The following is a 288,358-nucleotide window of genomic DNA, read 5'->3' as shown; positions in this document are numbered from 1 at the left end:
AGATTGTGCCACTCTCCTTCCCTTATCCAAGAGCTTCCTATCCATTGGTATGCTGGTCAATATTTAACAGCCAGCTTGAAATCACTGAACACAAGCTTGGGAAGAGGAGCTAATAGTCAGGTCTCATTAATGGTGTAAACCAGTTCCAGGACATCACTGTTTTCATTACACTTAGAAAAAAATCCAGCATCCTTACTATTAATTCTTGCCCTGCATGGTTTCCACTTATGGCCCCTCAGACCTCACTACTCTTCTTGTTCATTTCCCTCAAGCAGTGAATTAAAGGGAAGGCTAGAGAACCAAGATTAGGGAAGAACAAGAATGAGAGTAGGTTTGGGCATCTTGAGGCAAGAACAGAGCAGTAATAATAGTACCAGTATATGCAGTTGCAGTTATAATGCATACTCTACTTAATATATACCAGGTACATTCTAAGCCCTTTAGATATTCACTAAACATCTATTAAATAGTATTAACTTACTTAATGCTTACAACAGCCCTGCAAATTCAGTACTATTAATGATTTCACTTTAGCGATAAAAAGAACACTGAGGCATAAAGAAGGTAAGTAATTTGCCCTAGCTATGGTCACTTAAACCATAAGTAACTTGCTTTAACTGTGATATAACCAGGAGTTAAACCCAGGCTGTCTGGCTCTAAGTCGCTGCTCTTAGACACTCAAGTGTACTACATAGCTCTTCTGATGGATAATCAATTCAGGGCCCCACTGGCTTCAATCATTTTCCAATTTTTGTGTTATTTCACCAGGATTCAAATTTCCAGGAGAGGCACCACAATTGGAACAGCTTGGGTCCCATGCCCAGCCCTTGGCCAAGGGAGACCATGTCACTTTCTGACAGTAGTCCCAATACTGCACAGAAAAGAGCAAAAGGAACGACCTTAAAGTAAATCATGGTGGCATCACCCAAAGCAAAGGGAATGGATCTTGTCCAACTAAATACCAAGTCTCTACCACACCATTTAACTTTATAATTAAGCTTTCTAAGGTTTTCAAGAGCCCTCTCATTCCACGATGTGTCTGTGATTTTCATAAACTCTCTAAGGGTCAGGCAAGAACCAGCACAGAACACTAATATACTTTACAGGGGAAAAAAAAAGAATGGGAAAAACAATTAATAACAATTTCCTGACCTTTTAACGTTTATCAGAACACTGTGCTAACAGCTTTACATATGATTTCATTTCATTCTCTCAACGCTGTGAAATATTTCACATCTGAGGACTTTGAAGGTTACAAAGATCTAATAATTTGCTCAAGGTCACACAGTCAGTAGAGCTGAGACTTAAACTCCAATTTTTCAGGTTAGAATTTTAATTTTCTTAATTTCTAAGATATTAAGATATGCTTGACTGTATAAAATTTGAAACAGTTATTTTGGTAATGAAAAAACAATTCTAAGCATATACAATATGCATAATATGCAAATTATTTTTAATAAAAACCTGACAAGATTAAATTAAATCAAGATATGAAATCGCTAAAGTTAAAAGTACTAATCAGATGGAATATATTATGCTATAATTGGTGCAAGGATATTAAAATGACACATTGATTATAAAATGTATTGACCCAGTAAAGTAGCAAAAAGGAATTGCTTCTTATAATAAAAGCATCATAACCTCAAACTTTCTTTATAATCTTACGTTTTAGGTGTTGACATCTCTGATCTCCAGCCCAGGGAAGCCGAATGGGGTAAACAATTAAGAAGGAAAAAAGGTTGAATGTTGATGCCTTCCAGTCTCCAGCAAATCAAGTGGGTTCTTAGTTCAATGTAACCCTCCATTTTTCTTGCAAGGAAAAAGATTAGTTCACTTACAGAGAAGTCTTTGTCGGCAATAACAATTTCCTGTTAATTCAAACCATTTTTTAATGAAGGGAAGGTTAATACAAGGAAATTTATTTCCTTCCCAAAATACAGGGAGGGAACGCCATAGAGAAAGATGCAAATAAATAAGTCTATAATTAGTCTTACCGATCAATACACATTTGTTCATCTGTTTGTGAATATTGGCTGGAAAGGGGGTGCTGTGTCTGCATACACATTATCTATACAACATACAGAATAGATATACACAGGCTAGGACTTTTAGCCACAGATAGAAACCGCAGATATGCCAGGTTAAGTCATTAACTAATTACATGACTCTGGGCAAGTCGCTTGACTTCCCTTTGCCCTTTGGTCCACCCACTAGTTGGGCACTACACAGAAACTCCCTGAATACCAGATGTTACATCAAAGTCACTATTTCCTGGAGGCCAGCCTTGCTGACTTCTTTGAAAAGCACTAAATTTAGAAGTAGCGTGCAAATAACATTGTTCAAATTAAACTCTCTTATTAGTGGCCCAGATGATAATCAAAGGCAAACAGATGGTCCCTTAATGAATGTTATTGGAAGGAAGGCATCTTTAAATGTAGGATTTGTATGAAAAGTTTGCTTTTTCTTGCAAGTCATTTTGACGATTATATTAGAATGTTGGCATCTCTTTTCAGAATATAACCTTGTGGAGCCTCGCATAGGCATATTGAGCAAGATCAAAGCTTTGGAGAGCCAACGAAAGGTTTCTCCAACTCTAATAAGCAAAATTATGCAGTTAAAATGGAGATCAAAAACCTTAACTGAAAGCATATAGTTATCCAGAGATCCGGACTGTATATCTTAAGGAATCAAGAGATATCACGTATACCTTGCTTTTTAGAAACCTGATTTGTGAAACCAAATCTACACCAGTGCCAAAATAGGAAATGGTTGTTTCCTTTACAACAGATTTATAATAGGATACCTTATGACCCATAGTACCCTAACATATTTAAAACAATGTTTGATTTATTTTTTTTTCAAGAAACATACGTCATCCCTGCTCAGCAAAAATGTGATTAGTAGCTACATCTCATTCCCTTCTACACAAAAGACAAAATTATAAATTATGTTCTAAAACATGCAAGATTGCTTTCTATATATCTCCTGGAGACTCAACCAGCATCAACTCATGTTACTGATGTTAACTAATGTTAGTAACACAATCAAATATCTCTAATATTCTAGGTGTCAGGCAATCTTTACAAAAGTTATTTGTCAGCCCAGAGTGGTGGCTCATGCCTGTAATCCCAGCACTTTGAGAGCCCGAGGTGGGTGAATTGCTTGAGCTCAGGAGTTTGAGACCAGTCTGGGCAACATGGAGAAACCCCATCTCTACAAAAAATACGAAAAAAAAAAAATAGCTGGGCATGGTGGTGTGCACCTATAGTCCCAACTACCTGGGAGGCTGAGGTGGGAAGATTACTTGAGCCTGGGAGATCAAGGCTACAGTGAGCTGTGTTCGTGCCACTGCACTCTAGTCTGGAAGACAAAGGGATATCCTGTCTCAAAAAAAAAAAATTATCTGTCAAGAAAATTACACACATATGCCAGTTTTCCTGGAGTACAACCAGGGTTGATGGTTAACAACTCTACAAGGTTCTTATATCATTCAAGGTCGCTCCAGAATACACAACCACAATAGTTACGTGAAATGAATATAAATGTATTAACTGTGTTAACTGAGTAATTGGTTGGATAAAAATAAAACTCTTAAGTAGTGATAGGCCCCCAAGTGATTACAACTTGCCCTTTAGTTGGGGAAATCTTATTTGTACCATTTGCCAATTTCTATGATGTAAATCCTTCCACCATGGTTGAGGAAAAAGACTCAGGACCCCAATACAATGTCGTGTCTGGGGACATTAGAACCAGCGTACAATGCAGGCTCAGAACACCAGCCAGAGCTCCAAATAGGGGTCTGCTGCCAATGGTTTAGCTACTTGCAAAATTCCTGAAAATTCTTCAGGCAACACCTAACACCCCCAGGGCTGACAGGAAGAGGCCGGAATTATTAAAACATAGAAGCTTGGAAGAGTGGCCCTGTGCAGAAGTGAGAGTTCTCAGGAGGGGGAGCAGCTCAACTGGTACTGTTGAGAAGAGTTGAGAAAAGGTCCCATAGGCCTGAGACACAGACCTCTGAAAAATGAGGCGTGGGCAGTGCCAGTGACTCTGAAGTGGAGCACAATATTTGAAAGTGTCAGAGAAACTGCAAACTGGATTCAATTCTTAAAAGTACTGCCAGTGCCAGGAGGGAAAAGCACTGCTAGAGTGCAGCTCACATGAACAGGAAGCTGATCAGAAGCCAACAAGAACCAGACAGGAAGGGGTGCGCACCCTCTTCCTCCTCCACGCGTAGTCTCCCTCTAGTGCCCCCTAATGGAAGAGCAACGAGGAACCGCTGACAAAGCAGAAATACGTTTTGCAAAGTCTCAGCCCCAACACTGCAGAGACAAATCTAGAAAAGAGGATTTGGAGCTGAAAAACAATACTTTAATAACTGGCACAGTTATTATCAGAAGAATGATCCTTTATACTATATAACACTTTAAATTTTAAAAGTTCATTTGCAATAATAACCACCACTTACCACTATTTACAGTGTGCCAGGAACCATGCTAAATGTTGAACGTAACCACGCTAAATGTTATATGTAATATGTCTCATGCAGTTCAATCCCATGGCTGCACAAGTTGAAAGGGAGCCTGGGAAATGTTTTGGGTTTTTTGTTTGTTTGTTTGTTTTTAAGCTGGTCCTATTGCCAACCAATAAGAGTTCAATTTTAAAAAAAGAAAAAAGAAGAAGAAAGTATGGATATTGGTTTGGTAATTAACACATGTCAATCACAAGAGACAGGACAGGCAGGATCAATAGCCTATCACCCCTTCACTTTCTGTTGAGTCTGTGACCCAGATTTCCCAAGGTAGTCTCAGTTAAAAGTATTCTACCCTTTGTCCCCAAACACCCTCATACTTGTTAGTTCATGTGTGCTGAATTTGGTTTGGAAAATATGTGTTAATATAAACTGCTTACTGTGTTAATATAAACTGCCTACTTGTTTTGTGGTGTATTCTTTAAAAACTCCAATTCCTCTTAACTCTTGATTCAGGTACAACTGACTCTAAACCTAAGGCTCCAGGAGGACCCCTTGCAGTTTTTCTTTTTCACCATTTTGCCAAACTTTTATCCTTTTCAGTAATTCAATTTAACATTTTGGGGGATTTGCAACCACTCTTGGGCTCTACTGAATAGGATATGTCAAGAGGGCATATTAAACCTCATCTGTAATAATCTTCTCCTTCAATAGACTATCTACTCTCCTTTTCATTCAAAGCAATTGTGAATTTGAAAAGTGAGGGTTAGGAGATCCTAAGAGTTTTGTCTGTGAGCTGTTTACTCTTTCCCTCACCATTACCTTATACTATCTTAACCGTAAGAAATACAGTCTTAACCAATGAGTCAATTTGAAGAAGACGGGAAAGTGTTCCACATAAACATAGTACCCAGCATCTCCTCTCCTCTCCCTCTCTCTCTTCCTGTCCTTTTCCCTCCAAGAAATAATGGCCATGAGAAAGAGTGATCAAGCTCCAGTAGACAAAGACTTACCAAAAAGATATCTGAGGTAAGAAGCAGGTAACATCTCGTAATTACCATGCAATATCTTACCCTTCATTTTAGCAGATTGTCATAAGGTGTTGATTGTGTCTGTGTGTGTGTGTGTGTGCACCTAATTCTACACACTTATACAACCATAGCAAGCTCTTATGCTTTTTTCTTTTCTTCTCAGTTTTTAAAAATAAGATTTTTTAATTTTATAAATAAACATACAACATAATTTTATTCGGCCTTGAAAAGAGAGAAAATTCTGATATATGTTACAACATAGAAGAACTTTGCAAACATTATGCTAAGTAAAATATGCCAGTCACAGAAAAGACAAATATTGTATGACTCCACTAATACAAGGTAACTGGAGTAGTCCAATTCATAGAAACATATAGAAGAATGATGGTTACTAGGAGCTGAAAGAAGGGAAGCTTGGGGAGTTATTATTAATATTTAATGGGTATAGAGTTTCACTTTTTCTTTTATATTTATATAGTTTCAATTTTTATTTTAAATTCAGAGGATACAGATACAGGCTTGTTACCTGTATACATTGTGTGATGATGAGGTTTGGGATATGGGTCCTATTACCCAGTTACTGAGCATAGTACCCGATAGTTTTTTAAGCTTTGCCCTGCTCCCTACCTTTCCCTTCTAGGATACCCCAGTGTCTATTGTTGCCATCTTTATGTCCATTGTTTAGCTCCCATTTATAAGTGAGAACATGTGGTATTTTGTTTCTTTTCCTGTGTTAATTCACTTAGGATAATGGCCTCCAGCTGCAACCATGTTGCTGCAAAGGACATGATTTCATTCTCTTTATGGCTGTGTAGTATTCCGGGGTGCAGATGTACCATATTTTGTCTATATCATCCACCATCAATAGGCATTTAAGTTGATTCCATGTCTTTGCTATTCTGAATAGTGCTGCAATGAACATACAAGTACATCTATTTTTGGTAGAACATTTTGTTTTCTTGTGGGTATACACCCAACAATGGGATTGCTTCATCAAATGGTAGCTCTGTTTTCACTGCATTGAGAAATCTCCCAACTGTTTTCCACAGTGGCCATACTGATTTACACTCCCACCAACAGTGTGTAAGTGTTGCATTTTCTCTGCAGCCTTGCTAGCATCTGTTGTGTTTTGACTTTTTAATAATAGGCATGCTGATAGGTGTGAGATGATATCTCATTGTAGTTTCGGTTTACGTTTCTCTGGTGATTAGTGATGTTGAGCATTTTTTCCTATGTTTGTTGGCTGCTTGTATGTCTTCTGAGAAGTGTCTGTTCATGTCTTTTGCCCATCTTATAATGGGGTTATTTGTGTTTTGCTTGTTAAATTGTTTAAGTTCCTTATAGATTCCAGATATTAGACCTTTGTCAGATGCATAGTTTGCAAATGTTTTCTCTCATTCTATAGATTGTCTGTTTACTCTTGATCATTTCTTTTGCTGTGCAGAAGCTCTTTAGTTTAATTAGGTTTGCTTGTCAATTAAAATAGATTTTTTAAAATCTCACCACAGTTAAAATGGCTTTTATCCAAAAGACAGGCAATAACAAATGCTGGTGAGAATGTGGAGAAAAGGAAACCCTAATACACTGTTGGTAGGAATGTAATTTAGTACAACCACCATGGAGATCAGTTTGGAGATTCCTCAAAAAACTAAAAATAGGGCTACCATATGATCTAGCAATCCCACTGCTAGGAAATTAGGATATCAAAGAGATATCTGCACTCCCATGTTTATTGCAGCACTATTCACAATAGCCAAAATTTGGAAACATCAACAAACGGATTTTTTTAAAATGTGGTTCATATACACAATGGAGTACTATTTGGCCATAAAAAAAGAATGAGATCCTGTCATTTGCAATAACATGGATGGAACTGGAGGTTATTATGTTAAGTGAAATATGCTAGGCACAGAAAAAACAAACTTCACATGTTTTCATGTATTTGTGGGAGCTAAAAATTAAAACAATTGAACTCATGGAGATAGGGGGTAGAAGGATGGTTGCCAGAGGCTGGGAAGTGTAGTGAGGGACATGGGGAGAAAGTAGGGATGGTTAATGGGTACAAAAAATAGTTTAAAAGAATTAATAAGATCTAGTATTTATAGCACAAATACTATAGTCAATAATAATTTAATTGTATTTTTTGAAATACTAAAAGAATATAATTGGATTGTTTGCAACACAAAGGATAAATATTTGAGGTAATGAATACCCCATTTACCCTAATGTGATTATTACACATTATATGCCCTGCATCAAAATATCTTGTGTAACCCATAAATATATACACTTACTATGTACCCATTAAAATTAAAAATAAAATTTTAAAAAATAGGTTTTTTAGAACAGTTTCAGATTTATAGAGAAATTGAGCTAATAGTACAGTGTTCCCAAAATGCCTCCCTGACACACAGTTTTTCCTATTATTAACATCTTACATTAGTATGGCACAATTAATGAACCAATATTGATACATTATTATTATCTAATGTCCATAGATTATTGAGATTTCCTTAGTTTTCACCCAATGTCCTTTTTTTTGTTCCAGGATTCCATCCAGGATACTACATCACATTTAGTCATGAAGTATCTTTAGGCCCTTCTTGGTTGTGACAGTTTCTCAGACTTTCCTTATTTTTGATGACTTTGACAATTTTGAGGAGTATTGGTCAGGCATATTGTAGGATGATCCTGTATTGGAATTTGTCTGATGTTTTTCTTATTATTAGGCTGGAGTTATGCATTTTTGGAGGAAGACCACAGAGGCAAAAGATCATTTTTTACTACATCATATCCAAGACACATACTATCAACATGACTTATCACTATTGATGTCAACCTTGATCACCTAGCTGAAGCAGTGCTTGTCGGGTTTATCCACTGTAAAGTTACTCTTTTCTTCCTCTTTCCATACTGTCTCTACATTATGGGACATATTATGTCTGGTCCACACTTAAGGAATGAAGGATTATGCTCCTCCCCTTTAGGATGGAGAATCTACACGATTGATTTGAAATTCTTCTGCATGAGAGATTTGTCTCTTCTCTACCATTTTTTAAATTTATTCCATAATGTATATATATCAGTGTGGACTCGTGGATATTTATTTTGTACATTGAGCTATAATCCAGTACTATTTTATTTATCTTGTTGCTCAAATTTTTCCCGCTTTGGCCACTGGCAGCTCTCTCAATTGGCTCCTGTGCCCCTTTGACACGCACATCAATGTGGGTTTTTTTGTTTTGTATTGTTTTGTTTTTCAGAATTTCCTTACTTCCTGACACTATAAAACGTCACAGGCTCATTATGTATTATTCCTTGCCCTAATCCTAGTATCAGCCATTTCTCCAATTGTACTGTATTTTCATCTTTACTATCAATTTTAGTTCATTCAACAATTGTCTGTTCAATAAATAGTCATGAGGCTCCTCTTTCCTTTCACTTCCAACAAAGAAGAGATGAGAGGCAGACACAACGAAATAGGCTCGAAAGCTGTAGATTCCTATGGGAGAAAGAAGAGGTCTTGCATCTCCTTTTCTGTGCTTGTTCCCCACAAGTAAGACACACTGTCAGGCTGTCAAAGGGGAAATCCATCTGCAAGAGGACGTCACTACATGGACTGCCTCAGAGCATCCCTAGAGAGTCCTTTGCCTCCAAAAGAACCTCTGCTTTCTCTTTTCTGCAGGAAAGCATTCTTGCATCTCATCTTGCAAAGAGAGAACAAGCATCCAGCACATCTATGTGCTCCAGAGATGCTCCAAACTCTGGTGCCAACAAAAAGAAGGATAAAAGGAGCCCAGGGAAAGTCTTTAATGAAGATAGAAATATCCACAAGCCCTTCAACTCAGATGCCCTTATGAGAGTTGCCGCAGTGTATTAAGTGGCCTGTGGATCTTTCCATGAAGCAGTCTCAAGTAGGAGGCACTGAGTGCCATTTCTTAGGGGCACTGGAAGTATGTTGGTAGGATCACAACATACTGGGAAGGAGACCCAGCAAATCGTGTGGTCCTGAAGGTGCCAATGAATGCATGGAGGGAAAGAGCTCGAACAGCTGACTGGAGTTTCCCTCTGATGGTACTCAGGCTGCTTCCTTCAGAAAACCTTCTCTGGTCCATGGGCTGCCCTGAGCTGAGCATCTGTGAGCACCTAATGCTGCAAACTCTCACTCGCTTATTATCCAATGTTTATTCTGCCCCTATTATAAGCCAAGCACTAAGCTAGGTGCTAGGGATAGAAAGATGAATTTAACCTCTGAGGTCTTAAACTCACAAAACAGGAATCACAAACGTATCAACATGAAATTATAATACTTGTGCTGTGATAGGTGACAAGAAGCAAGAGAGAATAAAAGTACCTAGGGAAAGGAAGATTGTGTAGATGAGGAAGCATCTAAGCAGAGTCTTAAAGGATGACAATTAACCCTTCAATTCCTTTGATGTTTCCACTCTTCCGCCTTTCCACATATTTTCTATTACGATACTATATTCTTCCCTCCCTTTACTCAGCTACTTTCTTTTTGTCTCCTTTTATAGTCACTTTTTTTATTTGCTCTCTGTATCAATCAGGGTTCCACCAGAGAAATAGAGCTAGTAGGATTTGTGTGTGTATGTATATGTATATGTATACACGTGTGTGTGTGTGTGTGTGTGTGTGTGTGTGTGTGTTGTATGGAGAAAGAAAGTCAGAGACAGAGAGAGATTTATTTCAAGGAAATGGCTAACACAATTTCACACAATGATCTGGCTAGGCAAGTCCGAAATCTGTAGGGCAGGATGTCAGGAAGCACAGGCTGGAAACTCTCCTGCGGAAGCTGATGCTGCAGTCCACGGGTGGAGTTTCTTCTTTGTCAGGGAAACCTGGGTTCTGTTTTTAAGGCCTTTTAATTTATTGGATCAAGTTCACCCCAATTATTTGGAACAGTTTCCCCTTAGAGTCAACTGATGGTAGACGTTAATCCCATCTATAAAATATGTTCACAGCAACATCCAAATGAATGTTGGGTTGAGTAATTAGAGACTATAGTGGAAATACAATAAAAGAAGGTGAAGCAGAGAAAAGAATAAGTACTCTAGCCTGGGGATCAGGAAGGTTTCACAGTGGAATCTCACATGAGCTGGACTTCAGAACATCAGAGGTACTTTCCTGAGAACGAAAGCAGAGTTAGGCATGGCAAGCCTAAGGAATAGCATATATGAAGAGGCACAAGCATAATGTCCCTAGAGTCCAGGGTGAAAGGAGCATAGGAGTATGTGGCAGGGAAGAGAGGTAGAGGGAGGTAAGGGAGGTGGAGAAGCGGGAGGGTGGTAAGATGTAAAGCCATCTTCTGAAGGCCGATATTGCATGCTTCCAAGTTTGGCCTTTATCCTGAAGGCAGTGAGAGGCAGACTTCCAACTTTGCTTTTGGCCATAGAGCAATTGTACTGTAAATTGATAAAGCAGCATTTGTATTTACTGTTTACAAGCCAGACATAGCAAACGCACACATCCCTGTGGAAATGTTGCTCTCCAGGACCATCAATAATCATGGCAGAGTAGGAACAGGGAGATTACACATACCAAAAACAAGTCAACCATAGCGCCCAACCCAGCCCATCACCTTACATCACCACATGGCTGAACTTACAGAGACTTTGGGAGGAAAGAAAACCTTCTTAGCTAAAACAAAAGAATATATCTCCCAAATACTTCTCTCCTCTCTCTGTCACACATGCCAGTTCTGCACCATTTCACACAACTGACGATTCCCTCATCCTTCCAGTACTTGTTTCTCTTGGCTTCTGGGACATCCCATTCTTCTGGTTGTCTTCCTGCTTTGAAGAGTGAGCCTTCTCAGCCTCCTTTGCTGGTTCTTCTTAATGTTGGAGCCCCAGGTCTCAATCTTTGAACCTCTTCCCCATCTTCACTCATTCTTTTCTTTAAGTGATTTCATCCAAACTTATTACATTAAACACTATCTATGTGCTTTCCCAAATTTATATCTCCAGCCCAGACCTCTCCTCTCAATTACAGACTCTATATCCTATTGCCTGCTTGGTATTTCTCCTCAAGATGTCAGGCATCTCAAATGTAAGATGAATTGTAAACAAACAGTTGCTCTTTTGAGACAAGCCTGTTCAGTAAACACAAATCACACAAATCATTTTAAAGCATAAATCACAACACCTCACTCCTCTGCTCAAAACTGTCTAATAGCTTCTCATGTCATTCACAGTAAAACCCAAAGCCCTTACAATGTCCTACAAAGCTCTGTCTTATTTCCTTCCCTTTACCTGCCTGAAGTTGATCTGACACTATCCATCTTGATCATTCCGTTCCACCCACAATAGCTTCCTTGCTGGTCCTCAAATACATCAGGCACCCATGAGCCTCAGGGCCTTTGCACCTGCTGCGCTCTCTGCTAAGGATGCTCATTCCCCAGGTTATCTCATCTCAGGTGTCACTTTCTCATTGATGTCATCTTTAACCACCTTATTTAAAATATTACACCAATACTACCAATGCCCTTTCCAAAACACCCTGTCTTCTTCCTGCTTTATTTTCTCCATAGCACTCATCATTATCTAACATGTTCTATTTTTTTCCTTATTAGTTTGTTGTTTTTCTGTCTCTCTTGCCACCTCCTCTAGAATGTAACAAGCCATGAGTATTTTTTCTGTTTTGTTCACTGCTGTATTCCTAGTGCATAAAACAGAATCTGGCACATAGTGCTCATTAAATATTTTTTTAACTAATGAATCAATCTAGGAAGAAAGCCCAGAACTTAAGAGTTTGAGAACCCTAGGTTTGAACCCAGGCTTCATGAGTTATGTTCTTTGTAACATTGGACATATAATTAACCTTCTTCAGCCTGAGCTGCCTCATCTAAAAAGTGAGGATAATAATATCTGTTTCATACATATGTAGTAAAGATTAATTAGTTTTATGTATAAAAATACAATAGAGTAGGCACTCAACAAATTATTACACACTCATTTACCTTATTTAAGTTTTCTGGCAAATCAAAAAGCCAACTTTGTAACAGGATGACAGCTTCAATCATTGTTAGCAGTTATTAGATAAAGTATGCATTGTAAAAATGGAGCTTAGAAATCTACATTTTAAAGCACTGTTTTTCCATACTCATTACCATATTAACTCTCCAAACTTCAATAGGAAGTTACAGCCTGGATATATTTTTTAATTAAAATGATAGACTAAAATAACAGGTTGCCTATTTTATGTCAGGTATTCATTCATAAAATTATTTATTTCACAAACATTTATTAAGTGTCTACTATGGGCCAGGCATTGCTCTGAAAATAGAGTAGAAAATAAACAAAGTTGCTGTTTCTGTGGCATTTATATGTACCAAGAGGGAAAAAGTAAACATATTGAGATAATAATGTGTTGTGAAGAAAAAACGATGTAAGGGGACACAGAGTGATAGTGAAGACAGAGATGCTATTTTTTATAGGATAGTCTGATAAGGTAACATTAGATTAGAAACCTGAATGAAATAAGGGACTAAGCCACAAGAATACCTGAGGAAATGATGAATCACGCATAGGAAACAGTAAGGGAAAGGCCCTGAGGTAGAAGCAAGTTCAATGTATCCAAGGAACAAGAAATGAAGCCAGTGTGTCTGTAACTGAGAGAGCAAGGGCGACAAAGTCCAAAATGAAGCCACCAATTGCCTAGGGACTAGAGCCTGTAAGGAGTTACAGGCCTTGGCTTAACTGCTAACTAATCTTGGCCACTAACTAATCTTCAAGGGATAGGATACATATTTTAACATGATACTCCTGATGTTTGATTAATATTGTGGCATATTCCATCCAGTTCTTCTTCCTAGGAATTTAATCATGCTTTCTTTTGTTCATTATTGTGATTATTTTATAAATACACTCTTAAGTCTTGCTTTTTATACTTCTTACATCATCCAAATTTTGCATGGTTTTAAGCATTTTTTGAACATATCTATTTAACAGTTGTACAATGTATCATTATGTAGGTGTGCTTCAATTTAGTTAATTATTCCTCATTTTAGAAGTTCCTTACATTTTACTATTCTACACAGGGCAAAGACTTGAATTAAGATGGTGAACAAGGCCAACTTCCCCTTCCTATCCACCCCAATCTATAGAAATCATAGAAGAAATATATAGGAAGAAGAGAGAAAGAGGAAGAGAAGGTGGAGGATGAAAAAAAGAAGAAGACAACAAAAGGGAGAAAGAATGGAAAAGGATAAAGAAATTATTTTGATGTCAATGGCCGGAAGAAAGCATATCATCAGTGGACCAGAAATTTGGAGGAATCACTGAAATATAAAAAGCAAAGGGATCAGCCAGGTGTGGTGGCTCACGCCTGTAATCCCAGCACTTTGGGAGGCTGAGGGGGGCAGATTACGAGGTCAGGAGATCAAGACCATCCTGGCTAACACGGTGAAACCCCATCTCTACTAAAAGTACAAAAAATTAGCCAGGGGTGGTGGCAGGCACCTGTAGTCCCAGCTATTTGAGAGGCTGAGGCAGGAGAATGGTGTGAACCCAGGAGGCGGAGCTTGCAGTGAGCTGAGACTGCGCCACTGCACTCCAGCCTGGGTGACAGAGCAAGACTCCATCTCAAAAAAAAAAAAAAAGAAAAGAAAAGGGATCAGATTAACAGAGGGAACCGCTACACAAAATATGCTCTGAGGAGGGGTGCTGTGGAAATCCTAGTAGTGTTCTGGGTCAGTTACAACTAGTACAAGGAGCCAAAGCCCTCCTGCACCCATCAGGGTGGCTAATGGGAGAACAGCAGAGCAGCTATGCAAGTCATCCCTTCCTCCATACTTCCTTGTGTTGAATAATAAACAGTAGGTTCACCACTTTGGCCTATGAAAATTCTTGTGAGAGAGAGTTAGGGTAGTGACTGGGGTTGCTAGTTCCACCCAGGCCCCCATATCCATAAGTTCAGTGTAACCTACTTATGTACACATCTTGCCTTTCACCCATAATCACAAAATTTCATAACCAAATCATCACTCATACTGAAGCAAAAAGTATTTCTTCCAACACAAAGATGAATAGACAAGAGTCGCTAAACACTTACAATAAACAACAGCAAAAACAAAAACAGAAGAGTAGAAGAAAACTTTCTGGAATAGCAGAATAAGGACTTTTGAAGGTAAGCTCCTACACAAAAGCAATGAGAACACTGGCAAAAATTATCAAAATCAACATTTCAGAACTCTGGAAATTAGTGAAAGGCTTAAGACAAGCCAAGGAGTTTTTATTAAGAAAAAATGATCAAAGCTCAGTAAGAATGTGAACCTTGTGATATTTTCACTTGCCCTATTCCCATCTCCTTATCCCTAGTTCCATAGCGGCTTTGAAAACCAACAGTCTTGCAACTATAATAACTGTGAAAAACAGCCTACAGCCAGTGGATGAGGCAGAACATGCTTAGAGTGCCCAGCAAATCTTCATTAGAAAAGCATTATTATTATTATGGCAGCTCCCTAGAAACCTCCACTCATAGAATTTGTCTTTGTTTGACCTCACTTGGAGCTGTTAGCTGTTGCCTTTTCCCCAGAGCATTTGTTGAAACAAAAACAAGTGACAATTATTTAATATCACAGCTGTCCAAGTTAGAATTAACAGCAGGGGCAAATAAACAAGAAGCTGAATAAATAACTTTTCTAAAAAATTTTTAAATGCTGAGTCATGAGTGTCCACAGGAGGCTTTGAGAAGGCACCAATATATTCCTGTGAATCTAGAAGGTAAAGTACATGCACAGGTCTGTGCAAATGCCCAGGAAAGAACTGATGTCTGGTGGAACTTGAGGCTCTGTGCAAGCAGGAAGTGAAGGCAAAAACAAAATGGAACTACCTGAATATTGGAAGTGTGCCAAAACATGCGCATAACCCTTTGGCAAAGGCTGGTAGAACCACTAGGTTTGAAGGGTTCAAGGAAATTCCTGTCTTAGCTGACCACTAAGCTAACTGAGCAGAGAATTAATAGGCCACACATGGCAAAAAATACTGACCTTACAGAATTTGCTCAAGAAAATCACTCAATAAATACAGAGCAAGAGCAACAAAAACAAACATAAACAACAACATACCATGGGGAAGAAAGGAGGGAGGATCTGATTTTCAGAATTACCATATTATATTGTTTAAAATATCCAGTTTTCAACCAAAACTTATGACACATGAAAAGAAACTGGAAAGTGTGGTCCATACATGGGGGAAATGGTCAATGAATAGAAATTGTCCCTGAGGAAACCCAAACTTTGTTCCTAAGTAAAGATGTTGAATCCACTTTACCTAGAAAGTAAAGTGGATTGAGGGTCCCCAAGACTACCCTCAGGTTCAGTGATTCACTAGAAGGACTCACAGAACCCAGGAAAGCTGTCTTTCTCATGATTATAGTTTATTAAAAAGAGAGGATAGAAATTAAAATCAGGAAAGGGAAAAAGTACATACAGCAGAGTCCAAGAGCTACAAGGCCCAAGTTTCCAGTTGTCCACTCCAAGTGGAGTCATACAGTCAGAGCTTAGTTCTCCCAGCAATGACCTATGACAATGTGTATCTTAAGTACTGCCAATCAGAGAAGCAAACCCCTGCCTTGGAGTTCCAGGTTTTTACTGGGAGTTAATCATGTAGACATGAGGCACACATGTGACTGATCTTACCTACTTATTCTCCAGCACCTCCTCACAGTGGTCAAACTGATACAGCATAGCCTACAGCCCCAGGGAAACAAAAGCAGGCATTCACCATGAAGCATATTGCTAGCATTATCTATCTGGACCGGATCAAGGCCCCAGGTATACAAAGACAATCTTATCAGGCAGGATATTCTGAGAGATTAGAGGTTATCTCCCAGGGCCAATTTTTTCTTTGTAATATGCAGGGTTTAAACATCCCAAGCCCACTGAGTTAACTCTGTAATGCACACAGCTATCATTAATATGTTCAAAGAAGTAAGGGAAATCATGTTACAAAATTTAAAGGAAAGCATGAGAACAATGTCTCACCAAATGGAGAATATAAATAGATTAAAATTACAACAAAAGGCACCACACAGAAACTCTGAGGTTGCAAAGTACAATAACTGAAATGAAGATTCTCTATAGAGGCTCACCAGCAGATTTTAGATGATAGAAGAAAAGAATCAGGGAACTTGAAAATAGGTCGAGTGAAATTATTCAGTGTGAGGAATAGGAAGAAACCCTGATGAAAATCATCAAGTGGGACACCATTAAGTACCAATATACACATAAGGAAAGTTGCAGAAGGAGAAGAAAGAGATAAGGAGGGAAAATAATTACCAACAACTTCCTGAAATTAATAAAAAACATTAACCTACTTATTTAAAAATTTCAATAAACTCTAGGTAGGATGAATGTAAAGAGACCTACACCTAAACACACAATAAATAAATTGTTGAAAGGCAATGTCAAAAGCGGAATCTTGAAAGCAACAAGAAAGGCAATTCATCACACACAAGGGAGTCTAAATTAGATGAACAGCTGATTTTTCATCAGAAACCATGGAGGCCAGAAGGCAATGAAATAATGTATTCGAAATGCTGAAAGAAAAAGATCAGCCAAGAATTCCATATCCATTAAGACTATCCTTCCAAAACAAAGGAGAAATAAAGACATTCCTAGATAAACAAAAACCAGGAGAATTTATCATAAGCAGAACTGCTCTAAACAAAATACTAAAAGAAGTTATGTAAGCTGAAATAAAAGGATACTAAAGAGTACCTTAAATCCACATGAGAATAAAAGATCACTGGTAATACATGTAACTGACAGTTTTGAAGATGGAAATCAATAATTCACAAAAATGATTGCATAACTCAATACTACACTTTAAAAAATTGAAAAACTAGGCATAAGATCAAGAATAAAATACAGGACTTGACTTAAACAATACTATAAACCAACTAGACCAAACAGACATCTAAATACCACTCCATCAAAAACATCAGAAAACATATTCTCAAGTGTACATAGAATATTCTCCAAAATAGATCATGTTAGGCCATAAAGCAGGTATCAATAAATTAAAAATAATTAAAATCATACAGAGTATATTCTCCGACCACATGGAATGAAATTAGAAATCAAAACAAGAAGAAGAAAATTTGAAAATTTTACAAATATATGGAAATTAACATACTATAAATATCTACTGGTCAAAAAAGAACTCACAATGTAATTAGAAAATACTTTGGGGTTAATGAAAATAAAAATGCAACATAGCAGCTAAAATACTTAGAGAGACATTTATAGCTATAAATGGCTATGTTAAAAAAAAGAAAGACCAGGCACAGTGGCTTACACCTATAATCCCAGTATTTTGAGAGACCAAGGCAGGAGGATTGCTGGAGGCAAGGACTTCAAGATCAGCCCTGGCAACATAGCAAGACCCTGGCTCTACTAAGAAAAATTAAAATTAGAATTTACTGGGCATGGTGGTTCATGCTTGTAGTCCCAACTACTTGGGAGTTTGAGGTGGCATGATCACCAGAGCCCAGGCATTTGGGATACACCACTGCACTCCAGCCTGGGTGACAGAGTGAGAACCTGTATCTTTTAAAAAAAAAATGTTATGTTGGAGGCCAGGAGTACAATTATGACCAAGCAGATTTTATCATAGGAATGCATGTTTGTTTTAATGCAGAAAAATTAATCAATATAAAATACCATATTAATAGAAAAAAGGATGAAAACCACTTGGTCATCTCAATAAGTATAGAAAAAACATTGGATAAGATTTGGTATCCAGTCATTGTAAAAAACACTTAACAAATTAGGAGTAGAGAGAAACTTCCTTAATCTGATAAATATACTCTAAAAAAAAAAAAATCCAGAGTTAACATTATACTTAATAGTGAAAGACTGGGTGTTTTCCCCCTAAAATTAGAAATAAGATAAAGATGCACACATCCACCATTTATTTATGATTTTGAAGGCTTAGTGTTTTTAACATATGGATCTACAGATTCTATGTAATTCCTATCAAAATCCCAGCTGTGGGCTGGGCGCTGTGGCTCACACCTGTAATCCCAGCACTTTGGGAAGCTAAGGCCTCTTGAGTTCAGAAGCTTGAGGTCAGCCTGGTCAACATAGTGAAACCCTGTCTCTACTAAAAATACAAAAATTAGCTGGGTGTGGTGGCATATACCTGTAATCCCACCTACTCAGGAGGCTGAAGCAGGAGAATTGCTTGAACCCAGGAGGTGAAGATTGCAAGGAGCCGAGATCACACCACTGCACTCCAGCCTGGATGACAGACTGAGTGAGACTTCATCTCAAAAAAAAAGTCCCAGCTGCCTTTTTTTTTTTGCAGAAATTGATAAGCTGATTCTAAAATTTATATGAACATGTAAGGAACCTAGAAAAGTCAAATCAATCTTAAAAAAGAAGAACTAAGTTGGAAATGTTCTTGATATCACAACTTCAAACAAAACGACAGTAACCAAGACAGTGTAGTACTGATGAAAAGAAAGACATACAGATCAACGAAATAGAATTAAGAGTCCAGAAATAAACCCTTACATTTATGATCAACTGATTTTTGACAAGGGTGCCAAGACTATTGAATGGGAAAAGAATAGTCATTTCAACAAATGGTGCTGGGACAACTAGATATCCACACACAAAAGAATGAAGGTGTACCCTTCATGCCATATATAAAACTTAATTCAAAATTAATATGTATATAATTTTTTAAATGATGGACTGAATAATGTAATAAATAGGGCTGAAAATAAATATGTTAGTTGGAAATGTAAGTCAACTTATGCTCCCAGAACACGGTATAAAAGGACAAAGAGGAATGTATTTTCAAAACTTCAGGAAATACGTCAACTGGATTCAGAAGTTTAGAACATATTTAATAGAATTTTTCAGAAATAATAACAGAGAATGGAGAAGAAACAACCAAAGCAATAAAAGAAGAAAATTTCCCCAAACTGACAAAAGATATGAACATTCCAGAGTCTAATGTAAATATTATAAGTATAAATACATACTATAAATTTTCAGAATTTCAAGCAAAAGAAAATATCCTAAAAGCTTCCAAAGTAGGGAGGGGAGGGGCATTAATACCACAAAAGACTGAGATTTATAGTGGCATCAGAATTTGTATTAATTTTAAGTGCCAAAGGTAAGGGAGCAATATCTTCAAAGTTCCAAAGGGAAATGTAAGCCTAACAAAACAAGCATTTATATTATTATAAAGTGTTTATATTTGAAAACTAACTGAATATTTACAGACTATCACAAACTTCTCAAGAGTATAAAACAAAATAGGACTATACAATGAGGTTCATTTGAAAATTAAGGAACACTATTTCCATTTATTCAATATATATACATAGATATTGAACTCCTGCTACATGAGAGAAAATATTACAATCAGTAGTGACAGCAGTGACACAAAGGTGAACAAGATACAGTCAATCTCATTTTATTCGTGATTCCATATTTTCAAATTAGCCTACTCCCTAAAATTAATTTGGAATCCCCAAGCACTTTCATAGTCATTTGTGGGAATGCACAGATCAGTGAAAATTTGAGTCACACATTTCCAGCTGAAGTTGAACAAGGTGAATCTCTGTCTTCTTTTTCAGCTGTCATACTATAAATGTGTCTTTTTAGTGGTCTATTTAGTGCCAATTTTTGTGCTTTTTTTTTGTAATCTCATTGTTTAAAATGGTCCCCAAGCATAGTACTGAAGTGTTGTCTAGTGTTTCTCAGTGCAAGGAGGTTGTAATGTGCCTCACAGAGAAGACATGTATGTTAGCGAAGCTTCATTCAGACATGAGTTATAGTACTGTCAGCCACTGAGTTCAATGTTAATGAACTAGCAATGTATATTAAATGGGGTGTTTTTAAACAGAAATGAACATACAACAAGGTTATGTATTGATCAACTGATGAAAATGTGACCAGAGGCTTTCAGGAACCTAATCCTGTATTTCCCGGGAGTAATAGTTTTGTATTTGCTAACTCAATGTTTACAGAACTTTACCACGAATAACAAGAATTGACTATTTTGTTTGTCCTCAAGTAGAGTACAAAGTTTTAAATAATATATAATTTTTCATAAATAAAAACCAAGTAAGCCATCTAAAAGCTTGAAAAATGTAGTTCCAACTATATTCTTTAAACTTTACCAGCTGCTTTCTCTATTCTTTCAATATCTAAAATGTTCTAAATATAGTTTGTCAGTTCTAGCATCCTTAAATTCTTAAAAAGAGGGGAATCTGTATTTATGTTATTGTATCAGCCATTTTTCTGGGTATTAAATCTCACTTTGTGTATTTTTTAAATTTAAAAATAATGAATTATTTTCCTGGGTGCTTTTGGAATCTTCTGTAGAAATCTCAGTGTGATGATTAATTTCAGGTATTAACTTGACTGAATTAAAAAATCGCTAGATAACTGGTATTATTTTAAAGATTGTGTCTGTGAGGTTGCTTCTGGAGGAGACTGGCGTGTGAGTGTGAGTGGACTACGTGGAGAAGACCCACCCTCAATATAGGCAGACACGATCCAAATAACTGGGAGTCCAGACAGAATGAAAACAGAGGAAAGGCAAATTGATCCCTCTCTCTTCTTGAGCCAGGATACACTCTTCTTCTCCAGCCCTCGTACATCAGAAACCTAGGCTCTTCAGCCTTTGGACTTTAGGATCAGTGGCCCCTGCAGGTTCTTAGACCTTCAAACTTGGACTGAGCCGTGCTTCCAGCATCCAACTTGCAGAGGGCTGTCTTGGAACTTCTCAGCCTCCATAATGACATGAGCCAATTCCCCTGATAAATTTTCCCTAACATATTTATCTATAGATAGATATAAAGAGAGATGAGAGATAGAGACAGACAAATATATTAATAGATATATCCTATTGGTTTTGTCTGCTTAGAGAATGCTGACTAATATGCTCAGTATATCCTTCATTTCATGAGGGAGAAAAATCTCTGTTTTTTAATCTATAGAATAGTCAGCTTTTCATCTTTTAAAATAAATGTTCTTCTTTTATAAATTTTTACCTTTTAAGGTCATTTTAATTTTTTTATAAATTTGCCAATTATTAACCAGTAAGAAATAGCAACACAGAAAAAAATTAAATAAATGGAACAAAAAGTGCAGTACCAAGCAATGGTGAGCTTCATGAAAAGCAACTGGGGAAAGATGTTAAATACTTTGAAAATATATATTCATATTAATTCTTATAAAAATATCTTTTTAAATTGAATTTCCTTTTTATTTCCCTTAAGAAATAGAATACATTGATTTTTATGTAAAATAAACTTTTATTGTAATTGTTTCTCTCATTTGCATATTTGGCAAGACTTGCTTCTGTTAACCACTTATCTATAATGCTGAGACATTTGAAAGAGCTAAAACACAAGGGTTAATGGAAGTATCACTCTAACACATACTGAAAGGCATTCTTATTCTTGCTGTCTTTGAACAAGAAAGCAACTAAATTTGCATACCATTTTGCTAATACAGGTAGTCAAAGCTCAACTGTGAGAGTGGAAGAGGAATTTTAAAAATTCTTTAACCATTCTAAAATGTACCTTACTGAACCCAACTCCTGTTTTTTAGGGGCAGACTGACCAATATATACCAGATATAAATTAAAAATTAAAAATATACAATTTTAATAGCATTTTCTTTCAGTCAAAAGTGTCCTAGTGATGAGGTATTTGTGTGGAGGGGGATGGAAAGAAGATCCCGAGGGGGCTGACATGATTCTCTTTGCTGTTTCACACATCTCTTGGGCAGTTATCATCTCCCTGGTCTGCCATTGTTTTCTTCTGGCCCAAGATAATATAGATTTTTTTTAAACCTTAATTCAAAAGCTGTTTCTTTTTATTGAGGAGTTAACTGGAAAGATTTTATCATTTCGTACAACAGTAGCAGAACTAGTTTTTAGTTCATGAAAAAATGTAAGATGTTTTTGTTTGTTTTCTGGATCACCTAACCTTAAATATTATAATATTTTGTAAGATTTTCAGAGCAGTTGCAAAAATAAAGGAACTTTTGTATCCTGTCTCAAAAACAGCTTCGTCAAAAGGAAAATCTGGTCTTCTGTGTCAATATGAGAATCCCAAGCTTTGGGGTGCAAACTACAAGTAATACTTTGAACTACAAAGAAACCACAGGCTTCCAAAATAGTAACCAGCAGGAAGTTTTGGTTTTGGTTTCGGTTTGTTTTGTTTTTGAGACAAGATCTCGCTCTGTCACCCAGGCTGGAGTGCAGCGGCATGATCTCAGCTCACTGTAACCTCCACCTCCCGGGTTCAAGCAATTCTCATGCCTCAACCTCCAGAGTCGCTGGGTTTACAGGTGTGGGCCACCATGCCTAGCTAAATTTTTTTGTATTTTTAGTAGAGACAGGGTTTTTCCATGTTGCCCAGGCATGTTCTCGAACTCTTGGCCTCAAATGATCCACCTGTCTCAGCCTCCCAAAGTGCTGGGATTACAGACATGAGCCACTGCACCTAGCTGGAAGTTTTGTTTGAAAAAAAAAAAACTTTCTCTGCAATGTTATTTTCAATTGATTGACTTGCATTTTATTTAAAACAGTTGACGATTTTCCTTCCAGAGGAGGAGGCAGCAAGGATTCTTTCTCCATGTTAAAAAATAATAACAGTAAAAGACACTCCATATAATAGTTAAAGAAAATGCTTAATGACAAAAAAAAACCTGTGAATTAATTACACTCTTAAATGAGATTGCACTATACATGTCATAATAGCATCTTAAATGCATGGAGGAATAATTGTGAATACATGGGTGAGAATGAATTTCTTTAGTCTCTTGATTTCTCATATAAACTCATATGGATTTACTATTCTATTGCAATTAATTCATAGCCTTTTTAAGACTCAGAAGCCCAAAATGTGGGAAACTACAGTATGCAAGAAAAAAGATTACAGGTATTGAAACCAGTAAACTCTGGTTTTATTTCTGACTGTGCTTCATTTGCTGAATTTGGCCCAATGACCTTGAGCCTCAGTTTCGTCATCTGTCAAAAACAAGCGCTAGTACATTCCTTACCAGATGTAATTATTAAGAGGAACAAATTAGAAAATAGATGCAAAATCTGGGTGAAATTTTGAAAGTACTATACAAATTATTCACATTGTTTATTATTAGAAATACCATTAATTGTTTAATGCCTAATTTTAACAAATAAATCAAAACTTGCTATTAAATAGAAATATATTCAAAGTGAAGATGTGTGTAATTTTTATGTGCTTCATAACAAAACATTTTTTCTTAATAAATCAAATTCACGGTGACACAGTCTTTAAACTGAGAAGTCCTCTTAATTTCAAAAAGAATGAAATTATTAATCGAAAAATTGGGTTAAATAGAACTTCATAACTCTTTTGATATTTATTTTTTACCTTATCATGGAAAAAAGTGAATGCCTTATCTCACATTCAAATCATAAGCTCTTTGAAGACAGTGTTCCTGTTTGTTTCATCTTTGTAACCTTCACAGAGCCTGCACACATAGTTGAAAGCACAGTTATTATAAGCCACAGGCATCCAACAGAAAGAGAAGCAGCTTAGCTTCGGATCCAAGTCTATCTAACATCACAGTCTTACCCTTTCCTGGTGTTATCCCAGCACCATAAACTAGTCACTCATTTTGCAAAACAGTGTATAAGGTTCTATTGGTAGCAGGTCCTCCACTTATATAAGATTTCAGTTAACCTATACACTTGGCTTCTCCAACTTGTGTTCCTGGTTCATGCTCTTCTCACTGCTCCTACCTCTCAAACCTTTGCCTGGTTGGTCTTTTCCACAAAGAAAAGATACCTGGAGCCCTTTAACCCTAAAGCACAAAGTAGTCTCCTGATAGTATCTCCTCTACCCCAGACAGAAAAGAAGATGTGGTTCCCACAGAATCCCTCAGATTCAAATTCAGGTTGGATAATTGATGTTTTGAAAACTTCTAAATATCAGTGTTGTCCATCAGCATCCCTGTTGATATCAAACCACTGAAAATCTTCACTACTTCCAAGTACTGTGTTTTCCATCTTGCCCCTGTGTTCCCAGTGCTACCTCACCATGGCTGGGTGCATCCTAGAGACATTGGTGTGTAAAGTTGTCAGTTGGGTCTACTTCATTGCTTGCTCATCCTGGCCTTGTTCTCTAACATCTGGACTTCAGAGGCAAAACAAAAAATTACTGTTTTCCCTACAGAAAGGTAATATCCAAGGAATCAATTAATTGGTGTGGTCCTACCTTTACCGAAAGCACGTTGCTCAGAAAGCTAGCCCCTGGAGATGCTCCACCAAAAAAAGAAAAAGAAAAGAAAGAAAGAATGAGGGAAGGAGGAAAGGAGGAAGGAAAGAAGGAGGGAAGGAAGGAAGGAAAAAAGAAAGGAAGGAAAAATGGTTGAGGGAGAGAAAAAAAGAGAAATATTCTTGTGATCAAAAAAAGTGTGGTAATTAGTTCACAATGTATATGTAAATCAAAACATCATGTCACACACTTGAAATTTATGCAATTTTATTTGTTAATTTTGTCTCAGTGAATCTGGAAATAAGTAATACTGATGACATTTTGCTAAAAAACAAAACGCAAGCAAACAAAAGTATGAGAAATTCTGCATACCTTACCATTTGCTTGCAGATTGACAAGAGATTTTCACACACCCTTACTTCCCTAAAAGTAGGAAAGATGCTTCTACTATGTCCAAAAGGCTACTAGTGACTTATGGAAGGTACTTAACCAATATTTGTAAACCAAAAAATTAAATTCATATTCAATTCTAAACACTGAGAACTACAATTTAAAATCTTTTTTTTTTTTTCAGTTTTGCTTCACTCAGATTTACCCAAATATATCTGAACCAAGAACACTAATTTCAAGGAACATCTCTAAATATGCCAGAGAAACAGTGTTTTCTAGATCAAATTCTAGGAAATGTTGATGGGCATCGTCAGTCAAGCCAAAGGAAACCCACTTTGCTCTACAGATTAGAGAATATTTTGTTTGAATTCTCTGGAATCTTGAGTATTCCTGGAAGCAATCAGACCCTTATCCAGTTATTAGACTCTTACCTAATTCCCATTAGAAGGGGTTGTTAGGAAAGTAGAGACCTTAAAACCTCTTACAGTTGCTCAGTTTCCTGACATTATGGGTATATTAACAAGCTCAATTGTAGGAGATAGTCTAGCTTCGTGTTCTCTAATAGTCTATTTTCCTCAGACTGTGTAAACACCAATTTACCACCTTTATCAGATTTTTGAGAGATATATACAACTCTGTATCCCAATGTCAACATAATTTCTTAAAGCTTAAGAATAAAAAATATCTTGAATATTACTCAGTGACCTAGTTCTGCAAGCACAGAAAGAACTAAGGATTCTTAAAAGAATTCTTAAAAGCACACAAAAATGCTTTTAAGTCATATTTTGATGAAAAAAATGGGATGTGGAAATATGAAGAAGACAAGGCAGCCAGCGGGAGGAAGGGATGATAGCAGAAATTTGAAGGATCTAAACAAACTTCATGCCAAGACCAGCAAACAAGTTTCCCTGCCTGCTGTATAGGGTTTGAGATAATTTGGAATAAAGACACTCAGCATTTAATGGGGAGCTACTATGTGTGAGTTGAACACTCTTCTGGGCTGTACCCAATATTTCTCTTTCGGTCCTCCCAGGAACCCAGTAAAGCAGCTACGATTATAATCTTCACTTCCAGGTGAAGAAATGGAAGTTCAGAGTGGTTGAGTATCTTGCCCATAGACCAATACTTAAAAAGTGGCACAGCCAACAGTGAAACTCAGGTAGTCTAACATTAGGGCCAGAACAAGTTATCATGCCACAATGGAAGGCAGGGAGAGGAAAAAAGCAAGGGAAATGATGACTTCTGAATGTTTTATCTCTTTATAGGTTTAAAATTTTAATTTATTAAAGATGTCACAAATATATATTTTGCATGTATGTAAATATTGTATATGTACATCTAAACAAATCATTGCATACATGATTTTTATCAGTTTTTTGATAAATTTTAAGAAAACTGTTGAAAGTATTGTATAAAAATTTTTTAAGTCAAAACAACTAAATTGTAAGAAAAAGATTTCTGTTTTACAACAGTTTGAAAAACTTTCTGATGCTAAGAATTGTTCAAGTCCAGATATTCAAAAAGCAATCAGAGCCTATTTTTAAAACTCAGCCATATCTGGCTGCATTTATAAATGGCAAAGTTCCAGCAGCATGAAACTCTAAAGTAGTACAAGGTACAAATGACCCAACAGCAAAGGGAATGAGATATTATATCTAGAGGTGTTATATCAAAAGGCTTAACATAACTTAAATAGGCTGCTTTAAGGTGCCTATTAAAATATGGCCACCTTGCCAAGCTTATTAACTGTATTAGTCCATTTTCACACTGCTGTAAAGAACTGCCTGAGAGGGGGTAATTTATAAAGGAAAGAGGTTTAATTGACCCACAGTTCAGCATGGCTGGAGAAGCCTCAGGAAACTTACAATCATGGCAAAAGGCAAGGGGGAAGCAAGGCACCTTCTTCACAAAACAGCAGGAAGGAGAATGAACGCAGGAGTATCTACCAAACACTTAGACAAGCATCAGATCTCGTGAGAACTCACTATCACGAGAACAGCATGAGGGAAACCGCCCCCATCATTCAATTACCTCCATCTGGTCTCTCCCTTGACACATGCGGATTATGGGCATCGTGTGGTTTCCAATTCAAGGTGAGACTTTGAGTGGAGACACAGTCAAACCATATCATTAACTATAATGGGGTGTCCTACAAACACATTTTCATTCCAGATCTGCAACTTACTGGCCATGTGAACACAGGCACATTACTTCATTTCACTAAGTAATACTAACATTATTTATTGCACATACAATAATACATAAAGTGCTTATCACAGGGCCTGCCAACTAGTCAGCATATTACATAGGTTATATTTTACTTCAGTATTTATAATGTTTTAAATGCTTCAACTGACAAATTGAAAAAAATGTACTTAGTTCTCATTCTCCTTGAACATCTCACAACACATTTGACCCTTTAGCTTCTATTTGAACATCTCTCCTTCCTTAACGTCTATGTCATTGAACTATATCATCCTTCCACCCACTTTTGTGAATGCTGTTATTCATTCCTTTCTTCTTTTCTCCCACTGTGGGATAACCCAAAGAGTTGTCCTTGGCGTTCTTCTGTCTCATTATACTCTGTCTCCCCATCAAGCTCATTCACTGTCATAACTGCCTGAATCACATCTAGGTAGATAACAACCAAATCTGCATTCACTCCTGCATCCTTTCATGCCCTCCTTGTGCTTATCCAGCTGACTTTGGACATTTCAGTGTGACTGTCATGCTATTTGCCATCACTCACCATGACTAAAATGCCAGTCACTGTTAACCTCACTGTATCCTCTGTACATCATCATCCAACTTTCCAAACAAACAAAAAACAAACTCTCAGCTGAAGGAGAAAATGAATTGATTGGAAGGCTATGTGTGTAGCTCCCAGGATCAATGGGAGGGCTGGAGAATGAAACTCAGAAAACAGGCAGAAACCGATGGGAGCCAAGACACAGGCACACCCCACCACAGACCCAGGCTGCTGAAGATGCTGCCCTCATGCCACCATCACCCAACACTTACTATCATAAGTAAGTGTTGGTTGGACTCTCAACTCTGCCACAAAAAAAAATAATCTCTGACCATCCACCGCCCCTTTTCATTACTTCCTCAAGCATCAGAGTTCCAGATGGGAGTATCAAGTGGGCCTAGCTTAGGTCACATAGCTACTAACTACTAGGTCACGTACCTAGCTACTGTATGCAAAATCTTGGAAAGAGATTATCTGCTCCTGAACACGCACTTCTGGCTCCCATGGTGGAGGTAGGAATATTTGTCAGTTTTCTCCAAAAAAGCAAAATATAAAATATATATAATATATATATTCTATGGAGATGGATATATATATAATATATATATTCTATGGAGATGGATATATATATAAAATATATAATTATATATTATATAATATATTATATATAATTATATCCTATATATTATATATAATTTGTATTATATATAATATATCATGATATGATATATTATATATAATTTATATTATATATAATATATCATGATATCATGATATATTATATATAATTATGTATTATATATTATATATAATTATGTATTATATATTATATATAATTATGTATTATATATTATATATAATTATGTATTATATATAATATATAATTATGTATTATAAATTATATATAATTATATAATTATATATATATATATATATATAGAAATCAGGAAATTAGGAAGTCCTGTAATCTGCAGTCTACAAGCTGGAGACCCAGGAAAGCTGGTGGTGTAGTTCCAATCCGAGTCCAAGGGCCTGAGAAGCAGGAGCACTGATGGTGCAAGTCCTACCCTGAGGGCAGGAAAAGACTGATGTCTCTGCTCAACCAGTCAGGCACAGAGACAGAGAGAGCGAACCCTCCCTTTCTCTACCTTTTTGTTCTAGTCAGGCCCTCAACAAATTGGACGATGCCCAAATACATTGGGCGGGGTGGGGGGTGCAATCTGCTTTACTCAGTCCCTCAGTTGAAATGTTAATCTCATCCAAAAACACTCTCGATGACACATCCAGAAATAATGTCCAGTCAATTACTTGCGTACCCTGTGACCCAGTCTAGCTGACACATAAAATTAATAAACACAATAGGAATTGAGTATTTGGGTCGTGGGCAACCAAAACCAGCAAATGTTTCTGCACCTTCCTATAAAACTAGCTTTCCCCCCTAACCACGTTGCTTTTGTCATTATCCTCAAATCACTCATGTGGATACTGTCATCATTATCAATTGGTTTTGGGGTATTATCAAAACTTTCCTCATGGTATTTTCTTCACTCTAGTCCAATTTCTCATCACCCCATATGGCACTTTTGAAATCATCTTTTCACTGGCTCCATCTTTAGCTTCTCTCTTAAACATTTGTTGTGGACATTGTCTCATTTAGTAATAGTACCCCCATTTTTCTAGATAATTACCTCTCCTTCATTGCATCTGAGACTATTAATCAAGGTGAACTCCAACCTCCAAAAGCAGATCCATGACTAAAATAAACTATCACACATTTCCTCTTGAAATACAAATATTGAGCAGACATAATGCAAAAACTGCAAATGGTTGTATCTAATTTATTTAAGGTGATATATCATGGCAGTTCTGTAATCTCTCTACCTAGATCCCTGGAGTGGACTTGGTCTTGTGAGAATCTAAAACTGATTCTCTAGGCTTCCCTGTTGTGAGTTCCCTCATATTCTTCCCCTCAAAATTACTTTTTCTTTAGACATGGTCTCGCTCTGTCACCGAAGCTGGACTGCAGTAGTGTGATTACAGCTCACTGCAGCCTTAACCACCCATGCTTAAGCAACCCATCCACCTCAGCCTCCTAAGTAGCTGGGACCAGATGCACATCACCTTGCCCAGCTAATTTTTTATTATTATTATTTGTAGAAACAGGGTCTCACTATGTTGCCCAGGCTGGTCTTGAACCCCTGGGTTCAAGCAATCCTCCCACTTTGGCCTCGCAAAGTGCTGGGACTACAGGCATGAGCTATTGCGCCCAAGCTCAAAATTACTTTTGAGCTTAAGTTAGCTTTCAACTATAACTCTCTGATAAAGCACTGCTATCAAATTAATTCTCCTGAAATATCTCTTTAATCATATTACTCTTCTGTTCATAAACTTTCCAAATCTTCCCATAAAACAAATAAAAGTCTTTCAAATGTCCTTTAATGCCCTCCACATTGTGGTCTCAAACCATCTGTTATGGGCTGAATTGTTTCCTCCCTCTCCCCCGACCAAAAATTCATATGTTGATGTCCTAACCCCCAGTACCTCAGATTGTGACATTATTTGGAACTAGGTTTGTTGTAGATATAATTATTTAAGATGGCCAAGCGCAGTGGTTCATGCCTGTAATCCCAGCACTTTGGGAGGCCAAGGCAGTGGATCACTTGAGGTCAGGAGTTCAAGACCAGCCTGCCCAACGTGACGAAAGCCCATCTCCACCAAAAGTACAAAAATGAGATGGGTCTGGTGGTGCACACCTGTAGTCCCAACTACTTGGGTGGCTGAAGCAGGAGAATCGCTTGCTCCTGGGAGGCAGAGGTTGCAGTGAGCCAAGATCGCAACACTGCACTTCAGTGTGGGCGACAGAGTGAGATTTTGTCTCAAAAAATAATAATAACGATCATAATTACTTAAGATGAGTTCACACTGGAATAGGGTGGGCCCCTAATCCAATATGACTCCTATCCTTATAAAAGGAACACCATTTGAAAAGAGACATATACAGAGGGCAAATCATGGGAAGACACAGGGAAATGACATCTACAGGAAATGCCAAAGATTACCAGCAAACCACCAGTACCTAGGAGAGAGGCATGAAGCAGATCTCCCTCGCAGCCTACAGAAGGAATCAATCCTGCCAACACCTTGATCTCAGACATCCAGCCTCCAGGATTGTGAGAAAGGAAATTTCTATTGTGTAAGCCACCCAGTTTGTGGTACTTTCTTATGGCAGCCCTAGCCAGTAAACACACTATCTTTTGACATCTAGCCCCCGACCACTGTCTTACAAAAATAATTTTCTCCAGTGCAATAATGACTCACTAGAGCATAAAAGACCATTTACTTTCTCACCTCTATACCTGTTACCATAACATGCCTCTCCATCTTGGCATCTTCACCCCATTATTTTCTTCAATCTAAATCCTATCCAATCTTCAAGACTCAGCTATTGTCCTATATCTTGTATCTTTGTTCTATATTTCTTTTCCACTTCAGACAAGCTTCCTAAAGAAATAATTAATGCTCATGTGTCTACATTCACAAATTCCATTTGCCCATCAACCTCCAGCAATAAGTCTTCTATGCCATCATTCTACAGAAACTACCTTCTCTGATGTCCCAAATATCATCTTTGTTGACAAATCAAATGGACAACTATTTGGTCTTCATTTTTCTGGACCTTTTTATTCTATTTGACAAAATCCGCTATTTTTTCTGTCATGAACTAAATTGCGTCCACTCCAGACCCCAAGAAATGTATATGTTAAATTCTAAACCCCAACGTGACTATATATGAGGACACAGAGAGAAGGCAGCCATTTGCAAGCCAGGAAGAGAGCCCTCATCAGAACCCAACCATGCGTGCACCCTAATCTTGGACTTTCAGCCTCTAGACTGTGAGAAATAAATGTCTATTTTGCTTAAGTCACCCAGTCTGTGGTGTTTTCCTTTGGTAGCCAGAGCAGACAAATACCCCTTCCTTTTTAAAAGCTTCTCATTCTTTAACTTCCATACTACTACTCTCTTTTGATTTTCCTCCTACTAGTCTGGCCACAGTAACTCAGCTCTCCTTCCTTCACTCATTGCCCAAATGCTGTTGTTCTCCTGGGGTCTGAGTTAGGCTGTCTTCAAAATCTACTCTACACCTCTTCCTGGAATTAAGTCATCCATTCCTATGGTGTTAACTAATAGTTGTATGATAATGACTTCCAAAACTGAGATTCCTGAACCTCAGATATGATATGCTAGTGTCTATCCCCAGTACTCACCGGGAGAAAAGGCTTCCCTGTAGTAATTCTGAACTGACCAATGGTGGATGCATGTGATTTCTATTTAGTTCCTATCATCATGAATGGAAGACATGTTCCAGTTGAAACGGGCAGAGAATGGACAGCTTAGGCCAGAAGCCCGGGAGTCATCCTTGATTCACATAATTCAACACGTTCTAGGGTTTCCAAGTCCTCAGTATCCTTCAAATGCATCTTTTTCTCTGAAGCTACACTGCCCTAGCCTTACTGAGCCCTTTACATTTTTCTCATTCAGAGCACTGCAACATCCTAACAAGTCTCCTGACTTCCAGGCTGTTCTCTTTAATCCTCTGTCACTGACACAGCCACCAAAATACTCCCTCCAAGATATAAATCTGATCACTTCACTACACCCTAAACAGTTTTAGTCTCTCTCCTTTGCCTCTAGAGAGAGTGTACACACTCCTTAATATGGCATACATGGCCCTACGTTATGGGGCCCATGTGCTCCTCTTTGACCTTATTTCTCCTCAATCTCCTCTTCTAGAACCATTTCTAAATGTGAAAACTAGGCTTTAGGCTCATTGAATTTCCTTATTTCTCTATATGATCACATTCTCATGATTATTCTGTGCTTTGCACATGCACATCCCACTATGTGGCATCAGCCCAAACACAAACTTTCTTGCACATTTGTGTCATCTTCTCTGCATCCTTTCCTTTTGGAAACTGCTTTCCCCTCACTTTGTGTGATTTTGGTTAGGAACACTGAAAGTGATACAACCAGTCATTACATTCATCATGAGCTTGAATTAAAGCAAGACTTTAAATCTGAAATTTTGGAGATAGAGAAATAAGGTAAAGGATACCCCAAGAAGCAATTAGACATATATTCAAAATGTAAGACATTCTATAGAACAAGTGACTAGGTTTTTGCAAGAAGCCAATGACATTTTTAAAAGGTGAAGGAACTGTCTAGAGTAAAGCAGACCTAAGAAACATAACAACCAAATATAGTGTAAACATCTTACTTGTATTAGATGTTATCAGATCATCTGTAAAAAAAAAAAAAGAAGGGGGGATATTAGGATAATTTGAATATAAACTATATTAGATTTTATAAAGGAATTATTGTTACTCTTGTTAGGCATAATATGGTCTGTTGGATATACAAGAAAATACCCCCTCTTTTAAAAGGACGCTTCCTGAAATATAGAGGAGAGAAATATCAGGACATCTGGAATTTGCTTTAAAATATTTCAGCAAAGAAAAAAATAAGAGAAGCAGTAATGGAAATGTTAATACCTGTTAAATTTAGTTGATTGATATATTGATATATTCAATATACTATTCTTTTTATTTTTATGTACATTAGAAATTTTTTATAGCAAAAAGATTTCCTCAGTCTCAATGGATTTTTTCCTAGAAATTTAGCAAGCTGATTCTAAAATTCATATGGCTAAATAAAGGGCCACGACTAGCAAACCACCTGGAAAAAGAAAAATAAAGTGCAGGAAATTGCTCTATCAAGTTTCAAAACCTATTATGAAATTATTTTAATTAAGATAGTGACTTATGAGCATAGATATAAACAAATTGCTCAATTGAGGAAAATAGACTGCCAAAAAACTAACCCATACATGTATGGAATATTGATATGTGGCAGAGGCAACCCTACAGATAATTGGAAGAACAGACTTTTCAATTAATGATGCTGAGACAACTGGCCAAACAGCCATTTGCTATCCACATGGAAAAAATAAAAGTAAAATTAAATCCCTACCTTACACCATACATAAAAATCAAATTCTAATGTGTTTGAAATGTATATGTGATGATAAAACTTTAAAACTTATAGAAGAAAAATTTTGGAAAATATAGTATGACCTTAGGATAATGAATTTCTTAAATGAGATAAAAGTCATTAAGGAAAAAATGTATAAATTCCACTATATTAAGATTAAGAATTTATTTTCATCAAAAGACACTGTATTAGTCTGTTCAGACTGCCATTACAACATACCATCGACTGGGTGGCTTAAACAACAGACATTTTATCACAGCTCTGGAGGCTGGAAATGCAAGATCAGGATGCCAACATGGTTGGGATCTGATGAGGAGGACTCTCTTCCTGGCTTGCAGGTAGCTGTCTTCTTGCTGTGTTCTCACATGTCAGAGAGAGAGAGAGAGAAAGCTCTCTGGCATGTCTTCTTATAAGGTCATGAATCTCATCATGAGGGCCCCACCATCATTATATTATCCAAACCTAATTATTTATGAAAGGCTCCATCTCCAAATTCCATCACACTGGGAGTTAGAGCTTCAACATTTAAATTTGGGGGTGGTGGACACAAATGTTCTATCTATTACAGACACTGTAAATAAAATGAACATACAAACCAGAAACTATTGAGGAGAACAGCAACACAAATAACTGACAAAGGATTAGTATCCAGAATATATCAAGAACATCTCTAAATCAATAAGAAAAAGCCAAATAACTCAGTAGAAAAATGTGTGAAAGATGGCCAGGAGCGGTGGCTCACACCTGCAATCCCAGCACTTTGGGAGGCCAAGGCAGGCAGATCACTTGAGGTTAGGAGTTCGAGACCAGCCTGGCCAACATGGCGAAACCCCATCTCTACTAAAAATAAAAAAAATTAGCTGGGTATGGTGGTGTGTGCCTGTAGTCCCAGCTACTCAGGAGGCTGAGGCAGGAGAATCACTTGAACCTAGAAGGCAGAGGTTGCAGTGAGCCAAGAGTGTGTCACTGCACTCCAGCCTGGGCAACAGAACGAGACTGTCTCAAAAAAAAAAGAGAAAATTATGTGGAAGATATGGACAATCATTGCATTGGAAAGAGATTAGTTCAGTATATGAAAATGTCCTCAACTCCATTAATAACAGAGACAAGTAAACTACAATAAGGCACATCATATACCCAGTAGATTATCAGAGGGGGAAAAATAGAACAATAATAAACATTCACATGAATGCTGTTGGTGGGATTACAATTTGGTGTAATTACTTTAGAAAAAAATTTGATGTTATTTTGTAAAGTTGAACACAACCCAGCAACTTAACTCTTATTTATATATTCTAGAAAAACCAGGAAACATAGACCAGAATATTCATAAAGGCATAGTTTATAACAGCAAAAATAATGGATATAACGAAAATGTACAATCACAGAAGATTAGATGTAATATGTTGACACATTGGATTTTAAAAGGAATGAACCAAAGCCATAGGCAACAATAGGAATAAAATGTTAAAAACATAACCTTGAGTGGGAAAAATGCAGGCCACAGATGGCTGCATAGAGTATGATATTTTATAAAGCTCATAGACAAGGAAAATTAAACAATATGTTGTCTAAGGATACATACAAAAATGGTACTTATTGTTAGTGCAAACACAAGCAAGGGAAGGATAAACATAAACTTCAGAACAGTTTACCTGGTTGGGATAGAGAAGGGGAGGTCCAGAATACGAAGAAAAGCATCCTTGAGGAACACAGATCATTTCTACGGCACCAGTAATACTAATATTCTATTCAAGTTTCGTGGTGGGCTCAAGGGTGTTCATTTTATGACTATGCATCAAATCTTATATATTGCGTGTATTTTTTTGTATTTGATGTTACATAATAAAAAATTGAGGAAAATGTTTCCACATTCTAAGATCAAATAGGTTGGTCTTACACCTTCATTCCTTGCATTTAAAGCATCAATACTTACGGGGTTTATTTTCATGTATTATAGAGAGGTGATTCTCTATGTTTTTTAAATTAATATATTAGGTTTTTATTGCAGCATAACAAATTGCAACAAACTTCACAGCCTAAAACAACATTCGTTTATAAGCCCATAACTTTGTAGGTCAGAAACCCAACCACAGTGTGACTGAGTTCTCCGCTAAGGATCTCACAGAGCTCAAATCAACGTGTTAGCTGAGCTGCCTTTCTTTCTGGAGGCTCTGGTGAAGAATCCATTTCCAAGTTCATTGAGGTTTTTGGCAGAATTCAGGCCCATGTGGTTGTAGAACCGAGCTTCACATTTACTGACAGGTTGTCAGGTGGGGGCTACTTTTGCCTCCTGGAGGCTTCAAAGGAGAATCTCCCTCTTCTGGAATCCTGTTCACACTTAAAGTCTCCTTCCAGAAAGAGCTTAGTCCCTTTTAAGGCTTATCTGATTAGGTCAGGTCCACCTCAGTAATCTCCCTATTTTTAAGGCCAACTGATTTGGGACTTAATTACATCTGCAAAATCCCCTCACAGCAGCACCTAGATTCATCTTTGACTGAATTATTCGAAGAATGTTTGTCCACACCAGGAGCCACAAATCTTGGGAGTCATCGTAAATTCCGCCTACTGTATTTTCCTAATGATCAAGCTTAATTTATTTAATAATTTCTCCCATTGCCTCTTTTTTTATGCCACTGCCATCATACTGTATATGTTTATATATACTAAGATCCTGTTTCTAGGCCATTAGTACTTTTCTATTGATCAGCTTATCTAATTTTTACAGCATTTCCATGTAATAATTTTTAACTATAATATTTATGATGTATTTTATTATTTGATATGGCAAGTTTTCCCCCATTCCTTACCCTTTTCCATATTTGGGGCTGCTATGATATTTTGTGTTCCCCTCAGGTTAAAAATAATAATAATAAATAATCTTTTGGAATGTTTATTGAAATTATGTATTTTATAGATTTCTGACAAGAAATTTGACAAAACTGAAAATCTGATTGGAACTAAATTTGGGAACAATCGACATTTGTATTAATCTGAATTCTTTCCATTGCTGGTAAAAGAAATCCAGGGAAAACTAACTTAATCTTTGTAAATCATATTAAACATTATCTGGCATATAGTCAAAATATCTGTTTAATTAGTAAGTAAGCTATTGTTCTGGTCTCATCTTAAATATTTTCTCATCAGAGAGTCTTTCCTAACATCTTAAGTTGTAGTTCTCCCATCAATTTTCATTCTATTTTCCCTTTTCATTTTCACCACAGCCCTTATCTCTACCTAATATTTTCAAGTTTTTGATTTATTTGTTTATAGCCTATGACCACCTGTTAGAATTTAAGCTCTATGAATAAAAGGAGGCTTGTCCTATATGTGTCAGACATTTAATAAATGCGGGAAAAATAAAAACAAAGATGTGAGAATTCACTGGAAGGATGCTGAAGTAGTTCACAGAAGGAAAATAAATAAATTAACAAAGTAAGGAGTACAGTAGCTCTGGAGTGCTCAATGACTGGCCCCAGGAATTTGACTCCTCCAAACTTTGCTGACTTTCTTATCACTGCTTATCTCTCTGGGCTTCATTCTCTGCTACCACAGATTGACTTTTTCCAAAACAGTAGAAAACATAGCTGCCAGGACTCCAAGATTCACATTATTTCAGTTCCAAGACCTGAAAACTAGTGGAATGTCTCTCCTAGCTTCAATTTTTTTTAATCCTGAGAAAGTTTCTGAATGTTTCAGTTTGGTCTGAGCACTCACCTTTTGGTCCAGTTACTCCTACAGGAGAAATAAAGTATTGCATTTGGTCCAAGATTGGTTACGCACTCACCTCTGCATCCCTAACAAATGTGTATCTACTGGAGCCATTCCATTCATGAACATGATACATCTCTATTTTTTTGAGTTTTCTGTTTATTATGTCTCAACAAAGTTTTTAGTTTTCTATATATTACATTTTCTTGTTAACATTACTCTTAGGTCTATTTGTATTATTATTGTATATTTCATTTTTCTTTTTCTCAGTAATTATTGCAAATAATAAGGAACATGTACTGAATAATTTCTATACTTTTTCTTGGTTACCTTTCTAAACTCTCTTCTTTGGAATGCCATAATAAAATCTCTCCTACTTTCAAAATTACAAAATAACAAATCTGTACCTTTTGCAGTGATTTTGTAAGACTTGTAATAATTAATTTATTCTACCTACTTAGAGTCTTCTATGAATTGTTTGCACATTAACTCTGTCAAAATTTTACAAATTGCAAAGAAGAGGTGACTATAAATGAAAGTAACTTTTTAAAGCAAACATTTAAAAACTTATACTTTAAATATGTGCCTATTTCCCCCAAAGTTGTCACCTTGCAATCGTAGTAAACACTTATGGGATATATGTCCAGTTCCTGCTCCCTTTACTAAGGACTTCTCCCAAACCCATACTACTTCACTCCAAGTATTGACCTTTGTATTAGGTCAACTCTGTTCCCCAACCACAGTCAATTAGACCAGAGTTGACACCGAGACAAAATGTACTACTGAACTCTCTCTACTTGGAATTTGTCACTGAGAACCTGAGACAACTAACACACACCAGTTATTGGTAGGTGCTGAGTTTCTGTATGGGGGTCTGGGACTCCATTTTTTGGTCAGCCATCTCCCCCTATCACACCCCCATGACATATGTATCAAAAAGTAGAAAAATTAAACAGGGAGGGGAAACATGCCTATACCAATCCATTCTGGGCTGTATATCAAGTTCCTTGAGATACATCAGAGCACCTAGTATAAACAGATACTCAATAAATACTGGTTGAATGAGTGAATAAATATCATCTTTTCTTCCTACTCTACTCCATCCCCACCAAAAAATTCCATTTTTATGAACTTGACCTTGCTAACACTCTTACCGCCCACATCTTGCCATCATCATCTACTTCCAGTCTCTGAGCCACTGTTAGTTTGGGCTATTTGTACACTACGTAAAGACGCTATGCCCAGGGAACACAGAAAGTGGAAATCCAGCTGGTTTTCTGCTCTCTTGCTGTGAGCCCTGGCATGTGTCCACCCAAAGGGAGCATATTTCCTAATTTACGCAGACTCCATACAGGTGAACAGAGGCCCTTTCTGGACTGGACTTGTTTCTGCTCTTGAGTTTATCCCTTACACTTTGTTATGGGTTGAATCTTGTATGCTCCCCCCATGCTGGAGTAGGGTGGGCCTCATACTGGAGTAAGGCCCCTGCTCTAATATGACTGGTGTCTTTATAAGAAGAATACCATGTGAAGGCAGACACAAAGGAGGAATGTCTAGTGATAAGGAAAGCAGATATTGGAGTTACGCAACTGCAAGCCAAGGATCTGCAGAGATTTTCAGCAAACCACCAGAAGCTAGGAAGAGGCAAGGAAGGATTATCTTACAGGTTTCAGAAGGAGAATGGTCTTATCAGTGCCTTGATTTCTGACTTCTAGGCAGTAGAACTGTAGAATAATATGCCATTTCAAACTACTCAGTTTGTGGTTCTTTGTTATGACAGCCCTAGAAACTAATACACATGCCTGATACCGTCTTACTTTATCAGGTGAGGCAGAAAAAACAGAGAGAAAAAAAACGAAATACCCTGCCCACCACCAACTTAGGAATTACCATTTCCCTTGCTTCATCCTTTTTCTTCCTCTAGTTGAATAAAAGACTGCTACTCCAAGGAAGAAACTACAGTGAATTTAAGGTTGTTCTCTCTACATAACCAGTGGTAGTTGATTGGCACCTGAGCTTGCACATAAAGCATATTGTGGAATCATTTTTTAAGCTCAAAAATTTGACTATGCAAATTCCTTTGCTGCCTACTACATAGAACTACTCTTTCAAAATAAATTCAGAGATTAGCTACTAATGGCTGTCACAAATATGCTTTGGCAACTTATTTCTGGTTCTAAACTCTCAAAAATAGAATCTTCCTGATACAGGAATAAACCTGAAACATTCCATGACAACAGAAACTTTCTTCACCTGTCTGTAAGATCTTTCCATGTCTGTTTCATAGACAGGTGGGAGAAAAAATAACTAGTTAAAACACAATGTTTTTTTCTTTTTAGGCAAGGTCTCACTCTGTCACCCCAGCTGGAGTGCAGTGGTGCAATCATGGCTTACTGCGGCCTCAACCTCCCAGGCCCAGGCAATCCTCCAACCTCAGCCCTGCAAGAAGCTGTGACCACAGGCACGGACTACCATACCTGGATAATTTTGTTTATAAAATACAAAAATATTAATGGCCAAAGAACCAATGAGATATATTCAGGCCAAGATGTGAATACAGACCTCTTTGGTCTTCTCCAACAATAGTCTCACACTGACAGAGGAAAGTAGTTCAACAAAGTAAACAAAATGGTACAACCAAACCATGCCCTTTAGAATGGACATGCCATCACTACAGTTTAAACTTGCATCCATTAACATCACTGAGATTGCTGAATTACAAAATTCATCACTTAATAATAAGAGCATTTTCAGAAAGAACTCAGATCAGGGTTGTTGCAGCCATTGCTCTGTTGGCCTCATTTCATGAATAGAATTCATTGTGTTTGCCCGAATTGCTTTTTTATTTTTTCTCTTTGCCAAGGAGCTTAATCAAATAAGTTATTTATTTATTTATTTATGTATTTCAGAGACAGGATCTCACTCTGTTGCCCAGGCTGGAGTGCAGTGGCACAATGATAGATCACTGTAGCCTTAAACTCTTGGGCTCAAGAGATCCTCCCTACTCAGCCTCCCAGCAGCTGGGTGGCATAAGCCACTGTGCCTGACTCTAAATAAGTTATTTTTAATATAATTTACTCTCCAAAGGGACCAAGAAAATAATCCAGAGAACACTATGGTAGTTTACCACAGCCATTGGTAACTGTGTGAGATTATATGATTTGCTCATAATTCTTCCTTCCATCCCCACAGTGTTTGCCAAGTTTCATCATGGACAGAATAAAAATCCCTCTTCACGGACTTTGGCCTCAGTCATGTGACTTGATTTGACCAATGGAATGTTAGCCAATGTGATATAAGGAGAGGCTTTAATGTTTCATGTTGCCTTCTTGCCCTTATACGATTCTGACATCTTTGTGATGAGAGCATGTCCTAAGTTGTCATGGATCCCAGAGTGAAACAGGTGGAGCATACGTAAGCCTGACCTGCAACTTGTAGCCACGTCTACCTGAATCTAGAAAAACTACACAGATCCATCAAGTTGAGAGAGACAGAGTGGGGGCAGAGAGAGAGGAAAGAGGGAGAGAGAGAGAGAGAGAGAGAGAGAGAGAGAGAGGTTTGCTGTTATTGTAAACCACAGAGTTTTGAGAGTTAGGTATTCTACAACAGAATTGCAGCAACAGCTGACTAATAGTGCCTGACAGCAAAGACCTCCACATTCTGGCCCACCAGCTCACCTTAAAGCATAGATTGCTAGTTTAGAAGCTCAGTCTGTGAACACAGTGTTTCTAACAGGTTTCTACATTATCTCATTGTTAAATATAAAAGGATAACTTAGGGTCACCAATCATTTAAGGAAACTGTAAACATGAACATAGGGGATAAGGTAAACAAAAAGAAGGATATTGGGATACCAGAAGAAACAATTCAGGAAGGAGAAGTTAACTTAAAATGAATTTGAATTACTATCCTGAATTATGCGTTTAAAAAAAAGTAACATAAAGCAAGAATAAGATGCTATGAAAAACGACAGTCATTGTATTACAACATACATATGAATAAATACTTGTTTAAGTCAAAAAAAAGTAGAATAGTTTGAAACGTAAACAAATCTTCCACAATGTACAGAAAAGAATAGAAATGAGAAATATGAGAGAAAAGTAAGAAACAGGGAATGAATTCTGATTGACAGGAGTACAAGAAAGGGAGAAATGGGAAATGGAAGGGAAAAAATTTTCAAAAATAAAAAATAAAAAAAGATAATTTCCCAGAGCAGAAATATTGAGTCATCAAAATGAAAGATCCTTTTATATATCCCACATAATGAATGGAGAATGACTTAACTTTCTACGTATCATTATAAAATTTCAGCACATCAAGGATAAAGAAATATTAAGGGCTTCCAGATATGTTTTTAAATCATTCTTGCTATGGTTCAAATGTGTCTCCCAAAGGTCACGTGTTGGAAACTTAATTCCCAATACAACAATATTGAGGGGTGGAGCCTTAAAAGGTGATCAGGTCATGAGGGCCCTGCTCTCAGAAATGGATCAACATCCTTATCTCAAAGTGGGTTTGTTATAAAAGCCAGTTTGTGCTACCACCCACCCCTCACTTACCACACACATTCTCTTTCCTACATGAGGTCTTTCATCATGGGATGATGCAGCAAGAAGGCCCTGGCAAGATACAAGCCCCTTGACCTTGGACTTCTCAGCCTCCAGAACTGTAAGAAATAGATCTCTGTTCTTAATAAAACCCAGTTTGTAGCATTCTGTTACAGCAACACAAAATGGACTAAGAAAATCCTATAAAGGAATAAAAATCAAAATACTATGAAACTTTTCATTAGTAATTCAGGGTGCTAGCTGACCTTGGAGCAATGCTTTTCAAAGTTCTGGATAAAAAATATTAATCAGGCATGAAGGCAGAATTTTAAAATTTTAAATATAAAACCTAAGAAAATGCACTCAGACACCCTTTACCAGGAAATTCCTGGAGGATATAATCCCACTACACGAAGGAGTAAACCAAGAAAGAGAAGGCATTCACCTGTGGCTCCTGTCAAGCACAGCAAGGACAGAAAGTGCTTGTGCCTACCTGCCTAAAAAGTAGCCAGTCCATACTGGAATAGGAGAAAAGAGGACGGCCAGAGGAGGTACCTGGGGGGAAGGCGAAATTCAGGAGGTTTGCAAGTATCCTTGAAAATGCCCTCAAGGTTCTGTTAGGATTCATAGTGCAAAAGGACAACAAGGTAATTGGAAACCTAAGGAAAACAAAAAACAAACTACTTGGCAACTCAGTGAACATAGTCATTACATGTAGATGACTTTTATTGACTATTGATTTTTAGGACCAACCTATAAATAAAGCATAGAAGATTCAAATATGGTTACAGAATATATTGTAAATGTTATCAAACTTGATGTGAAAGTACAGAAAATGAAAAGTAGAAATTGAGAGGGTAAGAAAGAGCAAACAGAAATGAGTGCTAAAAATCCTCATCTTGAGAAATGGAGAATCAAATATATTGTCTGTGGTTGATGAAACAGGCAATAAAGGTATATTACACACTTCTAAAATTTTAATCACAGCATGAGTTTACTAAGGCTGTCATAACAAAGAACTACAAACTGGGTGGCGTAAACAACAGAAATTTATTTTCTCACCGTCCTGGAGACTAGAAGTTCAAGATTGGAAGAGTTCATTTCATCCTGTGGCCTGTCTTCTTGGCTTTCAGATGTCCCTTCTCTCCATGTGTCTTCATTTGTTCTTCCCCCCATGCGTGTCTGTGTCCTAATCTCCTCTTGTAAGGACACCAGTCATATTGGATTACAGCCCATCCTAATGGCCTCATTTAAACTTAAGCACCTCTTTAAAGGGCCTATCTCCAAATACAGTGACAATCTGAGGTACTAGGGGTTAGAACTTCAACATGAATTTTGGGGAGGATGCATTTCAGCCTATAGCAATCACAAATGTATTTTTTTTAATGTATTAAGATATGGATCTATTGAAAGAGAGGAGGAGGGGAAAATGGATAGCTTGATAATGTCTAAAATTGAAGTGAAGAAATGGTGGTAAGCAAATATAATTTAGAGACATGGCACTAATTGAGGGGTGCCACACAGAGTTGTACAGATTGGTAAGGGTACAACTGAATATGGCAGTCCTGACTGACCACAAAAATAGCTTTTTTTTTTTTTTTTTTTTTTTTTTTTTAATGAGACGGAGTTTTGTTCTGTTGCCCAGGCTGGAGTGCAATAGCACTATCTCAGCTCACTGCAACCTCCACCTCCCGAGTTCAAGTGATTCTTTTGCCTCAGCCTCCCAAGTAGTTGGGATTACAGGCATGCGCCACCACACCCAGCTAATTTTTGTGTTTTTAGTAGAGATGGGGTTCCACCATGTTGCTCAGGCTGGTCTCGAACTCCTCCTAACCTCAGGTGATCCACCTGCCTCGGCCTCCCCGAAGTGCTGGGACTACAGGCATGAGCCACCGCACCCAGCCAAGAATAGCTATAGACATGAACAGTTTAAAAAGTTAAAAGTCGTTTGTTCTGGGGAATAGGACTGAGCTTGAGAAAAGCAAAAACAAACTATTGTTTTTTCATTATAAACCACTCTGTATGAGTTTACTCTTAAATCATGTGTACATATTACTTTGATTAAAAATATTTTAGGCTCCAATTTAATAAAATAAAGAGATAAATGTTTCATTTCTCCTTTGCCTTCTCCTTGCCCCTGCCCCATTATAGTCATTGGAATAGACAGTAGTAAAGACTTCTAAGTGTTTTCTTGTCTATAGACTCCTCTGACCCGTTCTACAACACCTCTAGAGTACTTTGTTTCAAACAGAAATATGGCCATGTCACTCTCCTGCTTAAAATATGTCAGTGATCCTACCATCCCCTGCGTGATGTTCCTTACTCTGGGAAACAAGATTTTCCAAGATCTGTCCTTTGCCTACCTCTCCACTCTCTTCACTGATCATTCCAGTATTACTGCTTTATGTCCCCCAGAATGAACTGCTTGAGGTTTTCCCCACTCATCATGCTGTATCTGCCTTTAGTCTTGTATTTATCTGGCTGAAATTCTATTTCTTCTTCTCCTAAACTCCAACATCTCTTCTCCTCAACCTAATTGCCTTCATTCAGCTTACTTTCTTCTTCTCCTCCTTTATTCCAAGTTTATTGGCTTTAAACAAGCTCATTACAGACTTGGTTATCCTCTGTTGTTTGGTAAGCTTTTTTTTTTTAGTGTTGGTTTTTGTTCTCAAACTACATGTAGTGGCAAGACAGTTGTTGGTATGGTTTGACTGTGTCCCCACCCACGTCTCATCTTGAATTGTAGCTCCCATAATTCCCACATGTTATGGGAGGGACCTGGTGAAAGATAATTGAATCCTGAGGGCAATTTCCCCCATACTGTTCTCATAGTAGCGAATAAGTCTCACCAGATCTGATGGTTTTACAAGGGGAAACCCCTTTTGCTTGGTTCTCATTCTCTCTTGTCTGCTGCCATATAAGACATGCCTGCTGCCTTCCACCATGATTGTGAGGCCTCCCTAGCCATGTGGAACTGTGAATCCATTAAACCTCTTTTTCCTTTTTAAATTACACAGTCTCAAATATGTCTTTATCAGCAGCATGAAAATGGATTAATACAGTTGTAGCACAGTTAAAGGAAAAGAGGAAGGGTCTCTTCCCAAATCTCACTGTGTCTCATTGACTCTGACTAGGTAGTGTACCTGTGCTTGAGCCAATCTCTATGGCCAGGGTGATTCGATGTTCTGATTGGCCAGTCCTGAGCCACCTACTGTAGTTTGCAGTCGGGGCGGGGTAAATTCCATAGGAAGCAGATAAATTAGGAACAGGAGAGGGGAAAGTCTTCAGGAAAAAATAAAACTAATGTTTCCAAAAAGAAGGTTTACAAATCCTCTGCAACAAATACTACAGACAAACACCATGAACACAAGAGTAGGTTCTGTTTATCTCCAAAGACTCAGCACCTGGTATAGCACTTGACTAACATTAGGTGTGAAAATGTTTGTTGAATTTTTATTTGTAAGGTGTTGCTTTCTGACAAAAAGATATACTTTATGATAAAGTATATATCTTAAATATTGACATTTTAAAATTAAATCACCCAGTTCAAATGAGTTCAAATTGTTTAAGATATGTCTGAAAAATGAACTGAATTTTTATAGTTGGATATAAATTCTAATCATACTAAATTTGCAAAGTAAAATTCTGTCACAGTTTTATATATACTGTAGTTTTGTTTGAACTGAGAAAGTCATGAAAAATCTATCCCAAAGTAGTTGACATTTTGGAGGGCTTTTTATTTTATTTTATTTTTTAATCTTTCTTAACCTAAGGAGTGCTTGGAAACCTATGCTTTAATTGAAAATGCTGCTTTGGCAATAAGTTTTACATAATTCTCCAAGTGCCAAAATAAACTCTTGGATCAAAGGATTCATAACAGAAAAAAAATCTTTCTTTTTAAATGTAAGAAAAAGTACATCTGAAGATTTATTCTCAAAAGTGAGTGTGTGCAAACCAGACTTCTTTGAGGAATAAAGGTGTGCTAACAAGTATTCTATCTTAGCATTTGAGAGTCCCCCAACAGCATGACGCAACTATTTCATTAGCTGCATGTGGGTAACTTGGTTCTTCTCACTCCCTCTATTCTTTGTAGAACCTATCTGGGCAGCCATTTAATGCTAACAAGCCAAATTCTTTTTCACTTCTTCCTGCCAAGTAGTATCATAATTGTCATCAAGACAGGATCATCTGTTTCATATTGCTTTTACTTATGCTGAATGAAAGCACCAGTGTGATTTGCCATTTTATTTCAGCTCTTATTCTTGAAAAGTAGAAAATTGAAAAGTAGAAAAGTGGCAAAAGAACACTTCTTTTTATTCCCTTTTCCAAATTATAAGACGGTGAATAAATTAACATTGTCCTATTTGATACATTCTACTACTTTATTGGAAGCATAAAAATTACTAGAAGGGAAAGGGAAGGTTTTTAAGAGGAGAAATTGGTTGAAGGAGGGAGAAAAAGAAACCTCTACTTAGTAGTATATGAGATCTTTCACAGTCCAGAACTGCTTTGCCAAATATAGCCTCTAGCCACTGAGATTACAAAATATGGTTAATCTGAATTGAAGTGTACTGTTTTGTACAATACATACAAAATTTCAAAGACAATACAGAAAAAAATGTAAAATATCACAGTAATAACTTTCATATTGTTTATGTTTTTAAATGATGTTTTAGATATGTTGTATTAAATGAAATATATTCTTAAAATTAATTTCACTTTTACTTTTTAAAGGCGGCTACTAGAAAACTTTAAATTCCACATGTGGCTTGCATTTGTGTCTTACATTATGTTTCTGTTGAGTAGGGCTAGTACACAATTTACATGCCAAGAAGCTAGAATGTTCAGAGATGAGACATAATGAGGTTGAAGTCATATTTAACAGTATGCTCAGTGCTATTTTCTGTTTTGAAAGGCTTCTTTGGAGAAATATTTGTCTCTCTAGTAGAGGTCAGGATAAAGTAGGTGCAGTTTTTCAATAAAGTTGCCAATTGTTTTTGCCTGCTGGGTAGATACATTCTCTTTTTCTGTTAACAGTGCACTGGTCTTCTCTGAGGAACTCTCTCCCTCCTTGATTTTGAGACCCTGTGGTTTGGCTGAGGCTGACCCATGATTCTAGAGCTAAATGCGTGACTCAGGCCTAACCAATCAGAATATTCCACTCCCATGGCCACAATAATTGACTCAGGAAATTGATAAAAGTTGGTCAATTGAATCAATTCTGTGATTTTGAGTAACTACAGAAAAAGAGATGTTGCTCATCTTGGGGACTAAGTCTGCAACTACTCACACACACCTTTTCTAGCACATGACCTGAAAATGGAAACCAACAAGAGGAGACAAGAAGAAACAGGTTCTGTTTGAATGCCTAGATCCATTCTGTGACTAAAGCTGCCACATGAAATTTTTCAGTTTGTTTGTTTGTTTGTTTGTCTGTTTTGGGGGGTGGGGACAGGGTCTTGCTCTGTGACCCAGGCTGGAGTGCAGGGGTGGGATCTCAGCTCACTGCGACCTCCACCTCCCGGGTTCAAGCGATTCTCATGCCTCAGTCTCCTGAGTATCTGGGATTACAGATACTTTTTGTGTTTTTATTAAAGACAGGATTTCACCATGTTGCCCAGGCTGGTCTCGAACTGCTGGGCTCAAGCAATCCACCAACCTTGGCCTCCCAAAATGCTGGGATTAGATTACAGGTGTGAGCCACAGCACCCAGCCAGAATTTTTCAGTTTAATAGTTTCCCTTCTTTGATCACACAAATTTAAATTTGATTTCTGTCTTTCACTAAGAAGTCTGATTAATATAAATAACAAATAATTGAATAAACAATTGCATTCATACAAGTCAACAAATATTCTTAGCATTTGTCTATGTTCAAGTAACTGTGTTGGGTGCTGGTGGAGGAAGTCGCAAAGTTTATTATTATTATTCACTCATTCATTCATTTATACATTCAGGAAACACTCATTGAGATTCTTTTGTGCCAGGCACTATCTTAGGCACTGGAGAGGAAAAGACAAGAATTAAAGTCACAGATATTGAGGATCTTTTATTTTTCTGAATTACATTAACAATGTGCCTATTGCTAATTATTCTTGCTCTCCCCAATATATTTTCAATGTTCAGTTTTCCACAAGTCAAATCTGTTATACAATCTCTGTTCCATTTTGTACCAGGAAATTCTATTTTGGATCCCTCCATCACCTTACTTGCTTTCGGACTTGTTAATTTCTGGATCTGCTGTTGTCTCTGATCTGTAACTGCCCTCCCTCCCCTTAGGAACTCCTTGACTTTTTTCTTGTGTTAGATTCCTGCTTCCTAGATCACTATACCTCTTTGTTATAAGGAAGCACATCCTCTGGTAGTATCTTGAAAAGGGATACAGTATTTGTGAGGTCAATGTTTTGAGAACTTGCAAGCCTGAAAATCCATTCTATTCCCACAACTGACTGATAGTTTGATGGATTTTAGAACTCTAGGATAGGTATCATTTTCAGTTATAATTTTGAAGATATTGCTCCATTGTTTTCTGTTGAGAAGCCCAATGCTATTCTGATTTTTAATCCTTTGCACAGGGTCTATATTTTCTCCCTGGAAGTTTTAAGAATTTTCTCATTATTTCTAGAGTCCTGAGCTTCCATGATTATATATCTTGGAGTGAAATTACTTAATTTGGAGGATCATTTCCCTCAATTCTGGGAACTTTTCTTTATTATTTCTTCGATAATACTCTTTCCTAAGTTTGCTTTTGTCTCTCTTTCTGAAACCCATGTCAGTGAAACACTGGGCTTCCTAGGTTGATTGTGAAATTTTCTTATCTCCTATTATCTGCCTTCATATTTTTTAATACTACTTCCATGAAATTTTCTCATCTTTATCTCTCAGCACTTCTTTAAAATTTTGTTTTAATTTCATCTGACATATTTTTAATTTCCAAGAGCTCTTTCTTGTTTTCTCATTGTTCTCTCTTTCTATAGCATCTTGTTTCAAAGCAATTGTTTCTTTAATGATGCAATATCTTTTCTAATCTTTTTGAAAATGTTAATTATAATTAATTGGAAGTTTTGTTCTATTTCTTGAAATGTTTCTGTTTTTCTCTGAGTTTCTTTTATCTGTTTGTTTTGGTCTCTCTCTCTCTTTAAAGTTGGATATTTTCCTCAAATGTCAATATATATTTATGAGTGAGGTCCTTAAATGTTTATCGAAAGGTCTGCGGGGTGGGTGAGCTTTCTGAGACTTTGAGTTTGTCTTGAGAGGGATTGCCAATTTTTTGCTGAAGGAAATAAATCTGGTTATAGGTGTACCAAGAACAAGGTGGAGGAATTCAGCAAACTTTGACCATTTAATCTGTGTTCACTCTACAACATTTGCCCTACCCTTCTACCATGCTTGGTGTCCTCGAATCCATAATCTTTTCAGTCCAATTTTTCCACAGAGTAAATTTCTTGCAGGGGTTGGGATAAAAATGCCTGACTACATTATGGTGGAGACAAAGTCTGGAGGAGCAGGTGGTTCTCACAGTTCCTTATATAACATTTCAACGAATCCCCAGGCCATCAGCTCTGACTCTTACCCTTACTTTCTGCTTTACAATTGTTCTATTTCCTGCGAACAACGAAAAAAAAAAGAGATTGGGGGAGATCACTGACATTCAAAATAGTTACAGAGTTTTGATGTGGTTTGGCTTTGTGTCCCCACCCAAATCTCATCTTGAGTTGTAATCCCCATGTGTTGAGGGAAGGACTTGTAATCCTCATGTGTCAAGGCAGGTAAGAGATTGGATCATGAGGGTGATTTTTTGTTTGTTTGTTTTAAATAAAGGAAAGAGGTTTAATGGACTTACAGTTCCACATGGCTGTGGAGGCCTCAGGAAACTTACAATCATGGCGGAAGGCAGAGGGGAAGCAAGAACCTTTTTCACATGGCAGCAGGAGAGAGAAGAGCAAAGGAGGAAGTTTCAAACACTTATAAAACCATCAGATATCATGAGAACTCACTCATTATCAATGATAACAGCATGGGGGAAACTGCCGCCATGATTCAATCACCTCCTTCCCTAGACACGTTGAGATTACAGGTCCCTCCCTCAACACAATTTGAGATAAGATTTGGGTGGGGGACACAGAGCCAAACCATATTGTTTTATAGTTACATTTATTTTTCTTTCAACTTTCAGGTTTAGAGCTTAATGACTTTAGCATATAAAATCAGGTGGTTTTGCCTATTGAATTTGAAAGCCTATAATAGGATAATATTAGGTTGTTCTTACTTTCCATTGTTGCATAGGGTGATTATTAATTGTAATTTAATCTTATTATAACTTAAATCTTCAAATATTATACAATTTTGGCTAAGTTAAAAGGTATTAAAGTTTTACCAACTCCACATTTTCATTCACAACTCTTTTTTATAAGGGAAAATCACAACATAATTTAATTGCCTTATTCTTTTCTCTTTATGCACATGTATTCTCCAGGTAGATAGTAATATGGGCCATTATCAGATTTCACAGTTTAAACAAGCCTTCCTTATAGTGATATGTTAAAATAAACTTCTTTAATCCAATGGATTTTACTTCAGAAGTTTATTGCTTGGTCTCTTTACCATGAAATATTGGTATTTTGTACTATTTTCATACAAAAAATTTTCTGTATTTTGAAACGGACAGCCAAATCCTATTGTCAACAGCCTGAGAAACAATTGTCAAGTTCATAAATTGTTCATATTTCTGTCTGCTTAAGGCATGCTAGTAAGTAAAATGATATGCTTTGTTCATATAAATGTTATGACTTAGTTTGTATCAGGCGTTTCAACATGCAGAAAGGCCAAATGATGTTAATTTCTTGGTTTAAAATATAACCTCTGTAAAATGCAATTGTGTGACCACCTTTTGTCACTGTCTTGACATCAGGTGAGAAATAAGTTTGGGTTTACCAGTAGAACTTGAGAATAAGGGTAGGGCACGGGCGAAGGAAGCCCTATATCTTCCATGTTTCTTTTCTTAAAAAAATCTCAATTAATTACTCTTTCATTTCAATTCAACAAAAGTCTCTTTGATACCAACTAGGTGTAGAATGCAAGTATACAGAGGTGGTGAATACCAGGCTCTGACTTCACAGTCTACAAGGTTATAGAGAGAAACAATAAGAAATAGTCACAAATAATTACAATACATGGAAAAATATGGTAAGACTCATAAGAAAAATAAAGTGTTCTAAGAGCACAGAAAGTAGTAATAATCACCACTCAGTTGAGAAGTGTTCTTTATGGGAGTAGAATGACTTTACGGAATGTCAGATGAGGACAGCAAAAACCCCAGTTTGGCTGAATGATAAGTTAAATATTGAGAGACCATAATTTTGTGTGCTACTGAAAATGTCACTATCTATCTTCCCCCCAAAGATAGGGACATTATCAGTAGCCGCTCCTGAAAATCAGAAAAAAATCCAGCTTCCTCGATTTCTGATTCCTTAATAGGCAGCTTTTCACCTTCTTTCCTGTTCTCTAGTGAAAAGCAGTAGTTAAATTTGGAAAGACAAAGATTCAAATTCTAGTTTCATCAGCAACTAGCTAGATGATGCTAACTTATTTAAGTTATTTAACATCTCTAAGTCAATTTATATTTCTTTCTCTCTGATATGGGGATAATAATAATGAGAGTACTTAATTGCATAAGATTATGGTAAAAGGTAAATGAATTATTAATGTGTATAAATGCCAAACAACTGATAGCTCTTATTATAGGAAAAAGAGTCAACATTAGGAATCAAGAAATTGATCTTTACTTTGGGAGTGCTACTAATAAGCTGTGTGACCTACATAAATTGCTTATCCTCTCTAGGCCCAATTTCCCTACCTGCAAAATTAGGGGGTTGACCTAGATGATCTGTATTCCCTCTAAACTCTGATAGTCTAGGTACTATAGATGACATTTTTATTTTACTTTGATACTGAACTGTGCAATTGGATTAAATTGGATAAAATTGCCTTCATTGAGCCTTTAATACATTGAAATTTTATTAAAAGGCTGAAAATGAAAGTGACAATAATGCGTTAGGCCAGGGAAGTGATTTCAAGTGGATTGGACACAGAAAGAGTAGTGATAGATCAGGTCCTATTATCATGTCTGGATGCAAGAGAAAGTAGATGGTAAGTGGTATTAAATTCAGGTGCCAAGCTCAAAGGTGTATGATTTTATGTAAAAAAAATCAGAAAACACACTCACCCTAATTTTGGTATTAATTATCCTGAGAGTTTAGGGCCTGAGTTGTCCTAATACAGTAAAACTTAGGTCCAACTATGTGATATTTACTATAAAGACAGTAACAGGATGTAACAGTAATATTTTTAAAGTATCCAGTGATTGAACTCAACAAAGAAAGTAAAGAACAAAAATCTGAGATGCCACCCTGATATGAGTGACAGAATTGGACCAGCTATCATGCCCATTATTATGTATACTAAGGATAGTCTTAGAATAGGAAAAAACGAGACATTATAATCTAAGAAATGAAGTACATTTTCACTATATTTCTGTTTCTTCAATCATTATTCCTGTTGTAAAATTTTATCTTTGTTCCTACAAAATGTACAAAAAGGTGTTGATAGTATTTGGAAATGCATCAAGAAGACAAAATCATCATATATTTTAGATATCTCTAACTATTTAACTGCAGTATTGAAAATAAATACATTAATATGTATGTATTTCAGTAATTATGTCTTTAGAGTCTGTACGTCGATAAGGAAGAAGACTATTGAGAAATCTTTGACTCATGAGCCTGGATGAATCTAAGATGTTTGCATAAAGTTTAGTATAATATGACTATGTAGTTAATTAGAAATTTTCTGGAAGGGAAATTTGTTCTATGTCCTAAATAATTGGTTTATCAAATTTTTCTCTGATGTTTTAATCTTAGATCGGTGAACTATATTACAGGTCAGAACCAAAGGAAATACAGTAAAATGCGATTCTTTACAAGACAGATATAATTTACTCAAAGGATAGTTTCTCAGCATTATAAAGCATTGTACAGTTAATTAAGGTATCTAGTAGTTATGCTTTACAACTGTAAATATCTAATGCATGCAAAATTGTTTAGATTTTATTAAATTATAAAATATATCGTTTTTTGGTACATACGGATAATATAGAATTGAGTAGGTATTACACAGTCCTACTAGTATATTGGATTGTTTATATTTGTTACAAAATATAAGAATAGCTTTCATTTTGGGCTAATATCTCAAAAATATGACTCTAGTCATACTCCTCTGTAATTTTGTATTTCTCTATCGTGGAAATGTATTTCAAACTACTCCAATGTATTAGTATTTGTTATATCATGTCCTCCTAAAAAGCAACCTAGCTTGCAATTGACTAACTGGTAAATAAATTAATAAACTATTATTTGGCCCTGCAATTTATATGTCTTGGTACTAAGAACTCTGTAGATGTGCTCATCAGTTTTAGGTGGATAATAGTGAATTTGGATAGTTATTTATGGTAGTTTGATTGAAGTGATGAGTCAGATTTGTTTACACATTTCTGAATCCATGCCATTTGTTAGTGTCCTTATATTCAGACTTTGGGCTTGACCATGAGATTTGCTTTGGCCAATATGATAGCAGCAAGCAGAACATGATGCAAGCTGACTTGAAAAGCTCTTCTACATTAGTATTTATCATTATGTTGTGCTTCACATGCTGCCACTACATAAATTATTGGCTCTAGCTAGCCTCTAGATGGTAAGAGACACATGACTCAGTCATTCTCATTACCCCAGCAAACTGGGAGCCAAACTACACACCAGAGTGAGGCCATTCTAGATCATGCAGCTTCCAGGACTACCAATCTCAGGTAAGATGTGCACAGCTTCACCTGATCAGCAGAACAGCCCATCTGACCTGCAGACTTGTGAATATTATCTAGTGGTTGTTCTTTATGCAACTACCCTATGGATTGGCTTGCTGCACAGCAATAAATAACTGGTACAACATATATAGGAAGTAGATAGTAGAACAAAATTATTTTTCCAAAGAACATTAACATTTCACATCATATACCTGTTGTTATATGAAAATCCTTTGTGAGTAACTGGATTTTCAGTGTAGGAGACAATTTTTGATATGACCCTCTTTTTTTTTTTTTTTTTTTTTTTGAGATGGGGTTTCGCTCTTGTTGCCCAGGCTGGAATGCGATGGCACGGTCTTGGCTCGCTGCAACCTCCACCTCTCCGGTTCAAGCGATTCTCTCACCTCAACCTTCTAAGTAGCTGGGATTACAGGTGCCCAGCACCATGCCCAGCTAATTTTTGTATTTTTAGTAGAGACAGGGTTTCACCATGTTGGCCAGGCAGGTCTTGAACTCCTGACCTCAGGTGATCCACCCACCTCGGCCTCCCAAAGTTCTGGGGTTACAGGTGGGAGCCACTGCTCCTAGCTGATATGACCCTCTTTTTATACTTGAACTTATAGATAACTCAAACATGTATCAAGCCAATAAACAAATATTAGACACCATATTAGTGCCTGGCCCAGCACTTGATACCTAGAATGTAATGGTTAATCAGTTAAACTCCTATTTTTATGTTCATTGGGTAATTACAATACATTCTGTGGAAACTTCTTTGCTCTTCAAAGTGATGCTGAATTCCAAAGTTAATTCCATTTGTGTATTTCAATATTTCTGGTCTTAATCTTTATCTTCTCCCAGAAATTCTAGATATGTGATATCTGTTTATATCTTTAGTTCTCCTTCTTTTGGAGAATAGGGTAATCTTGCACTTCCCCAAATGTGGTAGACTACAAAAGTGGCCACAAATTATTTATTTCCCTCTGTCCAAATCCCTTTGCAATGTGACTTGCAGATCCTTCTATTAAGAGGTAGAATTTATCTCCCCATATTGACTCTGGGCTTGGCCATGTGACTTGCTTTAGCCATTGAAACCAGAGCAAATGTGACTCAAACCGAGATTTGAAAAGTGTGCATGGAGACTTCTTCTCTTGCAGCACTTTGGATCCCTCTGACTGCTACCATGTGAATAAGCTAGGGCTAGGACTGGCCTCTTGATGATACTTGGCCTCATTGCTCTGTGTTCCTAGCTGATAGTCAGTGAATCCTCAGAAACAGAGCTGCCTTGCTGACAGGCAGCTGACCACAAACACCTGAATGAGTCCAGTAGAGGCCAACAGAAATGTCCAGCTGAGCCTAGCACAAATTTTCATTCCACAGAATTATGAGCTAAATGAATAGTTGGTGTTTTAAGGTATTAAGTTGTGGGGTGGTTTGTCCTGCCCTCAAAGCTATCTAATATATAACTCCTTAAAAGTCAGGCATGACCATACAATTTGCTTCATCTACTGAAATGTGTCATTTCTGGTAGAAGCCTTTAAGAGTTGGACTGTGATTTAGCATCATCTTTCTCATCATGGTGACTGGGGAGCTTCCAAATGGCATAGCCCCAGAAGCCTCAGTCCCGGGATGGACATGAGGCTTATAGGGCTCATGTTCTTTCCACCCTTTTCCACACTAACCTTTGGAAGACAGATAGTATACCATGAAATAAACTTTTGTATTAACCTTTGTATTAAATCACTGAGGTTTTGAGTTTACTGGATTTTGGGTTTGTTACTGGAGCAGAACATAGCACATCCTAACTAATACATAAATTGGCACCCAGAAGGAGGTACAGTTATAACAGAAAATCTAAAATATGTGGCTTTAACTTAGAGGCTCAGTGGGTGGTAGCAAGGAAATTGTCAGAGGCTGGAAAGTTGGGAGATGCTAACTGTCATAAAATATTTGCTGAAACGGTTCGTGTGTGTCTCCCATTTTTCTCCTTTCTAAACAAGAATGTTTACCATATGCTGTGGTTTGAATTTGTCCACGAAAAAACACATGTTGGAAACATAAACTCCAATGCAACAGTGTTGGGAAATGTGGCCTAATGAGAAGTGACAGGCTATGAGGGCACAGTGAATGGATTAATGCCATTATCAAGGGAGTGGATTCTTTATAGCAGGAGTGAGTTCATTATAAAAGGATGAGTTTGGCCCCCTTTTACTCACTTGCCTTCTCTTTGCCTTTCCACTGTGGGGCCATGTAACCAGAAGGCCCTTGTTAGATGCCAGCACCTTGATGTTGGACTTTCTAGGGCCCAGAACTGTGAGCAATAAATGTCTGCTCTTCACATAAATTACCCAGTCAGTGGTATTCCATTACAGCAGCACAAAATAGACGAAGACACCATGTCTATTTAGTCCCTATTCCATCACTGTGTGTGTGTGTGTGTGTGTGTGTGTGTGTGTGAGAGAGAGAGAGAAGAGAGATTGTGAGTGAGAGAGATCAGGGGACGATACCTTATCTTTTTAGTTGTCTATAACAAGAGAAGCTTTATCCAGTTCCAATATGGAGACTACCAACCATCACCCAGAGATGCCAGACTTTGAGATTAATGCCTTTACTGAACAGAACTTTTGGATTGTTTCACTTTGTGATAGGAGCAAATCTATTTTGTAGTGTAAAGAAAGTGAACTGTAAACTGGTGACTAGAAGGATAGATCACAGTAATCCTTGATACTATTTACCAGTAAATTCTGGTTATCTTCTTTTTGCACATATAATAGGATCGCACTTCCCTGCTCCCTTTTAGATATGCCCGTATAATTCGCTTTGGTCAATGAAATGTGAGAACGGACTTGTATCACTTTTAGGAAGAACCAGTTTGCCATTCTTCATCTTCCTTTTGCCTATCACCCAAGGGGGGACGTTGCAGAGATTCCAGCCTCTTTAAGGATCCAGTTGCTTAGTGAGACCACATGGAATGAAGCCCCCTCCTCCTGCCACCCAGAGATGAACATGTAGATAATCAGGAAATAGTTTTTTGTTGTTGTTTTAAGCCACTAAGATTCTTGGATCATTTATTACTGCATCATAATTTTTCCCATCCTAACTAATGTAGATTACTATAAAAGCGATCAGGAAAACTGCAAAGGCTGATCATCGCGGCAATTATGAGTGGAAGTAGTTAACTAAAACTAAAACCATCCACTGACAATTCCAAAATCACCTTCACTAGTGATTTCACCTGCACTCCAATTGTGACCGTTCTAGAAAAGGTGATTATGCGTTCAAACTTTATTATTTTTAACTTATGAAGATGTAAAATTACATCTTCACTACTGAAGTCATAATGAGCAAAGAAATACTTTCTCATAGGAAGAAAAAGAAAGAAGGTGGATAAGGATAAGCCACAAAACAGGGAAGGTGGTACTGAACTCAGAATGTATGAGATTTCCAAGAAGAATTAAACATATTTCCCACAGACTTGTGAATAAATTTCCAGAAATACACAGTACTTCTTAGCAAACGTTGGGTAGCTTAGCTTCGGCTTGATAAACTGCACGTATGCGGAAACAAGCGCACAATCGCTCTGGTGCAAAAGTAAAAACTGTGATTGGAGTCTGTATTTAAACATAAGATTCCTCCTCGCTCTCTCTGAAGAAGTTATTTTCTCTAGCACGGCGTAGAATTCATTCCATTAACCTTTGTAAAGTGCTTAATCTCGTGTCACGCACTGTACTAGGGTCTAGTGAGCGACAGATGTCACGGTACAGAGATCTCAGTGGGTCGCTGCCCTCCAGGAGCTTATAAAGAAAATTTTCCTTCTGCAGTTTTCAGCCGGCTACACCCAGTCCCCTGCAAGTAATTTTCAGTGAAAAAAACCCGCATCTTTTTCCTAGTTCTTGCAAATATTCTGGCTTTCCGAGATCTTTTCGCCTTGAATACCGAAGTCACTCCGGGATCTCTCTCTGGACGTTTGGCAGTTATTCCAGATGTAGCCGAATGACCGGTTTGCCCTTTCCCTGCGGAGTGACAGGAAGACAGCGACCCCGGAAAGTTTCCAGCACTTAAAACACAAAGCGCAGCCTGAATCCACCAGGGGCCGACAACTCTTGCGGCTTCCACCACCCTTCTATCGCAGAGCCTGAGGAAGCTAAAGCAGTCGGGTCAGACCCGACCACCCGGGCAGCGCATGATCCCGGGCGCAGGGAGCGACAGACTCAGCCCCCCAGCGGCGCGGCGCAGAGAAGCTGCAGGCCAGCCTGCAAATCCAAGTGTGGGAGGGGAAGAAAAACAAACAAACAAACAAACAAAACCGATCCTTTCTTCTGGACTACAATGACCGGCAAGCAACGCGCCACGGCGCCAAGTTCGGCTTCGGGATCCTGGCGAAATGGAGCCTGGGAAGTGAAGTCTCCGGACTGTCGGAGTCCCGTAGTGAAGGCAGAAAGTAGGCGTTGCTAGTCCGCTCCACTAGCACGCCGGTTCCTGGCTGGGCTCCGGGTCTCTCGCTCCCGCTCAGGGTTTTCGCGGGCGGCGGGAGCGGTATGGCTCGCCTGAGTAAACTCCAGCGGGAGGGGGAGGAGGGTAGTGGGTGGGGAGGCGGGGTCAGCGGAAGCGGCAGGTTGCTTCCTTCTCCTCTGGCTCCCTCCCCGCCTCTCCCTGAGGGAGCGGTGGGAGGGGGAGGGCAAGGCAGAGGGAAGGTAGTGACACGTGTCAATCAACCCCCCTCCGGGGGGCGCGCGCTCCGGGGCTCGCGCCGAGGGCTCGCGCCCCTGCCTCGTGCCTGCGCTGCTCGTATGTAAATGAGGGCGCGTGACGCGGGACGCAGATGGACAAGGGAAGAGAGAGAATGGCCGCTGCCGCCGCCGCTGCTGCCGCCGCCGCCGCCGCCGCTCAGTGCCGGAGCCCTCGGTGCGCGGCGGAGAGGAGAGGATTCCGGCGGGAACTCGACTCTTGGCGCCACCGCCTCATGCACTGTGTAGGTAAGAGAGACGCGGGCCGGGGCCCCGGGCTCCGCGCGGCGACCGCTGTCGCAGCCCGAGGAGTTTGTGGCTGAGGGGTTTAGTTGAATCTCCCGTTCGGGTTAGTTCGGTGGGGGAGCGAGATGGGAGCGGCGCGGCGCGGCGGCCCCGGCGCTCGCCTTTTGTCTTGCGGGCTGCTGGCCCGGCGCGGTCCGCCCTCCTTCGCCTTCTCAGCTCTTGGGCTCCCCGGGAACTGTTAGTTTGGACCCGCTTGCTGAGCCCCCGAGGAAGCCGCCCGCTCGCGCTCTCCCCGAAACTCCTCGGCGCCCGTCGCTGCCCGCCGTCGCCTGCCGTCCACCCTGACAGCAGGGAGGAAGCGGCCCGGTGGGTCGGCGCCCTGGCGGAGGGGAGCCGGCGGGCAGGGCGGCCGGAGGAAGGCGGGCTGGTCCGCGCCCCCGCCGAGCGCACACACACCCCCTTCTCGCCGCCGGGGGCCGGGTGAGCAGACGCGGCCAGTTCCCGGGGACCTGGACCTGGAGACCCACGGGCGCTCGCAGGGCGGGGGCCGCGGATGGGCCGGCTGGGGGCGAGGGGCGGCGGGGGCGTCGCCCGAGGGGCGGGGGGCGCCCAACTCTGCCCTCTCGCGCTCGGCGGCGGCGCTGTGTGTACCCCTTTAAGAAGGAGCCGCTTGAGCGCTGACGGTTGGGATTTGAAGTTCTTCCTCCCTCTTTGGAAGTCTGGACGGATGGGGGGTGTTGCCACGGCAACGACACCCTCCCCCCCTTCTGCTTGCGGACGCCCCGACGACTCTGGTACCTCTTTCACTGTCATGTGATGGACTCTTCCTTACACACACACACACACGCACACACGCACACACGCATCGCCCTCCCCACCTCCCATCCCCATTCAACTGCAATTCCCTCTTTTTGGTTGGATCTGAATCGTTTTGCTTCAAACTTCTGGGCTTGGGGCTCTGACCCTGTGGATTGTTTAGGGTGACAGGAATGGTGGGACTCCCGACCTTGCTGCAGTCGCTTTTTTTTTTTTTTTTTTCTTTTTTGCCTAAGTGAGACGAATGCATAGAGCTGTTATCCAGCAGGTTCGTTTAGTGGGCTTAGAGGGGCGAACACGGATTATGGAATGGGGCGCGTTGTGGGTGTTTGTTTTGGAAGGGGGTTATGGGTGGGAGTGTAGGGGAAGAGGTAGAAAGGAAGGTTGTATTGTGTAAGCAGTGGATAGTGGCAGCAGCTTGCTCTACTGGCGAGTGAATCTTGGCATTTGGAGTTGGGGAGTAACCCTAGTGTCTTAAGAAAACAACTCTCTTACCTTGTTTCCATCTGCTCTGGCACCACCTCGCACCCCCGACCCCGCCTCCCATGTGTTTGGTTAACGTCTTAAGATCTTTTTTTCACTAGTAGAAAAGAGATCGTGTTAGGTTAAACTTAATACAATTTCAATTCAGAAATGTGTACCGCAGAATGCGTTGAATATAGGAAAATGTACGAGAAAGGAAGATTACTTTAGGGGGCATTTAAGTGATGTTTAAGTAATTTACTGCTTTTGTTTTGCCCTTACGAAAAATGTATTTTGGTCTTCTCTAAGGAAAGATGATGAGAAATAGCTTTAGTCAAGTATTCATAAGTGATTTTAGTTTATGAAGTGTAAAAAAAAACTTCTAGGTATTCTTTATATAAATTGTTTAAAAAACTAAATATTGTTGTTTGTGCTTCTTGAATACAAAATGGGCTGTTTTTGATAATTGCTGATGTAAAGATCTCTTCTGGAAACCAATTTAGAAATTACTGAGCTCATTTAGGTAGAATTAGGTAGGATGACAGCATTGCAACACTGGCTTATGATATTACTGTTAAGTTTTGTCAAGGCACAAAGTGATTTGAGGATGTCTTTTTATGTTTTGGAATATTTTGGTTGGTTTTTTTTTCTGATCTTCTTGCTTATTTAGATACATTAAATATAGCTTTGCATCATAAAAATGTATAGACTTGAAAAATAGTCAAACTTTAAATGAAACACAATTCATTGGATTTGATGGAAAAGGGAACTAGAATATCTTTTTGCCTTACCTACTTGTATATTCAAGTAAAATTGGAAGACAGTGAAAGTTAATACTGTATTACACTTTTATTGCAATATGTGATTACATTGTGTCGTATGTGAAAAGAAATTTTGTCCCTGGCTTCTGACTATATTTGAGAATTGTTTCCCACAGTCCCCGTCCTAATTAAGCCCTATTAAAACCTGTCTCATATTTTTTGTTATTTATTTATTTATTTATTTATTTATTGAGATGGAGTCTCACTCTGTCGCCCAGGCTGGAGTGTAGCGGTGCGATCTCAGCTCACTGCAACCTCTGCCTCCTGGATTCAAGCGATTCTCCTGCCTGAGCCTCCCGAATAGTTGGGATTACAGGCGCCCGCCACCACGCCCAGCTAATTTTAGTATTTTTAGTAGAGATTAGGTTTCGCCATGTTGGCCAGGCTGGTCTCGAACCCCATTGTTATTTTAAAATAAACAATAACATCCATTTAAACAGAGTATACACTTGTTGATTGGGCTTTTTTTAGCATCTTAGGTGTTAAGCACTTATTTATAGTGTGAATTGGGATTAAATGGAGTTTGGATAATTACCTTTTGCTATTAATGTGCCTTACATTCATTACTTTATAAACATTTATAAAAAAGCCATATTATTTTCCCTTTGCATGTATATACATGTGTGAATATATATGCATACACATGTGTATATTCAGTATATATATAATATTCGGTGCTCTCATTGCTTACAATCATTTTTATAAAATAATACCCTTCTTGCCTTTTGGGAAAGGAAATGATCCAAACATCTTAATTTTAAGTGAGATATGGAATTGTAGGCAGCGTCTCAGGGTTGTACAGCAAATTAGTATTGAGCCCCTAATGAGATTTTGAATCTCAGTTCTTAGCCTAACTCTAATCTGATTCATTTTATAACTCATATAATATTCTAATTTTATAGGGAAGAAAGTTGTTTTAGTTGTCATGACTGCTTGTAGTTAGCCACAAAGGTAAACGTTTAACTCTTAATATGGAATGAGATGTTTACCTTCCTCTAATTGTGGCATTCATCTCTTTATGTTAGATTTTTAACTACTGTTCTGGTTCATTCCACATAGTTTTCTTTTCATTGAAGAGTTGTCCTACAACCTTTTGTCCCAATTAATATCTCTATTTACATTGTGGTACTTTTTATAATTTGACTGTTTTTCTATAATTATCCTATACTGTACTGTGTTATAGTTTTCAGTAGCTCATGTCACAAATGTTCGAGTGCTTATTGGATGTGGTAAATAGTATCCTAGTACTAACTATGATATTGAGAAATAACAAATACAGTCCTGGATCTCATGAAATGTATAATATAATTAGCATTTGATAAGTCATACAATTTAAAACAGGTCTAGAATAAAAGAAATACACCTGTATATTTTTAAACATCATCAGGACTTGTATAGTCCATTAGGATATCTGATCTGGGAGACTGGCCAATATTTAAAAATTTTGTATTTTGATGTAATTTCAAGCTTAAAAGTTGGAAGAATAGAACTCCTATGTACCTACATTTGTTGTTTTACATTTTGCTGTGTTTATCATTCTTGCTTTATACTGATCTCTCTGTATTTTTTCAGAACAATTTGAGAGTAATTCAGAGACATCAACCTCTTTACCCCTAAATTCTTCAGTGTATATTTTTAAAAAACAAGGGTACTGTCTTACCTAGTTATAGTGAGGTTATTAAAACCAGAAGATTTAATGCTGATATACTGTTATCCAATTTATGGTCCATATTGAAATTATATCTGTTTATCTATTTTTTCTGTTAGCTTTTTTTCCTCTTATTCTGGGATCCACTTCAGGATCATGCATTACATTTGGTAATTATGTCTCCTTAGTCACTTTTAATCGGGAACACTTCGTCAACCTTACTATTTCTTGACCTTGACATTTTTAAAAGTACAGGGCAGCTATTTTGTAGAACGTCCCTCAATTTGAATTTATCTGTTGCTTTCTCGTGATTAGATTGGTTATGCATTTTGGCAGGAATACCACTTAAGAGATGTTCTGCCCTTCTTAGTACATCATATCTTGAGATTCATGATGTTGGTGTGTACCAATGTTGGTGATGTTAGCTTTGAAAATTTTGTTAAGCTGGTATCCCTCATATGTATCCCTGAAAGTTATTATTTATCTCATTGTAACTAATATGCAATTTGTGGAAAAATAATTTTGGGGAACAGTATATTTACATAGTATAATCAAAATTTCACCCACAAGTATTAGCATCAATTGATGATTATCTGACTTCATTCCTTCTATAATTATTAGTTGACATTCTGACATAAGGTAATCTTTCCCATCTCCATTATTTATTCAGTTGTTTTTATCTGTATGAACTCATGGATTTTTAATTTTATTCAGTGGTTAAATCCATTGCTGTCATTATTTTGATTCACAAATTGTCCCAGGTTTGGCCAATGGGTGTCTCATCAAGCTGGTTCCAGTGTTATTTCTGCAAAAACAAGATATTCCAGGTTAATTTTGTATTTTATCTGTCCAAGCTGTGGCATGAGCTTCTTTTCCAAATTTACCTCCATTCTTTTCAGTGGAAAACAGACTTAGATACCAAAATCTAAGCAGTAGGTTTTAGGACTGTTTTTAAACCTGATTTTTATGGTACAGAAGCTGATAATCACTGTAACCATTTTGTCTAAGGGCACAGCAGCAAAACAGAATGACAAAGATTGGTTTAGAATCATTCTGTAAACTCCAGTATCTTTCCTATATAACAGTGTTGTCCAGTAGAAATATAATGGAAGTAAAACATGTAAATTTAAATCTTCTAATAACCACATTTAAAAAGCATACTTATCCTAATGTGTTAAATATATTATCATTTTAACACTAATCCATATAGACATTATTGAGTCAGTTTATATTTTTTAAAAATATTAAGTCTTCAAAATCAGGTATTTTACATTGATAGCACATCCCAATTTGGACTAGACACATTTTAGCTGGCTTAATAGTCACATGTAGCAAATGGCTTTCACTTTGCATAGTTCAGTTCTATACAGTAGTTGCTCCAGCCAACTCTTGATTACCATGATACCACTTAATTAAAGCCTGTTAATAATAACTAAACCTATAGCTTAATTTATTTTTCCTCAAATCTTTTATTTTGGTAGTATAAAACAGCAAATAAACATAAAGATTCTAGAGCTAGACTACTTGTGTTTGAATCCTATTGTTACCACTTAGCAGTGTGGACAAGTAGCTTAACCTGTCTATACTTTAGTTTCTTAGTCTGTAAATTGGAGATAATCAGGTTGTTTGCTAATTTTGTGTTAATATATGTTGATATGTGTCTTTCATATAGAAAACATTCCCTAAGTGTTTGCTAGTATTATGATTGGTTTATACAGGTTATTAGCTTTGAACTCTTAATGTTTTTGCCAATAGATTCTTTCTGGTAGGAATCCTGATGAACAGCGAAAAGATCATGGAATATGTTAAAGAAAAGATAGTAAGGGCTTGAATGGTCTGTATTCTAGACTATTCTAGAGCCACAGAATTATAGTTTTAGAATCACAGAGTATCACTTAGTCTAATCCTGGCTTTTTATGTATGAAACCAGGAAAGCCTTTGATACCGAAAGGAATCTTTTGGCTATGTGGTAACTGAATACAATAAATTATTTTTAGCTCATTTAAAAAATTTATATCATACTAGATCATCTCGAAGTTACTTTTTGTGGGTATCTACTCTCTATTTTACTTTTCCTGTTAATCAACTTGTTGCTACTTTCTGGATGCTTCTTGTCTCCTGCTCCTTTATCTTACCACTAACTTCTCCCTCATCTTGTCACTGTTGCCATGTAAACCCCATAAGGGTAGATTTACTTAGAAATCTGGATTGATCGGACTGGTATGAATGGGTCTGCTATCCAAAAGACTTTGTTTATACAGCTGTTTTTTTCAAGCACCATCAAATGTTTTCTATTTTAAAAGATGTAAATTGTGGCACCACCTAATAGTGTGCATTGGACAAATGGAATCTGTGATGCTGATGAGTAGTTGAATGGTTAAGACATATATCAAGTCTTTCTGTAAAATAGGCATATTGATGAATTTTGCATGCAAATTTTGAAGTTCTCTGTACTCTTGGATCTTTTTATATTCAAAAGAGTAAAATTCTGCCATCTTTGGAACCAAGCAGTGTGTAGTTTTGTATTTTGTAAATGTTAGATATGGGCTACAGACTGGTCTTAACCAGTCTTTTTTGTGTGATGCCCTCTTTGTGCACATACTACATCCCTTGTTTGGCTACATGGGTGCGCTGCTTCCTGATTGGCCGTGCGCATGATAAATTGCTGTTATGTGTCCTCTACATTCCTCTCATTTGTCTGACTTTCAACCCTGGTCTTTAATTCTTCTGTCATAGTGCAGTCTTGGGAGGAGCAACAAAGATATATAGATTTTTGGTTATGTTATGTAACTTTTTATTCCTCATTAGTAAATCTCATCTTTCAATTGTAATAACCTACATTTTTGGTGGGAAGTTTCTATCTTTTCTTTTTAGTAGTATTCCTTCCTTTTGGTATATATGACTAGCATTCATGGCTGATAGATAACAGAGCACCAAGGACATAGGTCCAAAATTTTAAGGACCTGCCTAACTGTATAGAGTTCATACTTAAGAGCTGAATCTATAATCAAGTAATCTTTGCAAGGGTTTTTATTCACAATGCAATCTAGGTAAGAGAATGTGAATGGGGGGCCCAGACCAGCCTACTGCTACCCATAGAAAACTGATTAACAAACTAATGCCATCTTTGTATTTGAAGAATACCACTTTGTTCTTAATTAAAGCAAAATAAAAATTTTGTTTTGAGAATTTTTGTGTTTGATAGAAAACAAAACTTAAAATGAGGAATTGTCTGTATCTCATCTCCTTTCCTTTCATATAGTTTTCCCATAATTGGCAGCAACCTTATCCTGCTTGCTACATTTGCGTCTTTTCTTCTTTTTTTTACCTTAATCTGTTGCCAAGCTATTATTACCTTCTTTACAGTATCTCATGGATTCAATTTTTTTTTTTTTAATGCAGTAAGCATTAGAACAGATCTAGATAAGATTCTGGTTTATATCAGTGTCTGCATTGCTGGTTTTACTGTCTTTCAGTCTGACTTACAACCAATAGTAAATCATTGTTTAAAGTAGCTGCTTTGATTTCATAGTTTACAAAGCTGTAGTATCTCCCATTTGTCTTTTTTTCATGAGATAGGAGCTGCCAGCCATGTTTATCTAGTTGGTCATAGTTTACCAGCCTGCTTCTTCAGTTTGTCTAGTTTCTTCTTTAGACAACTCAACCTTTTTCATAGACTTTTGTCCTTTTTTATCCACATTGCCCCAAATTCTTGAGTGTCTTTTTATATCTTCTACCCTGCATCCTCAGTCGCCTTTAAAATTAAATTGCAGGCCAGGCACGGTGGCCCATCCCTGTAATCCCAGCACTTTGGGAGACTGAGGCAGGCGGATCACTTGAGCCCAGGAGTTGGAGACCAGCCTTGCCAACATGACACAACCCTATCTCTACTAAAAATACAAAAATTAGCTGGGCTTGGTGGCACATTCCTGTAGTCCCAGCTACTCGGGAGGCTGAGGCACGAGAATCACTTGAACCTGGGAGGCGGAGGTTGCAGTGCATGAGATCATGCCACTGTACTCCAGCCTAGGTGACAGACCAAGACTCAGAAAAAAAAAAAAATTCAACTGCAACCTAGAGTCTTTTCTAAAGTATTTATTGAAAAGCAAATTTAAGAGCTTTCTCCATTAATTCAGATTGGCCAATTCTTTTCTGACTAGTATGTCCAAGGTGTGCTCATAGGAAGTAATTTTGTCCAGTAGTCTTCATGTTTAAATTATAAACTGTTTAGGTACGGTAACTAATAAGTCCTCACGAGTGGTAGAAATCACTTAATGGAAATAACCCAGTTTCTTCTTAGCCCCTATCATTGTAACATTAGGCACAAATCATTCCACTTTTTACAGATGGAAATCTATGAAACTGGGATAATATCTGTCCTCAAATGTTTGCCATTTTTATTCTTATGAAAGATGCTATAATATTTATGTAGTAGTAGTATCTGGGCTGAAGGTATAAATTAGAAAACTACCAGCATAAAGATGATATTTAAATCCACAGAAACAGATGAGATTACTTAGGAATAGGGGACAGTATATCTAGAGTATAACTTGAGTATATTAGAGATAGTTTAGATAGTATAACTAGTAGATGACTCAGTACCACACCTTAAGGAATCTTAGCCTTCCTTGGGCAGAAGAAGAGAAACCTCAAAGTAAGGTCACTGGCTTTGTAAAACCAGGAGAGAGTGGTGTTACCAAATCCAAGAGGAGAGAGAAAAATATTACAATAAGGAGGGATTGTTACATGTTGATGAGATGTCAAGTACCATGAAACAGGGAAGTGTACATTGTTTTTGGCTCTAGGTGACCTTGACTAGATAAATTTCAGTAGTGATGGAGATGGCAGCCATATTATAATAGGTTAGAAAGTAATTAAGATATGTGCAAGTGGACATAACATTTGTAGTAAACTACTAATTTAAGAGCTATATTTTGAGGAAGAACTGATAAATAGAGCAGTAATTGGAGATATCTGGGGTCTAGGGATGTTTGTTTTTTAGATGGGCGTTACCATTTACCATACTTAGTAAGATGGGGAATACTTTTCTGTATCAGTGATAACCATGATTCTTTTATATGTTAATTTCATTAAGCTGAGAGCTGATAGTAACAAAATACTGAGGCAAATATATTAGATAAAGAAATGGGATAGACTTGGTTTTAATCTCTTAATATGGATTCTACATTTACTTTTTTTCCCTTCAAAAAGAGTTTTCTAATCAAGTTACTGAGATGTGGTATGTGTAACATTGGTGCATTACACATTTTAAAAGAATGTTCTTTTCTACAATTAATTTACTGTTGTCAGTCATCAATTATCTTGAGTCCTACGTGTGACCATTGCTTGGGGGTATAATTTTATGTTTCTTCTTTACTGGATTCTGAACTAGAAATAGACTTTGGAATAAAAAATCAAAATATTAGCTTTTTAAAATGGTAAGGTTGCATTGAAGAACTTGGCTTGGAACTGAGGCCAAAATTAGACATTAGATTGCCTTACTCCCTGACTCCCTGAATTGGACTTATCAGACTATCAAAGACAGTACAGCTGGAGCTGCAGGCCTCTTAAAATACAAGGAAGCTGTACCCTAGTGAGTTTACCATGCTTGTTGGTAGGAGTGAGCAGGAGGCTTGGCCGTGAATGAAAAATGACTTTTAAAACATTAATCCATCCCACTAGGGACCAACTGTAAGGATGTTGCCAATATTAGTTATTCTTCCTTCTTTTGAGAGGACTGAATAAGTAGTAGAAAAAAAAGCCAAGTTTCTTCCAAAGTACTTCCCCCAAGAATGTGAAAAGTGTTTGTGGGAGTTCTATTTTATGGAAAAGGCAAGAACTGTGGTGTGGTTCAAAAAGCTTACTGTTTACACAGGAATGGGATTTACCTTGCTTTTAAAGAGTTCACAGTGATCAGGGATGTTAAATATTAGACTTGGTGTAATGTAATGGAAAGACAGAAGTGGGAACAATTAATTTTGACTTGAAGGATTCAAAATGTCTAGGCTTCAAAACATTGAGTGAAAGCAAGGATTGGCAAACTTTTTCTCTAAAGGGCCAGACAGTAAATGTTTTAGGCTTTGTGGGCCATCTGGTCTCTATTGCAGCTACTCACCTCCACTGTTGTAGTGCAAAAGAAAGACATAGATTAATAAGCATGGCTGTGTTTCAATAACATTTATTTATAAAAATAGGTGGATTTGGCCTATAAACCATAGTTTGCTGATCTCTGGGATAAAGGATACAGCAGGAAAGTAGAGTGGAGGGAATGGGCAGAGATAGTATAAGCAAATATATTTAAGTATAAATAATGATATATTCTGAAAATATTTAGCATTACAGTGCCATTGGTTTATAGGGTAGCAGCAGAAAGTAGGACTGGAAGTATAAATTATGGCTTCTACAAGGAGGAAATTATAAGCCTTTGAAGTTGTTTTTTTTTTTTTTTAAACGGGTAATAAGCATGATCAGATAAGTCAGCTTATTTTCATTTGGAACATCTGTTGTTGGTGCAGGTTTGAGGGCTTTTTTGCAATAGTTTTAAGAAGCTCAAATTAAAGCAGCCCTTTTAAATCAAAACTGGGAAAATGAGCAGTCTTCATTCACTTGAATGTATTAAGACATTCTGTTTGGGCTCTGAACAACTTGAGAAATAAAACAAGGAGAAAGATGGAAGCCAAAATAATCTTTCTATTACCAATATAGGCCAGGTTAGAGGCATAGCTTGATGGGGGAGTCAGGTGGTCTGGCATAGGCTGACTTATCCATCCAGTCCTAGGCTTAGTAGAGAAGCAGAGCCGAATATGAGTCTTTGGAGGTTTGTTCTCCTTTGAAAGCTCAACCCCAGGGGCAAGAGGAATAGAACTGAGCTCTTCCTCAAATCCAGAATCACCAACCGGATAATTCACTTTACTAGCTAAAGGTAAAAAGAGGCTCAGGTTGTGCTTTTGATGCATCCTTCCTCATAGAAACCAGGAGCAAGGGAAAGGTATTGTAACAATCATGGCTGTTAATTTTTGCAGGGTTGTATCTGGGGGTAAGTATTCTGGAAACAATACAACTGTTAATATTCTGAAAACAAGTCAAATTTACTTGTTCTGGATATTTTAAAAAATATGTTATGGCCAGGCCCGGTGGCTCACGTTTGTCATCCCAGCGCTTTGGGAAGCTGAGACAGGCAGATCATATGAGGTCAGGAGCTCAAGACCAGCCCGGCCAACACGGTGAAACCCTGTCTCTACTAAAAATACAAAAATTAGCCAGGCGTGGTGGCAGGTGCCTGTAATCTCAGCTGCTCGGGAGGCTGAGGCAGGAGAATCGCTTGAACCCGGGAGGCGGAGGTTGCAATGAGCCGAGATCATGCCACTGCACTCCAGCCTGGGCAACAGAGCAAGACTCCATCTCAAATATATATATACACACATACATACATATATATATACACATACATGTATATATATACACACAGACACACACACATATATATATGCACCCATACACACATTTATGTATATTTTAGTGTTTGGAACAACTGTATTTTTTAAACTCTCAAAATAAAATCAGTAGGGTTTTTCCTTCTTTTTAACTTAACTAGATTTTCCACAGGCCTATGTAAGATACTTAAGTAAAATGCGTGTTTGGTTAGAAAGAAACCCAGTGCTCCCTTCTGTATTATAATTTTCAATTAACTTTTTAAACTTAGAAGGAATTAGTATAAAAGAATAGAGCACTGTTTACGTGGAAAAAAAGCAGGTACTCTGACAAATAAATTATTGTTTTAATTAGCTCTGATTATAGGTGCTTACACAGTTTATTCACTGGTGTCTCTTTTTTTAAAAAATATAATTAATTGTTCTTCAATGTCTTCTTCCTCCTCCCTTTCTGAACAGCTCAGTACTAAAACAAGTGGGAGAAAACAAGGGTAGGTATCCACACTGGGTGGGGTGTGTGGGAGGCAGAGCCACATCGTCATTTAAGAGGAGTGGGATCTCGGAACCTTGTGCGGTGAGGAGGGTGTCCATGGGGGTTGATGGAATGAAGGGTAAGGAGCACCTCTCCATTGGAAGGCATGCTAAGGCAGGGTATTGGAGCCCAAGCAGGATGATATGGTATCTGTGAAGGAGAGTCTGAAGGTCAGCTGGTCCCAGCAAGGAGGACATCTACTTGGGGTGGGATGTCACCCTGCATGAGCTCTCAGGGCCCCAGTAGATAGCAGGGGATAGGGAGTGACCCATGTAGGATTGCAGCCTGGTGTAGGTATATTGAGGCTCAAGTGAGATGAGGAGGGAGTCCATACATAGAGGTATCTGAGTCCAAGGTGTTAGAGCCTGAGGGTAAAGGGAGGAAGGCCTCTCAGTGGAGCTCGGTACAATATGGGATTTCATAGCCTGAGCAGGGCGGGGAGGATATTCTTGTAGGAGGGATGCCAGGCATGAGGAATAGGAACCTGAACCAGGGTAAGGAGATTATATACGTGGGGTAGGGATTTTGGGGCCAAGAGAGGTGAGGAGGGTGTCCGTGTAGGGAAAGAGACAGCTGCAGTGGGAGATTGGTTATGTACATGGAGATTGATCAGTATTAAGAATAATGGGAGCCAGGCTTCTCATTGTCCAAGAAGGGAGTTACTAGTATGAAAGTAGGGAAAACTAGAATGCTGTCTGTGGTGTTGGATAGGAAATGAAGTAATTGTGGGAACTCATGGTTTTCATCATATATAGATATAGAAATGTATGTGTATGTATACATACACATGCCCTATACTGGTCATTGAGAAGGGGCTTAGGAGCAGTGGCACTACGGTAGCAGTGAGCATAGTGTATTACCGTTAATTTCCTGATTTTAATGGTTGTTTTTGTGAGAGAATTGGGAAATACTAAGAATTCAAGAGTGGTGGGTCATTATGTAGACATTTACTCTCAAATGGTTGGGAAGATAAAAGTCTTCCTTACTATACTTAAAACTTTTTTTTTTTAAGTTAAAGATTGTTAAAACATAAATGTAAGTATTTAAAAACTGTGTCATTAGTCTACGTATGTTCTTGTGTATTAATCACTTTCAGCCCTAACTACCATAGTTAGTAATATACATGTTGTCTTACAGATGTTCCAGCAGCAAGAATTGCCCCTTGAAATAATGATAATATTTATTGAGTGCTTACCGTGTGTTAGGTAGATTCTAAGTTTTTATATGTATTATCACATATAATTTTCCATATGAAATAGTACAGTTTTTATCTTCATTTTACAAGTGAGAAAATTCAGGCTTAGAGAGGCTAAGTGACTTGCCTAAGTCTTTCTGCCTAGCAAATACAAAAGTAGAATTCACATCCAGTCTTAACCACTATACCAGGTCAAACCTCATTTAAAAATTAGCAAGTCTCATCCTTTCTGGTCAGATTGTTACATCTAAAACTTTAGTAGTGCTGTTTTCATTTTATTTTAGAACTTGAGTTTCAGGGGTGGGAAAAAGTATTCTGGGTTTAGGCCTCCTCAGCCTTTTATTCCTGTCCTGGAGTGAGAGAGAACAGGGACTTCTGTATTTGAATGCACAGTGTCAGAGATAAGGATTCCCCTGTGATGGGTTAATCAGAGAAAATATCCACTAATTTTTTTCTTGCTTTTACAACTGGGAATGGATGATGATGAGAACATGGAGTTAGTGGGCAAGGCTTTTCCATAGCACAGACTTGCAGTGTTAAGTTTTAGTCTGGATATAAAGTTAGTTACCTTCTATCCTAATTCTAAGAATGATGAACAATAGCTTTCCATCTCTTCTGAACTTTCCCCAAGAATGGCAGATGAATTAATAGGATATAGCTAATTGTTTCATTTTAACCTTCCTTTCCTTGTACTTATCTGTGCCAATTTAGGGTATGGAAAAGTAGTTTCTTGGTAAAAATCCTGTATTTTTTTTTACATACTACTCTTTTGGCATCAGCCCAATAATTACTTTTTTCTTCTTTGCTTTCTTAACCTTTTAGTATTTGTGTTCTGGCATAGCATATAAATAGAATAGAATTTGCCTATGAGTACATATTAGCTTGCTTGTCTAACTTTTCACTCTTAACAGTCTGAGCCCACAGATCCTTTCATCCTCTGTCAGAGTGAGTTTCTGCTGACCTACTCATTCCTCAGACCCATTCTAAAATTGCCACCTTTATTTTATATAAAGAATAATAGTATTTTCAGTGTTGAAGGAAGCATGGCCATCTGCTAAAATCCTTTTGCTTATATTTTCTTCCTCATAATTTTTTTCAGTAATTATTTATGGACAGGGCATTGTACTAGGAGACTCAGGTGAATTAGATTGTCTTCATGAAGCACAGTCTCCTGGGGAAAACAAGGCTCTCTGACTACAGAATACGATAAATGCGATAATAGAAGCATATACAGTATTAAATTTGTAGCATAAAGGAGGGGAATGGTGAGGTTTCCTTATATGAGTCCATGAACAATCATAAGATGATTGTGGGAAATGAGAAAAGATAGTTTGTTTAATTGAATCATGAAGAAACATGTAAGCAGGATATAGTAGTAATTATTTTAAATTATTTTACTGTGGATTAGGCATTAAGTGCTTATACTTAGAATTTATTTGATTTTCATAACTGTCTTATAAGGCAGGAACTATATTTTTTATCCTACTTTATAGATAAGGAAATTAACTCACTTACACTATAAGTGGAGAAAAACCACTGAAGAATTTTAAGCATGGGAGTGATATAGTTTAATTTGTGGTTTTATAAGATTACTCTGCTAGTATGGAGAATATAACAGGCAAATCAGGAGATGTCAAGATAGACCAAGCAAGTTTTGAGGGTCTGAAATAAGAGTAGTAGTGGAAACAGAGAAGAGGGGGAGACTATTACAAGAGGAGTTACAATAAACGGATTTTAGTTGTTGATTAGATATGGCCATACAGAAAAAAGGAGAAAGAACAGAGGATCATTTCCAAGCTTCTGTTTAGGAGGCCTAACTGGATTATGGGACCATTATCCAGAGTAGGATATACAGCATTGTATTTTCATATAATAGATAATAATAATATATGTGATATGGTTTGGCTGTGTCCCCACCCAAATCTTATCTTGAATTGTAACTCCCACAATTCCCACGTGTCATGGGAGGAAACTGGTGGGAGGTAATTGAATTATGGGGAATGGGTATTTCCTGCGCTGTTCTTGTGATAGTGAATGAGTCTCATGAGATCTGATGGTTTTAAAAAGGGGACTTTCCCTGCACAAGCTCTCTTCCCTTGTCTGCCACCATCTGAGATGTGCCTTTCACCTTCCACTGTGACTGTGAGGCTTCCCCAGCCACGTGGAACTGTAAATCCCATAAACCGCTTTCTTTTGTAAATTGCTCAGTCTTGGGTATGTGTTTATCAGCAGTGTGAAAATGGACTAATACAGTAAATTGGTACCAGTAGAGTGGGGCGCTGCTGAAAAAATACCTGAAAATGTGGAAGTGACTTTGGAACTGGGTAACAGGCAGAGGTTGAATAGTTAGGAAGGCTTAGAAGACAGGAAAATGTGGGAAAATTTGGAACTTCTTAGAGATTTGTTGAATGGCTTTGACAAAAATGCTGATAGTGTTATGAACAATAAGATCCAAGCTGAGGTGGTATCAGATGGGGATGAAGAACTTCTTGGGAACTAGAGCAAAGGTGACTCTTTTTATGTTTTAGCAAACAGACTGGCAGCATTTTGCCCCTGCTATACAGATTTGTGGAACTTTGAACTTGACAGAGATGATTTAGGGTATCTGGCAGAAGAAATTTCTAAGCAGTAAAGCGTTCAAGAGGTGACTTAGGTGCCGTTAAAGGCATTTGGTTTTAAAAGGGAAACAGAGCATAAAAGTTTGGAAATTTTGCAGTCTGGCAATGTGAAAAAAAGAAAGTTCCATTTTCTGAGGTAAAATTCAAGCCCACTGCAGAAATTTGCATGAGTAATGAGGAGCCGAATGTTAATCCCCAAGACTGTGGGGAAATTGTCTCCAGGGCATGTCAGAGGTCTTCATGGAAGCCCCTGCCATCACAGGCCCAGAGGCCTAGGAGGAAAAAGTGGTTTCATGGGCCGGATCCATGGTCCCTGTGCTCTGTGCAGTGTAGAGACCTGGTACTCTGCGTCCGAGCCACTCCAGCCATTACTGAAAGGGGCCAACATAGAGCTCGGGCCGTGGCCTCAGAGGATGCAAGCCCCAAGCCTTTGCAGCTTCCATGTGGTGTTGAGCCTGTGAGTGCACAGAAGTCAAGAATTAGGTTTAGGGAACCTCTGCCTAGATTTCAGAAGATTTGTGGAAATGCCTGGATGCACAGGCAGAAGTTTACTGCAGGGGCTGGGCTCTCATGGAGAACCTCTGCTAGGGCAGTGTGCAAGGGAAATGTGGGGTCGGAGCCCAGAGTCCCTGCTGGGACACTGCCTAGTGGTGTTGTGAGAAGAGGGCCATCGTCCTCCAGACCCCAGAATGGTAGATCCACTGACAGCTTACATCATGTGCCTGGAAAAGCTGCAGACACTCAACATCAGCCTGTGAAAGCAGCTGGGAGGGAGGCTATACCCTGCAGAGCCACAGGGGCAGAGCTGCCCAAGACCATGGGAACCCATCCAGTGTGACCTGGATGTGTGACATGCAGTCAAAGGAGATCATTTTTGAGCTTCAAGATTTGACTGTTAGCCAGGTGTGGTGGCTCACACCTGTAACCCCAGCACTTTGAGATGCTGAGGCAGGTGGATCGCCTGAGGTGAGGAGTTCGAGACCAGCCTGGCCAACATAGTGAAATCCCGTCTCTACTAAAAATACAAAAAATTAGCTGGGTGTAGTGGCAGGCATCTGTAATCCCAGCTACTTGGGAGGCTGCGGCAGGAGAATTGCTTGAACCCGGGAGGTGGAGGTTGCAGTGAGCCAAGATCATTGCCCTCCAGTCTGGGCAACAAGAGTGAAACTCCATCTAAAAAAAAAAAAAAAAAAAGCTTTGACTGCCCTGCTGGATTTTGGATTTGCATGGGGCCTGTAGCCCCTTTGTTTTGGCCAATTTCTCCCATTTGGGATGGCTCTATTTACACAACGTCTGTTACCCCCATTGTATCTGCTAACTTGCTTTTGATTTTACAGGCTCATAGGCAGAAGGGACTTGCCTTAGATGAGATGTGGGACTGTGGACTTTTGAGTTAATGCTGAAATGAGTTATGACTTTGTGGGGGGACTGCTGGGAGGGCATGATTGGTTTTGAAATGTGAGAACATGAGATTTGGGAGGGGCCAGGGTGGAATGATATGGTTTGGCTGTTTCCCCACCCAAATCTCATCTGAATTGTAATTCCCACAATTCCCACGTATCACAATAGGAACCTGGTGGGAGGGGATTGGATTATGGGGGTGGGTCTTTCCTGCTCTGTTCTCATGATAGTGAATGAGTTTCATGAGATCTGACGGTTTTAAAAAGGGACGTTTCCCTGCACAAGCATTCTTCTCTTGTCTGCCACCTTCTGAGATGTGCCTTACACCTTCTGCCATGACTGTGAGGCTTCCCCAGCCACACGGAACTGTAAGTCCGATAAACCTCTTTCTTTTTTAAATTGCCCAGTCTTGGATATGTCTTTGTTACCAGCATGAAAATGGGCTAGTACAATGTGAAATCCATATATGAATAATAACGTTTTCACATAATATGTGTATTTTCATATAGTATATGTCGTAGGTAGAGTCAGTATATATAGCCTGAAATCGGATCAACACATTGCTATTTGCTAGTTTGTCTTAAAGCCAGTCATTGCAAGGATATGTACACCAATACTTCCCAGAGAAATCAATTATAGAATGGAGTTCCCCTCTACTTACAAGTTCTGTGCTTTGGTTCAAAAGCTCTTGTGTTTCTGCTGCAGGAATGCATGTAGCACCTTTGCATTCTTGCATTCTTAACATTTGAAGATCCACAGGTGGCTTTGGACTTTATTGTTGTGTGTGTGGTGCACCCCTCCCCCAGGTTTGATCACTTACTCTGTCAGGAAAATTTAGCCAAGATAAACTGAGTAACTTTATGTAGTATTTTTATGTGATATGTTGAATAATTTAATAACAAATGTTATTTGGAAAAGTTACACCTCAAGTCGGTTTTCAGTTGATAAGAGTGATCGTAACGTGGTTCAAAATCGTAGGTCTTAGATCCCTATAGCTTTGACATATAGTGATTACATCTTAAAACCTAAAACACTTCCTTGATCTTCATTTCTCTATCTCCCTACCAGTTACCTATCCCAATATTTAACTTACTTGATCTCTCTCCACTTGTATGTCTCTCAGGTATTCTAATATTAGGATATTTTGCCATTACTTTTGATGGCAAAAACTGCAGTTACTTTTGCACCAACCTAATATGTAACATACCTAAAAGTTAACTCTTGATCTCCCTCTACCAAATAGAAAGTCTGTTTCTCTGGTGTTCTTTATCTCAACTTACCTAATTTCACAAGTCAAGCACCTGAAAGTCATCTTTTACTTGTCTTCCTTCTCATCTCCTGTGCCAGTCCACCAATTAATTAGGTTTTCAAATATATCTTAAACCCATTCATTTCCCTTTATTTTCACTCCAGTTGAAGTCAGCCTCATTTCTTACCTAGACTGCTGCAAAAAAATTCTTATATGGCTTCCTATCTTCTTCTTTTATTCTCTCTAGTTTAGTCTTCAATGGTGCAAAGAAAAATCTGTTGAAGTACTTTGCTCTGCTCTCAACCTTTAATGACTTCTGCACCAACGACAAAAGCACGGAGGTATATATTCTGTTCTTGGAAAATTATAGCACCACCCAAATTTGCAGTGTGGCAGAAACCATGGCTGTACAAAAGTTGGCTTGAGGTTGGATTGTGATTTAAAAAAATATATATTGTCCTGTGGACTTTGGTTCTTATTCTATTGCTAATTGGGATTAAATTGATATTTAAGTTTGTTTTTAAGCAGTGGGATTGATAGAGATGCCACTTTCCACATTCCGTTTAGTGAATTTACTGGTGCAGTTCTGTTTTATACCAACCCCATGCAAACTCTGATTACTTTTTCTTTGGAGAAATAAAAAGCTTTCCTGAGAGAATACCTTCCCAAGAGAATATATGAAGACTTGGTCTGAGTTTTAAAAATTATCATGGACAATTTTAAATATGTACAAAAATAGGAGAAAGCATAATGAATCTCAATGTTTTTGTGACCTAGCTTTAACAATATAACAAATTCTGGCTTAATTTTTAATATAAAAATTATCAAAACATTTTATATGTTGGTTGGTGTACTGTAATTCATTCCATGTTCTCATGTGAATAAACCCAAATTACACATTTTCTTGGAGTTGTAAATTTACAACAGAAGGTGAAAAGTATTAACATCATGACATGTTGTCTTACTGTTGCTTTTAGCTTAATATTAACTATTTTTGTTTGTACTATACGGTTTAGTTATAAACGAAAAAATTTAAGTTCTAGAATCCAGAAGGTTTTTTTGTTTTGTTTTGTGAGAGGCGGGAGTGGTGCTGATGAGAGCAGCTTATATATGAAATGCATTTTGAGTAACTCTAAAACCCAGTAAGAAAGCATTGTTTATGTCTTAGATGTATCTGACAGTTTACATTCATGAAGCAAACCAAAGAAGATATTGCTTATTATAGACCCATAGCATATGCGGAACAGTGGTTCATTGTTTTTCAGTCTTGTAGAGCCACCAAATTAACAGTGATGTAACTAATGGGTAGAAAGCCCTCAGAGTATTCATCTTACTTGGTTGTTGAAATAACAATAACTTAATGAAAATGTTTTCACATTAGTGTTACAGTATTTGTCAGCACTCATGATAATTTGGTACTTATGTCTTGGGTGTTTATTAAAGATCCACACCAAATTATGCCTTGGAAAATCTGAATTTTAGAGAAACAAACATATGTGTGTGGATGGATATAGATAAACATAGATATATAAATGTGTGTATAGGACTATTTCCATATATATATATAATTTGTAGTTAGTAACAAGTATAATGATTCTGGGAGACTTTTTTTTTTTTTTTTAAATTGTTTTATTTTAATGAACAGTTAAGGAGAATGCCCTGTTGCCATTTGTGTAGAATTAAAATCCATTAAATATATTTCATTGTGATTTTGTAGTGAATTGTGATCTTGGAGTTAACACCTCATGTTCACATTGTAGATGTCACTTATTAACTGTGTAACCTTGCAAAATTTACAAGCTGTGTTCTCAAAAATAGTTGCATACTGATTTCCAGATCTGTGCCTTTCTCTTTCATTCTTTCTTTCTTTATACTGAACCTTTCTCTGCAAGAATGTTGATAGCCCCTTTCTTCTTGACTTCTTTAAGTTCTTTTATTGCATAACTTTTCTAAATTCAAATGTGTTCATGTTACCCCTGAATAAAAATCTTCATTGGTTCCTCCATTGACCTTAGGATAAAGTCTTAAATTTATAATATGGCTTAGAAAGCTCAGCATAGCCCACCTGCTCTACTGCCTTAGCCTTTCTGTTTTTCATTCTGCTTTGAGCACTGCAATCAAAGAGCATATCAGTAGCAGAGTAATTGTAGTATGGTAATAATAGCAGCTTTTATTGACTACCTATTAATACTTATGCCAGGTATATGCTTTACATGTATTATATCCTTTAATCCTCACAATAATCTTGAGTATAGGCATTGTCTTTAGCATACACTGAATCCTTTTTGGTTTTTGTTTGTTTGTTTATGAGACAGGGTCTCGCTCTGTTGCCCAGGCTAGAGTGCAGTGATGCTGTCATAGCTCACTGCAGCTTCGAACACCTAGGTTCAATCAGTCCTCCCACCTTGGCCTCCCAAAGTGCTGGGATTATAGGTGTGAGCCAACTCACTCAGCTTGAACTCTTTTTGGATTCTCAAGCACTATGCCTGTGGGCTTTTGCATATTTGTTTTCTTTCTGGATTACAGTAGCTGCTGCTCCATTGCTACTTTTTGTAAGCTGTTGTTTCTAAATAGAACTACGTGGAAAAAATGTATCAGACCATGATCTTACACCTCAGTGAACAAAATGAACATACTCTTGTAACCACCACCAGATCAAGAAATGGAACCCCTAGAAGTCTCTTCATATCCCCATCCAGTCACTAATCTCTCCCACTCCCTGTAAAATATAGTATTCTGACTTTTTAACACAGTAGATTATTTGTGCCTGTTTTGGGAAACTTTGAAATGAGATTATGTAGTATATATTTTGTGTTTAGCTTCTTTAACTCAGTATTTTATGTAATTCATTCATGTGGTTGGCTATAGATATAGTTCGTTCACTTTTAATGCTCTATAATATTCTAATATGTAACTATATCAAAACATTTATTTTTTAAGGATATTTAGGTTGTTTTCATTTTACATTCTTAGAAACAATGCAATGGACATTCTTAGACATTATACATTCTTAATTTTGATTCAACTCCTGGAATATTTTTAAACTTCATTTTAGTTGTCTAGATTTCACTTTTTCCAGGAATCCTTTCTTAGCCTCTCCAAGACTGAGATTTGCCCCCTTCTTTGTGCAGTGATAATCACTGTTTCCTTTATCATAAGCATTTATGCTGTTTTTTAATTGCTTGCTTTTTTCTCACCAGGTTCAAAGTGTATGTATGTGTGTCCACAAAGAAGTGTACCATATTTTCCCCTTCCCTATCTTTGTGGCACTTACCAAATACATAAATATTTGTTGAGTGAATGAATTTTTAATACATTCACTCTTTCATTGCAAAAAAAAAAAAAAACACAAATCTAATGGAAATTGGGTAATAAACTTAGTTACTGTCTGTCTTTGTTTTGTTCAGTTAAATGTGCAGAGTTACCTTAAAATGCGTTATTGTCAAATTGTGCTAAAATTTTTTAATGTGCCAGGCATCTTGTCCCTTTTGTACACTCATTCTACTCCACAGCTATTGTATAAAGTATTTCTGGACATTGTTTTTATAACTTGTGGGACATTTAACAACCTTATTTGTAGCAGACTTAGTATGTGCTCTTCATGGGTGGTCTTGAGTGTTGAAAATTGCCAGAAGACATTTGGAAACTGCCAAAAAGACTGAGAAATTGTATCAAAAATGAACTGAGATTTTAAGGAACATTGACTTTCTTCCCCTACTTCTCACCTACTAGTGTCCTTAAAACAATTTCTTCTTACCAAATTGTCACTGAATTTAGGTTAAATTAAATCACTGAGATAAACCAGAGTTTATAGTTTATTGTGCTTTTGAGTTTCTTTTGCCTTAAAAATTGATTACTCTTGCAAGTTACTTATTTGTACAGTTATGTGCTTCGTAAAGACATTTTGGTCAACAACAGACCACATATAAGAGAGTGGTCCCATAAGTTTATAATGGAGTTGGAAAGTTCCTATCACCTAGTGATGTCTTAGACATCCTAATGGTTGTGGTGCAATGCATTACTCACGTGTTTGTAGTAATGCTAGTACAAACAAATCTATTGCCCTTCAAAAATATACCACATACAATTATGTACGGTACATAATACTTGATAAGTGAATGTGTTACTAGTTTATGTATTTACTATACTATATATATATATATATATATATATATATATTTTTTTTTTTTTTTTTTTTTTTTTTTTTTTTTTTGAGACAGGATCTCACTCTTTCACCCAGGCTAGAGTGCAGTGGTGTGATCATGGCTCACTGCAGCCTTGACCTCGTCAGTCTCAGGTGATCTCCCACTTCAGCCTGCTGAGTAGCTAAGTTTCCCGATGTGCACCACCATGCCTGGCTAATTTTTGTAGTTTTTGCAGAGACAGGGTTTCGTTATGTTGCCCAGGCTGGTCTTGAACTCGTGAGCTCAAGGGATCCACCCACCTTAGCCTCAAACTTCTGGGATTACAGGTATGAACACCATGTCCGAACAGGTACTATAGTTTTTATCGTTATTTTAATTTAGAAAAAAAAAAGTCCTTCAGGAGATATTCCAGAAGAAGGCATTGTTATCATAGATGACCGCTCCATGCCTATTACTGCTCCTGAAGATTTTCCAGTGGGACAAGATGTTAAGGTGGAAGATAGTAATATTGATGATCCTAACCCTGTGTATGCCTAGGCTAATGTGTGTGTTTGTGTCTTAGTTTTTAACAAAAAAGGTTAAAAAGTTTTAAAAAGAAGTTTAAATAGAAAAAAGTTATAGAATAAGACTATCAAGAAAGAAGTCTTATTACAAAAGACCAAAGAGCTTTTAAAAGTTAAAAGTTCATAATGTAAAAAAATTATAGTAAGTTAAGATTATTTTTGAAAGGAAATAAATTTAGTGTAGTCGTACAATGTTTATAAAGTCCATAGTAGTATATGGTAATGTCCTAGGCTTTCACATTCACTCACTCACCCAGAGCAACTTCCCATCCTTCAAGCTCCATTCATGGTAAGTGCTCTATACAGGTACACTATTTTGTATCTTTTATACCATATTTTTATTGTTCTTTTCTATGTTTAGATATGTTTAGGTATACAAATACAATTGCCTACAGTATTCAGTACAGTAACATTCTGTACAGACTGTATACAGTAGGCTCTTCTATTTAGGTTTGTGTAAGTACACTCTGATGTTAGCACAACAACAACAACAAATCACCTCAAAGATGCATTTATCAGAATGTGTTTCCATTATTAAGCAATGCACGAGCCCTTAATTTATACTTGAGTATTATTTCTTCAATTTGCAAGAGTATTTTGTTTTTCATTTTTAGCCTTCTTTATGCTGAATTTGTCTTCTCTGAAATTAAAATTTTCGTCTTTGTTTTAACCATTGTGTCCATTACTAACACTCAAACAATAATGGTAGTATACCTTCTACCATCCTCTTTCTCCCAGTTTTTCTTAGGCTTTAGCTGTTTATTCTTGCTGATCTCAGATGTTTTATGCATCTTTATCTTTCTTTGCCACTAAACTATGAGTTTAAGGTGGGTGTTTATTGGGAGCTCAATAAAACTTTAAAAAAAAATGAAGACTTTTGTCACTTGTTTTAGTGTTCTCTAAAGCATTATCATTTGCCACAAGTGCTCATTTTTATATTAGTCATCTTTCTTATTATTTAAAAACTGTTCTGCTTCTTTATTGAAAAAGCATTATGTTAAGTAAACCCTTTATCAGCCATAAAATTCAATTACTTTTATTAGGTGAATCGCTATGACAGATCCAGAGGGTAATACAAAGGCAGTAATATTGTTCCTGTTGTCAAGGAGCTAAACATTCTAGCCCTCCTCCCCAACCCACCCTTTCCCCAAATTCTCAAATCATAGATGTAATTAGAATGTGAATGTGCTTGGAGAATGTGGTGTTGGTAACAACGAATTCCAACAAGTAAGATTGGAGAAGGTGTTGAGACATCATTTAGACCAGTACATACTTGTTCGTATGTTACATATGAACAAACTGTTGTTTAGTGTGGTTAGGTAATTGTTCAGTGTGTGATAAAACTAGAAGAAAATGTTTTAGTTTAGTTTGGAAGACAGGACACTTGACAGATGAACAGAGATGGGGAAAAAGACGTTTCAGATAGTATGTGCAAAAGTTCAAATGTTTAAACAGCATAATGGGTTCGTTGTTTCTTACAAGTTAATGTAATTTACTTATGGAATGGTTGGAGAAAAGGCAGGAGTTAGATCAGGGAAGGCTACGTATGCTATCTTAGAATATTTATAATTCATTTTGTAGACAGTAGAGAACCAGAGTTAGTATAGACTTTTTCCTTTCTGAATGGTAAAAGTTGGTTAGAACAATGATTCTGATATCCATTATAAAAGCCTTGAGAGAGAGATTTTAGTGAACCTGGAATTTTCTGTACTGCTGAGAAAGATGTTCAACAGAGTTGAATCTTTAATGTATCAAGCTTACTGTTTGGAATTATAAAACTTTTTTTTTCAATTTATGAAATATGTCAGGCCTCTGGAAATTTTACAGAGGAATATAGTGTATTCACTACCTTGCATTTAAAGGAATAAAATATGACAGATGAAATTGAAATTCCCATCTGTCATTTGCCAGTCCATTTCCCTTTCTTCCATCCTGGAGGTATATATTTTTCACTCACTATCAGTCTTCTATAAAGTATTCATAGTCTGTTTTCTATAAGTTATTTCAGTATAATGAATCAGTTATACTTTATTTACTAGGTATCTTTTATAAGACTTTTTCTGTGTCTGATTATTTTACTAAACAAACCTCCTATTTAAATTGTTTCTTCTTTTAAAGCATGCTATTAACCCCAGATTTTGTCCTTTCATTTCTCTATACATCTAGATTATTTAGCTACATTTGCATAAAATGATACATATCAGTGCTATAAATATAAAAATTCTAGTATTACAACTTTATAAGTAATAATTTACAGAGCTGGTAAAAGATAAAGGGAAATAATATGGATATAGCCTGGTTAGAATATATCTCCTGAATTTGTGCCTAAGAACTTAGGTATGAGTAAATCTGGTTCACACATTTGAATTCTATATTTCTAGTTTCTGACAGCATCTAGCATTTGTTTATTGCATTACATTTTATCAAGAAGTTCCATGCAAATTAATTCGGTATCTGGAACATATGTGTTTTACTAAATGTTTTTCGTGAAATAATTAAATTTTCAATGTATGAGGTGTTGATAATATTCCAAGTCTTAAAGAAGAGGATGTATCTATCTCAGTGATTCAGATAGATACATTTGTCCAGAATTGCTACAGGAGTACCATGGCAAATCATGGACTCCAACCTGAGTCTTCCCTCCATATTCATTACATTCTATATTTCATGAGAGGGCAAAACAAACTTATATAATATTAGATATAAAACTCAAGGGACACTAATGAGAGGGTGAGACTAGTTTCCCCAACAGTAACTAAGAAGCATTTAAATAGAGCAAAATATTCTAGTATCAAATCAGTTGTGTTTAAGCCTTCAACAGGGGAACCATATATCTTGTACATGTATTTATTCCTCAGTAATTCTTTATGACTAGTTTGGTTTCTACTTGTTGCATAAGTATAAATTAGGGAAATCAGTGGATAATTAAAGTGTTCTTTGGATTTTTCTCTTTTAGTGTCTATTTAGATACATTGATCCGGTTTCTTTAATGCTGAGTTTCTCAACCTTGGTGCTATTGACATTTTGGGCTGGTTCATTCTCTTTTATTGTGAATTGTTTTGGATATTTAGCAGCACAGTTGGCCTCTTCCCACAAGATGCCAGTAGTTCCATTTATATGTTTGTGTTTGGGATTAAGGAGACCAGGACCTTGTAATAGCAACACCTTTATTAATGGAGACACTGTAGTCCTTAAGTCATAGCAGAAAATACATCTGACATATGCCTAAAATAAATGACTGAACAGAATAGTAAAAAAAAAAAAAATGCTTAAAAGAAAGGTAGTAGTTACCCTGAAACTAAATAAATTGAAAAAGCACTAAACAAAGCCGGACAAAAAAATGGGTTGTCTTTCTTAGAAGAAAGTAGGATGTAAGTAAATATGGCACTGTGACTGTGAATTTCAGAAAGCTACCTGATGTGAGGAAAGATAATTATTAATAATAGGCAGTTTTTAACTTGCAAATTGGGCTGCATTCTAAAAGTTGTTTTGAGGATGAATAGCTTTGGTTTCAGAGTGACATTTTTCCCTCAAACATTTATACAACAAATATTTGAGTGCCTAGCATGGACCAGGCATTGGGCTAGCATAGCCAGCAGGATGACAGGCTCCTTGCTTCTTTGGAGCTTATAGTATTGTATGGCATTTATCAAATAAAAAAATCACATAAATGTTAATTTATGTGGTTTTTTTTTTTTTCCCTTATTACTCCCCTTCTCCCAGTTTGAGTTGAGGGCACAACTCTTGTCTCTTTTACTCACTACTGTATCCCCAGAGCACCTGGTAAACAGGGAAATATTTGTTAAATGAATAATTGATTAGTTGAAAGAGACATTAAAAAAATTACACATGATGAAGTAGAGTTGTGATCAGTGCTCCAAAGGGAATAATACAGGGTGTTATGTAATTTAAAGCATGTAACAATTAATCTAGTCTAAAGCAAAATAGATCAGATGAAACTTTAAATTGAGGCAGTGATTCTTAAACTACAATTTTTAAGAATGAGTAGGAGTCATCCAGACATGTTTTGGGAATGGAAATGGGGGTTGGAGTGTATTGTGTCTGATTAAACAGCTTCTGTGGATACCTGAAGTATCCACATTTTATAGGGTTTGGGTGTTGGCAGGTGCGGGGGTTAGGGAGTAGCATGATATGAGATGGAATATTGATTTTTCTTCTGTTTTGTACTGAAATATGGAATATGATAAAACAAAATAGCATCATGACAATATAGCAATGAAAATAGAAAAGCAGCTTTTAAATGGTAATTTAAAAATATTTTGATTCTGATACTTGAAGAAAACTTGTTTTAATTAATTTAATTAGGAAATTAGACCCCATCTTCCACCTGCATACTGATGTTCTCTAAGTCTTTGTTTGTACCTCCTGATATATTTGTTTAATTTATGCCCCACATATCCAACCAAAAATGAACTTCATTTGAATCTACCACTCAAAGCAAAACAAACCTCATGGATTTCTTGTCTTAGTGAATATTTAGTCACTCTATTTCTAAAGCCAGAACTGTTTTACTTCTCTCACTCCCACCTCAAAATAATGACGCTGTATCACTAAATTATTTCCATTTAATTGTATTGCTCAAAGCTATCTTTTTTTCTCTCAGGTAAACTTCCACCACCTAAATTTACATTCTTGTCTTTCCTCTGATGTATTTTTGCAAGCTTTCTAACCATCCTCTCTTCATTTGTTTCTTTTTTCATTCTGTTTGCCACTTGCTGCTTGAACAATCCTTTCTGAATGTAAAGCTAATCCTGTTTCTTGACTTCTTCAAGACTTTCCATGGTTCATTTGGCTTTCAGGATAAAAATTAACTCCTTGGCAAAACATAACTAGGCTCCTCAGGATCTGTGTTGCACACGTCTTCAGCCTTTTATATTGTCCTCTTTTCATATCACATTCTTTACTCATACCATTTTTTTTTTTTCAATTTGTAGACATAGGTATTTAAATTTAATTAGGCCGGGTGTGGTGGCTCCCACCTGTAATCCTAGCACTTTGGGAGGCCGAGGCAGGAGGATCACTTGAGGTCAGGAGTTTGAGACCAGCCTGGCCAACATGATGAAACCCACTTCTACTAAAAATACAAAAAAATTAAGCCAGTTTTGGTGGCACATGCCTGTAATCCCAGCTGCTTGGAAGGCTGAGGCAGGAGAATTGCTTGAACCCGAGACAGAGGTTGCAGTGAGCCTAGGTTATGCCACTGCACTCCAGCCTGGGCGACAGAGCGAGAGTCTGTCTAAAATAAATTAATAAAACTAAATAAAATATTCTCAGCTGCTGTATTGAACAGCACAGATTCAGAATGTTTCTGTCATTACAGAAAATTTTATTGGATAGTGCTCTTCTTAAACATATCAAGTTTTCTTGTCCCTGTGTCTTTATACATGCTGTTCTCCTTTTCTAAACATGTAGTGTGCCCTTCCTTGTTTTGCCTAGCTAACATTTACTCTTCCATTAAGACTCTACTTGGGCATCATCATCAAATGTCATCAAATGACATCTTTCCCTGTCTCCCCTAACCCTAAAGTCTGTGTGTTGTTACTTTTTGTCTTAATGTCTTTTTGCATTTAAACCCAGGAGTCAGTGCTTAATAGCAAAATTCTAACAAAGTGTAAAGATTTTTTATAAATTACTGTTTCACATTTATGAGTATGGTGCTTGGATTTACCAGCATGTGAGTGACACTTAAATGGATTTATCGTCTGAGTACTGAGTAAAGAAGCACTTCACTAGTTAAGTGTGACCTTAGGAAAAGATAGAGTCAGTTTGTTTGTTATGGAGGTCAAAGTTATCAGATTTGCTCCTTGACTGATAATAATTGCATACACTTAAGCAAATTTTATAATGTAGAATTGAATCTAGCAACTCAAGAATCTGTTCAAAGATAAATAGGTAAATTTACAGGTAGATAGAAAAGCATTGCACCAGAATTATACAATGTAATGAAATCAGACGTATTTTTATTATGAAAACACAGCATTAAATTTGTAGCCATCAGGTCAGTTTTAATAGCATTATGACAAGCAGTGATATAGTCTGGCTTTGTGTCCCCACCCAAATCTCATATTGAATTGTAATCTGCACGTGTTAGGGGAGGGACCTTGTGCGAGGTGATTAGATCATGGGGGCGGTTCCTCCATGCTGTTCTTGGGATAGTGAGTTCTCACGAGATCTGATGGTTTTGTATAAGGGGCTTTTCCCCACTTCACTCAGCACATCTCTCTCCTGCTGCCATGTGAAGAATGACACATTTGCTTCCTTTTCCACCATGATCGTAAGTTATTTGAGGCCTCCCTAGCCATGTGGAACTGTGAGTCCACATGGACCTCTTTCCTTTATAAATTACCCAGTCGTGGGTATTTGTTCAAAGCAGCATAAAAATGAACTAATATAAGCAGATTAGGGAATATCGAAAACGTTATGGTACGTACTCTGAAGTTTATAGTATGATTGTCATCAGAAAGTTTTACCTCTGCTCCCCTTTAGTTATCCATTACTCTCTGCATCTCACCATCACTTTGTGTGCTTCACTTCCATAATCATTAATTTCAGATACACCTCTCTGTGAGGGTGAGGGTGAAGAGAGATTAGATTGAGCAAAGTTTAGGGCTTCAGATATGGTATTAGTGGGTATTAGAAAATATTTGATTTTTTTCTTTTTTAAGGAGGGCAGGCTTGAAATTTTTGTCCAGGGCTGGTCTTGTACCCTAAGAAAGGGGCAAAAGACATATTCTTCCTCTTGTCTATTTGTAATAAATTTGGTGACTGTATTTTATTTACCAGAGATCTGGATATGTGTTCTAAAAAGACACAGGTTTTTAAATTTGTGGTTTTGGGTTTGTTCATTCAGCAATATGAGGCTATCATGGAATAAGTTTAGATGCCAAATATGTATCAGAATGGCTTAGGGAAATAATAGATTTCCCAAGATACTTCTGATTTCAAATATTCCAACTTAGAATGTGCGACTATCAGAACCCCAGTTTTCTGAACTTAGTTGACTCTAGCTACATTTGGGATTAGAAAAGCTTCTTTGATATAGCTTAGATACTTTGAATTGTGTGACACAAATAGGTATGGTAAACATTTAAAGATGAACAGATATTAATGATGAATGGTTTAATTAGAGGCGCCTTCCTTAAAGACACAGAATTTGAGTTAGACAGAAGAAGGGATGGAGAAGAACAACGAGTAGAGGCCTTAAAAGCAAAGAAGAATGAATGAGCAGGGTATTTGGGAAGAATTGAAACAGAGGAGCACCAGAGTAGAGTGGAGGATTAACTAGTGATGAGAGAGGTTATGCTAGGTAAACTAGGACTAACTTAAATTCTTTTATTAATCTTTTATTTATTAAACAATTTTATTTCTTTAATTTTCCTGTAATTTCCCTAGGCTCTTCTATAAAATCTTATATTCATTCATGTGACCATACCTCATTATCCTTAATATTTACTCTCAAAAAGCTTTTTATTTTTATTTTTTTGAAAGCAGTTTTTCTGTGTATACTCTGTAACATGATTTTGCTTTCAAATCATTGTTGTGCCCCCATACAAAATGCCTTTTATTTTTGAGGATCGTGGAGTTTTTAGTATGGCATGAGTGTGCTAAAAGCCAGATATCTTTCCACATTCACTGATGGCTTTGACACCTAGTTTTTAATCTCCCATCCTCACTTTAAACCCTGACAGTGCAGTCCTCAGTCAGGGCCAGGACCGGGCTGAGGCCCTGTGTGGAGATGCTGCATCACCAGCAGAAGGCCGAGACCTGCTTACCTGTACCTGTTCACTTGTAATGAAAAGAATTCTCTCAAAAAAAAAAAAAAAAACCAAGATGGGAATTTAATATGTGAATTTATAGCCACTGTCATTAATTTTTTTTATTGTATATTTTGTTCTTTTTTTATTATTATTATACTTTAAGTTTTAGGGTACATGTGCACAATGTGCAGGTCAGTTACATATATATACATGTGCCATGCTGGTGTGCTGCACCCATTAACTCGTCATTTAGCATTAGGTATATCTCCTAAAGCTATCCCTCCCCCCTACCCCCCCACAACAGTCCCCAGAGTGTGATGTTCCCCTTCCTGTGTCCATGTGTTCTCATTGTTCAATTCCCACCTATGAGTGAGAATATGCGATGTTTGGTTTTTTGTTCTTGCGATAATTTACTGAGAATGATGATTTCCAGTTTCATCCATGTCCCTACAAAGGACATGAACTCATCATTTTTTATGGCTGCATAGTATTCCATGGTGTATATGTGCCACATTTTCTAAATCTAGTTTATCATTGTTGAACGTTTGGGTTGGTTCCAAGTCTTTGCTGTTGTGAATAGTGCCAGTGATGGTGAGCATTTTTTCATGTGTTTTTTGGCTGCATAAATGTCTTCTTTTGAGAAGTGTCTGTTCATGTCCTTCGCCCACTTTTTGATGGGGTTGTTTGTTTTTTTCTTGTAAATTTGTTTGAGTTCATTGTAGATTCTGGATATTAGCCCTTTGTCAGTTGAGTAGGGTGCAAAAATTTTCTCCCATTTTGTAGGTTGCCTGCTCACTCTGATGGTAGTTTCTTTTGCTGTGCGGAAGTTTACCCTTAGTGCATACCATGATACAGTAGGCAGAATTCTAAGACAGCCCTCAAGACCAACCCTCCCACCCCACCCCACTCCCTCACCTCGTGATTAGTTTGTTATAAGGCACAGTTGACATTAAGAGAGAGATTATGTTAGTAGGTCTGACCTAAACTTAAATGAGCCCTTTTAAAGCAGAGAGTTTTTGGCCGGGCGTGGCGGCTCATGCTTGTAATCCGAGCACTTTAGGAGGCCGAGGCGGGTGGATCACAAGGTCAGGAGATCAAGACCATCCTTGCGAACACGGTGAAACCCCGTCTGTAGTAAAAATACAAAAAATTAGCCAGGCGTGGTGGTGGGTGCCTGTAGTCCCAGCTACGTGGGAGGCTGAGGCAGGAGAATGGCATGAACCCGGGAGGCAGAGCTTGCGGTGAGCCGAGATAGTGCCACTGCACTCCAGCCTGGGTGACAGAGCGAGACTCTGTCTCAAAAAAAAAATGCAGAGAGTTTTCTTTTTTTCTGTTGGTGGTAGAAGACGAAGTGGGAGATTCAAATTCTCTGCACAGTTGCTGGCTTGAAGATGGAGGGAGCTACATATTAAGTAATAAAGGTGGCCTCTAGGAGCCAGAGGATGGCCCTTGGCTGACAGTAAGAGAATGAGGACCTCTGTCCTGCAACCACACCCAACTGAATTGTGCTAACAAGAATGAACTTGGAAGCAGATTTTCCCTGGTACCTCCAGATGAGAACTCAGCTTGGTCAACCAGCCACATCATACCAGGCTTCTGACCTAAAGAGCTGTGATGAGTAAATTTGTGTTGTTTTAAGGCACAGAGTTTGTGGTCTTTTGTTATATCACAGTAGATAAATAATACACATGCCTTGAATGATCAACTAATGATTTTTATGACTTGAACAATATGAAGACATTTTATAGTATTTTTGACTTTTTCTTTTTTATTTTGGACATGTATGCAGATATTGAGGGTACACAGTCAAGTTTTTACTCATGGGGCTTGTGTTCCAAAAGTTTGGGAGATATTTCTGCAGACTCTGTACCTAGAATTTTTCAATATCCGAAATCGTAAACTCTAGTGTAATTCACTGTCTACTACTTTCTCGAACTCAGTAAACTTATTTTGGTGTCGTTGAAATATTTTGCCCTTGACACTGTCCATCTCTTTCCCCACGTGCCCAATTAACAAATTCTTTTACTCTGGATCAAAATAAAAAGAGGTGCCATAGAAGGAAATCTTTATTCTGATAAAGATATGATATCTACAAAAAATCTACAACAAGTATAGTATGTGACTTCAAAATGTTAGAAGAATTTCATTGTAATCAGTAAAATGGGAGGGATGCTCATTATTACCAGTTTTGTTTAACATTACCTTGAGGAGATCATCAAAACAATAAAATAAAGGAAAACGATTTGGAAGAGGAATTACAATTGTCGTTTTCCACAGGTATTTGTATAGAAGTGTAAGAGAATCTATAGATATACTATTAAAGCTGATGGATAGTTTAGCAAGTGTTTTGGATATAAATTGGCCACATCCATGGTAACCAAAAAGAAAGTTTTTTAAAATTTTGTTTTGTATTCATTTATTTTTGAGATGGAGTCTCACTCTGTCCCCCAGGCTGGAGTGCAGTGGCGTGATCTCGGCTCACCGCAACCTCCGCCTCCGAAGTTCAAACGATTCTCCTGCCTTGCCTCCTGAGAAGCTGGGATTACAGGCAAACACCACCATGCCCAGCTGATTTTTGTGTTTTTCATAGAGATAGGGTTTCGCCATGTGGGCCAGTCTGCTCTCGAACTCCTGACCTCAAGTGATCCACCTGCCTTGATCCCAAAGTGCTGGAATTACAGGCATGAGCTGCCATGCCCAGCCAGAAACAAGATTATTTTTAAGTTAACATTTTTGATGATTATAAAAACTATAATGTAAGCAAGAATAAATCCAATGAACAGTGTGCTAGACCTTTATTAAAGAAATGATAAAATGTTATTAAGAATAGTTTTAAAATCATAAAATAGTGATGTTTAACACACTGTGGTATTAGCTTAGGAGTAGATGAGCAGATGAATGGAAAGTCTAAAAAGAAAGTCACAAAGAAGCATGCAAAACATAGCGAAACCTAGTCTCTACTAAAATAAAATAAAAAAATAAGCCAGGCATGGTGGTGCATGCCTGTGGTCCTGGCTACTCAGGAAGCTGGATCAGGAGGATCACCCGAGCCCAGGAAGTGCTGCAGTGAGCTATGATAGTGCCACTGGACCTCAGCCTGAATTCCAGAATGAGACCCTGTTTATTAGTTTGTTTTCACACTGCTGATAAAGACATACCCGAGACTGGGCAATTTACAAAAGAAAAGAGGCTTACTGGACTTACAGTTCCACATGGCTGGGGAGGCCTCACAATCACGGCGGAAGGCAAGGAGGAGCAAGTCACATCTTACGTGGATGGCAACAGGCAGAGAGAGCTAGTGCAGAGAAACTCGCATTTTTAAAGGCATCAAATATCAGAGACTATCACCAGAACAGCATTGGAAAGACCTGCCCCTATAAATCAGTCATCTTCCACCGGGTCCCTCCCACATGGAAATTATGGGAGCTACAAGATGAGATTTGGGTGGGGACACAGAGCCAAACCATATCATCCTGTATCAAGAAAAAGACAATCCACAGGCTTGAAGAAAATATTTGCAGATGGGTGAATATCTCATAAGGGATTTATGTTCAAAATAACTCTTACAACTCAATAATGAAAAGACAAATAACTCAATTGAAAAATGTGCAAAAAATTTGAATGGACATTTCACCAAGGAACTTACATGAATTGCCAATGAACACATGAAAAAATGTTCAACATCATTAGTCACTAGGGAAATGAGACTGCACTTTGCATCCACTAGAATAGCTATAATCGAAGTGTTTGTAAAGTTATGGAGAGATTGTTGTAGGAATGGTGAAGGCACTTTGGAAAGCAGTTTGTCAGTTTTTTAAAATGTTAAGTATAGACTTATATGACCCAGCAATTATATTCCTATAGACTTACCTAGTAGAAATGAAAATCTGTTCCATGTAAATTTCATAGTAGTGTTATTCACAATAGCAAAAAGTGGAAACAACCCAAAGTTTCATTAGCTAGCAAATCAATAAACAAATGTAGTATATCCATACAGTGGAATGCTATTCAGCAATAAAAAGAATTGGAGTACTGATGTATGCTACAACATGATGAATCTCAGACACATTATGCTTGGTGAAAGAAACCAGACACAAAAGTGCATGTGTGATATTCTCTTTATATGTAATATCAGAAAAGGCAAATGTGTAGAAATGGAAAGTAAGTGAATTTTATGGTAGTAAATTATATCTCAGTAAAGCTATGAATGGACAAGAAATACAGACCCACATCATTTTGAGACTTCATGAGTAATAAAAGTGGCCTGAAAATGAATGGTGCTTCAGATAAAATTGATTTTCTGTTTTATACTGTTTATAAGCTTATAAGAAAATTAATTCCACTATATTAAAGAACCACATGTGAAAACCAAATGCACACTCGTATTCACACATAAAATGATTTTTGACTTTCAAAAATGTTTCTTATATAAGAAAAAATATACAAACCATAAAACAAGATACCAAAAAAAGGTTAAACTATGGTACATTAAACCAAAAGAACCACTCAAAAACAAAATGAAAAGTGAAGTCATAATTGGGAATGTTTGTAATTTATGAATTTGATAATTATTACCCAGAATACATAAAACTATGCCTGAATTCTTAAAAGACCAACAGTTCAGTTGAGAAGTAGCCAAAGCTGAAATAGCAATAATGGAATTCAGAATATAGATAGGAAAAAAAAAGATCATTGAGATTCGGGAGAGCAGCAAGACCCAATCAACAGAAACTAAGAATCACAATAAAATGATACAGGAGCTGACAGACAAAGTAGCCAGTATACATAAACAAACAAACAAACAACACACCTAACTGATCTGATAGAGCAGAAAAACACACTACAAGAATATCACAGTGCAATCATAAGTAGTAACAGCAGAATAGACCAAGCTGAGGAAGTAATCTCGGAACTTGAAGACTGGCTGTCTGAAATAAGACGGTCAGACAAAATAAAGAAAACAGAATGAAAAGGAATGAACAAAGTCTCCAACAAATATGGGATTATGTAGAGGCCAAACCTACAAATCACTGGCATCCCTGGAAGGGACAGCGAAATAGAAAACAAACGGAAAACATATTTCAGGGTATCACCCATGAAAACCTCCCCAACCTCACTAGAGAGGCCAACAGTCAAATTCAGAAGATACAGAGAACCCCTGAAAGATTCTGTGCAAGATCATCCCTATGACATGTAATCATTACATTTTCCAAGGTTGGAATGAAAGAATGTTAAAGGTGGTTGGAGAGAAAGCACAGGTCATTTACAAAAGGGAACCCTATCAGGCTAATAGCAGACCTCTCAGCAGAAACCCTACAAGCCAGAAGAGATTTGGAGCTTATACTCAACATTCTTAAATAACAATATTCTCAACCAAGATTTTTATATCCAGCCAAACTAAGCTTCCTAAGCAAAGGTGAAATAAGATCCTTTTTAGATAAGCAAATACTGAGGGTATTTGTTACTATCAGACCCGCCTTACGAGAGATCTTGAAAGGAGCATTAAATGTAGAAAGGAAAGATCATTACTAGCCAATACAAGAACACTTAACACAGACAAGTGACACTGTAAAGCAACCACACAAACAAGCCAGCATAATAACCAGCTAACAACACAATAACAGGGTCAAATCCACACATATCAATACTAATGTTGAATGTTAATGGGTAAAATGCACTATTTAAAAAGTATAGAGTGGCAATCTGGATAAAAAAGCAAGACCCAATGGTATGCCATCTTCAAGAGACCCACCTCACACACAGTGACACCCATAGGCTGAAAATAAAAGGATGGAGGAAAATACCAAACAGAAATGAGAAAAAAGCCAGGGTTGCAATCCAAATGTCAGACAAAACAGACTTTAAACCAACAAAGATCAAAAATGGCAAAGAAGAGCATTAAATAAGGGTAAAGGGTTCAATTCAACAAGAAGACCTAACTATTCTACATATATATGCACCCAGCAGAGGAGCAACCAGATTCATAAAGCAAGTTCTTAGAGACCTACAAAGATACTTAGACTCCCACACTATAAAAATGGGAGACTTCAGCACTCCCCCGAGGGTATTAGATCATCAAGGGAGAAATAACAAGATATTCAGGACCTGAATTCAACAGTGGACCCAATGGATCTGATAGACCTCTATGGGACTCTCCATCCCAAAACAACAGAGTATACTTACTTCTCATCACCACATGGCACGTGGCACATCACATACTCTAAAAGTGACTGCACAATTGGATATAAAACAATCCTCAGCAAATGCAGAAGAACCAAAATCGTATTAAAAACTCTCAGACCACAGCTCAATAAAAATATAAATTAAAACACAAAAAATCACTCAAAACTATGCAATTACATGAAAATTAAACAACGTGCTCCCGAATAGCACGTTGTTTATCTTTTGGATAAATAATGAAATTAAAGCAAAAATCAACAAGTTCATGAAACTAATGAGAACAAAAATACAACATACCAGAATCTCTGGGGCACAACTAAGGCAGTGTTAAGAGAGAAATTTATAGCACTAAATGCCAACATCAAAAAGTTAGATCTCAAATTAACAGCCTAACATCACAAGTAAAAGAACCAGAGAAGCAAGAGCAAACTAACCCCAAAGTTAGCAGAAAACAAGAAATAACCAAAATCCGAACTTAACTGGTGGAGATTGAGACAAGAAAAACCATTCAGAAGATCAACGAATTCAGGAGTTGTTTTTTGAAAAAATTAATAAAATACGTCACTAGCTAGATAATACAGAAGAGAGAAGACCTAAATAAGCACAATTAGAAAAGACAAAGGGGATGTTACCACTGACTCCATGGAAATACAAATAACCATCAGAGACGACTACAAACATCCCTATTCATACAAACTAGAAAACCTAGAAAAGATGGATAAATTTCGGGCCATATATACCCCCCCACACAACTGAACCAGGAAGAAATTGATTCCGTGAAGAGACCAATAATGAGCTCCTAAATTGAATCAGTAATGAATACCCTACCAACCTAAAAAAGCTCAGGACCAGATAGAGTCACAGCCGAATTCTACCAGATACACAAACAAGAGCTGGTACGATTGCTACTGAAACTCTTCCAAAAAATATAGGAAGAGGATCTCCTTCCCAACTCATTGTATGAGGCCAGCATCATCCTGATACCAAAACTTGGCAGAGACACAACAATAAAAGAGAACTCCAGGATAATATCCTTGAAGAACATAGATGCAAAAATCCTCAACAAAATACTTGGAGACTGAATCCAGCAGCACATCAAAAAGCTAATACACCACTATCAGGTAGGCTTTATCCCTGGGATGCAAGATTGGTTCAACATATGCAAGTCAATAAATGTGATTCATCATATAAACAGAACTAAGGACAAAAACCACATGATTATCTCAGCAGATACAGAAAAGGCTTTCAATGTATTTATTCAGTTTCCCTTCATGCTAAAAATTCTCAATAAACTAGGTATTGAAGGAACACACCTCCTAAGAGCCACATAAGACAAACTCACAGCCAACATCATACTGAATGAGCAAAAGCTGGAAGCATTACCCTTGAAAACTGGCACATGACAAGGATATCCTCTCTCACTACTTCTATTCAACATAATACTGGAAGTGCTGGCCAGAGTAGTCAGGCATGAGAAAGAAATAAAGCGCATCCAAATATGAAAAGAGGAAGTCAAACTATACTTGTCTGTAGATGACATCATTCTATATCTAGAAAACCCCGTAGTCTCAGCCCAAAAGCTCTTTCAGCAGATAAACAACTTCAGCAAAATTTCAGGATACAAAAGCAATGTACAAATATTACTCTCATTCCTGTACACCAACAACAGCAAGCCGAGAGCCAAATCAGGAACTCAGTCGCATTCACAGTTGCCACAAAAAGAATAAAATATCCAGGAATACAGCTAACCAGGGAGGTGAAACATCTCTACAATGAGAATTACAAAACACTGCTCAGATAAGTCAGAGATGACACAAACAAAAGGAAAAACCAAGTTCTTTGCTCATGGATAGGAAGAATCAATATCATTAAAATGACCATTTTCCCCAAAGCAATTTATAGATTCACTGCTATTTCTATCAAACTGTCAATAACATTCTTCACAGAACTAGAAACAACTATTTGTAAATTTGTATTGAACCAAAAAAGAGCCTGAATAGCCAAGGCAATCCTAAGCAAAAAGAACAAAGCTAGAGGCATCACATTACCTGACTTCAAACTATACCACAGGACTACAGTAACTAAAACAACATGGTACTGATACAGAACTAGACATATAGACCAATTGGATGCAATAGAGAGCACAGAAATAAGGCCATATACCTACAACTATCTAATCTTCAACAAAGCTCACAAAAACAAGTAATGGGGAAAGGACTTCCTTTTCAATAAATGGTGCTGGGATAACTGGCTAGCCATGTGCAGAAAATTGAAACTAGACCCCTTCCTTATACCTTATACAAAAATTAAGATGGATTAAAGACTTAATTGTAAAACCCAAAACTATAAAAAGCCTTGAAGACAACCTAGGCAGTACCATTTAGGACATAGGCACGGGCAAAGATTTCATGACAAACATGCCAAAAGTAATTGCAATGAAAACAAAAATTGGCAAATGGGAACTAATTAAAGAGCTTCTGCATGGCAAAAAAAACTATCAACAGAGTAAAGAGACAACCTGCAGAATGGGAGAAAATATTTGCAAACTATGCATCTGACAAAGGTTAATTTCCAGCATCTATAGGGAACTTACTTAAATTTACAAGAAAAAAAAATTTCCATTAAAAAGTGTGCAAAGAACATGAACAGACACTTTTCAAAAGAAGGTGTGCATGCAGCCAACAAGTATATGAAAACAAGCTCAATATCACTGATTAATGGAGAAATGCAAATCAAACCACAGTGAGATAACATCTCACACCAGTCAGAATGGCTATTACTAAAAAGTAAAAAAATAACATGCTGGCAAGGTTGCAGAGAAAATGGAACACTTACACACTGTTGGTGGGAGGATAAATTAGTTCAACCATTGTGGAAAGCATTGTGGGCAGTTCCCTCAAAGAGCTAAAAGCAGCACTACCATTCAAACCAGCAATCCCATTACTGGGTGTATACCCAAAAGAATATAAATTGTTGTATTGTAAAGACAGATGCACGCATATGTTCATTGCGGCACTATTCACAATAGTAAAGACATGGAATCAACCTAAATGCCCATCATTGATAGATTGGAGAAAGAAAATTATCTTGTACACACACACACACACAGACACACACCATGGAATACTATGCAGCCACGAAAAAGAACAAGCTCATGTCCTTTGCAGGGACATAAATGGAGCTGGAGACCATCATCCTTAGCAAACTAACACAGGAATAGAAAATCAAATACCACGTATTCTACCATATAAATGATAACCCATGGATTCAAAGAGGGGAGCAACAGACATTGGGACCTGCTTGAGGATGGAGGGTGTAAGGAGCAAGAGGATCAGAAAAAATAACTATTGGATATTAGGCTTATTACCCAGGTGATGAAATAGTCTACACCAAACCCCTGTGACATCAGTTTGCCTATATAACAAACCTGCACATGTACCCCTGAACCTAAAATAAAAGTAATAAGAAAAGCCCGGATGACTCTCGCCTGTCATCCAGGCTAGAGTGCAGGAGCGTGATCATGGCTTAGCTCACTGCAGCCTCAACCTTCTGGGTTCAGGTGATCCTCGCACTTCAGCCTTCTGAGTAGCTGGGACTACAGGTGCATGCCACCACCCCCAGCTAATTTTTTTTATATAGAGAGAGATGAGATTTCACCATGTTTCCCAGACTCAAGCAGTCTGCTCCCCTCAGCCTCCCAAAGTGCTGGGATGACAGTCATGAGCCACCGTGTCTGGCTGAAGGAAATCTGTAAGTAGAATATTTGAAATATACTGAAACTCAGTAATAATCAGAGAACTGCAAATTAAAATGATAAATAATTTTGTATTCATGTGTTGGACAAATATGAAGTCTGATGATAACTTTTGGTGACCATTTGGGGACAAAAGGAACTCAAACATTGCTGATAAGGTTGTTAAGATGATTCAGCCATACAATGCAGTATTTATTGTAGTAAAGTTTAAAATATTCATACTCTAGGGTTAAGTAATCCCACTTAAAGATTTATTAAGATTAACCGTTTATGAAAGGTTCCAGTGCAGCAATGCTTGTAATAACAATAACAACAAAAAAGTTATATAGCTTTCAGTAGGGAAATGGGTAACTATGTACTTATACAAATGAACTCTATAGTGTAATCAATCTTAAAGAACTATGAATTTTGGTCTTTGGAAGGGTTAAGTTATCTAAGTCATGGTCCCTAACCTTTTTGGCACCAGGGACCAATTTTGTGAAAGACAATTTTTCCATGGACGGGGGGCATGGTTTTGGGATGAACCTGTTCCCCCTTGGATCATTAGGCATTAGATTCTCATAAGGAGTACGCAACCCAGAATACCTCACAAGTACAGTTGATAATAGGGCTCACGCTCCTGTGAGAATCTGATCCAACAGGAGCCACAGCTCAGGAGGTAATGCTCGCTTGCCCGCTGCTCACCTCCTGCTGTGTGGTCCCTTTCCTAACAGGCCACAGACTGGTACTGGTCCATGGCCCTGGAGGTTGGGGACTCCTGCTCTGAATCAACCTTTCTTCTAAAAACAATGAAAAGTGCTGGATTTTTAAAAAGTTAAAAATGGCTAAGAATTAAAAAGGCAGTTGAGAATACCCAAGGTAATTTTAGAGGTAAGTGGAAAATCAGAGGTAAAAAGCTGCTTAAGCTTGAAGTCTTTGTTAGTACCACGTATTTGTGTTTTCATGGCTGTTTAAACAAGAGGATCAGAATTCTAGGGCAATAGCCTGTCCAAATAATTCTATGGGAGATTGTCTTTACATTAAGCTGTGACATCAAAAGATAAAGGATAAAAGCAAGTCGATCTAAATCATCTTGCCTTTCTCCAGTCCCAGAAGTTTGCCTTGGTGATGATCAGAGCAGGACAAGAAAATTAAAGGTAGAAAAATATCAAATATTGAACTTGCCACAGACCAGCCCTCTAGTAGATCTGTACCCTGAGTCAATCAAGGAACTTCAAGCCATGAAATTAGTTTGAAGCAGGTATGAGTTTCCTATTAGTGTTGTAACGAATACCACAAGTTTAGTGGTACATGACAAATTTAGTATCTTATAGTTCTGGAGGTCAGAGATCTGAAATGGGTCTCACTGGGCTAATATCAAACTGTAGGCAGGGCCCTGTTCCTTTATGAAAGCTCTAGGCCGGAATCAATTTTCCTGCATTTCCCAGCTTTTACAGGCTGCTAGCATTCCATGGCATGAGGTCTTCGTTTATTTCCAAAGCCAGCAGTGGCTGGTTGATTCTTTCTCACAATTTCATCTCTCTTTTTCTGACTCCTCTGCCTCCTTCCCAATTTAAGGACCCTTGTGATTATGTTGAATCCACAAGGATAATCTTATTTTAAGGTCAGCTGATAAACAACCTTAATTCCATCTGCAGCCTGTTTCCCCCTTGCCATGTAGCATAGTTTGCTCAAGGGTACTGGTTATTAGAACTCTCTGGAGGAGAGCACTTCCATTCTAGGCCTTAGGGAATTTGATCTTTTGAGGGCAACAGCCAGTAAGTACTGAATTAATTGCATGAAGAAACAAGGCAAGATGAGCAAGAGGCATCAGACTGCAGAAACAGACTTATTCAAGAAAAAGTATTGAAATGATTAGATACCAATTTAATTTTTTAACACTGATTTTAAAATATTTCATATTTAAAGAAATAAATTATAGACCTAAATATCTGTAAGGTATGGAGAACTATTAAAAGGTTTTTAAGTTTTCAAAAAGAACAGAATAAAGCTTGTATAAATTGCTGAAATTAACAAGTCAGAAGATGAACGTCCACCTCTGTGGGTGAGGAAGTAATAGAGTTTGGACTTATCTTCTCCTGTAGACAGCTAGGAAACTGGACCATGTATGCACAGACAGTGGAAAACAGGGAGCACAAAACTGGTCCCTGAGAAGAAGGAAACTAATGATTTCGGCCATATGATCATGCCAGCTTTTTTGCCTGTAGGTAATTTGCAGATCATAGCACAGGCAGGATTGGCCTAAAAAGAGCCCAGTGGGCTTGCTGACTTAAGAAGGCAAAAAACCAAACACTGCATGTTCTCACTCATAGGTGGGAATTGAACAATGAGAACACATGGACACAGGGAGGAGAACATCACTCACCGGGGTGGGGGGATGGGGGAGGGATAGCATTAGGAGATATACCTAATGCTAAATGTCGAGTTAATGGGTGCAGCACACCAACATGGCACATGTATACATATGTAACAAACCTGCAAGTTGTGCACATGTACCCTAAAACTTAAAGTATAATAATAAAAAATAAAAAAAGAAGGCAGAGATCTGCCTTTAGTGTATTGTGAGTGGCTGGAATTTATGAGGGCATTGTACCAGAACGGAGAGAGCTGCAGAGAGAAAGAGCTCAAGAAATCAGCATGCAGTGCCCTTGAATCTGGCTAAAAACCAGTTCGTGTGTGTAGGGTGACATCCATAAAACCTCACAAATAACACCTTTGGGAAAGCAGTTTCTGGGACCTATAATGCAAACAATTTTCAGAACTTATACAGGGCTGGCAATCATTATTCAAGTTCCCACCACCCAAAGTGAAAGCAGTCATTGAAGCCAAGAAAGCTAAACTTTTTTTTTTTTTTTTTTTTTGAGACAAGGTCTTGCTCTATTGCCCAGTCTGGTGTACAGTGATGTGATCATAGCTCACTTCAGACTCCAGCTTCTGGCTCAAGCATTCCTCCACTTCAGCCACCCAATTAGCTGAGACCACAGGTGTGTGCCACCACTCTGGGCCAGTTTTTTAGATGTTTTTGTAGAGAGGGGGTCTTGCTTTGTTGGCCATGCTAGTCTCAAACTCTTGGTCTCAAGCGATCTTCTTAACCTCACCCTCTCAAGTTCTTGGTATTACAGGCATGAGCCACTGTGCCTAGCCCCTTAACAACCTCAAAATGAACCTTAAGTAACTTACCTTCCTGAATAAACATGGTCTGACTCTATTTAAAAAATGGGGAACCCAGCACTCAAAAATGTAAAATTTACAATGTCTGGCATTCAAGCAAAAGTACTAGATATGCAAAAAAGCAGAAAAATACGATTCGTAATTGGGAGAAAATCAGTAGAAGTAGAACCAGAAATAATAGATGATAGAAATTGCAAAGAAGTATATTAAAACTGCTATTAAAGTTTGCTAAGTTATGTTGAAGGACTAAAAAGGTAACATGAACATAAGAGAGAAATGGAGGATTTAGGGTAGAAACAAATAGTTTGCTGCATCAAATAGATACCAATACAGAAACAAAAAAAGATCAGTCATTTCACACCATCCACAAAAAGTAATCAAAATGGGCCACAGACCTAAATGTAAAATTTAAATCTCTATAACTTTTAGGAGAAAGCCTTTGCATCCTTGGGGTAAAGAAAATGATGGTTAGAGCAGAAAAACCACTGTAAAGAAAAAACTGGGTAAATTAATCATCAAAATTAACAACTGTTGTTCTTTGGGAAACACCATTAAGAAAACAAAAATGCAAATGGTAGACTAGGAGAAATATTCACAACATATATTATTAGACAAAGGAATTGTATCCAGAATATATTTTAAAACAAAATAGGAAAGGCTCTTATAATGCTATAATAAAATGTCTGACAACCCAATTAAAAATTTTGCAAATGATTTGAACAGAGGTATCTGAAGTAAGCCTGTGAAAAGATGGTCAATAGGGAAATACAAATTAGAACCGCATGGAGACATGAGGACATTAGAATGTTTTCTACAAATCACTATTATTATTATTTTTTTTTAGAAGAAAGCAAAAGAAAAACACAACTAACCAAGTGGTGATTGGGATGTGAATCAGCCATGGTAACTTTCATACATGGATGGCCGTTGGCAGGAATGTAAAATGATACAATAACTTTGAAAACAGTTTGGTTTCTTAAAAAACTAAATGTAACCCTACTATGTAATCCTACAATTACACTGTTAATTATTTACACAAGAAAAATGAAAATGTATATCCACCAACTTCTGAATAGATTAAAAATTGTAGTGTATCTAATATAATGGAATATACTGAGAAATAAACTAGTGATAACCAGCAACAATATAGAGAAAGCTAAAAATTATTCTATTGAGTGAAAAAGACCAGCCCCCACAAAAGAGAGTCTGTTCTGTAAGATTCGATTCTCATGAAAGTCTAGAAAATAGAAACTAATCTGCCATACAAATCAAAATAGTTCTGCAGATTTAGTGAGCTCAATAATCAAAATAATTCCGAAGATTTAGTGAGCTCAACCAAGAAAACCATGCCAAGACACATAATCATCAAACTGCTGAAAATCAATGATAAAAAGAAAATCTTAAAAGCAGTCAGTAAAAGGCACATTATGAAATACAGAGGAACAGAGGAAAGAAAGATTGTAAACTTGCCAGCAACTATGCAAACCACTAGACAGTGAAAGCACATCTTCAGTGTACCAGAAAAAACTGTCAACCTACAACTTTATACTCAAAACAACATTTTTTTAAAAATTGAGACAAATGATTTTGTCTTTTAGGAAAAACAGTAGCTGGTAGAAGATCTTTAAGCATAGGTCTACAAACACAAAAAAGTGACATTGTGAATAAATTTAGAAGACTTTCTAATATTTTAATATATTTAAAATGTTTTTAAGTAAGTTATATATAATGAGATTTGATCCTTATATTACATACTATGTATTGAGTCTTACATTACATACTAAGTGGTACTATAATGTTTTAAAGTAGATGGTGAAAAGGTAAAATGAATATTGTAAACCTTAGGACAAGCCCTAAAAAAACTAGAAGAGGTATGGCTATTAAGTTTATGGTGGCAACAAAATGGAATACTACCAACTTCTCATTTAACTTAAAATAATGTTGTGGAGTGGAGAATGGGGAGGAATGTATAACAGAGGAAATAAATAGCAAATTAGATGGTAGATATAAACCCAACTATTTTAATAAATACATTCAATTTTAATGGTCTAAACACTGTCCTCAAAAAACAGATATTTTCAGACTGGATAAAAATGCAAGATTTAACTCTGTTGTCCACAAGAAACTCAATTTGAATATAAAGACAGGTTAAAAGTTAAAGAATTGGAAAAAAATACATAATGAAAATGCTGCTAATCGTAAGAAAGTTGGTGTAGCTGATATAACAGTAGACACAATAGAATTCAGAACAAGGACAAGGAGGAGCATTTTATAATGATGATATCAATTCACAAAGGGGACATAAAAATATGCAATATAAATGTACCCAATAACAGAGCATCAAAATTGGCAGAAAAGGAGAAAGGACAGAAAATCATGAGAGATAAAAGACCCCAAGAAGATTATCAATCAGCTAAATCCTAATTAACATTTATAGTACATTCCTTCCAGTAACTACAGATACACATTCTTTTCCATGTTACATGGAATATTCACCAGTGTAGATCATATGCTATCCATAAATTCAGTGTCAGGAAATTCACAATGACTGTAATCTTACATGTTTTACAACCACAGAGAATCTTGTACATTTCAATAACAGGCTGGGCCCAGTGGTTCGCGTCTGTAATCGCAGCACTTTGGGAGGCTGAGACGGATGGATCACCTGAGTTCAGGAGTTTGAGACCAGCCTGGCCAACATGGTGAAAACCTCATCTCTACTAAAAATACAAAAATAGCCGGGCGTGATGGCTTGTGCCTTTAGTCCTAGCTCCTTGAGAGGCTGAGGCAGGAGAATTCGCATGTACCCAGGAGGTGGAGGTTGCAATGAGCCGAGATCACGCCACTGCACTCCAGCCTGAGTGACAGAGCAAGACTCTGTCTCAAAAAAAACAAAAAAAAGAATTCAGCAAAGAGAAAGATTTCTGAATAATACCTAAATATTTGAAATTAAGCAACACATTTATATCCTATGGGTAAAATAAGACATCATAAGGGAAATTATAAACAATTTGAACTAAATGAAAATAAAGACAGTATATCACGGTTTATGGGATAGAGCTATTGTAGTGAATAGAGGGGAATTTATAGTTTTAAATGCTTTTATTGGAAAAGAACAAAGGTCTCAAACCAGTGATCTAGGCTTCCACCTTAAAAACTTAGAAAAATAAGTTTCAGTGAAAATAAAAAATTATTGGAAAGAAGGATATAAAGAGGAAAGGGCAGAAATGAAAAACATAGAAAATGAGTGATCAAGAAAGAAAATAATTGAAACCAAAAGCTGATCTTTTGTAAAAAGATCAATAAAATTACTCAATTTTTAGTCAAGTAATCAGTGAAAAAGGAGAGAAGATACCTAAACTGATATCAGGAATGAAAGAGGGACACAACTACAGATTCTTCAGATGGTAAAAGGTGTTAAAAGAACCTTTTGAGCAACTTTTTGCCAATAAGTGCTGTAATTTATACAAATTACCAAAACTGAATTAATAAGAAATCGATAGCCTAGTTTTTATTGATTTTTAAAAAACTGGGCTTATGATTAAAATTTTACCACAAAGAGAGCTCCAAGTCTGATTAATAATTAATAAATATTATAATACACAAACTCAAAAAATGGTGAAGTTTGGATCATTTCCCAGTTTGCTTTATGAGGCCAGCATTACTCTGTTACCAAAACCAAATAAAACCATTACAGGAGAAAAGATGCTTTGGAATGGGCTTTAGGATGTTCCAGGTGATTACTCAGAAGGGTACAAGGGTACCATTCGAGTTGATGGAAATAGTTTCTGTCTTGGTTGTGTTCTTGGCAAAATGAAAGTATGGATTTTCAGAAGTTACTGAACTTTATTTTTAAAATGGATACCTTGTATTATATGAAAATTATACCTCAATAAAGTTGACTTTTTTTAAACAAAAAGATGTATTTGTCAGCAGATTGAACCATAAGAATTTCATGAAGTGGAATAGATAGTAGAAGAAATTAACTAAAATGCAGTAAAGAAAGCTAAAGAGACATAAAATGCAGAAGAGAGATAGTAGCATGAAGACTATAATGAGACCAACTAATACACTTTTGATCAGTCTTAGGAACTATGTTATCAGCAACACATGCTCACAAGTGCAGTAATATTTTTGAAGCACGTTGATGACAGAAAAATAGAGTATCTTCTACTCTAAAATAGAATAACCCTTCTATAGAAGGATTTGAGTCTCTACCCAGTAGGATAGCTTGCTCGAGCAGTAGGTAGTTCATTCACTTTTTTACCAGGAAATTTCTACTCATGGGAACTAGTACCGTCATTTCACAAAAGATTTTATTTCATTACATATTTACCAAGTATCATGATAGCTACCTTACTTTGTGAAATCTAAGACATTGTTAGTTGTAGGATGCATCAGTAGTTCATGTTTTATTAAATGAAAAACTGGCTAGTTTTTTACTATGACAGTAGATTCTAAGATGAGTCTTGATTTTTGGAGATGTTAATGTTTTTCAAAAGCATCTTATAACTTATGAAATATTTCTGTAGAAGTATTAATAATGTTTTACAATTTAGGAATACCACTGAGAAAAATCTACTTTTTCTTTGATTTATAGGGTCTATCATGCCATGTTTAGTTTTTTCCTCCCAAATCCACACATGGCTTACATTATTTCCTTTTCTTAGCTTCTCAATTATTTTGCCATCAGGATCATATTTTTTTTTTTTTGGATGTCTGTAGTTGATTGTTGCTTAAAATTAAATATGTTACAGACTTCAAAGTTGAAAATTGTAAAATCTTAAAACTAGTATGTCCAGAAAGTGGAATACTTGGGAAGTTAATAAACTAGGGTTTTGTTAACTTGGTAAGATTTTCAGTAATTTTTTTTACCTAAAATTTAGGGCAATCTATAGCAATGACCAAATTGTTGTGTTTTAATTTTTACAAGTAGGTTTAAATTTTATACATCATATGTTTAACAGAAAGATTTCTCCCTATCGACCCTCATTTACTCATTCTTGTAATTGATGTTAAAGATGCTATTTTTCATACTTTTTTAAAACAAACATAAACAATTATAATATGTGTCTTCTAATTATTCTTCCCCTCTCTGCAAGATTATTACATACAAAATCTGCCCATAATATTTTACCCAGGAATACTTATAAATGATAAAGTTGTTTAGTTGTTTTAGTAGTGAATATTTCCATTTTGATATTTTAGTTTCTTTACAGTCATGTAATTTCTGGTAGTCATTGTGTGACTGTTATGTTGTATATTGCCTACTTCAGCTTAATGCAGCTAGAGGAAAAATACTTATGGTATGTTAAATTAATTTGCTGATTGATACAGAGTTTATGACTTTAAATTGTAAAATGTAACTTTTCTAGTAGTTAATATACTTTTCTCTCTCTAAAAACACAGGTTTTGAGAGTATTTTAGAAGGGCTTTATGGACCACGGCTACGAAGAGACCTCAGTTTATTTGAAGGTAATTTTTAAAATTTTATTTAAAAGTTGTCATTTCCCATCCTATTTAACAAATGAAAAATTGTTGTTCTATGCTAACTTTATATTAAACATGAATTTATGATCCCATTTAATTAGAAAATATTTTAAAATTAATAAAGTAATCCAGATATTTTTATTACATACCATATTTTTAAAAAATTTTGTATACTAAATCAAAATAGAAAATAAAGCTTGTTTGGGGGTCAGTGGTGTAATTTAATCTTTGTTGTTTTATAAATTCCATGCCCTAACTTACTCTTAAATAAGATTTAAATAAATAAATGTTAATTAAATTAATTGAGTTAGGTAATTGCTTAATCAAATTATTAACCTTGAATTGAATTATTTAATTGATTCAATTTAAGTAAATGTTCAATTGAATAATTGCTTTCTAAAAAGCTGTCACCCAAATTTTTACTTTTGTTTGTTCTTTTAATATTTTTCTTAGTGAAACACGTGAATATTGGGAAGGAAGAAACAATGGCTAAGTGAACTAATATATTGATTTCCTTTTATTTGTTTTTGTTAGGACATCTCTTTCTAATATCTGAAGAGCTAGAGTTGTAAAACATTTTTTAAATGAGAAATTTATAGAAAACATTAAGTAGAAGTCAGGAGATTAATTTTTTCTAGTTTTACTGAGTTTGGCAGTCACTTAAGTCACTTAAACCTCTAAGGTCAACATATTTCTAACATATAATCTTGGCTCTTCACTGGCATAGTTTTCAAAAATAAGTAGAGCCTTTGTTGCTATTGTTCAAAGGAGAAGTGTCCTTGGTAGTGGTATTGTAGCAACGATGCTAATATTTGATAAATTAAAAATTTTTTTAACTTAACGTGAACACATTTCTTATTAGGCGTGACCTGTTTTGATTTTTTTTTCAACTATCATATCCAAGGGATATTACTAAGTAGTAACTTATGAGATTTTCTTAATTTCTTAATATAAATTTTAAATATTGAGTACAATTTATTATTTTAGATTGTGTTCCCAAAGTGTTACATCCTGCTTATAAATTTTTTGTTTAATTACCATCATATTTTATACAGTTTAGGCCAAAGAACAAGTTTACTGTCAGATTGAAAGTAATTAATTTTTAATGATAAAATCTAATGCTTTTAAAGTATGGTTGGGAAAAGGATTTTTTGTGTATTAATGCAATTTTGAGCTCCTAAGTATTACTAGTACAGCCATTCTAAAAGAAGCAGTTTTATCAATAAATATTCAAAGCCTAAAAGAACACATACCTACACTGTATTTTTAGGTATCACAGGAAAAGAATCAAATAAGTATGCAAAAGGTGTATTCTGTATAAGGCTGTTCATTATAGTTCATTCAAAGCTGTTTCTAGTTTTTTTTTTTTTTTTGCTATTATGTATTTAAAAAGGGCTATTTATTTTATATTTATAATTCAGATATATGCAGATATTAACAGTTATGTTGTTGAGTTTATTAATGACGTGGAAGAATTGTTAGACTGAAGAAAAGCAAGTGCAGTGTATAGTGTATATTGACTCATTCTATTTTTGTAAACAAAACAAAAACAAAAAAAGAAAAGTATGTATATTTTGGACTAGAAAGAAAATACACCAAAATGTTTGTCATGGTTATATTTGAAGTATGGATTATGGATAGTTTTGGTTTCCTTTTATATATGGGGCTTTTTCCAAAATCAAACATGTGTTATATAATTTTTAAAATATGAAAATTATGAAACTTTTAAATAGCACACTTTGTATTTTTCTTACTGAAACTCTTACCAGTATTGGAAAGGGAGGTCTATGGCTGACTAAATTAAGAGCATTATCTATTTTTACCAACAATTAGTTTTTCCAGTCATTTTGATCATATTATATGTGTAATGCTAGTGTGGAATATCAGATGAACTTTATCCAATATTATAAATTACAGAAACATAAAGGAAATAGAATTTTATTTGGGTTCTCATATGTATAAATACTTTCTTTGACATATAACCTGTGTTTTCTTAAACTGTCCTTGGGATGGGAATGGGATCTTGCAAGAATATAGGAACATAGCATGTTTTCAGTCTTTCCCATGAGGTTTTTAGAGAACTTGTGGATTATCTTAAATGTATTGCAACAGCTTTAAGGCCTTTCAGGTTCTCAAACCTTGAAGACAAGGATATGGCGTTAAACCTTGTATTCGTAGCAACTAGTCAGTGTTCAAAAGTGTCTTTATTGCTCATTGAAGCCCTTGGGCTCCTGGCTGCTGTCTGGCAATGTAGGGTACAGGTTTGCAGCTGTTATGTTCTATTGCTCATGATACAGGCAGCGTGGAACTCGGATTGCCACTCCAAGAAATACTACCTTGTGTATTCAGAGTTTTATGTTTTACGTTATATTGTTTGTTATTTATTATAGCCTCCTCTTCCAAAGGCTGTAGCTCAGATACTCTTGGAAGCTTTTGATCCGTGATGTAATTGCAATACCACATAAACAGATTAGCTGTTTTATAGCTTGCTTGGAAATGTAGAGCACAAGGAGAGAACATTTTTGTAGATATATCTGAAATGTTATAGTACAATTCATTTACAAAATGAGTAGTGTTGGTTTAGATTTTCTACTTTGGTTTTTGATTGAGCTATTTCTGAATCTTCTGTCTGGTCAGTTTTATGTGCTGTTGTTACTTTCCACCGTACTATGGTACTTTCCATTCTACTGAGACACAAAGTATCTCTAAGGATCCTTCTCTCTTTTGTATAAATACATGTTTTAAGTTAAGGAAGTGATAGTGGTGATAGACGTTTTCTGCTCATCTTTATTAATGTTGAGCAGGGTAATTCAGTTTTGAATCACAAAGCTGAAAGTACATACGAAAGATATCCCAGCAATATATTACCAGTCAGATGGAACGATAGCCATACACAACACGACTTTAAGGGTGGAGACTCCAAAATGTACCCATTCCAGTGTTTTATTATTCTTGTGGCTTAAGAGAGCTTTTTTCCCTGAAATCTCTTAATTTTAATCATTTCTTATTTTAACATAGTTTTGCACTGAATTAAATATTTTTATCTGAAATATTTAAGCAATGCTAATTTTAGTTTAACCAGTTTTTCTGCTGAGTTTACGAATGAACAAAGGAAAAATCTAAAGAATCAAGAATTTAACCCATGCTTGATGTTTCTTCAGCCATCCTTCAGGATAATATAATTCTTGTATATTCTTGTATATTATCCTGAATTCTTTTTAGTTATGAAATTAAATGCGTATTATATACATTTAAGTTAACTATACTTTTAGTTTGCAAACCTACTGTTTTCTCTTGAAAAATATATTCTAAAGTTCATCCTACTACCTTAAAAATCAACTTTGGCACAGCATTTTAAAGGTAAAGACTTTTTATCTTACACGCTAGTGTTTTGAGAGGTTTACATTTTAATTTTTGAATTTAATTCGCAACCGCCTCCAGATTGAGTGGTTTTGAAAGAAACTTTTGAGTGCTGCTTATTTTTAATTTGTTAGAAACAAAATCTTCTTTAGTTTGTCTTATGACTGTCCTTATGAAGAAAGCATAACTATTCTCTCTTTTTGGAGTGAGGTCTCCAAAGAATTCACGAACTTCACACATTTGTGTACTTTTAGAAGAGTTCCCAGTACTCTATGCCTGTCTTGCTCCTCCATCTACCCTAACTGCACTTCTGGTGTCATAGGACTTTTTAATCAAAAACTACTCATTTCCTACCTTAGTTAATCTTTTATGTCTTATTGGTAGGCCAGTTTCTTTCATCTGGTTGGGGGAAGGGGTCATCTGATTTTATATACTTGACTATGTATATTTACAAAAATATGGATAGATTGTATGTGGCATGAACCTCAATGCATTAGGCCTGTAGAAACTGATAAATGCTTACTGTTTTTTCTCTAGGTGTGGCAACATATCAAAGGCATTATTTGTATCAAAGATTTGCAAGTTACAGCATGTGGGCTAAATCCAGCTTGTTGACTGTTTTTGAGTGGCTTATGAACTAAAAATGGTTCTTACATTTTTTTAATGGTTAAAAAAGTTAATATTTCATGAAAATTATATGAGGTTCAAATTTAATTTTTCAGTTAATAAAGTTTTATTGTACATAGTCTCACTCATTCCCTGACTATGGCTGCTTTTATACTATAATGATGGAATTAAGTAGTTGTAAAGAGACTGTATGGCTTGCAAAACCTAAAATATTTACTATTTGGCTGTTTATGGAAAAGGTTTGCTGACCCCTGACTTATAATACTGACTGAAATTTAATATACTTGGCTTAATATCATGTTTTCTACCTGTTAGCACTATGATGGAGACAACAAAACTACTTTTTAATAACATTTGTCTGATGAAATATTTTGAATGCTTATTTTGTGTTAGATGCTGTGATTAGCAATAAGGAATAAAAGGTGCATAAGTAAGATCTCTTCTTACTAGGAACTCATGGCCTAGTATTTACTCAGAAGTTGGTAGTTTTCTAATATGAATTGATTATTATTTATATTATACAATTAAAGCCAGAGAACCTAATGTTATTTTTAGTTACAAATTATATTAGCTCTTATCAAATATGTATGTTTAAGTTGGTGCAAATGTAATCGTGATTTTTGCCATTACTTTTAACGTTAAAAAGTAATGTCAATAAAAAGTAATGGCAAATGGCCGGATGCAGTGCCTCACGCCTGTAATCTCAGCATTTTGGGAGGCTGAGGCAGGCAGATCACTTGAGGTCAGGAGCTTGAGACCGGCCTGGCCAACATGGTGAAACCCCATCTCTACTAAAAATACAAAAATTAGCCAGGTGTAATGGCGGGCGGCTGTAATCCCAGCTGCTCAGGAGGCTGAGGCAGGAGAATCGCTTGAACCTGGGAGGCAGAGGTTGCAGTGAGCCGAGATTGTGTCACTGCACTCCAGCCTGGGCGACAGAGTGGAAAAAAAAAAAAAAAAAAAAAAAGAAAAGAAGAAAAGGTAATGGCAAATGGCAATTAAAACTAAAGGCAGAAACTGCGATTACCTTTGCACCAACTTGATATTTGATACATACTTATCTGAAGTAAAGACTTACCTGAGTATATTCATCATAATGCTTGTAATACAAAGACTGGAGAAACAGGCTAAATATTCAGTAATAGGATTTGGCTAAATAAATTGTAGTGCGTCTTTTTGATGGACTATACTTAACCAAAAATTACTTTGAATATGGGAAATATTTGTGGTAAATAAGCATAAAGGTATAATATGATTTTAATGTTTTAAACTAAAATATTTTAGAGCAATTTTAAATTTACAGAAAAAATTGAGTAGAAAGTACAGAGAGTTTCCATGTACTCTCTTTCCTCTGCCTTCAGGTCCCTGTATATTAGCATATTTTATTGAACCCAATTGATAAATTATTATTAACAAAATTCCACAGTTTACATTAGGGTCGCTCTATGTGTTGTTCAGTTTTATGGGTTTTGCCAGATGCATAGTGTCATTGATCCATCATTAAGTATCAGACACAGTGCATATCACTGCCAAAAAACGTCTCCTAAACTCTACCTACTCATACCTCCCACTTCCCCAAACCTGTGGCAAACACTAATCTTTTTTGGTCTCTAAAGTTTTGTCTTTTTTAGAATGTCATATAGTTGGAATCATACAGTATGTAGCTTCTAAAGATTTGCTTCTTTCACTTAGAAATGTGCATTTAAGGGTCCTGTATTACTTTTCATGTCTATTTATTGATGAATAATATTGCCTTGTATAGATGTACCCACAGTTTGCTTGTTCATTCACCTGTTGAAACACATCTTGCTCTTGCTCACTTTCAAAATTTGGCTATTAAGAATAAGACTGCTATAAACACTCACAGGCAGATTTTTTTGTGGACAAATTTTTTCAACTCATTTGGGTAAATATTTAGGAGCATCATTGATAGACTATGTTCAGTTTTGTAAGAAACTGTAAGGGTATCTTCAATGGTAGCTGTACCATTTTGCATTCCCACCAGCAATGGATGAAAGTTCCTGTTGCTGCACATCCTCACCAATATTTGATGTCAGTGTTTTGTATTTTAACCATTCTAACAGGTATGTAGTGGTATTTCATTGCCTTAATTTGCAGTTCCCTAATGACATGATATTCAGCATCTTTTCATATGCTTAGTTGCCACTATGTATCTTCTTGGGTGATGTATCTATTCAGACAGAGTTTGATATTTGGACAATGATGGATTCGTAGAGTGAGTGAAGACATATTTCCCTTCTGCTGTTTTTAGAGACAGATTGTATGGAAATCATCTGGGTTGGTGCTTTCTGTTTCAGAAGGTTTTTAATTATTAATTTCTTTAATAGATACAGGGCTGTTGAGGTTATCTGTCTTACCTTGTGTGAAATTTGGTAGTTTGTGTCTTCTGAGGAATTGGTCCATTTTATTTAAAGTTATCAAATTTGTGAGCATGATGTTCATAATATTCCTTTATTATCCTTATAATGCCCATAGGATCAGTAGTGATGGCCAGTCTTTCATTTCTAATATTAAAAATTTGTGTTTTATCTTTTTTTCTTGATTGGCTAGCCAGATTTGGCTGGAGGTTTATTTTACTGATTTTTTTCCCCAATGAACCAGCTGATCCTAGTTTTTTAAGCAGCATAAAATATAAACCAGAAGAATCTATAGCAAAATGTTAATCATTGTCTACGGATGATGGGATTATGAATTTTTCTTTCCTCCTTTGTACTTTTCAATATAGTTAATATATAATTTCATAATGAAAAATCAGTTTTTAGTTGTATTGCCTACTGATTAGTATCTTTCCCTCAGACCAGCACAGTTATAACCAGTGTTTCATGATCTTCATGAAAAATCTAGCTCAGTAGTCTTCTTTTTCATTTTTCACTGAACTTTGTCTTTGGAAACGCTAAATTTACAGCCTATGGATAAAGGGACCAAAAAGCATTAAAACACTCAAAAATTATTAATAATGAGGTTATTTAGAAGAAAATAAAAATTACATCTGTTGAGGTGTTTCACACGTGCTTTAATTTTTACCACAGCTTTAACATGCAATTATTATTCTCTTTTTCAAACAAAGAATCTGAAACTCAAGTTAACTTGCCTGACCGAGACCACATGAGTATGTGGAAAAGCCACAAAAAGTTCAGTACTAGGGTTCACCTATTTCAAAATCTGGATTAGATAAAATGATTCAAGCCAGATTTTAACTATAAGAGTGTATATCCATGGTGGAAAGGTTGATCTTTGTCATTCATTGACTGTTAGTTTTCATTATGACGTTACCTTTTACTAATGAAGCTATTTCTATAAGATATATAATTTAACCTTTTTTGAGTTTGTGCATTACAGTTTCAAAAAGAGAGATAACATCTTTTAGAGATGAGTATCTTATTCGTTGTTTGAGAGATTAAAATGAATGTTTTATTTCAGCATTTATTTAGTTTTTAATGACATGAAAGATAATCTGGGGAAGGTGAAAATCTGGCCTAGAGTTGATTTTTCAAAAGCTGTTTTTCCATATAGAAAAATTTATCCCACCAAACATCATTTTTTTGGTTTAAAATAAAAAGTTAATATAGAAAGAGTGATTAAATATTTGTAAGTAAAGCTATAAAGCTATACATTTTGAATTCAGAAAAATTTAATGGTCTTTATATTCAATTGATTATTCATTGCCATTTATTTGACTGTGTAAGCATTTGTTGTAATTAACATTTTCTTGAAGAACTCCTAAAATATCTAAAATGAGTGACAATCTCAGCATGCCTTGATATTATCTTACAACTGGCAATTGTCTTGATCTAAAATTGTTGGCCCTCGATTGAGGATATTTATCACTGAAACTTTATGAAACCGTACAACTATTTTTTAAAAATACCCCTTCCCGAAGCCTACAAGCTATTTTCCAAAAATTCTTTAATGAGACACTGATTTTTTTTTTAAAAAAAAAAAGGCAGTAAGATTTCCTTGACCAATCAAAATTATGTTATGCTTGGCATATGAATCATGTTTTTGGCACAACAGTTCCAAAACAACTCCAAAATCTTTTGCACGCTTATGGGTGATCTGGTTCAGCTGGACTTCAGGCTGTGAGTGGGGAATAACATCTTCACGTGAGCATTAGGTCCCAAGTTCCTCTTAGGTTATGTGGTGATTCTGTCCTAGTGAGGGGGTGAAAGTTTAAAACCTACGTAAGCCTACATAGCTACAGTTCTATAGGAGCTGGGTTTTTAATTATATAGAATGTTGAAACTTTTTGATTTGTCAGGTTTTACAGAAAGTGACCAGTTTTCTTAATTAAAATTTAATTAAAATCTTTCTGCAAACTGACCATATTAAATACACGTACAATCATATAGGATTAAAAAATAATGACTGGTAATTCTGTCTTGTTTATAACTGGCTTTTGTATGGTGCTTCATAGTTTATAAAGTATTTTTACATTTTTTCATTCAATCCATAAATAAGTTAGATGATGTGATCCTTATTCACATACAAGCCAACTTTGTGGCTTGAAAAGCTTAAACTAGTAAGTGAGATTCCACCCCACATTTTCAGAAACTTCAAATCTAGTTATCTTTCCATTACCCTATACCGCATCTTAATTCCCATTCCCTGCTCTGTCCAAGTTTATGTAGATATTAGTAATATATTTGTATACTACTGCAGAAATTAAAGGGAGTTGTTATTATGTTCTTTATATTCCAACATATTATCTTCTTTTCTGATCAGTGTTTCTGAGTTGATTTAGGGGAGTCCTAACTACTGATCCTAACTAGTATTTTTATTCATTAGCATTCCAAAAAAAGAAAAACTTTATTTTCTGTGCATTTTAGCAGAGACGTGTATTCAACTTCATTATGTATTTCAAAAGTATGAAAATTGCAGTGATAGACCAGTGTTTTTCAAATTAGTCACAGTATAGCTGCCTTAGATGATAATGGTTTTTGTGTTTGAGGTTCTGCATATGAATTTATTTGGGAATAGAAATTGGGGAGAGTTTCTGCTGCAAGGGTTAAGTTTTAAAATCATGTCTATGCCAGATATATTTAGGATGACAATATTACTATGCCTTCATAAAATTCAGTAGGAACTATTTTTGTTTTCCAGAAATTCTCTAATATATTACAACAGTTGGATTATAAGGAATATTCTTCTGGAAAAAAAAAATCCATGTTTTATATTAAATAATATGCCTTATTTGTTTACCTGATTTTTACTCTTAATTCTTGCAACAAAGTCTTTTTACAATTTAATAAAAATCTGTTCTGACTTTTGAGCTATAGACTTTTACTTGTTTTCTTGGGCATCATTCCATTTTCTGAAATCTGGGCTTTTCTAGTGCTTTCTTCTATTTCTCTATTTTATGTTGTCTTTCATGGTGTGCAAAGTTTATTTCCTCCAGATATCTCCCCCTTTGTTCTGATTTCTTTCATAGCAAAAATAAAATTAAAGCACAATGATAAGTTGAATCTTTCAGAAAGTTAGATGATATTTAAAACCCTATTGTTGGAAAATTGTTAATTTATAACCAGCTCATTGTTCTTGCTATTTTATCCCATAATAGTGCAGATTACTCTCCTTACAGCCTTCTCTGTTTATTTCTAGATGTTGTGAGTTTAATTTTAAAGTTAGTTCTCCCATTACTGTTAGTTTTTTAAAAAATTATTATGTGAGCCATTGCTGTGGAGAGTGGTAATTTTATTTGTTTTAATAAAGTTAGTATATTTAATGAATTTTTTCCCTCTTTTAAAGACTGTGAACCAGAAGAGCTGACTGACTGGTCTATGGATGAAAAATGTTCATTTTGTAACCTACAGAGAGAAGCAGTCAGTGTAAGTTTTAGTGCTATGAAATTATCTTTAAACTAATGCACAATTGTAACACAGTTTTTTTTTAATCTTAATTTGTTTTGAAAATTTGTGACTCACAGTGGAAGTTTAAATATTTGATTTTGGTAAACGAAAATAGTATTTTAAAGTCATATTAGAAGTCTAACATTTAGCTTAACTTGCAGGTGAAAATCCTAGAAAACTCATCTTTTTTTTTTACTTATTTATTTCACATTTCTTTCTTACTCTTACTTGCCCTGACTCATTAAGTTTAGTTCAGGTCTATTTTGTATTTAGGTATAGAGGGATGAGCTTGAAGGCCTACTTTGGTCTGAGACCACCCTACAATCTGATTTCTTAGAAATTAATAGTAGGGGAATAATGTGCTGTTTTTAGCCTTTCACTTACTCTTGAAGTCTTTTGGATATCATAATTATCTCCTGTGTAAATGATGAAATATGTAAGTGTCTGCTGTATACGGGGCATAAACTATTCAACCAGCATCTTCTTGTGTGATGGGAAATTCTGATTTCTTTTCTACTGTTGTGAGAAGGGCTGAGAAGAATTGAAAACTTGAGAACCTGTACCAATTTTGGTCAGATTAGTGGGTAAACACATCTGCTTTGTTGTTAAAACTCTCTGATAGGATTGCATTACTGGCATGCCAATATAGTGAATTTATTCACCAGTATGTTTCATATGCTTTTTTTTTTTTTTTTTTTTTTTACTATAGTTTTGCTAAGGAATAAGGTTATTTTGACTCTCTATCAGAGCTATTTCTTTTTTCCTGACTCTTATTCTGAATTTTATGTTCCCTCTATCTAATTTGATACAATTTAAAGGGTAGAACAAATGAGCATTTAGAGCATTAATTTTTTGTCATTTTTAATGGAATTCCATGTTTGAATTAAAAAATGATTTTGTATGTTGTTGTTTTCTTATACTTTTAGGATTGTATACCATCTCTTGATTCTTCACAGTCAACACCAACAGAGGAGCTATCATCTCAGGGCCAGTCCAACACTGATAAGATTGAATGCCAAGCAGAAAATTACCTAAATGCACTCTTTCGAAAGAAAGGTAATATTGGTATGTTTTGTCATTTAAAATTTGAATGGAGATGTAAAATGTTGGAATTTTTTTACACAAAAGTTTTTTATATGTCAGTCTCTCTACTTCACTCTTTATTATTTCTTTATTCTTAATTTTTCTTTATATTTTTAGGGACAGTAGGAGTCTCAGTCATTCTAGTACTAGTCTTGTATTAGGCATTCCTGTTCAGCATTCTATTTTCAAGTATCTCTCTGACTTTATCACACATTTTCCTCATCTATTATAGGCACCTTTAAAAATTTTTCTTATGCTTCTGGTCTTCCTTATTGTATTGCTGTCTTGAACACTTCAAAATTTATTTCATGTTCAGTAAGTTATGGATATATAATATTATATTGCAAAGCTATGCCTGATAATGTAATAGTGAAATCACTTATCAGCTTGGTTGGAGTATATTTGCTGACTTGCTATTTCAATATTTATTTGGTAACTTGAATTTGCTTCGTAGACATTAAAAAAATCAATGTTCTTTTTTATTTCTTGTCTCTCCAAACTACTCAAACCAAATAGCTTTTGTTTTACTTGTTCCCTTACTTTACACTCATGTATCAAGCAGAAGTAGTTTTTATATTTTAGTTACTTGGGAGAATTAGAGAAATGTAGGACCTTTCATGTTTTGTTCTTGGCTGTTCCCACAGTAATGGAGTGTCTTATTTTTACCACCTGGACCTTTGGATTAAGTTATGGTGCATGTTTAGGTTGGGGGATTATCCTCTCTCTCAACTCTGAGATTAAGAAAACATTACCATATTGTCATCATCTACTTGTTGACCCTATTTTACTCCTCTTTGGAATGAGATATCACTAGATATTTTTCTACTAAATTGATAACTTTCATGTTTAAATCAATAATGTTTAAAATAGTACCTGACTGTGATACAAGAGTCTTTTGTTTAGTCTTAAGTGTTCTAAGTTCTTTTATATGTTGAAATATGGAAATCCTCTTATTAGAAGAGTCGTTAATAAAATTTAAAGGCCTAAAATTAAGAACTATAATTTTTAAGAGCAAGAGACTGAAAATCTTTTCCTTTGTGTTACTGTTGAGAAATCTGCATTATCTTTAAAAATCAAATCTTTTTTCAAAATTTTTAGTACAGTGTTAACAATGTTTTATGGCCAGGTGCAGTGGCACGTACCTGTAGTCCCAGCTAATAGGTGGGCTGAGGTGGGAGAATTGCTTCAACCCAGTTGTTCAAGGCCAGACTGGGCAACAAGACCCCATCTCTTTAAAACAATAATTTTACACACTTTCTTTAAGGATTTTATAACATTAATTTAGAAAATTTTATTCTGTTAGTATTCACTTACAGGAAGAATTACGTTATCAGGCTTGTATCACTAAGAGAACTGGAAGAAATATACACATTTACACACATGCACACAGTAAGTTTCATTTACCTTGGAACTCATTACTCAGTCTCTTTTTCCTTTGAGTCATTTGTAATGGTAATAACTAGAATTATCAATAATAATAGCCTTTAATTTTTGATAGTATGGAGTTAGCGTATGCTCCATTGCCCTGTTAAGAGTAATCAGTAAAAACTTGGTACTATTTCAGCTGATTCAAGCATCTGGGTCTCCAAGAGGTCTCCTACCAATGGTTGGGTGAGTGTTCTTGGATATTTAGTGACCTCTCCATTTCTGGATTTCTTCAACATCTTTTGAAAGATTGCAGAGTTTTTAAATTAAAGATTCTTCTTAGTGTTTTTGCTTTATTTTAGGCCTTTGTTAATTTCTTTATTTGTAGTTCATCACTTTCCAGATTTAATTAAACATAAAAGTTTTTATGCTTGTTTACTTGGGCTTTTTAAATTTGCTTTCAATAAAATCATTTTAGAGATTTCCGAATGGTCTGACCAAGATGGGGCTAGAAGATAATAACAATATCTTTTAAGTGGTCTTAACTCCTTTGTTAGTTTGCCATTTTTCTACTATTAACTCTACTTTGAAGTAAAAGGCAAGAAATATTATTTTAAAGACAGGAAATACTTCTGAGTCTTTGGAGTAGCATTATGACATGTTGTTAAAACATCTTTTTAGTGCAGATTTTTTTTTTCCCTGAAAATATCCCAAATGCAATCATTTTTAGGGATCCTGGATATGGATGGCATTAGTATTCCTGGTACTTTAAATCTTTTGCTTAGTTTGAGGAACATATGCATGTTGATCATCTTGCTAAAACATAAAGAAATCTTTTAATATCCTTATGGTAACTAATTTATTGTCTTTCCCAAATTTTGCTTTTTGAGATGGTGCTAATGATAAATATAAGCTATTACCATTGAGAATATCACTACCTGGGATAATGATGATGATTGATATCATCAATTGTGATTGAGCACTAAACCTTTTTTATGCTCTGTCTCATTTAATGCCAAAACAATATTAAGAGGGTAAGTACTGTTTAACAGGTAGGAACAATGAAGCTCAGAGAAGTTAAATACCATGATTTTTAGCTCTGTGTGCTGAACATTTGAGCCGTTCAGAAGAAGTTCAAAAAATGAACAGTGTTCTGTGTGAGGAGCACCTAGACTCTTTTAAGTACTAAGTAGAAAACACTTCCCATTCTCCACTAGTTAGCAGACTAGGATTAAAATTATTTTATTTGAATTAAGCAGACTAGAGAGGAACTATGGGGAATACTCTATATTTCTTATAGGTTTCTATTTTTTCTTCATGTGGCCTCTGAACAATTTCAGTGATTAATTCCCTTATAGTGCTTAATAATAAATAGGTTGTAGGAATGCCGCTGGCATTAAACCATCTCAAGACTGGAAGAAGCGTATTACTTAAATACAGCTCAAGCAATTCATTGTATTTAGAAGCTAGTCAAAAATACTCTTTCAGGGTTGAATAAGTCAAATGCGAAGAGGAGGATGTTCTAGGACAAAGGTGAACTTTAACTAATTTTGTATATTCTTTACTTTAGAAATGTTTAAAAATTGAATTCCTTCTAGAGGTTAACACTAAAATTAACTAGAGTGCTAGAGTAGAATGGAAATCTCCATAATAACAGGGACTTTGTTTTGTTTATTGCAGAATCTTGGCAACTAGGACTGTACCTGCATGTTAGGTCCTGAGTTAGTATTTCTTGGGTGAATAAATGAATACTAAGATAAACTACCTAGATATCTTTCAGTTTCTCCGAATATTCGGTAGTATTAGTACTTCCTTTGTTCGTTTTGAAGAAGTAAATTATTTTGTACGTACATATAGTTTACCTTTCTCTGCTTTGTACTTAAAGTATTACTGTGTATAGTTTGAATATCAGCCAGTTTGTTTGGAATGTTGATAAACATAGGCATATAGATATAAAATGTCTTGTTTACAGGTATCCTTATGAAATGTAAACTAAGTTATTTTGGCCTTTAGCTACAGATTCTCTAATCACCTAAAATGTTTAAGTCACTGGCTTATGATTCAGGAAGATGTCTCATCTTTTATTTTTAAATTGAAGGCTGCTGGACTGGACTAAATTGGACAGATAATATGTACGTAGTAGCTGAACGAATCATACTGCTATCTATATAACAAAGTCATCCTTCATCAAAATGTATATGTTTTTCCTGCTTTTTTTTAATACCCACACATGCTTAGCATTCGCGTACCCACAATTATATTTTTTTCCTGAAGACCTTCTTGATGGATTTGATGTCGTTAGTTGAAAGCTCCTATTAACAAACTCTTTTCCCTGAAGTTAACTGATAGCCAGGTTTTATATTAAAAATCTTTTTTTTTCCGTGCCTTTTGGGAACGCAGGCCCTTTTCCTTTTAAACTGTTAATGTTTTGTTTTGTACTCTAGCATGATATAAATACTAGTATGGTTCATTAACCAGTTGGATTATGACTGATGATGAAGTAATTGATTTCTTAAAAACAGGTAATGTTAATCTTTTAGATCGCTTTTCTCTGAATGTAGGCATCCTTGATTGACTATGTAAATTTAACATGATTCATTCAGGCCTTAATGTTTCTTAGTAAGTGTTCCTTTGTGATGTCATTGTGGTCACACTTTGAATTTCTCTTATATAGGTTGCCCTTTTGGAACTCTCAGGGAATTGTAATTGCCATAAAATAACAGATATACCATTATGAGCTGCATTCAGAGGTGTTCATGAAAAGATTTTTCTTCTTTTCTTACCAGGTACCTGTAAGATAGTAAACAAATTCTAAGAACACACTTAAAATTAGAACTGGATTGAGGACTTTTTACATTTCTGATAAAAAATCTCCCTTTTACTTACAAGTCCATCCACATAGAAGGAATTAAAGGAAATCTACCAGTTCATCCATCATCACCCAGATTTTCATCTTCCTTTGGCTTTTTAATTCCCTAATTTGACCCAGTCTCCTACCCCTTTACAATCACCCAAATTCTTTCTACTTTGTCTTCTGGAACTTCTGGTCTTCCATCAACAGAATCCCTCAATCTCTTCTCTGAGTGTTCCTCTTTCTTTATTGCTCTAATTGAAACCTATGTGCTCATAAAGGATGCTTTTGTAGACTTCTCACTTGCTATTGTTTTTAATTCCTTATTTTATGTAACATAAGGAGGCAACTGGCAGGCAACTTCCAAGATCTTTATATCTGCCCTGCTTGCTCAAAACCATAACCTTCTTTGAAGCCATGGCATTAAAGTATTGCATCTACATTTTCGTCTCTGTCAGGCTTTTCGCCTTCTTCCTCCCAAATACTATTCCCATCATAGCTCATGTTGACTTCAAATTCTGTGTAGCTGATACATCCAACACCCTGGCCTCTCCATTACTTGATCTCTTCATTTCCAACGCTCTTTTCCTTTATTCTACTCTAGCCACTTTTTCCCACATTCGTGTACCTTTATCACCTCCCAAATCTAATTTTACCTGTCCCTTTTTCTGACTACCATCTTATCCCAATACTCTCATTCCAGTATTTATTTTTTATTTATTGTATTGATACATAATATTTATACATATTTACAGGATACATGTGATATTTTGATACATGCATACAATGTGTAATAACAAATTGGGATATTTAGAATATCCATCACCTCAAATAGTTATTTTTGTGTTGAGAACATTTCACATCTTTGCTTCTATTTTGAAAAATACAATATATTGTTATTAACTGTAGTCACCCTACTGTACCATCAAACACTAAAACTTATTCCTTCTAGCTAACTGTGTAGGTTTGTACCCAACCTTTTCATCCCCTCCCACCCTTCCCAGCCTGTGATAAATACCATTTTACTCTCTACCTCTAGAAGTCAGCGTTTTCTTAAGCTCCCACATATGAATGAGAACATGTGATATATGTCTTTTTGTGCCTGGCTTATTTCATTTAACATAATGGCTGTCCAGTTCCATCCATTTTGCTGCAAACGGCAGGATTTTATTCTTTTTATGGCTGAATAGTATTCCATTATGTAGATATACCACATTTTCTTTATTCATTCATAGACATTTAGGTTGAATTCATAACTTGGCTGTTGTGAATAGTACTGCAGTAAACATGGGGATACAGGTATCTCTTTGATATACTGATTTCTTTTCCTTTGGGTAGATACCCAGTAGTGGGGTTGCTAGATTGTATGGTAGTTCTATTTTTAGTTTTTTGTGAAACCTCCATACTATTTTCTATAGTGGCTGTACAATGTACACTCCCAGAAACTGTAAAAGAGTTCCCTTTCCTCTTCACACAAGCCACCATTTGTTATTATTTGTCTTTTTTATAATACCCAGTCTAACTGGGGTAAAATGATGTCTCACTGTGGTTTTGAATTGCATTTATTTCCCTGATGATTAGTGATGTTGAACATTTTTTTCATATGCCTGTTGTCCATTTGTGTGCTTTTCTTTTGCGAAATGTCTATTCAGGTCATTTGCCCACTTTTTAATGGGATTATTTGTGCAGGTATCCAATTTTTTTTTTCACCTCATTGCAGCCTTCAATGTATAGACCACACCACTTTCACTGTTGAGTATCTCCTCATGATTTCACTTCTCTCTGTACTCAGTTCAGATACTGGGCTTGATAACCATGATCATTTTTCACGTAAAATCTTAACTCCCTTTCCTCTCTTTGCCTTTGTCGTACTTAACACTCAGAATCTTATCTGTGTTTTAATTCAGTTCTCTTTTACGACACACTTACTCTGAAATAGCTGAACTTGACAAGGAAAACATCCAATCATGCTGTTTTCTAAGTCTCCTTTATTTAGTCGATTTCCTCTCTTATAGGAAGTTATTTTATCTCTCTCCTCAAACCTCCACCAACTAAAAATTCTCCTTCGTTTTTGTAGAACAATCACCTTCTATTATACTATACACTCTACTTATTTTGTTTACTGTTATCTGTTGCCTTCTGCTAGAATATAACCACCATGAGGAACTGAATTTTTGTTAACTAATATATTTCAAGAACTAGCACACAGTAGGTGTTTAGTAACAATATTTGTTATTGTCCATACTTTTGCCATCTCCACTTTCCACCTTCCCTTCTCTTTTCAATCCATCCTAGTTAGACTTTCTTTCCTACCACAACATTGAATTGTTTTATCAATTTCACTGGTAATTCCATCTTGTCCTATTCAAAGGAATGCCAGTCATTTCTCATCTTAGCCTTTCAGCGTCGTTTGATAGAGCTGATCACTTTCTTGGTTTCTGGAAAATTATACTCTGTGGATTTTTTTTTGCCTTTCTCACAAATTGCTTCTTTCACATGATTCTTGCTGGTTTTCTTCTTCTTGACCTTTAAATGTTGAAGAGCCGTAAGAGTTAGTCCTCAGCTGTCTTCTCTTCTTGATATACATTCACTCACTTGATAACCTCACTCAGTCCTATGGCTTTAATTATCATGTGTGTGCTGATAATAACTACATATTCAATCTAATCCTGACCTTTCCTCCTGCTTTACCAACTCATATATCTAACTGCCTAGTTGATAATTCTTCACTACAGTGGCTAATAGGCATCCCACAATGACCTGTCTAAAACAGAACACTTGATTTTAACCTATTCCCCTTCCCCAGCTTTTTCCATCTTTGTGAAAGGTATCACTCTTGACTCAGTTGGTCAAGCCGAAAGGCCAGGAGCCTTCTTTGATTTCTCAGTATCTTTTACAGCCCACATGCAACCTATTATCAAGTCTGTATCTTCAAATCTACTCTAAATCTCACCATGTCTCATCATTTCCATTGCTACCACCTTAATCTGAGGCCCATCTGGTCTGGTTATACTACTAAAGAGCCTTCTAACTAGTCCTTTTGTTTCTACTTCTCCCCCATCTTACCAATTCAGCTTTCTATGCAAAAAAGAAAAATGATGTTTCTCAAGCCTCAGCCAGATCATTATTCCTCTGTCCAGAAACATTTAGTGGCTTTACATGTCATTTAGAATAAAATCTCTCAAGGACTCTATGTGGTCTGGTTCTGCCTCCTCCTTGACCACATCTTATTATTCATTCTTTTGAATACTTACTGGCTTTTTGCTTTTCCTCAAATGAGCTAACCTTATTTTCTTCTCAGGATCTTTAGACTTGCTGTTACTTCTGTCTAGAATCCTGTTTCTACCAGTGCACATTGCTAACTTCTTCATATCATCAAATATTGTCTCTCTCCTGACGATGCACTGCCCTCACCACCCTATTGATAATTCATCTCAGTCACTCTTTCACGTTTTTGTTTGTTTGTTTGTTTTTGTTTTTTTGTTTGTGTTTGAGATGGAGTCTCGTTCTGTTGCCCAGGCTGGAGTGCAGTGGCACAATCTTGGTTCACTGCAAGCTCCGCCTCCCAGGTTCATGGCATTCTCCTGCCTCAGCCTCCCGAGTAGCTGGGATTACAGGCACCCGCCACCATGCCCGGCTAATTTTTTGTATTTTTAGTAGAGACGGGGTTTCACCGTGTTATCCAGGATGGTCTCGATCTCCTGACCTCGTGATCTGCCCGCTTCGGCCTCCCAAAGTGCTGGGATTACAGGCGTGAGCTGTCGCGCCTGGCCCTCACATTATTTTTTTAAACTCTCCCTTACTCCTCTTAAAATCTGTTTATCTGCCACTTCTGGAATATAAGAACAAATTAGGCAGGGATTTTGTGTTTTGTTATATCCCTAGCACCTAGAATAGTACCTGGCACCATTAACGCTCAATCAGTTAATTGAGTGCATTTAAATCTTTTAGAAAAGAAATGTTTTCAGAATCAAAAGCAATGCTTTAAAATCATGATGACCTTTCAACGGTTTTTTAAAAACGTAACTCACAGCTGTAGTATGCTAGACCTTTAGATAAACATCATGAGGGGGTCCTTGCAGGTGACACGTAAGTGCTAATATTCTAAGGTGTTCTAGGGATCAGCCAAAAATACTGAAAATATAAGTGATTCTAAATTCCTTTCAGAAATGTTTAGTCATTATTCTTTCAGTGATTTTGTACATCCCTAATATCTTTTGGGGTAAATGTTTAAATTTGAGGGGAACAGATGCAGGCAAAGTTGTGGAGAAAAGGGAACACTTATACACTGCTGGTGGGAGTGTAAATTAGCTCAGGTATTGTGGGAAGCAGTGTGGCAATTCCTCAAAGAGCTAAAAACAGAACTACCATTCAACCAAGCAATCCCATTACTGGGTGTATGCCCAAAGGAATATAAACTGTTCTGCCATAAAGACCCATGCATACCTATGTTCACTGCAGGACTGTTCACAATAGCAAAGGCATGGAATCAACCTAAATGCCCATCAGTGGTAGACTGGACAAAGAAAATGTGGTGCATATATACCATAGGATACTGTGCAGCCATGAAAAAGAATGAGATCATGTCCTTTGCAGCAACATGGATGGAGCCAGAGGCCATTATCTTTAGTAAACTAACGCAGGAACAGAAAAAAAAAGTATCACATGTTCTCACTTATGAGTGGGATCTAAAGTAATGAGAACTAATGGGCACAAAGAGGAGAACCATAGACACTGGGGCCTACTTGAGGGAGGAGGACGGGAGGCAGGTGATAGGAGGGAGAGGATCAGGAAAAATAACTATCGGGTATTATGCTTAGTACATGAGTGTTGAAATGGTCTGTGCACCAAACCCCTGTGACATGAGTTTGCTTGTCATAACGGACATGCACATGTACCCCTGAACATAAAATAAAAGTTTTAAAAAACTGTTTTTGGCCGGGTGTGGTGGCTCACGCCTGTAATCCCAGCACTTTGGGAGGCCGAGGCGGGCTGATCACAAGGTCAGGAGATCGAGACCATCCTGGATAACATGGTGAAACCCCGTCTCTACTAAAAATACAAAAAATTAGCTGGGTGTGGTGGTGGGCGCCTGTAATCCCAGCTACTCGGGAGGCTGAGGCAGGAGAATGGCGTGAACCCGGGAGGCAGAGCTTGCAGTGAGCCGAGATCGCAGCACTGCACTCCAGCCTGGGCAACAGAACAAGACTCCATCTCAAAAAAAAAAAAAAAAAAATTGTTTTTGAGGGGAAAGAAAATGGGTTTTTTATTTATCTTTATATAATTTGTTAGGAGTTTTTCTAAATAATTTTTTGGGTATTCTAATTCATTTGAGAAAGTATAGTAGGTGAGAATGCAGACCTGATGATCAAAAGAGATGTAATTCTGTTTGGGGCCCTATTTTTTGAATTACCATCTGTCTTTAGGTAATGCTTCTTCCCTGTGCTGTCTCTAATATGGCAGTCAGTAAAATTAGCCTATATTTAATATATAGCAATCTGTATGTGCTGTTCAAAATACTTTATATTTAAGCACTTTATGGGAAGAAGCACTTTTATGTGGAAGTAACGGAAGAACTAATATGTGCTATGTGACTGGTTAGTATTATAGTGTCTTAAATAAGGCTTTTTAATGATATTTTTCACAGTTTTCTTGAGTAACTCGTGAATTCACCAACTGTATCATCACCTGTGTGTTCTTGTATAGAATGCTACTAATTTAGTTCTTTCTTTTCCCCAATTGTGACTTTTCTCCCAAGCACAACTAGCGTGTTGGTCTTTATAAAACATATTTCTGGTCCATGACTAGTTCATTAATTTAAGAAAGATTTACTAAGCTCCTACTATATGCCAGGCACTGCTCTACTGAACAAAAGAAAAAATATCCCTGTCTTCAAGGACCTTTATGTTCTAGTGAAGGGAGGCAGATAATAAACAAGTAAATTATACCTGTGGTTGAATGTGTATATACACACACCCAAACCTCTCACAGGCTGGTTGTATATGAATATAGATAAGTGCCATGGAGACAAAATGGAAAGAGGGACATAAAGCATGGAGATGGTGATTACATTTTTATAAGTGGTAATCAGATGACATTTGAGCAGAGATGTAAAAAAAGTTGAGGCAGCAAACCATAGAGATCTTAGGAGAAATATATTTCAGGAATTAAAATAATAGCAATTTTGAGGAATTATGGATTTGGCATGTGGTAGGTGATTGCCATTCCCATTCTTTCGTTTTATAGAATGTTTGTTTTTCTCTAAAGAACAATCTAAAATTGTAGCATTTTAAAGCAGGAAGGGGAGTTAGAGATTGTCTGTGTTTCTTTACATACAAAGAAATAGTTAACTTCACCAATGAACATGTACTATAGTGTAAACAAATAACGAAATAATGTTAGATAATTAATGATCGTCAATAGCACTTTGCAAAATAAGGCAATTTTTTAAATGTCTGATTAATCGATTATAGAGTTGGTTGAGTGAAATATAGTGGTTAAAAAAAGAAATAGGAGCTTTAGTGCCCATTGCTGTTTGGTAGTGAGTTAAGCCAGAGTGAACTGGTAAAGTAGTGAAATAGATGCCTGAGGTGCATCCTTGTCTGAATCCACGGAAGTAGCTCTGAACCATCAACTGAAGCCATACACAAAGCAACTGGATGAAAAAACTCAGAATGAATGAACTGTTTAAAGTTACTTCACTTGCACTTTTTCAGCTCCTGGTCGCCCAATACTCTATTTGTAGTTTAATTTTTTAAGGTGGTGAGTCTTCTCCTGTCATGATCAAACTCACTTGTAACAACAAATATTTTATTTGTGTGGTCTGAATTTTTTTTTTTTTTTAAGATTCGGTGTCAAGTATTTGTGACTCCTTTTTCTTTGCTTGACTAATGATGAGCATCAAGTGGAAAGATTTTTTCACTTATAAACTTCAACATTTCTACTGTCCATTTCATTAAATTCAGCCTCCTTTAGCACGATGTAAGACTTTTGCTTTACAGTCAACATTTTCGTTAACTCCTGGAAGTTAGCAAAATATATACTAGATTCTTCCATACTCCATTCATTGTTTACAGTGATATTTTCCTCCAAGCCTGATTGGCTAATAGTATCATCTTATGAAAACTCTTTTATAAATCCTACATTAAAGAAGTGTTAAATGTATTAGCACCCCACATCAGATATTCATCATCAATATGCTTGAAGTGTGTGACATGTCCTTTGTCTATAGGCTGCGTTAATGACATTCAATTGGAAGGCAAAAGAGTACATTTAAATATTGTCTTCAGAAATAATGCTAACCAGAAAGAGATATACATAAGCATGTTCTATTATCAGAAGTGCCTTAAGATTTTCTTTCTCCGTATGTTCCTTGATGAATAATAAAGAATGGTTCTGTACAACATCATGAATACCTTCATATGCAAGTTTTATGATTTGAACACCATAAAATAAGCATTCCTTCCTTTAACATTACTTTAAGGGCTCTTGAGTTTTTCAAATGATATACCAAAAAAGGTTTTAGCTTAATATCATCTTTACACTTTCCACTTAAAAAGTAATGTTGAACTATCTTTGACCTTTTGATGTTCTAATGCTGTTCTTGTCTAAAAAAAAATTGAGGTGGCATTTTTCCCCCATAAAAGCTCTAGTTCATCAGGATTGAAAATGTGCATAGTGGTTTAAACACATTTGTAAATACTGTTGTTTTTCACATTCAACGAGGAGTGCTGCTACAGCCTCACTGACAGCAGAAACTACTCACTGAACTGTGATCCTCAAATTATGTAGTTTGTACAGTTCTTAAGTTTCTCAAACCTTTCTGTACATCCTTTAAAACTCAACTCTTTCACTGAATCATTGCCTTCTTCAGCTGAGGTACACTATAAATACAGTGTGATTGTTTGTTATAACAGAGTTTAAGAAATAGATTTTATGGAATTACAAGAAGTATAAATTCTACTTGAAGTAAGAGCTAGGAGAAGAAAGTGTATTGTTTCCAATACAGGCTTTACAATAGTGATAACAGTTGAGCAGAATTCCCTCAGTAAAAGAAAGCAAAGGAAAATGGATAGCTCCTGTATCAGGGTTCTTGATATAAAGTTACTAACTTTGGCCATGTTAAGGAAAAGGGGGTTATTGGGAGACTATTCAGGGCTCTCACAATTATCTAGAGGCTAGAGGGCCAAGGTTGGCAAATAAAAAATCCAAGAATACAGAGAAACCACAGCCAAGGACACATTATAATAAACAAGTCTGCATGACCTGAGGTTTATGCTTCCATAATGTGTTCATTTTTCCAAGTCCTAAGAGGATTCATTTAATTGGCCCATTCTAAAACATCTGTCTGCCCACCCTTAGCATCATCACTATGGCTGAGAAGGAGAGGAGGGATCTGGCCTCTTCCACATCGATTGTACATGTAGTCAAAAGATGAGAATAGCACTCTGGAAAATGAATATGCCCAAAGAGACCAAGTGTATAAAAAGCGTAAGATTCTAGGGTTGTCAGGTGAAGTGTGTATGCTTTTTATAATGGTACTCTCTACCTGCTAGCTAGATCCTGGAAAAGGGGGAATTAGGGTACTAAAAACAGGAGACTTGGTTGCTGGACAGTACACACGCAAAGCCAGATGTCCATTAAACCCCTTAATTTGCCAAAAACAAGGACATATTCTCAGCCCTTAACGCTGCTTAGACCCTACAGTATTTGACTTTGTTCATCACTCCTCTCTTTCTTGGAAACTCTCTTTCCTTTGGCTTTCACTGTACCGTTTTCTCCTCTGAAGATTGTCTCTTTACTCCTCTGAAAATTGTCTCTTTACTCCTCTGAAAATTGTTTCCCATTTTCTCTCTTTTTTCTTTCCTTTGATATGAGGAGGAAGGTATAAGTCAGGTAAGGTCGATTTTCTTATTCTTTGTTTCATCCCTTAAATGTTATTCTCTTAAGGCTCAATTCTCAGCCTCCTTTTAATTTTATGCATTCTCCCTGGACAACCTTAAGCTTCAGGCTCTCACATCCTAGTGATAGAAAATCTGCATTGCTAGTCCTGATTTTTCAAGTTCATATTCCTGGCTGCTTCTAGGTTATCTACTTCCAGATACAACCCACAAGAATTTCAAAGGAGGTAATATGTATAACACTGGAAAATTTTAGTTATTCCTTTTGACTTCTACTCCTGTCTCCTCCGTTAAAATATGAAATCTTTGAGGACAGACACTGTCTTTTATTTCATCATTTTTTTCTAGTACTTAGCACATGTATTTATGCTCAATACATGTGTAATGAATGTTTCCTATTCTGCTCTCCAGAAAATGAGAAGTTTAAAACCCTACTCTGTGGCCCAGGTTCCTTATATAAATAACCCATACCTCCAGTTACCTTGATTAGAAACTTCACACTAAATACTTGTTGAGTAACTGAATCTACCAGGTCCCCTCAATCCTATTGATTCTACTTAAAATATTATTTTAATATTATTTTTTTATCGACCATGTAGGTGTTCATATTTTCTTGGCTTCACCATAACCCTCCGCATATTTATCACTTTCTTTTAAAACAAAGCCATTATTCCCTTATCTGCTGCTGCTTAGTATCAACACTAAAATCCAATTATATTTATGTGTACTTCCGTGTTTTTGCTGCTTTTCATTTCCTCTTTGCTTGATAAACTCTAAATCATCGTTCAAGGAAGAAATGTTTCATATTCCCTGATTCCTTTCCTGTTTTTCTTTTCACTACCTCCAGGCAAAAATAAAAGTTTCCCTCTTAGATTTCCTGTAACACATTGTATATGCAAAATGGAACATAAATTAGATGTGCTTTGCCAAAAAGAGAGGATAATAAGAAACTAAAACCTATATCATGTGGGTATCTGTTCTGATTGGTGAGAATACACTCTATACAGATGGTGATACTGGAGTTAATGGATTTACTGGTCTTTTTTAAAAATGTTCTTATTTTAAATTGACAATTTATGATTGCATAAATTTATGGGGTACAAAGTGATCTATGGACACAACTTGGAATAATTAAATCAAGCTAGTTCATACATCCATCACTTCAAATACCTAACATTTTTTGTGGTGACAGCATTTGAAATTTACTGTCTTAGTGATTTTGAAAGGTATAGTACTCTGTTTTTAACTCTATTCATCACATTGTGCAATAAATCTAAAAAAAAAAAACCAACACATCCATATTCCTTTTGAGATTGTGTACCCTTTGACCCTGTCTCCCCATTTCCCATACCCCCAGCCTTTGTATTCTACTCTGTACTTCTTGTATTCTACTATTCTGCTCTCTGCTTCTTGAATTTGATTCTTCTGGATTTCACATATAATTGAAGACATGCAGTATTTATCTTTCTGTGCCTAGCTTACTGCACTTTATATAATGTTCTCCAATTCCATCCATGTTGTTGCAAATGACAGAATTTCCTTCTTTAAGGCTGAATAGTATCCCATTGTGTGTGTGTGTGTACACATACACATATGTACACACACCACATTTTCTTTATTCAGATTCATCTGCAGCTGGACACTTAGCTTGAGTCCATGATTCAGCTGTTGTGAATAATGCTACAATGAACATGGGAGTGTAGACATTTCATCAACAAACTGATTTCAAATCTTTTGGGTGAATACCCAGAAGTGGGATTGTTAGATCATACAGTAATTCAGTTTTCAGTTTTTCTGAGGAACTTCCATCCAGTTTTCCATAATAGCTGTACTAATTCACATTTCCACCAACAGTGCACATGGGTTCCCTTTTCTCTGCAATTTTTTCTTCTTTTAATAGCTCTTAGTTTCTATATGCCTCACATACTCTTAAGTATCTCTGCAGATAGAGTGTAATTCCCATGCTTAAAAGATGTATGTTTCCTAATACACAATGATGTATGAGATTGTAGATCTTAAAAGATGTAGACTGCACTTATGGGCTATTTAAGGGATTTTTAAGGATAATTTTTACTCTACCATGAGTTTTACCTTTCTTTGTCAATTTTAGATACTATTTTGTCATTATCTTCTTAAGAGTACTGATCTTAGTAAATTTTAAACTCCTTAAAGGCAAGGAATACCTAAATAAGATTTATATTTTCAGTTCCTTGTATAATACATTTATGTTTTAAGTGAATTTAAGTCTGTGACATAAAACAAAAACATAACATACTCTTCAACATGGGATATATACTTGCTTCTCAATTTACTAAATTAGATATTTTAGGTCTAAGTGGTGGGAAAATGAAACCTTTTTTAAAAAACTGCATGTTTATACACATTACATGCATGTGTGTGGTTTTTAAAATAGCATGGCTAAAGCAGTCTAACAAATTTTAGGATACCATATACAGTAATACAGTTCAGAAAAATTGCTAAAAGGCCAAGGAAATAAAGGAGGAGCCTACTCAAAAGATGGTGTGAAAGCAGTTTACTGGTCAGCATTCACCTTCTTAGTTGCCATATGTTTAGATGTCTTAACGTTTTGCTCTATAAAATAATAGTTTCTAAGGTGGGTTTTCATGGTTTTGTTTTGTTATGAGAACTGATGTTTACATATGCAGTTTTCCTGCTACAAATTGTGTGTTAGAGGATGCCGTGGAAACAAGAGTTTGGTTTTTTTAAACTCCTCAGAAAATCTATATGTCTTAGAGGTCTGCTTTTCTCTGATTTTTCTATTTCTTATTTCTTTTTAAATTTTGTCTCTAAGTTTTTAAGTTCTTCATGGTATTTAAATGTGTTTAAAACAGTGGTTATGTCTGTAATAAAAACAGCAGGCTGTTAGGTAACTTTAGAGTGAAACTACTGTGACAATTATTTTGACTAGTTTTTTTTTTTTTTTAAAGATACACGTTGTCAAAGCATAAATACAGAAAATTTTCATAGCCATTATATATAATGCTTCTAAAACTCTAATCTAGAATTCTTAAAATTTTATTTCCTCTTGATATCTTAACCATAAGACTTTGATTTGATTGTAGTCTGCCTACAAACTTAAGATAGCCCAGCATACTAAATTAGGTGGTATTAGAATCTCAAGTTCAGGGCCTTTTAAGGAAAAAGTGAAATTTGTAATGCTTGTAGAAATTAACCAAGGACTGAAATATTGTAAGTCTCCTGAACTTGGAAAGGGGAGAAAAGGAGGGGTATATTGCTGGGTCAGCTATTTTTTTGCCAGATAATTTTCTCTGTATACTTCGTATATTCTAGTTGTATTGACGTTAAATTCCAGTGTAAAAAAAAGCCCCGAGTTATAAGCCAGTGTCTGAATCAATCCAACATCTCAACTATTTTATAAAAGGTTGAAGTTCTGTTGTGTCATGAGTGATTCCGATATTTTTTGTTTGTATTCTCACATAAAGATCATCTTTTAAATGCAATTTTTATAATAATAGTACTCTGTAAAACATGCTCTGATAATACATGAGTTTTCCCGTGTACCTCATTTAATAATGTGATGTAGTTAAACTGCTGTCAAGAATTACCCTTATCTCTAAAGTACTTTGGAACCTCAGTGTCTTATTCTTTCTCCATGTTTCTTATTTACTAAGATATAAGGAATCTATAATTCTTGCAGAGGGTGTGATTAAATACTGTACCTGGGAAGTGTGATAAATTAGTTTTGTATATTATTTCACCATTTTTATTTTACATATAATTATGAACTGTCTGCTGCAGTTTACTGTCTGCTATTGGCTAGTTGTATATTATATCCACAGCCTGCTCATACAGTTTTTGTAAAGTTTATCTATAGACTTTCCAGCCTGTAGAACTGTGAGAAACAAATTTCTGTTGTTTATAAACTGTCCAGTCTAAAGTATTTTATTATTGCAGCCCAAATGGACTAAGACAAGTGCTCTGTAAAATAGTATGTGCGTATAGTCAGGGGTTATTATTTAAGATGTCCGCTGAAGTGCAGGACTTCTATTTATATATATCCTTCATAAAATTAGAATTCTCCAATAAAAGGAACCAAAGCCCCTTGGAGAAGTGGTTTTTTTCATGGCTGGGGCTAGGAAAATAAAGATGAGCTTGGAGCATTTTGTGTTGCCAGAAAGTAAGGAAGTGCTCAAAAAAAAGTATGGGAACACAGGAGCCATCCGGAAAGAGCTCCTGATGGCCAGAGTTGCAACAATTTGAGCAACAAAGTAAACAACAATAGTTATAACAATAATTTGGATTATTACCTGTAAAATAAAATAAGTATCCATGTTTTAATACTGATATAAGTGAATAAATAAATGAGGAGGAAGGGGCAGTTCTTTCTTACAGAAATAAATATTCCAGTTTAAAAATGTGGAATGGGATACTGAATAGGTACAAAGAAAAGGTAGAAGATTGAATGAGTAAGACCTAGTATTTAATAGCACAACAGGGGTCTATAGTCAATAATAATTTAATTGTACATTTTAAAGTAACTAAAATCAATGAGCCTACTTAAAAAGACTATATATCTGCTAAAGGATGTAATAGGGAAAACTGTAGTCACAAGGGAATCAGACTTCTGCTTTAACAAGTCTAGGACATTCACAAATACAGTGGTCAGGTCCTGGCTTTAATTCGGCAAAAAACTATGGACAGTGGCATGAATAAGGATGGGTAAACTAGATTTAAGACTAAAAGAAGATACCATGCCCATATCCTCTTTTGAGGAAAACCGCCTAGGGTGGGTAGCTTCATTAAGCTATGGTAGGACATGGCTTTCACTAAAATCTTAAGGTGTGAGTAACAAATGAAATTTGGAAGTACATAATGGGTCTGGCAAGTTTTCTTTTGTGGTAATGGTATGGATTCTTATGATAATGTGTCTGTACCCCTTAACCTACCCCCGCCAAAAACTCCTAAAATGTTTTAAAAAGCAAAGGTCCTATGATTCTGTATTCTTTATATTCCTGTGACCTGGCATATTCCTCATTCTACATGGGCTGTTGAGACCATCAAATCTGTAGAATAAAAAGAAATTTCAGGAAGCCCATGTCCACTTACTTTATCCTTGACTTTGTATTTATTCTTTGCAGTGCATATCAGTGGTGAAATAGTAAGCCAAAGTGAAAGCAACATAAGCAATGTGTTAAGTCTTCATTCTTGCCAGCCTTTGAACCAGCTAACTCATAAGCCTTCCAGAAGAAAAATCATTTTTCTGTAGTAATTCCTTTCAGCGAGTGTTAGTAACTTTTGGTATAAAGTGTGAGAGAATAAAGGAATGTTTTCTCATTTTTGTTTTTCTGTTCGCTACCAATTTTAAAAGATTAGTTTATTGCTCAATTATTAATGCAGTCTTTATTCCCTTTGAAGAGTGAAGAGTCATTTCATTTATGAGATACTCATTGAGTTACCTTACTGAGTTGTGGTGCCATGGTTGATCACCAAATACATGAGTAAGGTTTAGTGTTTAGTCTCAAGGAGGACATTGCTTGTTATAGTAGGATACAGTGGAGATACAAAAGGGAGAATAATATATGAGCTCTTGATTCTCTTGTCATCTCAGGGGTGTTGAAACTGAAGACAAAATGAGCCGTCAGATCAGCAGTCCCCAACGTTTTTGGCACCAGAGACAGGTTTCGTGGAAGACAATTTTTCTCAGGCAAGGTGTTGCAGGGTGATGGTTTCGGGATAAAACTGTTACACCTCAGATCATCAGGCATTGGTTAGATTCTCATAAGGAGTATGCAACCTAGATTCCTCTCATGCACAGTTCACAATAGGGTTGGTTCTCCTATGAGTATCTAATGCTGCTGCTGATCTGACAGGAGGCAAAGCTCAGGCAGTAATGCTCACTTGCTGGCTGCTCACCTGCTGTGCAGCCCAATTCCTTACAGGCCATGGACTGGTACCAGTCTGTGGCCTAGAGGTCGGGGACCTCTCCCCTACATATTCTTCCAAGAAATATATAATCTTTATATTGTATTCTTCCATACTAGGTTGTTAACTCCTAGAGAGCAGAAAATACATAGATTTTCTCAGTATCTTTTATTACCCTGAGCAAGTATCATAGTTATATTAGAGTTTTGATAATTGATTTTTAGTAACTTATGAAAATGAAAGATGATCTCTATTTGAAATCTAGCTCTGTGCCTCCGTAATTATCCTATTACAGTATTTTCTAGGTAAATGATTCTTTTTAATACTCACTAATAGGAATTTGTTTGCATTTTGCTTACAGTCTTATGCTATTTGAAAATTAAAGATGATAAAAAACAACGTTTGGGAGGGTCTTTTATGGCTCATTCTGTAGATAAAATAGAGCAATAGTATGAGTCTTGGTAGTTGATTATTAAGCCTAATTCCTCAGTTTACCTTTCTGCTTGTTATTGTAGCATTTAGATATTTTGCATGGTCTTGTCGTGACCAGAGAATAATGCATTTAAATCCTATAGTAGTCCATAGTGGTCCTTACAAAACTTAACTGACTTAGAATTGACTTTTTACCCTTATTTGGGTTTCACTGTATTGTCAAAATATTAGCTTTTCTTTGGAAACAAATCTGCTTTTTAACACTTTTACTTTGTTTTACATTTGTTCATAGGAATGCCCCAACTATAGTAGATCTAAAAGCTTATATAAAGGTTTTGATATTTCTTGAGTACCATACTGGTTAGATTGGTTATGTTCTAACAAGTCAGACATTTGTGGCACCCCTAACTATAATTCTCCACAATAGCCTCTAGACAATAACTTTAAAGCTGTGTTGAAAGCGGCCGTGATAGGAATAAGGCATTATCTAAATGACTGATGGTTCAGAGATTTATGCTACTTAATAGCAAGTGTCATCACTGCTGAGGAGGCAAAAAAAAAAGACATTCTATCTTGGGAAATGATTCAGCATTCCAAATAATCTCTGGTCAAATTTCCACTACAACTCAGACTATTGTGCAGAGAAATATGAACATTGGGGTAGTGTATCTAGAGTAAATTGCTTGACTGCTTTCCTATAAGAAGAAAATGGTTTACCCTTCCTTTTCAATTATAATACTTAAGTGTTTTGTATATCAAGGGTAAGAGGCTAGCTGAAAGACTTGTGCCATTATTATTCATCTCTTCTGAACTTGTCTTGCGTGGTGGAATATGTCGTTAGCTTATATAAGAAGTGGAAGCTGGATGAAGCAGGATGGGAGTGGAATGTCTGAGAACATTGTTACAGAATAATTATGGCAGTCTATGGTTATGGTGGTTATCAGTGATTTTTTTTTTTTTGAGACGGAGTCTCGCTCTGTTGCCCAGACTGAAATGCAATGGTGCAATCTCGGCTCACTGCAAGCTTCGCCTTCCGAGTTCACACCATTCTCCTGCCTCAGCCTCCTGAGTAGCTTATAAAAATGTATAAGTGCATATATAGTATATATGCATATAGTATACATGTGCATATATAGTGCCTCAGCGTCCCGAGTAGCTGGGACTATAGGTGGCCGCCACCATGCCTGGCTCATTTTTTGTATTTTTAGTAGAAACGGGGTTTCACAATGTTAGCCAGGATGGTCTCGATCTCCTGACCTCGTGATCTGCCCACCTCGGCCTCTCAAAATGCTGGGATTACAGGCGTGAGCCACCGCACCCGGCCCTGTTGGGGATGCATTTTTAAACATTTGTTTTCTTTTTCTGATAATATTCAGAAACGTCTGAATCTTTTCTACTTTATTTTGCTTGGCAGGTTGTTCTCTGACCTCTCTTTTTCTACCTCACAGTTACAAGAAATGAAACAGCGGATATAACATTTCATAATTGCAACTTAAAATCAGCCTATACAAAGCTTTGCTGCTGTAATTTTCACGATACTATTTATCAGATTTTTATATATCTTTAATTTTACTTTCTAGCTCAGAGATTCTTAACCTGGGATCCACATAGTTTGCCCAAAAGTTCATAGATAGGATTTCATGGGTCCATGAACTTGAATGGTTGAAAAAATTACATTTTTATTTTCATTGACCCTTGGTTGAAATGTAACATTTACTTCAACTGTAAGCATAGACAACAAACAACAGTGGTATTAGTACCTGTTCCAGTAATAGAAATCATAAATATTTTTATATCATATCTTTAATTATTTTTTACATTCTCACTACTTTGAAATTATGGTAGACATTGGACTTACTACTAGATTTTATATTTTAATGCATTAAAAAGAGGCATATATATTACATCTATATTACATATATTACATAATACATATATATTACATATATTACATAATATATACTACATATATTACTATGTTACATAATATATATTACATATATATTACTATATTATAGTAATATAAAACTATTTTAATATAGTTTGTTTCCTATATATTCATGCATTTAAAAACATGATTCAGAGAAGGAGCCTGTGGGCTTAACCACACTGACAGAGGAGTCCTTGCACAAAATAGTTAAGAATTCTGTTTACCTTCTTTACTATTTAATCTTTATACTGTCCCTAGAATGTCATACCTTAAGGACAGTGTCCTTAGATTTTATATACATATATCTACGTGTATGTGTGTGTGTGTGTGTGTATATATATGTGTGTATGTGTGTGTATATATGTATATATATATACACATAATCTACTTATATATGTATATATAGTATATATGCATATAGTGTATATATGCGTATAGTGTGTATATATATGCATATGGTGTATATATACATATATACCATATAGTGTATATGTGCATATGTATGGTATATATGCATATATAGTATATGAATATATAGTACATATACATATGTAGGTACATATATGTATATATACGTGTGTGTGTGTGTGTGTGTGTGTGTGTGTATGTGTGTACATGTACCTATTCCTTTTCCCCAGGTTTATTTTTTTCCAGATTTCATCCCCTCTCCTGGCTTCAACACTTCACCTCTGTTTAGATGAACCACCGCCTCTTTCATTATTCTTTTCTAGACACCTTCACATATATATTATGGGAAGAATTTTAAGTCACTGGATCTAAAACTAAACTTACTTTGCTTTTAAAACTTGTTCTTTTTTTTGCTGTGTTCTCCTTTAATTAGTGCCATTGATGCTTTCCTACTCACCCAGAGTTAAATTGCAAGAATAATTTTTTATTCTTTGTACCTTCTTACTACTTTCTCTGAAAGGAGTTATAATAAATAGCTAGGGATTATTAATGAGGCTGCCATGAACATTCTTGTGTAAGTCTCTTTTTTAGACATCTGTTCCATTTCTCATGGGAAAATACCTAGGAGTAGAATTGCTGGGTTATGGGATCAATGTATATTTAAAATATAAAACATAAAAGCTATTTATATTATCTAATATAAAAGCTATTTATATCAGAAACGGCCAAACTGTTGTAGAAAATGTATTATTTGAGTCTTACTAGCAATATGTAAGAATTACAGTTGCTCCACATGCCTTTGAGCAATTGATGTTATCGTTCCGTTACTAGCTATTCTGGTGGGTGTGAAATGGTATCTCATTTTGCTTTAAATTGCGTATCTTTGATGACTAATGATGTTGTGCACATTTTCACGTTCTTACAGACAATTCATATATCTTCCTTTTTAAAGGATCTGTTCAAGTCATTTACTCATTTTTAATTGGGTTGTTTGCTTTCTGTTGATTTGTAGATGTTTGTTATAAATTCTGGATAAAAGTCCTTTGTCAGGTAATTACTAATGTTTTATGTTTGTTGAATAATGCTTTAGCCTGGTTGAAGTGCTTTTATAGACTTTTGTCCCTAATTAGTTGGGTAGATTAACCTTGTGAGGTTGAAGATGTGTTAGTTCTGATGCCCTTCCTAGGGTAGGTAAAGAAACTAGACATATAGAAGAAACTAAATTAAGACTAAGACAACTAAGAAAATAAGAAAGGGGAACTCTGAAACAGATTGAGAGAGGCTTAGCAACTTTACTTTTTGAGTGGGTTATAAAAATTTTTTATCTTCTAAATATTTTGTATAATAAATTAAACTTTAGAAACAGTTACAGGGCCGGGCGCGGTGGCTCACACCTGTAATCCCAGCACTTTGGGAGGCTGAGGCAGGTGGATCACCTGAGGTCAGGAGTTCGAGGCCAGCCTCAACATGGAGAAACCGCGTCTCTACTAAAAATACAAAATTAGCCGGGCATGTTGGTGCATGCCTGTAATCTCAGCTGCTCGGGAGGCTGAGGCAGGACAATTGCTTGAACCTGGGAGGCAGAGGTTGCAGTGAGCCGAGATCGGGCCATTGCACTCCAGCCTGGGCAAGAAGAGCGAAACTCCATCTCAAAAAAAAAAAAAAAAAGAAAGAAACAGTTACAAAATGAAGTAAAACTATACACCCAAGATCATTAAAGGATCTATTATTAATTTGTAACATCAAGGTAAGTCCAGTAGGATAGAAGTTTAAATTTATGGCTGTGCGCGGTGGCTCATGCCTGTAATCCCAGCACTTTGGGAGGCCCAGGCAGGAGGATCACCTGAGGTCGGGAGTTCGAGACCAGCCTGACCAACATGGAGAAACCCCGTCTCCAATAAAAATACAAAAAATTAGCCAGGCATGGTGGCGCATGCCTGTAATCCCAGCTACTCAGGAGGCTGAGGCAGGAGAATCGCTTGAACCCAGGAGGCAGAGGTTGCGGTGAGCCGAGATCGCGCCGCTGCACTCCAGCCTGGGCAAACAAGAGCGAAACTCTGTCTCAAAAAAAAAAAAAAAAGAAGTTTAAATTTATAAGGCTAAAGCTTCCTTTTATTCCTGCCACATGTAAATATGTAACCTAATTTGAAAATTATATTAAAATTCTAAATATGTTATAAATTTATAAAGTGCAGCCCAGGTCAAATGACTCCCCTGGCTGCTTCCATGCTAGATATTAAAGTAGACCAGATTTTCTTCTATTGTATTGCCCTTTAGTTCCTGTTTTTGTTTGAAAAATATACAGCTAGGCTTATCCATAGATAAAGTAATAATATAATGAATTTAAATTTGTCTTTTTATATGGCTTAACTATACCTCTTAGTTATGGGGGCAAGGGTGTGTGCTGCTGTTTCCCTTCTGGTGTTCTAACTAGCATACTTGTTAATATGTTTCTATGGAGAATGATGTGAAAAAGGAGAAGAAATCTAAGTCTGTAAGGTTTTTCATTTATTCCCTTCATCCCAGGAGGTTTTGGTAAGGGAAGAATGAAATTATTAGTGAAAAATCAGTTGTTTATTATGACTTTGAGAAGTTCAGATTATTGCTATTCTTATATTCTACTGTGACAAATACTTTAAAAAGTTAGATTTATTAATATTACTCTTTATATTGAGGGATTACCGGGTTTTGATGATATAATACAATGGTTGTGGAAGATAACACTTTTTATTAATGGACACTGCCTTTTTACTGTTTTTCCCCCAGTTGTCTGATAGACATCTAGTATGGCTGCTAGAGCTTGTTTTGTTGAGTTGTATCTAGCAGTGGAAGCACATTACAATGTGCTAGAAAAACAATTGCAATAGAATGTTGGCAAAATTTTTCAGAAAACTTGGAAATGACTAAAATGTTAACCCAGAGCAGTGTTATTTTGGCATTAAGAAATGGGGACAAGAAACAAAGACCCACCTAAGCTGGGGATGAATATCTCTGAATTGTTCAGGAGGATTATGGGGGTATCTCATATATACCCCCATTTTATAAATTTTTTAGCCCTATATGTAAATTACATAGATTATAAAATGTATATAATGCATTATGAAACTATTGCAGGATAATAAAAAATGACCCATGACTACTGAGCATATTGACTTACGTATTTGTTCAGCTTTATTGTACATCCTACTGCTGGTGGTGATTAGGAACTTTCTACAATATTCTGTGTGAAGAGACATTTGGAGTTGGGGGAAACTGAAATGATCTTTTCTAATTAAGTTATTGTGCCACCCCTACTACAAAAAATAGGAAGGGGAGGGAAGGATAGAATTAGAAACACATACATGAAAAGGAAAACGATGCATCAAAATATTCTCCGTTAACCTCTCGTAAAATATCTAAACTGATGAATTAAATAAGTTCAGATAAATTTTCAAATAAATTCCTTGCTATTGAAAATTCAAGAACCAAATAGATTCAGATTCTGCAATATCCGTTGCTATCTGAACTTTCTCTTCAAACTATGTGAACTCAAGAACTAAATAGATTTGAATAAGAAGTGATACACATTTTATTGTTTTTGTTGGTGAGACCACATGATCTGGTGGAAAAAAATACTGATCTGGAAGATGGGAAACCAGTGTTCTATGCCCTGCCACTATGCCACTATGCCACTATCACTGATTTGATCTTTCTGGATTTTTGTTTCTTTTTTTTTTTTTTTTTCATTATGAGACTGGATTAGATTTTATCTAAAATCTGGTAGTTCCAGAATTCTAGTGGTCCTGAAAAGTGGATAAAAGTTTAGGAGCTATTTTTAATATTTCAAAAAGCCTTAAGAAGTCATATGATTATCTGCACTGAGACTGTAGGTCAAACAAATTTCTTTTATATTTGTTGATCCAAATTGATATTACTCTTTATAAAAATTGCCACCCCAAGCTACTTGTGTCTTACTGACAATGTCTTTGAATTAAAAGTAGGGAATTACATTATAAAAGATTGGAAATCATTAGCTATATGTTTTCTGATGTGTATTTCCAAAGGTATAGGTGAATAGTTTACTCTTGTAAGTTTAGTACTCTTATTTATTTCTGGAGAATTCAGAGTTCTTTCAGTGGTCATGGTTTTTTATTACCCAGTAATGTGTAATATACTTTCAGAAGATTTAATTCCAAAATTTCTTTTCAATTACTGTGTACCTACACTTAATTTCATTCCATATTTTTGTTGTTTTTCAGCTGTAGTTAAATTATGTTCTAAAAATTTATTGATTGTGTCAGTCAGTCTGCATTGCCATAAAGGAATAACTAAGACTGGGTGATTTATGAAGAGGTTTATTTTGACTCACGGTTCTGCAGGCTTCACAAGAAGTGTGGTGCTAGCATCTGCTTCTGGTGAGGGCCTCAAGGAGCTTATAGTAATGGCAGAAGGTGGAGGAGGAGCCAGTGTATCACATGGTGAGAGAGGAAGAACAATAGAGGAAGGAAGAGGGAGGGAGGGAAAGGGAAGCTGCAAGGCTGTTTAAAACAACCAAATCTCACGTGAACCCAGAGAGTGAGAATTCACTCATTACTGTGAGGATAGCACCAAGCCATCTTTGAGGGATCTGGCCCCATGACCCAAACATCTCCCACTAGACCCATCTCCAACATTGAAGGTCACATTTCAACATGAGATTTGGAGGGGACAGAACATCTAAACCATATTACTGATTAATTCATTTGGAACTCATGAGTAGTATTTTTTTTTCATGGAAATACATGTTAAGTAGTAATTATTTTCTAAGCTACAAAAGACTATAATGGCAAGTAATGGTTAATATACTTGATTTGTATTATTTCAGCACTGCTATCATTGATAGTTTGTTTTCTGAGAATTGGATTCTAAATCTGGAAGAACAAGAACACATTTTAGTCTTCTCTCCAGATGTTACTTTGATTCCTTCTTTCTTCTTCTGTACCTACCAAAGTGGCCCTATATAGTACTGAGACTTCATTAATGGGCAAAGTATGTAATAACCAGGCATCTGTATAATATCACTTTTCTTTTAGTCAGAACTGTTTCATTCATTCTCTATGAAACTACATATTGAGTATGTCAGTTTGAATGCCAGTGAGTGGGCAGTTAGTTTCATAGTGGGTAACTGATTTGTTTTCACCCTCTGTTTTTTAGAAAGACTTAATACCTTACTCTGTTCTAGCCTGAGGATAAAATATATTTCAAAATACCTTGTTTAGTGGTACCATGCTTAGTGAATGCTTTTAGTCTATGAAGAAAAACAATTTTACTAATGAGATACTTGCTTACTAGTAGTAAAGAAGTGCCAGATGAAGGTGCTCTGTAGTTGTCAAAATGTGAATTGGAATTTAAAAATTTACCCATAGTGTAGAATTACTGTTGCTCCATAATTCTGCAGATCTGCATTCCTACAGTTCCATGATTATTTACTTACTGAATGATAAAACTTGCAGCTAAATTTGTCAACACACGTTTCTCAGAGCATCAATTATATTATTCATTAAGGAATAAATAGGATCTCTAAAGCATGTATCAACATCAGAACCAAGCTTTATGAATTATACAGTGCATCTAGTGATTCCTTATTCTAAAAGATCTCTGGTGCCATCTACTGAATGCTTTTTAAAGGAAAAAATATGAAATCAAATAATAGATTTTCACTTAATTCAATTTTTTGTTTTGTTTTGATTTTCAATTAATAGAACAGATCTAGGTTTATAGAAGAACTAAACAGGAAGTACAGAATTCCCATATAATCACTTTTCCCCCATCCTCTCAGTTTCACCAATAACACCTTTCATTGGTGTATTTCATTTGTTACAATTGATGAACAAATACTGATACATTATTATTAACTGAAGTTCAGTTTGTGTATGTTGTACAATTCTATGGATTTGCCAAATACACAGTCATGTATCCTTCATTACAATGTCATGCATAATATATCACTTCCCTAAAAATCCCTGTAATCCGTGAAAAATCCCTGAAGTCTGAGTACTTGATACTAGGAAATAAAAAGGAAGAGTCTTAAAATCATAGGATCAGAGGTAGCAGTCTTGGCAAGGTACCATTTCTGAAGAAGAGAAGGGTGAGTTAAAAGGACTATTACTTAGAATCTTGTTAATAAGTAGAAGGAAGAAATTAAGCATCCTGTAGAAACAAAAGAGAATCACAAAACTGAAAACATATCAACTGTTCATTCCATTCTACCATTCAGATGCACCACTAATTAAAGAGACTACACCATACCAGCATAAGGGTTCTTTTCATCCAGAGGATCTCTGCATACAGCAGTTTTTACATATGACAGTAATTGCTGGTTTGGCAATATAAAGTAATTCAAAATGAATAGAGTATAGGACATATGAAATTCTCTCTAAAAACAAAACAAGCAGAAAAACAGAAGAATGGTACATCATAACACTTCAAAGTGAATTATATTGTTAAAAGAAGCATTGGCAGATATGATAAAACACCTTACACAAAATCCAGACATTCAAAAAGAAATAGATAAAAAGAAAGATGGGAATTGAGAATTGACTAAACTTAGGAATACAATTTTAGAAAAAGAAATCTTCTTAGAAATAAAGACTTAATTTCAAAGGAGAATAGATTTGACTGAAAATATAGAGTCTTTGGAGAAAGCTATGAAAATGGCTAAGAGAATGAAAATGAAATAAAATGGTAAAAAGGTAGAGAAAAAAGTTGTTGCTAGAACAGTGCTTGAACAACAACAAAAAGTCCAACACAGGTGTAATTGGAGCCCCAAAGAAGAAAACAAAATAGTCGAACATATTGAAACTATAATTTGAGAAAACTTTCCAGAAATATATTTGAAACTACATAGCTCACTACATACCTGGGATTATTGACACAGAATAACAAATTTTGAGACATCCTGGTAAAAGTATGATAATTTTAAAAAAGGAAAAACCCAATGGACCTCAAGACAAAAATACTAAGTCACAAAGATAAAAATCAAATGAATCAAAATTCTCAACAAGAACATTTAAAGAAAGACAGCCCCAGAGCAACATTTTCAAGGAAGTTAAAGAATAAGTGAAACTTTTGTGTTCAGTCAAGTTCTATTTCATGTATGAAGGTGGTCAAAACGTAATTAAATATGCAAGAACTCAAGAAATACTGTATTTAAAGCACTGCTAGAATAATCTACTGGAGCTGTAGTCAGCAAACATTTTCTTTGAAGGACCCAGAGAATAAATATTGGAGATTTTGCAGGCAATATGGTCTCTGTTGCAATTCACCATATTTGCCATTATAACAAAAATATCCATAGACAATACATTAATGAATTAGTATGGGTGTGTTTCAATAAAACTTTATCTACAAAAAGTGATGGTGGGCCACGTATGTCCCCCTGCTTGCTCACCCTCATACTCTATGGCACATTTCATGCAATGAATAAATGGCAAAAGGAGTGATTGTGAGCATTGGCCATATTTTATCTAAGGCTAAAGCAGAGTGAAGGTTGGGAAGAGTGGGAAATGAAGAAGGAAAAATTCATTGAGTGTCACTTATGTATTATTTAGAAATCAAAGGTATCATTTGAAGCCTGAATACCAAACAGCCTAACTAAGGGAAAGGGGGACTAATGGCATCATAAGAAGTAGTAGATAAAACTGGTAATCAACAAACAGACAAACTCTCTTGAATACTGAAAAATTTTACAAAGCGAAGAAAATGGACCACATGAAGAGAGAAAAATAAAACTTAACTCTGTAAGCTGACACTAATATATAAGTCAATGTAGGACATGTGAAAACATTGAACTCCCCTATTAAACAGATGTCCAGAATGGTTCATGAAGCAAGACTCAGGTTTGAGCTGTATATATTGACAAGACATGCCTAAAATAAAATGATTTTAAAAGACTAAAAGGAGTGAGAAAAAGTATGGACGGCAAATTGAAAACAATAAAGAAAGCCAAGATTAATTCTAATGTTACCCAGGGTAGAAATTAGCGGGGGAAAGGGCTACTTCATAGTGTTAAAGACCATAATTCATAATGTGGTTGTAACATTTACTAGTATCTGTGTACCAGATAACATTAGCAACCATCCTCCTAAACAGAAACTACAGAGAATTCAGAAGGACAGATACACAGAATTAACCCATCACTTTTAGTCCAAGATATGTGAAGTGAATCTAAAATAAGTAAGGATATAAAAGACCTAAAAGTGCAGCAAGGGATATTTTATGAATATATATTGAACTCAATTCTCAAATAACATAAAATATATTTTCTTCCCAAGTATACATGGAACATTCACAAAAAAAATTTTATATATTAAGTCAAAAAGAAATCCTAAGTTGCATAAAGTAGAAACAATACAAAAAGCATTTTTTCATTATAATGCAATAAAGATGGACATGAATAACAAAACATTTTAAAAGTCTTATTTACCTGCAGTGTTAATACTATTTTAAACAACTTTAGGTGTATAGTGAAGAAAGCAAAGTTGCAGAATTTCTTCAAAATATTGATAATGACAAAAAAACTACATATAAGAATTTAGGGGATATAATTAAAACAGCGATTAGAAAAAGACTCAACAGCCTTATGTATTTACAGCCATAAATTAAAGAAAAATAAATTACATTTTCATCAAAAAAAGCTAAGAAAAATCGCAAAGTAAATCAGAATAAAGAACAAGGAAGGAAATAATAAAGATTAAAGCAAAAAATTAATGAGGTTGAAGACAAAAACAATAGGACTAAAAAGTAAATAGAAAAAAATACTGGTTCTTTGAAAAAGTCAACAAAATAGACCACTAGTTAACCTAATTGGTGGTGGTAGAGGTGGGAGGAGGAGAGGGGGTAACAGAGAGAAAGTATTAAAATGCAAGACATGACAAGGGAAGAGTAACAACTATTGAAACAGAATTTTAAAAATGATAAGATTTTATTTTGCACAACTTAAGTGAAATGGATTATTTCTTTGGAAAATCCAGTTTGTTAAAATTGTCCCAGAAGAAATAGAAAAGTTAAACAGCTCAATTTTTTCAGAAGAAATAGCAAAAGGTATCAAGAAAGCTCAGTAAAAGCACCAAGCTCAGACGGTTTCAAAGGAATGTTGTACCAAAACTTCTATGATCAGATCATCTCAATGCTCTATACATTTTTCCAGAACATAGACAGTTTTCAAATTACTTTTGAGTATGGTATTAATCTAGATAAAAATCATGTGATGATCACACACAGTATGTGTATCCGTGAAATAGTATCTCATTGTTTTGATTTTCATTTTCCTAAGGACTAATCATACATACAACTACAGAACAATCTCACATATGTCAATACAAAAGCATCAAACATAATCCTATGCTACATTAAGAAAACGATACATGACAGTCATGACATTTATTCCATTAATGCAAAGGTGGTTCAATTTTAGGAAATCCTTTGATATTATTCACTTGTTAATCTAAAGAGGAACAAAAAATGAATACTCAGTAAAACAGGAATTGATGTATTTTTTAAATGTAGAACACATATATCCTAGGTTTAAATCCAGCATAATACTTAATGTGGAAACACTGGCAGCATTCCAACTAAAATTGGAACAAGACATTATTCTCCTGTGTCTCTCCTACTATTTAACACTGTATTGAAGTTTTGGGCTTGTGCAGTTAAACAGTAGAAAACTCTACTTCGTGGATTTGTGTGTGGAAACGGAGTCTCACTATGTTGCCCAGGCTGGACTCAAACACCTGGGCTCAAGCAGTCTTCGGGTGTCAGCCTCCTGAGTAGCTGGGGCTACAGGCATTCTACCACTTCCTCTGGCTTATATTTACATTTTTGAGGAAAAGCTGATCTGTTTTCCAAAGTGGCTATAGCATTTTGCATTGCCGCCAACATTGTATGAGGGTTCCAGTTTTTCCACATCCTCCACAATACTTGTTATTATCTGCATTTTTTATTACAACAGTTTTACTGGGTATGAAATAGTATCTCATTGTTTTGATTTTCATTTTCCTAAGGACTAATCATGCTAAGCATCTTGTCATGTACTGATAAGCCATCAGTAACATCTTCTTTGTAGAAATGTCTATTCAGATCATTTGCCCATTTTTCAAATTTGGCATGTCTTTATTGTTGAATTGTAGGAGTTCTTCATGTATGGTGGATATTGGACCTTTATGAGACATGGTTTAGAAATATTTTTTCCCCATTGTGTGGACTGTTTTTGTTTCTTGGTAGTGTCCTTTGAAGCTTAAAATTTTTAATTTTCATGAAGTTCAATTTATCCATTTTGTTCTTGTTGTTTGTGCTTTTAGTGTCAGATCTAAGAAATCATAGCCTAATCCAAGGTCATGAAAATTTACACATGTCTTCTAAGAGTTTTATAATTTTGTCTCCTATATTTGGATCTTTGATCCATTTTGGGTTAATGTTTCTATATAGTATGGGGTAGAGGCCCAGCTTCATATTTTGCATTGAAATATCCAGTCATCCCAGCATAATTTGTTGAAAAGATTATTCTTTCACCCATTGAATTGTTTTAGTACTCATCAAAAGTAAATTAACTGTATATGAGTGCGTTTATGTTTGGACTCAATTCTTTTCCATTAGTTCTACATGTCTATCTAGTAACACCTAGTCTTGACTATTGTATTTATAGTAAGCTTTGAAATTAGGAAATGCTAATCCTCCGATTTTGTTCTCTTTCGAGATTATTTTGGCTATTCAGGGTCCCTTGCATTTTCATGTGAATTTTAGGATCAGCTTGCCAGTTTCTATAAAACTACCAACTGGGATTTAGATAGGGATTCTGTTGAACCTGTTGATAAAAATTGGGGAGTATTACCATCTTAAGAATAGTAAGTTCTTCAATCTGTGAACAGAGGACATGTTCCTATTATTTTAAGTCTTTATTATGTTTCCAGTTTTCAGTGTACAACTCTTCCGCCTTTTAAAGTTTATTTTTTATAAGTATTTTATTTGTGATGCTGTTGTAAATGTGATTTTTTTTAAATTACATTTTGGAATTGTTTTGTGCTATTGGTTAGAAATAAAATTCATTTTTGTATATTGATTTGGTATCCTGTAACCTTGTGAACTTGACTATTAGTTCTTAATGTTTGTTTGTATACAGATTCCTTAGAAATTTATGTATATAAGATTATATGCAAATATACAAGATTATACAATGGTAATCTAAATTAAATTTACATATCACAAGATTATATTATTTATATAAAAAGAGTTTTGCTTCTTCCTTGCCAATCCAGATGTCTTACTTATTTTTCTTGCTTTATTGCCTTGGCTGGAACACTCCAGTACAGTGTTGAAGTGATAAGAGCATATATCCTTGTTTTGTTCCTGACAAAGCATTCTGGGGGAAAGCTTTTAGCCTTTCACCATTAAGTACCATGTTTCCAGTGGATTTTTTACAGATACCCTTTATGAGATTAAGGACATTTTCTTCTGTTCCTAGCTTGTTCACTGTTTTTGCCATGAAAGGAAATTATATTTTGTCAAGGACTTTCTCTACATGTATGGAGATTATGTAGCTTTTGTTCTGTATTCTGTTAATATGTTTGTTAACATGCTGAATTATATGAATTGATTGATTTTTTTTTTTTTTTTATTTTGAGACAGGCTCTTGCTTTGTCACCCAGGCTGGGGTGGCAGTGGTGCAGCCGTGGTTCATTGCAGCCTTGCCTGCCTGGGCTCAAGTGATCCTCCCACCTCAGCTTCTCAAGTAGCTAGGACCACAGGCGCCAGCCATCACTAATGCCTGGCTAAATTTTTGTGTTTTTTGTAGAGACAGTGTTTTACCATACTTCCCAGGCTGATCTCAAACTCCTGGGCTCAAGTGATCTGCCCACCTTACCATCCCAAAGTGCTGGGATTACAGGCTTGAGCTACTATGCCCAGCCAGGGTGGATTGATTTTTATATGTTAAACCAACCTGGAATTCTTGACATAAATCCTTCTTGTTCGTGGTGTATAATTCTTTTTAATGTGTTACTAGATTCTCTTTGATAGCATTTTATTGAGTACTGAGTCTAGAGGGGCAAACCTTATTTTATTATGCTTTGCTTTATTGTGCTTTGTAGATTTTGCATTTTTTTACAAATTGAAGGTGCGTAGCAGCCCTACATTGAACAAGTCTGTTTGCGCCGTTTTCCCTATAACGTGCTCGCTTCATGTCTCTGTGTCACATTTTAGTAATTCTCACAATATTTCAAACTTTTTTAGTATTACTATTATATCTGTTATGGTGATCCTTGATGTTATGATTGTAATTATTTTGGGGCACCACGAACCACTCCCATATGAGAAGATGAAATGTGTGTGTTCTGACAGTTCCACCAACCAGTCATTTTCCCATCTCAGGCCCTCTTCTTCCCTGAGATGCAACAGTATTGAAGTTAGGCCTGTTAATAACCCTACAATGGCTTCTGGGTATTTAAGTGAGAGGAAGAGTCATATGCCTCTTATTTTAAATCAAAAGCTATAAATGACTAAGCTTAGTGAGAAAGACATATCAAAAGTCAGGATAGGCCAAAAGCTACTCCTATTGCATCGAACAGTTTCTCACAGTGCATCACCTTGTGTATGTAAAGGAAAAGTTCTTGAAGAAAATTAAAAGTGCTACTCCAGTGAATACATGAATAATAAAGCAAAACAGGCTTATTGCTGATAGGGAGAAAGTTTGAGTGATTTGGGTAGAAGACCAAACCGGCCATGACATTCCATTAAGACAAAACCTAAACTAGAGCAAGGGCCTAAGTCTCTTTAATTCGTTGAAGGCCAAGACAGCTGAGAGGAAGCTTCAGGAGAGAAGTTAGAAGCTAGCAGAGATTGGTTCATGAGATTTAAAGAAAGCTGTCTCCATTACATGAAACTGCAAGGTGAAGCAGCAAGTGCTGATATGGAAGATGGAGCAGGCTATCCAGGAGATCTAGCTAAGATCTTTGATGAAGGTGGCTGTACCAAACAACAAATTTTCAATGTATTAATACATGAAACAGTCTTCTGTTAAAAGAAGATGCCATCTAGGGCTTTCATAGCTAGAGCAAAGTCAATGCCTGGCTTCAAAGCTTCAAAGGACAGGCTTACTCTCTGGTTATGGCCTAAATGCAGCTATGGCTTTAACTTGAAGCCAGTGCTCATTTACCATGCCAAAAATTCTAGGGCCTGTAAGGATTACACTAAATATCCTCTGCCTGTGCTCTATTTGTAGAACAACAAAGCCTGGATGACAGCACATCTGTTTACAGAATGCTTTACTGAATATTTTAAGGCCACTGTATTAGCATTCTCTAAAAGGACAGGACTAATATGATAGATGTGTATATGAAAAGGAGTTTATTAAGGAGGATTGACTCACATGATCACAAGGTGAAGTCCCATAATAGGCTGTCTGCAAGCTGAGGAGCAAGGAAGCCAGAATCCCAAAACCTCAAAAGTAGGGAAAAGGAGTCAGAATCTCAGAACCTCAAAAGTTAGGGAAGCCACCAGTGCTGCCTTCAGTCTGTGGCCAGAGGCCCGAGAGCCCCTGTCAAACCATTGGTGTAGGTCCAAGAGTCGAAAAGCTGAAGAACTTGGAGTTCGACATTCGAGGGCGGGAAGCTTCCAGCACAGGAGAAAGAGGAAGACCAGAAGACTTAGCCAGACTAATTTTTCCACATTCCACTGCCTGCTTTTATCCTAGCCAAGCTGGCAGCTGATTATATGGTGCCCACCCAGATTGAGGGTGGATCTACCTCTCCTAGTCCACTGACTCAAACGTTAATCCCCTTTGGCAACACCCTCACAGACACACTCAAGAACAATACTTTGCATCCTTCAGTCTCATCAAGTTGACACTCAGTATTAACCATCACAAGTCCATTCCTTGTCAACTTGAACCCATACACATCTGAAATCACACATAATATTCAAATAAACACAGTAATAAGGTAATAATTATGCCTAACATAATACAGCTATCCTTCCTACAGTGCACCAGTCCCCAATCCAAATGCTATTACATAAAGTTAACAGCACTTAAATGCTGATGTTAAGTCAATAAATCTTATGACACATGATAAAGGGAAAAGAAAGGAAATGAAGATATTTTCTTAGTACAAGTGTATACATGCACAACATGTTTCTTTTTTTTTTTTTTTTGAGATGGAATCTCACTCTGTCACCCAGGCTGGAGTGCAGTGGCGCAATCTCAGCTCACTGCAACCTCCACCTCCCAGGTTCAAGCGATTCTCCTGCCTCAGCCTCCCGAGTATCTGGGATTACAGGTGCGTGCCACCACGCCCGGCTAATTTTTTGTATTTTTAGTAGAGACAGGGTTTCACCATGTTAGCCAGGATGGTCTCGATCTCCTGACCTCATGATCTGCCCGCCTCGGCCTCCCAAAGTGCTGGAATTACAAGCATGAGCAACTGTACCCAGCCACAACACGTTCTTAACAAATTGAGGAGGAAATGCTTACGACAATTAAAGTCCTCATTTCTGCAACTGGTCACGTGGTTGTAGCTGGTATTGATTACTACCTTCTACTACCCCTTCTGTATCCCCCTTTCCCTTCAGCAGGCACGTCAGTGGGTTGTGGGTTTTTACCTGATGGAGTGACCTAAGGCTTCATTCCCAAAGGGTCTGGGCCATTTGTAATCCTGCCTGGATTGGGCTTCTGTAGTTTCCCATTGACCTTAATCACAGGGCATGGTAATACTAAGAGATGTCCTAAGGGATCTCCTGTATTCCACACATACTCTTCCTTACCTCCACTGTGGAGTAGTAGACTAATTTCATCTTGAGAGTTTGTCTGGGTCAGTCACCCCAGCCAACACTGTAACTCCCTTCTTAGCCTGTTGGCTGAGAGGTAGGGGGACTCCAAAGTAGCCAGGTGGCAATCTTAACTTCCAGTTTAATGGAATAATTGTGTCTCCTGGTGGCAGCATTCCTCCCTCTGGAACTAACATCTCTAGGCCAGCAGAATGTAATGTTACAGGAACAGGAAGCAAGAATTTTGCTAGTGGATCACTAGGGGTGATGGTGAGTGGTGCCACTTCAACTTCCACCCCTTGACTCCTGGACCCATGAATCCTGGCTATGGGAGAAACAGTACCATATACTGAATGCTGATTCAGAGCATGCACAGCCTTCTGGAGAACTTTGCCCTAGCCCCGCAAAGTATTGTCATCTAGTTGGAATTGTAATTGTGACTTCAAAAGGCCATTCCACCATTCTATCAATCCAGCTACTTCATGATGATGGGGAACATGGTAAGACCAGTGAATTCCATGAGCATGAGCCCACTGCTTCACTTCTTTTTTTTTTTTTTTTTTTTTAATGTTTAAGTGTATTTCTTTTTTTTTTTTTTTTTTTTATTATTATTATTATTATTATACTTTAGGTTTTATGGTACATGTGCGCAATGTGCAGGTAAGTTACATATGTATACATGTGCCATGCTGGTGCGCTGCACCCACCAACTCGTCATCTAGCATTAGGTATATCTTCCAATGCTATCCCTCCCCCCTCCCCCCACCCCACAACAGTCCCCAGAGTGTGATGTTCCCCTTCCTGTGTCCATGTGTTCTCATTGTTCAATTCCCACCTATGAGTGAGAATATGCGGTGTTTGGTTTTTTGTTCTTGCGATAGTTTACTGAGAATGATGATTTCCAATTTCATCCATGTCCCTACAAAGGACGTGAACACATCATTTTTTATGGCTGCATAGTATTCCATGGTGTATATGTGCCACATTTTCTTAATCCAGTCTATCATTGTTGGACATTTGGGTTGGTTCCAAGTCTTTGCTATTGTGAATAATGCCGCAATAAACATACGTGTGCATGTGTCTTTATAGCAGCATGATTTATAGTCCTTTGGGTATATACCCAGTAATGGGATGGCTGGGTCGAATGGAATTTCTAGTTCTAGATCCCTGAGGAATCGCCACACTGCTTCACTTCTTTAGCTATAAAGTGAATGCCTTGGTTAGAGGCAATGCTATGTGGAATACCATGATGGTAAATAAGGCATTCCATGAGTCCACGAATGTAGTCTTGGCAGAAGCATTGCGTGCAGGATAGGCAAACCCGTATCTGGAGTAAGTGTCTATTCCAGTGAGGACAAACTGTTGCCCTTTCCATGATGGAAGAGGTCCAATATAATCAACCTTCCACCAAGTAGCTGGCTGATCATCCCAAGGAATGGTGCCATATTGAGGGCTTAGTGTTGGTCCCGGCTTCTGGCAAATTGGGCTCTCAGCAGTGGCCGTAGCCAGGTCAGCCTTGGTGATTGGAAGTCCATGTTGGAAACCCATGTGTAACCTCCATCCCTGCCACCATGGCCACTTTGTTCGTGGGCCCATTGGGCGATGACAGGGGTGGCTGAGGAAAGAGGCTGAGTGGTGTCCACAGAAGAAGTCATCCTATCCACATGATTATTAAAATCCTTCTCTGCTGAGGTCATCCATTGGTGAGCACTCAGATGAGATATAAATATTTTCACAGTTTTTGAGCACTCAGGTCCAGCCACACAACATCTTTCCCAAATTTCTTTGTCACCAATTTCCCAATCATGATTCTTCCAAGTCCATGACCATCTAGCCAAACCATTGGCTACAGCCCATGAATCGGTATATAATCACACATCTGGCCATTTCTCCTTCAAAGAAAAGTGCACAACCAGTTGCACTGCTCGAAGTTCTGCCCACTAGGAAGATTTCCCTTCCTAGACTTGGAAGGGAAAGTCCACACTGCATGGACTTGGAAGAATCATGATTGGGAAATTGGTGACAAAGAAATTCGAGAAAGATGTAGTGCTGCCCTTGTAAATCTCTTTTGCAAAGTATTGGTCAAGAGTATGTCTTCTGGACCCTCCCAGCTGGGATGAGTAGGTCTCAAGTGACTAATTTACTCTAACATCCCAATCTCCCTAAGCCTTTGGATCCCTTCCTCTACATTAAACCAAGGAAGATCAGGCATTTCCATTTCGCTCACAGAGGGCCATCTTTTTTTGGGGGAGGGTGGGACATGGGGATAGAGTCTCACTCTGTCATCGAGGCTGGAGTCCAGTGGCATAATCTTGGCTCACTGCAACCTCCGCCTCCCGGGTTCGAGCGATTCTCCTGTCTCAGCCTCCTAAGTAGCTGGAATTAAAAGCACCTGCCACCACACCTGGCTAATTTTTGTGTTTTTAGTAGAGATGGGATTTCACCATGTTGGCCAGGCTGGTCTTGAACTCCTGACCTCAAATTATCCGCCTGCCTTGGCCTCCCAAAGTGTTGGGATTATAGGCATAAGCCACTGCACCTGGCCTTGAGCCAATATTTAATCCATATTTCAGCTAACCAAGCAAATAAACTATTAGAACCTTTTTTAACTCCCCAAGCTGCAACATTAAATGCAGAATTCCTGCTTAGTGAGCCCAAATCCATAAATTCAGCCTGATCCAACTTTATGTTTCTTCCACCATTATCCCACACCCTTAATATTTTCATTTCCTATGCCTGTTCTCTAGATTTCTCTTATATAAGTTAGAAAACTCAAGCAGTTATTTTGGAGTGTAGCTCACCTCATCATGGATCACACTTTGAACTTCACCTCTAGGGGCCTGCCGGGACTTTAGTTATAGGTCTAGAAGCAAACAGGGGTGTTGGGGTTGGGTCCTGAGGAGAATCGTCACTGTCTTGCCTGGTAGCTGCCTTGAGGGGCCATCACTTTTGCCTCAGGCAGTGCACGATTAATCTCCTCAGACAAAGGTGGAAATGCTGATGGCTGCCCAGGTTGGGGAAGGGATGTGTTGGGGATGTTGACACCACTGGGAGTGGGGAGGCTGTTTCCTCTGACTAAAAAGGCTCATCAGAATTTAGGAGCTCAGTGTTCCCAGCCTCATCAGGTTTCTCCCACAAGTCCCCATTCCAATTTGCAAGGCCCCATTCTTTTGCGGTCACTGCCCTCACTTTAACACTAGACACCTTGCGAGGCTGTGTGTGCACCTTTTGTTGCAGGTCAGCCACTCCCATGATAAGAGCTTGTGTCTGATTTTCCACAATTTCAGCTCTTTCTTGACAGGAGATAAAACTCTCACTCAGGGCAGTCTTAGAAGATTGAGACTCAGTATGTTCCTCTTGAGCCGGGAGATAGAATCCCTGAGTTCATAGTTTTCTTTCATCACTTTCTCTAGTGAACTTAGGAGCAACCAACCAACTTCATTATTTTCCTTGGTTCTTTACATATGGTCAAATGTATTATGTATAGAGTCACTAAACTTGCCTCTCACAAGCAGTGAATCAGGAGTATCAAATGCATTTATTTTACCTAACTCTTTAAACAGTTCATGCCGAGGACTATCAGTGTTCTCCATACGGTTAGAAGTAGAGTCCTTAACATTTTTGGGTCTAATCATATTAAGCAGCCAATTCCAGAAACCCCAAAACCAACTTAAAAACTCCATCTTTAAAGTTCTATTCCTCTAGAACCACTCCCGGTACCAAAATCTGTATTAGTCAGGACAGGACTAATAGGATAGATGTATATATGAAAGGGAGTTTATTGAAGAGTATTGACTCACACAATCACAAGTTGAGGTCCCACAATAGGCTGTCTGCAAGCTGCAGATTAAGGAAGCCAGCCTGAGTCCCAAAACCTCAAAAGTAGGGAAGCCAACAGTGCAGCCTTCAGTTTGTGGTCGGAGGCCTGAGAGCCCCTGTCAAACCACTGGTGTAGGTCCAAGAGTCCAAAAGCTGAAGAACTTGGGAGTTTGATGTTCGAGGGCAGGAAGCATCCAGCGCGAGAGAAGGATGGAGGCCAGAAGACTTAGCCAGATTAATTTTTCCACATTCCGCTACCTGCTTTTATCCTAGCCTAACTGGCAGCTGATTATATGGTGCCCACCCAGACTGAGGGTGGGTCTACCTCTCCTAGTCCACTGGCTCAAATGTTAATCTCCTTTGCAACACCCTCACAGACACAACCAGGAGCAGTACTTTGCATCCTTCATTCCAGTCAAGTTGAATATTAACCATCACATCCATTGTTGAGACCTACCACTCAGAAGAAAGAATTCCTTTCAAAATATTACAGTTCACTGAAAATGCACTTGATTACCTAAGAGCTCTGATGGAGATATACAAGAATACTAATGTTGTTTTCATGCCCTGTAAACAAGAACGTCTATTCTGTAGCCCATGGATCAAGGAGTAATTTCTACTTTCAAGTTTTATTATAAAAGAAATACATTTTTTAAGGCTATAGCTGCCATGGATAGTGATTCCTCTGATAGATCTGGACAAGGTAAATTGAAAAGCTTCTAGAAAGGATTCACTAAATGCCATTAAGAACATTACTGATTCGGTTGGGTGCGGTGGCTCAATGCCTGTAATCTCAGCACTTTGGGAGGCCAAGGGGGGCAGATCACAACGTCAGGAGTTCGAGACCATCCTGGCCAACATGGTGAAACCCTGTCTCTACCAAAATACAAAAAAAATCAACCAGGTGTGGTGGTGTGTGCCTGTAATCCCAGCTACTCGGGAAGCTGAGGCAGGGGAATCGTCTGAACCCAGGAGGTGGAGGTTGCAGTGAGCCGAGATTGCGCCACTGCACTCCAGCCTGGCAACAGAGTGAGACTTTGTCTCAAAAAATAAAAAATAAATTTAAAAAAAAATTACTGATTCATGGGAGGAAGTCAGAATATCAGAATTAACAGAAGAAGTTGATTTGGAAAAAGTTGATTCCAGCCCTCATAGATAACGTTGAGAGCTTCAAGAGGAAGCAACTGCAGATGTGGTAGAAACAGCAAGAGAACTAGAAAGAGAAGTAGAGCCTGAAGATGTGACTGAATTGCTGCAATCTCATGTTTAAACTTTAACAGATGAAGAGTTGCTTTTTATGGATGAGCAGAGAAAGTGCTTTCCTGAGAGGGAATTTACTTCTGGCAAAGATGCTGTGAGCATTGTTGAAATGACACCAAAGGATTTAGAATATTGCATAAACTTAGTTGATAAAGGAGTGGCAGGGTTTGAGAGGATTAACTCCAATTTTGAAAGAAGTTCTGCTTGGGGTAAAATGCCATCAAATAGCATCACATGCTACAGAGGAATGTTTCCTGAAAGCAGAATCAATCAGTGGGCAAATTTCATTGTTGTCTTAATGTAAGAAATTGCCACAGCCACCCCACCCTTCAGCAGCCATCACCCTGATCATTCAGCAGGTGTCAACATTGAGGCAAGGCCCTCCACCAGCAAAAAGATTACCACTTGCTGAAGGTTGAGATGATTGTTAGAAATTTTTAACAATAAAGTATTCTTAAATTAAGGTATTTGGTCAGGAAAAACTCTGTCAATGTCTGCGTTTTTTCCTCTATTTCCATACCACCACAACGCAGAAGAAGACTTCTGTGACCAGAGGCCTGGATGGTTTTCCCCACATACCAAGCAGTGCTTACTACCTGGGTGCCCTCTAATTCAATTGTGATACTATCTACCTGGAGATAGTGTTACATCTCACAGGGTGACTGGCTTCAAGTTGGGGTTCTATGACCCCCTCTTTGGGTTCGATTAATTTGCTGGAATGGCTCATAGAACTCAAGCAAACACTTAACTGGCTTATTCTGAAGGATATTACAGAGGATACCAATGAAGAGATGCACAGGGCAAGGCATGGGGAATGGAGTGTGGAGCTTCCATGCCCTTCCTGGGTGTGCCACCCTCGAGGGCCCTTCACATGTTCAACTATCTGGAACCTCCCGAACCCAGCCCTCTTGGGTTTTTATGGAAGCTTCATGACATCAGCATTCCGTCTTCCAGAGTATAGGGCAAGACCATCTCTAAGGATGGTCTTAAGACCCACAGTTAGAAAGGCAGGGGATTGGAGTCCTACTTTAGGGCAGGTGAAAGGAGGGCAGGAGGGATTCTATTTCCTGGGGCCTGCTCCTGAGATCTAACACACCCAACACAACACCCTAATAAAAGACTGTAACAAGGGCTGTGGAAGTTATGAGCCAAGAAACATGGATGAGAACCAATATGTAGCATTATACCACAGGTATGGGTACTTCTTTAGACATAGTGCTATTACACACTTAATAGACTATAGTGTAAACATAACTTTTATAGGTACTGGGAAAGCAAAAAATTCTTGTGACTGTCTTTATTGCAATACTCACTTTTTTCCAGTCATCTGGAACTGAACCTGCAATATCTAATATGTGTATTACTAATGGATAGGTTTTTTTTATTTGATAGTTTTGATATCAGGATAATATTGACCCTTAGAGTTGGAAGTGTTTCCTCCATTTTATTAAAGAGCTTTTAAGGATTGGGATTAATTTCTCTCTGAATATCTGGTAGAGATTACCATTGAAGCCTTCTGTTCCTGGGCCTCTTTGGGGTAAATTTTTGGTTATGAATTCAGTCTCTTTGATTTTTACACATTTATTCATATTTTCTGTTACTTCTTGAGTCAATTTGGTAGTTTGTGTCCTTCTAGGAATTTGGCCATTTCATCTAGGTTATCTAATTTATTGGTGTACTGTTTTTTATAGTGTTTTCTGGTAATCTTTTGTGTTTTTTTAAGATCGATAGTGATATATCTTCTTTCATTTCTGGTTTTAGAAAATAACTCAGGCCTTCTTTAGTTATTTTCTTGGTCTGTCTAGCTAAAGGTTTGTTTAGTCCCTTACTTGTGATGATTTTATTTTACTTTTTTTTCTTGCTGCTTTCAAAATTTACTCTTTGTCTTTGGTTTGATTAGGATGCATCTAAATGTGATCTCTGAGTTTATTCTGCTTGGTATTTGTTGAGCTTCTTAGATGTGTAAATAAATGTTTTCTTCAAATTGGGGGCATTGCCATTTTTATCAAATATTTTTTCTGCTTTTCTCTCTTCTTTCCTTTTGGGAATACCTTTTGCAAATCTTGATACATTTGATTGGTGTCCCACAGGTCTCTGAGGCTCTGTTCACCTACTTGCTTACGTACCCTCCCCATCTTTGTCCTTAGACTGAATGATCTCAATCTGCCTATGTTCAAGTTGGTTGGTTCTTTTTTCTGCCAGGTCAAATCTACCAGTGTATATCTAGTGAATTTTTCATTTTAATTTGTATACTTTTCAACGTCACAATTTCTGTCTGGTTCTTTATTATAACTTTATATAATTGCCTATTTAGTGAAATATTCTCCTCATACTTTAGTTGTTTATACATGGTTTGCTTTCATTCTTTGAACATATTTTAAATGTCTGATTTAAAGTTTTTTTATCTAATAAGTTCAATATCTGGGCTTTCTCAGAGACATTTTCTGTGGACTTTTTCCCCCACGTGTGGTACGTTTTTATGTCTTTGCATGTCCCACAATGTTTAAAAACTAAATATTTAAAATAATACAGTGTGACAACTGGAAATCAGATTATCCTCCACCCCAAGGTTTGTTGTTGCTGTGTCATTGTTGTTATTCTTTGTTTAGTGACTTTTCTAAACTAATTCTGTGAAGATAGTATTCTTTGTATTCTGTGCCCACTGACATCTTCACCTCGTTAGCTTAGTGATCAACTAATGATTGAACAGAGGTTTCCTCATATGTCTACAATCGTAAGACTCTCAGTGTTTGCCATGGGGGCTCCGTGTGTCTTGAGGAGGAAGGATGAGAATAGTGCAATTGTTTGTTTCAGTGATTTTTTGTTTTGTTTTGTTTTGTTTTTGTTACCTTGTAGCTTCAGCGCAAAGGAAGAATAGTGCAATTTAAAATGCCATGATAGCTTGCTGTACTTACTGAGATTCAGTTGATTTTGAGATTCAGCTGATTTTCTTGAATAGACATTCCTTGATGGCTATAAGCTTTTGGTTAATTCCCAGAGTTCTTTTGTTTAATGAAGTTACATTCCCCCTCCCACCCTGCAAAACAGCAACAACAACCCGCAAGAGACCCACAACATTAGTGTCAAAACTGGAAGACAACCAGTCACCTTTCTGAAGTATATTTTCCTAGCTGTTTTCCTGATTTAATCTTTGCTCAATAATCATTTCTTAATTTTGGCATCATTTGCTTTCTGTATAGACTGAGAATTTTCAAAACAGTCAAAACCTGCTGTCTCTTTGTTTAACAGTCTATATTAAGCTGTTCTTGCATTGCTATAAAGAAATATCTCAGCCGGCACAGTGGCTCATGCCTGTAATCCCAGCACTTTGGGAGGCCAAGGTGGGCAGATCACCTGAGGTCAGGAGTTCAAGATCAGCCTGGCCAACATGGCAAAACCCCATCTCTACCAAAAATACAAAACTTAGCTGGGCGTGGTGGCAGGCGCCTGTGATCCCAGCTATTCGGGAGGTGGAGGCAGGAGAATCACTTGAACCCAGGAGGCAGAGGTTGCAGTGAGCCAAGATCGTTCCATTGCACTCCAGCCTGGGCGACAGAGTGAGACTCCTTCTCAAAAACAAAAAAAAAAAAACAACTCAGCCTGGCCAACGTGGTGAAACCCCGTCTCTACTAAAAATACAAAAGTTAGCTGGGTGCAGTAGCACATGTCTGTAATCCCAGCTACTCAGGAGGCTGAGGCAGAAGAATCGCTGGAACCCAAGAGGCAGAGGTTGCAATGAGCCGAGATTGTCATTGCACCCCAGCCTGGGTGACAGAGTGAGACTCTGTCTTGAAAAAAGAAAAGAAAAAAAGAAATACCTGAGGCTGAGTAATCTATAAAGAAAAGAGGTTTGGCCAGGCATGGTGGCTCACACCAGTACTTTGTGAGGCCAAGGCAGGCAGACCACTTAAGGCCAGGAGTTTCAGACTGGCTTGGCCAACATGGCAAAACCCAGCCGCTACTAAAAATACAAAACTTAGCTGGGCTTGGAGGCGCATGCCTGTAATCCCAGCTACTCAGGAGGTGGAGACATGAGAATTGCTTGAACCCAGGAGGTGGAGGTTGCAATGAGCCAAGATCATGCCTCTGCACTCCAGCCTGGGTGACAAGAGGGACACTCTCTCTTAAAAAAAAAAAAAAAGACGTTTAATTGGCTCATGCTTTTGCAGTCTGTGAGTCTGTGCAAGCATGACACCAATATCTGCTCAGCTCTGGTAAGGACCTCAGGAAGCTTACAATCATGGCAGAAAGCAAAGCAGAAGCCAGCACATCACATGGCAAAAGAAAAAGAGAAAGTTGGTCCCAGACTTTTAAACAACCAGATCTCACGTGGACTGAGGGAGAACTCACTTATCACCAAGGGGATGGGGCTAAGTCATTCGTGAGGGATCCGCCTCATTATTACCAAAACACCAGTGGTTTGATGTAGGTCTTGATGCTTGCTTCACAGAAAGCCAATCACTGAAAGAACAGTTATTGCCAAGGAGGGCTTTAATCAGTTGCTGCAGCCAAGGAGATGGGCGCTCAGTCTCAAATCCATCTGCCTGACTAAAACTAAGAGTTTATATAGCAGGGGAGAAATGTAACAGTGTGTAAGAAAACAAGAATTAGGGAAGGGGCAAGGACGCAATCATGGTGAATGAGGGATCCATGATGTGGTGCCATCATCTGGTGAGTTTCAGTTCTTTGATACTTTCTTTGAGAGGCCTGAAGGTTCTTTTCTGAGGAAGGAACTCAGATAAAACAAATACAAGTTTCAAGCTTTTTAAGACCAGAAGGGGCAATTTCTGTTTATCAAAAAGAACAGTCTGTGGGGGCAGTTGGGTTGGTTTCACCATGATCCGATCACCTCCCATAAGACCCCAACTTCAACATTCAGAATCACATTTTAACATGAGATTTAGAGGGGACAAACATCTAAACCATATCACAGTTCTTCCTTGAGCTTATCTCTTTCTTTTTGCACTTTAATTAGCAAGAAGAAACCAGGGGCCACCTTTCACACTTTGCTTAGATATTTCCCTAGATAGATCATCCAATTCATTGGACACATTTTCTACTTCCCAAGTTACTGAAGATAATAGTGTTGTGAAACTTTCTCCCAATACATAATTCCAGTAATATTTACCTCATTTTTCTAGAAGTTCTTACTCTGCAGCCTTCTTAAAGGCTGTGGCTATTAACAGCTTATTGAAGTTACTTCAGCCTTTCATTAATACTATTCCCAAAGGCCACTTCCTGGTTCAAAAGTGGCACCTACCTTTTCAGTTTTTTATTACAGCAGCATCCCACTAATATGCACCAAAATCTATATTATTTATGACTCTATAACAAATTACTTTCAAAATTCAGTTTCAAACAACAGACATTTATTATTTCATATTTTCTCTGGGGTCAGGAACCTGAGAATTGCTCAGCTAGTTGGTTTTGGCTCACTTGTTCATGAGGCTACAATCAAGGAGTGAGCTGGGTTGTGGTCATAGGAGATTTGATTGCTGTAGAATGTCTTGCAAGTCCGCACATTTGGCTGCTTGCAGGAGGCTTCCGTCTTTCTTCACATGAGCCACCTCATGGGACTGCTCATAGTTATGGCTTTCTCTGGAGTGAGTGATGAGAGAGAGAGAGAGATGAAGGGATAGATAAATGAAAGGGAGAAGGAGATAGAGGAGGAGGGAAACGGAAGGGGAGAAAGAGAAAATGAGGGGAGAAGGAGGGCAAAAGAGAAAACAACCAAGAGCATCAATGTTCATCAGTGTCCAGTATGAAAACTTCATTCATTTATAACATAATCTCCAAAGTGACAAATAGTTTGACAGTACGCTATTGGTTACACAGACCACCCATAATACAACATGGAGGCTAAGAGGGTATTGCACAGCAGTGTTATATCAGGAGGCAGGAATTATTGAGGACCATCTTGAAGCAGCAGCCACACAGGTCTTTTTAAATTAGTTAACTTTGGAAAGTGAAGAAATAAGGCAAAAAATAATTGTTCTTGTCTGATAGGGGGCAGTAAACCCTATTTCCGGGTGGCAACATTCTTCTAGGCAAATATTTACTACTAGCCTGATCCTTGTAAAAATTTGAGTTTACAATTCCTAACCTACATCTAGATCTTCGGTTATTTGCTTTTTTGTAGTTATGACAACTTGTGCAAGTGATTTAAGAGGCTGACTAACCAGTCAGCAGCTGAGAAGCATTCTCTTTGTCTGTCTGTCTGTTTTTCTCCCTCTCTTTTGCCAGGTCCTTTGGTCTCACACATGGACTTATTCCACAATATAGTATAAAGGGACAAAAAGTGAGTGGGTGAATAAAACAGAGTAGCACTGTGTATTGTGCTTTAAACTTTGCTCTAAATTCAGTCCTAAAGTATAGCCCTAGTCACATGATATGGGTCTAATAATGTCTGTCCTTTATGGCAGATATAATGATATTGAATTGATAAAGTGATGATGTTAGTAATACAATTCAGGACAGTTAACTAAAATACCTAAAAGTAAAGCTGGTTTCTCCTTTAAATACATAATGCAAAGCAAGATTAGATTTGAAAAAAGGTGAAGAAGGATGTTCATAGAAGCCTTCAAAGATTTCTAAAGATAATCATCAAGCACTGGTATATCTTTGAAATCCTATGTGCAACATGGATATTTCTTGTTTTGATAATGCACTTTAGTTAGCTAATATAATCTAGTTTGGACCAAAAAAGTATCACATGGGTTTATAAAGTATGTCTTTTATATTTTTCCAGTTATGAAGTTAACAAATATTAGGGGACTTTAAAAAGTTCATGGAAAAATGAAATTCAAAGATAGAAATAAAAAACACAAAGTTTATTTCTCAACATAAGCTCCATCCAATTCAAGACACTTTTGTAAGCAAGGATACCAGCTGTTTAGTCCATGCTGGAAAGAACTGGGAATTTAACCATGTCAATGCAATTTTTTTACATTATTAACTGAAGAAAAATGGGTGACCTTTAAAGTTTTTTTAAGATTAGGAAACAAAAAAATTAGAAGGCATCAAATGAGGACTGTAAGGTGGATGCTTGATGATTTCCCATCATAACTCTTGCCAAATTGCCCTTGTTTGATAAAGGGAATGAGCAAGAGCATTATTGTGGAGGACTCCCTGGTGAAGCTTTCCTGGGCATTTTTCTGCTCAAGCTTTGGCCGCCTTTCTCAGAACACTCTTATAATAAACAGACATTATTTCTTTGGGCCTCCAGAAAGTCAAATGCAAAATGCCTTGAACATTCCAAAAAACTGTTGCCATAACCTTTGCTCTTAACCAGTCTGCTTTGGCTTTGACTGGACCACTTCCACCTCTTGATAGCCATTGCTTTAATTGTATTTTATCTTCAGGATTATATTGGTAAAGCCATGTTTCATCACCTTTTACAATTCTTTGAAGACATGCTCTGAATCTTGAACCCACTGGTTTAAATTTTTCATTGAAAGCTGTGCTGTTGTCTGCCACTGATCTGGTCGCAATGGTCTTGGCACCCATTGAGTGGAAATCTCAGCTTTAATTTTTGAGTCAGAATTGTGTAAGCTAACATCCGTCAAGATGTCTATGGTGTTGACTATCATTCCTGTTGTTAATCACCAGTCCTCTTCAATTGGGATGCAAAGAAAATGGATTTTTGTCCTCACAAATTGATGCAGATGTTCTGTCACTGAGGGCTTTATCTTCAGCATCATCTCATCCTTTAAAATGAGTTGTCCATTTTTTTTGACCCCTGAACTTTTTATTGGCCTCCTCCTCCCCAGAGGGGACCCTGCTTCTGCTGGCTTAATGTTTTAGAACTTTGGTGTCATTGGTCTCAGGCACCACTTTGCCATCCACTGTCCGGTGGCTGGTGGTCTTTTGGATGGTTTGCATGGAATTGCTGCTGTCCAGGGCATCACCAAGATTGAAGTCCTCGCCGTCTTCCAGCAGGTGTCGATCTTAGCCTCCAGCTTGACCTTGATGTTTGGCAGGACCTCGTACTCCTGGGCCGGTGCTGCCTCTCTGCCTGGGTCTGTGCCAGCTCCGACTCCAGGTGCAGGAGGAGCCCATTGAGCTACTCCATCTGCAGGGCATAGCAGGCCTCCACCTCCCTCAGGCCATTCTCCAAGCTGGCCTTCAGATTTCTCATCGAGTCCAGGTCCATCTCCAAGGACTGGACTGTAAGTCTCAGCTCCATGAGCACCATCTCAGCAGCTCCAATTCCGGCAGACTGTGTGGTGATCACTGTGGTGCTTTCCTTAATCTGCTGAGACCAGTAACCTGTCTAACTCCTGTCGGTTCTTCTGAGCCAGCTCGTCGTATTGGGCTCAGATGTCTGCCATGATCTTGGCAAGGTCCTGAGATTTGGTGGCATCTACCTCTGCAGTCACTCTAGAGCTGGCAATCTGGGCTTGTAGGCCTTTTACTTCCTCTTCATGGTTCTTCATGAAGAGCAGCTCCTCTTTGAGAGCCTCGATCTGTGTCTCCAGCTGCAGCCAAGTGACATTGGTTTCATCAGTGACCTTGCAGGAGCCCATAATGTTGCTCTCCACAGACTGGCGCACAGCCAGCTTTGTCTCATACTTGACTCTAAAGTCATCAGCAGCAAGACGGGCATTGTCGATCTGCAGAACGATGCGGGCATTGTCCACAGTATTTGTGAAAATCTGAGCCCTCACGTCCTTGATGGTCTTGAAGTAATGGCTCCAGTCTCTGACCTGGAGTCCCATCTTCTCCAGGTGCCCCCAGATTTTGGTCTCTAGCTTCTAGTTCTTGGTCTCCAGGCTCCTCACTCTGTCCAGGTAGGAGGCCAAGCTGTCATTCAGGCTTTGCATGGTCTGGCCATTCAGACTTTGCATGGTCTCCTCCTCGTTCTGGATGCTTCCCTTTCCTGCCAAACCCCCCCGGCCATCCCCACGGCCAGGTCCCCGAACCTCAAGCTGCCCTGGAAGCTGGTGGAGCAGGACACGGAGATCAGGGAACCAGAGCTCCCGGCACCTGCATAGACGCCAGCCACGCTGCTGACCAGCCAGGCACCGTAGCTGGGCGCTTGGACGGAGTCCAGGAAACAGTAGCTGGTGGAGAAGGTGGAGCAAGTGGTGAAGCTCATGCTGTCCAGGGAGGAGAGTGAGAGGACAGGACTCAGACTTTGCCAACGACCAAGTTATCCATTTTTAAACTGCTGATTTCTTTAGGCCATTATCCTCATAAGCTTTTTCAAAATTACCAGTGATTTTACCATTCTTCCACCCAAGCTTTACCGTGTAGTTAATATTTGTTCTTGCTTCAATTTTAGCAGAACTCATGTTGCTCTGATACTGGATGTTTTCAAACTGATGTCGTATCCTTCTTAGTGCCTCAAACTAGATGCTGTTTACACATGTTATAACAAGTTAGTAGTTTATTTTGGTGCAAAAAATTTTTGAAATCTATGCATAGGTTTTTTATAATATGTGTTTTCCATGAACTTTGAAGACCCCTCGTATTTTTACTTATTTGCCATTTGGTGATTTAAATAAAATATAAGTGCTCAGCCTGCATCTTTTTTTTTTTTTGTCGTATTATTTCTACTAACAGCTAACATTTACTGGACTATTAATATGCCAAGTACAGAGTTAAGTATTTTATCTACAATCTCATATAATCCTTACAGCATCCAGTGAGCAAGCCCCATAAATAGTATCCCAGGTTCTATTATTACTTCTGTCTTAATGAATGTAGAAACTGAGGCATGGAGAGAATATGTAATTAGCCTAAGTTCATAAAGATGACTAAGATCCCAAACTATAGCTAGGTCGTTTACGCCACTGCCCCAAAACGAATAATGTCCCTCTTTCCTATCAGGTTCTAAACAAACAATGGAAGTGAAGGCTAAAATTGTATTTTTCTTATAGGCCCATAATTTCCTCTTTCAGATGTTTTTTAGAATTCAAAATTATTTGTTTTGAAACAGGTAATACAGTGTTTTGTAATATCTCCAACAAGTCTGAGATAGCACCCTGTGATCAAATGTATTGACAGTTATGCAGGACCAGCTTATATCAGCTTAAGTCATGTTTTGCTACCAAATGTGACAATAGCTGCGGTGAGAGTGGGTTTGTTGCCTCTCCTCACCTCCAAATAGTATAGTTTGAAAGCTTCTTGTATTTTAGAGCCATGGACCAATTAATGATAGATGCTGGTTGGAAGACGTCTCTTTAAGTCTTTTAGACAAGTATTTTAACTAATACTGAAACACAAAACTAGGGAGACTTACCACTTCAGTCTCTGACAGCCATGGATCAGAGAAGGCCTATTCACATAACACGGATCTACCTGAGTAAGGGTTTAGACATTTAAGGAGTAGAGAACTAGTATCTCTACAAGTAGGCCCATTTCTAAGAGGAAAAAGTATATCCCTACTCAAAAAACAAGTGTCTCTAGTCATCTTTCCCAATTTACCAATCACCTTACATCTAAAGGGGCAGAGTAAATAAAGGGAATGGAGCCAGACCAGAAATGTGTGTATAAAAGCCACCACCCCAATACTAAATCTCTGTATCACTATTGTACACTGTGTATATAAGTGATCTGTTCTTATCCCACACTTCTTACTATAAAATCATTCAGTTGTTTTACCAACTATATAAGTTTCAGACAGAGTTGTATTATTACTGTTGAACTTTATTATAGTTGTACTTGATCAAAATGTTTTGGTTAAAACTCTCAATGATATTCTCATTTTACAGAATTATCTTAGGATATCCATGCTGAAATATTTAGAAGTAAATTGTCATTATTCTGCAGTTTCAGTGGTTCTACAAATAAAAATAAAGTAAAAAGAAAGCTAATTTGGCAGACTAGTAACAGTTCTTGAATATTAGTGGAAGCTATGTCATTGTACTATTCTTTCATTTTTTATTATCAAAATTTTTCTATATAAAAAATCGAGGAAAGAAAATCCTTGATGATGAAATTCAGGATATATATGAAATGCACATTTTATAGAATTGAAGAATTTAATGGATACAGAATTATAAGAATTTAGACGTTTTCCTAGTTAATGCATGCACATTGTATATTAGGATAAAAATTGGTTACTTATACAATTTATGTTCACATACTGAGTGTTTTAATATCTAGTAAAATATCTGAATGAATATTAAAACTCTTGAGAATAAGTTGTTCTGCTTCTATGTCTACTTCTTTATCTGTATTTTAGTTTGGGACCAGAAAATGTTTAATTGTAAGAAATAATTAAATATGCCACATTTTTGGTTGATGTATTATTATAAAGCTGATTAAATCTACATAGCTTTTATTGCTAATTCCCAGAAAACATTGGCAGTTATGGACTGATGCTAAAAGACTTCTGAAGTTATTAATTTGTAATAAAAATAAATTTAAATGTTGGTGATTTGCATTTCTTTTTTTAAAATGATTATTATATTTATTTCTTCCCTAGATCTTCCTCAGAACTGTGATCCTAACATTCCCCTAGTTGCTCAGGAATTAATGAAAAAGATGATACGCCAATTTGCGATTGAGTACATTTCAAAAAGTGGTAAAACTCAAGAGAATAGAAATGGTTCAATTGGACCAAGTATAGTATGTAAAAGTATCCAAATGAATCAAGCAGAAAACTCCCTTCAGGAAGAGCAGGAAGGCCCCTTAGACCTCACTGTGAATCGAATGCAAGAACAAAATACTCAGCAAGGTAAGATTTTTTGTGTGCATGTAATATATAATTTGATGTTTTATATCGTTAAATGTATATTTATAACTTTTTATATTCATAGGGAAATTTATTTTGGATGTAATATGACTTTTAATTTGCTTATGTAATATGTGCTGGAGAGAAGTACGTATTTACAGCTTTTGTACTTGCATCTTTGTTTATAAAAGAGAAAATCTGAGTTGCTCTCAACTCCTTTTGCAATAAAGTGTATCCTAATAAACAGCTTAAAAATAAAGCATATAAACAAAGGATATAAATAAAGAGATGTTTATAAGAAATAATTATTTTTATAGTGGACAGCTGAAAACAGTAAGCACTTGCTTGTTCATTTTTTTTGTATTTAGGTGAGAAAAAAATAGATTATTTATCTTCCAGTTGTTTATAATGTAACTTGGAACAGAGGAAATGGAATATCTGTGACAAATATAATGTTATCATGTAACTAACTATATGGAGAAACATTTGTCATAAGGAACCTGAATGATGAAGACCGTGTTGGACTTATAGAGTTTAATTAAAAGAGAACCGTAACTTCACAGAGGAAAAGCAAGAAGAAGAGCCTTTTAAGTGTGTGCGAAGGACTTAAGTGTTTATCAGAACAAAGGACAATTTAGGTAGCTTTTGTTAATATGGACTAGGAATAGTATTGTCAGTCTTTGAAGCCATAAGAAAAAAGTCATCATTAAATTTGATTCCAGAAGGCAGTGAGTGATGTTAGTTTGGGGCTGTTAAGAAGAATATACTAGTTAGGCCAGGCGCGCTGGCTCACGCCTGTAATCCCAGCACTTTGGGAGGCCAAGGCGGGTGGATCACCTGAGGTCGGGAGTTCAAGACCAGCCTGACCAACATGGAGAAACCCCGTCTCTACTAAAAATACAAAATTAGCCGGGCGTTGTGGCACACGCCTGTAATACCAGCTACTCGAGAGGCTGAGGCGGGAGAGTTGCTTGGATCCAGGAGGCAGAGGTTCCAGTAAGCCGAGATCATACCATTGCACTCCAGCCTGGGCAACAAGAGCAAAACTCTGTCTCTTAAAAAAAAAGAAGAATATACTAGTTAGTGTTTGAAGATACAGTCTTTTCAGTGTGTAAATCAGATTAAAATTTAGAGGGGCTGAAATATGGGAATAATTTTTCCTTTTTTGTTCCCTAATACTAGGTTGCAAGTATTTATGTGACAATATCTGACAAATTTTAAGATAATAGCTTATAAGATAGAGAAAGAAATGTCAAAAGATAACTATGATATCACATGGGTGTCCAACCTTTTGGCTTCCCTGGGCTACATTGGAAGAAGAGTTGTGTTGGGCCACACATAAAATACTCTTAACACAGACTACAGCTGATGAGCTTTAAAAAGCCGGTGGGGGGGTTCCCTGTGTTATTTTTATGATATCTGCCACCACAGATAAGTAAAAAAAAATCCTCTCAATCAGAGGGTTGGACACCTGTGAAGGCTTAAGGAAAAAAATATCAGTACATAGAATTTTGGAACTCAGGAAAATAGAGGATTTTTAGAATTTTTTTATTTGCTTTTCCATGCCTTATATTCCCTTATATCTCCTCTCCTTTTGGGGATTTCTGAAGAGACTAGAACATAGGCTTTGGTATGTGACAGACTAGTGGTTGAAATCCCAGCTCTGCTGCTTACTTAAGTTACTTGAACAAGTAATGTTACCTGTCAGACTTTTAATTTCTTCAATTGTAATTTGGCCATAATAATAATGGACCCATTGGAACAATGTGAGAATTAAATATTTAGTAACAAACTCATGAAAGATTCTCAAATACTACTCTCACCGTACTCTCTACCTCCCATTCCTTATCACCACAGAAGGAGCCTTAGAAGTAACGTGATAGTGATCTATAAATACTTGTATGGCTGTTACAGGAACATAGGACTGAGTTTTCTGTGAATGGTCCAATGAGTTGAGTTAGCATCACTAGCTAGAGGTTAGAGGGAAACAGATTTCAGGTCTAGATAAGAAAGAATATTTCTAAGGAAATTGCTAAGGAAAGAAGGAATGATTCCCTGATTGCCTCATCATTGGAGGTATTGAAAAGCATCAGATGAGTGGTTAGAATAGATGGCATTTTGGCCGGGCATGGTGGCTCACACCTGTAATCCCAGCACTTTGGGAGGCCGAGGTGGGTGGATCACGAGGTCAAGAGATCGACATCCTGGCCAACATGGTGAAACCCCGTCTCTACTAAAAATACAAAAATTAGCTGGGCGTGGTGGCACATGCCTGTAGTCCCAGCTATTCGGGAGGCTGAGGCAGGAGAATCACTTGAACCCGGGAGGCAGAGGTGGCAGTGAGCCAAGATCACGCCACTGCACTCCAGCCTGGCAACAGAGCAAGACTCTGTCTCAAAAAAAAAAAAAAGGCATTTTAAAAGTAAATTTCCAGTCCTTAGATCTTTGATTCTATGAAGCTAGGTGGCAAGACAGATCCATGTATATGTAGAACACAAGTCATGTAATTATTTAAATTATTGTAGTAGTCTAAACAAAATGCAAAAATACGTGAAAATCCTGAGATTGGAAAGAGTAGTGATAGTGGATATAAATCTATAACTAGTCTTCTTGATAATTTTAAGTTTTTGGATGACTTCTTGTCATATGTGATTCTAGTCTTCTTGAGGATAGAAATCATTTAGTTTAATGTGGTTTGAGGTATAGAGGGCGAGGGGAAGAGTGATGGTAGATGAAGCTAAAGAAGTAGGTAGGGACCAAATTTTGACTTTTCTTGGGGTCATAGGAAGCTACCAGACTGAGAGTAACAAGATCAGATTTTCTTTTATGAAACCATTCTGCCATGGTATGGATTGGTAGTTTCTTAAAATTTGTCTACTTGCACACCAAACAAGGAAAAATGAAGCACATACCCTTTGATGCATTTGTGTGTACATATGGATGTGTGTATATGTACCCACTAACACAGTATGTGTACTAATCTTTCTATAAATATTTTAGGATTTAAATAAAGATGTTATAAACAATTTTTAAATGTCTCGCTAATCATGATGACTTCACTGCCAGTATCTTATTGAATGATAATATACTTTAGAAGAGTTTCATTAACAGTGATAGAAAGTATAAACCCGTATTTCCATAGCTTCCTTAAGAATTTAACCTTTTTTTGGCCTGATTTCACTGTTTTTACTTCATAGTATAGTCAATGAAGAGCTCATACTAGTGGTAGCAGTGTCAATTATGCCTTTTTATATGTTGCTATTTGCTAGTGCTTACATTTTTCATATTGTTCTCATTCTGTAATTTTTTAACAATACTCATTTAAGCCAGTTATTTATTTGCTGAGTTATTTTATTCAAATTAGATGACAATCCATAAATCCAATAGATAATCTATCCATAAATGATGTAGGTACATTTAAGGATAGTATAAAGCATAAGTTTATGAAATTCTCCATGCCAAATGGTTTTATAGGTAACTTTATATATACTCTTAAAGCAACAGATAATTCCTATTTTGTGCTTTCCTTTTTTTCTACTGTTTCAAAGAGTAGAAAAAAGAAGAAATGTTGGTGTAATCTTGATACCAAAACCAGACAAAGATAGCAAAAGAAAGAAATATTTCAACTTACAAACCTAGATGCAAAAATCCTTAATAAATATTAGCAAATTCAGTAAAGTGAGGTATAAGAACGTAATAAATAATGACTAAGGAGGCATGGATGATTAAGCATTTGAAAACTTTTCTTAATTTTCTAAATTAAAAATTATATCCTAATAGATACAAAAAAATTATTCTACAAAAGCTGACATATTTATGATAAAAAGGGCTTACCAAAGAATAATAGATGGGCACTTCCACTACCAAAGACATTATAACCTAAAGATTTAAAATAAAAGATAACACAAAAAATGCACACTATCATCAGTTTTAAACATTTGATGAGAGGTCCTTACTCAGCCACCCAATCAGAAAATCTAGTTTTAAAAAAGTTACATTTGCAATAGCTGCAACAACAGGAAAAACAGTGAAATGCCTAAGAATGAAATGGATAAACTATATCAGGTCTTATGGAGAATATTATAAAAATATATTGAAGGAAGTAAAAGAACACCAGCAAAATGAATGATTATACTTTAAATGAATGTGAGGACTGATGCTTACAGATTCAATGTTATTCCAGGCAGAATTCTGACAGGATTTATTGTTAAATGTGGCTTGCTGATCCTAAAATTTGCAAGCAAGACTTAAAGAGCCAAGAATAACCACGTCAAGGTGGTAAATAAAGTCTTGCTAAACGTAGCAGCATTTATTAAGTGCAGTAATTAAAACAGGGTGCTATTGGCCAGGATAAAAATAAGTAGGACAGATCAGTAAGCCCAGAAGCTCCCAAACATTAGTGGAATCTTAGTGCAAGACAGAAATGTCATTATGAATCACGGGGAAAGATACCGTATTCATCAATAGTTCCAGGGCAATTGATTACCCAAAATGGGGTTAAGGGGCGGATCCCTACCTTACACCACTCATAAAAGTAGTTCTAGTTGGATTTAAAAGCTAAATGTGAAAAGCAAAACTAAAAGAGAGGAAATTATAGGATAATATCTTAATTCAAAATAGGGAAGAAGTTCTTAAAATGCAAGAATCACAGTCCATACAACAATTTTGTATATTTGACTATACTCAAATCTAAAACTTAAGTATAAAGTCACTGAAGAAAGTGAAATGTCAAGCCTCATCTGTAACTGATGTATCTAGCAAGCATTCAGCTAACAAAACTACAGCCAGTGAGACAGACAACTGATAAGAAAAACAGGCAAAGACAAGTCTCAGAAGAAGATATTGGAATAGGCAAATAAGCACAGAAAAAGATACTTATAAGAATATCTTGCCTAGCCTCCTTCTCTATATAGGATTCTTTTATTGTATTATAAGAGATGGTAATTCGGCCTCTGAGTGAATAAGTATTTACCGAAAATCTTTGACAACTCTAATAGTTAAGCTCATATCTATGAAGAATATACTCATTGTTTTATATTTTTTCATCTGCAACAGCGTTTTACTTTACTGTAAATACTTGTAAAAATTATTATGTCTCCAAGACTTCCCGTTTCCATGATAACCTTTAGGGTTTTCTTCCGTCTTGTTTTGTTTTTCTTTCTGCAACAATATGAGAAACTCTAGTCCTTTGACATAGTAATGCTGTAAATGTTAGTTGAAACTATTAGGTTTCTTCAAATGTCTGTTTACTATACAAATCTTTTCAACTTCCTTAATTGTTCTTCATAAGTCAGTTTCCATCTTCCTCATTGTCATTGCCTTCTCTTTCACAAACTCTACACTCACTTAAAATATGATTACCCTGAGGAAAACATGCCTTTTTTCCTCTCCATTGTACTTTCTATCATTTTAAATTTCAAATATTTGAGGATATTTCTTTGGACATTTTAAATTATTTAGATTTGTATAAACACTCTGAGCCTCAGAAACTGGTAGAAAGGTGAGGCAGGCATTGCCCATACCCAGGATTCTTTTTTGTCCTGGTACATTGAGTTAAGAAACAGATATAAATAACATTAGTGTGTCAAGTATGTATTTTTTAAATATCAGTTTTAATCTAGGGCCAGAGTAAAAACTCCTAAATTCCAATGTACAAGAAGAAATTTGCAACTTAGAGACCTTTATCATTACTGTAACAATTATGAAGCATAGGCAATCCTATACAGAACAAGATCAGATTGGGCAGAGATGGAATACTTCATTAACTTTGTTAATGCAGTTTTCTACCATAAAATCCAATGAGTATTCTGGTAGAACTTTCATTATAGTAAACCTCTCAATGCATTGTAATTGTTTGCATGTTTATCTGCCTTTGGGAGCAGGAAACTTGTCTTTTTTCACTTTTGTGTCTCCACTGCTTGGTATGGTACACAGTATATTGGATTTATTTATTAAAAATCTTCACCATCCTCAAATGCCACAGATAACTAAAATGAAGGTTGAGACTTGACCATTGCATTTAGGGTGTTTCTGCAGTGAAATTTTCCATTTTAAACATTTTGGTTGGAAAATATTCTGAAATATACTTTTTAATACTTTTTAAAATGCCATGTGGAACATTGTGTCATGATAATGGACATTAACTATTGTACCACCATGTAATGATTTGAAAATTTTAGGATTATTTTCTCTTAATTAGCAAGAGATGAGTAAGTCTTTTTTTAATTACTTCAAAATGTTATCAGTAGGGTAAACTTTGGAATCCATAACTTCTAGTTTAAATTTCTTTTTAACAAATTATGTATAGGACTAATACTAAGTAGGCTTCAAGTGACTATTCGAGAGACTATATTGAATAAAATATATGAATTTCAGCCGCATATTTAGTTGTCATTAAGTATCCTTTGTTGCTGCTGCCACCACCACTGTTGTGCTTTCTTGGCTGTGATTAAGGTAGGTGTTACTATGTGTAAGAGAGTCACGTATAGTTTTATGATGTTATGTATGCTTAATTATGTGGTTTATAAATTAAGTTTTGTAATTCTGTTTGGAAATCACCAGTTTTTAAAGTTCAGTTCAAAAAAATTTCTATGTCCACTAATGAAATTGTCTATTTTGTTTTTCTATGCCGAGCTTTTGTTTTCTGTGGCTAAAAACGTGGAAGAAAATGTTATATTCCATGCTTGGGAAGATGCCATGTTTTAGTCAACCTGAAAAATAAAACATATGTCTAGATGGTTCTGTGTCCCTTCTAATCTAACCTCCTCTGACTGCAGGGATAGAAGAAACAGGTGATACTTTAAAATTCCAGATCTAGGCCTACGCTCTCTTGCTGAAAACTCTTTAATGGCTTCATATTGCCCTTTAGATAACGTCTAAAATCCTAAACTCTAGGAACCAGCCCCTCCCCACCTATCCAGCCACATCTTGTGTCTCTTTTTCTTTAGTCTTCATGTTGGCTTTTTCTCATTTTCTTAAATATGTCATACACTCTCAGAACCTCAGAACATTACAAAAAAGCTACCTTCTACCCCCAACCAGTTTTTTTTGTAAATACATAGTACTTTTTTTTCCAGGTCTCCTTTTAAACATTACTTTCTTAGGAAAACCTCCTCCACACCTCCCATATTGGATGTACACAGACACACACATTGATATTCTTATTCTTACTCGTATTTAGTTTGGGGTTCTTACAGTATTTTTATATAATATCCTATATTGTTTTGTAGCATTTGTTACCCCTGTAATTATTTGTTTCAACCATCTTATCTGCTGTTTATTTGTCTTGTTATGCTTTTTTTTCCTCCTTATTTTCTTTTGGATTGGGTTTCCTCACTTTTCTTTCTTTGCTTACTTTGAAGTTATATACTCTACTGCTATTAAGTTTGTAGTTACCTTAGAAGGTTTTAAAGGTATAGTTAATATAAGAAATTTAGAGTCACCTGCCCTGACACTTACAGCTATATTCAGTGCTGTGTTTCCCTTCTTGTGACATCACAACTTAAATGCAGCCATTTGTTTTATATCATCAATTTTTGTTGAGAATTACATACATGATTATCATCTCTTTTGCTTATCATTTCTTCTTATATTTCACATGTTCTTCTGGGATCAGACATTCCTTAAATAAGGGTTTGTTGGTAGTAAACTCTCAGGGTTGTTTTTTTTTTTTTTTTTTTTTCATTTTCTTTTTCACTTTCATTCTTAAAAGATGTTTTCTCTAGGTACATAATTATCTGTTTGGTACGATTGTTGTGACTGCCAACTAATAGTCTTTTCTTTATAGGTAACTTTACACACTACTTTTGGGCTCTCTCTCGCTCTTTCTCTCCCTGTTTTGTTTATGGTATTCCGCAGGTTGTCTTGGATATGTTTGGAAGCAGATTTCTTTTTTTTTTTCTTCATATAAGCCACAGAATATATTTAATTCAGATTAAACATGAAACTAGAATAATGTTCTGTCTTTATCAAGTAGCAGTTACATTTTTTTTTTAAAAAAAAAGAACAATACATTTCTGTCTACATTCTGGCAATCCAACAAGGCAGCATGGGCCACAAGCAGTTTGATGAGGTGACAGGGGAAGCAGATTTCCTTTCTTTATTCTACTTAAGAGTTGTATGTTTCCTAAAACTAAGGAGAAATCTCATCAATTGTGGACATTTTTCAGCCATTATCTGTTCAAATATATTTTTACTCTCACTTTTATTTCCTGTCAAAATCCATTGAGACATATTTTGGATCTTCTTATTTTATCCTCCCTACCTCTTCCTTTTCACATTTTCCATCTCGTTGTTTCTGTGTAATATCATGATTAGTTTATTCAGAAATATTTCCCAATTTACTAATTCTCTTTCAAGCTATTTTAATCACGATTTAACCTGTGTCTTGAGTTTCTAATTTGTCATTATACTTTTCATTTCCAGAAGTTAATTGTTACTTTTTCCAAATAGCCTGTCAGCATGCCCATAATTTTACAAAAGAATCACTAAGCAAGATATCAGAAGTGACTGAGAGGGTTATTTTAGATAAGATCGTTCAGGAAGACCTCCATAAAGAAGTGAGTTTGAGCTGAGACTTGAATAATGAGAGGAAGTCCTCCATATGAAGATCTAAGGTCGGGGCATTTAAGTCAGAAGAAATATCAAATATAAGTACAAAATATCAAAACTCAGGGCAGGAATGTATCAGATATATTTGAGGAACTGTATGGAAATTGTCTCAGTCAGGTGAAAACCAAGAGATTGTTCAAAGCTTTTTTAATAAGGTGAGATTATAGGATGTGAAGAAATAAAATTGTTACAGTATATATAAGCTGGATTTTTCTTTTTTTCTGTTTTGTAAAGAATGTCATTTTTTTTTAAAAGTGCACTTTTTAAATTCAGAAGTTCCATAAATGCTACTATCTAAAATGTCACTTGACTAACTTAATTATTAGGTATATAAAGCAAAAAGAAAAAGAAAAAAGAAATTAATGTCCTCTGTTGCCGTTCAGTTTTTTACAAAAATTTGTTATATGGGTTAAGTATTCCTTATCTGAAATGCTTGGGACCAGAAGTGTTTCAGATTTTGGATTTTTATCTTATTTTGGAATATTTGCATGTACATAGTAAGATATCTTGTGGATGGGGCCCAAGGCTAAACGGAAAATTCATTTGTTTCATATACACCTTATACAAGCAGTCTGAAAGTAATTTTATATCATATTTTAAATAATTTTGTGCATGAAGCAGTTTGTGTTAAGTACTCATATGATATAAAGTTGGTCACCAACCCTGTGGGTTTCCAAGTGTCAATTCTCGGTTTTTTCTTTTCCCTTGTAATTTCTCCAAGTATTCTCTCCCCAAAGAGATAACTTTTGTACCTACTTTATAACCTTGAAGTTATCAATATGCCAAAATTGGGTTCTTATGCCCAGTTGTAATAAAGCTGATATTTTGTATTTAATCTTCCTCTTGGTTTTCTGTTACATTAAGAACAAAATTTACATTTCTTTTAATGACTTAGTTCTGCCAAGATTTTGTTCCTGCCTACCACTCTGGACTTGTTCCGTTTCCTTCTCTTCTGGCCTAGGTGTAAGTCACACTGTCTACGTCTGACACTTGCCAAGCCCACTCTACTTCAGGGCCTTCATCATTGCTGATCCCTTTGCCTGGGTTACTCTGCCTTCACATATTCTTGGTTTTTTTTGGCTTGCCCCCTGTTCATCATTTCTGTCTTAGCTAGAGTATCCCCTTAACAATAAGAAAATGATAAATTCCAAATTTCAATATATAAACAAAAGAAACTTCTTCATGACACAGAAGAAAGCAGTATTAGAAAAATCAAAAGACAGTGGCAGTCTGTGAAAAAATATTTGCACCTTATAAAATAAAAAATGAATGATTCTAATCTATTAAGAGTTTCAAAAAATTGAAATGTAAAATATCAACAACCTGATAGAAAAATGAGCATAATTATACTGTCAGTTCATAGAAGAAATTTTAAAAGCCCTTAAACATAGGAAAATACTCTCAACCATACTCATGTGATTCACACCTGTCACACTGATAAGAATACAAGTTTAGCTATATACCCTGTTTGTCAAAGCTGTTAAGCAACAGACATTTTCATGCATTACCATGGAAATACAAACTGGTGCAGTCCTTATGGAGAAATTGACAGTATCTGTTACATTTTATAAGCGTTTGTCCTTTGACCTAGCAATCCCATTTCAGGGAATCAAGCCTTTAATTACACCTGCACAAATATGGAATGATATGCATTCAGGGTGATTCACTGGGACATTATTTGTGATAGCAGGACATTGGAAATAATCCAAATATCCATCAGTAGTGTCTTGGTTAGTTAAATTATTTATATCCACACAATGGAAGGCAAACATCAAAAAAAAAAAAAAAAGGTGAGAATGATCTCTTGATAGTGAATTTCCAGGTTTTCTTGTTAGGTAATAAAAAGCAAGATGCAGAAATACATACATTACATGCTCTCTTTTGTGTAGAAAAGCAGGGAAGATAAGCCAAAAACTAACAACAATGAATGTGGTTACCAAGAAGGGGATGAAGTAAATGAGGCAGATGAAACAGGGATGGAAGTGCTCTCAACAGATCTTGTTATTGAGTTTTATGTAAATATTCTGTATATTCCAAAGGGTAAACATTTTTTTAAAGTAGAGCAATCCCAAAAACTTGAAGTAGAATATAACAAATAAACCTGGCTGGGTCAAATTAGTAACATAATGTTAGTAACATAACACTGAGAAAAGAATTATATCAAGTGATTTTACCCAGCATTTTGACTATACATTCTTAGTGAAATACATTCCAAGGGCAATAGAATATATTCTAAGGGCAAAAAAATACTTTAAGGAACCCTTAAACCTTTTTTTAGTAATACTAGTAATAATGTTGTCATTATTTTTTGAGTCTGTAGAACAAATCAAATATGTAATCATATTAATATATTAGGAAACCAGTATTTTCAGTGTAAGAGAAAAAACAAGCAACATCAAGTAAAAAACCTTATATTACATGTGGATTGGAAACGCAGTGCAAACCATGAATTATTTTCAAAAATACACATTTCCTCATCTGATCACTGAAATAGCCTATAAGCAATGAAAACTCAGTGGCATTGAACCTAAACCTGGAGTGTGGTCTCTAAACATTATTTCCCTTTGAAAGGAAGCAGGCCTCTTTGGACTTCAGGTTTGGACTAGGAAATGTACAAGATGAGCCTGGAACATCTTGTGCTAGCAGGCAAGGAAGCCCAAAGACGAATTTGTTAAAAGAATACAGGAGTCAATGTTAAAGGTTCCCAGGTGGTCAAATATGAAAATATTTGATCATCAGTAGAAGAACAATTTCAGTGGAATGAAAAATAGTGAATGTTTTAAAATGTACTCATTTATGAGAACCAGAAACTGAAAGTGTCCCCCAGAGTTAGTAGTCTCTATTGGAGGTACACACAACACCAGTTCTTTACTGTGAAAATTAGCAATTAAAGGAAAGTGTTAAGCATTTATCTTGCTTTTTCTATACAAATTGTGGTTCAGGGCAACCAAATCATTTAAAGAAAATTCTTGAAGAATGTTGGCTAATAAATATGGAAGACATAATAGACTACAAATATTACTGTTTTTCCACCCCAATAAGATATTTGAATCAAACAACAGCATCAGAAGATAAAGACTAATGTAAATTAATACAGCCACTGTGGAGAACAGTTTAGAGGTTACTCAAAAAACTAAAAATAGAGCCATCATATGATCCAGCAATCCCATTGCTAGGTATATACCCTAAAAAAAAAAAAAAAGGAAATCAGTATATCAAAGAGATGTCTGAACTCCCCTGTTTATTGCAGTTTTATTCACAATAGCCAAGATTTGGAAGAAACCTAAGTGTCCATCAGCAGACAAATGGATAAAGAAAATGTGGTACACATACACAATGGAGTGCTATTCAGCCATAAAAAAAGAATGAGATCCTTTCATTTGCAACAAGATGGATGGAACTGGAGGTCATTATGTTAAGCAAAATAAATCAGGCACAGGTGGACAAACTTTTCATGTTCTTACCTACTTGTGGGAGCTAAAAATTAAAGCAATTGAACTCATGGAGATAGTAGAAGGATGGTTACCAGAGGCTGAGAAGGATAGTGGGGGGTGGGGTAAGGAGGAAGTGGGGATAGTTAATGGGGACAAAAAAGTAGAAATAATAAGATCTAGTATTTGAGAGCACAACAGGATGACTGTAGTCAATAACAGTTTAATTGTACATTTTAAAATAACTGAGTATAATTATATTGTTTGCAACACAAAGGATAAATGCTTGAAGTGATGGATGCCCCGTCTACCCTGATGTGATCGTTATACAATTGTATGCCTGTGTCAGAATGTCTCATGTACCCCATACTCAGTAACCACAAAAATTAAAACTTACAAAAGAAACACAGGCCAGGCGTGGTGGCTCACACCTGTAATCCCATCACTTTGGAAGGCCAAGGCGGGTGGATCACCTGAGATCAGGAGTTCGCGACCAGCCTGGCTAACGTGGTGAAACCCCGTCTCTAATAAATACAAAAAAACTAGCTGGGCGTGGTGGTACATACCTGTAATCCGAGCTATTTGGGAGGCTGAAACAGGAGAATCGCTTGAACCTGGGAGGTGGAGGTTGCAGTGAGTCGAGATTGTGCCATTGCACTCCAGCCTGGGCAACAAGAGCGAAACTCCCTCTTGAAAGAAAGAGAGAGAGAAAGGGAAGGAAAGGAGAGGAGAAAAGAAAGAAAAAGAAAGACATTGTTTCACATCCACTAGGGATGGCTAGAATCTAAAAGATACAAGAAGTGTTGGCAAAGATGCAGAAAATTTGGACCCCTCATACATTGCTGGTAAGAATATAAAATGATGCAACCCCTTTGGAAACAGTCTGAAGTTCCTCAGAAGGTTGCACATCCAGTTATATAACCCAACAGTTCTACTCCGAGGAACCTACTCAAGAGAATCAAAAACATGTCCACACAAAAACTTGTACACAAATGTTTATAACAGCATTATTCATAATAGCCAAGAAGTGCAAACAACCCAAATGTCCATTAACTGAAGAAAGGATAAGTAAAATATTGTATATCCATACAATGGAATAGTATTCAACAATAAAAAGGAGTACTGATGCATGATACAACATGAGTGAACCTTAAAAACATTGTGCTGAGTAAAAGCAGCCAGTCACAAAAGACCAAATATATGATTCTATTTGTATGAAATGTTTAGAGTAGGAAAATCCATAGGCATAGAAAGTAGATTACTGGTTGCCAAAGGCCAGGAGTCATAGGACAAGGGAGAGCAGTCGCCCAAGAGTGCAGGATTTCTTTCTAGGGTGGAGAAAATGTTCTAAAATTGTGATGGTTGCACAACTCTGAATACAGAGAAAACTGCTGAATTGTAATAACCAAGGTTATGGGATCAACCTAAATGTCCATCAACAGATGAATGGATTTTTTTAATGTGGTATGTATACAAAGTGGAATACTATTTCAGCCAATAAAAAATGAAATCCTGTCATTCGCAACAACGTGGATGAAACTGGAGGACATTAAGTAAAATAAGTCCAGCACAGTAGGACAAATACAATATGTGTATTTGTCACTCATGTGGAATCTAAATAAAGTCGATCTCATAGAAGTAGAGAGTAGAATAGTGATTACCAGAGGCTGGAAAAGGGTGTGGGGAGGGGAATGGAGAGAGGTTGATCAACAGGTACAAAGTTAGGTAGGAGGAATACTTCTTGTGTTCTGTTGCACAATAGGGTGACTATAGTTAATGGTAACAGTTCAAAACAGCTAGAAGAATATTTTGAATGTTGTCACCACAAAGACAAGTGTTTGAGGTGGTGAATATGCTAATTACACTGATTACCGTACAATGTGTACATGTATACCTGTATGGAAACATCACAGTGGACCCCATAAATAGGTTCAATTATGTGTCAATTCAAACCAATAAAACTTTTATATATATATAATATATATACATATATATGATATATAATATATATCATATATATGTTATATATAATATATATCATATATATGTTATATATTATATATCATATATATGTTATATATAATATATATCATATATATGTTATATATAATATATATCATATATATGTTATATATAATATATATCATATATACATATAATATATATCATATATACATATATAATATATACATATATATTATATATACATATATACGTATATAATATATATACACATATATACATATATACATATATACACATATATAATATATATAAAGATAAAAAGTATCAGGAAAGTTTATTTTGAGAACTTTACAACAAAGGGGTCAGACTGTCACCATCAGAACACACTGATCACTTGAGCATCATTGAAAATAGACTTTATGTACCTTGTGATATGTCACTTCACCTGTGAAGTATTCTTACCAAAAATGTTGAACGTGGATCTAAACAATTTTTACACCGCTGGTTCTCAAGCATAGTCAGGAGGCCCTAAGAATCCCTGAAACCCTTTCAGGAGATATACCAAGTTAAAATTAGTAATATGTTATTTGTTCTTTTTACTCTCATTCTCTCACAAGTGTGTATAGTAAAGTCGCCCAGAAGCTACGTGATGTGTGATATCTCAACACAATCAATGCAGAAGCAGATGTGAGAATTCAGCTGTTTTCTATTAAGCTGGACATTAAAGAGATCTACAAAACTGTTTTTAAAATATTCTTTTTACTCATTTTGAAAACATTTTTCATAAATGTTTTTATGAACATTAACATTTTTAGCGTTGTTATTGTTATCAATTATAAATACTTTTAAAATCCTTTAATTTCTGTTATGGTAAATATCAGTAGATATAGCCCACATAAAAGGTCTGCAATAATTTTTAAGAGTAAAAAGGAATTATGAAATTCAAAAGTTTGAGTTACTTGCTTTATTGCCAATTCCAAGTTTATCAGAATTATTATACAAGAAATTTTTTAAAGCAAAGTAAATGATACCACAGGAAAACAGTGCAGATGGTCATCAACTTAAGGTGGTTCAACTTACAGTTTTTCAACTTTATGATGGGTGTATTGGGATATAAATGCATTTTTGACTTACTATATTTTTTTATTTACAGTGGGTTTATCAAGACATAGCCCCATCATAAATTGGGGAAAGTGCTGCCCTAAATTAGAGACCATGGCCAGGTGTGGTGGCTCACGCCTGTAATCCCAGCGCTTTGAGATGCTGAGGCAGGTGGATCACTTGAGGTCAGGCGTTCAAGACCAGCCTGGCCAACATGGTGAAACCCCATATCTACTAAAAATACAAAAATTAGCCAGGCGTGGTGGCGCATACCTGTGATCCCAGCTACTTGGGAGGCCAAGGCTAGAGAATCGCTTGAACCCAGGAGGCAGAGGTTGCAGTGAGCCCAGATCATGCCACTGCACTCCAGCCTGGGCAGCAAAGTAAGACTCCATCTCAAAAATAAATAAATAACCTTAGAATCAAATGTGTCATGCTAAGAATCAAATGTAACAGAGACATTATTTGATTCTAGTTGAAGATATCAACTGTAAAAACACGTTTTGGACTCAAGAAATTTCAATGCAAATTAGGCATTAGAAGATAGCTTTACCTACTGTAGAAAAACTAGAAAACAAATAAGGAAATGAAGAAAATAACAATTATCCTGTATTCTTCCACCCAGAGCTATCTGCAGGTGCTCCTGTGTTCGGTCCTTCCAAACCATTTACTAAAGAATATCTACATGTGCACAAAACACACTCTCAGTGCTGAGCCCCACTAACCTACTACATGAGATATATATCCTCTGTAAACTGTTTGCATGAATTTATATTTTTGACATCCTTATGTTACTAAGTATTTTTCTGCAGAATCATTTTAATACTTAAATTCATTTACTTAGCTCAATAGTATGGAAGGATCACATATTGTGTGTCTTTTATATATAAATAAACATTCTTGAGCTAAGGTTTTAAACTCAATTTTTACTTCAGGACAAATTCCTAGAAGTGAAATTGCTGGATCTAAAAGAATGCACAATGCTGTTGAAAGTCAAGATAGTAGGGGTGGGGACAAGGTAGTGACCAGAAGAAGATACTGAGGTGGGGGAGCGTCAGGGTTGACACTGGTAAGTAGGTGTAGTTTTTATACAGGAAGGTTGAGTTCATGAAAATTCGTTAAACTGTATAGTTAGATTGTACTTTTGTGTAAAACATATTTATAAAAGGTTTTTTAAAAGTAATTTCTGGAGGAGCATAACAAGGAGTCTGAAATGTATGGTTAAAAAAATCTAGTCTTCCACTATGACGTTGCAATAAGTATACAAACCATGTTTTAAATAATATATTTGGCTAAAACTTTTTACAGAATAAGGTAATGTAATATAGAGGATAAAAGAGAACATGTTCTTTAAAATGTTTTTCATAGGTACTGACTTGAAGCCTTTTGAAGCCATGATTTAATTAGTACTTGCAGGAATAACTGAAGAAAGAAAAAAGAATTACAACAAAAGTCTCAAATGGCATTTGGTGGAAATGTTGAAGCCTTATTTTAATTTCACCTGTAGCATTTTCCTAAATTTGCTATTATAAATGTTTACATCTTAAATTCACTATAAGTACTTTACTCTGATTTATATCATCTCTTATCATAATGAATAGTAGATTAATGAATTCTGTAGTATTTATTTCAGCAATATATATACAAAATAAAACACATCAGGAAGAAAATAACCTTCCAGTTAAGAAACTATTTGAGCCTGGGCATGGTGGCTCATGCCTGTAATCCCAGCACTTTGGGAGGCCAAGGCAGGCAGACCATTTGGCGCTCAGGAGTTGGAGACCAGCCTGGCCAATATGGTGAAACCCCGTCTCTACTAAAAATACAAAAATTAGCTGGGCATGGTGGCAGGTGCCTGTAATCCCGGCTACCTTGGGAGGCTGAGGCAGGAGAATCACTTGAACCCGGGAGGTGGAGGTTGCAGTGAGCCGAGATTATGCCACTGCACTCCAGCCTGGGCAACAGAGTGAGATTCTGTCTCAGAAAAAAAAAAAAAAAAGAAAAAAATACTATTTGACTTGCAGAGGTAGGCAAATGAAGGAAAAACCAATCCTAAGGCTACAATAATGTGCTACTCTTGTGTTATTTCTCCCATGACTGAAACCCCATAGTTAAACAGTAACAATCAAAACAATTTTATTTGCAGTGAGCATAAGACTTCAAATTTTTAAAATTGAAATTTGGATAAACCCAGGGAATGCTTTCACACTTTGTTGACTTTTTGCTAATTAAGTTTACGGATTTTTTTTTATTATGGAAACTTGGGAAAGGCAGAAGAGTATTTGTAAATGTATATGTAGACGCATACATACCTAGGTATGTGCATGCACACAATCACATATTTTAACTGCTCAACACTTTATCAACCAAAGATCACCATTGTTCCCATTTTTGTATATTTACTTCCACAGTTTATTCTATATTTTATTTTATTTGGGGGTTCTTGTTTTACATGCAAAACACATTTACGTCATCTGTATATCAAATTTTATATCATCCCTTTTAAAAATGTTATAGTAGCATTTGCATTTACATGTTTACATCATCTGTATATCAGATTTTTATATCATACCTTTTAAAAATGTTACAGTAGCGTTTGCAGGTTTTTCATGCTTTATTAATTGCCTTAATGGCAGTGTTAAATCTAATTCTCAAGCAAGTGAAGGGACCATAATTTATGTAACCATTTTTTAAATATTTAGTGTTTTTAAAAAATTGTATAATCTACGGTATATCTTTGTATATAAAACATTTTTTATGTTAAATATTATTTTCTTAGATACCTAGAAGAGTGTTAACATTTTTAAGATTTTTGATGACATATGGCTACATTGTTTTTTGTTTTTGTGTTTTTTAAGAGACAGGAGTCTTACTATGTTGCCCAGGCTGGACTTAAACTCTGGGCTCAGGTAATTCTTCCATCTCAGCCTCTGAAGTAGTTGATTTCTCTTTCATTTTCAGTTTTATCATCATCAAAATTTGCGCATTAATAAACCTATTTATGCCATCCGTTTGTTGTGAGAACTGGATGAGTTAAGACATGTAATGTTTGCAGCAAATGCTTTGCACACTCTAAGTACACTATAGAAAAATACAGTTTTAAACACATTAGGTTTAATGTAAGTTACTAATATTTTCTAGCAATCAGTCGAATATAATTAACAAAACCATAAGAATCTCCTACAGAGGAGAATAGCAGAAGGCCAGATAAGAGGTGAAACAGAATGATTTCCTTGGAGGGGTGGAAAACAATTCTATATTATGAAGGTTCCAGTTGTCCTTTTTGAATAGATCCTTTATCAGAAATTTGCATGACAATACAGGAAAGAGAACAGTTTATAAATGAAAAATTGAAATCTGAATTTTAACTAAAAATTAACCCAATAAAGTGTCAGTATTCAAGAAATTGCCCAATTTGGCCATGACTTCAATTTTTGAAACGTCAGTTTATTTTTAAATTTAATTCCAGTAGTGTTATATAGACAATTACCTGACCTTGCTCAAAGATTGGATTGGCTTATCTTTAATTCATTTTACAATAGTGTTTGATCAGAAATAATTAAATTATTAATTAAATTATAATGTCAAATGATCCGTCTCCAACCAGTAAATGAAAACAATTTTGTATTTATTATTAAATGTTAGTAAAAATTTTGAATATACAGAAAAATACAATGTAATAATCATGTACTTGTTAACCAGAATTAATAAACATGTTATTTGGTCATATTTACCTCTGATTTGTCTTCTCTTAAGGAACTAAAGTATTTCTAGAAATACAGTTAAGATCCTTTTAGATCTTTTTGTTTACCCTTGGAAGCAACCAATGATACCACCTATTTATGTATCTATAAACAAAATAGTTTTGTGTGATTTAAATATTCACATAAATGGCATAATAAATACACTCTCTTTTTCACTTAATCCTGAAGTTTACTTATTCACCAAAAATTAAAAATCACAGCAACACCAAGTGTTATCAAGGATATGGGAAATAAATTTGGTAATATCTATTGTTCAGCACTTCTGATAGTTTATCTTACAGAATTATTGTACATGAACACAAAAAAATTTAGAAGGATATTCTTTTCAGCATTGTTTGTAACAGTGAAAAACTAAACCTGAATACCAACAGTAAATAAATGGGGAATAAATTACAGTGTAATAAGATAGACTGCAGAGAATATACTAGTAAAATTGAATTAATTTCCTCCCCCTCCACCTTACTTAGTTTGTATTATCTTGTAATAGCATGCTGGGTGCTTAGTTTTATCTACATTATTCACTACAAAATGGTGGGAGAGGTGACCAAGAGTTGATTTTAAATAGATTTTTATCGTGTATTTAGAGTTAATTTTAGTACTTTGGAATGATGTACACACAAAACCTAGTTATATCTCCATTGTGAAGGAGTGATGTAATCACCATTCAGATAGATGTAAATTATGAGGAACAAGAAAATATCCTTCCCCCACCCCCCCCACCCCCCGCCCCCATTCCTGGGCTTTCTCTATCCTTCCCAAGCTGGCTGTCTCATTGTTTTTGTTTTTCTAATTCAGACAATCCTAGGAGTAACTTCTTTTGACTTTTCCAGCCCTTGAACTACAGGCCTTATGAAGAAAAGGGAATCATGCTATCAGCAAAATAGTATAGATGGTTAATACTGCTAACAAAAAGTGAGATTTTCTATAGATAACTAAAATTGATCTAAAATTCTTAATGGTATTGGAACTATTACATGTTTATGTATTTTGTGTTTACTATGTCGACATTAATTGATAAAAGAATTTTAATGCAATGTGACAAATATGATGGAGTACATTTTTCATTTTCACTAGATACTGTATTACTTTATTTGTCAAATCCTTTTAGAATAAAACTTCTAACATAGCCTAGATGTGGAGAAAGGGCTATGAAGAAGAGATAAAAGCATTTCTCAATAGGGTCATTGTTTAGACTTCCTAAAGAGAAAGAATCAGAAGTATAAGCCTATTTGTGTAGATTTCTGAAAGATGGAGTAGAGCTTATATGTAGCTCATCCAGACTAAAATGCGCTATAGTTGGTGCTTTGTGTGTGAGTAGTCCAAAAAAAGAAAAGAAACCTTTACTGCCCCAGGTAGAGAGCTGCAGCCTAGTTTTTATATTATCTGTAAAGGAGAGAAAGGGGTTCCTGTACCTCCTTTCATAATTTCTGTTTTATGAAATAATTTTAAATGGAGCATATCAAGTCTAAGAGAGCTTAGAATGGGGGAAATTTCATTACTTCATTCTGGTACTAAGAGTAACGGACTTAGGGGAATGTGTTTTATATGCCATAAACTATACATAAAATGAGCAAAATCAAAATTAGTGAATAAAGTTATAAACTTGAATATGGGTTTGGCAGTTATCCTTTCTTGTAAGTTCTTAAAGTAGTAAAATTTTAATTGCCAAAAAAGAGAAATGAGATGATAGAACAGAGAAGACATTTCGTTCTCCTTTTAGTAGGTTTTAGCACTCTGCCAATGTTTGGTAATACAAATGAATAAGTCAAGATCCTGAACCTTGAGGGATTCAGTCTCATGGGAGAAAAAGATTTATAAATCAATAATTGCATGATAGTGTCATAAGTATTATAGGATGCTGTCCAGGCAGGAAGACAAAATAAGCATTTTCTGCCTGGGCAGGAGATCTGAGTCTTTAAGGATAAGTAGAAGTTTGATGAGTAGAAGTTTGACAAGTCGAATAGGTAGAGCATTCTAGGCAGAGGGAACAAGGTACTGCAATTTGAGAGGCATAACATTGCATAGCATGTTTGAGGGAATTCAGGTAGTTACATAGATAAATGAGACGTGAGGTTTGAGATGAGTTGGAGACTAAGCTTAAAATTAAGCTGGATGGGTAAACTGGGGCAATAAACTGTATTTAATAATTTTTCAAGATACTCTGTGTCAGGTACTTTGCTTCTTCAGTCTCCCCCTTTTACCCTTCTATGTGGATGCTAACCTCTAGCCATACTGAATTTTTCCAGTTCTTTGAAATTCTGTTCAGCAAACATTTATTGAATACTTATTGTATGCCAGACGCTATTCTAAGCAGCAGGGATATATTGATGAATAAAATATGCATGGTCTCTGCCTTCACATAGCTTATAGTCTGTGGCTAGCACTGGTAGATATATGAACAACTAGCATTACAACCCGCTAAATACTGTAAGTAAGTGTTACTGGTATGGTAACCTATTACGATGATCAACCAACTCTACGTTGTGTTCTGAGTGGGGCTGATGAGTTAGATTTGGTGAGAATTTGGAGGGGTGGCTGGGGTGAGGCGGGGGTCTGGAGGAGAGGAGTACGAATCTTCTAGGCAGAGGAAACCAATTCCAAGTGTGAAAGCCCAGAAATGAGAAATAGCATAGCACTTTCCCAGGAGGTTTCCCTGCTCCACCTTTAGCTCCTTGCGGTCCATTCTCCCATAGCAGATTGATCTTTTAAAAACCTAAATTGAAATCATGTCAGTCTTCCACCCAGAATCCTCCAGTGGCCAGTGGCTTCCTGTCTCTGTCGGAACGAAATGCGAAGTTCTTGCCATGGCCCAATGGCCCTGTTTAACCTCTTCTTACAACATTTCTGATCTCAGCTCACTCTTGGCCTGGCTTCCTTCATTTCAGATACCCTGGCCTTGGCTATTCCTCTGACATTCCAGACATGGTTCCATATCACAGCCTCTACACAGACTGTTCTTTCAGAAACGCTCTCCCATGTATCTGATTAGTTGGTGACCCTCATCTTATTCAGGGCCCTGTTCAAATCAAAGAAGCCTGCACTGATAACACTGTGTAAAACAGCAGCGTTCTCAGCCCCACCCTCATTACTCTATCAGCTTACTCTGTGTTATTTTCCAGGGTGGCACTATCATAATTGCTGGTGGTAGTGGTGCTGGTTGTGGTGGTGTATGAATTATCTCATTAGATCCTAAGCACTATGACTATGACAATAGGTACTTTGTATGACTTTTTTTTTTTTTTTGATGCTCTTCTGGTGCCTAAAATAGTGCTTTGCATATAGTGAGCACTCAATAAATTATTGTCGAAGTCTATATAGGATGCTATAGATAGGATTTTTTTTTTATTTTTCATCTTTGTATCTGCCCAGGAACATACATATTTCATGGATTAATTATGGTTACAGTAAAATCCAGTTGAATTTTTTAAGCCCAGTTGAATTAGTATATTTTTAAACATGTATTTTTTAATAATAATTTTTCTTATAGCTAAAACTTTCAGTTTTGTAGCTAACAATAAAAACATTCACGGAATTATTTGCTGGGTTTTAAATTCATGGTTTATTTTTATCCTTTTTGATCCTGAAGCATGCCAGATTAACAAGTCTGAGTCATTGAGTTTTTATTTATGTAAATGTTGTATAATAATAACTACATTTTAATAACATGCATAGGCAGTTATTTTATAACATTTTTCTAAAGTTGCATTATCGTAAGTTATGTCTTTAGTCGTAGATATAAGCACAATATGTTATGTAGGCAATGATTTAACTATTGTATAGTTCAATAATTTAAAAGAGTAAAATTTTACACTATGAGTTCTAGAAAATACATGTTTATACATACAGCCACAGTTTACCTTTTGCTAGTCCTAGTAAATGCTAATTATTCAATTCTCTTACTCATCATCACATTTTCTATTCTCTCCATTTTGTACAATTTACATCACTCCCACCTTCCCAAAGCATTATCTGGGCAGCTTTGAATGGAAAACAGTCATGAATGAGCAATCAATGGCTATTCACTACAAAATGGTGGAGAGGTGACTAAAAGTTTATCTTAGACAAATTTTATATCATATATTTAGTTAGTTTCTTCCTATCACCTGGCAATGCCAGCTCCTCCTCTGTTCTTTTTTTCCTATATAGTGCCTTCCCAGTCATATCCTGTTCCTAAACCCGTTTAAGATGAATAGGTAATGGCCACGTATCAAATACTAGTGTTATGAATTAGACCAACAAAATATGAAATATTAAAATGTAAGGATTGCCTATCTGTTGCAAATATAAAGTTTTTTCTCTTGCAAAAATTATAGGGGATGGAGTGTTAGATCTCTCTACAAAGAAAACCAGCATAAAATCTGAAGAGTCATCCATATGTGATCCTTCTTCTGAAAATTCAGTGGCTGGGTAAGCAATATCTAGGAAATATAATTTAATATTAATATAAAATTATCTCTGCAGAGAACTCTTAATACTATTCTGAGTAGTATTGACGTATATAGTTTTCCTCCAGAATTTTTGTCACTCATAAGTGTCTCTCTCTCATACCTTTCATTTGTCCTTTCTCTTTCTTTTTTATTCTTTCTGTTAAAGAAAAGTTATCAGAACAATCACCAAACTTTAGTTCATGTTACTAAAATGAACTACCAACTTAATCATAGAATACAAACTAAGAAGCAGGACGAGTAAGAGAATATTAAATTAAATACACAGGACGCAATTTTAAGGGAAATATGTAATTTATTAATTTTTTAAAACAATGAACAAATTCTAAAAGCACTGTACTTACTAATTATTAATGCTAGTTTATAGTGTTTAGATTTTTTTATTGCACTTTAGATGTGGTGGCAAACTACTTAAATATATCTAGTAATCACCACAAAAAGTCCTTTCATGCTTTGAAAAGTGTCATTAATCATTAAATAAATAATTAGTAGTGAAATGCTGTTCTGTTGGATTTTTGGATTTTTTTTTTACAACTTTTTTGCATCTTCCCATTAACTAACTGCACAGGAAGCTTTTGTGTCACATTTAAATCTTAGAGGTAGACTGTAATTTGTTTCAACTATGGCTGTAGTAGTATTTGAGTCGTAAGGTATAGTCAGCTTTCTGTTGGAGAAACTTTGAAAATTACAATGATAATTTGAAATAGAAGTGACATTTATAATATCTAAAATTAAATTATTCAAATATAACTTATCTACTTGTTTCAAGTTTTAAGCTCTTGTCTAGAGAAAAATTAGTCTTGTGGAAATATGGGATGTTTGTGTTTGGAAATATTCCTGCTGCTACAAATTTCCTTTAAAGGGGTTGACTCTTTTATTACTTGTTTAGCGGTAACGTCACGTTTGTACTAACAAAAACTCCTTTAGGATTTGGGTACTTTTTATAATGGAGCTCTAATTGTACAAATTATAAGTGTTGCTCTGCAAGCATCTGTCAGAGGAATAGCAACATCATGAGAATATTTTTCCAAATACTGAGTTAGGATTTTATGTTCTTGGAAGGTCTGCCCGTTGAGGCCACCGTATCATTGACACATTGTCCTACCAGGACTGTAGCGTTTGCTTTGATAAGGAGTAACTACTACATCTCACAGACTTAAAAGTGTCATAAGCAGTGATGTTACCTAAGCAAGGAGTATAATAAAGGAGTGGACCCTCCCCTTCCATAGCTGTGTGAGAGTCTCTCATGCATCAGTTTACCATCGTTTCATTCCATCCATCCAGGAGACTACACAGAAACAGAGAGGACTATGTGGAAAGAAGTGCTGAGTTTGCAGATGGTTTGCTCTCAAAAGCTTTGAAAGACATTCAGTCTGGAGCACTGGACATAAATAAAGCAGGCATACTTTATGGCATACCTCAAAAAACTTTACTTCTTCACTTAGAAGCCTTACCAGCAGGGAAGCCTGCATCTTTTAAAAACAAAACTCGAGATTTCCATGATAGTTATTCATATAAGGACAGTAAAGAAACTTGTGCAGTGCTGCAAAAAGTAGCCTTGTGGGCAAGAGCTCAAGCAGAGCGCACAGAAAAAAGTAAACTCAATCTACTTGAAACCTCAGAATTAAAATTCCCAACAGCTTCCACTTACCTCCATCAGCTAACTCTACAGAAAATGGTCACTCAGTTTAAAGAAAAAAATGAAAGCCTCCAATATGAAACTTCAAATCCTACTGTACAGTTAAAAATTCCTCAGCTACGAGTAAGTTCTGTCTCAAAATCACAACCTGATGGTTCTGGTCTGCTGGATGTTATGTATCAAGTTTCCAAAACCTCTTCAGTCCTAGAAGGATCAGCTCTCCAAAAACTGAAAAATATACTCCCTAAACAGAACAAAATAGAATGTTCTGGGCCTGTAACTCACTCAAGTGTTGACTCTTACTTTCTACATGGGGACCTCTCTCCTTTGTGTCTTAATTCTAAAAATGGAACAGTTGATGGGACCTCTGAAAATACTGAAGATGGATTAGATCGAAAAGACAGTAAGCAGCCCAGGAAAAAACGTGGCCGCTATCGGCAATATGATCATGAAATAATGGAAGAAGCTATTGCGATGGTAATGAGTGGAAAAATGAGTGTTTCCAAAGCACAAGGAATTTATGGGGTACCTCACAGCACTTTAGAATACAAGGTAAAAGAAAGATCTGGAACACTGAAGACTCCTCCGAAGAAGAAACTACGATTACCAGACACTGGGTTATATAATATGACAGATTCAGGGACTGGCAGCTGCAAAAACAGCAGCAAGCCTGTGTAGATTACTTGTTAGGAAAATGTTTGTGTGTGTGTGTGTGTGTGTTTGCGTGTGTGTGTATGTGCACAGGTGTGTATTTGTGTGTCTGTATACACACGTGGGAATTACAAATGCTCACTCTGACAGGAGACATGAAATTTTACAGTTCAAAAACCACTTACATGCCTTTTGAAAAAAAGTTTTATTCAGGGTTTTCACTGTGGACAGAATTATATAGTTGCTTACTTAATTCTGATAGTTTGTATTTAATCCTTGTATAAATAGGTGAAAAAGATTCAGGTTTTCTTTAGTAGTCAATAGCATAAAGCGTTGTGGGAAAACAAGTAATTGTCAAGTGAAACATTTTTATTGGTGAAAGACCATTCCAGCCATTCAGTTGAACCATCTTATAATGGAAATATGATATTCATAGTTTATAAACATTCTATACAACATACTTAACAGTTGTTGTATGTATGTCAAATAACCAATCAAAGTTTAAATAGACAGCTATCTCCATACTAAGAAAAATTAATATATACAGTGTTAGTACACTACAGTGCATTCTATGAACTACAAAATGCACTCAAGTGCATCCACCAGGAATAGAAAAGAAAACCTTAAAGGATATGTATAATGAGATTTAATATTTATCATTTAATAGTTGATTTAGCAAGAAGTTGGGGTATATAAGGTATATACTTAAAAAAAACTGACACATAGTTAACCCCAGCAGCTATAGAACCCTTTAATATAAGATGGAGTACTAAGAACAAAAAATAATTTAAATTTAATTATTAAAATAATTTAGTTTTGTTTTTCATTTGAAAAATAAGCTAATGTGTAAGGTTAGAAAAGAAAGTTGGAATGCAACTTAGAGCATGTTTATAATGTGCACAGAAAAAGCTTGAGAATGATAATTTTGGTTTAAATGTGCTGGTTAGTTGATGTTATGACTACTTTAAATTTTAAGGATTGTGACACACTCCTACTATTGAAAAACCTCAGTGTAACTTTAATATATTTGCTGCTGTGACATTTCAAAACATTTTCAGTTTATCAAAATGAATTGCAGATTTCATTTTGGTGGGCGATACATTATCATTTTGCTAATAACCAAATTTGCAGTTTGTTCAGGGTCTTGAATAGATTTACAAATATTTAACACTGAAGCTGTTTTGAACTTTCAGTAATGTAAACTCTCTACTAATTGGGTAGTTAGAAGCTGGGCAGTGCATTTTAACTTTTACTAGACTCATAAGAGAGACTGGTCATTTTTACATAGCAGTTTTAAAATATGGGTCAAAGTATCCTTGTTGGATTTATGGAGTATGCAACTGTAGTGGTAAAATGTTATAAAGCATATGCCTTCATATAAAGAATAGGGATTTGCTTTATGTATTCAAAATTCTGAGTGCCCCCTTTCTCTGTTAAAATTCAGGTTCTGATCATTTTTCTAAGCCAGTTTTTGTAAGTCCAAAAGGAATACTTTTAGCTGAATTTAAAAAATAAGTGCACCTTGTCAAATGCTTGTGTTTTTACACTTGTGTTTGTGTGTATTTAATAATCATATATACGTGTAATACTAAAGAGATTTTCAGCTATTAAATTTTAAAACTGCTTACATGTTTAAAGAAACTGAAGAGTGAGAAACTACACAACCAAGCAGTTATTTGGTCTCTGAGATCTATACTTAACCCTCTTCAGCTATTAATGTTACCTGCACACTAGGGTATGAATCCTCTTTTTTTTTCCACCCCAAGAAAATATACATAATAGATTACAGAACAGCAGATGTCAGGGTCATCTTTCTTTTTAAAGAATTAAGCCATATTTTGTGAGGGCCAGAACTTGGATTATTTAGTATATTTCCCCCTTCCCCCAATGAAAAGCAAAGTTAAAGGTAAAGTACATATTTCAAAACAATTTTAATGACCTCTTTATACAGAATTTTACTTGGAAAACTTTGGGGGCTTTGAATGCATTACATAATATTTATATTGTATTGAGCTTTTTTATTCCTCACACTATATTTACATTAATAAATTGATTGAGAAGTTTATAGTAAAGGGAAACTTACAGAACACTTTTGTATCATTTAAAAGATGACCTGACCAAAAACTTTACAGGATTCATAAATCAGGGATCATTTTGCTATTGACTTCACAGTAATCAGTAGTTTTATAGGTAATATTATAGTTAATTTACAGCATTTTAGTACTTGTATTATTTATTTTTGGTCAGAAATAGTAAATTAAAATATTTTTTGATAGTTTATAGGTAATAATCAACCCATAACTTTTAAAAGAAACAAAACATTTCTATTATTGAGTTGACATTTGATTATACAAACTAGAAAAGGCAGGGAAATTCCCCTTCTCCCCAGTGATTCTATTAAGATGACCTTTATGTTAAACTTTCAAAGTACTTTATGAATTTAGTTACCATTACTATTTATTAATTGACAATTTTCTGAAAAATCCCGTTTCAGCAGACTTAATGAAGGTGAAAGCAACCCTTATGTGCTTTCTACTTATTTGAATGTTCCTCAAGTATTTTATATTAAAAAAAAAAAAGAAGGAAAAGAAAAAACAGTGCCTCTGTTTTTAGAAAACTACTGCTCAGTAAAGTTGTTTAAACCATTTCTGGTAGCTAATGACAATTTTATATTAAATTGTATACTAACTTTAGTGAGACTGATTTTTTTAGTTGTTTACAGTACAAATACTTGTATTTGTTTTTTAATTGCAGTATTTCCATTGTCGCAGTAATTTAGTAAAACTCTGTGGCTGCCTTGATTTTGACAGATTTTGTTAATATAAACTGATTGTTAGGCAATTAGTTATATTTATGCATAAATCAATTGCACTATAATTCATGAATTATTTATTACAATATTTTCTAATGAATTCATGTATCTGTCTTGTGTTGTAAATGTACTGTAATTCTGTTCCTACTTTGTGTTGTTATATATCTAAATCTGATTGTATGAATTTTAATTGTTCAGTTAACGTGTTTCTAGGTTGTAATTTGTAGTAAAGCACTTCAATGCTTTTGCACTTAAATTTACAACACTGTTGGTGTGTGATTGATTTACTCATTCAGTAAAAGAAAAAAAGAAAAGAAAAGAAAAAAACTGACTACACTGACTTCTTTGATTTACTTTAGGAGGCAGTTTTATTAAATATAGTATTCTAATTTACTTTTCTGAAGAAATATTCCAACAAGTTTCTAATGGGCAAAATGGATAGTAACATACTAAAAATAGGCAGGATGTTTGGTTTATAAATCAAACAGGAAAAGGTTAGAAAACTTTAAAAGCAAAGGATCTACAAAAAAATACAATTTTAGAACCTTATATAATCACCTGAGAATAAATTCTAGACTGGATACTTATATGTGTGTTCAACTATTATTTACTCATTACTAGGTTTTTCTTTAAGATCCTAACATGCAAGAAATATGGGGGAGAATGTTTGAAGCCAAATAAGCATAGTGTGAAGTTCTGTAGTTTGAGATCTTAGTTTTCTGATATCTGATACATAAGATATAATCTAATATCTGAATATCTAATTTATACCTTTATTAAGCTGTTCTTATAGCATTAGATGGGAATTACTGGCTACCATAGTATTTTTGAAATTCCGTTATTAATAAACTGAATAAGAAAACTCTAAAAGCTTTGCTTAGAATGTCAGAAAAGGGATATAAAAAGCAGTGGTTTTTGTAATTTTGTGAGCTTAATCAAGTTGATATTATAACATTGTTTCAGAATACTTAACACTAGTCATTAGTTTTGATTATTTATACCACATACCTGGCTTTATTAACAGAAAAAAGCCTTTGAGCATTTCAGGAAGAGTTATGAACAGTTATTAATCTTTAAAATACAATACAACATATTTTTCCAAGAAACATGTAAATTCTCTCTTTATTATGCCATAACATCACTTTAGAAACTACTGAAGTGCATCTCTCACAACATTCTGGGTTTTCTTTTGCTTGTGTGAAAATTAGTCATTTTTAATTTGCTGGAAAAAAAAATATTGTAATCTTTGATAGTTACCATTTCTTCCTGCCCTTGCTCTCTCTACATATATTTTTTAAAACTATGTGATTGAATCCTGGGAGTCAATTGCATCATTTTACACTCCCAACCATGACAAAATTTATAAAAAATTATTTTCAAAAAGGAAAGGATATTGGGGTCATGTCCTATCTTCATCTGTCTAGAGGCGGCAGTGGACTTTAAAAGTTTTATTGTAATTTCACATGTCTTCTCACTTTATTTGCTAGCTTCTTTATGTCAGATCACTAGTTTTAGTGAAACATTGGATGAATCTAGTAAAGTTATCTTTTTTTCCAGAAAAGTTTTGATCACATGTTTAAAATTTGCTTCCTTATTTTTGCTACTCAAATAACATAATTTTTATAAAATAATAAGTGAAATATTACCTCTGAAACAGGCTATATCAGTTTTAGGCAGCAAAATAAAAATATTCCACTTCCTGTTTTAAAGTAAAAATCTTATAATTTTTAATATAGACGAGCATAATTCTGTATTTAAACAAAAATACATTCTTCAATAGTAGTTCATAATCAGCATTATTCCAACCTTAAAATTTCTAGAAATCAGGAACTATTAAAAACAACAAATGTAATAAACTGTAAGTGAAAGGCAATTTTCATGTACAGAGTTTGGTGATATGTTTAATTAAAATAGATACTTTTCTGAAACAGAACTCTTTAAATATATTTTATTCTTCCTGCTGCTGGTATTGGATTAAAAAAAAAATTTGTAGACTTCTATATTGGTTGATAAGCAAGCCCGGTTCTTAATTAAAGTTAGATGTATATTAGTTTCTGTAGTGGGCCATTTTCCAGCATTTGAAACTTAATAATTAGGTAAGTAATGCCTTTAGCTTTTATGAAATTACTTTAGTATTTAACATCAATTAAAAATAGATTTTATTTTTAAATAGCTAATGCCTGCAGCTTAATCTTAGGAAGGACATTCTCTTATTTACATAAAATCTAAATCCCTTAATTTTCCTTGTAATTATGGAAAGCTTTTATTATTTTCACTGCCTTGGAAAAAATATCTATTTTAAATAAAGATTGTACTCCTACATTTTATTTTCCTTATTTGCACTAATGTAGACTGATAATTATGTATCAGAATAATTTATAAAATGGCTACTTTATAAAAATTTAACTCCTTCTGAAGCACTTTCCATTAAATATTCTTAATACATTAAAAACAGACGTTAATATATAAATGTAATCATGTATAATCATCAGGTTTTATATTGCAAAAATAGGGCTTTGCTTTGACTTATACTTTGTTATAGGAAATTAATTATCAGTGCTTCATTATATTTTTGCTAAACAATAATCAAAATGCCATTATTGCAGCTCTCTAGGAGTCAGGAGTCCAGCAATACCAAAATATCTTTTTTCAAACACTGTTAAAATTATAACTCCTTATAGTGGTATTTTTGCTGCAATTCATTTTTTGTTTGATTTTTATTTTTAGTTCAACTGTTGATGCAAAATCAGAGGAAGCTACTAAAATGGAAAAAAGAAAATCAGCATTAAACAAAGTTTTGGAATCTTTGTGCATACATCACCAGCAACAAGTTTTGGCTATGTTGAAATTTCTAGTCCAAGAGCAGAATGCTGCTTCTCTTTGCTGTTGTAATACATCATGTGTTGTGTCTTCAGAATCTCAAAAGCCCTTAATCGAAGATGATTTATATGGTCTGTTCTGTAGTTGTGAATATAGGCTGGCAGAAAGAGGTTGTTTACAAAACGAAAAACAAAGCCCTGGTTTCGAACCTCTGCCAGTCTGTATTAAAGATTTACATTGTTTATCTTGCCAAACTGTAACTGTTGAACACGTTAAGCCAGTAGTGAATAGAGGAATTGCAGACAGTTATAATTCTCACAGGTGCTGTTCTGGACTGTTACCAAACATTCACTCTACAAAATCAGCCTTTCGTAGTCCTCTTTTGTCAAAGGAAGTATATGATCTTTCAGTCACTCTTAAAGATGCCTGTAGATCTCGAAGTCCCTCACCTCCACCATTATCACCTGTAGAAACTGAAGGATTTGAAAAATTGAAAGACGTCATCTCAGAGATTTCAGCCTTAGAAAATAACAAACTTGAAGCAAACGTTAACCAGCCTCCATCTCTCACACCAGCAGAAATAAGCAACAATAAGAGTGATCATGAAGATAAAATACTTAAAACTAAAAAATCCAGTAACTCTTATTCTTTACTCTCAAATGACAGCAATAATTCTACTACAAATCATGAAAAAGGTGAAACTGCTGTAATTTTTCAAGATTTAATGGATCGCATTAATGAAAAACTAAAATCAATAGAAACCACGGATATGACAAGCCTTGTAAAATTATCTAGCAGTGATTATAATACATATAATGATTTAAAATTGGGAGATTTCATAACATCTCTCTTGCATAATGCAAAAGCCAGTGATTATAGTTTTATGGAATTATTGAGTCAACATGATAAAAAGGTAGAAAATAAAATTATTCAGACAAGATTTCGAAAGCGTCAAGAAACTTTATTTGCAATGCGCAACTCCTCTGATTCACCCATGTTTAGAAGGCAGTCTTTACAGATAAAAAGAGAACTTGCTAGTCTTGATGAAAATTTTACAAGAAAAAAATGCACCGAGAAAAGTTCTAGGAAATTGACACAAAACAGTGAGATATCTTCATCAGACAAAGGAGAATTCTATCACGACCAAGGGCCTTCTTTACAAAATTCTAAAAGACTTCAAGATAAAAATCTTGCTGAAACATCATTTTCACCAAATTATGCATTACAGTCACTGCAGCTACCTCTTCATAGTTCAGAAACTAACTTGTCTTTTAATGCATTTTCAGAAAGCTTTAAAACAACTTCCCCTGAGAAAATGAGCATAAGAAAGCCACAGGAGAAATCTACAGATGGAAAACAGTTTTTGCAAAATCATAGGAAAAATCCAAAGTTAGGTAATACTCAAACTCTTTTGAGAAATGATGCTTCTGGACTTTTGAGCAGAACTAAACGAAATATTGTGCCTCCAGGGTGGTATTCTATATATGTAACAAATAATTATGTTTTTAAAAAATCCCCTAAAGCCAAAAAAGTATCCGAATCCACAACAAAAAACGATCCAGCGAAAAATATTCACATTGAAAGCTCACACAATATAGACCTAAACAAAATTGCAATGAATTCTAATTTACAAGTTGTTGTGAAGCGTTTGGAAGATACAATAAATATAGCCAAAAAATCCTGGAATAATAAGCCATTATCAGAAGGATATAAAGCATCCAAGAAATTGATAGAAATTGATGGTAAAGACCAACATGCTGACAGAAATATGACTCTTACTCTAAATAGAATGACATGCAAAGAACAGAGCTTATCAAAATCTGTGGTAGCATCCGGCAATATTATCAAAAGTCATTGCATGCCTACAGTGGATTTGAATAACAAAAGACTTGAAAATCTGAAAAAGTCATCTATTTTAGATATGGGTCGCTTGATTTCCAATGTTGAAAATGTACCAGCAAAATATGAAGGTATTGAAAGTTCATCTGTTTCCAATTATTCTAGTCCTATCAAACTCATGTTTTTATCTGAGGTTAAAAGTAGTGAAGGAGTCAAATATACTTTAACTTCAGTTGGCACTTCCCATTCAAATGTCGTTCTCCCTTCTGAAAAACCTACAACCCATCATGTAACTGAAGAAAAAACAGAAACAAATGAGGATATCTCAAATGCGAACTCTGAAAATTATCACTGCAATCATTATGATACTGATACTTTTCAAAGAGAACTAAGCAAATTCAGTCATACAAAAGAAACTGCAGGATCCTCTACAATGTTTATAGGTGATATAAATAGTGATAAGCCACAAGAAGAACCTAAGGACAATTCAAGCAGTGCTACTGATCCATCTTTTAAAAGAAAACCAGGTAGACCAAAAAAAATAGGTCCCCAGGTTGTGAAACAGATTAAGCGACCAATTGGAAGACCACCAAAGCCTAAAATTGATCAAACAAACATCACTGTTTGCCAGAATGAGCCCTTTAGTGCTGGAAGGAAAAGCCCAGAATGTCTCATATCAGAAGTAAAAGAAGGTATTTATAAAAAGAGTATTACAGTAACTGTTATTTACGGAAGGTCAAGAAGAACTAAAAGGCATGTTTCTGAAGGAAGGGTAAACATAAGCAACCTTATGTCTTTAAACAATAATGCTGGTGATTTTCCAACTGAATATAATAGTCCCAGAAATATTAGTGAACACAAAATTGACTTGGGTGAAAGAATAAGTGCTGTAGCAAGCTTGACTACTGAAAGTGAGATCTTGGGGTCTGGCTTTGAATATGTGAGACCCATCAAGAACAAATCTGTGATACCTCAGCCTTCCAAGAACATTATTCGACCAAATCAGAAGCCTTTGACAATAAGTAGGAAGCCTGGTAGACCGGCAAAAGTGAAAATCTCTGGCATATCTGTGACTATTAATAGAACTTCACCTCAGGAAAGAGCAGTAAGTATTAGCAGCTGCTTGCCTCCTTTAGAACAGGATAATACATCAGGAAAAAATCTGCCTGTAGAAAAGTATGACCAACAGTGCACTAAAATGGATAAAATAAGGCACACTGAAGCTGATATATTTAAAAATGGATCAAAACATATGATTGCTACTGTACCTTTGAGACATTCTATTAGGGATAGAAACCCATCTCTGCATTTCTTACATTCATTAGCATCTTCTAGCTCACTTATTTATAGAAATGCTCTGCTCCATAAATCATATAAACTGCATTTGCAGAAAAATAAAAGTCAGAAGGAAAAACATAGGCACTCAAAGATGAAAATAGCTTACAAAGATACCCCAAGAAACAGACTTTCGCGGAATGCAAAAAAGTGTTTGGAAGATAATAAATTAGTACCTATTTCTGAAGTATCCTTGGATCCTATAATTTCATCAAACCCTTTGCTCAGGTGGTGGGCTACTTCTGCTTCAAATGATTCCTTATTAGAGGAATTAAACAATAGATTTGAGCAAATAACAAATGCTTGGGTGCAAGTAAGTGGAGATGAAGCTGAAAATTGTATTCATAAAAAAAGAGAACACATTGAAAACGATCATTTCAAAGTAGCAAGCCCTTTGGAAACTTGTCTTTTGGAACTTGAAGTTTCACCTGTAAAAATGCTTTTTCAGAAAAAGTATGATTTGAATGAACTCTGTACTTGGTTTATGCAAACAACAGAAACACAGTCTCTTTCACTAGTTAGAAAAGCAAATGCCCGAAACCCTTTGGAAGTAATAAATACCAGGGGAATCAAATTAGGGACCAAATATTCTGACTTTAATGCCAGCCCCTTCAGAAAGCACTTTAAAAAATTTGCACTCTCTTCTCCTTCAAAATCAGCAGAGAAATTGCATATACTGCATAAAGTGGCTAACTCTCCACTCTTAAATGTGAAAAGTAATTTAGCAATAGCTAGATTAAAAAGGACTGAGTTTAAGAGGTTGCATCATGAAAGGTGGAAAAGAGAGGGAAAGCTGCACAACCATGGAACAGTTGACTGGAACTCTAAAAGGAGAAACTTAAGATTTTTCTGCCAGAACCAATTTTTAAATAAGACTGAGGGAGAAACAAATGCTGACATCCCACTCCAAGGAAAAAGCATAGTAGATAATCAGTGTGTTTTGCCACCTGAGATCAGGGGTGACTTGCAGCAGAGGGCAGTAATGCCTGACTTCAAAATACATGCTAGTTTCGAGAATAAATTTAAGTCAGAAGCAAAAGAGAATGGAACAAATTGCAGCCAAAAAGACTTTCAAAAGGGACCAAGACTAGAAAATGTATGTCCTAATAGTTGGAGGTCAAAAACCTTAAAAGACTGTAGAATATTTTTGAGGAAGCTCAACTGTCTTGAACACAGAAATACTTTTAAGCTAAATACAATCATTTACTCTCCTGAATCTACTGACAGTGGAAATACTCATCAGACTCATATGGAAGAATCAAAGCGCTTTACTTTAAGATCTCATTCTGCTAGGCAAAATTCTTTTAAAAAGCAATCTAAAGAAATAGAAAATGCTAAAGCAAATAGTCCTTCAGCTGATGAATTTGCTGACCATCTTGGCAATAGTAAATTAAGCAAATGTGTTAACTTTGACAAGAATCCTGATAGTTTTGAAGTTCTTAGCAGTTTGAACAAAAGAAAAAGACCACCATGGAAGACCACAGAAATGTCAACAAAAAGACATAAACGACAGTCTTGCAACAGTGGACAAATGGCAAACTATTTTTCCAAATCCCTAGGTAAGTTCTTCTCTACTTAATTTTAAAGTTTCATTGTAGGTGCCTTGAGTAAAGCATAACAGGTAGAAAAGGAACAGCTGATTCAGTTTTAATTAGTTTCCAAAATATTTGGACAACCTAATTTCTTGGCACCTAGTATGAAACTCGTGAAATTAGGTGCTGCTAAACGTACCAGTGCGCTTCCCCACGTCTTAATATGTCCAGGATTTCACACAAATAAAAATATATAGAGACATAGAAATCATCTTTAAAATATATTATTTTAATAATGTAGATGTTATCTCCTTTTGCATTTGGTAGATCTAATAAAATCAGTAAGCAGTTTGACAGATAAATATAACCAAGTAACTAACTAAAAATTAAGTACCACACTATAAACTGGTAAATATTTACTCAATTGAGAAATCAACCACAACTATGAGACCATGTTTTAAAAAAAGTAAAGACTATCTGTTAAATTGATAGATTGTAACATATCCTAGGATAATCCTAATCTCACATCACCCACCAAGTTGTTATGTCATTTGGAGCTCACTTTAAGACTGATGATTTGAAGAGTGGTAGAGCAACAATATTTTTTTAAATAAATCAGCAAACTTGTTGAGTAGTTTTTTGATATCAGACATTGAGCTCATTTCCACAGATATAAAGATGAGGATTCTTTTTCACAGGTAATCCATAACCTAGCAAAAGAGAAAGAATCATATACAAGTTATTGTTAAGGTAATGCCAAATTCAAAATGCAAACCAGAATTACCTTAGCAAACAATTACATCATTTACTCAGTTATACTGACCCGATGTTGGTGCCTCAGGGAGACTCAGGGACCCTACAAGCTAGTCCAACCCACAGCCCGTGGACCACATGCAGCCCAGGACTGCTTTGAGTGTGACCCAACACAAATTTGTAAACTTTCTTAAAATGCTATGAGATTTGTTTGTGTTTTTTTGTTGTTGCTTTTGTTTTTGTCTCTGTAGCTCACCAGCTATTGTTAGTGTTAGTGTATTTTATGTGTGGCCGAAGACAATTCTTCCAGTGTGGCCGAGGGAAGCCAAAATATTAGACACCCCTGCTAAAACCTAGTAAAAATAATATAGGAACACTATAGTTGCCAGTGTAGCCATTTCCAGCTCTTCTTATTGATAAGTACTGGACAATGAGGGATATTGAGGAGTATGGAAGTACTTAATGATTACTTGCTTAACATGAAAGAAATTTTACATTTGGAAATTTAAAGATATTTTATTATATAGTTGCATCATTATATATTTTAGGGGTGTTTTGGGGGGGTTGGGGAAGTATTGGCTTTATTTTTATTATTCTTTTTAAAACTTGTTTAAAAGCTAAAATAGGTAGTATCAGGTCTTAAAAGAGTAAAAGCAGTAAATTCTTGATTTTTAATAAGTTAATGATTTTATGGCCCCCAAGATTGAGTTATTCAACTATATAACTTTAAAACCTATTTCAGAAAGTAATGATTAAAATTTCAAATATCTAACATGCAATGATTAAAATTTTAAAAGTTGGCCAAAGTAGATTCTCCATTATAAACGATCAATCAAAACTTTAAAAAGTGACCTCTGTTTCTTGTTCTTGGGATAATTAAAAATATCAAATGCCATGTCAGGAAAAACAGAGGCAAAAAAGCCTGATAGTGTTTTTTTTTATTATAATTCATCTGAAAATATACACACATAATTCTTAAAGACTGTCATGAATGGAGAATAAAATGTAAAGCTTCATTTTTAATTCTTTATATCATCCTCATATCATGCTGTTACAGTTAACCAGAAGTAAATGCATTAATTCATTTTACAACAGAACCGTATTTTGTCCTTTTAGCTTCTTAATCATTGTATCTTCCTAAGAAATAAATATCAAGCTTATTTTAATGTGATTATTTACCCCCACTAAATATGAAATCATCCTAGAAAAAATAAGATGGAAGATGCCTAGTGACTACTTCTTCAAATTAATTTCAAAATCCTTTTGGGCAGTTTTAAAATTTTTAGTATCATTTGAAGAGCTGTTTTTGATCTTTCTCATTTTTAAAATTACTAGTACTATTTCCTGTTCTGCTTAAAGTTTTATCTATCTTTCACTGATAACTTTCCTTCTCTATTTTTTAACATTCTTTTTTTTAGTCAATCAACAAGGACATTATTTTTATAAAGTTGTATTTATAGAAATATTTGTTAATATTTATCTGATTTTTAAAGTATTATTTTTTCTCATTATTCTTGGTATCTCATACTTCTTTTTGCCTTTTTGGAAATGATGCTAAAACTCATTGTTAGTTTTATATGTGTTTTTCTTCTTCGTAGAATAAATTACTGACTGGAGACTTAAGAGACTTAACAACCAGCCTTTTCTAGAAAAATTTCTAAGGCAGTGTATATGAGATTTTGAAATATTTCTGTTGATGAAAAGTTTTGCTTCTATCACAAATATCTTGTTTTGTACATTTTGAGATGAACTGTCCAGATATAATTTATGAGTTTTTAAATTTATACTTCACCACATTTGTACTACTGTATATATCAAGTGTGCACATGGAAAGGAGGCAGAAAAATGCAATCCCATTGTATTCTTACTTCAACAAGTATTTAATGAATGCCTACAATATGTTCTTAGGCACTGTGGAAGGTTCAAATAGTTCCTTTCCATCTAAGGGAGAAAACAAGACCTATGTCGTTTATTCAGTAAATAGAATGTATTTCATTTTTTAAGTGGGATATTATATGCCTTAAGGGGATAGAATGGTTAAAGTCATGGTTGTTGCTCTTATGGTTGTTGCTCTTATATGTTCCTCCATGTCATGAAGGGTAGAAAAATGGATAGGCAATTCCAGTAGAAGGATGATGACTGCTATGATCAGAGAGAGAGCGATGGATATTAAGAGCACATTACAGAGAAATTGAACTCAGATTTAGGGAATTAGGCAAGGTTTCCTACATTGTTGCATCTAAGCTGAGGCTTGAAGGAGGCCGATGTAGTAGAAGTTGGAAGAGGAGTGTTTCAGGCAGTTGCAAACGATGTGGAAAATTTGGATGACAAAAGAGAGCAAGCAGCCTGGGCAACATAGCAGGACCCCATCTCTGCAAAACAAACAAACAAACAAAATTAGCCAAGTGTGGTAGCCCACACCTTGCTTGAACCTGGGAGGTCGAGGCTTCAGTGAGCCATGATTGTGCCACTGCGCTCCAACCTAGGTGTCTCAAAAACTTCTTTAAAAAAAGAGCAAGCGTATGTGGAATATTGAGTAATTTATCAGAACTGAGGGATAAAGTAGGAATCATGGATTAGGAGGGAGTGGGAAAATGGTAAAACAGTGAAACTACTGGGAAGCATAGCCCATATTGTGAGGTCAGCATCAAATAATGAAACAAAAAATGTTTTAAGCCCTAATAGTAGCAGTAATTGAAAAGAATAGATTTGAGATCTATAAAGTAAAATCAATGTCTTAAAGATTAGAAGAAAAAAGGGAAAGCATCCAGGTTTTTGCCTTGAACATCTGGGTAGAGGATAGTAAGATCTACTAAGATAGAATGCTCTTTAGATGTGAGAAATTTGAGGTGTTTAGTGGGATATCCAAGAAAGGATGTTAGGAAGCAGTTATGGATATGCTTCCTAAACATACGGATCTGTTTCCCAAGAAAAAGGCCTGAGCTGAGATAAGGATTTGTGAATCAACAGATAACTGAAACCATGAGAGTGGAAGAGATTACAATGAGATTACTCATTGTAAGACTGAAAGAGCCTAGGGAGTCAGAGCCCCAAAGATTTAGGAAAAAGGAAAGATGTATACAAAAGGAGACAGATGACAGTAGTTGAGAGGTAAGACGAAAGTCTGGGGAATGTGGTGAATGGAAATGTGTTGTAAGAAGGGAGAAGGCAATGTAAACTGTTGATAAGAAGTCAACTAAGATGAGCCCTGAAATGGTTCCATTGAATATAGCAACAAGAGTTTATCTTAGTGGTTGGGAAAGAGTAACTTTGGTGGACTAACAGAGCCACAAGTCATATTCAAGGCTAGATGAGTTAAATGAAGGAAAAGAAAGAAAATTAGCACAGAAAACTATAATGACCATGAATGGAGAGAATATACAAAGGTTAGCTAGATTAAGCTGGGGTTGAAGACAGGTTTAAAAGATATATATTTACATTCTAATGGGAAAAAAAGCCAATAGGGAATAAACAATTGAAGATACAGAAATGAGATGGCAACCAATGGAAATGGAGTGAAGCCCCTGTGTAGATTATTGGGTATAGGATCTAGGACATGGTTAGAGAGATTGGTCTTAGCCAAAAGGGTCACTTTTCTCTTAAAAAAAAAAAAAAAGGGTAGTGGGAACAACATGTGGGAAGGCAAATCGGTAATTTGTGGGCAGAATCCTGAGATATTAGAGTCCATTTTCTATGAATCAAGAGGTAATCAAGAGTAGTATGTGGGATTGGGTAATTGGGGAATATGGACAAGGTTTGAAATAGCTGTCTCAAGAAATATAGGATAGAACAACTGGTTTTATCTCAGCTGCCAGAATGTAAGCCTGGAGAAAGGTGGGCCCTTAGATTTAATAACAGTCAAGTTCACCACGTGGGGATGACAGGACAAAGAGATCCAACCAAGAATATATCTGTTCTGTGAATAGTGAGAAGCTATATGATCAAAGCAGAGTTCTAGAGAATCTTTTCTAATAGTAGTACAAATATAGATCCAGGGGGTGGAGGATGGGAAATGTGATGTGTGAAAGGTCAGTTGCAGGAGATGATTTTTGAGATGATAATGGCCTAAAAATGGAGTATAACTTGGAAATAATATAGACCTTTTTAATATCAGTATCTTTTGAGTTCCCAAAGCAAGTGTATATCTTTTCCTAATTGATAAACATCTTGATATAAATAAGCTGACTCTGGACACCTCTGAGTAAACTTTTAAGAATCAAATAACCTAATGTGGTCTTGAAGCTCCTGTAACAATAGTAGTCATCCTAAAACATTAAATTTTCCCATAAGAATTTTGAATTCAGTTGACACTTTGAATCGAATTCTGAGATGACTGAAAAAAAAAGGTTTGTCAGCTTCTTCTATTTTGCCATCTGCCGTCAAAAATAACTGAATTTACATTTTTCCCATTCAGAATTCTGGTTTTCACACAGGTTTATAACTGATGGCTGATTTTTAACTAAGTAATATACTCCTTCATCTACCAGAAACCAAGACTAACCATACATACTCCTCTGGTCTTGCTTATGAGCATTTTAACACATATTTTGAACCCTGAACACAAGATAAAAGTAAATGATTACTTTAAGTAAAACTATTAAGATTTGATTCTGTTAAAGTATTCTAATGAAATTAGGAATTTTTTTACACCCAACCCCCCTGAGGAATTTTTAATAAAGATACATTCTGTTTATATTTGAGTTTTTCCCCTGTAATTTTCTTAGGAATTGAGTAAGAGAGGAGTTTAGGTTTTAAAGAGTCTCTAACTTTTGCCATAATATTTTGTGAAAATGTAAAACAGCTAAACAATCTTTGTCTTGATGTTTTTTCTTAGAATTTTTCTTGAATATTTTATATTCCATTGCTTTCTCAAGTATTACTGAGTTTTCAGGATATTGTTTTACTAATTGCCCCATATCTTTCTCAGAAAATCATTCAGTTTATTTAACAAACATTGGATACTTTTTCTTTTGATGTATCAGGTATTGTGTTAGATGTTCAAGTCACAAAGGAACTCAAGGAATATCTAGAAGATATTTCAAGTTTTTACTTTGGCAACATAATTAGTAGAAGAAACATAATTTGGCTGATTCCACATACTGGTGGTTGTAGAGAACAGAACTATTTTCAGACATAGGTTTAATTCTCTAAATTGGGAAGTCTGGGCCATGGCCTATTTTGTAAATAAAGTTTTATCGGAACACTGCCATGTTCATTCACTCGTATATTGTCTATTGCTATTTTTGTGCTGCAGAAGCTGAATAGTTGCAACAGACACCATAAAGCCTACAGAGTCTAAAATATTTACTACCTGGCCCTTTGCAGAAAAAGTTTGCCGACTCTGTTGACATCACTACAATTTTGATATGGTGTGGCTTGAAAAAAATAAAAAATAAGTTGTTGGCTTTTAAAAAATATATTAAGGTCATCCTATCTTGTTCATCCCCAACACCCCATCCACTTCTTCCTCAACACTCCCTCCCTCAACACAATACAATGTATTTGACATGTTAGCTGTTCTGTTTTGTTTGATCTTTACGGGTCAATATCTGTCTTTATCCAGCAGAGTGGTGCTGGGGGAGCCATGAGCACCAGTTGTATTCTGTTTTGTAAATCTTTATTCTCTCCCTGCAGCCTCCAGACCTGCTTTCTCTATCTGAGGTAAGTTCAAGGGTCACCCTTTTCTTCTTTAACCAGCTGCTACCACCTGCTAGAAGGAGACTGGTTTCAGTGCTTCACACCATGATAAATTCCTGCCTCAAGGTCTAAATGTTCTCTTTCTCCTTTTTTCTTCCTTCTCTATTTCTTAAGAATTCAAAATTCTTAGTTCAGCTCTCCTAACTACCATTTTTTCTTGTCGTTTTTCCTGGGCAATAAGAGTTTTCTTGTCATGGAGCTGAGCATTCTGTGATTATCATAACGTTAAGCCTAGTGAATTCACCTGTAGTTTAATTACAAACAAAAAAGGCCAGGGTAGGTGTCTGAATGATTTCTTCTTGCCACTTTTTTTTTCCTTGTTTGTGTTTGTTTTATTTAAAACGGACCTTGGCTTATTTTTCCTTCTCCCAGTTCCAGGCAACCTGGAAAATGCATTTATTTGCTACTTTTTTTCTGTGTTATGCAAACACAGAAAGCTAGATTTTAAAAGCCTGTACCTATACACTCTTTTTATTTATTCAAAAGTGTTTGTCTTCTGCGTGCTAGGCAGTATGTTAGACATATGCGAAATAGTGGGGGCAAAACCAGATATGGTCCCTACCCTCACAGTTCAAGTTTATTTGGAGAGGCAGACATTGAGTAAATACACAGATCTGCTACATTCTTAGTATGTGGTGCTATGGGAATTTAATTTTGGGAGGTTTTACCAAGTGAAGGAAGAGTTCCCTGAGCAAATGGCCATTAAGCTAAGCTGTGAAGGGTGAGGAGGAATTAACTAGGCCAAGTGGTAGAGAACCAGTAGGGTAGGAAGAAGGATTTGGATGTGGAAAAAATGTTGAGGTGTGGGATTCTTGGCAGGTTAGAGGTGTAAGTCATGGCCAGTGTGTCTAGTCAAGAAAGAAGGAGATGATGTCAGATGTAGGGAGGATTGAGAAGGAAGCAAAGGAACAGACTATACAAGTTCTTATGAGCCATGCCAAGAAGTTTGTCTACTTTCAGTGGCTCCCCATTGCACTTAGAGTGGAGATTTAAATTGGAAGTGGACGGGGAAGATATGACATAATCAGATTTTGCTTTCTAGAAGATCTCGCTGGTTGCATTGTGAAGAAGGAAGGGTGTAGGGCAAGACACCTAACCACACTTAGACCATTGTGATTCACAAACTTTAGTGTGCATCAGAATCACCAGCAAGTCTTGTTAAAATGATTGTTCAGATCCACCCACAGAGTTTGATTGAGTATGGGGTGGGGCCCAAGTGATACTTACGCTTATGCTTCTGGACCAGGAAGTACACTTTGAGAACCATTGGTAATAGAGTGTAAGTGTTATAGTGGTAGAAGAAAGATTATTTACTAATATGAACATAATGTTATAAGTTTCCCTTTAAACACTTCTTCAGCTATATCACAAATTTTGCTCTGCTGTGTTTTCATTTTAATTAAATTCAAAATATTTTCTAATTTCTCTTGTGATTTTTTCTTTAGCCTATGGATTATTTAGAGACATGTTGGCTGGGCGCAGTACTCACGCCTGTAATTCCAACACTTTGGGAGGCTGGGGCAGGAGGATTACTTGAGCCCAGGAATTCAAGACCAGCCTGGGCAACATGGCAAGACCCTGCCTAGAGATGTGTTGTTTAGTTTCCAAATATTTAGGAATTTTTCAGATCTATTTCTGGTACTGATTTCTAATTTAATTCTAATATACAGTTTGTGATTTGAGTCTTTTTGAATTTTTTGTGATGTTTTATATGGCCGAGAATCTATGCAAATCTAAGTAAATGTTCTGTGTGTTCTTGAAAATAATGTATATTCTACTGCTGTTGAGTGAAATGTTCTATAAATGTTAGTTAAGCAAGATGGTTGCTAGTGCTGTTCAAGATTTTTCCATCTTGGTGAATTTCAGTCTACTTGTTCTATCTATTTTTGAGAGGGTATCAAAATCTGTGACTATGATTGTGGATTTTCCTTTTTATTCTTTCAGATCTGTTAGGTTTTGCTTCATGTATTTTGAAGCTCTGTAAATAGTTGCATATGCATTTAGAATTGTTAGGTACTTTCTATTAATTGGCTTTTTTATCATTATGAAATTAACCTCCTCTTTAATCCTGAAAATGTTCCTTACTCTGAAATCTAATTTATCTGATAACTACTAGAGTTGTTCCAGCTTGCTTTTCACTACTGTTATCATAGTGTATCTTTTCACAATACTTTTATTTTTACCCTATTTGTGTCTTTATGTTTAAAGATGATCTCTTTTATTAAACAACATAGAATCAAGGCTTGCCTTTGTATCCAGTGTGACAATCTCTGCCTTTTCAGTAGACCACTTACATTTAATGTCACCATTAATATGGTTGGGTTTAAATCAGCCATCTTTCTATTTGTCCCACCTACTCTTTGTTCCACCCTTTTTTTTCTTTTCCAGCCTTCTTTTGGATCAATACAGTGTGTTTTATTATTTTTTTAATCTCCTGATTTGCTTTTTAAAAAGTGGTTGCTGGCCAGGTGAGGTGGCTCATGCCTGTAATCCCACCACTGTGGAAGGTCACTTGAGCCCTGGAGTTCAAGACCAGCTTGGGCAACATGGTGAAACTCTGTCTCTACAAAAATCAGCCAGGTGTAGTGGCATGTACCTGTGGCCCCAGCTACTGGGGAGGCTGGGGCAGGAGGATCACTTGAGTCTGGCAGGTGGAGGTTGCAGTGAGCCAAGATCATTCCATGGTACTCCAGGCTGGGCAACAGAATGAGACACAGTTTAAAAAAAAAAAAAAGTGGTTTCTGTAGGGTTTATAGTATACATCATTAACTTATCAGAGTTCTACCTTCAAATAATAATATAGTACTTCATGGGCAGCCAAAAATTTTTTTTAATCTTTATTTTCAGTTCAGGGGTACATATGCAGCATGGCACAGGGATTTTTTGTATAGATTATTTCATCACCCAGGTAATAAGCATACTACCCAATAGGTAGTTTTTCAATCCTCTCCCTCCTCCCACCCTCTGCCCTCAAGTAGGCCCCGCTTTCTGTTGTTCTCTTCTTTGGTCGATGTGTACTCAGTATTTAACTTCCACTTACAAGTGAGAATGCTTATAAATGTTTTGTTTTCCGTTCCTGCATTAGTTTGCTTAGGATTATGGGCTCCAGCTCCATCCATGTTGCTGCAGAGGACATGATCGCATTGCTTTTTATGGCTGCATAGTGTTCTGTTGTCTATATGTACCACATTTTCTTTATCTATTCTACCATTGATGGGATTTAGGTTGATTCCATGTCTTTGCTATTATGAATAATGCTGTGATAAATGTACATGTGCATGTGTCTTTTCTGGTAGAATGATTTATATTTCTTTGAGTATATATCCAGTAATGGGATTGCTGGATCAAATGGTAGTTCTATTTTTAGCTCTTTGATAAATCACCACATTGCTTTCCAAAATGGCTGAACTAATTTACATTCCCACCAGCAGTGTATAAGCATTCCCTTTTCTCCACAACCTTGCCAGCATCTGTTATTTTTTTGACTTTTTAATAATAGCCATTCTGACTAATAAGAAATGGTATCTCATTGTGGTTTTGATTTGCATTTCTCTAATGATTAGTGATATTGAGCATTTTTTCATATGCTGCGTGAATGTCTTCTTTTGAAAAGTGTCTGTTCATGTCCTTTGCTCACATTTTTTTTTTTTTTTTTTGAGACAGAGTCTCACTCTGTTCCCCAGGCTGGAGTGCAGTGGCACAATCTCAGCTCACTGCAACCTCCACCTCCCATGTTCAAGTGATTCTCCTGCCTCAGTCTCCCAAGGAGCTGGGATTACAGGCACCCACAACCACGCTTGGCTAATTATTGTATCTTTAGTAGAGATGGGTTTTCACCATGTTGACCAGGCTGGTCTCAAACTCCTGACCTCAGCCTCCCAAAGTGCTGGGATTACAGGTGTGAGCCACCATGCCCAACCCCTTTGCCCACTTTTTAATGTGGTTGGTTTTTTCTTGTTAATTGTGATAAGTTCATCTTATAAACTCTGGATATTAGACCTTTGCCAGATGCATGGTTGACAAATATTCTCCCATTCTGTCAGTTGTCTGTTTACTCTATTGATAATTTAGTTTAATTAGATCCTATGTGTCAATTTTTGGTTTTGTTGCGGTTGCTTTTGGCATCTTCATCATGACATCTTTGCCAGGGCCTGTGTCTAGAGTGGTATTTTGTTGGTTATCCTCCAGGGTTTTTATAGTTTGAGGTTTTACATTGAAGTCTTTAATCCATCTTGAGTTGATTTTTGTATATGGTATAAGGAAGGAGTGCAGTTTCAATCTTCTGTATATGGCTAACCAGTTAGCCCAGCACCATATACTGAATAGGGACTTCTTTGTCTATTGCTTGTTTTTGTCACTTTTGTCAAGGATCAGATGGTTGTAGATGTGCAGCTTTATTTCTCAGCCTTCTTTTCTGTTCCATTGGTCTATGTGTCTGCTTTTGTACCAGTACCATGCTGTTTTGGTTACTGTAGCTGATATGGTTTTGCTTTGTCCCCACTCAGATTTCATCTTGAATTCCCACATGTTGTGGGAGGGACCTGGTGGGAGGTAATTGAATCATGGGGGCAGGTCTTTCACATGCTCTTCTTGTGATAGTGAGTAAGTCTCACAAAATCTGATGGTTATTATCAGGGCAAGTTTTCCTGCACATGCTCTCTTCTCGTCTGCCACCATGTGAGACGTGCCTTTCACCTTTTGCCATGATTGTGAGGCTTCCCCAGCCGTGTGAAACTGTGGGTTCTCCATTAAGCTTCTTTCCTTTGTAAATTGCCCAGTCTCAGGTATGTCTTTACCAGCAGCATGAAAATGGAATAATACCATAAATTGGTACCAAGAGCAGGGTGCTGCTGAAAAGATACCCAAAAATCTGGAAGCAACCTTGGAACTGGGTAACAGGCAGAGGTTGGAACAGTTTGGAGTGCTCAGAAGAAGACAGAAAAATGTGGGAAAGTCTGGAACTTCCTAGAGACTTGTTGAATGGCTTTGACCAAAAGCCTGATAGCAATAGGGACAATAAGGTCGAGGCTGAGGTGGTCTCAGATGGAGATGAGGAACTTGTTGGAAACTGGAGCAAAGGTGACTCTTGTTATGTTTTAGCAAAGAGACTGGCAACATTTTGCCCCTGCCCTAGAGATTTATGGAACTTTGAACTTGAGAGAGATGATTTAGGGTATATGGCGGAAGAAATTTCTAAGCAGCAAAGCATTCAAGAGGAAACTTGGGTGCTGTTAAAGGCATTCAGTTTTATAAAGGAAGCAGAGCATTAAAGTTTGGAAAATTTGCAGCCCGACAATTTGATAGAAAAGAAAGACCCATTTTCTGAGGAGAAATTCAAGCCGGCTACAGAAATTTGCATAACTAATGAGGAGCCACATGTTAATCTCCAAGCCAACGGGGAAAATGTCTCCAAGGCATGGCAGAGGTCTTCACAGCAGCCCCTCCCATCACAGGCCCAGAGGCCTAGGAGAAAGTGATTTCGTGAGCCAGGCCCAGGGTCCCCGTGCTGTGTGCAGTCTAGAGACTTGGTGCCCTGTGTCCCAGCCACTCCAGCTGTGACTAAAAGGGGCCAAGGTACAGCTCAGGCTGTTGTTTCAGAGGGTGGAAGCCCCAATGCCTTGGCGGCTACCACATGCTGTTGACACTGCGGGTGCACAGAAGTCAAGAATTGAGGATTGGGAACCTCTGCCTAGATTTCAGAAGATATGTGGAAACGCCTGGATGCCCAGGCAAAAGATTGCTGCAAGGGCAGGGCCCTCATGGAGAACCTTTGCTAGGGCAGTGCAGAAGGGAAATGTGGAGTCAGAGCCCCCACACAGAGTCCCTACTGGGGCACTGCCTAGTGGAGCTGTGAGAAGAGGGCCATCGTCCTCCAGACCCCAGAATGGTAGATCCACCAAAAGCTTGCACCATACACCTGGAAAAGCCTCAGACACTCAAAGCCATCCCATGAAAGCAACCGGCGGAGGTGCTATACCCTGCAAAGCTATGGGGGCGGAGCTGCCCAAGACCATGATAACCCACCTCTTACATCAACGTGACCTGGATGTGAGACATGGAGTCAAAGGAGATCATTTTAGAGCTTTAAGATTTTACTGCCCTGCTGGATTTTGGAATTGCATCGGGCCTGTAGCCCCTGTGTTTTGGCCAATGACTCCAATTTGGAATGGCTGTATTTACTCAATGCCTCTACCCTCATTGTATCTAGGAAGTAACTAACTTGCTTTTGATTTTACAGGCTCATAGGCAGAAGTGACTTGCCTTGTCTCAGATGAGACTTTGGACTGTGGACTTTTGAATTAATGCTGAAATGAGTTAAGACTGTGGGGGACTGTTGGGAAGGCATGATTGGTTTTGAAATGTGAGGATATGAGATTTGGGAGGGACCAGGAGCAGAATGATATGGTTTAGCTGTGTCCCCATTCAAATCTTATCTTGAATTCCCATGTGTTGTGGGAGGGACCTGCTGGGAGGTAATTGAATCATGGGGGCAGGTCTTTCACATGCTCTTCTTGTGATAGTAAGTCTCACAAAATCTGATGGTTATTACAAGGGGAAGTTTTCCGGCACAAGCTCTCTTGTCTGCCACCATGTGAGACGTGCCTTTCACCTTTCGCCATGATTGTGAGGCTTCCGCAGCCATGTGAAACTGTAGGTTCTCCATTAAGCCTCTTTCCTTTGTAAATTGCCCAGTCTCGGGTATGTCTCTATCAACAGTGTGAAAATGGACTAATACACTCGCCTCGTAGTGTGGTTCGAACTCAGGTAATGTGATGCCTCCAGCTTTGTTCTTTTTATTTAGGATTACCTTGGCTATTCACGTTCTTTGTTGGTTCCATATGAATGTCATTGGCAGTCTGATAGGAATAGCATTGAATCTCTAAAATTCTTTTGGCAATATGGCCCAATATTGATTTTTCTTATCCCAATATTGATTTTTCTTACCTATAATCATGGAATGTTTTCCCATTTGTTTGTGTCATCTCTGATTTCTTTGAACAGTGTTTTGTAATTCTCCTTGTAGAGATCTTTCACCTCTCCAGTTAGCCGTACCTAAGAATGAAGAATAAATTCCTACAAATTTTATTCTTTTGTGGCTATTGTGAATGGGATTGCTTTCTTGATTTGGTTCTCAGCTTGGACGGTTCTTGGTGTATAGAAATGCTGCTGATTTTTGTACATTGATTTTGTATCCTGAAACTTTACTGAAGTTGTTACAACCATACATTTGCATTTCTTCTTCAAGTCTTTGTGCTTTTACTTCTGTAAATGTTATAAACCTCATAGTACATTGTTCCTATTTTTTCTTTACACAGTTATCATTCAGAGATTTTTTAAATAGGAAAATAAGTATTTTCCCCATGAATTTATCATTTCTAGTGCTCCTCATTCTTGTGTACAGATCCAGATTTCTATCCGATATCTTTCCTTCTACCTGAATGAACTCCTTTAGCATTTCGTGTAGTGCAGGTCTGCTGTTGATTAATTCACTCTGCCTTTGTGTGTCTATAAAAGTCTGTATATCACATTTTTTAAAATATGTTTTTCCTGAATATGGATATCAGATTTGACCATATTTTTCTCTTAGTACTGATGCTTCTCAACTTATGATGGGGCTACTTCCCGATAAACCCTTGTAAGTTGAAAATACTGTAGGTCAAAAGTTCATTTAACACACTTATAACATCGTAGCCTAGCCTCATCTACCCTAAATGTCCTCAGAACATTTACATTAGCCTACAGCTAGGCAAAACCATTAAACACAAAGCCTGTTGTACAATAAAATGTTGACTATCTCATGTAACTTACGGAATACTGACATTGAAAAACAGAATGGTTGTATGGGTACTCAAAGCATGGTTTCTGCTAAATGCCTATCACTTTCACACCACTGTAAAGTTGAAAAATTCTAAGTTAAATCATCCTAAGCCAGAGACTGTACTTTACAGATATTGTTCTACTTGCTTCTTGTATTGTTTCAGAAGATGGGTATGGCATTCTTATATTTGCTCCTCTGTATGTTCTTTTTTCCACCAGATGCTTTTAAGATTTTCTCTTTATCACTGGTTATCAACAGGTTGATTATGAAAGGGCTTGGCATGGTTGCCTTTATGTTTTCTCTGCTTGGAGTTTGTTGAACTCCTTGAATATGTCAGTTTATATTTTTAATCACATTTAGACATTTTTTAGCCATTTTTATTATTATTATTATTTTTTTGAGATGGAATTTCGCTCTTGCTGCCTAGGCTGGAGGGCAATGGCGCGATCTTGGCTCACCGCAACCTCCGCCTCCCTGGTTCAAGCAATTCTCCTGCCTCAGTCTCCCAAGTAGCTGGGATTACAGGCATGCCCCACCATGCCTGGCTAATTTTGTATTTTCTTTTTTTTTAGTAAAGACAGGGTTTCTCCACGTCAGGCTGGTCTCGAACTCCTGACCTCAGGTGATCCGCCTGCCTCGGCCTCCCAAAGAGCTGGGATTACAGGCGTAAGCCACTGCGCCTGGCCAGTTTCTTTAAATATATTTCTGTCCCTCTCCACTCTCCTCTCCTTCTGGAATATAAATCACATGTATTTATCCCACAGGTCACTGATACTCAATTCACTTTCGTTTAGTTTTTTTTTTCTCTCCTTATTTTAATTCTGCATATTACTATTCCTACGTTTTTAAGTTCACTAATCATTTCTTTGGCATTGTTTAATCTGCTATTAATACCATCTAGGATATTTTTTATTTTATAAATGGTTTGTCAACTCTGGAAGTTCAAATTCAGTATTCTTTATATCTACCATATTTGTCCACGTCGTGCTCATGCTTTCAACTTCTTGAACTCATGAAGTGTATTTAAAATATCTCCATTAACATCCTCATGTACCAATTTCACAATCTGTGTTATTTATTTATCTATTTCTTTAATGATTTTTCCCCTCATTATGGATCATATATTTTTTTGCATGTATGCATGCATGCATGGTAATTTTCAGTGGGATACCAGACATTGTGAATTTTATATTATTATGAGCTGGAATTTTTGTAATGTTAAATGTTCTTGGGCTCTGTTCTGGGACACTGTTAACTTAGTGAGAAATATTTTGATTCTTTCATGTCTTAAGCATTGTTGGGCAGAGCCAGAACACCCTTTAATCTCAGACAGTAGTTTACAACCAGGGATGATTTTGCCTCATAGAGGATATTTGGTCATATACAGAGACATTTTGTACTGTTACATTTAGAAGGTGCTATTGGCATCTAATGGATAAAGCCTAGGGATGCTACTAAAAATTCTACAATGTCTAGCACAGCCCCCCCAAAACAAAGAATTATCTGGTCCCAAATGTTAGTGAAGCTGATGTTAAGAAGCCCTGCTGTAGGGCTAAGTTGACCTCACTATAGAGGCAATCCAATACCCACCTGAGGACTTTACCAAATGCTCCATGTGTCAGAAGGTCAGTTATATCCAGTTGTATATAGCCTCCAGAAAATTATTACCTGGTCCTTTTCATTGATTCTTTTCACAGACTTGGGAAATACTTATCCACTGATCAGCATTCATCTTTAACCCAAGGAAAATCCTCTGCAGATCTCTCTGTCTCCTTCTCTCTCCTTTCTCCCCCCACCCCCATGTCTCTCGTATACTCTAACCCACAGATTCTAGTCACCTGGGACTTCGTGAACTCCAGTCACTGTCTCCCCAACTCAGTAATATTTCCAAGCCTGTTGGGGTTCTCTCCGTATCATGCAGCCTGAAAACTCTCCAGGCAGTAAGCCACATATCTGGTCCCTGCTACCCTGTTACTTCATCATGGCCAGAAGCAGAAATCGTATTTTTTCTTTCAGCAAATATTTGTCCAGTTTCTATGTGCCAAGTACTGCAGATAAAATGCTGAACAAGACTAACAAGGATCTCTATTCTCACCAGTCTGTATTTTAGTAAGAGAGGAAAACAATCATAGAAAACAAAGCAGTGATAAATTGTGTTAATGAAATTGCATGATAGGAGTTTCTAGGGGGAGCTACTTTAGGTTGAGTTGTCAGGGAAATCCTTTCTGAATAAGTAATGCATAACCTGTGAATGGAATTGAGACATCTAGGATATCATTGATGACTGAAACTGTGAGTAGGGATGAAGAACCCCCAAAGAGACTGTGTAGAATAAAGGAGAAAAGAAAGACTAGGACTCATCCTTGAGAAATTCCAACTTTTATTACCCAAGTAAAGTAGGATGACTTGGGATGGAAGAGGCGAAAGGAAAGTGTGTTTTGTCTCAAAAGCCAAAAGAAGTTAGTTTCATGAAAGAGGGTGCTTTAGTCTCCTTGGGCTACCACAACAAAATAACATAGACTGCATGGCTTAAACCACAGAAAATTATTTTCTCAAAGTTTTGGAGGCTGGAAAGTCCAAGATCAAGGTCCAGCAGGTTTGGTTTGCAAGCTGATAGATAGCTTGCAGATAACCACCTTCTTGCTGTTTCCTCACATGGCAGAGAGGACCCTCTGGTATCCCTTCCTCCTCTTACAGGAACACCAGTGTCATCAGATTAGAGCTTCACTCTTATGACCTTACTTACCTCCTAAAGGTCCTGTCCCCAAATACAGTCACCTTCAGGGTTAGAGCTTTGACATACGAATTTAGGAGAAACACAAGTCCATTGCAGAATAAATGGTCAACAATATTGAATGCTGCCAAGGAGGTAAAAACTAAAATTCATTGGTATTATCAATGTGAGTGTCATTCATGGCTTTACTAAGTGCTATTTTAATGGAGTAAAAGCACTGGAAGCCATACTGGAATCGCTTAAGGAATGAGGAGCTAAGGAAATCGTGATAGCAAGTATAAGATAACTGCTTAAAGTAATCTACTTATAAAACTGTTATCTTGAGGAAAATGAAAGATTGAGTAAAGTTGTTTATTTTATAAAGAATGAGAGACCTTGTACTTTTTTAAGCATCATGGTGAGGATCCAATTGAGAAGAGGTGGTTTATGTATTGCCACAATAATGCTATATTACAAACTACCCCAACATTTATTAGCTTAAATAAATAAGCAGTTTTTATTTCATTCATGAGTCTGTGGTTGGCAGATAGGCTAGGATGTTCTTCTGATCTTGGCTGGGCTCCCTCATATGTCCTGGTGTTAGCTGACTGTCAGGTGAGACATTTATCTCTGCTCCATGTGTCCCTCACACTAACTCAGCAGGTTTGCCCAAGCAATTTTTCTCAAGCTTCAGCTTCCATCATATTTGCTAAGATCCTGTTGGCCGGAGCAAATCACGTGGGTAAGGCAGAATGGGAAGACACTGCAAAATTATAGGGCAAAGAAAGTAAATTTAAGGATGAGTAAAGAGTTGGGACTATTAATGCAATCAATTTGATATTGATAGTATATCAAAAAAAGGATTATGATCATTGATAAGTTCTTGAGAAGGCAGATAGATGCAAACAGGGTTTCAGAACGTTATAAACCATGTCAGTTTCTGCAGTCTTTTACAGTTGGTTGGCAGTGTTTTAGATCAACAACTTGTTAATTGTTTTTAATTTCACATTACTAAAATTTCCTATTTTTATTCTTTGTATAAATGTAGTTGAATCATATTTATATATTTATTGGGTATTTGAATACCTTATTATAGAAATTCAGGGAGTCTTTTTTTGTTCCTACGTGGCCAAGGGTCATTTGTAAATTGCGTAACAGTGCAAACAGTGTTCATTAATTTCTGAAGACTGTTGGTTCTCTGCTCTTAATCCGACTATAATTTCCTTCATTTCCATTCAATTAAAAATTCAGGTGGCTCTCCTATTTCTCAGGAGAAAACTATTTTTTTATTCTAAATGTTTTCTTGTGAATTATTGACTGCCATAGTTTGCTCTAATGGTCATAACACTTACTAGTTATTAAGCACACACTATGCACCAGAGTGCCAATCTTTGTGTCACCTTTATATTCAAAACAAAGTTAATATAAATAATTTTCCTAAAATAGGCTGTATCAAATTGCAAATCTAGGATTATAACCCAAGACTGTTGGTCTTCAGAGTCTGGTTCTTAACCATCATGTTCTTCTACTCCAAATACTCACAGTAATCACAAGCAAGTAGAGAAAAAGTCTATAAAATCTTCTACTTAATCTACCAAAGCCTTTAAATTCATCAGTATCCTACCAGAGGAAGATTTTTGAGAAAAACTAAGTTGTTTTTTTTTTAAAAAAAGCAATTGCAATCTAAACTTACCTGTTTACCAACCAAAAGAAAGGATTTATTCAAATTTTAGACCTCATGGTCACCCTTACAAACTGTGTTTACCTGGCTAGATATTTTGATCTCCCTTAAGCCCAGGGACTCAAAATTAAACTATTGTATTATCTGTCTACACAAATTTAATCATTATATCTGATTATGAGAATTACAGGAATAACCTAATATGGTACAGTGCAGAAACAAATCATACACATATTTGCCATATTTTATCCCCAGTGAAAGCACGGGTATCTTTGATTGTCTTATGTTTTGTTAATAGTACTAACATTAACTCACATTTATTGTGTCCTTATTATGTGTCCAGTCGAAATGCCAGGCATTTTATGTGCATTCTATTCTCTATGCCAAGTGCTTTACACAAATTCATTTAACAATCCCATTACCTATAAAAGGTAGTGACTTTCATTATCTTCATTGAAGCTTAGAAAGTTTAAGAAATGTGCATTTAGCTGGCCAGTGATTGGACTCAGGATCAGAACTCGAGCTCTACAAATCTTCCTTCTGCCCCAGCTTACCAACATCCTTATCCCTAAAGACCGTTATCGAATGTTTCTTCCCCTTGTCTCCCCGCTCTGCTGGGATTAATCTTTCCCTTCTCTGTAATCCCTTAGTCCTTAGTTACTCCTGTATATTTATTGCGTGCTGCTGTTTTATTCTGGTAATTTATGAATACTTTCTCACTCTGCCTCCTTACCAAGCTGCAAAACCCTTAAAGATAGATACCATCACTTTTTTAAATACTCCTAATATGTTAAGTAAGTACTGCTTGAGGGTTAGAAGAAAGGATAAGTGACCTTCACGAAGGTTCTCTCATCTAGGTTCGGCACTTAACAAACCTATCGTGATATTTGGATAGATTTGTGGAGACATCAATCTGTAGGACAGAGCTGAGCCATAATAGCTAGTCAGTAAATTTTTACTCTAGTAACATTTAGAAGACACCATTCCAGAAGAAAGTAAGCCGTCATCCAGAATTTGGAGTTAAATAGATGAGTTCAGATTTGACGGTGTCAAGTACATTAACTATTCCAAGTCCAAATCCTGTACCAGAGCCCAGTTTATCTGTGATACAGCTGACTTCTCCCTTTGAGAAGATGAACTTGTGTTCCCTGAAACTCTTGACCTAAAGAATACTCTGTTAGCGCTCAAAAACATGTCAGTCTATGCCCTAACATTATTCTCCTCTTTCAGGAATTGAAGGATATGAGTAGCTGCTACTTATTTAGTTAATGCCATGAGGAAACTTCATGCATTAAATATTTAACTCTCCTGGATAGGGTTACAACTATAGCCTTAGGCATATCTTTCTGTTTGAAACCTATAAACCATACACTTGTCCACTAATCTCACATGTTAAGCATTCTGAAGAATAGCAAAATGGGTATTAACATGGAGAATCATAACAGAATTAGAACAATCCAAGAGTTAGTATGCAGTACAAGGTAATAGATCATAGGCCCTGGAGACTTCCATTTACTAGTTATGTGGCTTGGATAAGTCATTTTACTTCTGTGAGCTTCAATGAATAGTTGTTAGGACTGAATGTATTGTTTAAAAAAAAAAATTTTTAAATCACGCTTTTAGCACACTCCCTGGTACGTAGCTACTGTTCTGTAAGTGATATTTTCAGACCTGTCTTGGTTGCACCAAAATTTGTTTCCTGCAAGAGTCGGCTAGGTAACATTCAAGTTTATTGTCCCTATGACAGAAATGAACATTGCATATCTCCAGTAATGCAAGTTTAACTTATTAGAGCTAGATACAATTTTACTTTTGTGAAGATTAGACTTATCAATAATCATTAATTTAAATCACAAATAATTCTTTGGATTTCTATGATTCCAAAAAGATTTCAATCTTTCACACTTTGCAAATGCACATACTCTATAAACTTCCATTCAGATGGTGGAGATGGAATCTATCTTTGGGTCCATGGGATTACCAAAGTATCAAAAATAGGCTTAGATGCCTACATAACCATTTCAGATTCCTCTTGCCCTTGTTCACCCCTCACCTGCATTAGTTTCCTAGTTTGATAGAGAAGAGGCCTTACTTATGATAAGCACTTCTCCCACTTCTTTCTCTTTTCACCAAAACATGCGGCAAAACTAAGCCTTTGTATTTGTATAGAGCTCCTTATGGTTTTTAAAGCATGCTAATTGGCTCTCATTAAATTGTCACAACAACTCTATAAGATAAGCAGCAAAAGTGCCTTTTTTTTTTTTTATGAAGAAAATGAGGCAGGAAGTTAAGATTACTTGTCCAGGGTCATTATTATTGTGATTATTGTCAGAAATTGAGCCCAGGTCTTTACATTTTTTTCCCCAACTCTACTCTCAAGGGTACCACTGTATACATACTATTGCTGAGCTTTCATTAGAATCCAGGATATAGATATATAAAGTCACCTTCTCAGATGACTTAACTGCTGCTGCTGTCAGCTTTCTAATCATTTTATGAAACAGAGAAGCCGTGACATAAGAGTGATAAATCTGATGACATAGAATTTAGAATGGATTCCTGAGAAAATCACCATAAGCAGATATAAACTAATAAACTGGATAGGGTGAGAGGAGAGTGGGATCACAAATCACTATAGAACAAAGGATTAATTTTCATAACTACAAGAAAAAGATTATACTAATTGGCAAAGAACACATAAAAAGGGAACACAAATGGTTTCTAAAACATTAAAATATGCTTAACCTTATTCATAAGAGGAATGCAAATTAAAACAATGGTATGCCACTTTTTAACATCAGATTTTCAAAGATCTGTAAGTTTTATTATACATTATTGGTTAGAGTAAGAGGAATGAAAGACGTTTTCACACATTGTTGGTCAAAGTGTAAAATGGTACAGTCTCCGAAGGGCACTTTGATAATATCAAAAATGTAAAAGCACCCTTTGACCCAGCTTTTCTACTCCTCGTCAGCTCTATAGATATACTTGAACACATGCAAGAATATTCAATGCATCATTGCTATTTTATGCAATAGATTAAAACAGCCAAAAATTCTGTCAATTGAGGACTGATAAAATCAATTATGATTTATCCATAAAGTAGAATTCTATTTAGCTGTTAAAAGAATTGAGTATTCATTGTACACATGTGAAACAGTATCCAAAATACGTATTTTAAAGCAAGATACAGAACAGTATATAGAACGGTAGAATTGTGCACAAGGAGAGGGTTGAAACACAGATACCTACATATTTCAATGTGAGGGGACTATCTGAAGAATAGACAATAAAATGGTAACAATAGTTGCCCCAGAAGAGGGGCTTGGAGCACTGACAGACTTCTTTCCATTATATGACATATTTCACTGATTTTTTTTTTTTTTTTTGAGACAGGGTCTCACTCTGTTGCCCAGGCTGGAGTGCAATGGCACAATCTCAGCGCACTGCAGCCTTAACCTCCCAGGCTCAAGCAATCCTCCCACCTCAGCCTCCCAAGTAGCTGGGACCAATATTTGTATTGTTTGTAGAGATAGGGTTTTGCCATGTTGGCCAGGCTGGTCTCCAACTCCTGGGCTCAACCAATCCACCTACCTCAGCCTTCCGTAGTGCTGGGATTACATGCTGATTGATGTTTTTAATTTTGCAAATGTATTATCTATTTTAAAAATGCAAAAGACAAACTGTGTAAAAATGGCATCAAAAGTTGAGAACATTTACTTTTCACTTCGTACAAATGTGTATGATTATACGGCAAATTCCTGACATTAAACCTAACTAGTCAAAATTTTAATTTCCAAATATAAAGGAGTATTTTTTGAAAATCCTCTATATTGCATACTCTTTGAAAGCACTGACTGTGTCTTCCTCATCTTTATATCACAAAAGCATTTTCTAATGGGTATTCAGTAAATGTTAAATAATTTCATTGACTCTGGTGTTGAAAATGAAATTGAAGAGTCTTGAAGTACTAATCAGAGAACCAGGTTCTTATGTTAGTCCACATACATCTGGTTTTAGAAGACCCGAAAAAGGGGCAGTTTGTTTTCCTATTCTCTTAAAAAAATAAAATCTGGCCAAGTGTTATGGCTCACGCCTGTAATGCCAGTGTTTTGGGAGGCTGAGGCAGGAGGATTGCTTGAGGCCAGGAATTTGAGACTAGCCTGGGAAACAGCAAGACCTTGTCTCTTCAAAAAAATTTAAAAATTATTTGGGTGTGGTGGCACACACTTGTAGTCTCAGCTACTCAGAAGGCTGAGGCAGAAGGATTGCTTGAGCACAGGAGTTGGAGGCTGCGGTGAGCCATGATGGTGCCACTGCACTCCAACCTGGGCCACAGAGCAAGACGCTGTCTCGAAAAGCAAATATCTAGAAAGGTACTTTCTAGCTGTAATGTTCTAATGCCCCTGGTTCCAGCACTTCCTAAGATAGCTGTATTCTAAGAATTCTGTAGAGCAGTACTGCCCAAACTTTGCATATCCACTGTTTTTTAAGTATATATGAATTAAATGTCAAGCTGTATATTAGTAAATTCAGGTTTTTTTCAAAACTGACATTTTCTTCCCATACATAAGTATAGTTTTGTGCACCTGTAGGATCTGTGTACCCAAATTTATAGTATACCATTCTAGAAAAGTTACTTAAGAAAATCGTGTTATGTTTTTGAAAAGGAAAATCATGTAGTTATTAAAGTATTCTTCTCTGGTGAAAACACCTTAGTCAAATAACAAAACAAAATTTGTTTTTATTTATGACCATGATTATTTGTTCTATGCCTTCATTTTCTTTTTTGGAGTTTAATACTTACTATACTTGCCTACCAAGCTATCTTGATTAATATAATTGTGTTTTTATAGCTTGCTTTAGAGTTTCTCAAAAAGGTGTACATCAAACTTTTGCTTTGAAAATACAAGCAATACAAATATGAAGACTAGCAGTCCTTGGAGGAAGGAAATGGCTTTATCTGAGTTTTGCTAACTTGAAAAACAAAAATGAGGGCTCTGAGGACATTTTAATAATAATTAATGTACATTTTTTCAAAATTCAGTTATGATTTCTAATATGTAAGAAAATACTGTATTTTGGATCTCTTTGTCACATATAGTTTAAATATATTATTTTTTAGTCAGATCTGTTTTAACTTTTCAAAAAAGTGGTTTACTACTTTTGATGCTTACTAAGCTACCTGGTAGTTTGTCATTTTGTCTAGTATCTGTTTATACAAATTGAAACTGTATTCTGTGGGACTGGGACTCTGGGGAGAACGCAGTTAGATGTTAGTGGTGGTAAAACAGAATATAACGGATTTGGCTTATTGAATGGCATATGAGTTGGTTGGTTGAGGTTGCAAGGACAGATCTACTGGAGTCTGGACGCTCCAATTTCCCAACTCTACCAAGTCACTTAAATATGAGACCCTGAACCTCATTGCTAATAGGAAGACTTGTAGAGCTACAGTTGGAGAAAGCTTAGGAGTAATGTAGTTCAAATGAACTAACCATAGTTAAATGTCAAGTGAATTAGAGAGCTGTTGCATAGTTTATAAACATAAGGATTCACATCTGAATATGTGGACTATAAGTAATACTTAAAACTAGGGATGGCGTATTCATTACACAGAGTGGACTAGCTTCCCTTTTGACTGTCATGTTTTTGTGATTCTGAAGAGTAGCACTCTGCTCCAGATGTTTCACAACAGGCTTTTTATAAATGTTTATTGAATTTTTGAGTAATTACTGTGTATTTAGCACTGTGCGTATCTTCACAGAGAAAAGAATGTTAGCATCCTTTCCTTCTGATCTAGAGGGGGTTATCAGACCATTAGACATGAAACAATAGTGGAGAACCCCAAATAGTTTACAATCCAATGCAATGTTTTACTGAGATCAAGTTGAGAGATGTGAGATTGGATTAGGCATGGGTAAAGGTTTGGTTAAGCAGAGTGGTGAGCAAGGGTTCCCTATGTGGGAACAACATTTAGGAACAGACAGGACTGTGCACATGAACTTGTGGAATAAGACACCAGTCCAGAGCAGAGGGTGTGTATTAAAGAATAATGTTGAAGAGATCTGACCAACCTAATATAAATCCAAATAAGCCAACTTTCCCATCAATGTAAAAAACTCTTCGTAATTTTTTCAACAGAAAAAACAACCAGAGTATCCTGTGGATGCCGCATGCTCCTCTGATGAGCTGGCCATAAGTTTAATTCCTGATGATTTTCCAGCCTCATCAGAGAGCTAGTAGACAAGCATAAGGAAAACAGAAAGGGCTGTATTCCACTTCCAGGCAGGTGACTGTATGACCTCAGGCATATTTGTACTTAACTCTCAGAGTCTTGATTTTACTGTTTACTATGAGGAGAAGCATACCAACCTTACTTGGCTTTTGCAAAATTCAGATGAGACAATACATGTGAAGGTGGCTAGAACATAATAGGCATTCAATAAATGTTGATCCCTTTTTTTCCTCAAAGTGGCTCTCATCCTGGTCCACAAAAGGGCAAGTTAAAAGGGTTGAATCCTGCCAGGCTCACAAGGTTAAATAATTTCTGATGTATACTGATGTAATCCATATATGCAATGTTACTTTTTCAGTCATATGTAACTTCTCAAGTTACACAGGTTACATGGCATTATTCGTTGTATTTAGTTCAATAAGTAGGCGGGAGAGAAAACTGTTGTATTTTCAGGATAAATGCTTTATGTATGCTAAAATTTAGAGGTCCAAACACTACTACAACTAAATGTTCTTTTACAAGGTTGATAATTACTTTGAAATTAAAGTAAAACTAAAATGCCTTACACTTTTTCTTCCAGCATGCTACAAATGAAAACTGATGAGAAACTGAATGTGTCTGATGAGAATACAGCAAGTTGCCCTTTGAGCCCCATTAAGATGTGCCTTAATCGTCCCATTGAATGGAATCTGAATTTGACAACAGCATCTCTAACGAGCTGTACAGTTCATAACCAAAATCTCAAAAGTGAAGAGAAATAGATTACACTTCTTCTTGCACTATCTTTATTTTGTATGTCAGTATTCCTTCTGAACAATAAGCATTTATCAATTGATCTTGAAGTATTTCTAGTCCTGTGATTTATCTTTATATTAAATCATTAGCATTAATCATTTTGATTATATTCTTTATATTTTTTTTACATGTTTTACATCAGATCATTGTGGAATTTTGTAAACGGATTTTGATGTTTCTCTTTTAATGGTATTATGTGAATTTTTTATGCCCTAAGTTTAAATACGTAATTGTCCCTAGTTTTATTTCTGTGCACAAAGTTTTAATATATAACACATTGTGATTTATAAAGCTAGTATTGTAAAGATTTGTGATGATAACCTGACCCATGAGCAGTTGTAAAACAGGTGGATACCAACTACCTCGAAGCAAATTGGTGAAAGAAAAGGCAAATGGATCTCTTAGAAGTAAATCTCCTTCAACGTTATATATGTACAGAAGAAAAAAAGTTGATCATAGCTTTTTGTCAAGTAGCATGTTTCCATTCACAGGAGAATGTGAACTGATCAGTTCTTTCTCTGTATTTTAAATCTAAGTCTGTGGGGTTTAAGAGCAATGGCACTATTGCATGTTTACTGTTCAGCAAATCTGTGCCTCTTGGTAGAGAAGAATACTATGTGGTTTCTGTAAGTTACCAGTTTTGAATGAAAAATGGTAAATGGATTTACATCTGTTTTATTGTACCTTAGCCTTTTATTTTAAAGTTAAAGGGATGACTTTTAAAAGCAGGACATTCCCTACCTACCTTTAACTCGTAATAGTGCAAAGCACAGTTTCAGCAATGGCTACATGACTGTGTCTAAAAACTGAATACTCAGAATACTAAAGGTTTGGTGCTTAAATTTATTTTTCCCATGCCAGAGAAAGCAAGCTTTGGTATGGTAAACCACATGAGAACATGGCTCCTTTCTTTTTGGGTAGCCTGGCCATGTATGAATGGGATTTTAGTTTATTATGTTTCTAAGACTTTTCCTTACAGCACACTTAACGTACCTTTTCAGTTCTTCTCCCAACCCCCTGCAAATTATCTTTAAAACAACAACACATAAGGAATTTGAAGCACAGGAGAACACAGAGCCAACAAACAGAATGAAGAACAATCATCTATTTTTAACTGACTTTCTATCATTACCAACCATTTTTCCTTTTGCTTAATAACTATCTTGCTTTGTAACTTTGACTCCTTGTATAAGTTCTATGAGGCACATATGTATAGCAATTTGGTTCTAAAAACCAGTGATCTTACTTTAGCTCCATCTTAAAATTTCACCTTAAGTAAATGGCCTCTAGTAAATAAGCCTAAAAAAGCACAATTATTAAAACAGATCCATGTTAGGACATTTCTGAATAATAAAGAGAAAAGGTGTTTTATTGGGTATTGCAGAAAAGAGGACCAATTTCATATAGTACAAGTTTCATAAGTCAGGCCAAGTGTCAATTTCAAAAGACAAGAAATGAAATTGACAGTGAATAGTGCTCATAAATTGGTAGCGTATATAAAGAGAAGTTCCTGTCACGTTATTTTCCCACTAGAATTATTATCCACAGTAAATAAAATATTATTTTGTTATGCCAAAAATATAGCGAGCAGCTTCATGGTTAATAATACATTTATGTTGACCTCCCTAACCCAGGAAACATTCACAAACAAGGACTCCCATATGCAAATACTTTAGGAAGAGAGATTTCCCAGGCAGATAATATCACCAAAAATGTTTTCACTGTAGGAATCACAAAATAAGTTTGTCAAAATAACTGTTGAACGTTATACTGGTCTTCCTCACTGGTGATGATGATAAGCTCCTTTCTAGCCAGTTTGTGGTACTTCTTCCTTCATTTTCCCTTGAAATGTTACTTGTTAAATATGTCCTCAGGTGGTTTCATCTTTGTTGATTCTGCCCATCTAAGTCATAAGCTTCTCAAATGCAAGCTACTAGCTAGTTACACTTGTAAGTAAGTTTTCCATAATGACATGATTTTAAACAAAAAGAGTTCATAAGAATCACTTGGTGAGACTATTTAAAAACGAGATTCCTAGGCCCACCTCAGATTCTGATAAATCTGTGTGACTGATGCAGATTTTTTCTGGACTATAATAACTGATGCTGTCCTAATGCTTTAATACAGGCCAAAGTAACGTGGAAGCGCACAGCAGAAAATCTTCAGAAAGACATCAGGTTTGTTCTGATTTTGACAAGGGTAACTTTATTAAAGCAAATAACTGGACATAATCTTACAGGATTCCACCTCCATCGTCTTTCCTAACTTAGATCTTCATTGAGAAATTGTGCAAGGTTAAGTTTACTTTTTTCTAGTGCTGCGGTTTTGGCTCGTCTTGGTAGTCTCATCTTCATTTCTGATTCTGGTTCTGGAACTTCATGATCACTAAATAGATGATGTTGAAAATACACAAATTTAGATACAAGCTTTAAAACCAGTTTATTTATAAATAAAACTTTTTTGTTTCTGACTCACATTCTATCAGTGTTTAATTGATTGATAGCCTGATTCCACTGACTTAGCTTAAAACTAAAATCTCAAACAATGTCAAAAAAACACAGACTTGGCTATCTAGCAAAGGGAATCAGGGAAAACCTAGCTAATGATTTTATATACTATAACGGAACTTGGTGTTATAAAGGAAAAAAGCCACAAACTTGTAATGAAGCTTGTAATTAAACGAGGACCATAACTGTCCAAAAAAGATTTCTTTGAAACTCAAGAAGTGACAAAAAAATTAAGTTCTCTTGATTTAAGCAATAAATTCCAAAAACATAGTAAAAAACAAGTTTCCCCCCCCAAAAAGACAAATTTAATCAACAGTGTGAAACTATGTACTGAAAATATACACAATACAATTTTGCAAATGAATACAAGACAGCTACCAACTTTCAGCTCTAACAGTGGCTTAATTGACGACAGAAGCCAAAAATAAACACTCTACCACACAATATACCCAAATTATAGACAGAATTATTCTATCATTATCTAAGTGTAGAGAACCCAAATATCAAAATCAAGAGTTTGCTAACTGAAGATCAAAGAGGAGTCACATCATGTAATTAGAAATTGAAACAACATATTAAAGATAGCACTAAAGACCATGCCAACTAATAGGCAAAAGCAAACACACTGTAAGAAGTCAAATGCTCTTGATGATGGAATTTTAGACTATATACCCAAGACAGCTATTTATAGTTTTCACTATCTCGTTATATATTTTCTCTCATTCACAAGAAAATTAGTTTTTTTCTACTTCTAGAAATAAAAAGTGAAGATAGGCCTCTCTATATTCTAGACATGCATGACATACCTTTCAGAGTCGGCCTCAGCAGTCTGATGCCTCCTGTTCGTCCTAGCTGAAACTGTCACTTTTCTCTGTCCTTGAAGACAGTATAATTCATTATCAGAATTTATTATCAGTTGCTTTTTGTTTTTAATCTAGTTTCTAGGCTAACTAAATCCTTTGTTTTCAACACAACAATCCTTTCAACACGTGTATCCCCTACTTGTTCTAGCCATCTTGGTACCAGTTATCACTACCACAGAAAAAGGAACCCAAGCAAGATTAAAACTTAATTTATTTTGTAAGCACTAATAATGAGTAAGGGAAAATAAGAAAATTTCAAGCAAGTTACAAGAAGGCAAATTTTAATTCAATGTATTTGAGGACAGTATATGAAAAATGTGTTATAATGAAGTACCTCTATTATTGCTATAGCACAAAGTCTGGAGAGACTCATGAAAATTAAGGGTTAGAAAGGTAGGTTAGGTGCATAAACAGGTGCTAAAGAAACTTTTTTTTTTTCTTGGAAGGTGATAAAACAATCAGTAAGGTAATAATGGCTTCTTGTAAAATAACATATACGTGACCAATTCAAATGTGTTCTAAAATATATTTCAATGTAAAAACTAGAACCTTTATATACTGGGGATTATAAGATTCTACTTACTAGAAATTTACAAGGTTAAGGAGTAAGACAAAGTTTGGCTTGTGATGGTTCTCATTTATAAGAAATAAAACAATATGAATACATGAAGTTTGGTCTATTAAAAAGGATGGTGTTCTCATGGTGTGATATACCACAAAAAAAATCTGATCAAAACCAAACTGTTCAATGTGACAGTCTGTTTGAAAATTATATACTCTACTTCATTCATGTTACACTTTTTTCTACTCCTTACCTGCTTTTACTAATGCATTTATCCCCAAGAAAACATCCAACAATATGGGACTAATTTGGAACAATATCCAGCAATTGGTATTTAAATAATTTACTGGTTACAAAACAATATTATGACCAGACTCCATTTTAGAAAAAATTAAGTCTGCATCGAAAAGGGCCTTAAAAAATAGATTTCTAAAATTAAAATCATGGTTGGCTCATGGGTGGGATTATTAGTGTTCCTTATAGTAGTTTGCCTGGATGTACTTTCTGATTCTTCTGTAATAAGCATGCATTGCTTTTGTAATGAGGAAATAATAAAACAATAAAAAGATCTTGAATTTCAGATTTTTTTCCAAGTGATCCCCTAATAGTCAGCATTTACTTTGCCAACAGATCCCCTATTGTTGGATAGCCCTTGGGAAATAAGTTGGGAAAATATGAAATAAGATGGGAATAGAAGGAAAACAAAGCCCAGAAAAATACTACAGGGATTTTTTTAAAATGCTTAGTTATATGAAGGATAGAACACAAATAACTAATATAAAACCATCATTTAACCAAATCTTAATTTAACCCAAATTGTCTTTTGTAATACGATCTTTTGCAACATACTTCTTTCAATCAAGAGCACCTAGAGCAACACTGATTTTATAATCTTTAGACACAAGGCAAAAACTGACATCCACTGAAAGAATTAAAAAGAAAGGATACCAAAGACATTTAAAAAAAAATCTTTATCCCTAAGGAAACAAAGATAAGAAAACTTGCAAAACAAGTATTTTTCATTGGAAGATAAAATTTAAAACTTTTATCATAAAGATGGTCAATCCATACACTACCTCTGTTAGTCTTTAGCTGAGTAGATTTTGATGCTTGGGTTGCTTTTACACCCCTGAGTGGAGTCATATATACTTCTTTATTCTTTTCTATTAAAGGGAATAAACAATATAAATAAGATAACCTCATGAAATATTTTAAATTGTCTTTTTAAGTCCAGTTTTTATAAAACTGAAATGACAAAGTCCTTCTAGCAGCTAGTGAAAAGTTATAAATCACCCTTTCGAAAATCTGAATATTGGAAAAGAGGCAAAACTCTTAAAAAGATGGTCATATGTTGAGAAATCCATGCCAAAAAACACTTGAAAAGTAGAATAAACATTTATCAGTAATGCTCTTTCCCAAGAGGATTAATTAGAAAAAAATTTTCATTCATTTCTGATGTCCAACCAAACATGTTAGAGTAGAAAAAAATATGTCTCAGTAAAGATGAAAAAAAAAATAGAATCTTATAAATATTCTGGTCAGTATGTCATTACCATCTTCATTTTGAAAAGTAGTTGTAGTCAAGCTGGCATCCTGCGCTGCTTCAGCTTGGTCACCAAATTCTTTATTTCCTTTTTCTAACTGAATCTTGATTTTCTCCAAAGCTCTCAGACATGTCCTATCTTTTACTTGCTATAAAAGAAAACATTATTAACATTTTGTAGACACCGCATTCCCTAATCTTCTTTGAAAATAGTACCAATACATACCAAGTTGTTTAAAAACACTAAATTATATGAAATTTATGAAGAAAATACTTCAAATAAGTCACAATATGCTAACATGTATAATCTAATACAACCGTAATAAGTCACAATATGCTAACATGTATAATCTAATACAACCGTGTAAATTCTACATGTATAAATATAAACACAAACTAATTCAGAATAATGAGAAACTACTTTACCTCCAGAATCTCATTCAATAGAACCAGAAGATCTTTTGCAAGATGGCTACTGAGTTCTAAAGAACTCAAGGCTTTTGTATAGACTCGAATTTCTGGGGAGCACGGACTTGTTAAGATCTCATTGCAAATTTTCATAGCCAAATTGTCATGTACTGTTAAGGCCTAAAAAGTTAAGAGAAAATTCTCTGTAAATTGAAGATGATTATGATTATTATATAGTCTTACACATCTAACAAATATTTCCAACTAATTTTCTTGCCATAATCCCAAATATAAAATGTCTAAAACCAAATTTAACATGCCCCTACGCCCAAAATAAGCTCCCCTTCTTGACTTCTTGTAGTGGATGTTGTGATATAGGGCCCAGTTCCACTCCCTTTAGGAAAGAAGCACTCATTCCCTTTAGGAAAGAGCAACTCATGCAGTTGCTGCATGTTTTGGAGGGTAAAAGTTCCCAGCTGCAGTACTGATCCAGGCTGACGATGGTGGACTTTGGTGGACCTTGTCCAAGATCATACCTCTTCTCCCAAAGATTTGTCCAAATCCAATGGCTGGCCAGTGCACAGGTACGATGTCTCAGCTTGTCTCCATTCTGGACAACTCAAAGGAACATCCCAGTTCTGGAACTCCCTATGGGATTGGCTGGGGCCTTTGCTTGCATAGCAGTAGTTGAACTTAAGGCTATGCCCCAATCTACTTTTCCCTTACTCTTCCAAGATGCTGATCATGAGAGTACTCCCCAATTAAACTATGTCAACAGCTCCTTTGAAGTCTGCTGTTACACATACTTAGAGTTTTCCTGGACTCCTCCATCTCCCTTGCCTCTCAAGCTCTTTCTTTTAGATTCTTGTACCCATAATTCTTTATTAGGTCAATTTCTATTCTTTCTACTTTCTACTATTACTTTCTAGTACTTTTTCTACAAGCGAATTATACAGATTTTCAGCTGCTTTCTTTATTAATATTCTTTTCTTTCTGCTCACCAATTCATCTCATATAACCATCACTGACCACCAAATTAATCTTTCTAATAAGTGGTTTTCATGACATTAACCCTTTCATCATAAGCCCTGCATAATTACCCATTGCAAATAAGGCCAACTCCAAATTCCCTACATTGGCCTTTAAAGCAATCTATAATCTACCCCCAGTGTTCTACCCCTAACAGTCCTATTCAGGATCCTTAGCCAAAGTCATCTTTCTACAGTTCCCCAACATTTGCATAACCATCTACATATATCACCTTTACTAAAACATCCTTCCTCTACCCAAACCACTCCCCAAATACCAACAAGGCCTAACTGAATTTTGGTCAATAAGTTTTAAAACTAATGCTGTACTCATCATTCCTACCACATGACTCTTGCCCTTGTCTCAAGTCATGAAGTGCTTAATAGCTCTATTACTGACCCTTACCTAATTTTGCCTAATATCCTTTGTAATCTTATCTTTATACAATAATATACAACATATGAATTGAACAGAGTAGCTTATCACTAAATATCAAATAAAAGAGAATAATACTTTCAACTTAATCTGTTAGCATCTGAAATCACTAATACATTAAATTTCAAAAATGGTAACAAGTTTGACCAAATGCCATTAAAGGATTAAAACAACCCAGCTTAAGTTCAGTCTGTGAGTCAGTGTGCAATTGATTCATCTTCTTTGAATTAAAAGCCAAAAAAGCTTGAGGTGAGTTCTAGTCTTTGAATTCTCCATCCTTGTGCCAGAAGCATAGCAGGTAAGCCAACATTTGAAGACTCTGTGAGTCCTAGATAACGCAGGTTATTACTTCAGATTAACAGTCAGTACTAGGTGGGCATGGTGTGTGGGTGGTGAATTTTTAGTAATTTCTTTTCAGTAGCAAAAATGTTAGCATTGATTACTTCTGTTTTCATATGATTTCTCCACATTTCCCAAGGTCTTGTTTTTTTCATGCTTTGTGGTATATGCTTGAGACGGAAGTCTAAAGACCAAAATGCAGTTCCTCAGTATTTCAAGGGATCTTTGAGGGAGATTATTTTACCAAAACAGTGATCTGCATGCAGTTACCACAGTCACTCACCTGATAATCTTGGGAAGTCTTGGCCTGAGGATTTAATCCACTTGGTCTTGTCAAATCTACAAGTAACTCAGCAACATTTGTGATATCAATTTCAGCTAAAGGAGAAGATGCAGGGGCATTGGCCAGTGTTTGCAGGGTTGGAAGAAAAGCTTCTTCAAAGCATTCCTGATTAGTCCTATTGAGAAACAAATTCAAAGTGTGTTGGCAGAACATTATTTGATGAGAGAAAAAGCATGACTCTAAAAACTATTATGTATGAAATTCAAAACTACTATGTATGAAATTCACTCATTAAGTGCATTTTCATCTAGGAAAGAGCCAAAAATTCAGACATATAAAATCTGTATCGTTCTTGTCATTTCATCATTTATCTACTAAAGACAGAAAAAGTATCAACAACAAAATATCATTATAGATATAATTCATGGGGGACCTGAATTTGATGTCAAGTCAGATTTTTGATTTATCAGTATGACTCAATACCTGCTTGCATAAGCAAACACAGGGAAGAACACGCCTAGGCAATGTCGAAGTCGAACATCCTCTTCAGTCACAGGATTGTACCATAACAAAATAAGACGAGAAAGAATCCTGCTGCTGACCAAAAGCCCAGAGAACATCAGCTTGGCTAGTCCTTCTGCAGCTCCAGTCCTAAGTTCACATACCTAACAAAGATGACATTCATTAGAAGAAATTTATTTGTATCTCCTTTTTAAGCCTCTCAATGTAGCGTGTCCTACAGTATTTTTACACAAACCGTCCAAAAACCATTTGAGTTATTACAAATTCTTTAAAGGCAAATAAAAAGACTTTCTTCAAAGCTAGAATAACAATTTTAGACAAATCTAAAAGACTAGGAGACTAGACAAATGCTTAGTCTAGCCATGAAAAATTCAATTATCTTAAAATTTTTTGGAAGAACCAAAAGGCCTTTTATAACTGTTGGAAAAAAAAAAAGCAAAACATATATTTAAATGCTTAGCATTTCTAAGACACAGAAAAAACCCTGGCCCCTGATATTAGAGGAAGGTGCCTATCTATAAGCAAAAGCTCCATAGGTAGGAGTACAATTTGTCTCAATAATGGATAGAATGTGAACAGAATGTGAACAGGTGGTGTTCACATGGTGTAGAATGTGAACAGGAAGGCATTCCTAGAAAGAGTAAACAAAAGTCTAGAGAAGACAAAGGAAAAGACAACTGGATGTACACAGGCAAAACAATGAAGCTGGACCTTAGACCATATACAAATATTACCTGAAAATGCATCAACAGCCTAAATATAAAAGCTAAAGCCAGAAAACTCTCAGAAGAAAACAGGGATAAATCTTCATGACTTGGACTTAGCACTGGATTCTTAGATAGGACACCAAAAGCAAAAGCAACAAAAGAAAAAAATGAGTGTATCTCCAAAATTAAAAATGTTTAATACATCTAAGTATATTAACAAGAAAGTAAAAAGACAACCTGTAAAATAAAAGTTACAAATTATACCTGATAAGGATCTACTACCCAAACTACATAAAGAACTCTATAAAGACAACCAAACCAACTTAAAAATGGGCAAAGGACTTGAACAGACACTTATCCAAACAAAATATACAAATGGCCAAGAAGCAGATGAAAAGATACTCAACATCACTAGTCATTAAGGAAATGCAAATCAAAACCACAATGAAGTAGCACTTCATATATACTAGGATAGCTATAATGTTTTAAAAAATGGAACCTAGGTGTCAATAAGGATGTGGAGAAATGGAAAACCTTCTACACTGAAGATGGAAATTTAAAATGGTTCAATCACTGTGGAAAACAGTTTGTCAAGTTCCCAAAAAGTTAAATGACTCAGCAACACAATTCCTAGGTATACAGATACCCAAAAGAATTGAAATAGATACTCAAACAAATACATATACACGCCATGTTCATAGTAAGCAGCACTATTCACAATAGCCAAAAGGTAGAAACAGCCCAACTGTCCTTCAATGGATGAATGCATAAACAAATCACCATATATACATAAAATGGAGCATTCAGCTACAAAAAGGAATGAAGTACTGATACAAGATACCATGTGGATGAATCTCGAAAATGTTATGCTAAATTTAAAAAGCTAAACAGAGGTCACATACTGTATGATTCCATTTATACGAAATATCCAGAATAGTTAAATCCATAGAAACAGACTACGGATTGGTTGCTGTCAGGGCTGGCAGAAGTGGGAATGAGGAGCAACTGCTTAATGAGTAGTTTCCTTTTGGGATGATGACAATGTTTTAAATTAGATGATAAAGGTGGTAGTTGCCTTTCATTTTGAATGTATTAAATGCCAATGAATTGTTCACATTAACAGTGTTAGTTTGGGCCAGGCACGAGGGCTCACACTTGTAATCCCAGCACTCTGGGAGGCTGAGGCAGGAGGATCACTTGAGGCCAGGAGTTCAAGACCAGCCTGGGCAACAGAGCGAGACCCTGTCTCTACAAAAAATTTAAAAATCAGCGGGCATGGTGGCACATGCCTGTCATTCCAGCTATTCAGGAGGATTGCTTGAACCCAGCAAGTGAGGGGTCAGTGAACTATGATCACGCCACTGCACTCCAGCCTGATGACACAGCAAGACCCTATCTCAAAAAAATAAAATTGTTAAGTTTTGTTATATCACTTCCAACTCAATGAAAAACTACAATCAGTATAAAAAAATTTTAATCAGTTGGTTTACATGTGTGCTACAAAAATAGTAGTTCAAGAGTACTTAAAAGAGATCCAATCCCATACCCTATCTTACATCTTCTACCCACCCAATATAAAATTATTCTAAACTATTTCTTAAAAGTCTTGGGGATAAATCTTAGAAGTCTCTATATCACAAATACAACATAAAGAAATAAAAAATTAATAACAACCCCCTTTAATCACTTCATTTTTATTTATACTTCATTTCTTTGCATATACAATTTGATAGTGAGAAATTAGGTATGATAGTGAAAGTTAGGATTTAATTAAGATATTAAAAAAGTAAAATAAAAAATGTCTATCCAAATTTAAAATCCAGTAGGAAAAATAAGATATAAAGAGCATAGGGGAGATGAACATCACACACTGGGACCTGGCAGGGGATAGGGGGCTAGGGGAGGGATAGCATTAGGAGAAATACCTAATGTAGATGGGTTGATGGGTACAGCAAACCACCATGGCACATGTATACCTATGTAACAAACCTGCATGTTCTGCACATGTATCACAGGATTTAAAGTATAATAAATTTAAAAAATAATAATAATAAACAAATACATACTGAAAATGACATTTCATAATCACAGGACTGGATTAGTTCTTACCTCACTATCTAAGAAATCAGAAAGGAGTTTCAGAACATTCTTAGCTGTAGCAGTCTCTTCAACTTCTTTTGATTCTTGCTCATCATCACTGTTTATTTCTGTACCTTCACAATGAAGTGTTTTGATTTTTTTAGTTTTAAATGGTTCAATCCCGAACGTCATCAGTTGGTCAAAGATTGCCTTTAAAGCACTTATTTTTATTGTGACATCATCAATTTGCAAAACCTAAATCAAGATATTCCCCACCAAAAAAAGTAAATTCAGTAAACTGTTTTAATTGTTTGTTTACATAAAATTAATATGTATCTTGTTTTTTTCTTAGTCAAATTTCAATGACAGTGTCAAGTCTAAAGAAAACATCACTTTTCAAAAATACAGTTAAAATTTCAATTTTAAAAAAACACATTATTTTTATTTATTTGAACCATAACATATAATAGAGCTATATACTTTAAGAAAAAGTTAATCTTCACAGTCAATAAAAATTTCTGGAGTTGGAGTCAGGCTGAATTATATTATTTGTTCCTTTTATTTAAAAAAGAATCAACAATGCCTTCAACTATGATTTTATTTTTTTAAGATCCAGAAAAACTGTTCAATTATGTTGAAAGTGTTCTAGCCCATCTGTCAAGAGAAAAACATTATATTCTAAGCAATGAAAGGCATTCATTAGAACAGTATTCTTCTAGGTTATCAAGTTTCATTTTTCTCTCATTAGCTCAATGAATTTAGAATTCCTTTACAGTAAATTCAGTTTTCAACTAGACTCCTTTATGAAAAGAGGTAAACCATGAAACACAGCACTTCGTATGAGTCTATCTTAAGTTTAAAAACGCCCACCAAATTTCAAAGCCATGAAAAAAATACAGAGCTCAGTATTTATATTACAAAAAAAATATATATATATAGTGAGAAATTAGGTATGATAGTGACAGTTAGGATTTAAGATATTTAAAAAGTAAAATAAAAAATATCTATCCAAATTTAAAATCCTGTAGGAAAAATAAGATATAAAAAATATATATATATATATATATATATACATATTTTTGAGACGGAGTCTCACTCTATTGCCCAGCCTGGAGTGTAATGGCGCAATCTCAGCTCACTGCAATCTCCACCTCCCAGGTTCAAGCGATTCTCCTGCCTCAGCCTCCTGAGTAGCTGGGATTACAGGCACATACCACCACGCCTGGCTAATTTTTGTATTTTTAGTAGAGATGGGGGTTTCACCACATTGGTCAAGCTGGTCTCAAACTCCTGACCTCATGATCAAACTGCCTCAGCCTCCCAAAGTGCTGAGATTATGGGTGTGTGCCAATTTACTAAATTATTTAATGTAATTAAATTTAGGTAATTGGTAAAATAACTTGGCTCTATAACTGGCTTTTAGAACAAATAAAAATCACCTGTAAATAATGAATTGAGAAAAATGGCTCAATTTTTCAAAACTTTTAAAGAAATTTCAAGAACACTTCATGATTGCCAGAAATGGTCCATTATGAATCCAGAATGGTCCATTATGAAGCAACACGGGACAGTTGGGTCATTCTATCATCTTTAAAATACTATCTTCACTTGCTTTCCAGGAAATCACACCATTCCTCTTTTACTGTCCAATTCACATTAGCCCCTACTGGTTCCTCTTCATCGCCCCTACCTTTATCTGAGGCTTAGGGTCCTATAAAGTTGACCCTACACTCATTCAGTCTATACTCATTCCTCAGGCAACATCCTATCTGTAAGCGTTGCATACTATCAGATACTACCAAAAGAATAAAGACTTCCATCTCACCATCTTGGACCTCTCCCCTATACTCCAAACTCACATATAAATGCCTATTCAATATATCCACTTGTACCTTAAACTGTAAACTTACCATGACCAATACTGAACTCCTTATTTCATCCTATCTGCTATAAAACCTGCTCCTCTGCTTTCCCCATCATAGGAAAAGGCAAATTCATCCATCCAGTTATTCTGGCGCAAATCTTTAAATTATCTTCCACCTTTCTCTCACATACCACATCAGATTCATTAGCAAATCTTAGACTTTATCTTCAAACCTAGATTACCATCCTGCTCACAACCTCAGTAACCATAACCCTCGTTCAAACCATCACCATCGCTTTCCTAGATTATCAAATACCCTCCTTATTAGTATCCCTGCTTCCATACTTGTACCCCTACTTAATACTAGGATCGGCAAACAGCTCAAATCCATTCAACCACCTGTTTTTGCATAGCCTGCAAGTTAGGAAGTTTTGCATTTACAAATGGTTTAAAAAAATGTATTACATGTGAAAATTATATGAAATTCAAATTTCAGTGTCCATAAAGTTTTACTGGACTACAGCCATACTAATTGATTTATGTATTATCTACAGTTGTCTTCACACTACAAAAGCAGAGCTGAGGAGTTCAGACAGACCATATGGCCCACAAAAATCTAAAAATATTTACTCTCTGGCCCTGTACACAAAAGGTTTGCCAACCCCTCCCTGGTCTACATCACTTTATGCCCAGTCAGATCATAACAATCTTCTACTCAAAGCCCTCGAATTCCTTTCCATCTCATTTATAGTGAAAGCTGACGTCTTTACTTACAGTCTATAAGGTCCTAGAAGACATGGACATCCTGCTGCCAGCAAACCCTTTTTCCTATTATTCTTCCCTTTGCTCAATCTTTCCTAGCCATATGTTCTCTTGTTCCTTGAACACACCCAAAGTCCTACACCCCAGTGCCTACTCCCTTGTTCTTGCCTCTCCTTGGAAACCCAAATAACCACGTGGTTCACTCTTGTGCTTCCTTCTGGTATTTGCTCAAATGTCAACTTATTAGTGAGGTCTTTCTCAACCAAACAGTTCCCTCTCCTCCTTCCCACTGCTTAGTCTCCTTCTCTGCTTTATTTTTCTCTATCTGATATATTGTATACTTATTTTTCACTGTGTGTTTCCCCTTCTAGAATGTAAGCTCCATTAAGACAACACATTTTATCTTGTTTCATTCACTACCTACCTACTTTATTTTTTCTAAGTCTAGAACAGTTGCTGGCACATAATATGCACTCAATAAGTATTTGCTATGTGAATAATTAAAAGAATATCTTACATAATTGGCGTTTCATCTTTTTCTACAAACACATTTTAATAAGAAATCAAAAGATAAAAGTATTGCATCTCCAAAGATTATCCATAATAATCATCATCATCAATAAGCATCAGAATAGATAAATTCAGAGTATTAGCATTATCACCATAGAGTATTTGAGAAAATACAGTTGAGGTTTTCACAAGATAAATCCTACCTGCAATAGTAATACGAAGTGTTTGCTTGCAAAATCCTGATTCTGTAGTCCACAGCATCCCAAGCATAAAACAGCCAGGTTTCTTACAACAGGATGAATACTTATTATTCCAGGAAGAATCTAAAATGAATCAGAATTTTCCATATGATTTCATAGATCTACTTCATTTCCCTATTGTCTATTACCTCAAAGATGTCATTTTTCACTTTTAAAGAAAAGGTAAGTATTAAATTTTTAAAACAGAACAATATAGCCAGAGTGACCTTCCTGAAATAGGGTCTGATCATGGTACCTCCCCTCCACTTGCTAAAAGGGACTCAATGGCTTCCCAATGCTCACAGAACAAGATAAAACTCTTAACATGATATATACTATTCCCTATTGTGTAGTTTCTTTCTCAATCTTCTTATACCATGCTACCTCTTGCTCAGTTTGTTCAACTAGTCTGGTTTGGATTCAATGCTATCCAACAGAAATATAATAGAAGCCACAAATGGGAACCACATATGTCATGTTAAATTTTCTAGTAGCCACATTGAAGTAAAAAAAAAAAAAAAAAAAAAGTGAAACTAGTTTTAATATATTTAACTCAATATAACCAAAACATTGTATCTGTAGTATTTAATCAATATAAATACTATTAACAAGATAAGTTACCTTCTGTTCTTTGCACTAGTCTTTGAAACTCAACATGGTTTTTTCTTTTCTTTTTTTTGAGACAGAGTCTCACGCTGTCACCCAGGCTGGAGTGCAGTGGCGCAATCTCGGCTCACTGCAACCTCAGCCTCCTAAGCTCAAGTGATCCTCCCACCTCAGCCTCCCAAGCAGCTGACAGCACAGGCCCAAGTCACCACCCTTGGCTAATTTTTCTATTTTTTTGTAGAGATGGGGTTTCACCATGTTGCCCAGGCTGGTCTCAAACTCCTGAGCTCAAGCCATCCCGCCTTGGCCTCCCAGTGTACCAGGATTATAGGTGTGAACCACCATGCCCAACTCCCAACATGTTTTTAATCCTTACAGCATATCTCATTTTGGACTAGTTTTTAAAAACCATGTGTGGCTGACAGCTACCATATTAAACAATCTTCTCTCCCTTTTTCATATAGTTAATGTCTACTCAAATATCAGACCAGGGTCACCTTCCATGAATAGGTCAAATCCTGCTATTATAAGTTCACATACGGCCATATAGCTCTTCTTCATAGCAAGCACTAATAGCACAAAATTTCACTTATTTCTTTACTTAATTGATGCTCCTCTCACTTGACCAGATCAACGTGGGCAATCTATATCTATTTTGTATACCATGTACCATCCCAGCACTTAGTATGTAATAGATGTTCAGTAAATATTTGCTCAATGAATAATTTGTATTTTCCCAATGAATAATTTATTAAATCTTTTATTTAAAACACAGTAACTTCATAAAAATATAACTGTTATCCAAATATCTTTTATATTCCTCTACTAATCTCTCTAAATCTTTAACCAGATTTTTATACATTTAAAATCATTATGATCATTCAATTTTGTGCTTATTCTTCACATAACACAGTATATCCTTTCCCACATATATACAGTCTTCGTATTTACTACTTCAATTTTGTAGGACCAGACATAAAATACCCAAGCACAAATTAAGCATCACTTTTCACTAAAGATAACTGCTTTTCTAAAAATAAAGCTAAATTCTAATGGTTGAGTACAAAACAGTATTTCTCCAGAAGCTCTAAACTATTAAAATTGGTTTTCTTTACTACATTCAGGAACTCATGACAACCCAAGGAATTAGACTTCAGATTACATTCATTGGCTATTTCTCACTAATACCAAGTAAATATAGTTTTGAGAGACTTCTTTAAGAACCTGGCTACATACAGAATTTGCTTTGAGTGAGTAGTACTATCAAAAACAACAACAACAAAACAGTGCACTAATACTGTAGCCATTAGCCTCATGTGGCTACTGAACACCTGAAATGTGACTAGTCCAGTTTAAGATGTGCTATAAGACTTAGTATGCAAAACAGAATGTAAAACATTGCAACAGTTTTAATAGTGAGTAAATAATGAAATGATTAATATTTTGGATATATTGGATATATCCAAATAATACAGTTGGATATATTCAATATACTAAAATTATCCTTTTTTTTTTTAAAGTGGCTTTAAAAAAAAAAGCCACTTTTTTTAATGTGGCTACTAAAAAATGTAAAGTTACATATGGTTTGCACTATATTCCTTATCAGAAAGTAATGTTCTAGTCTTACAGTACTTGTGTGCCTATGGGAATTACCTACAAAGGGTTATTTTAAAAGCCCTCTAAATATAATAAATAAATTCCTTTCCCAGGGCATAAAATGTGATTGTCTCAGTCTCATTACACAGCACGATTCCAGTACTTAAATATTCCTGGTATGTTTCAGTATCTCCTCTCTTACTATTCAAAAAATGAAGATATTCTGTATCTCTTTCCAGTATAAAATCATTTTTTCAAATATTTAAAAGACTGTAACTTATATATCAGGTCCTTTACAGACATTATCTTATTTAATCCTCACAATATGAAGTAGCTGCTATATATATATATTTTATCATTTATACTTATCAGATATTTAAGACAGTAATCTTTTCATTATTTTGATTTCTAAAGAACACATCACTTACAAAATAAGAAAGGAGGGGACTAAAATAAAGCCCAAGAGGCCATCAACATACCAAAGATTCAATGATTCCATTCATAGTTGCACTTAAGCCTGTTGAAATGGACATCTGCTTCAACAGTTCATAGCATAAAATAAGACATTTCTGCAATGTTTCAGCATCATTCTAAAATGAAGACAAAATATTCAGCATTAGTAATATCTTCTCCCCATCCCTTAAATGTTTGCTTTCTCAGGGCTTTGTGTAGGGCATATTGTCACTTTCTATAGACTCTGTAGGTGATCTTACAGCTATCACACAGATAGTAAATAGTGGAGGCAGGATTTTAAAATTGACAACTTCAGCCAGGCGCAACGACTCACGCCTGTAATCCTAGCACTTTGGAAGGCCAAGGCAGGTAGATCACTTGAGGCCAGGAATTTGGGACCAGCCTGGTCAACATGGCAAAACTTCATCTCTACTAAAAACACAAAAATTAGTGTGGTGGTGCACACCTGTGGTCCCAGCTACTTGGGAGGCCGAGGCACAAGAATGGCTTGAACACGGGTGGCGGAGGTTGCAGTGAGCTGAGATCATGGCACTGCACTCCAGCCTGGGTGACAGAGGGAGACGCTGTCTCAAAAAAAAAAAAAAGTCTAATCATCATCATGCCTAATTATCACTTCAAAAAAAAAAAACCTGACAACCTCGTTTATCATCTATGAGCTAGCCCAGCTATTTTCTAAGTTTCAGATTCATATATACAACTGCTAAAAGACATTTCCTCTTGGATGTTCCACAGTCTTCTCAAACTCAACATATCCAAAAGGGAACTCATCATTACACAAATCTCTCCTCTTTCTTGTTCTCTATCTTCATACTGTCATCACCATCTACCCAGTTGTCTAAACCAAAAGACCTAAGATACATTCCTGACTCCCTTTTCTCCCTGTTACTAATTTCTAAATACCTCTCAAGTTCATCACTACTTTCCAAATCCACTATCATTATCTTGTTCAGACTACCATCATCTGTAAGTCTCCCAACCCTACTGTAAGTCTCCCAACTATTATGCCTGTCTAAGCTTTTACTACTCTCCAATCCATTTCCTAAACAACAGTGATCTGCGACGTAAGACTTACCTAACCACTTAAAATACTAGTGGTTCACCACAATCCTTAGAATACAAAATTTTTAATATTGCTTACACAAAGCCTTACATGACCTAGCCCTTAATTTTTCCCCAGATTTTTCTCCTGCCTCTCCCCATCAATTCTCTAGTCACACGGACCTGAAGTTTTAAAACATAACAGGCATTAACTTCTGGACCATCACAGATGTTGCTCCATCTGTCTACAACATTCCCTCCATAATTCATTGAGGAGAGACAGCACAGAGTGAGTTAAAAGCACAAGTCTAGAGCCACTTTTTGGGTTTAAATCCTGCCTCCACCATTTACTATCTGTGTGATTTTGGGCAAGTTACTTGCCCTTTGTAAAGTGAAGATGATAATAGTACCAATCTCATAGGCCTATAGGAAGAAAAGAATGAATTCACATTTGTGAAGTAATTAATGCTGTGACTACCACAGAAAAAGTATCCTCTGACTGTTAGATTATATAATTATTTTTATTCTAATCTTAGGATAAAACATGTCTTCCTCTGGGGAAGCCAACAATACTCTACCAGCATTAGATACTTCTCCATAAAACCTCTATACTTCCCTGACCATAGCATTTATTATGCTCTGTTGTAGTTGCATTTTAACAGATTTGTAGCCCTCGAACAGGACAAATAGACACATAAATGGTCAAAGGAAGTCAAGTTAAACAGATGATATTAACCATGATAGACTACTTTTGCTAATTTTATAATCTTGACCTAAAGTTTGTCATTTTTCAGATGATATTTTCAGTTTTTGCTTTAAATTTACTTTCCAAATTTAATAGCCTATAATGGCCCACAGACTTCGTCAAATAAAAGAAGCCACCAGCTATCAAAATAAAATTCAGACATACTCTCTGGGAAGGTGGGTGTTGGAGTTGGGATGATTATGGCTAAAGAGATCAGAAACATAACTCATGAAACTCTCTATATAAAAGAGTCTCCTATTTAGGATTCTTTTTATGAGAATAATCAGCACGTCCCAAAAGTACAACAATAAATTATGTTCATTACAAAAGACAAGATCCCAAAATAAAGTTAATATCAAATATTAATTGATACCTACCTTATGTTTACATATTTATCATTTGTTGTAAGATAGAATGGTATCAATACCATTAACAAAAAATTTCTTTCAAAAAAAGGAACTACTGAAAAGCAAGCTTTAAATGTTACTAGATATATAAGTTTAGTATTTCATTAAAAATAACAAAGCTGCTTAGCTTTTTCTAAAAACACAAAAGTAATTTAGCTTTAAAAAAATGCACGTTACCATAGAAATTATTTTGCTAGCAATAAAAAAGGTCATGGATCTTCCACAAATAAGAGGAAAATGGATGTATTTTCCTTTTTTAAACCATTCAAGACAAAAAAACAGAAAACTCAGATGTGAACCACTGGAAAGCTGGCTTCCCTGGTAAGAAAGACTTTGGATTCTAGAGATTAGCATGACAAGGAAGCAAATAAAGTCCTACCTCCAATAATTAAAGTTAATTAAGGCCTTTCAAAGTCCAAAAATAGAAACAGGGAAAAACTTTTTTCATTTTAATTCATGTCACTGTTATAAAGTGCTCAAAGTAAATATATTTTGGCAATTCTAGAAGTTAGAGAAAATAAGATTTAGTTGAGATGATTAATAACACCTGAGATTTAGTATGAAAAAAGTTACCTGTACCTTCTCTGTGTGGACTTCTTTAATTTCAAGCTGCTCTGTCTCTTTCAAAAGGTTTATTCTGGCATCTTCTAATGCTTTTATTTCTTCTTTTAATTCTGATGCCCGATTAAAATCCTGTAAGGTAATGCAATTTTCCAAAGCTTCTTTGGCTTCGATAAGCTTAACTTTTATTTCAGCCATCTAAGGGAAAATATAAATTGTTTCAACACTGAACAAAAACTGTTAATATGAATATCTGTAGCAACTCAGGAGTATTATTTAATATCTCAACTGTCCAGAATTTAATAAGTCAGGCATATGCAAACTTGTAGTTTTCCTGACACAGAGATGGGCATATCTCTGAGACTGACATATGTGGTAACATTTTAAATATTCTTATAGTTTAACAATTAAACAATAATTTGATTATGTGAGAAACATTTCAGAACTGCACAGCAAGAGGAAAGAATAGACTTGCCCAGCTACATTACACTCAAGCACTTCTTTCATTTAAAAGAGACTTACCTTGAGTTCTTTCTTTCTTACATCAGCTGGATCATTATTAACACCAACAGTAACAATGGGCGCCCGAATCTCTGAGATAATTTCTGTAACCTGTAAGTTAAGATTCAGAGTACATGCTTTAATATATGTTTGATATATCAGCAAATAGTATCAAAATTCTATATAAAACTCCAAGTAGTATCCACCATATATTGAATAATAGAGCAAAAACATACAGATAGAAATAGCACACATTCTGTTTGCTAGACAATTTTAGAAAAAAACAAAACAAAACAATACATCTGACTACAAAATGAAATTATTTGAATGGAAGGGAAATAGGCACACAGACATTGAAAGTAAATTATCCCTCATATAATGTTTGAAAAACAGAAAAACGAATTATGGTGCTTAAGATGAGACGCTATTAAATTCTCTGCCTAAAATCCTCAACCCTTCTCTTGTTCAGCTCTGTAGGAGTTAAACACAAAAAAATGGAATATCCTTTTATTCTTCCTTTGGGTAGACAATGCATAAATAATAATAGCATAAGGAAGGACTTTCCTTTCAGAACCACTTGTATATCGGAATTGGCTGATTAGGAAAAGGCTGCCTCCCAAATGAAAGTATTTAAGCAGATGCTGAGTAACAACTAAGTATGTTGTAGAAGGGGTGTATATATAAGGAGAGGATGGAAGAGATGACCTGTGAATTAACCTGCAACTGAAATTATATGATTTTTATGAAATAAGTGATACAGATCTGTCTTTTTTGGCTATGCCAGAAAAAAATAACACTGAAATAGTATTATAGTAAACAATTATTTCTGTATTTGTCAAGCAATGCAGAACAATACCTTTATGAACAATACCTTATTGAACAATGAAAGGTAGATTTCATTGCTATTCTTATTTGCAGACAAGTAAAACAGCAGAATAACTTGTCCAAAGCCACAAAGCCAGAAAGTGTCAGATGAGATTCTAAACCCTAGTATGTACAATTTGAGTAAGCTCTCAAAAACACTAGCACCCAGTGCCTCATGGACAAAACCATATCCCCACTTGTAACTTCCTACCAAACCTGCTCCATTTCAAACTGATTCAACAATAACAGTTACACTAAGAGGAAGAAGGTGATATTTTTCAAATATTCTGTGTACGTAAAAGATAGATAATGGTTTTAAGAAATTTTGAAACTCATTAAAGAGACAAACAAAAAGTTCTAAAGAGAAAATAAGACAGTATTCAGTGTCATTGACCAAAACCTCTTTATCAACAATGAGGAAAATTACTTACAATTTGTGTCCTCTTATTATCATCTATAATGATGTGGAGTAGTCTTTCAACAAGAAAAGAAACCAGGGATATTGGGATTGTGGGTAAAATAAGAATCTCCTGTAAAACAGCCAGCAGTTTTTTTCTGCAGTCAAAAAGAACTAATTTAAATATCATTATGACAAAACATGTTTTATCTCTAACATTCACCTACTCTGCAAACTTAATTACATTTGCCTCAGTTCTTTCACTTAGGTTTATCACTATAATAGGTACAAAAATCTGTATGTACAGACTTTAGGTCAAATATTCTCATTCCACACAAAAAAAAATTTTTTATAAAACACCCTATGATTTTTAATAAATCAACATGATAAAATGACAAAATACCAGAAATGATTAAACCTTTTAGAAAATGCTACTAGCCTTAATAAATCTAAACAGAAACTTTTAACCAAAAACTGCAATTTCATTGATTTATTCTGAGGAAATTGAACTAGAAATATAAATGTATGTGTATATATGGAAATATGTAGAAGGGAAAAGACAACTTTTTATACCACTTTAGAGAGCTAGGGTAAATATGTTTAGTTACATTGTAAAAGGACTATATTTCAATATAAGAAATTAGAAGGGCAAATTAGAATGAGTGTTAACATTTAGACATACCTTCCTCCTTCTTCACTGGTATCCAAAGACTTAATAATTAGAATCAGTTGTTGACCTACGAATTCTTTTGTCATCAAATTTCCAATATAGGAAAAATCACCTCTGTGTTCTTCATTAACAACTGGAATGCTCTGGATGTAACTAAAACAAGCAGAATTAATAAAGTAGAATCTGTTAAGAAACATCAAACAAGAGTTGATTCCCACCATTAGGTCAGAAAAGGGCCATTTTCAGGTCATATTCGTCGAAATACATATCTATGCCATGTAATTTGGTCTACAAACTCAGTTCTATGCCACCGTCATTAACTTTTGCAAACAAACTTATTGATGAATCAAAAGAATTTGAAAATGTATTTTCAATAATGACTCAAATTTTCTATGGGAAATTTTCAAAAGGTACATATTTATGTCTAACTGCTAACTTATTATTTCAATGTCACTAGCATTCTTCCAATTACAGATGGTCCCCAATTACAGGTGGTCCAACTTACAATTTTTCAACTTTAGGATGAGTTTATCTGAGAATTAAACTCATTTGACTTACGACGTAGCCCCACTGTAAGTCAAGAAGCATCTATCAAGTTCTGAATCCCTTGCCCAAAAATCCAATTAGTCATAAAGATCTAATCTTCAGCCGGGCACAGTGGCTCACACCTGTAATCCCAACACTTTGGGAGGCCGAGGCAGGTGCATCACAAGATCAGGAGTTCGAGACCAGCCTGGCCAAGATGGTGAAACCCCGTCTCTACTAAAAATACAAAAAAAAATTAGCCAGGCATGGTGGCTACTGTAATCCCAGCTACTCAGGAGGCTGAGGCAGAATTGCTTGAATCCAGGAGGCGGAGGTTGCAGTGAGCCAAGATCGCACCACTGCACTCTAGCCTGGGTGACAGAGCAAAACTCCATCTCAAAAAAAAAAAAAAAAAAAAAGATCTAATCTTCACCATGCCTAATTATCATTCTTTTATTTTAAAAAATTGTAACAATAATTAACACAAGTAATCCATGAACACAATTATCTTTTTTGAAAAAAATCAGAAAAATAGAAACAATTTCACAAATTTTTATTATTCTTTCTTAGGAACCTACTAATCTCTGTATACACCACCACCATCAGCTACCTTTTATTTTAACTTTTTATTCTTACTACAGACATCACCACCCAGACTAAAGCCCTTTATAATCCTCACCAAGAAGGCTGTATATTCAGTAGCCTCTGCTTTTTGTGTGGAATAAAAAAAGCTACTTAAAAGCAGAACTAAGAGTTTAAGCTTAGACAGCGAAGTGCCTTTAAGATGGAAGTAACATGAAAAACAAGCCCGATCAAAAATGTCGTTTAAAAAATGTCGCCGGGCACAGTGGCTCACACCTGTAATCCCAACACTTTGGGAGGCCGAGGCGGGAGGATCACTTGACATCAGGAGTTCAAGAAGAGCCTAACCAATATGGTGAAACCCCATCTCTACTAAAAATATAAAAACTAGCCAAATGTGGTAGCAGGCACCTGTAATCCCAGCTACTCAGGAGGCTGAGGCAGGAGAATTGCATGAACCTGGGAGGCAGAGGCTGCAGTAAGCCAAGATCACGCTACTGCACTCCAGCCTGGGCAACAAAGCAAGACTACATCTCCAAAAAAAAAAAAAAGTGGACAAAAACCAAGTTACAGAAATTGTGGTATAATGTATAATGAATGAGTATACTCTCACGTATTACACAGTGATGACGAAGAGTAAACAAAAGCTCATAAATTTCTGGCCACAAGATTAGGACTTTTAAGACATCAGCCACCCTTTGGGTTCTAGTAGGAAACTAAGGAAAACTACACTACCAATAACTATCAAAATCAACCAATCAGTAGAGTTACTCTTTTCTGACGGGCTAAAAGAAAACCTTCATTTATACTCATCTTTGTATCTCTCCCCACTTCTCCAGCCCAGCTTTAGCAAAATGCATAGCATCTTGACTGAGTTTTTTTTTTTAAGTAAATTCAAACAGTTGTTTAATTAATAGATTAAAAATCCTCAACTGCATAAATACAACTTAAAACTGACCCACCAATTTTAGTTACCATGAAATCCTAACCATTTGTAAAGACATTTATTATAATGAAGAGACCACTCAAGAAAGTATTTTAAAGTCTAAGAATTTATATTTAAGACGGCTTTCAACAAATTTTATTGTTGTCCCTTTTACTTACTCTAATTTGATAATCCTCATTTCTGCGTTTGCTCTTTAAGTGAGCACCTCGGTTAACCGAAATTGTTTCACATCAGAGTTCTCAGTCATTGAATCTACTGCCTAAAATATACAACATGCCTGAAAATATATTCCTGAGATTATCAGGAAACAATTTTTCAATTTAATTTTGTTTCTGTACTCAAGTATACTAATCCCATCTTGCCATGTTGCTCCAAAAAGACAGTCATTCTACTTTTTAGGTATTCTTTCAACAATCACTAAAATAAATTTCTGAAACTTTTCTTCTTTTTTTTGTTTTTTTTGAGACGGAGTCTCACTCTGTCGCCCAGGCTGGAGTGCAGTGGCGTGATCTCGGCTCACTGCAAGTTCCACCTCCCAGGTTCACGCTATTCTCCTACCTCAGCCTCCTGAGTAGCTAGGATTACAGGCGCCTGCCACCACGCCCCACTAATTTTTTTGTATTTTTAGTAGAGATGGGGTTTCATTATGTCGGCTAGGATGGTCTCGATCTCCTGACCTCGTGATCCACCGGCCTCAGCCTCCCAAAGTGCTGGGATTACAGACGTGAGCCACCGCACCCAGCCGAAAATTTTCCTCTTTAAAGGTGAAGAAAATAAGCCGATGAGGTTAAAGTTACTTATTTCAAAACTCAAAGACAGAGTGACAAAGGAAATGTTAATCCCTGACCTTTCAGAAGGGAGGAATCAAGCTTTTTACAAGTCACCTTCTGATGCTGTCCTTGAGGAAAACTCCTCCCCCTTTATGCTATTTAAATATTTAACATTTCCTCATATTTTCTTGTATTTTCACTACCTTCTATAAACATCTTTTATATTAATATATATTATTAAACTTTCCTTTTGGAAACATTTCAACATGGCCCAAACAGCATTATAATGAATTCCCTAATTAAATGTCAAAGTCTGAAATAATTAACATTAAAACGCTCATTAGACTCACACAGGTTCTTCATGATGTTAACATGGGCTTGAGCTATAGTTTCCCTATTGGCTCACATTTGAGATACTTATCCTAGATTTAGGATTTTTGCAGGGGAAATTTAGAGGCATGCACAGCTTTGCTGCCTAACTTTTATGTGAGATCATTTTAAACAAAAGCAGAGAACTGTTATTTCATACAGATAATTCAGGTCCATAATTCATATTATATGGAAGCTTTTTAAAAAAAAAATACATCAGGCTGGGCGCTGTGGCTCACGCCTGTAATCCCAGCACTTTGGGAGGCCAAGGCAGGCAGATCACGAGGTCAAGAGATCGAGACTATCCTGGCCAACATGGTGAAACCCCATCTCTACTAAAAATACAAAAATTAGCTGGGCATGGTGGCGCGTGCCTGCAGTCCCAGCTACTCAGGAGGCTGAGGCAAGAGAATAGCTTGAACCCGGGAGGCAGAGGATGCAGTGAGCCGAGATCGCACTATTGCACTCCAGCCTGGTGACAGAGCAAGACTCTGTCTCAAAAAAAAAAAAAAAAAAGCATAAAGTTAAAGTTAAAAACCTACATACCAACATCTATCAAAATATACATATATTATCCTTTGGTGTAGCAACTTATTTCTTGGAATTAACTCCCAAAAATCCCAAAGGTACCCAAAAATGTAAAGGAAATTTAACATACTTTTGCTTTTATCAGCGAAAAATGGAAACATCCTAAATGTCCATCAACAGAGGAATAAATTAAATGTTACCACCATACTATGGAATGATATGCTGTTAAGACTGTAACAGTATCTATTACATTATATATGCACCAATATATAATGATCTCAGGTATCAGTTAAAAAAAAAAAGTATATATACACTGGTATATTTTTAAAGAAACCTGTACTCAAAAAATGTATATAAATGCAGAGAAAGAGGTTTGAATATACACCCTATATTGTTTAGTTGCTAATTCTAAGGGTTGCTAGAATATACACTTAGTTGCTAATCAATGGGATTGAGGAAGTAGGAAATAAAAGGGGGAATTCCACATTTTTATTCCTTATACCTCTGTATTTGAATTTTGACAAGAATGCATTCATGTTTTTCTTGTATAATTTTAAAGTGAAATAAAGTAATCCAAATAATTTCTTAAGAGGTATAATTATGGTAATCCAAATTGTTTTTTAAAAAGGTATATTTTGAAAAAACTTTAAAACATGAAGCCAGATAGTAAGTTTTTAATAAATAAAACTGGCCACAAAGATCCACGCTGTGAATTGGAAAACAATGGTCTGTGCATCAAATGCAGCCTATTACCTGTTATATAGCTTGCAAGCTAAGACTATTTTAAATTTTTAACTGATCATTTTTTAAAATTTCTTATTTTGTTAATACATGAATATTAAAGTTCAACTATTTAGTGGCCATAAAAGTCAACAAAAGTTTTATTGAAAAACAGTTACTTACATTGTCTTTGGCTGCTTTTACAATACCATGGCAGAGTTGAGTCATTGTGACAGACGGTATATACGGACCACAGGACCCTAAGATATTTATTATCTGACACTTAACAGAAAATGTGCCAACCAATTTCAGAAATAATATATCATCATTATGAACTTTATGCAGAAATGGTCATAATCATATCTTAACAGTTTTGAAGAAATGATCCTAAACACAGTGACTTGCTCTTTCAGTATACAGACCAGCACAAGATATTCAAAAAGACTCGATGTATATAACTATCCCTACATGTACAAAAAAAGGATTTTTAACATATTCACAATTAAACATGACTTTGAGGAAGGGGACTGGGAGGTTGACACATGCAGCAACACAATCACTCTCCAAACTAAAAGAAAAAAAATTTACCTCAGTAAATAGTCTGCATATACTACAGGCTCTGGCAAAATCTGCTCTAAAAATTCTTCACCTTCATCTCCTTTTGATTTCAAATATTCACAAAGGGCACACCAATACAAAGCAATTTCAGGAGTTAATGTTTCCACTGGAATCAATTTCCTTCATTTAAAAGAAAGAGTGTAAGAGAAAGCATGATCTTTTTATCATTAAAAATTGAAGAGTACAAAAATGAGAATAATAAGATTTGCTTTAAAACCACTACACTATCCTTTTAATTACAGTCATTATATGTATCCACACAAAAAGGAATGAAGAAACTTACAACAAAAAAGAACCAAGTAAGCAAACATATACTGGGGGTGCATGTTGCTGGATTTTCTCATGGTAGGCTAATTCAAAAATCAAAGTAAGAAACTGAAGGGGGGAAAAGCATAGCTAAAGTAGATAGTCTACAATAAAGTTATGAGTTCTTACACCAGGAGGGGAAAAAGGAAGGATAAAAAGATATTCATCAGACTAAAAGAAAACAAGAGAGAGGTAAGATTAAAGGTATTAATATAATCTTAAGCTGTGGGAAGGAAAAAAACAAATTAATTGCATAAGTTAATCAGTATTACATTTCAAAGAATGAATCCTTTATGTACCTGCCATCATTGTTTTTACAGAGTCCCACCAGTTCACTGAGAGGAGTTATTGAAAACAAGGCATTGAGAACAGAGACGGCCACTTCAGAAGAATTTTCTACATCCAACCGATGAAGCAACTCTAAGATATTTCCTTCAGAGAACCGTAACCAGCCTTGAAGAAGATGCTTCTGCATAGCTTGTTTCACAGCATCTATTGAGTCATTTGAAACATAGGTGAACAAAGGCTCCCTCTAGCTTCCATCTCTTGTATTTTGTCTGTTTTAATTAACAAAGTCAGTATTTACAATAGAAATAGTAGAGGTTAAGATGCACAACTAAGCATACATATATTTTTTTTGAGACAGAATCTCGCTCTGTCACCAGGCTGGAGTGCAGTGGCGCGATCTTGGTTCACTGCAACCTCCACCTACCAGATTCAAGCGATTCTCCTGCCTCAGCCTCCCAAGTAGCTGGGACTACAGGCAAGCGCCACCATGCCCAGCTAATTTTTGTTTCACCATGTTGGCCAGGATGGTCTCAATCTCTTGACCTCATGATCCGCCCGCCTCGGCCTCCCAAAGTGCTGGGATTACAGGTGTGAGCCATAGTGCCCAGCCAACTAAGCATATTAAAGGAAAAAAAAAAAGAAGTACCGTGATACTGCAAAAGTCACTGTGATGGTCACTTACAAATAAAAATGGAAAAGGCTCAGCACCAAATACCACAGCCTACAGAAATATCTTTACATTCCTTCTCCCCTGGGTTCAGCAGGCTTCAGGTGTTAGCCCAGAATATGTAATAGCTATTATCTCACTTGTTATCTGATTTCATCGATTACACGATTGCTATTTGCAGTAGTGAACTATACAAGCACACGTCACTGAACGAACCTTAGTCTTAGCTTTTAAGGTCATCCTAGTAATTAGTCCTCTGACAATGTTTTCAAACTCAAGTCGGTTTTCTCACTACAGCACAATAGAGCCATCTTGGCCTTCTCATGAGAGTTAAAAATTTCAAAAAAATATCATTCCTATAAGCAGATTCTCTCAGGCTCCCCAACCCCTGGGCCACGGACTAGTACCAGTCTGTGGCCTGTTAGGAACCGCGCCGCACAGGAGGAGGTAAGCCGTGGTCTAACGAGCATTACCACCTGAGCTCTTCCTACTGTCAGATCAGCAGATGCATCTTAGGCGCAGGAACTCTATTGTGAACTGCACACATGAGATATCCAGGTTGCACATCCCTTATGAGAATCTAAGTAATGCCTGATGATTTGAGGTGGAACAGTTTCATCTGGAAACCATCCAACCCGCCCTCTGTGGAAAAACTGTCTTCCATGAAATCGATCCTTGGTGTCAAAAATGTTGGGGAACACTACTCTAACAGAAAAAAAAATAGGAAAATTATACTGGTCTGACCATTCCTAATTGTTGTTTCTGATACACAGAACACATTCATACCAAAGTATACACATAAGGAACAGCATTTTTCTTTTTTAAGGAAGAGAGAGAGGGCAAATAGATCTTTTCCTACTTCTGACATGAATTAGCTCTACAGACTTAAGTATTGTTTCCCCATCTGTAAAATACAGAAAGGGTGAAAGAAATAAGCTCTGCTCCTTCAAAATACCAAGATCTTGGCCAGACGCGGTGGCTCACGCCTGTAATCCCAACACTTTGGGAGGCCGAAGCAGGTGGATCACTTAAGGTCAGGAGTTCGAGACCAGTCTGGCCAACATGGTGAAATCCCATCTCTATAAAAATATAAAAATTAACCAGACATGGTCATGTTCACCCGTAATCCCAGCTGCTCAGGAGGCTGAGGCAGGAGAATCGCTTGAAACTAGAAGGCAGAGGTTGCAGTGAGCCAAGCTTGCACCACAGCACTCCAGTCTGGGTGATAGAGCGAGACTCCGTCTCAAAAATATATATATATCAAAATCTTTAGCCCTTTGTTTTCTATATAATACATCAAGATAAATTTCACCAGGTTCATGGAACTGGCAGGCTTACTTGACCTGATTTGACACTTGTTTCTTAAACCTTAAGTCTGACCTCAAAATCTACTAAAGTTTTGTATATATAAAGTTGTTTATCTTACCTGATCTGTCATTAAGACCTTGTTGAAGGAGCATTACTCTCTGAGCAATGGACATAGCTCTCATATGAACCTTTTCAGCTAAAACCTTAAAAATAATTTATAAAGATGGTCATTAACCTCAACACAATTTATAGATTTCATAAGAATGTCACCATCTTAGAAAATTACCCAGAATCTCCAAAAGAAATTAATACCTGGTAACACACTTAATACAGTAAGATTCTACCTAAATTACCTGTGTTCTCCATGAAACCTCAATTGAAGAAATTATTACATGCCAAGTATTTTTCAAAGGCACTTTAAGAAAATGGCTTCTTGTCCTTTAAGAATATGCCAACACAAGACATTGAACTTATTTACCTGATAAGCCAGCTTTCTGACAGCCTCTTTCACATCCTTAGTGCGCCCTACAATTTTTGGCAAAGTCTTTGCTGATGGTGCAATACATGATAACACTGCCCGTCTAACTTCTGGATTTGAATCATTTTCAATCAAAGTAGCATATGCTAAAAATAAAGCAATACATTTTAGTACTGAAGAAATTATTTATTTAACTTTAGTCATAAAATAACACACATTTTGATATTTTAAAATGCCTTTAATATGATAAAGATAGGCTGGGCACGATGACTAATGCCTATAACCAGCACTTCGGGAGGCCAAGGTAGGTGGAGAGCTTGAAGCCAAGAGTTCAAGACCAGCCTGAGCAATATAGCAAGACCCCTGTCTCTACAAAATAATTTTAAAATAAAAAATTAGCTAGGCACGGTAGTGGCGCTTCCAGTTATTTAGGAGGCTGAGGTGGAAGGATCACTTAAGCTCAGGAGTTTGAGGCCACACCTCTGCAATCCAGCCTGAGTGAGAACCCATCTGTAATAGAAAGTAATGTCATTTTTTAGTCTTACACATTTTAGTTGAAGTTTTTTTTCCCACCAACTTCCTTCTTTTTGTTTTTTTTGGAGACAAGGTCTCACTATGTTGCCCAGGTTGGAGCCAAAGTGCTGAGATTATAGGCCTGAGTCACTGCTGCGCAGGCCACCAACTTCCCTTCTAAAGACACAAGGGGGAATTAGTCAACAGACTGGCTCTAAGGCCAAAAGTGAAAACAAATAGCCCTAAAAGTCATGGAAAATTCATCATTAAGATTATGTCTGTGCTACTCCTCAATATTTAAGAGAAAGCTTAATATAGCAGACAGTTTATTTTAAACTGATATTCCTTTATAAGGGCCCCATTATTTTGGTTTTTTAATGAGACCTAAAAGGAAATATTTTTATTTTAGGTTTTATTCATTGAAACAAACCCATTTCTTATATTTAAATATATTTATCTGTACTTCTCACATCTTTCCCACCTCAATTATTAAGTACAGGTTGACTATCAAATACCTATGTTTTACACAATATTATTATGGGTATCTTTTAACACCAAAAAAAATACCAACTACTATAGTGATAAATATACCAGTGATTATAAAACTGGTAACAGGGACAAAGAGGACAGAAGAGTGCCTAAAACATACCTAGGCATATTTGGAAAAATGAAATACAACTATCTTTATGACCCCAGAGGTAAGAAAAAATTCCTTAAAAAAGAGATCAAAAAATACAAATCATAATGGCAGAGATTTATATTTTTGACATAAGAATTTCTGTTCAGAAAAAGATACCCCAAAGGGAGTGAAACAATGATACCCCAATAAGCCACCTAAAACAGGAAGAGATCTGCAATTCATATAACCCAAGGATTTCTTTTCAAAATATTTAAAGAACGCAAATGAATTTTTTAAAATAGTATTTTAAATTAAAAACCCAATGAAAAAATGGGCAAAACACAGTAACAGGTATTATATAGAAATATAATTGGCTGCTAAATATATACATACAGCATGATTTACACAAAATGACAGGAAAACATTAAGATAGACATATGTGATTTATGTAAAAAATTTTTTTAATTTAAGCAAGAGACTAATTAACCCAAAACTGAGGATTTAATAGTTACTTCTGAGGGACAGGGATGCAACTGGGATAGGATGCAAGTACTGACTTTTTTTTTTAAGCTGGGTGGTTGCTACTTAGGTTTTTTTTTTTTTTTTATCTGAATCATATATTAATTACCTATACTCTTCAAATGTATAGACCATAATAAAAAATTTCAAATACTGAGAATTTAACAAAATCAACAAATCTGAAAAAAGATTTAGGAAACTACACACACCATTAACCACTGGGCATTCATCATCCTTGGGATCCTGAAGTCGTGAAAGCGCCAGAACTGCCTGTATTCTCACATTTGGAATCTTATCTTTCAATCTAATAAGCATGGCTTTATTAATTTTATCAAACACATCATCATCAATCTGAGCATTTTCTGGCATACTTCCCAAAAGCTTGTTTATGAGCTGGCACACTCTAAATCTCACTGCATTGCTGTTTGCTTCATGAGACTAAAACAGAAACAAATCAAAATTTATTCACAGTCACATACCACTCCCAAATAATCAATATTATCTGAACTCATTCGGAATGCAACAAGTTACAACAACAATTCATTTCCTGAAGAGAACCTATAATGCTACCTTGGTCCATATGTATAGCAAATATATATTTTATACAGTCTCAAAATAAACAGTCTGAAAGAAGTCTTTGCTAAGTTACATAGTCCTCTTTGTAGAGGCTTCTAAAATACAGAACTCATTTAAAATAAACATAGGAGAACTGGTTTAAAGAAGTCATTAAAAGTTTAATGCTGGAGTTAAAGTCCACTTTTTAATCATAATGATAATTCTAACATTTCCTATGAAAGGTAGACTCATTCAGATTTTTTCAATCACTAGATATTTCATTGTCAAAAACATACAAACTCCCACGACTCTTTTAAAGTGGCAAAATTTTCTAAAATCCCTCCCCAAATCTATCATTTTCATAGTACCTTTAAGAGAAAAGCAAACAAATAATTTAAAAGGCCACCATCTTCCTCTTCCTCATCCTCTTCCGTATCTGATTGGTGAAATGAGGTAACAAACTTTGCTGCAAATTCTATTACCCTCTCCACAGCTGGTTCACGTTTATAGACCACCATAACATATTTAAGGTAATGAATGAACTCCTCATGAAAAACTGTTTTATCATCCATCTGAAAGACAAAAGAAACCCTTCATAAACTGCACCGATAAAAATCCTTTATTCCCAACATCACCCTAAGACTGATGAAAGCACTAGCCATAATAACGCAGACAAATTAAAATCTTTATTTAGTAAACTCTTAATTATCCAAACCGGCAAAAGGGCAATCAATTTGCATGAATTTCTCTCCAGGCTATAATGGGAGTACACAAGCTTGACTTTTGACAGTGAAAAGACTCCTTTGATATATTTTTTTCAATATCTTTGAATTCTCAATAAGCCTTTAGTACCAGTACGTTACAAATACGCTTCTTCAACAATCCAAAATCAATACTGGCTTTTATATTTCTCATATTCAGGCCTTCCTATCACCAGCAGTTTCTTTATGAGATAACTTGCACATCCTATCTCATATCCTCAAAGCCCTGTGATGTGTACTCACAATTTTTCTTGGACCTCAAGATAATTCGTCTTCCCCAAATTAACTGTTCTATTCTTCTCAAGGTTCCACTCAAAACAAACAAATAGTATGTACATAAATAACAATGGCCAGGCCCTAACGAATAATTTGGTATTTGGTGGAGGGTTCAATGTAACCGTGGGACAAGGGTAGAACCATTTGACGTTCGGCGGGGAGCGATGACCCCAGGGGCAACGACCACTTAACCCCCGCATTCGGGATCCACTCTGTGGTTCAATATTTGATGTCTGATCGCCTCGGTGGTCGTAAATGTTTCTCTCCACGTTCACGATCGGACTAAGGAATAACGGTCCACGCCGCCCAGAAGCTGGGGGTGTCGGCTCAGAAAAGCCAAGGCGGGGCCCGTGTGAACGACGCCCAGGCTTCGGAGGCTTTCTGGCCTGGGCCCAGGCGACCTCGGGTAAGTCCCTGACTTCTCCGAACCTCAGGTCCCTATGAAGTGAGTCGCGAAGGTGAACAAAGCTGGAGTCACGGTGCGCCGAGCCCGAGGACCACGGAGGGCCCCTGAGGTAGGGTGGGCCGGGGCGGGCGAGAGGCGGCGGCCGGGGCCGGGCGCGCTTACCGTGCGGTAGGTGCGGCTCAGCGCCACCACCAGCTTCGCCTGGTTCTGGTGCGGCTGCTGCGCCAGCCGAAAGACCTCCTTAATCGACAGCAGCCTCCTTTCCGCTCCCATGGCTCTGGAACCCTGCCGGGACGAGTCCTGCCCGCGCTCGGCTACAGCCTGCCCGCCCGCCAACCCAGAGGCAGAGTTCTCCGCGGAGTCTTCTCTGACAGCCCCCGGGAGTATTTACCGCCCGAACGTTCAAATAATTCCCGCGAGAGGAGGAAATCCCGCGAGACTGCCTCAAGCGCTTTGGGATGAGAGAGCGGGAAGCGATAGGTCCACCCACCTCACACCCCGCGCTTTGGGCGCATGCCTCCAGGTTCAACCTTGTCCAACCGTTTTCACGGAGGGTAGTGGCGTTTCTAAGGGGGAGGGGCCTTGACTCGACCGGAAGTAGCGTCGGCGCGGAAGCTGAGCGGAGTGGCCTTGCCACCGGAGGGGAAGGGCTGCTGGCGTTAGGCCTACCTGGGTCGTGCGGCTGAGCGTGAGGCTAGAAAGAAAAAGCGATCCTCCAAGGGTGAGAACGGGAGATCTGCCGAGGATAACAACCTCCCTTGTGGCCTAAGGGCGGGGAATCCCCACACGAGGGCTCCGTTTCGAGAGACGGCGACAGAGGAAAGTTCGTAGCGCGTTCCGGAGGCCCGGCCACCTCTGAGAAGGGAGATGCTGCTGGGTCCCCTGAGCGGGGCGACCCGAGGTTAGTGGAGACGGATGCTGTCTTGTGAAGGCCTTAGTCCCTGCCCTGGTGAAGCCGACTGCGAGGTTCCGCAGGGCGTGCAGGCAGCCCGGGGATCGCTGCGAAGCGGGGGGTGCGGGCTAACTTAGCTGCTGCCGTTTCTAGATGTGCAGCTGTGGAGGCCCTGTTTACAAGTGTGCACAAGGACAGTGTATTAAGGGAGAACTCAAGAGAATGGAAAGGTCTTTCGGGTAGTGGTTAAAATAAAGAAGAGTAGGAACTAGGTTTTTAAATTTTAAATGAAATTATATCAGACAGAACTTCTGTTGGATCTCAGGATGCACCATCTAAAAATAGGACTGTAGGAGACCAAAATATGCCACCCTACAATATACTTCTAGGGTATATTTTGAGCTGGTATTCTGATAAAATGCAGACACAGGAGTCGCTCTGAAAATCTGTCCTGTTGTAAAAGAAATTTACATTTACAGAGGAAATATACGTCAGTAAAGGATCTGTATCAGGAAGAGGGCAGCTCTGCGATAATTTTTGTTACCTGGGAGATCTTATCTGCATACCAAGACAACTTTTATTCACCGTATATTTCCTCCCTTCACCTTTCCACAACTTTGTGGCCACCATCCCCCAGAAAGCCGCAAGCCCCCATTTCTTGAGTAGCGTAGGATGCTGTGTAATCTTCAATCCTCTGACCATGGTGGGGCTCCTCTGCGTATGTAATTTAAGTACGGGGTTTTTTTCTTGTTAATGTCTATGTCAGGTTAATTTGTAACCCAGCCAAAGAACTAGGAGGATGGAGGGAAGCCGTTTTTCCCTCTCCTACACCTCAGTAACCTACTGCCAGCTAAAGAAATAGAACATTACTAAAGCCACCTGTACATCTTTCTCCTTTTGAATTACCTGCCCTCCGAAGAAGTAATGGATTTTCTGAATATACTGTTAACTTTTACCATGCAGATTTTTATATATTAATGACATGAATAAATCCCTGAATGAGGATATTGTACTATTTTGCACGTTTTAACCATTAAATGAATAATTATATATGTGCATCTGGCTTTTTTCAATCAATATTGCTGTGGTTCATATTGATATGTTAATAATAGTAACTTGCACTTAATTAACCTTTATCATGTGCCAGACACCATTCTAAGCACTTTACTTCGTTTACTGCTTACAAACCCTGTGGGATAACTTTGATCTTCTTTTAAGATGAGGAAACTACAGCACAGACAGGTTGCTATAGTACTCCATTGTATTAATATGCCATACCTTATCCATTCTCCTGCTTAATTCCTCAAACTTTGTAGATATTCAACTGCTAGTTAAGATAAGAATGTGGTAACATTTGTGTTGCCCATAATTTTGCTTTGTGACGTTTATAATATTTTTTTTTATTTTTATTTTGAGACAGAGTCTTGCTGTGTTGCCCAGGCTGGAGTGCAATGGCGCAATCTCGGCCCACTGCAACCTCTGCCTCCCAGGTTCAAGCGATTCTCCCACCTCAGTCTCCCAAGTAGCTGGGTTACAGGCATGCACCACCACACCTGGCTAATCTTTTGTATTTTTAATAAAGATGGGGTTTTGCCATGTTGGCCAGGCTGGTCTCGAACTCCTGACCTCGGGTGATCCACCCGCGTTTGCCTCCCAAAGTGCTGAGATTACAGGCGTGAGCCACCACACCCGGCTAGTATTTCTTTATTCTATTTGGCTGTCTCACCAACAGAGACATCACACCATTTTGTCAGTTACAGAAGAATGAGACATCTGGCCGCCAGAGGTCAGCCTAACTATATTTTGGTTAGGTTGTTGTTTTTTGTTTTTTTTTTAATGGTTAAAGCCATGGGGGTAGGAGCTCAGTATTTTTTGATATTATAATCTGAAAATATTTTTTAAAAGGTGCTAAATTAAATTTAAACAACATAGTATACTGCCTTAAAGCTTACATTTTTCCTGACTTTTGTACTGTGAAACAGAACAAAAACAATTATGGGAGAGTAAGAGCCTTTTTAAAAATTTTCTGAGTAACATAATAACTGAAGTATAGCCAATTAGTAATCTCACAGGTGCAATCTGGCTGAAGTGAAAATAGTAAAAATATTAGAGGACAGCACAATTAAAGCCAATAGCTTCTGCTGTCTCAGTTAATAAAGACTACGGGTCCACGACAAAGAATGAATACTCTTTTTCAGATTGAACAAGGTAATAGTACTATAAACTAAACTTAGAAGTATTACATTGTTTCTTCCTAAAGATAAAGTTATAAGCAGTTTCCTTTATATTGCTGTAGTAGCATCATATATGTTGATCCTGCCTTAAAAAATTATCTCATTTGTCTTTGTCTAACATTACCAAATCACCAAGATATAACTTGGAACTGTTCTCTCCCTGGAGTAAAATAGAACATGCTTGTGGTAGTTACTTACTGCAGGCCTTTGCCATTCTCTGATTCTTTCAGATACATTTACTGAGCCACTCATATATGCCAGACACCGTGCTAGGAGTGTGTGAAAGCCAGAGAAATACTCATTAGAGGAAAATTGCTGACCTGAAGCCATACCATATGACCTTATTAGCACAACTCAGTGTATTCGATAATGAAAATGTTCACTGACTTTGATTTTGGAAATCCCCCCTACAGAGTAGCATAAACGAGACATTGGTATTGTTTCTTTTCTCATTTAAAGCTATGCCTTTAAAGGCCACCCATGTTAGTGTATATATACTTGGAATGTGTTTCCACCAGATTTTACCAGTCCGCTTCTCCAGCGATAGGAACCTAGAATGCTTCTAATTCCTGTCATCACAGATGTAGCTTCAGGGTATATCTTCATACATGTTGTTCTTACGGGAATTTCTTTGCTATCTATGCCCAAAAGTAGGATTGCTAGATCATGAGATGTGCAAATAGTTTGCCTAAGTAGTGCTGCCGGACTGTTCTTTGGAACAGTTACTCCACTCTGCAATCCCACCAGCGGTGCCAGTTCCAAAAAAGAACTTACTGACACTTGGTGTTATCCAGCTTTCTTATTCTACCAAACTGATAGCATAATGTGATCATATTGTTCGTGTCTTGGGATTTTCTCTTTATATAATTTGGATATCTTTGTCCTTTGCTCATTTCTTTAATGAAGTTGCTATCTTTCTTAAAAATTGATTTAACTTTGTCATTGGTATCTTTAGTTCAGTCCAGAAGTGATTAATTGTGATGTGATTAAATTCATTCTTTGGTCTGGTGCTTTATGCTTTTTTGTTTAAGAAGTCTTTCCTTGGCCTCATTTCACAAAGATATTCTGTATTATATTTAACTAACTATATAGTTTTACCATCGACATTTAGGTCTTTAATCCATCATGAATCCTCCCTTATACATGTCATTATATGTATATGTATTAAATGGTTTTACTTTTCGTTTTTTTCTTAACCTTGTTCTTAATTTTTTCTTAATTCTTATTCCAATACAGTTTTACTTTTTTTTCATATAATGAGCCAGTTGTACCAATAATATGTACTAAACATATCCATTCACCCTTAGTTTTTGTGCCAACCTTATTTTATATTACATTCCCAAATTATATATAGCTCTGTTTCTAAGCTCTGTTCAGCTCTATTGGATATTGTCTGTTCTTACGCTAATCCCACCCTATTTTAATTTCTGTGACTTTAGTCATAGGACATACCTTGAAGAATAGGAACTCCCTTACTCTTCTGTTTAAACAGTTCATTTGGCTATATGTGGAATTTTATTCTTTCTATATAAACTTTAAGGTTTGTTTATAGACTTCCTTAAAAATTTGATTGGAATTGTATAAATTAATAGGGAGAAAGTTGATATCTTTATGATATTTGTTCCATCCAAGAGCATGGAATGTCTGTATTTTAAATTATCGTCTATATTGTTTATTAGGTCTTATATATTAATGATTAGTTCCTAGGTTCTTTATAGGATTAGGTTTTTGTTGTTTGTTTTTCCTTCTGTGAAATGTCTTTATATATGGTCTAGTTAGTATTGCTGGTATAAAAGTTAACAGTGCCTGAGTTGAAACACTGGCCCTGTGACTTACTAGATGAATGGCTTTGGTCACGTAACTTAATCCACAGGTAAGATGCGGACAACAAAAGTACCAACTTTTAGGGTTGTTAGAAGAATTTTAAAATAGTTAACATTTGTGCAGTTACTAGAGTAGTACATGGCAAATAGTGTTATATAAGTAATTAATGAATATTCATAGGTTAATCTCAGATCAGGAACCTTGTTGAATTCTAATAGTTTGTATGGTTTTTTTAAATTGGATGATATCATCTGTAAGCTAATAGTTTTATCTCTTCCAATTCTTAACATATCTTTTTCCAAAAAGAGAAAAATGTTGATTAGGACTTTCAGTACTGTGTCAGACAGTATCAGTCTCAGTCAACATGGTCATCTTTAGCTAATTTCACCTTTTGTTGTTGTAGAAAAGAGTCTCATTCTGTCACCCAGATTGGAGTACAGCAGTATGATCATAGCTCACCACGCAGCCTCCAACTCCTGGGCTCAAGCAATCCTCCTGCCTCAGCCTCCCAAGTAGCTAGAACTAAAGGCACACACCACCACGCCTGGCTAAATTTTTTAAATTTTTTTGTAGAGACAGGGTCTTGCTATATTGCCCAGGCTGGTCTTGAACTCCTGACCTCAAGTGATCCTCCACCCTTGGCCTCCCAAAATGCTAGGATTACAAGCATGAGCCACTGTGTCCTGCCCCTGACTTCACTTTTAAAGGAAATGTATCTCATCTTATTCAGGATAATGTTTGCTTAAAGATTTTGGTAGATAACCTTTACCAAGTTGAGAAAGTTACATTCTCTTTCTTTTTGGTAAAAATGTTTTGTTTTGTCTTTTAAAGAATAAATACATGTTGGTCAGGAACTAACAAAAGTTATCCACATTCAATAAAATTCTTTTTTTCCTTTAGTTCTGGTAATTTATACATTTTTTTTAATTTGAGCTATTCTTACTTTCCCGGGATAGGCCATATTTGATAATAACATTCTTTTTAATGTACTGTTGGATTCTGTTAAGTGATATTTAGGATTTTGCAAGTGAAGTGAGCCTATACTTTCCTTGTTTGGTTCATCTCTAAGTTTGGGATTTATTTTTGTTATCTTTATAAAAGTAGCTGGTCAGTTTTCATGCTTTTTTCTTTTTTTGTGGAACAGCTTATATAGAATTGGTGATAGGATCACAACTTCTGAGGTCCCAGCAAGAGTCCTAACATCTAGCAGCTCTACCACCAGGACAGGCCCCCTAAAACTAATTCCAACAAGCACCTCTGAAGGTAAAAAAAAAAAAAAAACTTTTATAGCTCTCTATTTGGAGTTTGGGGCATAAAGGATCAGCTTTTGCAAAAGTAATTTTCTAGGCTAAAACTGCATACAAACTGGCCTAGTTATGTACCAACAAAAAATTAAAATGGCCCCAGACTTTGCTCCCCAATATTGTGATTGTAAGAGCTATTACCAACAGGTAAATTGGCCTAAGCCTGTGAGATAGAGAGGGAAGAGTCTGTAAGACTTCTTGCTCAGCATTTGTTCTGATTTTAGATATCTTAAAGTTAGGTAGGCAATAATGTTATCCAGTGCTTTCAGGCTTTAATATCATGTCTCTAGTCTTCTCATTCACAGGTTAAGGCTACCTTTCCAGATAGTCCAACAGCTAAATCACCAGTTTCCAAGGGCATTTGCATCACCTATGGAAAGCATCGGATCCTTATACACCAGATGTTCTTGACAGCTCATCCCATCATTCCCCCTGCACAAAAGTTGCTATACCAGCGGACAACCAAGACAACTACTGAGCTTCTTTTGATTGTCAAGTAGATATAATATCACTGCCAGCAAAACAGCACAAAAAGTGTCTCTTCACAGTATCACTACCAATTGGGACTATGCTAAGTAAATCAGCTTGCCTAGATGAGGACCCCTTCTATTCTTGGGTAGCCAGAATTTGAAGGAGATACTCTGACCTGTGCCACTGGTAAGTGACTAACACTTTTACACACTGAACTGGTCCTGGAAACTGAGATGTCTTCCTTGTAAGTGAAGAATATACAACATAATCTTGAAGAACGGCACAGTGGTGTGGGCCGCAAGCATACTTTATGTGTGTAATGGACTGAAAGACAAATTAATCTTGGCGAAAGGATTTTTCATCTCTTATTTCTATTTGCCAGTGTTAGTCAGTGTTCTGCTGGCTTAGATTATTACCTTTTTCTGGTTCCTTACTCTTTTTTATTCTGATGGGTCCTAGAAATCCCTCTCCTGACCACTTGTCAGAATCAGAAAGTGAGGAAGAAGAAAATATTAGCTACCTAAATGAGAGTTCTGGGGAAGAGTGGGATTCCTCTGAAGAAGAGGACTCTATGGTGCCCAACTTATCGCCTCTTGAGAGTCTTGCCTGGCAGGTTAAGTGCCTTTTAAAATATTCCACAACTTGGAAACCTTTAAATCCTAATTCCTGGTTGTATCATGCTAAACTCTTGGATCCAAGCACACCAGTCCATATACTTCGAGAGATAGGTCTAAGACTCTCCCATTGTTCCCATTGTGTCCCCAAACTGGAACCAATTCCTGAATGGCCCCCTCTGGCCTCTTGTGGAGTCCCACCTTTTCAAAAGCCTCTTACAAGTCCCAGCCGGCTCTCTAGAGATCATGCCACTCTAAATGGAGCACTGCAATTTGCCACCAAACAGCTAAGCCGAACATTGAGTAGAGCCACTCCCATACCTGAATACCTAAAACAGATCCCTAATTCATGTGTTTCTGGGTGTTGCTGTGGCTGGCTGACTAAAACAGTTAAGGAAACAACTCGTACTGAACCCATCAACACTACTTATTCTTACACTGACTTCCAAAAGGCAGTTAACAAACTCCTAACTGCATCACTGTAAAGATCTACCATTTATTCTGATATCTCTGATGTTGCTAATTGAGAAAGGGGTACAAAGTTAGTCATTACACAGTCCACTAATGCCTTCTCAGTCAAACTCTCTTATGCCCTGGCAGGCCAATGAGGATACCCTTTGACAAACCCTGTAGATAAAATGATAATATCAAGGTCAGGCATGGTGGCTCACACTTGTAATCCCAGCACTTTGGGAGGCTGAGGCGGGTAGATCTGCTGAGGTCGGAAGTTTGAGACTAGCCTTGCCAACACAGTGAAACCCCGTGTCTACTAAAAATAAAACAATTAGCCGGGCGCGGCAGTGCATGCCTGTAATCCCAGCTACTCGGGAGGCTGAAACAGGAGAATCACTTGAACCCAGGAGGCAGAGGTTGCGGTGAGTCGAGATTGTGCCACTGTACTCCAGCCTGGGTGACAGAGCGAGACTGTCTCAAAAAAAAAAAAACAACGGAGAATTAGTTAAGGGGACCGTATTACAGAAGATAGTTGAATATTCTTCACACTCACTTCTCACCCCACCCCAGTTTATTCTGCCTTTCTGAATGGCTTTAATGAGATATCTGATTATTAATGAAGAAAAGTAGACCACCACCCTTTTGTTATCCAGACTTCAGAACAGCCATTGTTGAAAGCAAGAAGTTAGCTACCCACAATAATACCTTTCTGAGCATACTCTTCTCTAACATGCATTTCTATGGAAGTAGTTGAATTAAATTGAGTAACTACACAAAGGAAAATGGCAGGACTATGAATTTCTTTCCCAGCTTTTATATAGATGTGCCTACATATGACACTCTTTAGGGTTCCTTTTTTTTTTCTTTTTTTTTTTGAGGTAGTTAAATTGAGTAACTACACAAAGGAAAATGGCAGGGATATGAATTTCTTTCCCAGATTTTATATAGATGTGTCTGCATATGACACTCTTCAGAGTTCCTTTCATTTTTTCTTTTATTTGGCGGGGAGGGGAGGCAGGAGGAGTGCAGTTTTAAGCCTAGCCTATACTACTACAAACTTATTATGGTACTTAAAATTACAGCATGAACGTTCTATATCAGAGTCTCCCACCAGGCTGTCTCTGGCTAAATCAGCCTATAAGATCATCCCTTGGGATTAAACAAACACCTGTTCTGTAGGGAATGTGTTTCCTGAATCTTGGTACTCAGACTTTTGTCAAGAGTAAATAAAATAACGTTTCAAAAGATGAATGGAAAAATGATTAAGAGAGCATTTCTGCTTTCAGTATTAACTGCTAATGGATTAAAATTTTAATCTGTATAGCATTTCCTGGAGTAAAAGTTCAAGTACTTTCCACATCCATTGCAAACTTTTCAGGAACCCTTCTAATTTTTTTTTTTTTTTTTTTTTTTGTTGAGACGGAATCTCGCTCTGTCGCCCAGGCTGGAGTTCAGTGGCACAATCTCAGCTCACTGCAAGCTCTGCCTCCCGGGTTCACGCCATTCTCCTGCCTCTCCCTCCCGAATAGCTGGGGACTATAGGCATCCACCACGCCCGGCTAATTTTTTGTATTTTTAGTAGAGACGGGGTTTCACCGTGTTAGCCAGGATGGTCTTGATCTCCTGACCTCGTGATCCACCTGCCTCGGCCTCCCAAAGTGCTGAGATTGAACCCTTCTAATTTTAAAGAACCTTCTTATCAGAAAATCTCATCCTAATACAATCTGAAGTTAAGAGTTTTAGCAGCATTGTTTTTCTAAGTAGATTTAGCTATAGATTTTCTTCTGGCCAAACAAGGAAGAGTATATGCCCTTGTAAATGAGTCTTGTTTTGTTTATTTAAATAATCAGTCAAAACATAGAAATCAGTATACGTAAAATAAAATGCATGAGACTATTAAATCTTTTCATATACTCCACAAATAAAATGAAATCTGTGTGTGGTCCTGGTTGACTGGGCATCTAAAGGGAATCAGAAAAGAGATTGTGAAAAGTATATATATATATATATCCTCTTCCTTATTTTAGTTTTGCTTTTTCCTATTTTCCATAATTAAGTGCCGTTTACAAAGTGGCATCAAAAAATTGAAGCAGGCCAGGCACGGTGGCTCATGCCTGTAATCCCAACAGTCTGGGAGGCTGAGGCAGGTGGATCACTTGAGATCAGGAGTTCGTGACCAGCCTGGCCAACATGGTGAAAGCCCGTCTGTACTAAAAATATAAAAATTAGCCGGGCGTGGTGGGGTGTGCCTGTAATCGAAGCTACTTGGGAGGCTGAGACAGGAGAATTGCTTGAGCCTGGGAGGTGGAGGTTGCAATGAGCCGAGATCGCACCACTGCACTCCAGCCTGGGCAACAGTGAGACACCGTCTCAAAAAAAAAAAAAAAAGGCAGTTAGGAATCACAAATTGTGTAAATATATAGCAACTTTAAGAAAAGAATGCTTATAACTTAGTGAATATTTCTGCTGAGCCTTAGTTGTCTTGTCTAAAGGAAAAAAAGAGGGAATTGTAGAATAAAAGTATTTGTTAGTGGAAATTATTGACCTGAAACCATATCATATTGTTAGTGTAACTGAATGTATCAGAAATTGTTCCTATGTAGGTATTCTGTGAAACTGGTTTCTAAAATGTTACAGGAAACTTTCCTTTTTTTTTTTTTTTTTTTTTGTTTGTTTAAGTGGAGGTGGGAGGAGGTAGGGAAGAGGTCTGAATATTAAAATATGTTGATGTTTATGTGTTCATAATATGTTCCTTTTTCTCTGTGTGTGTGTGTGTATAAAAGTGCCTTGCTCATGAATGCATTTTTGCTATTCACTTCGAAAGGAAGCCTTTCCCCAGCTTGGCAGCTGAATAAACCAATAGCTTTGTACATGCTGAACAGAGTATGGTCATTTGTCCTCAACAAATGAAATAGATCCTACTTTGCTTAAGGCATATTCTACATTCACTAAGTACTGAATAGAGTTAATAGATACAGTACCTGAATCTATATAGTATGTCTGACAGGAGATGACTTGGCGTCTCTAGAGAAGAAACACTTGAAGAAGAAAATGTCTGATATTCAGTCAAGATTCAAAGTGAGCTTATTTGTTTATATATTTTAAGTAATTACAGGTTGCACAAATAACAGGTACCTAAATAAGCCTTAAGTTAACTTTGTGTGTGCCATAAACACTGGGTTTGGGAATGAATTTACTACCTTTGCACTCCCTATGTTGGCTTCTGGTTAAATGCAGTCACCATAATTAGGATAAAAAGATGAATTTATCCTCTATTTATGGAAATATTTATCAAAGGAGTAAGGAAACTTTCTAAACCAGTGGACATTAACTGTCTTTTACTTTCTCAGTGCAGATAGGCAACTTTTTTTTTTTGAGATGTAGTTTCACTCGTTGCCCAGGCTGGAGTGCAATGGTGCAATCTTGGCTCACTGCAACCTCCACCTCCCGGGTTCAAGCAATTCTGCCTCAGCCTCCCGAGTAGCTGCAATTACAGGCATGTGCCACCACACCCAGCTAATTTTGTATTTTTAGTAGAGACGGGGTTTCTCAATTGGTCAGGCTGGTCTCTAACTCCTGACTTCAGGTGATACACCTGCCTCAGCCTCCCAAAGTGCTGGGATTACAGGCGTGAGCCACCACGCCCAGCCATAGGCAACATGTTTATTAAAACAGTCCAGATACCTTGAGCCTCAAAGACCATAATCATGTCTTTTAATCCCATCTGCTTCCTAAAAAAAGGAAAAAATCCATACATGCATGGCAGGAGGGCATATGATAGGTCCCCTCTAGGGGACAGAAGCCCTTCCTGCTGGGCCTTCTATCACACCTGTCCATATTTAAAAAAAAAAAAAAGTCTCTGATGAAAATGTTTTGATATTAGTGTAAATAGCTAAAGCATTTAAAGACTTTAGAAGTCACTTGGGTTATTTTCTGATGCGTAAGTTGGCTTGCATCTGGCTTTCTACTTTTGGCTCCAGTGTTAGAGAACATGTCTTTTGGAGCAGCCTGTTAGTTTTAAATATCTCTTGTTAGAAATTTAGCCATTCATCCAATATTGCTATGGAGAAGTGCCTACTCTAGTGCAGACACTGGGAATGCAAAACTAAATAAGATTACTACACATAGGAAATTAATTTTAAAATATATGAACCTATATATTACCCCAAGCCATTTCTGCTATCTAGGGTCATATGAAATAAACCTAAACCCTAATCCATATGTTGGCCCTTCACATATTGAAAATAGCTTATACTGGAGAATCATATGAAAGAATTGAATGGAGCAGCCATCCAAGTGTAATGAAGATTCATATGGAGGGCAGACTTCAATTAAACCCCCACAACGGATACTCAGCCAAGGAAATGGAGAAAATATATAGATATTTTGTATACAGATTTAAATTAAATCTGCTAATCACAAGGTAGTGGCACAAAGATCAGGGCCAAAAGTGTTCTGCTCAGGTAGCTAGGATATATAGAACAGCCTGAGAAGTCTGGATAACTTCTCAGACTTCATGAGATAACTGTGCAAGCTGGTAACATATCTGTCCACCACTGATACCCATTGGACTGAGAGAGTTACATTAGCTGGACCAACCACCAGTACTTCTATGTCAACTTGCTGTTGCTAAAAGAAAAATCTCTATGATGTGTCTCAAATAATGTTAAATAAAGTTGAGTTAATGACTACATATTTGAGTCTGCTAATTTCATGCAGTTTGCCAAGCTCTTCCTTTCAATTAGCAGCAGCAGTGAGACTTATTATAAAAGTTTGCAACTGAGACCAAGAAATGGAAAGGATGAGGATATACCACAGTGACCTGACACTTGCTGGCTTCCCATCTTCTGTGAGAGCTATGACCAGCTATTCTCAATGAGCTGTGGAAAATGAATGCCTGGTTTTCTTCTTTTTTTTTTTTTATTTATTTTTTTGACACAGGGTTTCACTCTTGCCCAGGCTGGAGTGCAGGGGCATGATCTTGGCTCACCACAGCCTCGACCTCCCAGGCTCAAGCCATCCTCCCACCTCAGCCTCATCAGTAGCTGTGGACTACAGGTGCACACCACCACACAGGCCAATTTTTGTATTTCTTTGTAGAGGCAGTTTCACTCAGGCTGGTCAGGAACTCCTGAGCTCAAGCGATCCTCCCACATCAGCCTCCCAAAGTGTTGGTGTTACACTGGTACCTGGTTTAAAAAAAAAAAAGGAAAACAACAGTGTAACAGGAAGACAGCTATAGGGTTATTGCTTCTAAACTGTGGCGTCAGTTAAAAATATTAGCAAGAGTTTCAAGTTGAATCATAAAACAGGAAGTTGACTGGAATTTGGGCGGTTTATTTAGGAAGATGATTCTGACACGTGATATGAAAATTCCTGGGATCATTAGGGGAGTTAGGCTCTATATAACAATAATCATTCAGAAGGGACTCGGGATACTGGTTAGCTTAACAAGATTAAAACTGACTTCCTAGTATACACATAAACCAAGCTAGTTTATCAAATTAGCAACAGAAACCAGATGAAACTCCTGAAATGAGTGTTGCAGTTAATAAGGGGCTGGTACTATAGTTTTATTTGGGGAGAAATTGTTAAGTTTGGGTTAACTGCTCAGCCTATGCCTAATATTACCCTTCCATCTATGGTATCAGCTGTGGCACCTGACACTCCAGTGTGTCAGCTGATGGTTTTGGTTTACAATAAATTAAGCAATGGACCAGTAGGGGCAACTTCTTTGAGAGGTACCCAAACAAGTGGAATAGCCCAAGGGTATGGCCATCTTCCATCAAAAAAGACCCTAGGTGGGCTTTCTGGTTGCACCCTGAGTAACCAGAATGGCCTGATAGAGTGGCAGAGCTCTGGTGAAAGAAGGGTACAGCCACTACCTGAAGAATTCTAATTTCTGAATCAATTGAAAGCTGGCATTAATGTTAGCCACAGACAATGCATTCCATGTAGATTTAGTGCAAAGTGTGTTATATGATATTGGTCCCTGTCTACCTACTTGGTACTTAAGTAGACCCCCTTGGCTTGAAAGCTTTGGACCAGACCCCAGTTTCCTTCTTTGAATGCAGTTTTTCTATGTTGTCACATCCTACTTGGGACACGTTTCTTTAAATGGGTTGGGTTGCCTGATTCAGCAAAAAGAAATACAGGACACCCAAATACATTTGAACTTCAGAAAAATAATGAAATATGGCACATATACCAGAAAAAAAGTTATGTTATTTATCTGAAATTCAAATTTAGTTTCTTGCATTTTATCTGCAACCCTATAAATATGCTAGTGGCATGGATTAAGCTTGGGTTTTAGTCTATATAGTTGTTCCCAGGAACTGTCTTGACTCTTTCCAGTATGTGTTGTTTTCTTATGTCTAAGTAATTGACTAGTAGCCAGGAGCAGTGCTGGTGCACATCCGTAGTCCCAGCTACTCAGGAGGCTAAATTGGGAGGATTGCTTGAGCTGAGGAGTTTGAGGTTGCAGTGGGTTATGATCATGCCACTGCACCCCAACATGGGCATCAGAGCAAGTGCCCATCTCTAAAATAATAATATTTAATAATAAGAGACTGGGGGTAAGGAAGGCTCACACATAGTTTACCCAAGTTGTATTTCTTATATATTTATTTATTTATTTCTTAGAACTGTTGTAGAGTGTCAGAAGAGGAGGCCCAATTGCAGATATAAGACTTTTTATAGGAGACACGTGGTATTTAGCTAAAATAACCACATAACCATTACAATATTTGCAAACACAAATTTTTTAAATGCTGTCTCAACAGCAGGTAGTTTGGGTTTGTGGTTTGTTGTGAGATAGAGACTCACTCTGTCGCCAGGCTGGAGGGCAGTGGCGTGATGTCGGCTCACTGCAATCTCCACCTCCTGTGTTCAAGCTATTTCCCTGTCTTGGCCTCCTGAGTAGCTGGGACTACAGGCACGCCCAGCTAATTTTTTGTATTTTAGTAGAGACGGTTTCACCATGTTGGCCAGGATGGTCTCGATCTCCTGACCTCATGATCCGCCCACCTCAGCCTCCCAAAGTGCTGGGATTACAGGTGTGAGCCACCACACCTGGCCGTCTGTGTGTGTTTTAAACAGTTACTTTCTCACTCTTCTTTATCATGAAGGGAAAGTATATCACTCTTTAAAAAAAAAAAAATACTTGATAGGTAGCACAGTTATGATAGCCATTCTTCATCACAGAAAAGGTTCACAAATTTGGAACACCTATCTTTGCCTTCCAGAAACTCCAAAAGACTCAAAGATTTAAAGGCACAAGGTACCCTGGAAGGTGGGAGTAATAAAGAAAGTTGAATTTTTGCTCTTCCTTTGTAGGCAGGCAGCTATCTCTCTAGCAGATGACTGAAGCCTTATTGTCTGGAGAAATTAACCAAATAGACTTAGCACTGAGGACGAGGGAGGATGGTAGTGGTAGTGATGTGCTATATGGAAGACAAAATGATTGACAGAATGTGAGTATTCTGAATATTGCGAGCCTCCAGTCCCCTTTCTCCACCTGGCTACAGAATCTGGCAATGGGGCTTATACCCAGCCCTGCTCACCTGACCCAAAAAGACGAGCAGTAAAAAAAAACAGCTTGACACTCGATTATTTGTTACAGTGAAACTGAGAGTCCACAAGCCCTACTCATTCATATACAGCTTTCAGTCACTTGAAATCACTATACACAGATAGCCAAGGATCACTAGATATTTGAGGAAACCTTCAACATGAAAGATGAACATAAAGAAGCTGTGATATTCTCAGAAACGAATATCCTGCTTCCATGAAATGAGATCAGGATGCTATTTTTAAAAATGACCAATCCAAAAACAAAAGCTATTGGAAAAACAGGAAACTAAAATTAAACATTCAGTAGATGTATTAGAAAATAACTTGAAGAAATTTTAAAAAGTAGAACAAAGAAATGAAAAGTAGGCAAGAACAAAAAAGAAACTTAAACCTGAATAAGATGCAACATCTAATAGAGTTCCAAAATGAGAGAACAGAGAAAGAAGGTGAAGAGAGAAAAAAAATAAAGAACATTTCCCGAAAATATAAGAGTCTCCTAAATTAAAAGGGTCCACTAAGTGCCCTGTGAAATGAATTAAAAAATAACAACGCACATTGTTAGGATATTTCAGAATGCTAGAGTTCTGGAGGGACCTAAAAGCTTCCCAAAAAAGGTAGCAGGGGAAGTTACATAAAAAGGATACATTTTCAAAATGGCATTTAGACTTCTTGGTAGCAACACTGGATGCCGGAAGACTATGAAAGCAAGGTCTTTAAATTTAAAAAGAAATGATTTCCAACCTAGAATTTTGTACTCAAATAATCCAATCAAGAGTGGGGCTAAAATAAAGATACCTTAAGACTTGCAGGGTCTCAGAATTTTATCTCACCATCTATCCTTTCTTAGGAAGCCACTGGAGGATGTGCTTCACCAAAATGAGGGAGTAATCTGAGAAGGCATGGGATCCTGAAATTAAAAGATGTCATAAAGGAAAACGAGGAAAGTCTGGGGATGACTACTGTGCCAAGTAAGTAGGATGGTGGTTCCAGGAAGTAGGTCTCTAGGAAAACTGGGAACAAAGTATTTGAGTACAATGGAAAGTGTATAAATGAGCAGGAAATTTGAAATTTTATTTTTTAGAAAGTATGTTACTTAGTAATCAGATTTTTTAAATTTGACATTAAAAGTATAGTCAAATTGGAGTCTTGTCAGCTATAATTAGATTGGTCCTTAGGTCCTTATGGCATAATACTCCACAATTGCATTAGATGCTGACCTTCAATAAGATGTGTGCCACAGAAGATATTTTTAGAAAATAAAGTTTTTCAATTTGTTTTTGTATTTGATTTGCTTAGGAAAATCTCAATTTTGTATTTATTTACAGAAATAATGCATAGTCTATAGCAGTAATTTCAGCAAGCTTTTTGTTTAAATTTTAGCCTCTGTAGAATCAAAAGCATAAAGAATTACAGGTGGAGCATTCCTAATCCGAAAATTCGAAATCTGAAATGCTCCAAAATCCAAAACTTTTTGAGTGCCAACATGACAGCAGAAGTGGAGAATTTCACACCTGACCTCATGTGACAGGTCAGTCAAAACACAAAGGCACACAATACATAGTTTATTAAAACTATTGTATAAAGTTACCTTCAAGCTATGTATATATGAAACATGAATGAATTTCATGTTTAGACTTCCCATCCCAAAGATATCTCATTATGTATACCTAAATATTCCAAAATCTGAAAAAGTTAAATCTGAAGTACTTCTGTTCCCACACATTTCAGATAAGGGATACTCAACCTGTATCTACTTTTTAAAAATAATATTCTGAAATTCGATACTGTTTTTCATCTTCCACGCTATTTTTGCTATCAAGATATGGTTGCATACAGTGGCTGGTCCATAATATATTCCTATATAATATTTTAGATGTTTCCTTATGAGTCATGATTCATGGTTTTTTTCTATGCTTTGTTTATATTAATATTACATAACCTCAGAATGAATTTTTATTTACTTGCAAGTGATATGTATGCTGATAGGTTTTTCTCTCTGTCATCAAATCTGTTGAGTAAACCATGCCAGGCCAATTTGTCCATCTCCTTTTTTCTAAGTAAGAAATCACATATATACAGTAAATAGAGTGCACTAATCATAAGTGTACTTGATTTTTTTACATATGTATACATTCATATCAAGATCATATAAAAATGTATACACTCAGATCAAAGTATTAAAAATTTCAAATTCTCTTGTGCCCTTTCCTAGTCTATACATCTCCCAGAAATAACTCCTCTTTTCTAAAGATCTATTAGTTTTGGTTGTTCTCAGATTTCATGTGAATGGAATCATACTGTATACTGTTTTATGCCTGGCTTCTTTCAGCAATGTACTTCTTCTTTTTTTATTGTTATAGACTATTTGATTATATGAATATATCATAATTCATTTATCCTTTTACCTGTTGACATTTAAGTTATTTCCAATTTTTTGTTGTTATGAATAAAGCTATAATAAACATTCTGTGTGTATTGTTTTGTTTTGTTTTGGTTTTTTGTGGATATGTGTATTCATTCCTTTGGGTATATACCTAGGCATCAAATTGCTATATCAGAGTAGTTGTGTATTTATTTTTAATAAAACTGCCAAACACTTTTTTTTTTAATTTAAGTTTTAGGGTACATGTGCACAACGTGCAGGTTTGTTACATATGTATACATGTGCCATGTTGGTGTGCTGCACCCATTAACTCGTCATTTAACATTAGGTATATGTCCTAATGCTATCCCTCCCCCCTCCCCCCACCCCACAACAGGCCCCGATGTGTGATGTTCCCCTTCCTGTGTCCATGTGTTCTCATTGTTCAATTCCCACCTATGAGTGAGAATATGCAGTGTTTGTTTTTTTGTCCTTGCGATAGTTTGCTGAGAATGATGGTTTCTAGCTTCATCCATGTCCCTACAAAGGACATGAACTCATCATTTTTATGGCTGCATAGTATTCCATGGTGTATATGTGCCACATTTCCTTAATCCAGTCTATCATTGTTGGACACTTGGGTTGGTTCCAAGTCTTTGCTATTGTGAATAGTGCCAAAATAAACATACGTGTGCATGTGTCTTTATAGCAGCATGATTTATAATCCTTTGGGTATATACCCAGTAATGGGATGGCTGGGTCAAATGGAATTTCTAGTTCTAGATCCCTGAGGAATTGCCACACTGACATTCCACAATGGTTGAACTAGTTTACAGTCCCACCAACAGTGTAAAAGTGTTCCTATTTCTCCACATCCTCTCCAGCACCTGTTTCCTGACTTTTTAATGATCGCCATTCTAACTGGTGTGAGATGGTGTCTCATTGTGGTTTTGATTTGCATTTCTCTGATAACCAGTGATGATGAGCATTTTTTTCATGTGTCTTTTGGCTGCATAAATGTCTTCTTTTGAGAAGTGTCTGCTCATATCCTTTACCCACTTGGTGATGGGGTTGTTTGTTTTTTTCTTGTAAATTTGTTTGAGTTCTTTGTAGATTCTGGATATTAGCCCTTTGTCAGACGAGTAGGTTGCAAAAATTTTCTCTCATTTTGTAGGTTGCCTGTTCACTCTGATGGTAGTTTCTTTTGCTGTACAGAAGCTCTTTAGTTTAATTATATCCCATTTGTCAATGCCAAATACTTTTTAATGTGACTGTATCATTTTACACTCTCACCAACAATGTATGGAAGTTCCAGTTGCTCCATATCTTTACAAACACTTGTGATTGTCAGTCCTTTTAATTTTACTCATTCTGGTGGTTGTTTAATGGTATCCCAGTGTGACTTTAATTTACTTTGATTTAATTTAATTTTGATTTAATTTAATTTAATTTTCTTTGATCAGTGTTGTTAAACACCTTTTTATATGCTTATGAGACATTCAGATACCTCTTTGCAAGTACTTGTCCAAGGTTTTGACCACTTGTAAAATAGATTATCTTGTTCTTATTAATTTGTAGTTCTGTTTTTTTTTATTTTTTAGAAATGGGCTCACACTGTTGCCCAGGCTTGTCTTGAAATCCTGACCTCAGACAATCTTACCCTCTCAACCTCCCAAAATCCCCCAGCTGAAATTACAGGCATGAGCCACCATGCCCAGCCTATAGGAGTTTTTATATACACTGTATACAAGTTGTTTATTTATATAATGAATTTCTTCTGCCATTCTATGCCTTGCCTATTTTCTTTTTTTTAAGACAGAGTCCCACTCTGATGCCCAGGCAGGAGTGCAGTGGCAGGATCTCAGCTCACTGCAACCTCTGCCTCCCAGGCTCAAGCAATTCTTGTGCCTCAGCCTCCCAAAGTAACTGGGATTACAGGTGTGTGCCACCACACCCAGCTAATTTTTGTAGGTTTTTTTTGTTGTTGTTGTTAATAGAGACAGAGTTTCTCCATGTTGGCCAGGCTGGTCTCGAACTCTGACCTCAATTGATCTGCCTGCCTTGGCCTCCCAAAGTGCTGGAATTACAGGCGTGAGCCACCACACCCAGCCATTGTTTGTTTTCTTAATGGTATATTTTGATTAGCAGAAGTTTTCAACTTTGATGAAATCTAATTTATCAGATTTCTTT

At 36.4% G+C, this 288,358-nt stretch overlaps 3 protein-coding genes across 29 annotated transcripts; 2 read left to right on the top strand and 1 right to left on the bottom strand.

Moving 5' to 3' along the window:
* The first annotated feature begins 58,428 nt into the window (after positions 1-58,428).
* Positions 58,429-238,677, top strand: LCORL (ligand dependent nuclear receptor corepressor like). 21 transcript variants are annotated; one of them, XM_054485833.2, is made up of 8 exons: positions 58,429-59,029; positions 108,199-108,264; positions 118,033-118,112; positions 119,060-119,198; positions 172,289-172,540; positions 195,722-195,815; positions 203,683-208,508; positions 233,963-238,677. In XM_054485833.2, exons 1-8 carry the CDS (start codon positions 58,876-58,878, stop codon positions 233,974-233,976), a joined length of 5,625 nt encoding a protein of 1,874 aa, XP_054341808.1. In that variant the 5' UTR covers positions 58,429-58,875; the 3' UTR covers positions 233,977-238,677. The 21 variants fall into 21 exon arrangements, with proteins under 21 accessions (XP_054341808.1, XP_054341809.1, XP_054341810.1 ...); XM_054485834.2 differs by having other exon boundaries at positions 58,431-59,029; positions 119,060-119,189; XM_063663546.1 differs by having other exon boundaries at positions 58,878-59,025; positions 119,060-119,189.
* Positions 236,356-269,204, bottom strand: NCAPG (non-SMC condensin I complex subunit G). Of its 4 annotated transcripts, none has more exons than XM_054485849.2 (21): positions 268,605-269,204; positions 267,368-267,571; positions 266,654-266,882; positions 264,794-264,939; positions 264,434-264,518; positions 262,352-262,544; positions 261,717-261,866; positions 256,701-256,841; positions 256,053-256,176; positions 254,779-254,868; positions 254,269-254,454; positions 251,511-251,621; positions 248,794-248,913; positions 245,485-245,709; positions 242,630-242,811; positions 242,147-242,321; positions 240,079-240,240; positions 239,663-239,801; positions 239,186-239,272; positions 237,491-237,560; positions 236,356-236,562 (listed from the first exon to the last, which is right to left on the bottom strand). In XM_054485849.2, exons 1-21 carry the CDS (start codon positions 268,713-268,715, stop codon positions 236,439-236,441), a joined length of 3,054 nt encoding a protein of 1,017 aa, XP_054341824.1. In that variant the 5' UTR covers positions 268,716-269,204; the 3' UTR covers positions 236,356-236,438. The 4 variants fall into 4 exon arrangements, with proteins under 4 accessions (XP_054341824.1, XP_054341825.1, XP_063519622.1 ...); XM_054485850.2 differs by having other exon boundaries at positions 254,275-254,454; XM_063663552.1 differs by lacking the exons at positions 236,356-236,562; positions 237,491-237,560; positions 239,186-239,272; positions 239,663-239,801; positions 240,079-240,240 and adding an exon at positions 240,269-242,047.
* A 3-nt stretch (positions 269,205-269,207) lies between these two features.
* DCAF16 (DDB1 and CUL4 associated factor 16) lies at positions 269,208-286,270 on the top strand. Of its 4 annotated transcripts, XR_008502197.2 has the most exons (4): positions 269,208-269,343; positions 274,537-274,655; positions 274,987-275,353; positions 284,654-286,270. XR_008502197.2 is itself a non-coding variant. In XM_054485851.2 (3 exons), the coding sequence occupies exon 3, from the start codon at positions 275,616-275,618 to the stop codon at positions 276,264-276,266; it is 651 nt and encodes a 216-aa protein (XP_054341826.1). In that variant the 5' UTR covers positions 269,208-269,343; positions 274,537-274,655; positions 275,002-275,615; the 3' UTR covers positions 276,267-281,479. The 4 variants fall into 4 exon arrangements, 3 of the variants coding, with proteins under 3 accessions (XP_054341826.1, XP_054341827.1, XP_054341828.1); XM_054485851.2 differs by lacking the exon at positions 284,654-286,270 and having other exon boundaries at positions 275,002-281,479; XM_054485852.2 differs by lacking the exon at positions 284,654-286,270 and having other exon boundaries at positions 274,987-281,479.
* The last annotated feature ends 2,088 nt before the right edge of the window (positions 286,271-288,358 follow it).

This window comes from Pongo pygmaeus, chromosome 3 (genome assembly GCF_028885625.2).
Source record: "Pongo pygmaeus isolate AG05252 chromosome 3, NHGRI_mPonPyg2-v2.0_pri, whole genome shotgun sequence".
Lineage (NCBI taxonomy): Eukaryota > Metazoa > Chordata > Mammalia > Primates > Hominidae > Pongo > Pongo pygmaeus.
Note: the sequence above shows the minus strand (reverse complement) of the source record. Positions and strands in the feature narration are given on the sequence as shown.

Excerpts from the sequence above, each read along its gene's own strand:
- LCORL (XM_054485833.2), top strand. The coding sequence starts at position 58,876 with ATGGACAAGGGAAGAGAGAGAATGGCCGCTGCCGCCGCCGCTGCTGCC. Across the intron at positions 118,113-119,059 it reads TACAGAGAGAAGCAGTCAGT|GATTGTATACCATCTCTTGA; the intron begins GTAAGTTTTAGT and ends TTATACTTTTAG. Across the intron at positions 195,816-203,682 it reads TCTGAAAATTCAGTGGCTGG|TTCAACTGTTGATGCAAAAT; the intron begins GTAAGCAATATC and ends TTTTATTTTTAG.
- DCAF16 (XM_054485851.2), top strand. The coding sequence starts at position 275,616 with ATGGGTCCTAGAAATCCCTCTCCTGACCACTTGTCAGAATCAGAAAGT.
- NCAPG (XM_054485849.2), bottom strand. The coding sequence starts at position 268,715 with ATGGGAGCGGAAAGGAGGCTGCTGTCGATTAAGGAGGTCTTTCGGCTG. Across the intron at positions 240,241-242,146 it reads AGACTTCCCAAGATTATCAG|GCCTTAACAGTACATGACAA; the intron begins GTGAGTGACTGT and ends TTAACTTTTTAG. Across the intron at positions 237,561-239,185 it reads TCAGCTAAAGACTAACAGAG|GACAGAGAAAAGTGACAGTT; the intron begins GTAGTGTATGGA and ends ACTGTCTTCAAG.